Source organism: Balaenoptera acutorostrata, chromosome 7 (assembly GCF_949987535.1).
Source record: "Balaenoptera acutorostrata chromosome 7, mBalAcu1.1, whole genome shotgun sequence".
Taxonomy (NCBI): Eukaryota; Metazoa; Chordata; class Mammalia; order Artiodactyla; family Balaenopteridae; genus Balaenoptera; species Balaenoptera acutorostrata.
The window spans coordinates 102,788,416-103,076,773 of record NC_080070.1 but is presented as its reverse complement, the minus strand read 5'-3'; the positions used below and the strand labels follow the sequence as shown (position 1 = coordinate 103,076,773).

Here is a 288,358-nt window from a genome sequence, read left to right as displayed (position 1 = left end):
TAAATGGAAGGTCTTTCAGGCCCTTGTGTAGAATATAGTCAGCTGGTAGGGTTTTTGCCTTATATACTATATCCACTTTTGAATGTCCACTTCTGTGAACTTTTGATCCCTTCCTCTTCTCCCTGCTTCCACCTCCTGCTGATAAATGCTACAAGGCCCTGCAGCACCACAGTGCTCTCTACAACCATTTGGGAATTTTTATTGAAAGTCACTAAATCTATAGCTTAATACAGGCAAAATTGAGTCTTTACAAGAACAGTTTATTTCTCTCCACTTGTTTAGATCACCCTTGATGATTTTTATTAAAATTTCATAATTTGCTCCACTAAGGGTTTGCCTGCCTTTTGATAGAATTATTCCTAAGTATTTTTATATTTTTAGTTGCCACTGAGAATGTCCTTATTTAAAACTGCTTTATAACTGCTATTCCTGATGTAGAAATACAACTGACTTTTACATATTGATTTTTATATCAAAACTTGCCAAACTTTCTTATTAAATGTCTTATTTTTCTATAATTTCATTTAGAATTTTTACATTAATATGAAAATTATATCATCTGCAAAAAAAAATGAGTCTTTTGGCTCTTCTTTTCCTTCCTTATTGCCTTTATTTCTTTTTTTTCCTACTCTGTTACAGTAGCTAGATCCCACAGTCAGTGGTTGAATAGAAGTGACGGTAACAGGCATCCTTAACTTTTTCCTGATCTTAAAGAAAATGCCTTCAACATTACATATTTAGGTTTGATGTTTACTATACATTTTTCTTTGAGCGTTTTTGTTTGCCTTTTATAAAATTAATGAAGTTTCATGCTTTCCTAGTTTGCTAAAATTTCTTTTAAATCATATATGAATATTGAACATTTTAAAATGCTTTTTCTGCATCTATTAAGGTAATCATCTGCCTTTCTTCCTTTAATAATATGAAAAAATATATTAATTGATTTTCTGTTATTAAACCAGCATTGCAATCCTGGGATAAGCTTACCTTACTTCTGATGTATTAACTTACATATTACTTTATGCTAATTGCTAATATTTTATTTAATTACTTACATTTTACATGTTTGTTCAAGAGTGCTGTTGTTGCATAATTTTTATTTATTTGACTGGCCAGGTTTGAACATGAGAATGCTGGACTCATAAAATGAGATTGGACATATTCTCTTTCTCTATCCTCTTGGAAGAGTTTTGTGAAAAACTGAAATCATTTTTTCCTTGAATGTGTGGTAGAACTACTCTGTAAAGTTGTCTGAGTCTGATGTTTTCTTGTGGGAAAATTTTTTATTGACTTTGAATCATCTAATATGCATTTTTTGGTATTTTCTGAGACACTAATTCACTGACAGGTGAATCATAGTACTTTTACTTTACCAAATTATATAGCATCATTATCTATGAGAAAGAATGTACTTACTGAATTTCTACCAACAGTGGCTGGAGATTACCAAATATTTCTGTTTCTGTGGTAGAATTCCTGGCACCTCATTAGAAATCACTTCACAATGTATATCTAAGTAACAAAAAATAAATTGTTTTTGTTGTCTGTATATTTTATAAATCTAGATCTGGAAAGTAGTGACATTAAGATAGCTTACCAACCATGGATAAATTTCCTGAATGGCAAAACCAGTGTGGTACTAATGCTGAGTCAGGCCACTTTTCAGATTTTTCAGTAATTCTTATTTGATGATGGCTTTATTTTCCTTTCACTATTCTTTGGATATGTTCTTTCAAGTGAGGTAACTACAACTGAACTTCATTCCTTGAATGTGGTTAGTCTACATCAGGACTACCCTTTTCTCTCTAGATTAGATATAAACCTGTCATTCTGACTTCCAGTTTCTGGCCTGACATGTAAAGAGCTTGTAAGTCATCACTCTTGTTCTCAAAACAAGAAAAATGCTGAAAAGACTGAAAAATTAACAACCCTTTCTAGATCCATCTGAGAATTGAGGTCACACGGCAAACCACTGCCACAAAAACTAGAGAGAGAGGCAGATACTAAGAATCAGAGATGACAGAAGCAGAAGCCTGCAAGTGGAGGCATTACTGGTAGGAGCACTGAAATGATCATGGACAAATCGCTGGAGGTTCCGTGTGGATAAACTTCACACTTTGTACGTTTTACCTCCAGGAGCCACGTCAGGTTCTTAGGGTGAAGGTCAGAGGAGCCACCCCGCTACCCCAGTGCTTCTGGCTGCAGGGAGGGGAAAGTAGTCATTCTGAAATATACCCAGAACTCTCTGCCCTCCTTAGCAAAGGCCTGACCTCAAGCTAAACCAGAGCCTAACTGACTAAGGAGAAGAGAAGTACCCTCCTCCAGCCCCCTCTAGGCTTCCTGTCTCACTGATGGACAGGACTGGGACAGGGAGCTTAGAAGTACTTGTGAAAGTCGGTTAGGGCCTGGCATCCCTGAAAGACTAAGACCTAATCACGGGAGTGGAACTATTCCCCTCCCTCCACATTCTAACCACTGCATCGATAGGGCCCCTACATGATGACAGTGAATTATAGCTAAAAGAACTGCAAAGCTCAGACCCTACTTAAGAAAGAGTCTCTATGGAAACTTAAAGACAACAGGAGTCACTAAAGGAAACAAAGACAGTAAAGAAAATTTTAGCCCCTGACATCTATAGCTACAACAAGAGTAAGCAGCCTCTTAGACAGATAAATCTATCATTCTAACATTACACTGAATTTGTGTCGTCACTCTAATGTTGACTCAAAAGAGCAGTTTTGACATTATGTTGTTTTATTTTTTATGTGTGGTGCTATAAGCCACATCCTACATCTTACACAGGTCTTTTTCAACCCAGGTGTAGAATCTTGCATTTAGCTCTGCTTAATGAACATTTATGCTTGTTAGTGACCAGTCACATTTAAAGGTTTCTCAGCTCCCCACTCGACATTGCCCCTCTCATGGACATCTGTCACTGTCTACTATTCTAGTTTCACAGTGTCTGAATTGGATTAACATATCCTTACTAACTTTATTCAGGTTTTGATGTCTGTTAAGCAGCCCTAGAAATTCCTCTCCAAGCTGAATCAAGCTCATTAATGATCCACTCACCTACTCATCTGTAGTTACCCTTGGTCAATTATAGGAGCTTTCTATCAGAAAGACTTTCTCTTATAAAAAGGCTTGTTGAAATTCAGATATATTGAGACAGGGTCAGTAGAGTATAAAATTAGCAAATTACAGTACAAAAGTGGCATAAGTTTAGTGTAGCAAAGCTGTATTGATTTCAACATTTGACAGCTTCAATTTTTTTTTTTTTTAGAAATTTCATGTAATGTCTGAAACATTTATATTAACATATTTCCATACAAATAACCGAATGAAAGTTTAGTATTAGTTGTTTTGTTTGTTTGTTTTTTTATACTGCAGGTTCTTATTAGGCATCAATTTTATACACATCAGTGTATACATGTCAATCCCAATCGCCCAATTCAGCACACCACCATCCCCACCCCACCGCAGTTTTCCCCCCTTGGTGTCCATATGTCCATTCTCTACATCTGTGTCTCAACTTCTGCCCTGCAAACTGGCTCATCTGTACCATTTTTCTAGGTTCCACATACATGCATTAATATACGATATTTGTTTTTCTCTTTCTGACTTACTTCACTCTGTATGACAGTCTCTAGATCCATCCACGTCTCAACAAATGACTCAATTTCGTTCCTTTTTATGGCTGAGTAATATTCCATTGTATATATGTACCACAACTTCTTTATCCATTCGTCTGTTGATGGGCATTTAGGTTGCTTCCATGACCTGGCTATTGTAAATAGTGCTGCAATGGACAGTCGGGTGCATGTGTCTTTTTGAATTACGGTTTTCTCTGGGTATATGCCCAGTAGTGGGATTGCTGGGTCATATGGTAATTCTATTTTTAGGTTTTTAAGGAACCTCCATATTGTTCTCCATAGTGGCTGTATCAATTTACATTCCCACCAACAGTACAAGAGGGTTCCCTTTTCTCCACACCCTCTCCAGCATTTGTTGTTTGTAGATTTTCTGATGATGCCCATTCTAACAGGAGTGAGGTGATACCTCATTGTAGTTTTGATTTGCATTTCTCTAATAATTAGTGATGTTGAGCATCTTTTCATGTGCTTCGTGGCCGTCTGTATGTCTTCTTTGGAGAAATGTCTATTTAGGTCTTCTGCCCATTTTTGGATTGGGGTGTTTGTTTCTTTAATATTGAGCTGAATGAGCTGTTTATATATTTTGGAGATTAATCCTTTGTCCGTTGATTCGTTTGCAAATATTTTCTCCCATTCTGAGGGTTGTCTTTTCGTCTTGTTTATGGTTTCCTTTGCTGTGCAAAAGCTTTGAAGTTTCATTAGGTCCCATTTGTTTATTTTTGTTTTTATTTTCATTTCTCTAGGAGCTGGGTCAAAAAAGATCTTGCTGTGATTTATGTCAAAGAGTGTTCTTCCTATGTTTTCCTCTAAGAGTTTTATAGTGTCCAGTCTTATATTTAGGTCTCTAATCCATTTTGAGTTTATTTTTGTGTATGGTGTTAGGGAGTATTCTAATTTCATTCTTTTACATGTAGCTGTCCAGTTTTCCCAGCACCACTTATTGAAGAGACTGTCTTTTCTCCATTGTATATCTTTGCCTCCTTTGTCATAGATTAGTTGACCATAGGTACGTGGGTTAATCTCTGGGCTTTCTGTCTTGTTCCATTGATCTATGTTTCTGTTTTTGTGCCGGTACCATATTGTCTTGATTACTGTAGACAGCTTCAATTTTTGAAAAACAGTTTTTGAAAACATGATGCTTATGTGATGAGCCTCAAAATCCTTCAAATGCGTTAAGAAAAGAACTTGTGTAAGATCCTCTGGAGTCTTAAGTGCAATATTATATTTTGAAACATATTAATATGAGTTTTACACTTGCTTTTCCTTGTTAATGAACTTCCCTCATTCCATCCATTACCTGGGAGAATGTTAGGATGGTTGGAACCTATGGAACATTCATAGAAAACAGTGCTCAGCATTGACTTCCAGAACATGCTCCTAAATCTGCCTGAAAGTGCATAACGTTTGATCATAAACAGTAGGTAGAATACGTAGGTTGGGAGATAGAGAGGGATGGAGGCAAGTAGGATGGAGGATTGGGAGAGGCCTTCTGCACCTGGAGGAGAGAAGCAGGATTAGTATCCAAAGTCTGCTCTTATTTTCTCTTATTTATGTCAGCACCATGCATCACCACAAAGCCTTTTGTGACCTGAGCCAATGATGCCCAGGGACCATCCCTTGCCCTCCAGGTGAGCACCCACTGCAGGCGCCTGTATTGCCCTATGATTGTCCAACAGGGGAGTGCTCTGCTAAGTCTGCAGACTGTTGGCTTGTCTAAGTTACCCTATGTAGGCATCCAACCCATAGGCCCAGGGTACTCCTAAGCCCCTCAAAATTGAGGACGGGGCCCAGGACACCCAAGGAGACAGTGGTGATATGGAAAGGTTTGGATGGTATTGTTCATTGCATCTTAAGAACTGTATTTCCCCTTCACTTGCCCCATCCCCCTAGTCCCCTAAAGAATTGGTGGTGTAGCCTTTGGCCATGACAAAGAAATCATAACACCGCTATTTAAAGGCACAGACTTCTTTTATCTCTCTGGTGTCTGTTTTCCTACCAATCTGTTGTAAACTAACTCTCAAAAAATAGCTAATGGAATTGAAGTGGAAAAGAGTGGCAGATTATCTAATACAAGAGAGGAAATGTAATTTGGTAGGAGCAGCATTATTTAATATTTAAGAGCACACATGTTTTTTTGTTTTTTTGTTTTTTTGGCTGCTTTGGGTCTTCATTGCTGTGCGCAGGCTTTCCCTAATTGCAGCAAGCCGGGGCTACTCTATGTTGCGGCGCGCGGGCTTCTCATTGTGGTGGCTTCTCTTGTTGTGGAGCACGGGCTCTAGGTGCGCGGGCTTCAGTAGTTGTGGCTCGCAGGTTCTAGAGCTCAGTAGTTGTGGCCCATGGGCTTGGTTGCTCCGCGGCATGTGGGATCTTCCCGGACCAGGGCTCGAACCCGTGTCCCCTGCATTGGCAGGCGGATTCTTAACCACTGTGCCACCAGGGAAGTCCCCAAGAGCCCACATCTTGAAGCCAGATTTAACAACTGAGTTTTCTGACTTTCAGCAAACTACTCATCTGAGCCAGCCGCTATTTTCTCATTTGTGAAGTGGAGATAATACCTTTCTTAATTATTATGAGACCTAAATGGGATAGTACAGACACACACATCCACACACATAACCACACAAAAAACCTGGTCACATCATTCTTATCTGTTGGCACTACTTTCATCCAAATTTATTGAGCACATATTACCTTTGGCTGCTGTAAATTGACTCCAATAAAGACAGATCTAAGAGACAGCAAGCAGGGGAATGCCTTAGTGTTGCTGGATCCTTGTATTCACATACCCAAGAGGATTACAGGAAGGGGACGGTGATAATCAACTACTCATCTCAGATCTAGATGTCTATATTAAAAATATGCACAAAGGGTCTTCGGGCCCAGAATATCTATATGGAACCCCAAGCAATAATATTGTCACCTTGGTCTCAAGTTTTGGGTGAATAAGGACATGAGATTTTGTACAAAATATTTTGTGCAAAATATTTGATTGTGTGTTTTTTCTCTTATTTATTCTTTTACATGACAAAGAAAGTCTGCTTTTGAATACGTAGCTCAATATGCATTAGGTAAATTGTACACCAAGAGATAGAAAACACAAATATGTCCTTTGCCCTTGGGAATCTTACAATACAGTGAGAGACACTTACCCAGTACTTTCCAAACATGTAGCCAGCACTGGAAAAACGTGAGGTGAGGAGATTTAAATTATTATTTGGTGCTTGATTCTTCCTAATAAATATCTTAAACCCAAATTGCCATTTTCAAAAAGGCACAATCTGCCAATGTCCTTTCCTTACTACGTTTTCAAGGAGGTTGCAATAAAAGGTAGAAAGATAACATATAAAGAAGAGTAACCAGAGCAGAGGAAACAGAGCTCAGGCATCTATAACTTATTCACCAAGTGGTTGGTCAAAACCACAACTTTGAGGGAAGAGGCAAAGAGGAAGAAAGCTCTAATTTTACCAGAGCTAAAATCATGAAAGGGTCTCCTTTTGAAGAAAAAAAAAAAGAAAGGAAGGAAGGAAGGGGGAAAGGGTGGCATTATATTTTACTTGCTAATTTGTAAGTGCAATTAAGGTTGAAGTTATACTTCCCTTCACAAGAAAACATGACCGAAAGCATTAAGAGCAAAAGAGCTTTGTTTGTAAAGAACTTTTCAAGATGCTGTTTTTCTCCTGGAAAATGTGGTTTATCTAATTGATGGCTGAGGAAAACCATCTTTTTAAACTTCCCACTCAGTGAGTCAGCCTGGGGTGTGTCTGCCTTGTAGCATCCTGTGAGAGCCAGTAATCTAAAGTGGCATGACGGACGCAGCTCCAACCTCATGCGTCAAGCAGAGCTACCGGCGCTGGGAAACCAGAGGGAGCCCGGTTTTCTAAACAGAGTGGTTAACAAAATTGCATGTTATGAAGTGGGGCTTTATCCTCTAAAGGATCATTACCTATTTTTAAAAAGAACCTGCCGAATGATTCCTATCAACACCCAGAAGTCTGCAGTTGGTAAAGTCCAGGTAATTACTTCAACTGAAGGGCAAGTATTATTGCCTTAGGGTTTCTTCATGGTTACCTTGAAGAGAATTTCCATGTCATCACCAGTTACATTAAGTGGAGGTGAAATGGAGAATTCAGACAAGTTCTTTTTCAAACATAACTTGAGACACTGACAAAGCATCAGACATACGGAGCCAGAACAGCCAATGAAACATCAAACACCAAGGAAAGAAATTCAATGGTCATCTGAGTCTTAGTATCAGTACAGACTTGCCTTGTACCGTAACTCTTCTTTCCAAAAGAAGAGATTTGTGTGAATAGGTGACTTAGGGGTGTTTTGGAAGAAAACAGAGATGATAAATGGAAATGATGTCAAGTCGTCTTTGTTGGAAAATAGTCTACCATCTTTATTATAGATAGGCCAGAGTAGGCATTTAGCTAGATATGATAAAAGAATGTGGCAGGATAGTATTTGGGATTCTTTAAAGTATGTCTCATGGAACTTCCAGAGTTAGTTCTTTGGACTAAGATATAGAGGCTGCAAAATGAGCTGACAGAATGCAAGCTTGAAGACCCTCTACTCATATCTTCAGGAATTAATATATGAAGTAAATGAAGGTTTGGGGGAGATGGATGTGACACCAGATAGTTTGTTTCATTCAAAGTACTTAGGACTGTATGGGATTGTTATTTTGGAGAAGCATCAACGTGGAGAGATTTACTTTAACTTCTTTAACTTTTCTTACGTGATTAACACCAAGATAAAAATGAATTAGACTCTGGCTAATACAAAGTTAGAGAAGAAATGAGCTGAAAATACAGCAACATTTTAGATAAAAGAGGTATGGCCAGAAAAGATCATAACATTGGAAGGGGTTAAATAAGGTCATCACAAATTTAGATTTCTAGGAACCTTATCAAGATATGCAAACCATGTGCCTCTAGCCACTTTGGGCTGAGGTTTCAACCTATGAGAGTGTTTAGAATGATCACCACATTGTAGATCCAGGAGGAATCTCCAGAGGTTTGAGCCTGAGAAAACATATGTTTCTTGGTTCTCTGGTCTTTTCCTGACTGCTCATTAACAACAGTGTAATTTTCACTGTTCTCTAGTCTGAGAAACATCACCATTATATCCCCCGATCACAATGATCAGCTCTAGGCAGCTCTAGATGGGGAAAGTCATGGCCACCCATGAGAGACTTTGTCTCTCTTCACTTATAGTTGGATACCAGAATCGAAGACAAAAGACCAACACCCAACCCAGTTGTGGCTACTAATAGAATTCCTTTGCAACTGTGAATATCTAATGAATCCTTTACACTAGTTTTTGGACCTCTTCCTTAATATTTCCAAAAAGCACTACCACTGCAGATTCTCTGATTTTCTTTTTATAAAAATGTCTGCTTCATTGAGGTATAATTCACATGTAAAATTATAAGGTATTTAATATGTGCCTTATAGTCATATAAAGATTCCCCCCTTCTAGTTAATTAACACATCCATCACCTCATATATTTATCTTTTTTGTGTGTATGAGAGAACATTTAAGTTTTACTCTCAGCAAATTTCATTTATACAACACACTGTTATCAACTATAGTCACCATGTTTTATATTATATACTCATAACCTATTCATCTTTTAGCTGAAAGTTTGTACACTCTTACCAGCCTCTCCTTATTTTCCCCACTTCCCAGCCCCCGTTAACCACTTTTCTGCACTCTGTTTCTATGATTTTGGCTTTTTTTTTTTTTTTAGATTCGACATATAAGTGAAACCATGCGGTATTTATCTTTCTCTGTCTGATTTTCTTCACTTGGCATATCTCAAGGTCCCTCCATGTTGTTGCAAAAGGCAGAATTTCCTTCTTTCTCATGGCTTCAATATTCCATTGTGTATATAAACCACATCTTCATCCATTCATCTGCTGGCAGACACTTAGGTTGTTTCCATACCTTGACTATTGTGAATGATACTGCAATAAATACGTGGGTGCAGATATGTTTTCAATATCTTGTTTTTATTTCCTTTGGATATATACCCAGAAGTGGGATTTCTAGATCACACAGTAGTTCTATTTTTAATTTTTTGAGAAACCTTCATACTACTCTCCATAAGTGGCTAAACCAATTTATATTCCCATCAATAGTGCACAAGGGCTCCCTTTTTCCCACATCTTCACCAGCATTTGTTATCTCTTGTCTTTTTGATAATAGCCATTCTAACAAGTGTGAGGTGATATCTCATTATGATTTTGATTTGCATTTCCATGATGATTAGTGATGTTGAGCACCTTTTTTAATGGATCTGTTGGCCATTTGGATGTCTTCTTTGGAAAAATGTCTATTCAGTTTCTCTGCCCACTTCTTAATTGGATTGTTTGTTTATTTGTTTTCCTGTTGTGTTGTATAAGTTCTTATATATTTAAGATATTAACCCCTTATCAGATATGTGGTTTGCAAATATTTTCTCCCATTTCATAGGTTACCTTTCCATTTTGTTGATGGTTTTTCTCGACCCTGCAGAAGTTTTTTTAGTTTGATGTAGTTCCACTTGTTTATTTTTGCTTTTGTGCCTTAGCTTTTGGTGTCAAATCCAAAAAATCATTGCCAATACCAATTTCAAGGAGTTTACCCTCTATGTTTCCTTCTAGGAGTTTTATAATTTCAGGTCTTATGTTCAAGTCTTTAGTCTATTCTGAGTAAATTTTTGTGTTCAGTGTAAGATAGTGGACCAGTTTCATTCTTTTGCATGTGGCTGTCTGGTTTTCTCAATACCATTATTGAAGAAATTATCCTTTCCCCAGTGTATATTCTTGGCTCCTTTCTTGTAAATTAATTGATCATGCATTTATGGGTTTATTTATGGGCTCTCTATTCTGTTTCAATGATCTATGTATCTGTTTTTATGCCAATACCATACTGTTTTGATTACTATAGCTTTGTAATATCAGTGAAAATCAGGAAGTGTGGAGACAGCCTCATCCACCAGAGGGCAGACAGCAGAAGCAAGAAGAACTACAATTCTGCAGCCTGTGGAATGAAAACCACATTCACAGAAAGATAGACAAAATGAAAGGCAGAGGACTATGTACCAGATGAAGGAACAAGATAAAACCCAGAAAAACAACTAAATGAAGTGGAGATAGGCAACCTTCCAGAAAAGGAATTCAGAATAATGATAGTGAAGATGATCCAGGACCTCAGAAAAAGAATGGAGGCAAAGATCAAGAAGACGCAAGAAATGTTTAACAAAGACCTAGAAGAATTAAAGAACAAACACCTAGAAGAATTAAAGAACAAACAAACAGAGATGAACAATACAATAACTGAAATGAAAAATACACTAGAAGTAATCAATAGCAGAATAACTGAGGCAGAAGAATGGATAGGTGACCTGGGAGGCAGAATGGTGGAATTCACAGCCATGGAACAAAATAAAGAAAAAAGAATGAAAAGAAATGAAGACAGCATAAGAGACCTCTGGGGCAACATTAAATGCAACAACGTTCGCATTATAGGGGTCCCAGAAGGAGGAGAGAGAGAGAAAGGACCTGAGAAAATATCTGAAGAGATTATAGTTGAAAACTTCCCCAACATAGGAATGGAAATAGCCACCCACGTCTAGGAAGCACAGAGAGTCCCAGGCAGGATAAACCCAAGGAGAAACACGCTGACACACATAGTAATCAAATTGACAAGAACTGAAGACAAAGAAAAATTATTAAAAGCAACAAGGGAAAAATGACAAATAAAAGACAAAGGAACTCCTATAAGGTTAACAGCTGATTTCTCAGCAGAAACTCTACAAGCCAGAAAGGAGTGGCACAATGTATTTAAAGTGATGAAAGGGAAGAACCTACAACCAAGTTTACTCTACCTGGCAAGGATCTCATTCAGATTCAATGGAGAAATCAAAAGCTTTACAGACAAGCAAAGCTAAGAGAATTCAGCACCACCAAACCAGCTCTACAGCAAATGCTAAAGGAACTTCTCTAAGTGGGAAACACAAGAGAAGACAAGGACCTACAAAAACAAACACAAAACAATTAGGAAAATGGTAATAGGAACATACATATCGATAATTACCTTAAACGTGAATGGATTAAATGCTCCAACCAAAAGACACAGGCTTGTTGAATGGATACAAAAAGAAGACCCATATATATGCTGTCTACAAGAGACCCACTTCAGACCTAGGGACACATACAGACTGAAAGTGAGGGGATGGAAAAAGATATTCCATGCAAATGGAAATCAAAAGAAAGCTGGAGTAGCAATTCTCATATCAGACAAAATAGACTTTAAAATAAAGACTATTACAAGAGACAAGGGAGGACACTACATAATGATCAAGGGATCAATCCAAGAAGAAGATATAATAATTATAAATATATATGCACCCAACATAGGAGCACCTCAATACATAAGGCAAATGCTAACAGCTATAAAAGAGGAAATCAACAGTAACACAATAATAGTGGGGTACGTTAACACCTCGCTTAAACCAATGGACAGATCATCCAGACAGAAATTAATAAGGAAACACAAGCTTTAAATGGCACAATAGAACAGATAGATTTAATTGTTATTTATAGGACATTCCATCCAAAAACAGCAGATTACACTTTCTTCTCAAGTGCGCACGGAACATTCTCCAGGATAGATCACATCTTGGGCCACAAATCAAGCCTCAGTAAGTTTAAGAAAATTGAAATCATATCAAGCATCTTTCCAGACCACAACGCTATGAGATTAGAAATCAATTACAGGGGAAAAATGTAAAACACACAAACACATGGAGGCTAAACAATATGTTACTAAATAACCGAGAGATCACTGAAGAAATCAAAGAGGAAATCAAAAAATACCTAGAGACAAATGATAACAAAAACACGAAGATCCAAAATCTATGGGATGCAGCAAAAGCAGTTCTAAGAGGGAAATTTATAACAATACAATCCTACTTCAAGAAACAAGAAAAACTTTAAATAAACAATCTAACCTTATACCTAAAGGAACTAGAGAAAGAAGAACAAACAAAACCCAAAGTTAGTAGAAGGAAAGAGATCATAAAGACCAGAGTAGAAATAAATGAAATAGAAACAAAGAAAACAATAGCAAAGATCAATAAAACCAAAAGCTGGTTCTTTGAGAAGATAAACAAAATTGATAAACCTTTAGCCAGACTCATCATGAAAAAGAGGGAAAGGATCAAATCAATAAAATTGGAAATGAAAAAGGAGAAGTTACAAATGACACTGCAGAAATACAAAGCATCATAAGAGACTACGACAAGCAACTCTATACCAATAAAATGGACAACCTGGAAGAAATGGACAAATTCTTAGAAAGGTATAAACTTCCAAGACTGAACCAGGAAGAAATAGAAAATATGCACAGACCAATCACAAGTAATGAAATTGAAACTGTGATTTAAAATCTTCCAACAAACAAGAGACCAGATCAAATGGCTTCACAGGTGAATTCTATCAAACATTTAGGGAAGAGCTAACACCCTTCTCAAACTCTTCCAAAAACTTTCAGAGGAACACTTCCAAACTCATTCTTCAAGGCTACCATCACGCTGATACCAAAACCAGACAGAGATACTACAAAAAAGAAAATTACAGACCACTATCACTAATGAATATAGATGCAAAAATTGTCAACAAAATACTAGCAAACAGAATCCAACAACACATTAAAAGGATCATACACCATGATCAAGTGGGATTTATCCCAGGGATGCAAGGATTCTTCAATATACGCAAATCAATCATTGTGATATACCATATTAACAAACTGAAGAATAAAAACCATATGATGATCTCAATAGATGCAGAAAAAGCTTTTGACAAAATTCAACACCAATTTATGATAAAAACTCTTCAGAAAGTGGGCATAGAGGGAAACTACCTCAACATAATAAAGGCCATATATGGCAAACCCACAGCAAACATCATTCTCAATGGTGAAAAACTGAAACCATTTCCTCTAAGATCAGGAACAAGACTAGGATGTCCACTCTCACCATTATTATTCAACATAGTTTTGGAAGTCCTAGCCACGGCAATCAGAGAAGGAAAAGAAATAAAAGGAATCCAAATTGGAAAAGAAGAAGTAAAACTGTCACTGTTTGCAGATGACATGATACTATATAGAGAGAATCCTAAAGATGCCACCAGAAAACTACTAGAGCTAATCAGTGAATTTGGTAAAGTTGCAGGATACAAAATTAATGCACAGAAGTCTCTTGCATTCCTATACACTAATAACAAAAGATCAGAAAGAGAAATTAAGGAAACAATCCCATTCACCACTGCAAGGAAGAGAATAAAATACCTAGGAATAAACCTACCTAAGGAGGTAAAAGACCTGTACTCAGGAAACTATGACACTGATGAAAGAAATCAAAGATTACACAAACAGATTGAGAGATATACCATGTTCTTGGATTGGAAGAATCAACACTGTGAAAATGACTATACTACCCAAAACAATCTACAGATTCAATGCAATCCCTATCAAATTACCAATGGCATTTTTTACAGAACTAGAACAAAAAAATCTTAAAATTTGTATGGAAACACAAAAGACCCCTAATAGCCAAAGCGATCTTGAGGGAAAAAAGTGGAGCTGGAGAAATCAGGCTCCCTGACTTCAGACTATACTACAGAGCTACAGTAAACAAGACAATATGGTACTGGCACAAAAACAGAAATATAGATCAATGGAACAGGATAGAAAGCCCAGAGATAAACCCACGCACCTATGGTCAACATTAGTTGACATATGACAAAGGAGGCAAGGATATACAATGGAGAAAAGACAGTCTCTTCAATAAGTGGTGCTGGAAAAACTGTACAGCTATATGTAAAAGAATGAAATTAGAACACTCCCTAACACCATGCACAAAAATAAACTCAAAATGGGTTAAAGAACTAAATGTAAGACTGGACACTATAAAACTCTTAGAGGAAAACATAGGAAGAACACTCTTTGACATAAATCACAGCAAGATCTTTTTTGACCCAGCTCCTAGAGAAATGAAAATAAAAACAAAAATAAACAAATGGGACCTAATGAAACTTAAAAGCTTTTACACAGCAAAGGAAATTACAAACAAGACAAAAAGACAACCCACAGAATGGGAGAAAATATTTGCAAATGAATCAATGGACAAAGAATTAATCTCCAAAACATAAACAGCTCATGCAGCTCAATATTTAAAAAGCAAACAACTCAATCAATAAATGGGCAGAAGACCTAAATAGAGATCTCTCCAAAGAAGACATTCAGATGGCCAAGACTCACATGAAAAGCTGCTCAACATCACTAATTGTTAGAGAAATGCAAATCAAAACTACAATGAGGTATCACCTGACACTGGTTAGAATGGGCATCATCAGAAAATCTATAAACAATAAGTGCTGGAGAGGGTGTGGAGATAAGGGAACCCTCTTACACTGTTGGTGGGAATGTAAATCAATACAGCCACTATGGGGAACAGTACAGAGGTTCCTTAAAAAACTAAAAATAGAATTACCATATGATCCAGGAATCTGACTGCTGGGCATATACCCAGAGAAAACCGTAATTCAAAAAGACACATGCACCCCAATGTTCACTGCAGCACTGTTTACAGTAGCCACGTGATGGAAGCAACCTAAATGCCCATTGACAGACGAATGGATAAAGAAGTTGTGGTACATATATGCAATGGAGTATTACTCAGCCATAAAAAGGAACAAAATTGGGTCATTTATAGAGACGTGGATGGACCTAGAGACTGTCATACAGCGGGAAACAAGTCAGAAAGAGAAAAACAAATATCGTATATTAACGCATGTATGTGGAATCTAGAAAAATGGTACAGATTTGCAAGGCAGAAATAGAGACACGGATGTAGAGAACAAACGTATGTACACCAAGGGGGGAAAGTGGGGTTGGGGGTGGTGGTGGGATGAATTGGGAGATTGGGGTTGACATATATACACTATTATGTATAAAATAGATAACTAATAAGAACCTGCTGTATGAAAAAAAATCAGGAAGTGTGATTCTTCAGCTTCATTCTTCTGTCTCAAGATAGCTTTGGCTATTCAGAGTCTTTTGCAATTTCATACAAATTTTAGAATTCTTTTTCTATTTCTGTGAAAAATGCCATTGGAATTTTGACAGGAATTGCATTGAATTTGTAGATTGTTTTGGGTAGTATGGACATGTAACAATATTAATTGTTCCAAGCCATGAGCATTGAGTATCTTTACATTTAATTTATCTTCTTCAATTTCTTTCATCAATGTCTTATAGTTTGCAGTGTACAGATCTTTTACCTCTTGCTCAAATCTGTTCCTAGATATTTTATTCTTTTTGATGCAATTGTAAATGGGATTGTTTGCAGCATGCTGTTGCTTCTTGTTTTTTATCCATTCTACCGCTCTTTCTTTTTATTGGAGAATTTAGTTCGTTTACATTGAAAGTTATTATTGATAGTTATGGACTTACTATTCCCATTTTGTTGTTTGTTTTCTGCCTGTTTTGTAACTCCTTTATTATTTTTTTTCCTTTTTTAAAAACATCTTTATTGGAGTATAATTGCTTTACAATGGTGTGTTAGTTTCTGCTGTATCACAAAGTGAATCAGCTATCCGTATACATATATCCCCATATCCCCTCCCTCTTGCATCTCCCTCCCACCCTCCCTATCCCACCCCTCTAGGGGGTCACAAAGCACCGAACTGATCTCCCTGTGCTATGAGGCTGCTTCTCACTAGCTATCTATTTTATATTTGGTAGTGTATATATGTCCATGCCACTCTCTCACTTCATCCCAGCTTATCCTTCTCCCTCCCCCATGTCCTCAAGTCCATTGTCTACGTCTGCATCTTTATTCCTGTCCTGCCCCTAGGTTCATCAGAACCATTTCTTTTTTTTAGATTCCATATATATGTGTTAGCATATGGTATTTGTTTTTCTCTTTCTGACTTACTTCCCTCTGTATGACAGACTCTAGGTCCATCCACCTCACTGCAAATAACTCAATTTCATTTCTTTTTATGGCTGAGTAATATTCCATTGTATATATGGGCCACATCTTCTTTATCCATTCATCTGTCGATGGACAGTTAGTTTGCTTCCATCTCCTGGCTATTGTAAATAGTGCTGCAATGAACATTGTGGTACATGACTCTTTTTGAATTATGGTTTTCTCAGGGTATATGCCCAGTAGTGGGATTGCTGGGTCATATGGTAGTTCTATTTTTAGTTTTTTAAGGAACCTCTGTACTGTTCTCCATAGTGGCTGTATCAATTTACATTCCCACCAATAGTGCAAGAGCGTTCCCTTTTCCTTTATTCTTTTATTCTTCTCTTTCTCTCTTCCTTTGTGAGTTAATGATTTTCTGTGATACATGCATATATCCTTTTCCCTGTGTATTTTGTGTATTTACTATAGGCTTTTGCTTTGTGGTTATCATGAAGTGTACATAAACATTGTTTATTTATAGCAGTGTATTTTAAGCTAATAATAACTTTGAACACATACTAAAGCTCTACATTTAACTCTCCATCCCTACCTTTTATGTTTTTGATGTCACAATTACATCTTTTTACCTGTGTATCTATTAACAAATTATTGAAGTAATAGTTCAAGTTGGAGTTAAAGTAAAAATACTTTGGTTTTTTAACCTTTATACTAGATTTATAAGTGATTTACCCACCATTACAACATTACAGTATTCTGAATTTAACTATATATTTACTTTTACCAGTGAGATTTACACTTTCATCTGTATTCCTGTTTCTAATTAATGTCCTTTCTTTTTAGTTGGGACAACTTTCTTTAACATTTTCCTTCTTACAAGGCTGGTCTAGTGGCAGTGAACTCCTTTAGCTTTTGCTTGTTTGGAAAACTCCTTATCTCTCCTTCAATTCTGATGGACAACTTTGCTGGGTAGAGTATTCTTTGTTGGAAATTTGTTTTCTTTCAGCACTTTGAGTATATTATCCCTCTCCTTTCTGGCCTGAAAAGTTTCTGCTAAAAGTCTTATATAGATTCCCTTGTGTTTAACAAGTTGTTTTTCTCTTGATGCTTTTAAGATTCTCTCCTTGTATTTACTTCTGACAGTTTAATTATAATGTGTCTCAGTGTGGGTCACTTTGGATTATTCTTATTTGGAAACTTCTGGGCTTCCTAGATCTGGATATCTCTGTTTCTTTAGGAAATTTTAGGAAATTTTCATTCATTATTTCTTTGAATAAGCTTTCTGCCCCTTTCTCTCTGTCTCCTCCTTCTGAGACCCCTACAGTACATATATTGGGCTGCTTGATGCTATCCCATAAGTTCCTTAATCTATCTTCACTCTTTTTTCATTCTCTTTTTCTTTTTGCTCTTCTGATTGGATGAATTCCACCACACTGTCTTCAGGTTCACTGATTTTTTCTTCTGCTTGATCTAGTCTCCTACAGAGCCCCTCAATTGAATTTTTCAGTTCAGTTACTGTATTCTTTGTGACTTCTCTTTGTTACTTTCTTATATTTTTTATCTCCTTGTTTAAATTCTCATTTTGTTCATGCATTGTTCTTCTGACAGGGTTAAGCATCTTTATAACCATTATTTTGAACTCTTTATCAGCTAAACTACTTATCTCTGTTTCATTAAGATCTGTTTCTGGAGTTTTATTTTGTTCTTTTGATTAGAACATATTCTTCTGTTTCTTCATTTTGCTTGACTCTCTGTGTCCGTCTTGCCTATTTACCAAACATGAGAAATGTTTTCATCAATTTCAAGCCTGATAGAATGAGATCATATGGTCAGAGAAGATGACAAAGGTGCAATCATTTATTGTACCAATATATGCTGTGAGATAAAGAATACAATTTCTAACAAGTAGGTAAGGAGATACCAAGTTGCCCACTGACTTAGACATACGTACTTGCCTCACCAGAACAGCACTACCACTCTCTCCTATTCCAGCCAATCCAGAACTTGTTTAGCTAGAGGCTATCTCTAAAAAAGTAACAATATTAATGGTAATTTGGTGTACTGTTGCTAGTTCACTGATTTGAGAAAGATAAAACATACAAGTCTGTCTTAACTGGGGTAGAGATATACAGGAAAAGACTGAGTAGCAGAAGCATTAAAAGATAAAACATAACTTGCACCATATCAGTTACCATAGCTGACCATCATGTTATTTTGATGTTTCTTCATCTGTAGAGCAGTGAAAATTACACTGTTGTTAATGAGCAGTCAGGAAAACACTGAAGAACCAAGGAACGTAAGTTTTCTCAGACTCAAACTTCTGGAGGGTCCTCCTAAGTCTATAAGGTGGTCATCATTCTAAATATCCTAAAAGATAGAACAGCAACAGCAACAAACCCGCAGAGAGTGTTAGAGCAAGGTAGTGGGAATAGGAAGACATACAAACCCTTACTTAGATAGTAGGGATTGAACTAAAAGTTTCAATATCTAATTCCTCGGCTGTAGATATGAAGAGGAGATTCAGGTCGACTTTCAGTTTCAGCTTTGACATGTAAAGAGAATAGAAGTCACCACTCCCGTTTTCAAAACAAGAAAAAAAAAATCCAAATAAACTTATTTGGTGATTTTTATTAGACTCATTGGAGAACTAAGGTCACAGACTTAGTGCAGCACAAACTGCCACCCTGAAATCTGGAGAGACAGGTGAATATAAAGAATCATAAAGACCAATTCACTAGGAACAGAAACTTCTGAAACTGTGCACTGGTTGGAAGACTAAAATTTTAATTTTAATTTTAATAAATTGCTAGAGGCTGAGTGTGGACCATCTTGAGAGTTGAAAAATCTTGAGAGTCCAGTCTTAGTGGCTGCCCTCACACTTTCATGAGTTTTAACTCCAGGATCCCCCCAAATTTCATATGATGAAGATTGTACAAGAAGAAAATTTATATAATTGTATTAATAAATGAAGAAAAAGCACTTGACAAAGGCAACATCCATTCATTAAAAAAAAAAAAGAGTCAGCAAACTAAGAATAGACGGGAACTTTCTCAACTTGGTAATGAGCAACTACCAAAAAACCTACAGCTAATATCATATTTAATGGTGAGAAATTAGATGCTTTCCCCAAAAGGTAAAAATGTCCTCTCTTACCACGTCTATTCATTATTGTACTAGAAGTCCTAGGTAGTTCAATAAGACAAAGAAAGAAATAAAAAGTATACATAGTGAAAAAGAAGAAATAAAACAGTCTTTGTTCACAGATGACATGATTTTCTCTGTAGAAAAATTTTTTAAAAGTCCTGTAACTATAGCTGATTATAGCAAGTTTGCAGGATACAAGTTAATATGCAAGAGTCAATTGTTTTCTTCTATGCCAGGAATGAAGAATTGGAATTTGAAATTAAAAACACAATACCGTTTATGATAACACCCCCCAAAAATAAAACTTAAATAGAAATCTAAGAAAATATGTACAGAATATCTATGCAGGAAAGTATAAAAGTCTGATGAAAGAAATCAAAGAAGATCTAAATAAATGTAACGATAGTCATGGATTAAAACACTCAATATTGTTAAGATGTCGATTCTTCTCAACTCAGGCTATATATTCGTTGTAACCTCAATCAAAATCCAATCAAGCGACGACCCAAAACCTATGGGATGCAGCAAAAGCGGTTCTAAGAGGGAAGTTTATAGCTATACAAGCCTACCTAAAGAAACAAGAAAAATCTCAAGTAAACAATCTAACTTTACACCTAAAGAAACTAGAGAAAGAAGAACAAACAAAACCCAAAGTTAGCAGAAGGAAAGAAATCATAAAGATCAGAGCAGAAATAAATGAAATAGAAACAAAGAAAACAATAGCAAAGATCAATAAAACTAAAAGTTGGTTCTTTGAGAAGATAAACAAAATTGATAAGCCATTAGCCAGACTCATCAAGAAAAAGAGGGAGAGGACTCAAATCAATAAAATCAGAAATGAAAAAGGAGAAGTTACAACAGACACCGCAGAAATACAAAACATCCTAAGAGACTACTACAAGCAACTTTATGCCAATAAAATGGACAACCTGGAAGAAATGGACAAATTCTTAGAAAGGTATAACCTTCCAAGACTGAATCAGGAAGAAACAGAAAATATCAACAGACCAATCACAAGTAATGAAATTGAAACTGTGATTAAAAATCTTCCAACAAACAAAAGTCCAGGACCAGATGGCTTCACAGGTGAATTCTATCAAACATTTAGAGAAGAGCTAACACCCATCCTTCTCAAACTCTTCCAAAAAATTGCAGAGGAAGGAACTCTCCCAAACTCATTCTATGAGGCCACCATCACCCTGATACCAAAACCAGACAAAGACACTACAAAAAAAGAAAATTACAGACCAATATCACTGATGAATATAGATGCAAAAATCCTCAACAAAATACTAGCAAACAGAATCCAACAACACATTAAAAGGATCATACACCACGATCAAGTGGGATTTATCCCAGGGATGCAAGGATTCTTCAATATACGCAAATCAATCAATGTGATACACCATATTAACAAATTGAAGAATAAAAACCATATGATCATCTCAATAGATGCAGAAAAAGCTTTTGACAAAATTCAACACCCATTTCTGATAAAAACTCTCCAGAAAGTGGGCATAGAGGGAACCTACCTCAACATAATAAAGGCCATATATGACAAACCCACAGCAAACATCATTCTCAATGGTGAAAAACTGAAAGCATTTCCTCTAAGATCAGGAACGAGACAAGGATGTCCACTCTCACCACTATTATTCAACATAGTTCTGGAAGTCCTAGCCACGGCAATCAGAGAAGAAAAAGAAATAAAAGGAATCCAAATTGGAAAAGAAGAAGTAAAACTGTCACTGTTTGCGGATGACATGATACTATACATAGAGAATCCTAAAACTGCCACCAGAAAACTGCTAGAGCTATTTAATGAATATGGTAAAGTTGCAGGTTACAAAATTAATGCACAGAAATCTCTTGCATTCCTATACACTAATGATGAAAAATCTGAAAGAGAAATTATGGAAACACTCCCATTTACCATTGCAACAAAAAGAATAAAATACCTAGGAATAAACCTACCTAGGGAGACAAAAGACCTGTATGCAGAAAACTATAAGACACTGATGAAAGAAATTAAAGATGATACCAACAGATGGAGAGATATACCATGTTCTTGGATTGGAAGAATCAACATTGTGAAAATGAGTATACTACCCAAAGCAATCTACAGATTCAATGCAATCCCTATCAAATTACCAATGGCATTTTTTACGGAGCTAGAACAAATCATCTTAAAATTTGTATGGAGACACAAAAGACCCCGAATAGCCAAAGCAGTCTTGAGGCAAAAAAATGGAGCTGGAGGAATCAGACTCCCTGACTTCAGACTATACTACAAAGCTACAGTAATCAAGACAATATGGTACTGGCACAAAAACAGAAACATAGATCAATGGAACAAGATAGAAAGCCCAGAGATTAACCCACGCACCTATGGTCAACTAATCTATGACAAAGGAGGCAAAGATATACAATGGAGAAAAGACAGTCTCTTCAATAAGTGGTGCTGGGAAAACTGGACAGCCACATGTAAAAGAATGAAATTAGAATACTCCCTAACACCATACACAAAAATAAACTCAAAATGGATTAGAGACCTAAATATAAGACTGGACACTATAAAACTCTTAGAGGAAAACATAGGAAGAACACTCTTTGACATAAATCACAGCAAGATCTTTTTCGATCCACCTCCTAGAGTAATGGAAATAAAAACAAAAATAAACAAGTGGGACCTAATGAAACTTCAAAGCTTTTGCACAGCAAAGGAAACCATAAACAAGACGAAAAGACAACCCTCAGAATGGGAGAAAATATTTGCAAATGAATCAACGGACAAAGGATTAATCTCCAAAATATATAAACAGCTCATTCAGCTCAATATCAAAGAAACAAACACCCCAATCCAAAAATGGGCAGAAGACCTAAATAGACATTTCTCCAAAGAAGACATACAGACGGCCACGAAGCACATGAAAAGATGCTCAACATCACTAATTATTAGAGAAATGCAAATCAAAACTACAATGAGGTATCACCTCACTCCTGTTAGAATGGGCATCATCAGAAAATCTACAAACAACAAATGCTGGAGAGGGTGTGGAGAAAAGGGAACCCTCTTGCACTGTTGGTGGGAATGTAAATTGATACAGCCACTATGGAGAACAATATGGAGGTTCCTTAAAAAACTAAAAATAGAATTACCATATGACCCAGCAATCCCACTACTGGGCATATACCCAGAGAAAACCGTAATTCAAAAAGACACGTGCACCCGAATGTTCATTGCAGCACTATTTACAATAGCCAGGTCATGGAAGCAACCTAAATGCCCATCAACAGACGAATGGATAAAGAAGTTGTGGTACATATATACGATGGAATATTATTCAGCCATAAAAAGGAACGAAATTGAGTCATTTGTTGAGAAGTGGATGGATCTAGAGACTGTCATACAGAGTGAAGTAAGTCAGAAAGAGAAAAACAAATATCGTATGTTAATGCATGTATGTGGAACGTAGAAAAATGGTACAGATGAGCCAGTTTGCAGGGCAGAAGTTGAGACACAGATGTAGAGAATGGACATATGGACACCAAGGGGGGAAAACTGCGATGAGGTGGGGATGGTGATGTGCTGAATTGGGCGATTGGGATTGACATGTATACACTGATGTGTATAAAACTGTTGCCTAATAAGAACCTGCAGTATAAAAAAACAAACAAAACAACTAATACTAAACTTTCATTGGGTTATTTGTATGGAAATATGTTAATATAAATGTTTCAGACATTACATGAAATTTCTAAAAATCTTATATTTGTATTTGTATGGAAATATGTATGGAAATATGTTAATATAAATGTTTCAGACATTACATGAAATTTCTAAAAATCTTGTATTTGTATGGAAATATGTATGGAAATATGTTAATATAAATGTTTCAGACATTACATGAAATTTCTAAAAATCTTATATTTGTATGGAAATATGTATGGAAATATGTTAATATAAATGTTTCAGACATTACATGAAATTTCTAAAAATCTTATATTTGTATTTGTATGGAAATATGTATGGAAATACGTTAATATAAATGTTTCAGACATTACATGAAATTTCTAAAAATCTTGTATTTGTATGGAAATATGTATGGAAATATGTTAATATAAATGTTTCAGACATTACATGAAATTTCTAAAAATCTTGTATTTGTATGGAAATATGTATGGAAATATGTTAATATAAATGTTTCAGACATTACATGAAATTTCTAAAAATCTTATATTTGTATTTGTATGGAAATATGTATGGAAATATGTTAATATAAATGTTTCAGACATTACAGGAAACGTCTAAAAATCTTATATGTTCTGGTATAATGTTATAAGTAATAATCCTAGTTATTACTTTAAAATGTATATCTCAGAAATAACTAATTTTCTTGTCAACTGCATTATTATGAACTTTCATCAAATCTTTAACCATGGTCATTTTTAAGTCTTTTGTCATTTACAGACAGTTCTGGGTGTACTCTGATGATTTTGCAAATATGTTCCTATAAAAGAGTTTCATCTTCAAGAAATTCATGGAAAAGACTCTGACAAGTACAGGTTTCTGGTAACTGACTGTACTGCTGAACTGAATGAATAAGCATTTTCAGAACTCTAATGAAAAACTGATGAACTCATAAAACTGCTAACAAAAGATCAAGATGAAAAAAAAGAAATTAATTACATGGGACTGAGTGAACTGATGAGGATGAGTATAATTTTTGTGACTTTCTGTCTGAATTAAAAAAAAAAAAATCCCACAAGGACTCAGAGGAAAAGAATATACAAATCAATTTTCACTGCAAAGTAAAGGAGCTGTTACAGTGGAGGATTACTGGACTGAATGTCAATATTATGACATAGTGTAAGTGTGTTTCATGTTTGGTAATTGCAATCATTGTTGCTTTTGTTGTGGTCATCCATGTACAATGCTTGGTGTCAGTCTATCTATCTCTTGTAAAAATAAAATACAGTGTGTGTGTGTGGGGAAAAAAAAAAAAATCCAATCAAGCTATTCTGTGGATATCAATGAGCTGATTCTAAAGTCTATATATGGATAAGCAAAAGACTCAGAATAGCCAACACAATATGGAAGAAGAACAAAGTCAGAGGACTGACACTACCCAACTTCAAGACTTATTACAAAGCTTAAGTAGTTAAGTCAGATGAAAGAACAGACATAAATTAGACCCACACAGAGGCAGTCAACTGATCTTTGACAAAAGAGTAAAGGCAATTCAGTGGAGAAAGGATAATCTTTTCAGCAATTGAACATCCATAAGCACAAATAAATAGATCTAGACACAGACCTTACACCTTTAACAAAAAATAACTAAAAATGTATTGTAGATCTAAATATAAATCACAATATATAAAACTTTTGGAAGAAAACATAGGGGGAAATCTCAGAGACCTTGGGTTCGATGATGAGTTTTTAAATACAATATAAAAAACACAATCTATGAAAGAAAATGTTGTCTTTATTGAAATTTAAAACTTCTGCTCTGTGAAAGACACTTTTAAGAGAATCAAAAGACAAATCACAGACAGGGAGAAAATATTTGTAAAACATATATCTGATAAAGGACTTGTTTCCAAAATATACAAAGAACTCTTAAAACTCAACAATAAGAAAACAAACAACCCACTTAAGAAATGGGCAAAGGATCTGATCAAAGAACTCACCAAAGAAGACATACAAATGGCAAATATTTATGAAGAGATATTCAACATCATGGGTGATTAGGGAATTTCAAGTTAAAATGACAATGAAATACCACTACACATGTATTAGAAGCTAAAATTTAAACAGACAATATCAAATACTGACGGTGCTGGTGAGAATGCAGAGCAAAAGGAATTCTCATTCCTTCCTGTTGGGAATGGAAAATGGTACAGTTGCTTTGGAAGGCAGTTTGGCAGTTTCATACAATGCTAAAAATAGTCTTACGATCCAGTTCAGCAGTCACACTCCTAGGTATTTATCTAGGTTACACCCAGTTGAGTTGAAAACTCATGAACCACCATGCTTATGTTAATAGTAGCCTATTCATAATCCCCCAAAACTGGAAGAAATCCTTCAATAGGTGAATGGATAAATAAACTGTAGTACATTTGTACAATGGAATATTATTCAGCAATAAAACAAAGTGAGCTACCAAGTAACAAAAAAGATAGGGAGACTGTATTATCCAATTATATAACATTCTGGAAAAGGTAAAAGTGTAGAAGTAGTAAAATAAGCAGTAGTTGCCAAGGGTTCTGGGATAGGGTCAGGCACAAGAGATTTTTAAGGCAGTAAAACTTTTCTGTATGATATTGTAATGGTGACACATGACTATGCAGTTGTCAAAATCCATGGAACTTTATAGCACAAAGAGTGAACATTAATATATGCAATATTTAAAATAATCATTGAGGAGGTTTGGGGATGCCAGGAAGGAATTCAGACTGTGACATGAACATCTAGCTATATTAAAATACATAAAACAACCTCTCTGCAGGGGTTGAGGGGAAAGGGGCTGATCTAAGTAACTTTGGTAATAAGTGGAGTCTGTAAGAGTAACGGCAAAAGGAACTACACATTAAGAACTGTGTTCTAGTTGATAAAACTGTTTCCCACTGCATTATGAGTTAATAATTCTGCTGCTATCCATGTATACTGGAATTGAACAATTGAGTAGATGGATAGCAGACAGTGGGAGAAAGCTTTTTCGTTATTGGATGAGAGTTTACAGATGAATAACTGGAAGAGGCGCAAATGAGCCATGTGATAATAGATTAGAACTGGAGATTTCAGAATAAACTCATGTTTAACTTAGTATAAATACAGATATTTATATATAGAAACACTTACATATATGTGTATATAAACAGGTTGGTATACATACATATATTTCTGTGCTCTGTCAGCTGAGAGACCCCCAAAGAAATGATAATCCAGTAGCACAGCACACCTAGTACCCAGATCTATTTTTCTTATACCATTCTCCAGTAAAAGGAACCAGGGCTCCTTAGAGAAATGACTGAATCTTGGATTGGGACAGGAAATACACAAGATAAGCCTGAAGCATTTTGTAGAGGCAGAAGTTAAGGAAATGTTCAAATAAAGGGAAAAATAAATTAAAACTCACACACATTGATGGGGACTATGTCAAAGGTACACAGGAGCCCACTGAAAGAGCTCCCAATGGCCAAAGCTAGAACAATTTGAGCAAAAGAATTAGTAAAATAGGACTGTATTATAATTCAAAGTATAAAACAAATAATTCATTGTATCATGATACAAATATATGATTGAATAAACGAATAAGTTCAGGAGAAAAGACAAATCTCCCAGGTAGAATAATTCCAAATATTATATGAAGGTACTCCACCTTCAAGGAGGTAGAGTATATCTTCCCACTCCTTAGGTCTGGGTTGTACTTAGTGATTTTCTTCCAAATAGAATAGTATGCAAAGAGGGGAGGGTAGTAACTTTACAGTGGAGAAACCTGACAAACGGTACCTCAGCCAGGTGATCAAGGTCAACATAAACCAGCCAACAATCATACTGATAATAAGTACCCTTGATAAGATGTGATATAAATGGCACTTTACCTCTGGTGTTTTCCTCTCAATAACCCATTAACTCAGTCTTACCGTGAGAAAAACATCAGAAAGATTCCAATAGTGTGTATCCTGCAAAATACCTGACCACTATTCCTCAAAATGTCAGAATCATCAGAACAGGAAAAGTCTGAGAAACTACTATAACCAAGAGATGCCTAAGGAGACATGCCAGCTAAATGCAATGTACTATGCTAGATGGGAACCTGGAACAGAAAAAGGCCATTAGGTATACACTAAGGAAATATGAATAAACTGTGGACAATACTTAATAGTAATGTATCAATATTAGTTCATTAATTATAACAAATGTACCATACTAATGCAAGATATTAATAATAGGGAAAATTGGGCACAGAGTATATGGAAACTCTCTGTATTCTCTTTTCAACTTTTCTGTAAGTCTAAAACTTTTCTAAAAATAAAGTCTACTTAAAATGTTGTTGGCGGGATTCACTCAGAACCCAAGTGGACAGCTATTGTCCTGGGGCTTCCCTTCATTCACATCTTGGAGATTCCCTCTGCCTACTTCCAGTGTTGGATACCTGTGTTCTGGATCCTGTGTCCTTCCTCTATCTTAATTTATTCCCTAATCTTGAAGTTTATTGTCCAATAGCTTTCTTATAAAAAGTGCATGGAAAGTAAATGTTTCAAAATGTATTACAAAATATAATTATTCTACACTTACCCTCGATTGGTCATGTGGCTAGATATTGAATTCTAGGTTGGGGATCATTTGTTGTTACAATTTTGTAAGCATTTGTTCCTTGTCTTCTAATATCCAAGATTGTTGTTAAGGAGTTCAAAATCATCCTAATTCTGGGTCCTTTGAATTTGACCTCTTTTATCTCACTAGAAGATTTAGGGGTCTATTTAATCCATTCTTGGTTGTTAGTATCAAATTGGAAGAAAAGCCTCCTATAACTGAAACACTGTATGCTAATATTTCTGAAAAACCTAGATACTTTTGAGCTGAAATGTTTTGTCCTTTGTTAACAATTCTAACAGGGTTTTCCAGCATCTGATAGGCCTGAGTCAGAGCTAAGACTGCTGAGGCTACAAAAGTCTATAGTGTAAGGCCACAGGGGTTCTGCCTACCTGAGTGGACAAAGATCTATAATTTAAGGAGGAAGATCTTTGTATTCAGCAATAAATCAAAGGGCATGATTATTTTGTATAGGTGGATCCACAACCCACAGGTTGGGCCCATGCTAGATCTTTTCCATGAGGTCCAACAATCTTTAGAGGAATAATGATGATTACTACCACTATTTATTGGAGTACTGTATAAGAACTTTTAGCTTCAGCATCCAGCCCCTTCAATTCTGAGTTTCATGCCCTGAAATCATGGTAGGTCCTTACCATCCACTAAAATTGAAGAGTAGAGACAGAGCACAAGATATGTGGGTATGACATTGGTAGACTTCTTCATAGGGAAAATTAAAGAAGCATGAAGCTTAGAAATAGTTCCAGTTAACTATATCCAAAAGATTTTATTTTGAATATGAGACTATCTCCATGCATTAACATGTTAGTTTTGGTTATGCCATCTTAGCAACTCTATTAACCTCATTTCCAAACTATAACCACAGTAGCAAGATTTAGGATGCATAAGCTGAACTTCAAAATGCTATATATGCATACTAATGTAAGAAGAAATTTTTTATAGATCAGATTTAGTTAGTACCGTCTTGGTTGATGTATTGGATCTTGGAGGTTTCTAAAGCTTCGGTAACAATTTCTATTTAATGGTCATTAGCTCTTTGCTCAAGGTATGATGCATCTAGTCTTTCAGTAATGCAGAATAGAAAATGATCATTCAACAATTGCTGTAGAGTGGCTAGGGCAAGCAGTATGAAATGACTCCAATATATAAGATAATTTTACTGCAAAGATTGTGTTGAATAAACAAATTGCCAAGATAAATTAAGTCAACTTATAATAGATAACTTCAAGTTTTGTATATTTTTAAAGTTAAAAATAAAGTTAAAATGTAAATGTGCCCAGCAGAGAGCAGATCCAAAGCAAGGGGTAAATTGCTCAGGAAAGCTAAGCAAATAAGCTAAGTAAGTTAGCCTGAATAATGATTGCTGGCTTCTATTGGGTATTCTATTGCTGTGTGGAGCTAGGGAATCCAGATCTGACTCTTGTTACCACTTGCTATGCAGAAGGCAAGACATTTGAATAGTTTTAGCACTCAGAACTAAACTATCAACTTTTTACTTGCAATTAAATTTGACATGCAGTCTTGCTCACTTTATTCTTGGTTTTATGCTGTCATGTTATTTATTTATTTTAAAAATATTGGACTAAGACAAAGTCAGTACATTCCAACCTATCTCTCCAGCTGAATGCACCCACAAAACCTCTACAGAATGCCTGGAGAAGCTATTTGAAGATTCTGAAATTAAAAAGTAACATACAGATTGGAGAAGACCAGAATTTGAAATACTACAGAACCAATAATGAGTTTAACATTTTTTCACTCCAGTATCCTCCAGCCTGGACTCAAGATAGCCTGAAACCCAGAAGTGGATATTGATAGAGAAAGAGAGAGTTACAGAAGTCCTCTAGTTCTGGCTTGACATGTGAAAAGGATCTCTGAGTGCTTAGAGAGAGTGGAGAAAATCCCTTAATTTTTTTCTTTCTTTTTATCTTATTTTTTGGTTTTCTTGCATCCCAACTCCATGGCAATAGCAGTAGTGACAGCAGCACCAGAGGCCTACAGGTGACTTAAATTCTGAGGGAAGGGAATGTTCCTCTCCAGTCAGAAGATCTGTGGTTTCAAAAGGGTGGGATGAACTCTCGTAGCTTTTTTATTCCTTGTTCTCCTACCTCTTGGCTGAAACCTGCATGTAGCTTTGGAAACTATGCAGCAGAGTAGGGTAGATAAAACCCTGGATTTCTGTCCAGAGGACTGAAAGGGGAGTCACAGGGAACAAAAAGTAACAACAGATTATAGAGAAGGAGGTGCTTGGTTCCGTGACTCCTGTAAATTTGTTTATGAGCTCCTGGGCTCACTCCCAAGTTGCACATACATGGATCTGATCTTAAATAGCATGCTAACAGTTGTTCAGTTAAGAACTAAATGAAAAGATAGACAACTGCCCAGGTCCCAGACTGGCCAGGGAGGGGCACACATTCAAGACTGATCTAAATAGCTTTGCAAAAGCTTTAAAAATGGAACTGACATTGAAACTACCACCCACAGAAGTCTAGTTGGATCTTGTGACATGACTCCAACTGATCAACTGCCTAATGAAACAAAATATCAACATTCTCCATAGAGCTTAACTAAAACTGAGAGTTTTATAATATAATTTTCAAAATGTTCAGGATACACTCCAAAATTATTTAGCATGTGAAGAAACAAGAAAATCTCAGCTCACATGGGAAAAGACAATTAACAAATGCCAGTGCTGAGATGACACAGATGTTGGAACTGACAAATACTTTAACGCAGATATTATGAAAATGCTTCAGAAAGTAAGGACAAATACTGTTTGAATGAATGGAAAGATAAAAAATCTCAGAAAATAAATAGAAGATATAAAAGAAAACCAAATGGAAATTTTAGAACTAAAAATGTAATAAAAATTTAAAACTCACTGGGTGAACTCAAGTCAAATGGAAGTGACAGAGGAACAAGACAATGAACTTGAAAATAGAAAAATGGAATTATCCAGGTTGAACAAGGAGAAAAAAAATTGAAAAGAAAAAAATTTGCAGAGCCTCAGGGACCTGAGTGACAAGACTGAAAAGCACACCATTTATGTTACTGAAGAACCAGAAAGAGAGGAGAAAAATTCAGTACAAAGAAAAAGTTTCTGAAGAGAATGTATTTGAGGCAAATTTTCCATATTTGGTGAAATACATAAACATACAAATTCAAGAAGCTAAGCAAACTACAAACAGGATAAATCAAAAAATCCACACCCAGGCACAACATAAATCAGATTTCTGTAAATTAAAGGCAAAGAAAATATCTTAAAAATAGCCATAGACAAATAGTTCCTCAATACAAAGAAACAAAAATTTGAATAATTGGATTTCTCATCAGAAACCACAGAGAAATCACAAAAGAAGATGGCACAACAATTTTCAAGAACTGAAAGAAAAAAAAACTCAATCCAGAATTCTATATACAACAAAAATATCTTTCAGGAACAGAGATGAAGTAAGACATCTCTGCTGAGAGAAAACTAAGAAAATTCCTTCCCAGCAGAACTACATTAAAAGAATTACTAAATAAAGTTCTTCAGAGAGAAAGAAAATAATACTGAAAGGAAACTTGGAAGTTCAGGAATGAAGGAAGAGCAACAGAAATGGTGAATATCTGGGTGCTTCTGATAAGCTATTTCCCTCCCTTTGAATTCATTAAACTATGGTTGAGAGCAAAAATTATAATATTGTCTGATGGAGTTTTCAGTGTATGTAGATGCAATATATAAGACAACTACAACATAAAGGGAGGAGGTTAAAACCTATATTATAATACTGTTTCTATTTTCCGACTGTGAAAAGTTGTATACTATAAATCCTAGATTAGCCAATAAAAAATTCTATGCAGAGACATAGTAAAAAGCACAATAGGTAAAATTTTATACCAAAAGATTATTCAAATAATCCAAAAGAAAGTAGACAAGAGGAAACAATAATTTGAGGGAAGAAAAAAGAGGTAACAAACAGAAAGTAAATAATAAAATGGCAGGCCTGAATCCCAAAATACCATCATTATATTAAATGTAAATGGTCTGGCATATACCCAGAGAAAACCATAATTAAAAAAGACACATGCACTCCAATGTTCATTGCAGCACTGTTTACAATAGCCAGGTCATGGAAGCAACCTAAATGCCCACTGACAGACAAATGGATGAAGAAGATGTGGTACATATATACAATGGAATATTACTCAGCCATAAAAAGGAATGAAATTGGGTCATTTGTAGAGACATGGATGGACCTAGAGACTGTCATACAGAGTGAAGCAAGTCCGAAAGAGAAAAACAAATACGTATATTAACGCATATATGTGGAATCTAGAAAAATGGTACAGATGAACCGGTTTGCAAGGCAGAAATAGAGACACACATGTAGAGAACAAACGTATGGACACCAAGGGGGTAGCAGGGGGTGGGGGTGGGGGTGGGATGAATTGGGAGATTGGGATTGACATCTATACACTAATATGTATAAAATAGATAACTAATAAATAAATAAATAAACGTAAATGGTCTGAACACACAAATTAAAAGACAGAGATTGTCAAAGTGGATAAAAATATATGACTCAACTATACGCTGTCTATAAGAAACTCACTTCAAATATAATTATATAGGTAAGTTAAAGGTAAAATATGGAAAAATATATAACATGTAAACAATCCTATCTTTAACAGGAAGATATTGTATCTAGAGAACAATAGCCTTCCAAATGCCTGGGGTTAAGAAGATAGAGATGGCAGGAGCTCCAGATGTTAAGCGGTTAGTGAGGGCCAAGGTCGAAGCTGGGATCCCGTAAAACTATGAACCACCCCCTTATGCTCCCAATATATGGTCATGTGAGGCTGGAAGCTGGCTGATATAGATGGTTTAGCCATGGTCTCCCAATAGGGTAAGCCAATTTGGACTTATTCCAACCTCATATTTCTAGAAGACTTCCTCTTTGAAAATTAAACATCCTTTTTTTTTTAACCTTTTAAAAACTAGTACATATGTCCATGGAAAAAATGCTACCACACCCAGATTCCTTTATCCTAGCCACCCTGGAGCCTATTATGTCTGTTTGTCAAAGGCATTTCATTTTAATATGCTCTCCCTCTGCAGAGGCTGCCTCTTTCCTGAAGTTTGTTGTTGCCATGCTTTCACTTCATTCCCCTTAGTATTTTTCACGCTTATATTTACACGTCTATCTTCCAAGGAGAGAGGCTACCTTGACTTAATGAGAGAGGATGGTATCCTCTTCTGTCCTTCTCCTCTTCCTCCCCAAAGGGTCTTAACCTGGTTCTTGCCTGATTCAAGATGTTAGGAATGATAGGCATTTTAAGTAGTTTAGGATAGAAGATGTAGGTAACAGCTATGTGAACCATCTACTCTCACAGGGTAACTATCCCTGAAAGCATTAGAATTAAAACACAAAACAAGCCTCCTGGGGAGGAGGAGAGATACCTCAGCAAGAATATTTCTAGTTTTGACACTCTTCACAAGATCCAGAGGCCTGGAAACACAGAGTCTAGGTTTACTGAGGATAAAAGAATGGGCAACTACCAAGAAACCATGGTACTTAAGAAATGCTTTTGTGCACAGGGAACTCTGCTCAGTATTATGTAATAACCTAAATGGGAAAAGAATTTAAAAATGAATAGATACATGTATATGTATAACTGAGTCACTTTGCTGCATACCTGAAACTATCACAACATTGTTAATCAACTATACTCCAATATAAGATAAAAAGTTAAAAAAAAATTTCTTACTTCTGAAAGAAGGGACTTAGCAAGAGAGAGAGCATCATGTTCTGTGATGTCAAAGCTGAAGAAAAGACAGAGCAGATCTTAGATCAAGGCCACCTGGACATTTCTGCTTGTTGTCTGTTTCACCCCGGACAGCAGTCCCCACCTGACCTCAGAATTGAAAGCTTTACCCCCTTTAAGTAACAACACAGGTTCATGTGTATTCCTTGTGTTATGCTGTATTTTTTTTAAGTAAAATAAATAAAAGAAAAAAGTGAAAGAAAGAAATGCTTCTGCTAGAGATCTGACCACCTGTTAGGAGTTAAGATTTGAGCTTGAAATGAAATTTTGTCAGAGATGTTGGTAGAAATCATAGTGACGAAAAACTAACATCAAAACTAACTAACAACAAGAACAACAAAAAACAGCATTAGCATGGACTATTCAACAAGAGTTTTGCTAAAAGCATTGGTTATTTAGCTGTGGAAAGTTAACTACCTGCTGCTTATAGCTATTTGTGCCAATATTACCCTGATTAGAGCCTCCAGACTCCTGTCATGTCTTAAGCTCCTGGCCTGAATTTTTGCAATTGTAGGGCTGGATATTTGGAAGGCAATGAGGGAGAAGGTCATGAGCTGTACACATGATCTCAAAAGTAGTCTTCTTAAGAACTTATTAATTCCTTGCTCAATATCCCACTGACTTCCCAGTGAACTCGAGAGAAAGACTACATTCTTTAAACTGGATTTCCCCCAAAGCAAACTGGTTTCAATGTCCTTTGAGGAGGTCTTGCTCATTTGGAACTGCGTTCTCTGTTTCTCCTGCTGTTTCCCCCAGTTAAGAGAATCTGATTTTCATTTGCCATTCTCCAAATCTTATCCATTCTGCTTCTTTGAAAAGTTGGTCCCTACACTGGGTCACAATAATTTTTCTTTCTTATTTTTTATAGCACTGATATATATCTGCCAAAATAAGAGGCACAGACTGTCTAAGGTTAATTACCTATTGCCTGTGTATATCTTGGGTCTACAAGTGGATTTTAAATCCTTAGAAGCCATGGACTCTGGCTTACATTTGTTTTCCTATTACTAAAGCAGAAGAGTTGAAATTTGTCTTGACAAAGTTCAAAAGCAAATTTCAGCTTATTTGTGAATACTTTTCTAGCCCATTAATCATAGTTTTTCTTTGCATATGCACATTTATGCTACTGGCATGCTTATACCTTAATCAAAACACATGTTCCATGTGCAGAGTAAAAGCAATGATTTTCTTGTTATAACGTGGAAAGTTGACACTATGGCAGTATCATGGCTAACATCTGTTTTAAATGGGAAATTACAAGTATAGATAACGACCCTTGGTGAATAGATTTTTTATTATTAACAGATGTTAATCCTCTCAGCAATTGGCAATAAAATTTTCTGTATTTCTGTAGGCACTTTAGGTGACAGATAATATGCTGAATACTTTGCTGCCTGACTTGCATCAGATTTGTGTTGCTACTTTGCAGTGTGCACTGATTGCGCTTAGATCCAGTTTTTTGTTTCAGGGAAACATTTGATCTTTTAATAATAGTAGGTGCTTTAAGTAGAATGCTAATTGTAAAATATTAGACATTATAGAAATATGTAAAGAGTAAAAAGCCTCCTTCCCCTCAGTGCTATCCCCAGAGGTAACCACTATGAACAGTTTAGTACAGGGGCTGGTAAACTACAGCCTGTCACCTGCTTTTGTAAATAAATTTTATTGGAACACAGCCATACCCATTCATTTATGTATTGTCTAGGGCTGCTTTTGCACTACAACAGTGAAATTAAGTAGTTATAGCAGAGATTGTGTGGCCAACAAAACCTAAAATATTTACTATCTGACCCTTTACAGAAAAAGTTTACTGACTCCTAATTTAATATGGCATATACACTTCCAGATTTTCTACATATGTACAAGTGTACATATGCTTTTTAAAAATCTTAGTGACATGTTACATGCATACAAAAATATGCACAAATCTAATTGTGCAGCTTGATGAATTTTCACAAAGTGAATATCCCCAAGTACCCAGCAATCAGTTCAGGAAGTAGAACATTACCAGCACCTCAAAAGTCTCTCTCAAGCTCCTTTTCTGTCACTACCATCTCTTAAAGGTAACCTTATCCTGCTCTCTAACCCTGTAGGTAATTTTGTCTGTTTTTTAAGTTACATAAAGTGGACTATACATAATGTGTTCTGTGCCTGGCTTCTTTTGCTCAACATTATGTTTTAAGAATCAGCCATATTGTTGCATATGGCAACAGTGTTCGTTCCCATTACCGAAAGTATTTCACTAGGTAAATATGCCAACCTTTACTTATTCATCCTACTGTGAGTGGACATTTGTGGCATTTTCAGTTTGGGGCTGTTTTAAATAATGCATAAATGAACATTTTAACGTGTCTTTTGGTGAACATATGCAGGCATTTCTCACACGTGCTTTTTTGAAACTTGAATGTAGATCGTGCTCTGTAACAACTTTCCAAGTAGAGCTGCCTTACTTTATTACAACTGCATAGTATTCAACTGTATGATGTTCTACACCATATTTTCCTGTTGTTGGTCAGTCAGGCATGTGGCAGAGACTGATGAATATTCCCTGAAATCCATTCTCCCTTTCTGCTATGGTAATTGCACCTTCACACTTTTAGCTAGGCACATGGCTGCCCAGAATAAAGTCTGTATTTTCCAGTCTCCCTTGAAGCTAGGTGTTACCATATGACTAAGTTCTGAACAGTAGAATGTATGTAGAGTATCACATAGCAGATTCCAAGATTCTTCCCAAGATACAGGATAACTACACCCTCTGCCTTTTTACCTCCCTTCCTCCATCCTGCTGCCTATAGGCACATGCTTATATCTTGAAGTTGAGGCCCACACAGTGGAACCACAAGACATATGGAGCCTGGGCCTTGATTGATCAAGTTTTATACCTACCCTAGACTGCCTATCTGGAATTTTATATGAAGAAGAAATTATCCATCTTATATGAGCTAAATTTTTTTCTGCCACTCATAACTGAAATGAATTATGACTAATACAAGTTCATTTCTAAATTTTGTTATTACACACTATATGGCAGTGAACATCTTTCCATACATCTTTATATATTTTTATGTGTCTACTTTGCAGAAAAAAATTACTACAGGTGGAATTGTTGGGTCAAAAATTAAGAACATTTTAAACTGTAGATACTGCCAAATGTTCTTCTAAATGTTGTACCAATTACATTACCACTTATATTATGAGTGACATTTCCTCCTTAAATACACTGGATGTCAATTTGCCAAACCTCTTATATTAAAAAAATGAATAAAAAAAAAATCAAACGACCAAACCCTACTTTTCTTTTTCATGCCTTTGTTAAGGGAAGTTGAGCAAATTTTCATTTAATACTTTTTTAAAAATGAGATGTAATTGACATATAACATTGTATTCATTTTTGGTGTAGAATTAATGAATATGTTATATGTTTATATATGATATAACATAATATTACATATATATTCCAAAATGATTACCACATTAAGTTTAGCTAACATCCATCACCACACACAGTTACAAAATTCTTTCCTTGTGATGAGAACTGAGTTTTGTGTTATCTTTTATCTGTCCCCTTAGCTTATTATTTTTTCATTTTCTGAAAATCATATTAAGTGGCAAATAATTCATGTCCAATTCTAATATTCAATATACCTTAATTTTTCTTGTCATATTGTGTTGGGAATAAAACTAGAACAATATTGGATAATAGTGAAAGAAGTCATACTTTTTCTCTTACCAATGGGAATTCTTTTAGTAATTCACCATTAAGTATGACATTTAAAATAGGCTTTTAACCAATTTTTAAAATCAAATTAAGATCAAGTTTTTAAATGTTGAGCCTCATTTTAATACATTACTTTTAAAATATAAACAAACAGTGGTTTGTCTTTAGTAGTAACAGGAGAATTTCGTGCACTTAAGGTTGCTAAGTAAGAGAAGAGACCTTTAAAAAACCTGAAGGTGAGAGAACGCTTTCATTGGCTCTGAGTCTTAGAATGCTTGGTGAGTGACCTAATTTCAGGGTGCTTTAGTTTTGAGATCCAGCAGGAAATAGTTCTGGATTGTACACCCTCTGTAAAATTTACCATCTCTGTTTTGGGAGAGAGGGCTTAAATTACAGTATTGTTTGACAGCAGTTTTACTATATGAAGGATATTTTTAAAATAAACCTAAGACCTGGCTGAAGCATGTTAACAATACATTATTTCTTAGTTTAGCATGAGACCATCCAAAACTAAATCATCCACATTATGTCAGACATCTTATTAGCCCAGTTACCCAGAAGACTTAGTCAACTTCGTTTCCTTTCCCCCTACAGCCCACATTCAGAATGCCATCAAGTTCTCTTATTATTTTCTTTACTCCACTACTACCACCTTAATTAAAGCTTTTATGTCTTGATGAGTCTGGCCACAAAGACCAATTAAAATAGTGTAGAAAATAGACATAAACTCCCATGTCTGGCCTCTGGGACCAAAATCTAATTCAAAAGGCCCATTATAATGCTATCAATTGGTAGAGTGTTTAGACCATCTTGAAAGAGCCTAACCCAAGTCTTGAGACAGAAATTGGAAATGATTATACTGGGATATGCTGTATAACTCAGTAGTCTAGAAAACTCTGCCACAGAAAGAAATGTGACTTGGAAATTGCTTCACAGTCATAAAGAATATATTTGGCCACTCTGAGGGATGTTCCAGGCAATAGTATGAGTCTTACCCTAGCTACATAACCCTTTCAGGTCAGAAGGAAGGTCAAAAAACTGGCCAGAGTTAAGAATGAAAATGCTTTTGAGATTTGTGAGAAAGAATTCAGATCTAAATTCTGCAAGAACAGACCTTAGACTTTCTGGCCATAATTCATTTGTTATTGATACCATATGATTGCAATGACATTCAATGGTGTAAGGGCAATACTTGCTGCCAAGACAAAAAACCTTGTATGATATGAAGCTTTCTACTTTTGGCCACACATGTAACAAAGACGTAATTTTGGTTATTTTCATTTTTTTGTCCCCCCCAAAGGCCTTGTTGTTCCTCTCTTTAATCTCCAACTATTCTATGCCAAAATGGCCAAGATAGAAACTTTTTAGATTTTTTATAGACTAACTCCTTTAAGATTACAAGATTAGAAGAAACAAATTGGCCTCTAATTGATCCCACAGGTGAAACTTTACTTCTTTCTCTTTTCTAAGGCGTACCACCAGAATGCAATCTTAAAGTTCTAATGTGGTTGAGAGACTAGTGTATAGAATGCTTTCTGCTGATTCTATGGGGGACCCCTCCTAAACCAGCTCAACCCATTCCAGGTGTAGTAAATGCTTTCCCCCACTCTCCCGGAAGATGGAAGTGTAAGACTCACTTGCTAAGGAATAAATAAAGTACTTAGAATTGTCCAGTTGCAATGATTTATTGAATTCAATTAGTTGAAACAAGCAACTCCTGGCACTTGCACTTATGCCAGCAATTGGCTTATTCCTTGATGCTAATGTTTTGGCTTTCTTTGGTGAACTGGTGGTCAAAATGATCCTTGATTCTTATTCAAACTGTTTCTTATCCTTCTGAGAGCCACAACCATCTGGCTGTCTCATTTCATTTTTGTCAGAAGGATCATAAATCTTGAAGTGTATCAGTTCAAGCACAAAACTAGGAGATGAAATGGGGAAAAATGAAAGGTGGTCCACAGTTGGACTATCAAGTTGGCTGTATAGAAGTTAGGTGGGTCTCTCCCAGAATTAACCATTTAGCTACAAAGGATAAGGCGATTTCTACGCCTTGGCAGTATTTGGTAAGGGTGGGAAATTATCCCATCTCATTTTATTACAGTTTGGGGGCTACTTCTAAAGAGGTTGCTAATGCAACACTTTAACAAGAAGTAATGTGCTGCCAGTGTCCTTTATATGGATGAGATAAGGAGAACAATTAATGCATAACAGCCTCTTCTCACTAGTGTCCAAGGACATGAAATCTGGGCGGCACCCCAGACCCTTCCCTCTCCCAGCCACATCTAATCAACCAACTTGTCCTTATTGACCGCACAAGTTACCATATGTGTTGTATAAATGTTAGAAAGTATAGACAAGAAAAGATAAATTCACTTATCTCACCACTCAGTTTTAAGTATTTCAAGTATTTCTGTTCCAGTTACTATTGCTGCATAACAGACCAACCCAAACTCAGGGCATACAATTTTATAAAAATAACGACAATTGTAGTCACAGATTTTGTGGGTCAGTTTAGTCTGAACCCAGGGCAGACTGCTTATATCTCTTTTAACAGGTGTGGGGTATTAGCTGGAGAGATTCAAAGACTGAGATGAGGGCAGGAATCATTTGAATGCATCTTCACTCATATGTCTGGCAGATGACACCAGTTACTGGCTGGGCTACTGGCCAAATTACTTATTCATAGCCTCTGCATGTGGGCTAGTTTGGGCATCCTTACGGCATACATAGCAGCTGAGTTCTACAAATAAGTGTCCTAAGAAGGCAAGGCAAAAATGCAAGGTGTTCTTATTATTTAGCCTCAGAAGGCCTGTGACATCACTTCTATTATACTCTGTTGTTCAAGATAGTCACAGGAGTTTGCCCCGCTTGATTCTATGGGCTTTCCTTTGGGGGGGTCAGAATAATAAGACAGAAGAGTTCTCTTTATATTCACTTCTTATTCTTTAGAGGATGTTTTATGGTAAATACAAAGAAAAACTCAGTGATATTGTCCTATTTCCTAGAAACCAAAAGACAGACTGTGAAGGAGGCACTGACATCTCACTGTAGCAGTACCAAGGAGAGGGATACCCCTGAGTAAATAATCAAGGTGAGATGACTGTCTCCAGACTCTGATTTGAGAGATAACAGGTAAAGCATCAGGCAGAAGGGTGTGTGTTGCTGTCATCTACAAAGCAACAAGTCTGAGAAGTCTAATCATGTGTTTCCCACTTAGAAGTTCAGCAGTTACTCTCACTGGCCTCGGTGTATTTGGAGAGCAAGTCTTGCGGAGAGCTCAGGGAAACAAAAGGGACAGCTCTTCAAATCTACCCTACTGGGGTATCGCTCAGACATGACACCCCGAAAGTCCAGTTTTAACAATGGAGCTGAGTCTTCCTATAGAACTAACTTCCTGCGGAAATTAAGAACAGCAGCCGCAGCCACAACAAGAACAAAGCAGCCTCAATTTCCTAATCCTGCAGCAGGGCTCAGGAAAACCTGTTACCCCCAGAGGACTAATAGAGATGAAATTGCAAAATGTAAGTAGAGGTGCCTAGGCCAACTAGGTAGATGGTTACAATTATGTTACAAGTGTGTTGGGTGAAAACTACACGTGTGATTCTGTGAGGTCCTTGAGTGGTTAAGTGATGAATAAGGCAGTAGTAATCCTAGGGGAAAATTTGGACCAGTGAATGTCAGATGGATTAGAGACACCGAAGATAAAAAGAGAAGCTGGAAAATTATCCTAGTCGCAATCAGGTCATCCTTGCTTTACATGGTTACAATAATATACAGATTGTAGTTATCACAGTTTAGTTAAGTGACACCAGTTCCTTAACAACACAGTTCTCATTTCAGTTACCATAATATATTAGCTGTGAATAATTGCATAAAGTAGAAACTTCACTGCTAGATCTTCAATTCACAGATCACTACCGAAATAACAGATGCACATCATAATCAGTGACCAGTCATGTCACTTTCTTCAAAGTCTATTGGTGATCAGCCACCACACATCTGTTACTCGTTTCACACACAGACAGCAAAGACTATAGTTGTGTTGCCTCCTTGTCTTCCAGTGATAAACCTGCATAAAATTTGAAAAATGGATGACCAAAGAGGAAATTGGATAAGAGTTGAAGTGCAACAAAGTAACAAAAATTAATAAAGCTGCAAGTGAAATTCAAATTGAACATAAATGGAGTTACAGAAGAAATAGCTGTCTGTGGGAATGTTGACACTGTCACTGTCTGCGAGACTATAGTGTGCAGCCAGAGAAAGTCGGTGAAGGCAAACTTAGTGACACAAATGAGGAAAATGATTGTGGTGAAAAGGATGAAGATGTCTCAGAAGAAGGCACACTGGCAAAAAAAAATCTTCACATTAAAGAAACTATCAGAGGTATTTCATGACATTGAAAGCACAAAGGATAAGTAGTCAGAAGCCAATGCAATTTTTTAAATAGATCTTTATTGGAATATAATTGCTTCATAATACTGTGTTAGTTTCTGTTGTACAACAAAGCAAATCAGCCATATGCATATACCTGTCCCCATAACCCCTCCCTCTTCAGCCTCCCTCCCCTCCTCCCTATCCCACCCCTCTAGGTCATCGCAAAGCACCCAGCTGATCTTCCTGTGCTATGACAATTCACCAAAGCATAATAAAGATGCTCACTCCACACTGTATGTAATACGATAAGAGGAGGGCAAGCACTGTTCAAACTGCGCTTGATAAGATTTCTACAAAGAAAAAACCTCTTTACTGCTCAATGCTTCAAATGTTTCAAGTTATAGTATACGTATTAACTCTGAGTTTTATAATTTTCAGTTTCCCTATATGCTTATAACCTGCAGTAAAAGAGTTTTTAATGCGTTGATAAAATTTTTTTAAAGGTCCCAGAACAACTGTAATTTTCCCCCTTTGAGTGATGAGATTGCTTTGCATGGTTTCTGTTTGCAGTCATTTTTATGGGTCTCTCACTGCCATGCAAAGCAAAGACTGCCCGTGTATCAGAGCTAGGGTGGCGGCAGTGGGAAAGGAAACAAAATAGTAGATATGAAATGTAGCAAACTGTAAGGGCCATGATGGAGTGGTTGTGAAGAACAATGTTGGAGATTATGGTGGGTGTGTTTAATAGCAATCAAAAATAAGCACCATGTTATTAGAAGAAGAAAATTGGGAAGAAAATCTTTGTGTGGAGACAGACTCTATGAGAGGCTTGGTTTAGAAAAAGAGTTGTGAGCTTGGGAAACAGTATAATTGTTTAGGAAAGATTCAGTTATGTGAAATATCAGATGTGACAGTGCACCAAGATTTGACAATTTGTGATACAATTGGGAGGACAGGCATATGCACTATTGTTGGTACAAGTAAAAGGAATACTTCTCATTCCCATACCATTTTGTACACCAGTTACAATTTATTTAGTGGGACTAATTTATTTTTTAAAGTCTACCTTTAAAAACAAAGTAGAAAAAAAGAAAGAAAGAGAAAGGAAAAAAGAAAAAAATGAAAAAAATAGAAAAAAAAAAACAAAGTAGAAGATCTGGCTGGTTTGGGCATGATTTTTTTTTTAAGACAAGTTTTTAAAAAAGAAATCCTTATTGAGAATTTGCCTCTTTGGTGACAAATGTCACCTTTCTGCATCTTACAGAGATGTTATTTCAGAATTAAGGCCAACAAAGGCAAATTAGAAGAGGAGGAATGCATGTCAGGATATCCTAGGGGTCAGAGAAAGGAAGAACTCATTCTAGGGGAGGAGTTATGAAGAAGAGGAATCAGCCAGCTGAGATAGAAGACTTTGCCCAGCAGGAGGAAACTGGAACTGATAGCTTTCTATCCTTCCAGAGCTTCAACCAGGAAGGCTATTGTTCTGTTGGGTGAAGAACAGTCATCATTCACCATAGTTTGTTGACATGATTTATTAAGTTGAATCAAGTACAGAAAAGAAAATTATTTATGATAGGCCAGATTCCATGAGTGGGAATTTCTTGGAGTCAAATATTAGAGAATACGCCCCAGTGTTAAAGACTTTCCAGAGGCCTCTTCCACTCCGCTTTCCGCCCCTCCCTAGGTCACTCGCCAAAGAAATACTTTGCTGGACACTGAAGTGGCCACAGCTGTGGTCATAAGAAAACATCAGGGTATGAAATGAATCATTCTCTCTTTCAGTTAACTTTTTTTTGGAGTATGCAGGCAGGGTAAAGGACAGGTGCTGGTTAAGACAATAAACGTCATTAAAGTGTTTGGAAATGCTGCCAGTTTCCATGAACAAAAGCTTGCCAAAGAGCTGTAATTATTTGTTAGGTCAATGAACTAAGATTTCCCCTGTATCGGTATGAAGCAAAAATGTCATTAATGCTTTAGGGGACTATAATGAGTCTGGAAGAGGTTGACTTAATCCTCCCCTTCCGCAGTCCTCTATCAGATCACCCAGTGATCTTCCTCAATCATCCAGACTCCTGGAGGGCTGAAGCGGGGCCAGCGACTGACTCGCTGACCAGCCATGCAGGGCCGGTGGTTGTCCTCCACCCAAACTGGCAAGGTCTTCTATGACTTACGTAGACTCATTCCCAGATGAGGATCACCACCTCCCTACCCTTCCACCAAAAAAAAAAGCCTAAGGTCAGTCCTCTATTCTGGCTGTGAAAAAGGAGAGATTAACTACAGTCTTTTATTCTATCAGTGTTTGACAAAATCTGCAACTTCCTTGCAGGTGTCCCAAAACATCTAGTATTGCAAGTAAGGAGAGAGGTCCTTCAGTCATAACAGAATCCTAGTTTTGCCTGTGAAGAAAGGAGAGAGGACAGGCTAACAGATAATATAGGTGCTTGGACTCATATGTTGTCCCCAAAGTTGAAGTTGTCTTCTAATTCTAAAGGGCTAGCTTTGGTGACCCTTTTGTCATAGATGCCCTCTCTAAGGGACCTGACAATAAACTACAATGTTTTAAACTTGTACTGTATCCAGGATGTGTGTGTGTGTGTGTGTGTGTGTGTGTGTGTACTATTTAAATCCCACCACCTATAAAGTAGGTATTATTTTCATTGCACAAATATGATAAGTGAGACTTTATGATTTTCTCAAAAATACTAATTTAAGCTTGCCTGACTACCAAGAGTTCCAGGCAATAAGAATTCATTTCCCTATCTTTCATAATCTTCTAAAGCAACTCTAATCATTGTCTAGTGATATACTGATCATGCTGTTCTTTGAGCCCTTCCTCATGAGATTCTAAAAATCTGCTTCTAACCGTATCCTGAGCTTTTCACCCACAACAACTGCAGTGATCACTTCCCCATTTCAGCCCATCTAATGTAAGTCATACATAATCTTTCATGAAAATAAATGCCTAGCTGCAAATAATTCCCTTCAATTGATTTGTAGATTAACATTAACATCCCCCAAAGTTCAGTTTTTTTTTATAATTAGACCCAGTGCTCATACAGTACTCTTCATCTATTTTAATCTTTATTTTCAATAGCAATATATGTAAACTAATGTTAAAAATAACTGTGCTGTCCTTTTAAGAATTTACATTCATGCATGAATACAAAGAATAGATAAATTTATAAAGGAGGTTTCTTATGTAAGAAATTCATTATGAAAGAGTTTAATGATGAAAGAAATTCATCAGTGAGTTTCTCTATTTTATGAAGGAAAGGTGATGTAATCCAAATACATATTGTTAAGTTAAATATCATTTCTACCACAAGAGAAATATCCATCCCCCCCCACCCAGCTTTCTCCTAATGTAAAACTCTGGACTTGCCTTCCACAGCTGCTGCTAGCTCTTAAATCTTCAGCTCACCACACTCAGGGTTCCAAACACACACCCTACCTCACACCCCATGCAGAGTTACCACCTCTGCATCCACACAGCTGAGCTCCATAGGGTGTGTTAACAGTCATAGGATCTAATTCCCACATCTTGTCCTGAGAGTTGATTTACGATCCCAACAAAGATTTCAGCAGAAAGATGAGGGTAAATTGCTTAGAGGAACTCGGTTTAAAATGTTGCCCTGAAATTCCCCATTCACCACCCCATCTATCATGGTTCAAGCTAAAAGCACACATGAGCTAATATTACAGGGTCTAACAGGGTGAAAATGTTTTGGAATTAGTAACAGTCCCTTCATAACAATGTATTATCTCTGAAATTCCTTTTTGGAACAACGATCTTGATTTGCACTTTTAAAAAATAACAGGCAAAACTGTTAATGAGATAAATAATGAGTGACTTAAGGACACTCTGAAAGCAGACATCAAGGACTTCAAATTCTGAGGAGAGGGATTTACTTTTAACCATTTTAACAAGCAAGAAAACTTTAAAATATGAATGAGTTTATGGTATAAGAGATGGCTGGTTCATCCCTGACAGAGCCTCACCCAGCTTCCCATTAAAACACCCATGAACATGCAGGCAGAGGTGAGAGGGTTTATCACTACCCAACTACCAAGAATGGCGGCCAACCTGGTGCCCGAACTGGGGAAGATTTCTGCTGGTAGGCCTTTCAAATTCAACTGAGAAACACAATCAGTGGCTCAAGCCTGGACACAGAGTAAATCTGAAGGCCTGAAAAAAGGTCAAAGATATTTTGTCTTGTTCCTCATTTCTGCAGAAAATTGGACTGCTCTTTGTCTAGTCCATGGCATTGCTTTCAGAGGCAACAGGAATGATGTCTCTGTTCTCTTTGGTTCCCCACTCACCTGCTGCAAGTCATAAGCACCTGCCTCCTACATTAATGTCCTGCTTTTCACCTTTCCATAACAGTTTTAAAAGGCTAATTATGAAAGCACTATATGCCTGTTAGGGAAAATTTGGAGAAAAAGAAAGTTGCAAAAAAGAAATAATTACCAGAGATAGCTGACATGAATATTTTAGCAGACTTTACCAGCTGTATGTATTTGCATGTAGCTAAGCCGTTTAATGTCCCTTGGTGCTGCCTGTCAGTTCTAATCCCATTCACTTACCTGTCCTCTTAGAGGTTTCACACTCTCTTCTCTTTCCTCAAACTTCAACATCCCCTCTCTGCTTCCTACCTCAACTGAAGACTCTGACTCTTATACAGAAGCAATCAGAACAGATCTTTCTTCAAAAGGTACCAGGCACAGACATTGTCCATGCACTTTGCCTTCCATCTGCTCCTGGGAAGAATCTTCTACTTTGCACTGGATCCCATTCCCCTCTTCTCCTCAAAAACTTTGCTTCTGTAATTATTTCCACCCCTCCTCACCACTCCCCTCCCTTCTTTAATGAGTCATTACTGAAGGGAAAAATATGCCATAATATCTCCATTTTAGAAAAGGCTTGTCTTGACCCCATATCTCTTTCAGCTCCTGCCCAGTTTTAAGCTTTCCCGTGAACAGGAAAAGTGCTTGCGAAAGTCGTCCACGCTCAGTGTTTGTTCTTATCCTCTTATCTTCTCTCTGCAGCCCAGTTCAACCTGGGCAACAGTCACAGCCAAGTTACTAAATTCAATCATCAGAGTTCAGGCCAAAGATAACTTGACCTTGCAACAGCTTTTGAGACTGTTGATCACTCTGTTCATCTCCATACACTTTCTTTACTTAGCTTTTATGACAAGACTAACACACTCACTTGGTTTTCAGTTTACTTCACTGGCTCTTGACAATGCTGAATCCTTATGTTCCCAATCAGGCCTGACATAATTTGGAGTGTGCAGTGCAAAATGAAAATGCAGAGCCCTTATTCAAAAATTATTAGGAATTTCAAGACAGTGAGAACAGAGCATTAAACCAAGCACAGGGCCCTTTAAGCACAAGGTCCTGTGTGACCACACAAGTTGTATGCCTATGAAGCTGGCCCTGTTCCCATCCTCAAAATGCTTCAGTGCCGATGGCTCAGTGCTCATCTGTTCATACTTGCTCCTTAAATAATCTCATCCAATCCAATTAGCTTTAGATGCCACATACAGCAACAAGCCCTATTTTATCTTTAGCCTTAACCTCTCCATTTAACTCCAAATTCAAGCAGGAAAGGATAGAGAGTAGATCTAGAAGGATACATGAAGAATAATCAGTATACTCTTTGTCCTCTTATTCTGTTCTTTCTTTTTATTGCAGACTGGTGTTTTATTATAGATATATATATATGCATGGATGTATGCCCCTTCATGGGGAAGATCCCATCTTTTATATTAATTGCCATATCACCAGCTCTTAGAACAGTGACTGGCACATAGTAGACACTCAAAAATATTTTTGTGGAAGAGTGAATGAAGATTCAATACTATATTGACAATTTCTCATCTTGTTTTTTTCACTCCACACAATAGCTTTTGGTTCTCTTTTTATGTGACTGAACCATTTTTTCTAAAGGAAATGAAGGTTTATTTGGAGAATCTAATATAAATATACAGAAAGTAAAGGTACTACTGAACTAAATTGGTTAAGCAAGATATTTAGAAAGTATTAGTGACTTTATAGTAAATAATTATTCATACGGTTTAATTGGTCAAAAAAAAGATAAAGGTGATAGTGACAACTAGAGCTATTAGAAAAGGCATTTGGTAGGTAGGCTGCAAAGAAGCATCAGAAAATTCAGAGCAATCGCATATTCAAAAATACAAAGCAGAAATGATCTGTAGTAAGGGAAGGGAAATTTCAAAGGGAGAAGAATGGCCCTACTGAACCCCATTAGCTGGGAAATAAATATGGGTACAGAGTGGGGAGGTAAAAGACTTGGTGCTTTTCAGAGAACAAAAAGTCAGTCCTCATTATGTGAATACATTTAAAACACAGTACTTTTAGACACTAAAGGGCTTTTTGGTTCCTTTTCTTTGTCAACTTCAAATTGTTCATTCCTGAAGATAAGCCATTGAGCAAATAACTTCTAAAACAAGCTGATAAATGTATAAACTTCTAAGTGAGTAATATTAATTCTTAACATGTTTTATACAAACTCTATTCACATGCAAATCTATGTGTTTATAATGACTTTTTTTAAAACTTATATACAATTATACTTATTATAGAAAGTTTAGAAAATGGCTATAAAAAAAGAAAATGAATCAAAACAAAAACAACCACTGTAACATTTTAGTATATTATATTTCTAGAAGTTCTAGCCTACGCAATTAGGGAAGAAAAATAAACAAAAGACATCCAAATCAGAAAGGAGGAAGTAAAATTTTCTCTGGTTGTGGATAACATAACCTTATATATAGAAAATCCTAAAGACTTCACCTAAAATGTTAGAAATAATAAACAAATTAAGTTAACATTGCAGGATACAGAAATCAATGTATAAAAATCAGTTGCATTTCTATATACTAACAATGAACTATCTGAAGAAGAAATAATGAAAACAATCTCATTCACAATAGTATCAAAAACAATAAAATATGTAAGAGTACATTTAACCAAGGAGGTGAAAGATCTGTACACTGAAAACTATAAAATTTTGATGAAAAAATTTAAAGAAGACACAAACCAATAGAAAGATATCTCATGTTCATGGCTCAGAAGAATTAATATTGTTAAAATGTCCATATTACCCAAAGTCATCTGGAGAGTCAATGCAGTCTTTATCAAAATTGAAATGACATTTTTCACAGAAGCAGAAAAAATCCTAAAACTCATAGGAAACCACTAAAGACCCAAATATCCAAAGCAATCTTGATAGAGAAGAACAAAACTGGAGGCATCACACTTCCTGATTTCAAATGATATTACAAAGCTATAGTGATCAAACAAGTATGGTGCCAACATAAAAACAGATACATAGACTAATGGAACACAACAAATAGCCCAGAAATAAACCTATGTGTACACAGCCAATTTATATTTGATGAGGGACCCAAGAATACTCAATGAGAAAAGAATAGTCTCTTTAATAAATGGTATTGGGAAAACCAGATATTCAGATGCAAAAAAAAAAAAAATGAAATCATATCCCTATCTTATATCACTCACAAAAATTAATTCAAAATGGATTAAAAACTTAGATGTAAGACCTGAAACTGTAAAACTCCTAGAAGAAAACATAGGGGAAAGCTCCTTGACATTGGTCTTGGCAATGATTTTCTTGGATATGGTACCAAAAGCGCAAGAAACAGAAGTAAAAATAAACACGTAGGACAACATCAAACTAAAAAGAAACAGCGAAAGAGACAATCAACAAAATGAAAAGGCAACTTACAGAATGGGAGAAAATATTTGCAAACTGTATATCTGATAAGAGGTTAATATCCAAAATATATAAGGAACTCATACAACTCAATAGCAAAAACAATCTGATTAAAAAATGTTCAAAGAATCTGAACAGTTTTCCAAAAAAGACATACAAATGGTCAACAAATACATGAAAAGATGCTCAACATCACTAATCATCATGGAAATGCAAATCAAAACCACAGTGAGATATCACCTCATACCTGCTAGAATGGCTATTATCAAAAAGACAAGAGATAACAAATGCTGGTGAAGATGTGGAAAAAAGGAAGCCCTTGTGCATTATTTATTTTTAATAAATTTTTAAAATTTATTTTATTTTTAGCTGCATTGGGTCTTCGTTGCTGCACGCAGGCTTTCTCTAGTTGTGGCGAGTTGGGGCTACTCTTCGTTGCGGTGCACGGGCTTCTCATTGTGGTGGCTTCTCTTGTTGCAGAGTACAGTCTCTAGGTGCACGGGCTTCAGTAGTTGTAGCATGTGGGCTCAGTAATTGTGGCTTGTGGGTTCTAGAGCACAGGCTCAGTAGTTGTGGCACACGGGCTTAGTTGCTCCACACCATGTGGGATCTTCCCAGACCAGGGCTGGAACCCGTGTCCCCTGCATTGGCAGATGGATTCTTAACCACTGTGCCACCAGGGAAGCCCCCACTTGTGCATTATTGATGGGAATGTAAATTGATTCAGCCACTAAAGAAAGCAATATGGAGACTCCTTAAAAAATAAAAAATAGAGCTACCATATGATCCAGCAATCCCTTTTCTGGCTATATATCCAAAAGAAATGAAGTCAGTGCCTCAAAAAGATAGCTGCATGCCCATGTTCATTGCAGCATTATTCATAATAGTCAAGACATGGAAACAACCTAAGGGTTCATTAACAGATGAATGGACAAAGAGAATGTGATTCAGCCATCAACAATATAATATATATTATATGTAATATTATTCAGACATATAAAAGAAGAAACCTCTATCTTTTGTGACAACATGGATGAATCTTGAGAGCATTATGCTAAGTGAAACATCAGACAGGGAAAGACAAGTACTGTATGATTTCACTTATATATGGAATATAAAAAATCCAAACTCATAGGAACAGAGAGTAGATTGGTGGCTGCCAGGAGCTGGGGGATGGGGAAAATGGGGAGATTTTGGTTAAAGTTACAAACTTCCAGTTATAGATGAATACGTTCTGGAGATCTAATGAGCAGCATGGTGACTGTAGTTAATACTGTGTTGTATACTTGAAAGTTGCTAAGAGAGTAGATCTTATATGTTCTTGACACACACACACACACACACACACACACAAACACAAAAGGTAACTATGAGAGGTAATGGATGTGTTAACTTTTTGTGGTAATCATTTCACTATATATACGTGTATCAGATCATCACATTGTACACCTTAAACTTACACAATGTTACATGTCAATAATATCTCAAAGCTAGGGGAAGAAAGAAGAAAATGTGAAGCAAATGGAATGACAATATGGAATGACAACAGAGGGAAGGAATTTGGGGTGAGGGGGATAAGATGACAAAACTGTACATGGAAGAAAATACAGGGACCTTCAAGACGGTTGACAACAGCCAAATCTCCAGCCACCTCCATCACCCATGGGCAGAACCTCTTAGCACAGAAGTTCAACTGAACAATCTCTTAACTTGGTTAGTACATTTGAACTGTCTCAGGTATGAGCTATGCTAAGCACCCTGGGTGGGTGGAGGTGGGGGAACACAAAATTGGGAGATCAACACTTACACAATTATTGACTTTAAAAAGCCAAAAGTAAGGAGGACAAAGCATTGTAGAAGCCCAAAAGAGGAACAAGCAGTTCTGACTGGGACAATTCAAAAAGCTTTAGGTATAAGAAGTTAAGTGAGGTATGTAAGAAGGTCTGGCCCTCAGAAGAGATTTGCATTTTATAAACTCTGTGTGTGTATGTATGTGTAATAATAAATATATGTATTATATATATATATATATATATATATATATATATATATATATATAAACCTATATTTTTATATGCAAAGTTGTAACAATACTACACTGAACTCCCACATAGTCTATATTATTCATATCAACTGAATTAGAACTGAATCTCAGAGAAAATTCACATCTCCTTTTTAAAGTACCCTAGAACGGAAATGTTTACATAAATAAAGTAGTATTGATCCTAAAAAAAACCAAAAACAACCACTGTGGTCATTTTGGTTTTATAATGTTCCAGATGCTTTTCTATTCATTCATAAAAATAAATAATTATATATAATTATGAAAAATTGCACTCAGTGATGTTTAATAACCTGCCTTGGGTGTTTTTTTTTTTTTGAGCGATGGAACATAGCTTATTTTTTATTCAAGTTCATTTTTATCAACTTTGTATTTTGTGGTAGGCACTTGACTAGACTGGCATACAAAAATAACTGTGTCATTTCACCCCTAGGAAGAAAAGGCTAAAAAGAATGACAGAAAGAGTGACCTGATAACACGAAGTACTATGTGCCATATGTGCCATAATGTAGAAAGTACATTGAAATAATTTGGAAAGCTCAATAATGGCAGATGTTGCCAGGGATATGAGGATACAAAGCTGTCACACACTGCCAGTTATAGAATAGATGGGTAGGGACTTCCCCGGTGGTCCAGTGGTAAAGAATCTACCTTCCAATGCAGGGGACGTGGGTTCGATCCCTGGTCGGGGAACTAAAATCCCACATGCAGTGGGACAACTAAGCCTGTGCACCACAACTACTGAGCCCACTCGCCTCAACTAGAGAGCCCGTGTGCCGCAAACTACAGAGCCCACGCGCTCTGGAACCCGCGCGCCACAACTACAGAGCCCATGCACTCTGGAGCCTGTGTGCCACAACTAGAGAGAGAAAACCCTCACGCCACAACTAGAGAGAAGCCTGCACGCCACAACGAAAGATCCCGCGTGCCTCAACGATGATCCCACATGCCACAACTAAGACCCGACGCAGCCAAAAAAAAATTTTTTTTTAATTTTTTAAATTAAATAAATAAATTTTTAAAAGAATAGATGGGTATAGGCATTCTGGAGAACATTCCAGCTATTCCTAGTCAACCTAAGTGTTTGAATAGTCTTGTTCTGCAAATCTTCTCTGGGTATTCAAAACAAATTTTCAAATCTGTACATAAAAGGATGAGTATGCAGGTGTTCATTGCAGGGTCAGGTGGAAGGGGTGTAGAAGCCCCTCAGAGTGCTAGGCAGGTAAAATGTAACAGCTGCATATCATGGAGAACCAGAAGGTCATGCAACACAGCATCCTAGATGTACAATAGCAAAATGGGTGGGTTTGATTACCAGTTTATTATAAAAGGATATAACTCAGGAACAACCAGATGGAAGAGATGCGTAGGGCAAGGTATGAGGAAAGGGCTCAGAGCTTCTATGCCCTCTCCAGGTGTGTCACTCTCCCCAAATTTCCATGTGTTCACCAACCTGGAAGGTCTAATAACCTGCTTTGTTGATGAAATAATTTTTATGTATAGTTCTCAAGATAATTATATTACTATGTTTAAAACTATTAGCATGATAACACATATTAATAGATTTTCTAATGTTGAACTGTCTTTATAGTTTAAAAATTAAAGGGGAAAAATTAAAATTCTACTTAGGGCATATTATTATTTTAATTTGAGGCTAGTTTGATTTCCTAATATTCTACATATAACATAATTGGGATTAGTTTGTAGACTTCTTTTTGTGGGATATTTGTGAGATTTTAGTACCAGGACTTTATAGAATTAATTAGGATAGTTTACATGTTCTTTTATGCTCTAGAACAGTGATTTTCAAATGATCTGTGGTTAGAGATCTTTTTTCTTCATTTCCAAGTCATCATTTATTGCTACTTTGTTAAAACAAAATAAAAAGAAATTAAGAGTAAAACAAAATTAAAAAAACAAAAACAATGAAAATACAAGTTAAATTTCTTCATTATTAGATTTAATAGACATAAAATAACTCTGTCAAATTACTATCAAAGTTTTAAAATACTGACTCTCAATTGCTGTGTTTATCATGGACCTGCAACAAATAGTTCACGACTGGTGCCTATTCATGGACCATGCTTGAAGAAGAGGTCTAATATTTTTGATGATGCACACCTACCACCAAAAAATGATGTTAGAATATAACCACAGTATATGTATTTTTTTTTAATTTTTAAGAGCCTATTTTTTATTGAAGCATAGTTGATGTACAATGTTATATAAGTAACTGGTGTACAGTTGATTCATAATTTTTAAAGGTCATACTCCATTAATAGTTATCATAAAATACCGGCTGTATTCCCCGTGTGGTACAATATATCTTTGTAGCTTATTTTATTCATAATAGTTTATACCTCTTAATCCCCTACCCTTGTATTGCCCCTTTCCCTTTCCCTCTCCCCACTGGTAACCACTAGTTTGTTCTCTAAATCTGAGTCTGACTCTTTTTTGTTATATTTACTAGTTTGTTGTATTTTTTAGATTCCACATATAAGTGATATCATACAGTATTTGTCTTTGTCTGACTTATTTCACTTCGCATAATACCTTTCAAGTCCATCCATGTTGTTGCAAATGGCAAAACTTCATTCTTTTTATGGCTGAGTAGTATTCCATTGTGTGTGTGTATGTGTGTGTGTGATATATTATCACATCTTCTTTATCCATTCATCTGTTGATGGACACTTAGGTTGCTTCCATATCTTGGCAGTTGTAAATAGTGCTGCTATGAACATTGGGGTGCATGTGTCTTTTAGAATTAGTGTTTTTGTTTTTTCAGATTTATACCCGGGAGTGGAAATGCTGGATCATATGGTAGTTCTATTTTTAGTTTTTTTGAGAAAATTCCATACTTTCCTCCAGTATTTGTATTCCAGTATATGTATTTTATTTATTTATAGATTATATATATAACTAAAATTATTAATAATATTCTGGATGCTTAGCTTTTAAATGCCATTGATCCTGATGATCTCATCCTTTTATTAGTTAACACACAAGGCACAATGTACACTTAGAATAAGTTTGTTGTTGTTGACACTGTGTGTAGGTTCGAAGTCTCCAGTAACATTTTTGATCACATTAGCATTATTTGAGCTGATGTTTTTCATATCTGATTAGATCATCTTTGTGTTTGCCTCATAATGTGATTGATGTAGTCTTTTTTTTTAAGTATGAATAGGAAAAGTATTATCTTATTAGGAGTGCTCTCTCCAATCTGTTGCTTCTATTCAAGAATATAATCATGCCACTTGTCCATTTTGTAGGGATTCATTTAGTGCCAACTATAAGATGTAACCCAGGAAAATTGCAGTGCAGTGTGTAAGGGCAAACGTGACCATGAGAGGGCCAGGTGGCACCCATACTTTTCTCCCAGGACTTTTCTCTGCTGGGCTATGTGTTCGGCTTGGCCACCTGACATATAAACTCAGAGAGGGGAGCAGATCAATCAGTTTAGAAAAAACTTTAAAGTAAAATGTCTTTCTTTCACTAGGAAAAAAAAAAAACATAAATGGAAGTTCTATTTTTTTCCTCACTCTATTGGATTTTTCAAGCAAACTTCATATTAAAGACCATGACTTTAAACAGGTTTCTCAAAGAATAGTATAGTCTTCCAAATATCTGTTTGCTTAAAATTCAGATTCCTGGGTCCCATCCCATAACCACTGCATCAAAGTATTAAGAGAAGATAAGGGTGTTTACTAACTCCTCAAGTGATTTTTGTGCCTAGATATTTTGAAAACCAATGCTTAGGGGCATTTTTTAAATTATAGGAATTATATGTGATCCTTCAAAGCATCATACATAAAACTCGGCATCCTCCTTGTGAGCTAGTTTAGTACTTTGACATCTTTTGCAATTTGTTTTCTATGGTTATTAACCTATGCTATTTTCTGTTTCTTCTTGAGCCAACTTTAGGAACTTTTTTTCCCCAGGAGATCATACATTTTAGCTAGATTTAAAAATAGTTATTTTAATAAAATTATATTTTGGAAAAAGTCAATTAATATAATTTTTTTCCATACTTGCCTGATCATGTATGTCCCTATATAGGGATGCAGACCTTAGAGATACCCTTTAGTTTAAGGGGAATGAGAAGAGGGGAGTTTAAGATTAATTTAGCATGAACACAAAGAAAAACAGTCAATTTTTTGAAGTTAATATAAAATATGATTGTTTTGAAAGCTCTTGTTTTATAAGAACCAAGTTTTTTTGCAATAATAATTTTTGAAAACCAAAAGACAAAGATTTGAAAGATCAACATATAAAACAGCCTACAAATAATAAATTAAGACTGCAGTTTTCCAGGGAATCAATAGGAAGATAGAGAACCTGACAAGGATGGAGTCAGGGTGACCTTCTGGACAACCTGGAGGGATTGCTCCAAGGAGATTAGAGATCATTTTTAGAAAGAACCTAGTCTCTACCCAAAGAAAGACCAATAAGGCCAATCCAGGGATAGGCGATGGAGCCAAGCCTATGCTGAGAGCTGCCCATCTCCATTCAACAGAGCCCTGCATGTCATCCTGCCCAGGAGCATCGCTAGTGTCTCTCTTGTGGCCTTCTAGTGAAGATCTTCCTCTGAGAGTTGTTTGCGCCTCACCCCCAACCCCAGTACATCCCTGTAGGAGTATCGCATGTATATCCTGAGATTTCACTCAGCCCATTTTAAATCTACTGCATTGCTTTCTTTTTTTTTTTTTTTTTTGGCCATACCACGCAGCATGCAGGATCTTAGTTCCCTGACCAGGGATCAAACCCATGCCCCCTGCAGTGGAAGTGCAGAGTCCTAACCACTGGACAGCCAGGGAAGTCCCTATATTTCTTTTTCATAGGTAGAACTTTTTAAGACTCCTTAAAAGAAGGTGAAGACCTGGATATGTGAAGGGAGTGTGGTGGTACAGAAGGAACCAGCACCTGAACTTGTGTTGTGTTGTGTTAGAAAAAAGAAAACAAAAACAGCTCAAAACTTTGGGCCAGAATGGTGGAGAGACTCCTGTTGCATCAGCATGAATATTAGTAGAATGTTCTTAGGTCAGTCTTCAACTTTTCTTACTTGGAGAATTAAAACCACCACTTAAGTGATCTCTCTGGAACTACTCTCTATACCCTCCAGTCTTTTCTCTATATTGTTTACAATAATCACCTTCCAAAGACTCAAATGTTGTCATGTGGCTACTCTGGAAACTTTCATTACCCTGTTGTTACATACAAGAGAAAGGTCAAACTTTGTAGCATTGACTGCACTGCCCTTCAAAACTCAGCCCCAGCCCAATTTTACAGACTCATTGTATGCCTCTGCCCATGATTAAAACTATATTTCCACCATGCCAAATAGACCTGAGCTTTTTAATACTGTTGAATTTTTACTTACTGGTCCTTTCTCCTAGAACGTCATGAACTCCCTTCTCTGCAAGCTCCTTCTTCCCATCGCACCTTCAGGTGTCTTCTCTGCCTTTCTCCCCAGACCCTGTGTAAAGTTCTTCTGTATACCAAATGTGCTTCATTCAGACTCATTTAAAGCATCTACCAAATTCTTTTATAATGTTGTACTTACATCTCTATCTCTCTACCAGGCTGTGGGCACCTTGAGAGAGTTGACTTGGTCATCTTTCTATCTCTGGCTCCAAGCACAGTGCCTGATGCAGAGGAGGCACTCTGTAAACATTTGCTGAATGACTTGTCCACAATGAGTGACACAGCTGACCAATAAAGCTAAAATACCCTTTGTTCACATAACAGTCTACATCCATTTTTTTGTTGTTCTGATCCAGCTATCTTTTGGACTTAAGAGAAGTTCATTTTATTTATTCATTGTACATCATTTCTTTAGATTTGGCCAATGATTCTCCCCTGACAAGATGGTTTTCGTTTATCTTCTTTTTAAAAGTTTGAGCCTATTTTCCAAGGAATACGTTGCCTCTTCCAACTGTATCATCAGCAACATGTATTATCCTGCCATCAATTTCTTCATCCAAGTTATAAATAACAATTCTGGACAGGACATTTTACATGACATTTATCTTCTCCTCCTTAGGATTACAGTTATCCCTTCTCTTGTTTTGTGAACTGGATTGCAAACTCCTCAAGAGAGGCATCATAGCTCACTCATTTTTATATTCCCTTAGCTTTCTTGAGATTAATAAATACTATGAGATATCCTAACATCGCTTGATGGCAATAGCGGGAAGCTGGTTCTGTAATCAGACGACCTAGGATCAGATCACAGCTCTCCATTTGGGGATAAACTGGGACAAGTTTCTCAAACCCTGTCATCTACAAAATGTGGATCATATTAGTACCTGCATCATAGAAGTATCCTGAGAGAATAAGATAGACAATGTATGTAGCGTGCTTAATTCTGTACTTAATACATAGTAAATGCTTCGTGTTTGTTAGGAATTATTATTATTATGGGTGTTAATTGAATAAAGTAAAAAGTAGAAATATCAATATCATAAACTCTGCTAATTTGTTCATCAGTGCATTAGTTTGCTAGGGATGCTATAACAAAGCATCGCAGTATGGGTGACTTAGAAACAGAAATTTATTTTCTCACAATTCTGGAGGCTAGATGTACAAGATCAAGGATTTGGAAAGGTTGGTTTCATTCTAAGGCCTGCCTCATTGGCTTGTAGATGGTCGTCTTCTCTGTGTCTTCACATGGTCTTCCTTCTTTGTGTGTCTGTGTCCTAATCTCCTATTCTTATAAGAACACCAGTCATATTGGATTAGAGCCCACCTCAATGAACTCATTTAACCTTAATTATCTCTTTGAAGACCCTCTCTCAAAATACATCACATTCTTAGTTACTGGGGGTTAGGACTTCAACACATGAACTTTGAGGGGACATAATTCAGTGCATAACAATCAGCAATAGACATCACATACATTATGAGTAATATCTAAGTAACTTTGGCAGCCGTATAACCACGAACAGCTACTCTTTTAAGAGGACTGTACATCCCCACGCTCTGCAGTTTTGACTGGCATTGCCTCCATGGCGGGAGGGAGGCTCCACAGGCATGGGGCTCAGCCATGTGACTTGATTTGGTCAGTGGTCAGTGGTAGGTGAGTGTGTGTGGCATACCCCACTCCCAAGCAGAAGTTTTAAGGGCCATCAATTGTTTTCCCGTTCTCTTGCTCCTTTCCCACTGCCACAGGAACAGTTAGGGCTGCTCTTTCAGCCTAATGCCTGGAATGAGGGGCTAGTGGAGCAGAACTGCCTAGATGATGAGCAGCTGCTAATATGTAAATGCAAGCGGCCAGTACATGTTTGTTTGTTTAAGTCACTGGGATTTGAGGGATTGTTTATTACTGCACAGAAGCTGTCCAATGTGATAACCAACAATTTAAAAAACAAATGCATTTATGCTTCTTACTTTTCCTTGTAAAAGGCATAGAAATTCAATATACCGTCAGTGAGGTCATTCTAATAAACCCTAATTATAAAACAAGGAGCAGAGTATAAACAATTTTATGAGGGATCAAAGACCCGTTGGACATACTACTTTTCCCATTTATGTGTAAGAACATGTCAGCCTCCTTTGTGGTTAAATTTTCTCTTGAATATACAGGAATTGCACCTCTGTAGCTTTTGTAACCCTGCCTCTCCCTGTGCTACAGAGAAATCCTCTTCTGTTCGTGGAGAATCACAGTGGATATAGAAAATCAGAATTGTCTGCCATCACTTGGCAAACACTAGGACTCCCTAAACCAGTACAACTTCACTCGAACCAGTATCAATTTCACCAAAACACATGCTAGGCTCACAGTGCAATTCAATAACCATACTTCAATCTCATGCCATTTCCCAGTTCCTGAGTGAAGGTGACTATTGAGCTAGACTCTGAGGAGTGAGCAGGGTTTTTGGTTGCTAGAAAAAGAGAATAAGGACATTTAAGGTAAATGGTGCAGTTTAAACAAAGGCACAAAGTATGTTCTGGGAATATGAATGGTTGAGGGTGGTTGTATTGTACTAAGGGTGGAGAGTGGCTACAAATAGGGCTGAAAAGATAGCTGGCAGACTATCCTTGGCAACGAGTGTTTGTGATTCTAATTCAGAGCACAACTCAAAAACAATGGGCAAAACTTTAAATGTTATGGATAAAAAATTTATATGTTCGTACCTGATTTTAAAAATATTTCTCTTTAAAAATACATAATATTGCGTAGCAGTTTAAAATGAAGGCTTTTAAAGCAGACACCCTGACTTCATACCACAGCTCTACCGTGGCCGTGCCGTATTGAACTTGTGCACATTAATTTACCTATGTGAGCTTCGGGTTCCGCTTCCGTACAACAGAATGTGATAATAATAGTGTGTTCCAACCTGTGTCCATCAACAGATGAATGGATAAAGAAGATGTGGTATATTTACAATGGAACATTACTGAGCCATTAAAAAGGAATGAACTATTGCCATCTGCAACAACATGGATGGACCTGGAGGATATTATGCTAAGTGAAATAAGTCAGACTGAGAAAGACAAATACTGTACGTTTTCACTTATATGTGGAATTGAAAACAAAACAAAACAAAAGATCAAATATAACAAAACAGAAACAGACTCACAGATACAGAGAACAGACTAGTGGTTGGCAGAGAAGAAGGGTATGGTCAAAATAGGTGAAGGAGATTAAGAGGTACAAACTACCAGTTATAAAATAAATAAGTCACAGGGATGTACTGTATAGTACAGGGAATATAGTCAATAATACTATAACTTTGTATAGTGCATAACCTATAAAAATATTGAATCACTATGTTGTACACCTGAAAGTAATATAATATTGTAATTCAAATATACTTCAAGAAATTTTTTAAGTTCTTTAATTTAAAAAAAGCCACAAAAAGTAGTGTTTTCCTTATACAGTGAGAATCACTGAATATAATGATGCATATAAGACTCTTGGCAAACATATCTGAGTCAAAGTAGAAGCTCCAGAAATGGTACTTGCTGCATAAATTGTTGCTATTGCAGGTGTTCTGAAATGAAAATTTAGTCATATGCCTCTATGAGATTTGACAACCTGTATCCCTTAGTTCTCCTCTGGCATCCTAAATATTGCTTCTTATCTGTCCTAAAATGTGCATAAAACAGAGCCAAAGAGCAGGCCCCACACAAGATGATCAGCCACTGCTGTGGTCTGAGCCCAGAGGCCCTCAGCCATGCCTCTCAGTTCGTGTCTCAGCTCCAACAGGGCTAAGCTCACACAATTCTGAACCAGCCATAGGCCTCACTTCCACTATGACCACACCAGAAACAACTTCAGAGCAAGGAAGAATGAGAAAGCACCTAGCAACTGCTCTTTTAGAAGGTATTTGAGAAATCAGTCCTCTTGGCCACTATCCAGGCTTCTGAACAGCTTAAATTGAAAACTGTGATTCCACATGAGAAGGTAACTTTTTCTCTATGAGAATATTATTTTCCTTTTCTTTATTGAGTCACTGGCTTCATCACTTTGGGGTATATGAGCTGAAATTTCTGTCTTCCTTGAATTAAACCCTGTGGTTAGGTAGTGGTTCTTTTATACTTATTCTGATTGGTACTTTTGAAGAAAGGAGGGGAAAAGAAAATGATGAAGATAAAACCACCAGTAAGCTTTTTTCTTCTTAAATATTTTCTAGTTTAGTTTTAGCTAAAACAGTGTTTGATCAATGAATGTTTAAAATATTACTGTACTGTGAGAACTTTGAGGTGGTGTTGTCATGGAAACAGGAAGTGGCATAATCCAGAATCATTTTTCCTGTCTCCACAAAAAATAAAACATATGGGCACAGGTCTTGAATGAACAGTAACTATTGATATTTGTTTTTTACAGAGTTTCTCATACTTTTTTTTCAAGACTCAACCAGAAAAGCTGCTTCTGTTATTAATCAAGTGGTCTTAATAAAATATGCCAAGCAAGTTTATGATATGGTGTCTCATCCTGAATATAATACCTGTTTTTCATTACTGATGGGTTGAGGGTTCCACTTCAATAATCCACTTTTATTGGATGATACTGACCATTCTAGACAGTGTTGTTTTAAGTAAAAGAATTTCTCAAATCAACTTTCTCTCTCTCTCTCTCTCCTGCCTGTATCCCCTATCTCCTTCTCTCTGTCCCTTCCCCCCTTTTCGTTCTCTCTTTCTCAAGTTCATTTGTTTATTCAGTCATTCATTCAATATACATTTATTAGCACTTAAAGGAACTCCCAGTACAGAATAGGGTAGACTTGGAAGTAATCACAATTCAGAAAGATAAAGCAGCCCCTAATTAACCCTAAAGGTCAAATATCTCAAAACACTCAAGGGAGAAAAATTTAAGTTGAGATATTTAAGCTCTGATGGGCATAAACCAGGTAGGTGTCTAAAGTAACATGTAAGTCTATTTAAGGCTTATATATATATATATATATATATATATATATATATATATACACACACACACACACACATACACATATATGTGTATATATATTTAAATTTATTTTATTGAAGTATAGTTGATTTACAATGTTGTGTTAATTTCTACTGTATAGCAAACTGATTCAGTTATTATATACCTACATTCTTTTTCATAGTCTTTTCCATTATGGTTTATCACAAGATATTGAATAGAGTTCCCTGTACTATACAGTAGGACCTTGTTGTTTATCCATTCTATATATAATAGTTTGCATCGGCTGATCCTAAACTTCCAGTCCTTCCCTCCCCCACCCTCCCTCCCCTTTGGCAACCACAAGTCTGTTCTTTATGTCTATAAGTCTGTTTCTGCTTCATAGATAAGTTCATTTGTGTTGTGTTTTAGATTCCACATATAAGTGATATCATATGGTGTTTGTCTTTCTCTTTCTGACTTATTTCACTTAGTATGATAATCTCTATTTGCATCCATGTTGCTTGCAAATGGCATTATTTCGTTCTTTTTATGCCTGACTAGTGTTCCATTGTATATATGTACCACATCTTCTTTATCCATTCATCTGTCGATGGACACTTAGGTTGTTTCCATGTCTTGGCTATCGTGATAGTGCTGCTATGAAAATCGGGGTGCATATATCTTTTTTTTTTTTTAATTTTTTTAAAATTTATTATTTATTTATTATGTTTATTTTTGGCTGTGTCGGGTCTTCGTTTCTGTGTGAGGGCTTTCTCCAGTTGCGGCGAGTGGGGGCCACTCTTCATCGCGGTGCGCGGGCCTGTCACTATCGCGGCCTCTCTTGTTGCGGAGCAGAGGCTCCAGACGCTCAGGCTCAGTAGTTGTGGCTCACGGGCCCAGTTGCTCCGCGGCATGTGGGATCTTCCCAGACCAGGGCTCGAACCCGTGTCCCCTGCATTGGCAGGCAGATTCTCAACCACTGCGCCACCAGGGAAGCCGCATATATCTTTTCGAATTATAGTTTTGTCCAGATATATGCCCAGGAGTGGGATTGCTGGATCATATGGCAACTCTATTTTTAGTTTTTTGAGGAACCTCCATACTGTTTTCCATCGTAGCTGCACCAATTTACATTCCCACCAACAGTATAGGTTCCCTTTTCTCCACATCCTCTCCAGCATTTGTTATTTGTAGACTTTTTAATGACCGGTGTGAGGTGGTACCTCATTGTAGTTTTGATTTGCATTTTTCTGATAATTAGCAATGTTGAGCATCTTTTCGTGTGCCTACTGGCCATCTGTATGTCTTCTTTGCAGAAATGTCTATTTAGGTCTTCTGCCCATTTTTCGATTGGGTTGTTTGGTTTTTTGGTATTGAGTTGTATGAGAGCTGTTTGTATATTTTGGAAATTAAGCTCTTGTTGGTCGCATCATTTGCAAATATTTTCTCCCAGTCCATAGGGTATCTTTTCATTTTGTTTATAGTTTCCTTTGCTGTACAAAAGCTTGTAAGCTTCATTAGGTCCCATTTGTTTATTTTTGCTTTTATTTCTATTGCCTTGGGAAACCTGTATATTTTTATTATTTACAATGACCAAAATAAAATGTCCACTGCTTTTCCAACTTACAGACTCCAAGTTCATACTCCCTCTGACTAGATTCCACTGAGTTTCCAGAGACACAGAATGGCTTGAATGTTTGTTGGTATAGCGAGTGAAAAAAACAGATTATCTTAATAACTGGTTGACTTGGTTTTGCTTGTCAGGCAAAGGGATTCACCTCACTGCCTGATTTTTAGGGACCTGGTTGACACTGAAGTTTTGACAATCAGGACATGTTCCTGCTCATCACTGAAACCCAGAAGATGTGAGATTCTCATGCAGACAACATCCCAGAATCTGTATCAGGGGCATGTCCTGGGGCTTCTCATTTGCCCCATTCTGCTCCTTCTAGAGATAGATATAGAGTGATTTAAATATGCTTCCGCTGAGGAGACTGTGAATGCCCAGACTGAAATATCTCTCTTTTTTTTTTTATTTTAAAAAAGGGCAAAAACACCTGCAGAGTTAGGTAAAAGAGAGCTGCCATTGCTAGTTTTATGTTTATATCCATGTGGGTGTACAACTCCTCTAGTAACACGAAATGCTCTGTGTTTATGTTGTGTTAAAAAAATTATCATCTTAGTTGCTGCCTCTTATGGAAACAACAGCCTTAACTTAGCAAAATACCTGAACAAACCACTTGGAATAGCTGAGTCACTGAGAGCCTTGGTTAGCAAAGGAAAGGAACTAAAAGAAAGCTCAACTCCTCTCAATTAGTAAAGGACAAGGATGTGGGAACTGAGGAGAGGGCAAAAGAAAGGAGAGAGAATTATTGAAGGAGTTGGCCAAGCATCGTGGGGCAACTTCCAACAGGCTCTTGGAGAGTTTTCATGTTCAGTCTTAGGATGCATCCCCTGCTGTCTGTAAACTCCTTCTGTCTGCTGAAAACTGCAGCAAGGACCTTGAATAATTTTCTTGTTTGTTTGCTTGTGGAAATAATGGAAAAGGGTTGGATCAATGTCTCAATCAGTGCCAAGATGTGGACCGTAAGGAACAGCAGCAAGTTCGGAGCAGGGGATGATTCAGCAGCGTCTGGACACCATGGCTGAAGGTGACTGTGAGAATGTAATCTCTTCTAAGAATTTAGTGCACAGGTATAAGCTGCAAAACTCTGAGCATTGAGGGGGAAAAAATCCAGAAGTAGAGACACATATATTGGGATTACCCAACGTAGGAACTCACCGTTGAAGAGTGATTACTGTATATGCTAATGGATTTTGTACAAAACCTTTTGGAGTCCCCAAGGATAGAATGACGAACTGAATTGAACAGAAAGGAATTTGCCCAATGTACTGGGGTTTGGTTGAATGAGCACTTGCCCAATATATTCCATTAAGATGACTAGAGCAGATAATTCTTGCTGGACAAACTTCCGTTCAAATTCCTTATTATAACATTTCTGCCATGGGAGCAGGGGCGAGTACAAACAATTTAAGGAAGCTGTTGTTGGAAGTGCCCAAAGGCCTTCTTATAATCGATTCTTCCCTACTTAGTCCTCTCGGAGTTCTCTCCTGTTCTAGAAGGGTTCAGCACTGGAGCACATGGAGTATCACCAAATAGACAAGTACGAGAATTTTGCATTCGGTAGAATCATGATGCATCCAAGGACCTAAAAAAGTCCAGTATGACCAACGACGGGCCCAGCAGGCAAATTCTTAATAAGTACTAAGTTAAAGCAAGTAAAAAAACAAAAAACAAACAAAAAAACCCCACAAGTTCAAGTGTCAAAGAGCGTGAACTGAGCCGAATCAGGAGGAAAAACCTAGAGCAGCAGTCAAGACGAACTGCCATAAAATGGGAGAGATTTAGGGGCTAGGACACAGGTGATTGTCTCAGTTGAACTGCCGGGTCCCTGGCTTGCCAGTACTCGCTATCAGCCATGTGGTTTGGGTTTCTGGCTGACTGGGTTCAACTTAAATGCATAGGTTCAGGACAAGACATCTCATGGAAAGAGCTCAGAAAACTCAATGGTAGCTGAGTCTTCATGGGAATGAGAGAAACCGGAATGACTCAAAGTTCTGATTAGTTCACCAAAGCTATGATCTAGGCTTTGTGGTATAGTTGAAAGAACATCAACTACAAAAGAAAAATGATTGATTTCCAGCCCAAAATACCCACCTTGCCAGGCTGCTTGTGAGGATAAAGTATATCTGTGAAAATAAATCATGCAGTGTTTAGTAAATACTGGTTTGGGTCTTTTCCTCCCTCCCTCTTTTCTTCCATTCTCTCTCTCTCCCTTTCTTTGTCTTTCCTATTCCTCCTGATTGTCTTCCACAGTAGGTACCTTAGAAGCATCACTTCCTGAGCATCAGACCTACCACGACTTCCAGTTAAGTCTGATTTTCAGTACTCACATAGACCTTCCCACAGTGACCTTCAAATGCATTAATCCACTGGCTTCCTCCCACACCATCTCATCGAGGGTGAGGCTCTATGCCCACATGGACGTAAGCAGAGGGTGATCGTAACCCTGAGTCAGGGTCCCTCAGGGAAGATGAGCGGAAACCTCAGCAAACTCAAAGCATGTGTTTCATATATCAGGAGAGAGCACAAGGGCAAACTATCTGTCAACTGTTTCCACTGCTGACTGGGGAGGCCTTGCTGAGAGCACCCCAGCAATCCCTGTTCAAGCCTCCCTAAGGGCGATGCATTCTCCTTGGCGTTGTGGCAAATCTGTGTTAATGGTCCAGATGATAGGGATTTGGTAACATCCTCTAGAAAGAAGCTACCCATAGAGTTCCAAAGCAGAGTTCAAGCAGACCATATTGCTATCCATGTGATCAAAATTATGCAGTGTTTATTTCGTAAGCAGATGGGGAAAGGCAACTGCAGCCCAGAAAAAAAAAGTTTTGGAGGTATCTGCAGAAGGGTGGTAGCTGAAACGATGCAATAGGATGAGATCACTCAGGAAGAGAGTGGAAAGCAACATTTAAGGAACAGAAAGAAAAAATGACATTGAAAAGACATAGCCAGATTAATAGGAAGGTACCAGAATAAAGTAGTATCTCTAAAGAATTTCAAGAATTCAAGAGGGGTAGGGCTAAGAGTATGGGTTGAAATACGGGTTAAGAGAGAGAAGCCTTTCAATGGTTCCCCATTTCTCCTAGGATGAGATCCCAAATTCTTCACAATGTCCAAATGTCTTTCACCTTCACCTCACACCATTTTCTCATTCTCCCACCTTCTCTGCTCCAGCCTCGTTGCCTTCCTCTTAGTTCCTTTAAGGTACCATGGTCCCTCCTACCGCAAAGGCTCCTACCAGGGCCTTTGTATGTGCTGTTCCTCCGTGTGGAATACTCTTCCCCTTAGGTGCACTTGAATTTGTCGTTCCAATCTCAGATGAAGCATCATTTCCTCAGGGAAGCCTTCCCTGACCAATTCAGGCCAAGTCAAATTCCTTAATTATGTGCTTTTATAGAATCACATTTCTTTCTATCCTAGCACTAATCTCAATTTATAATTATATGTTCATTTATATTATTTGATGAAAATGTCTCATCCACTAGAATGTAAACTTTATGAGTTGGACTCAAGGATTCTTAATAGAGCCATTAGTATTTTAATCAAACAGCAATGGTTGCCAACCAGAATCAAGTCTGGTGTGGAAAGAGACTTTCTGTACTCTCCGTCCATTAGTTTATGCCTAAACAACCCCATCGAAATCACCTTGGTGTTTCTCCATGATTTGGCACTCAAGACACACCCTGGCACATCTCAAGCCTACAGACTTGCTGATTAGGTTTATATAAGACAAGCCATAAAGCAGGTTTTCCTGCCGTTGGTTTTTAATCTTTGGAAGAGCTGTAGACTCCTTTAAGAATCCAATGAAAGCTATGGATATTGTTATGAATGAATTGTGTCCCCTCCAAAGAGATATGTTGGAATCTTCACCCCCCAGATCCTGGGAATGATGAAGTTCAAGGTGAGGTCATTAGGGTGAGCCCTAATCCAATATAACTGATATCCTTATACAAAAGGGAAATCTGGACACAGAGACATTTACAGAGGAAGACAACGTGAAAACACAACGAGAATGCCTTCTAAAGCCAAGGGGTGCCTGAGGCCACCAGAAGCTGGAGAGAGGCTTGGAACAGATTCTCCCTCACAGGCTGCAGAAGGAACCAACCCTGCCGACACCTTGATTTCAGACTTCTAGGCTCCAGATCTGTGAGGCCATAAATTTCTATTGTTTAAGCCACCAAGTTTGTGGTCCTTTGTTGAGGCAGCCTCAGGAAACTAATACAGATACTTTCTCCAGCAATAAAAGCCCTTATGAACATAAACAACTCTTCATGTAATTTCAGGGTGTTCACAGATCACCAAAGCCCAGTTAGTAATTCCTGCACAGACGTTATAAAATTCCTGGGCCAATCCCGTGGGATAAGGCAAAGAAAGAATAGAAGAAAATTGGCATCAGCTACTGTTGGCTACAAGGTTGGCCCTTCGCTAGACACTTGACATTTATTATTTCCCTGAATCCTCATAATCACTCCATGAAGTAGATGTTAGTATCCCCATTTCAGAAAAGACGAAATCGAGACCCTGAGAGATTTAACTTCGTGCACAAATTCACATATCTAGAGAGTGGTTGTGCTGGGAATATGACCTGAGTTTGTTTTACCCTAAAACCAAAGCTTTTTCCATACTTACCCTGCCTCTGAGCATGAGTGATATGTGAGATCCAAAGCACATGATGTGTGGTTTCCAGGGCTGTGAGGTTACAGAGAGACCGGGGTTATGCATGTGTCAGTGGCTTCGAGGGAAACAGGAGAATAGCTATAAAAAAAAAAAAAGTTAAAGGACGTTTCTCTTAACTGCTTTCCTTCATTGTTTGGCATTATAACTTCTTTTGAACTAAGGATTTTGGCATAGAAGGATTTTTGCCTTTGCTTGGCAAGGATAGAGACAACAAAGGATTAATTAAGTCAAACTGATGGTGATAATTATCAACAGGCGTTTTAAAATAGGATTTTTAGGGGTAGAAGAGTAGTGTGGCTGAGACAGCAAAGCAAAGGAAAGTCAATCTCTCATTCATCAAAAAACACTTTTTGATGACCCACTCGACAGCAGGCTCCATGTTCTGTGGACAAAGTCTGGCCACATGGAGCCTTGAATCTAGAGGGGGAAATCAACAGTTATATCAGTCAATACAGTGAAGTAAAATGTGTGTGATAAGCAAAGAAGAGTGAACTATATAGCAAATAGGAGGGGTAACCACTGGGTCTAAGTTTACCTCGAAGTCTGAGTAGTGATTATCCTACCTTAGAGAGTAAGAGGTGGTTGCAGGCAGAGGAAACATGTGCAAAGGTCCTGAGGCACAGAAAATATAACACATTTGAAGACCTGAGCCCAATTCATCACAACCTGAGTGTGGAATGGGAAGGGGGAGGAAATAATGACACCAGGGGGCTGTGTGGGAGCTAGGTCATGAAGGGCCTTGTCAGCAGCTGTGGATGGAGACTGGGTTTCCCCCAGAGAGTAGGAGGAGGTCAATAACCATTGGCAACAGAGGAAGAGGTACAGGAGAGAGGGCTGCTGGCTGTGGGAATCCAGCCAGTCTCTCTGAGTCTCTGTTGCCTCGTGGTAAGAGATAATATGGGCCACTGTGAAGACTAAATGAGTCACGTCATGTAATACTCTTAGAATAGTGCCCCAGGAAGCATCAGTTCTTATATCATAACAGTAATACGGGCCAGACTGGTGGAGCCCTGTAACCGTCAGGTGCAGTGTTCCAAACACCATGCCTTTCCTTCCACATGTCTCCAGAGAACTCCTCAGAGGCAAGTGCTGTAGTGATGTTCTGCCCACAGTGCCCTGGATCGTACACAGGTTTCCAACAGGCTCGTCCTATTCCACCTTGGTCAGAGAGCAATGTTTCTTCCTCCTACCATCCTCAGACAAGATCTGCAAGTCTCCAGGTCTGCGGAAAGAAGGCTGTCCTTGGCTTCCTTTGAGAAGTCAGATGACTTCCATACACTATAATATACTGTGAACCTATTATTTTGTTATCTAATAAATCAGCAAGCGAACGTGCAAAAAACAAACAAACAAACAACATCCCTACCCTACATCAGGGAGGGTGGCAGGCAGAGTCTAGGGCACTGGGCACTCAGCAGCGGACTGCTGGGCAATGGCCCTGGCAGGTCCACCCTCCATCTCAGCTTGGAGCCCACCAAGGCTTATCTCATTAGGGGATTGCTGTGAGATGGCGGAGACTCACCCCAGAAGTATGCATCTGAACCTTTATGCCATATACTTCTTTGTTTTGCAGCTTTGAAAAAGCCTACAAGCTTTGGTGAGGCCTGTGGGTGGTAATACTTAAAAATATCACCCTGCTTCATCACCATAGAAAAATCCCAGGAAATTCAGTTCACTTGAGGGCTTCGCTCTTGTCTCCTTCATGTGCAATTTTAGAGACTTGGTCAAAATACATGTGGGTGTGAGTGACAGCTCTTCCAAACATGCAGGCTGTGGGACATGAGAGTTAAAATCACGTTCATGCTGTTCTTGTCTCCTGACACGGGGCCTCTGAAGATGAGGACAGAACCCCTAGATACATGGGTACCAGCGAAAGCAGAATCTCTTTGTTCTGAGAATTTCTTCTCATTAAAGACAGACTCTTATATATGTTGCATACCCACTATGCTCAGAGACCTATTGTAGTTTTTGGCTCATACATTACCTTTTACTCTATTAAAGCCATGAAGTAATTATTATGATTCTCATTTTTCGCAGCTATGGAAAATGCAGCCCAGAAAGGTCTATAGATTGGACCACAATTTCACATGGGTATTTTCACTCAAAAGTCAACAGGCTCCCTGTACCCCACTGCAGTTAGAGCCTGACATGTGTGAAGCCCAGCTCTAGCACTGCCTGGCTCTGTGACCTTGGACGAGCTACTTAATCTTGCTGTGCTTCGAATTCCTTAACTATAAGATAGGTAATAAAAATATTCATCTAATAGGACTGCACTGAGTTAAATGAATTAGTACTTGTGAAATACTTAGGACAGTACCTGATGATTAGTAAGTGCTATAAACAAGTTAGTCATTACTATTATTATAACTGGAAAGAGAACAAAGTCCCAACATCATGAGAGCAAAATAGGATATTGCCCAAGGATTCTGGGCTAAAAGTATATATATATAACCAAATAAATATATTTTAAAAAGAACATTCAATACGCAGCTCATTCCAAGAAATCTTCCCTTAAAAAAAAAAGAAAGAAACCTCCGAAGCAGATACATGAGAAATGTTGGTTTTAAAAAATTGTCTTCCAGTAAGAGCTAATTCCTTTATTTGCGTCTCTCACACCCCCTCTCATTTCCCCACAGCTTCATTAAGGATCTGGATGAACTGAATAATACCATTTTAGTCCCATGATTATCTGCCATTACTATTGGCATCCTGAAGTAGAGCCCATCCAGAGAAATTGAGAGGAGCTTTACAGTCATTAAAATCTTCAGCCTCAAAGTTTACTCAGCTTATCCTAAGCTACAACAGGGATAATGGAAAGATAAGGATTTTTTGACATTCCTTAATGAGCCTCAGCACTAAATCCTAAATTGTAGATGTGGTTATGGGCCCAGAACTTTCTATAGGCTCTTCTCAGAGTTTGTTGTCCTATGAGTTTCGTTCAATAAGCAAATCTATACTGATCATTTACCTGTGCAAATAACTATGGGGAATTCAAGAAAAGCTGAAGATGGGGACTTGCTCTTGAGGAAAATAAAGTCTAGCTGGGAAACCCCACACTGGTCTCATATTAAAACTAGTATGTGACTGTCAGAGTCTGGCTGGGGTATTAGGATGGCACCAAAATATCTCTCATACACTGGCTGAAATGTGATTGAAACCATCCCATCATAATTTCACTTTGTCACTCACATTTTTGCCACCCCTCCCTCCTAAAAAAAAATCAAATGACTGCTTGTCCTGCTCACCTTAGGGATGATTTCCTCTAGGCCAGTGGTTCTCCGGCAGCATCAGCATCACCTGGGAGCATGTTAGAAAGGCAAATGCTCATGCCCAACCTCCGATCTATTGAAACTGAAACTCTGGGGGTGGGGACCAGCAATCTGTTTTAGCAACTCTTTCCAGTGATTCCAATTCATGCAACAATTTGAGAACTACCACTCTAATCATCCACCCCAGATTGGGCTAAAGTCCTGTGAAGGACACGTGTTTTTGCCTGAATATGTGTGTCTTGGAGAAAAGAGGACCCAACAATTCCATTGCCAGTAAAGGGAAGACTCCAAGATTTTAACAGCCCATCAAGTTGAATTAACACCTTTGATAAAAGATAAACTGATGGTAGAAGAAGATTGCCCCAACTCTCAAAGCTGAATCAAGGGAGTGCCAGTGTTCTCCTTAAAAAACAACGTGGAGCCCTATGCCAAGAACAGTCAAATTGTTCATTAAAACCTGAAAGTTCTATAACCACAGCCGGACTGCAGGAACTTAGTTGGAAATATGTTTACAGTTGGCAATGCTAAATGCTCATCTCAATAAATTGGGGGTGAGAGTGGAGGGAGGATGGCATAAGAATTTTGTAAGGCTCTCAATTCCATATCACAAAACACTTTCTAGAAATTCACCAAAGTACAGGTCAGCTGCTGTGTATGAGAGTCCTTATTCCATCATCAACCCTAAGACATCACTGGGAATTATAAACTTTTTAATACTTACAAGTCAAAGAAGGTGAAAATGGCGTTATATTGTTTAACTTGCACATCTTCGATTGCTACTGAAGTAGGACATTTTAAACTGTTTATTAGCCATTTGTCTTTCTTCCTTTATAAATGATCTGCTTGTGTCCTTTGCTTATTTCCTAATGAACAATAAATATTAATTGATTAGTAAAATGTCGTATTATGTAGGAAGTACATTGTAAAATGTTTTCCTCCAGTTGTCAATTGTCTTTTAATCTCCTTTATGATATTATATTATTTATGATACATGTAATATTATAATCTATTATATATTATATAAATCACATATGTAATATTGTATATATTTATATAAATTTTTTATATAGACAACCTTATATAGTCAGCCTGTCTCTCTCTCTCTCTTTTTGCTTAAATTTTTTCAATCTGACATCAGGCTATGTTTTCCTATATTTTATTTTAGTATTCTTTAAAAAATCCTGGAGTGGTATTATACTGTATTAACATCCATCTCTTTAATACACTACAGTTTATTTCAGTGCATGGGTATGGGTAAAACTACAACTAGATTTTGTTTCTTAAAAAAAAAAAAGAATGATTTTCCCAATACTTTTTTTGTAAGAAAATCCATCCCTCCCATGGGCTTATGATGCTTCATTTTGAGATGTTAAATTTGTGTATCTCATTCAAGACTATTGTGTCCAATGATTTATCTGTGAATTTTAAAGTCTGCCCAACTTTTTATCTAACACTTCATCTTATAACTAGCATCTCAGAGGGAGAGTCCACAGCTGTGCTTCGTTTTCTTCTCTAGTCCCAGTTATTTATTTTTCCAAGGTAAAATTTAAAATTACTTTGTCAACTTACAAAGGAAACCATTTGGGGGTTGGAATTAGATTTTTTTAACCCTTATTTTAAGTGGGAAAACTTTTCTCTATAGACTACTTAGTAGGCAATTTCAGGAAGTGATTAAAAATTATTATATACTGCTGTACATTTTTGAAGTTTATGTATGTTTTTTAGCATATAGGTTCCGCAAATTCTTGTAAGGGTTATTTCCAGGAGTCTTTGTTTTCCTGATGCTAGTGAGATTATAATTTTTGCCTTCATTTTATTTCTGATTATGTCTAGAATTTTTAAAACTATTGATTTTTAAAATATTTACCTTCAAAATATCTTCTGCTAAACAGATGTTCAACTGCGTAACAAGAGGCCAATCTCTCCAATGGGCAGACACATTCAGTTTACAGGTGTTGCGGGCAGGGGAAGGTGAGCCTCTTTTCAGAAGCTGTGCACTTGCCCTTCACAGTCCCTGCTTGCATCTTTCCTCACACAAGATGAACTCACTGCATACTGGCTCTGGATCTTTTCATAACTACCTGCTTCTTGACGTTGAGCTCTCTAGTTAAAGGGCACCTCCTCAGAGAGGACTTCCTTGACCATCTCCATCTGAAGTGGCTATTTATTCACTCTACTTCATCACCCTCTTTTTTCTCTACGTAGTTCTTGTCACCCTCTGGCTTTTTCAGTGGTTGCCTGCTCGCCCACCAACACCAGAATGGGAGCTCCCTGAGGATAGGACCTGGCCTATCTTGTCCTTCACTGTATCGCAGTGCCTAGAAGAGAGTCTTACACACAGTAGCATCTCAGTAAAGCTTAGTGATTAAATGGGTTCCTGAGAATTTGGACAGGTGATGGATGCTTCTTCAGCCTGAAAACCACAATCCCAGGACCCTTTTCTCTCTTTGGGGGACTTCACATACTGTTAACAATGGCCCACTGGCTGTCCGATTTCACTCTTGGTTGCTGCTAGAAAGAGTATCACCTGGAATTAATTCAGGAAAGTGATGCTACTGAGTAGTGGCATGAAAATAGAGGATGAAGGAATGACTTTGGCTGCCCCCAAAATATTCTCCCACTAGGGGAGATACCTGCTGGCTTCCTGACTGATCAGGCCAGGCTTTTGGCAGAAGTAGTAGTAGTGGGTGAGAACATTTTCTACCTTATTCCTGCTTGCCTATTGCTTTTCAAAGCTTAGGAGCGGAATGGTCAAGGCCCTTGCTCAGCTGAGCCCCCTGATGGCTAGTTAGTGATCATTCTTGCAGGTTGGTAAACTGCTGATGGATACTTCTTGTTTCCAGCACTGTTGTGCTTTATATCTTTGTTTGCTTGTTTAAGTGGACATTTGGCCATGAAGTCTGGGGAAAGATAAGAAGGTGCTGCCACAACCCAGAACTCCACATGCACTGCTGTCAATCAAACAGACGTGATGTTCACGGTTTTACATGTAGCTTATATTCAAAATTGGTTGTAGAGAACTGTGTTTTAATGTATCCATTCAGTCTTTTCCTCATTTAATAAACATGACTTTTTTTTTAACATCTTTATTGGAGTATAATTGCTTTACAATAGTGTGTTAGTTTCTGCTTTATAACAAAGTGAATCAGTTATACATATACATATGTTCCTATATCTCTTCCCTCTTGCGTCTCCCTCCCTCCCACCCTCCCTATCCCACCCCTCTAGGTGGTCACAAAGCACCGAGCTGATCTCCCTGTGCTATGCGGCTGCTTCCCACTAGCTATCTATTTGACGTTTGGTAGTGTATATATGTCCATGCCACTCTCTCACTTTGTCACAGCTTACCCTTCCCCCTCCCCATGTCCTCAAGTCCATTCTCTAGTAGGTCTGTGTCTTTCTTCCCTTTGTAATATGCTAATAGCATATACCTAGGAGGTAAAATAGCAATTGAAAATTGTTATCAGTTATCTTCTCAAGTCAAGCACATTTGAAATGAAACTCAGTGTTCTCATTTATGAGATGGTAATAATAATAATAATAACAATAATAATAGTTTCTAGCTCAAAAGTTCTTGTAGAGATTAAATGAGGAAATCAGTATAAAACTCTGAATACAGACCCTGACACAGAGTAAGTACTGGTTTCTATCCTGTAAGATGGAGGTTGATACTATTTTAATTTTCTCTATCCTTAATGTATTCTGTGCAAAATGGCAAGAACCATGAGAGCCACATTTATTAAGAGAAAGTCACTGTTATTTTTAAAATTAAGCTTATATTATCCCTGATGGTACATGAGTATGGCTAAGGGTGGGTACATTTCTGCCAATGGGTGTGAAGCAATGGAGAACAGACAGAGGTATCCCAGAGGGATGGCCAGCTAACAGATCTATGAGCACATAGAAGGCACTGCCTTCGTGGGTCACCATAACCTAGATAAGATCCTTAGCAGATTTACACAGTCATAAAGGATTGATATTGTTGGTCCATGAAGGGTTGGTCAAACTCTCAGGGGAAAGAAACCAAAGGTAGGAAGTATCTAACATTTTGAGTGCCTATTACTTGCAAAGTCACTGGCTACATACTTTATAAATGCTGTTTCATTTAATCCTAACAAAACCCTTTAGAAGGAAGAGGAGAAAACTTAGGCTCATAGAGAGTTCCAATAATTTGTCCACGGTAATAAGTGACCTAGTCAGTCACTCAAGTGCGTATGATTTCAAGCCCTTGTCCTTTCTGTTATATCCCATAGCCTCCCTCAGAAACTGACAAATGTTAAGCAACTTAACTTTGTTAGGACACTGGCATATAAACCAGAATGACAATGCATTATTCTACAATGGTGCTTTGAATCTTTTCAGCGAGTGGAATACTTAAATCTGCCATTTAGGACATTTACCTGTGATAACAAATTATTTGAGAAGTAAAATTTCTAATCAGAGGGGAATCCACCTAGTCTGGAGGAATAATTCTTCTAAGCCACAGAGTTTATCGAATTCTGTCTGTCCCGTAGGCCCTGTTAAATATTTCTCTCGGGTTTGGGTTTTTCTATTCATTGCTCTGAACAGCCAAGGTCTAGGGAAGGCAATGTTGGACAATGAGGCAAATACTTATCTCCTGTGTCCTTGTTCCTTTCCTCTGGTGCCAGAGGGTCTGCTCTGTGTGCCCTTTTGCTGACCTGAGAGTGATAAGATCTACTTGAGTTGGGATTTGTAGTAGAGTGGACCAACCTAGTAATTTACCCTGCTTTGGTTTATGGCTTCTTTGGCCTCTACTAACCTGCACTTGATCTTGCCTAGTTCACCAGAGTTCTACAGAAGTGCTTGGGGGCCAAAGTTCCAGCTAAATAATGGTGATGGTTTGCTTGTCTCTGTCTTCTGAGTGTGCTCATCTATGGATCCTAGACAGGAAGAGGGAAGTAAAATCTGGGTATTCCTGGATCTTGCCCAAAGTAACAACACATAACTTTAATCTCAAAATTGTCCCCAACATTCTCCAGATATCTGCCAGATTCCATAATTTTCTCTCCTGCACACAATTAGATAAACAGCGCCAAATCCTTGGTCTTAGATTCCCTAACTAAATTCCACATAAACCAGCCTCCTTCTGCGAAACCACTTTGTCTTCAAACAAAATGAGAACATTCAAGTGTTCTCTCACATCAGCCCCATTCCAACAGCATCTTGATGAGATAGCATTCCAATGGCAATCTTGCTTTAATAGAACTTCATGAATTCCCCAGTTTTTCAGCCCTGAATATGCAGACCTTCTCTTTCCATGGCTTAAATCTCTAAATAACTCCTTTATCCATTCATTATGTATTTATTGGTCTTATATTTTCAATCACAGAGCTTAACCTTATTTCCAAGTTTGGAAGCAACTAAGTTTAGCCCATGTATATCTAACTTCATTAAGTAAATTTGCTACTATCACTCTTCTAGAGACATATAGATTTATCTTAATAGAAAAATTATTAAACAGTTTATTTTTGAACTCACTGGTCATACTGAATGATTATATATGGCAAGAGCCTGGGGAAATTTTTATCTGTATTCCAGGAGCACCCACTTCAAATACCATTTAAAAAATTGTCATTGTTGTATTATCTGAACTATCTGAACATCTGAAGAAAAATTGTTTTACCCTCTTTCTAACCTTTGACCCAGGAAATACAAAGTTCTCATGACTGACTGGGAAGGTAAGGGGTTTAGGAAGAGTAAAGTAGACTCATGAGTTTTCACAGTTGTATGATAACCCATTATCAAACAAGGACTATCTACATAATATAATTTCCATACAAAGCTAAACTAAAAAGTGTCCTCCAAGGTTCAATTGCTACACACTTGAACACATCAGAATACTATACTTTAATTGTTCTGAGTAGACAAAATAAAACTCATTTTAAATTTATTGAACTGAAAAAGCTGAGACAGTATTTCCCAAACCAGTAGGCTTTCTCATTTAGGCTATTTTCCTTTCTCATTAAATGGCAATGTCCACTATAAGGGGCACAGATCCATAGGCATGGAGATAATTCTGAATTTCTGATAGAAGGGGCCAATGGTTAGTGGCTTAGGGAAGAACATTCAGCTTGGAAATACTCTATATTAGGGTGACTTCAAAGGGAGATATTTGAACTGAAAATCCCTAAGGTGCTGGAGAGAGACCTTCAAGATGGCGGAGGAGTGCGACATGGAGATTACCTTCCTCCCCACAGATACATCAAAAATACATCTGCATGTGGAACAACTCCTACAGAACACCTACTGAATGCTGGCAGAAGACCTCACACTTCCCAAAAGGCAAGAAAATCCCCACGTACCAGGCCGTGTGGCTGACAGGGTCTTGGTGCTCTGGCCTGGTGTCAGGCCTGAGCATCTGAGGTGGGAGAGCCAAGTTCAGGACATTGGACCACCAGAAACCTCCCGGCCCCACATAATATCAATTGGTGAGAACTCTCCCAGAGATCTCCATTTCAACACTAAGACCCGGCTCCACCCAATGGCCAGCAAGCTCCAGTGCTGGATGCCCCATGTCAAACAACTGGCAAGACAAGAACACAACCACACCTATTAGCAGAGAGGCTGCCTAAAATCATACTAAGACCAAAGACACCCCAAACACATCACCTGATGCGGCCCTGCCCACCAGAAAGACAAGATCCAGCCCCACACACCAGAACACAGGCACCAGTCCCCTCTACCAGGAAACCTACACAAGCCACTGAACCAACCTCAACCACTGGGGGCAGACACCAAAAACAATGGGAACTATGAACCTGCAGCCTGTGAAAAGGAGACCTCAAACACAGTTAGTTAAACAAAATGAGAAGACAGAGGAATACGCAGCAGGTGAAGGAGCAACGTAAAAACAAACCAGACCAAACAAATGAAGAGGAAATAGGCAGTCTACCTGAAAAAGAATTCAGAGTAATGATAGTAAAGATGATCCAAAATCTTGGAAATAGATGCAAAAAATACAAGAAACATTTAAGAAGGATGTAGAAGAACTAAAGAGCAAACAAACAATGATGAACAACACAATAAATGAAATTTAAAATTCTCTAGAAGGAATCAATAGCAGAATAATTGAGGCAGAAGAATGGATAACTGACCTGGAAGATAAAATAATGGAAATAACTATCGCAGAGCAGAATAAAGAAAAAAGAATGAAAAGAATTGAGGACACTCTTAGAGACCCCTGGGACAACATTAAATGCATCAACATTCGAATTATAGGGGTCCCAGAAGAAGAAGAGAAAAAGAAAGGGTCTGAGAAAATTTTGAAGAGATTATAGTTAAAAACTTCCCCAACAAGGGAAAGGAAATAGTCAATCAAGTCCAGGAAGCGCAGAGAGTCCCACACAGGATAAATCCAAGGAGAAACATAAAAAGACACATATTAATCGAACTATCAAAAGTTAAATACAAAGAAAAAATATTAAAAGCAGCAAGGAAAAAACAACAAATAAATACAAGGGAATTCCCATAAGGTTAACAGCTGATCTTTCAGCAGAAACGCTGCAAGCCAGAAGACAGTGGCAAGATATATTTAAAGTGATGAAAGGGAAAAACCTACAACCAAGATTACTCTACCTAGCAAGAATCTCATTCAGATTCGACGGAGAAGTTAAAACATTTACAGACAAGCAAAAGCTAAGAGAATCCAGCACTACCAAACCAGCTTTACAATAAATGCTAAAGGAACTTCTCTAGGCAGGAAACACAAGAGAGGGAAAAGACCTACAATAACAAACCCAAAACAATTAAGAAAATGGTAATAGGAACATACATATCGATAATTACCTTAAATGTAAATGGATTAAGTGGTCCAACCAAAAGACATAGACTGGCTGAATGGATACAAAAACAAGACCCATATATATGCTGTCTACAAGAGACCCACTTCAGACCTAGGAACACATACAGACTAAAAGTGAGAGGATGGAAAAAGATAATCCATGCAAATGGAAATCAAAAGAAAGCTGGAGTAGCAATTCTCATATCAGACAAAATAAACTTTAGAATAAAGACTATTATAAGAGACAAAGAAGGATACTACATAATGATCAAGGGATCAATCCAAGAAGAAGATATAACAATTGGAAATATTTATGCACCCAGCATAGGAGCACCTCAATGCATAAGGCAAATGCTAACAGCCATAAAAGGGGAAATCAACAGTAACACTGTCATAGTAGGGGAATTTAACCCCCCACTTTCACCAATGGACAGATTAGCCAAAATGAAAATAAATAAGGAAACACAAGCTTTAAATGACACATTAGACAAGATGGACTTAATTGATATTTATAGGACATTCCATCCAAAAACAGCAGGATGCACTTTCTTCTCAAGTGCCCCTGAGACATTCTCCAGGATAGATCATATCTTGGGTCACAGAAAACCCTTGGTAAATTTAAGAAAACTGAAATTGTATCAAGTATCTTTTCCGACCACAATGCTATGAGACTAGATATCAATTACAGGAAAAAAACTGTAAAAAATACAAGCACATGGAGGCTAAACAGTATGCTACTAAATACGCAAGAGCTCACTGAAGAAATCAAAGAGGAAATCAAAAAATACCTAGAAACAAATGACAATGAATACACGACGACCCAAAACCTATGGGATGCAGCAAAAGCAGTTCTAACCTTACACCTAAAGCAATTAGAGAAAGAAGAACAAAAAAACCCCAAAGTTAGCAGGAGGAAAGAGATCATAAAGATCAGATCAGAAATAAATGAAAAAGAAATGAAATAAACAGTAGCACAGATCAATAAAACTAACAGCAGGTTCTTTGAGAAGATAAACAAAATTGATAAACCATTAGCCAGACTCATCAGGAAAGAAATGTAGAAGACTCAAATCAATAGAATTAGAAATGAAAAAGAGGAAGTAACAACTGACACTGTAGAAATACAAAGGATAATGAGAGATTACTACAAGCAACTCTATGCCAATAAAATGGACAACCTGGAAGAAATGGAGAAATTCTTAGAAATGCATAACCTTCCGAGACTGAACCAGGAAGAAACAGAATATATAAACAGACCAATTACAAGCACTGAAATTGAGACTGTGATTAAAAATCTTCCAACAAACAAAAGCCCAGGACCATATGGCTTCACAGGCAAATTCTATCAAACATTTAGAGAAGAGCTAACACCTGTCCTCAAACTCTTCCAAAATATAGCAGAGGGAGGAACATTCCCAAACTCATTCTATATGGCCACCATTACCCTGATACCAAAACCAGACAAAGATGTCACAAAAAAAGAAAACTACAGGCCACTATCACTGATGAACATAGATGCAAAAATCCTCAACAAAACACTAACAAACAGAATCCAACAGCACATTAAAAGAATCATACACCATGATCAAGTGGGGTTTATCCAAGAAATGCAAGGATTCTTCAATATACGCAAATCAATCAATGTGATACACCATATTAACCAATTGAAGGATAAAAACCATATGATCATCTCAATAGATGCAGAAAAAGCTTTTGACAAAATTCAACACCCATCTATGATAAAAAACCCTCCAGAAAGTAGGCATAGAGGGAACTTACCTCAACATAATAAAGGCCATATATGACAAACCCACAGCCAACATTGTCTTCAATGGTGAAAAACTGAAATTATTTCCTCTAAGATCAGGAACAAGGCAAGGTTACCCACACTCACCACTATTATTCAACATCGTTTTGGAAGTTTTTGCCACAGCAATCAGAGAAGAAAAAGAAATAAAAGGAATACAAATTGGAAAAGAAGAAGCAAAACTGTCACTGTTTGCAGATGACGATACTATACATAGAGAATCCTAAAGATGCTACCAGGAAACTACTAGAGCTAATCAATGAATTTGGTAAAGTAGCAGGATACAAAATTAATGCATAGAAATCTCTTGCATTCCTATACACTAATGATGAAAAATCTGAAAGAGAAATTAAGGAAACACTCCCATTTACCATTGCAACAAAAAGAATAAAATACCTACGAATAAACCTACCTAAGGAGTCAAAAGACCTGTATGCAGAAAACTATAAGACACTGATGAAAGAAATTAAAGATGATACAAACAGATGGACAGATATACTATGTTCTTGGATTGGAAGAATCAACATTGTGAAAATGACTATACTACCCAAAGCAATCTACGGATTCAATGCAATCCCTATCAAACTACCAATGGCATTTTTCACAGAACTAGAACAAGAAATTTCACAATTTGTATGGAAACACAAAAGACCCCAAGTAGCCATAGCAATCTTAGAAAGAAAAACGGAGCTGGAGGAATCAGGCTCCTGGACTTCAGACTGTACTACAAAGCTACAGTATTCAAGACAGTATGGTACTGGCACAAAAACAGAAATATACATCAATGGAACAGGATAGAAAGCCCAGAGATAAACCCATGCACATATGGTCACCTTATTTTTGATAAAGGAGGCAAGAATATACAATGGAGAAAAGACTGCCTCTTCAATAAGTGGTGCTGGGAAAACTGGACAGCTACATGTAAAAGAATGAAATTAGAACACTCCCTAACACCATACACAAAAATAAACTCAAAATGGATTAAAGACCTAAATGTAAGGCCAGACACTAGAAAACTCTTAGAGGAAAACATAGGCAGAACACTCTGTGACATACATCACAGCAACATCCTTTTTGACCCACCTCCTAGAGAAATGGAAATGAAAACAAAAATAAACAAATGGGACCTAATGAAACTTAAAAGCTTTTGTACAGCAAAGGAAACCATCAACAAGACGAAAAGACAACCCTCAGAATGGGAGAAAATATTTGCAAATGAAACAACTGACAAAGGATTAATCTCCAAAATTTACAAGGAGCTCATGCAGCTCAATATCAAAAAAACGAACAACCCAATCCAAAAATGGGCAGAAGACCTATAGACATTTCTCCAAAGAAGATATACAGATTGCCAACAAACACATGAAGGGATGCTCAACAACACTAATCATTAGAGAAATGCAAATCAAAACTACAATGAGGTATCACCTCACACCAGTCAGAATGGCCATCATCAAAAAGTCTACAAACAGTAAATGCTGGAGAGGGTGTGGAGAAAAGGGAACCCTCTTGCACTGTTGGTGGGAATGTAAATTGATACAGCCACTATGGAGGACAGTATGGAGGTTCCTAAGAATAGAACTACCATCCAACCCAGCAATCCCACTACTGGGCATATACCCTGAGAAAACCATAATTCAAAAAGAGTCATGTACCACAATGTTCATTGCAGCTCTATTTACAATAGCCAGGACATGGAAGCAACCTAAATGTCCATCGACAGATGAATGGATAAAGAAGATGTGGCACATATACACAATGGAACATTACTCAGCCATAAAAAGAAACAAAATTGAGTTATTCGTAGTGAGGTGGATGGACCTAGAGTCTGTCATACAGAGTGAAGTAAGTCAGAAAGAGAAAAACAAATACCGTATGCTAACACATATATATGGAATCTAAAAATAAAAATGGTTCTGAAGAACCTAGGGGCAGAACAGGAATAAAGACGCAGACATAGAGAATGGATTTGAGGACACGGGGAAGGGGAATGGTAAGATGGGATGAAGTGAGAGAGTAGCATGGACATATATACACTACCAAATGTAAAATAGATAGCTAGTGGGAAACAGCTGCATAGCACAGGGAGAGCAGCTTGGTGCTTTGTGACCACCTAGAGGGGTGGGATAGGGAGGGTGGGAGGGAGACGCAAGAGGGTGGAGATATGGGGATATATGCGTATGTATAGCTGATTCACTTTGTTATAAAGCATAAACTAACACACCATTGTAAAGCAGTAATACTCCAATGAAGATGTTAAAAAAATAAAAGAAAATTTAAAAAAGAAAAAAATAGTTTTCAATTTAACTTTTATACAACTTTGTTTTTCCTGGAAGAGAATTCTGCATTTTATAGTATTGGGTTGTCCAAAAACTTCATTTGGGGTTTGGGCCAATCCAATAGAATTTAATGGAAAACTTGGCTTTGCTAAGATGTTCTTATTCCATAAGATAGGACAGCTCTACCAGGACTCTACAACAAAAGTACCACTTCTGCCACGAGGAGTGAAACAAAATCAAGAGACCTTAAATATCTATTTCATATAACCACCCACTCTAGCTCAAGACTATACTGTTAATCAAACAAGTTCGTGTATTTAGTTAACTGGGAATTTTTCAAAAGTTTAGGTTGGTACCTCCTGTTTGGGAAACTAACACCAGTGTTTTCCCAACCTTTCTCCAGGCTGAGAGAACTAATCAACTAGGCTGAGAGGTTACTAAAAAATGTACTTTAGGTTTGAAAAACCATTTCACAAGATAACCTTTAATTTATTGTGTTTTTTGATAGTTTTCTTTATTGATATTATAGAGCTCAAGTGAAATTACAATGATAGCAGACATATTTTAATAAGAAGAGTACTTATTTTGTCATCAAAAAGTACACTGATGAAGGAAAAGAACACTTAGTTATCCAATTTGAACAAATGTACTTTCAAATAAATATACAGTATACCACTGGGAATGTTATAGGTGCAACTGCAGCACAGAACACACACATGTATACTCAGATTACCCGGATACTATGAATGTTGTATCCACTGCAAATTATTCCTAAATTATAGGATAACCACATCCCACTTCCTGATTGCTGAAGCTACATTACCCTTTCCATCTTAATTAGGAAATAGATATGATAACTATGTGTTAATATTTGCCCTAATGAAAACAATATGAATTTTAAAGTAGGGATACAAAAGTGTCATTCTCCCTGAATAAAATATACAATAAATTATAGCTCAATGTTTTTTCTGCACGTTGCTGAAATAATAATTCTGCTTTAAAACAAATAAAAGTACATTTCAGTTGTTATTATCCTAGCAGAGTTCTTAAAAGATTATTGATGCTAGAATATCCATATATAAAGTTAATTTTATCTTTTTAAAGAGATGGCCACCCACAAGGCCTTTAAATCTCATAAATTACTCACAGGACTTTGGCTGAGGAGGCTCATTCTCTCCTCCAACTGAAGTCAACAAAACAGCGAGGACGCTGTTCCTGCATTTGAGGTGCCTTCAGTAGATGGAGGAAAACACAATCTACGTGCTTGGAAAAACTGAAAAACACCACCGTGTGGCACAGGTGAATACACCAGTTTAAAACAGAGGGAAAATTGAGAGGGTGGAGTTAGTAAAGAAAATCCAGCAAGGGGTGAGTATTGAGTTTTCAAATGGTGTGGAATTTAGCTTGGTGGGAAATTTAGTACTTCACCGGAAATTTCCTCAGAGATCTAAACTTTCTGGCCTTTTAAAAATATTTAATTGCTTTCATATTTTGAATACTGTGTCCTAATCTTAGGAAAGATTTGGAGCATTATCTTAATTAGCAAAGCTTCTTGTAAGAAAGTCACCCTGATAATAGCAAAGCTTGTTGTAAGAAAGTCACCCTGATAATTAGAACAATTGGAGCCAGAAAGGCCAGGCCCATTTCACTCCACAAGGGCCAGTGGGAGAGGGAGGGATGGCTCTATCCCAGGGCTGGGCCTTTAGAGTTGAAGGCAGAAGGTAGAGAAGACCCCGGGGCTTGCATGGATCCTGGCAGTTTGCCCTGGGAGGGGTGCAAGGAAGTTGCTCTGATGTAGCATAAAGGATGAGCAACACATGAGGCAGGGGGTCCGCAAAGTGGGACCCAAGCCTGGTCCAGGCCCATGTCAGGAATGGCATCCCTGTCTGCAGATAAGTGAGGCATCAGATGCTCCTCTTCATTAATACAGACCAGTCCCTGCCCTATTCAAGAGCACTCTTATTTTTTACTGTGATGGCCACTAGCGAGTTTTACACAAGATTGGTGACTGAGAAAACCCCCTATACTCAGAGGTAACCCAAGCTTCACTTCTCAGGCTCTTGTGGCCGTTGGGAAAGAGAGAACAGTGCCAAGGACCGAGGCTAGAGAGGGAGTCAGGGCCTGATCAAAAGGGCCTTGGACACCAGGCTATAGAGCCTCAGCTTTACCTGTAGGCAGTGGAGAACCACAGGGGCAGGGCACCATCAGGTGTGTATTGAGGTCCCAGCAGACATAAAATCCTTCCGGAAGGAAGACTTGGCTTAACTGCGAAGGGGTTTAACAACCAAAACGGACAAACTGAAAAATGAAAGGCACCCGCTTCACGCGTCCTGAATAGAATGAGTTCCCTTCCTTTCTGCTTTGAGTGGGGCTGTGGACCGGGGTGGGCAGATGCGAAGATCCGAGGCTAACTAAGAGGGGTGTGCGGTTTGGAATGGAGCAGGGCTGTCTTTCGGGTGGAGAGAGAGAAAGTGGGGCAAATACTGTCACAAAGGCTTGACCAGGCTGGACCGCCTCGAAGGCAGCTGTGAAAGTTTCCCCAGGTGGCATTGCAGGTGCCGGCCTTGACTGGGCTGCACGCTACCCTGTGACTCTAGGAACCCGCATGGGCACTGGAGACAAGAGGGCTTCAGGACTGGCTTATGAATGAATGAGTGAACAAACGAACGAACAGAGGTTGGCTTCTAGAACAAGGACAAGGACAGAGTGTATAGAGATCTTGCAAAGGCCAGCAATGCTAAGAGCCTGGACCTCGGTGATGGCTGAGGGGACGGACAAGAGGCAGTAGCTTTAAGAGCTATTCTGATGGGACTCGGGACACTGACTGCCTCTGAGGACTGAAGGAGAACATAGAGGTCAAGAGTGACTCTGAGGCTTCTGACCCAGGCAACTGGACTTTAAGGGGAAGAGCAGGCTTTTGAGAAAGGAAAATGAATTTGGTGTAGATCACAGGAAGCACTTTATTCATTAGAGAAGCGTTTTAACTCCCTTATAGCCAAGATAACCCATATTTATTACAAAAACAAATATATCAAAAAACACTTAGAAATGCAATTAAATTTGTTTATTGAAACAATATAGATAAGCTGTGAGTAATACAGATTGTTTTCAGCGTAATATAGGCATCACACATTTCTCCTGGTAACAGATGATGGATAGATGGCCAGATAAAACACAATAGTAGAAGGAATCTAGAATGATAAATTTTATTACTAGATATCTCCCTAGAGGTCAGCAAACCCAATCCCATTTAACAGATGAGGAAGTAAGGACCAGAGAGGCTAGCATTCTCCACTCTACATATATTGAGGGCACTGACCACGTGCCAGGCACTTGGTGCTGGGCATATAAAAGTAAACAGAACATAGTACCCGTACTCATGGCGCTCATAGCCAGGCTAGTGAGTGAGAGCATCCAGGAAGCAGGAAATTTAGACACAGCCTAGTAAGCATTGTCAGAATAGCATGTTCAAGCTGCGAGGTGTACCCAATCCAGGCTTGGGAATAGCCTCCAAAGGCCATGCATGAGCTGACCTGGGAAGGATGAGCAGAAGTCAGATAGACAAAGAGGTTGTGAAACGCTGCCCCAGGGATGCAGAGGTGAGGGGAAGCATAGTATGTCTAGTGAATCGAAGGAGTTCCAGTACAAGGGAATTCTTGTCCTGGATTTCAGAAACAATAGTCCCCTGACTCCCAGTTCAGTGCTATTGTTAGGATGCTACCTGTCTCTACAGGTCTCTTGACAAGTATGTGGTGATTCAGCACATATATCAATACTCTTGCATAGAAAAAAAGGAAGCATATATGGCTCATGCTTACCCAGAAATAGACGTTAAGATTTTCCAAACCCTCCTGTTTAAAATATATCTTTAGAGGAATCATTACTTTGCCTTATAGCCTTTCATTTCCTCCCCAAATGTTTACATCCATTGGGTCATGCCATAAAGCTCTTAAGGCCGGAAGGAATTTTAAGGGATCACACTGTCAGCAGCCAGGGGAGCACAGGGCGGGGGAAAAGGAGGTGCTGGAGGCATGGAGCATGGGAGCGTCACTACCCTGGCGCAGGCAATAAGCGGGTCATTGTCTGTAGCGAGCTTAAACATTAATACCAAAACTGACCAAAGTCGTTCCGCTCTTTTTATCACCATGTGCCAGCCATCTAGCAATTCCCAGTAAGGTCGATAACAACACATTTGCCCCTGCTGACCCTCCCCTCGCCCCGTGTATGCCACCGCACTTCCCATACACCTGCACACAGAAAGTGCAGCTCCCAGACAGGCTTCGGAAACATCTGAGGTCCCCATGTTAGCCATCTTTTCACATATTACCACATACTCTCCATTCCATTTCTTTTTGTAAACCTAGCCCAAGTAGTCACAGCCACACATAGAAAAAAAAAAAAACAAAAAGACATCGAAGTTTATCTTCCTAGAATTATGATATTTATCTCTAATGAAGTCTCATCTCTCAAGTCTCAAATCCGGTTCGAGCTGGGGCGGCTGGCATCTGATGTCTGATGCTGTCCCTTCCGCATTCACAGGCTTATCAGGAGCAGTCCTCGCTCATCCTCTCCGGCTGGGCTGTCTGGCACGTGCTTGGCGGGGTAAACACCGAGGGGTCTTTAATGCCCAGCTGTATGTCGAAAAACCGTGTGGACAATATCACACTGTAATTTTTGGTGAAGGTTTCCTGGACAGGATAACAATCCTTGACTGTATAAATGCCAATCCAGGTTTCATCTATAGGAGGAAAGCAAGTTGAGTTTTTAATGTACAAGACAGGCAAAATGTGTGTATTTTTAATTATGCAAAATATACATAAAATAGACCATTTTAACCATTTTTAAGTACAGTTTGGTGGCACTAAGTACATTCACATTGTTATGAAAGCGTCACCACCATCCATCTCCAGAAATTTCCCATATCCCCCCCCCAGTTGAAACTGTCCATTAAACACTAACTCCCCATTCCTCCCTCCCCCCAGTCCCTGGAAACCACCATTCTACTTTCTGTCTCTATGATTTTGACTATTCTAGGTACCTCATATAAGTGAAATTATACAGTATTTGTCCCTTAGTGACTGGCTTCTTTCACTTAGCATAATGTCCTCAAGGTTCATCCATGTTGTACCACGTGTCAGAATTTCCTTCCTTTTTAAGCTTCAGTGATTTTCCACTGTATGTATACACCAGCTTTGTGTACCCCTTTGTCTGCTGATGGATACTTGGGTTGTTTGCACCTCTGGCCTTGATGAATAATGCTGCTATGAACATGGATGTACAAATATCTGTTTGACTCCTTGCTTTCAGTTCTTTAGGGTATATGCCCTATATTGCTAGGTCATCCGGTAATTCTGTGCTTCACTTTGGAGGGAACCATCATACTGTTTTCCACAGCACAAAGGCCTGTGTTTTTGAAACAGTCTTGGGGGAGGTGTGTTGGCAGCACTGCAGAGAAGAGCTTCACATCTATGTATAAAAGCAGATACAATAATGGCAGTAGATCTGGTCGCTGCAACTTTAGTTAGTGTTTGGGGGAAAGGAAAAGGAGGCACCCAAATCTAACATGTGACTTAGACAAACACCTTCCATGTCACAGACCTCCAGGGCATCATGAAACATCAGAGCCAAGGCTAAGCCCATAACAGTCAAAGTGGCAGAAAGTTACAGGGGGCCTTAGAAGGCTGAGGTGTTTGTTCAAATGCCTTGCTTAGGTCCCAGCACTACACAACTAGCAGAGTACATTGGGGGACTGCAAATGGAGTTAAACAATTTGATTAAGCTTCTAAATTTCCTTAACAACTACCTTCCTTAATGGACTTAAACGTTATTTCCCATCCTGCTTCCTGAGATGCAATACTTGAATACTTTTTTGAACCCTTACACGATCTGGCTGACTTTCTGTCCGACCACTCCTGGACGGTGATCTGCTCCTGGGGCCCCCCAATGGAGTACTGGTCCTCAAAGGTGGAGTTCTGAGGAATGTCTAGAGGGTCCCAGGGGTATGTCAGGGTGATCTTGGAGCACTGCTTGGTGGCTTGTTCAATCTGAAACATCACTCCATCCTTGTAGAGCAAAATATATTCAAATAATCTGGAAGACAGATTGAAAGAGAACAGTTCAGGACTTTATGTTACAATCACCATGTCTTTAATCAGCATAAAAGCCAAAGGCCTTTGATATGTTATTCTTAAAATAGAAAAAATAGAAAAAAAAATAGTTTTGCTGCTAGGCCATCATTTACTTACTTATAAACACTCGGCACATGAACAACTTGAATATAAAATAATTAAAGTTCAGGGGTCAAAATTGAATATTCACGAGACAGTTACCTATCATACCTATCAATTAACTATTACCTTATCAAGTACCTATTGTATGACAGACCCTGTGCTGGAGATACAAACATGAGGAAGGTGAGGCCCTGGGTTAGCAGCTGGTTTGTGACCTTTTAGCCTCAGAGACACAGGAGGATTTGACTCTTGCCTTAGTTGTTGAGTCCTTGTAGCACTGAGTCAAGGGACCACAGGGATATGCTGAATGCAGGATGCCAAGAGCCTGCTGAGATGCACCAGGCTCCTGTGCCCCACTGTCTCAACTGTCATCATAGGAATGGGCTTTGGTGAGGTGCAGCTGTGCTGGGAATGGGCTGAGACAGGCAAGGACAAAAGCTGAGGGGACCCCAAGCGAATGGCTTCGCTGAACTGAATTTGTCTGCGTGTTCTCAGCCTCGTCCCTCGTATCCAGTGCACACCCTATGTGCGGAGCAAGCCAGAAGTATTCCCAGTCTGTGCCCGAGCCCACAGACCGCCCGCCATCACCTTGCACGCTGTGTGGTCACCAGCCCTGTGTCTTTCCTAAAGCTAAGCCATCTTGGTATTGGGTGAAGCTCAGTGAGTTGCCATGCATTCAACTGTCAATCTAAAACTCAGGGCACTGCTGTTGATCGAGTGGAATGAGGTTGCAGCCCTGATTCAAAAGTGAAATTTGCAACACCTGAGGGCAGAAGAGTCCAGAGAGGTAGCTTTTCATCAGCAAATAATGGCCAACAGACTATCGGTGATATGTAAGTCTCACTCCACTCCACAGCCCCCTCCGAGGATGCCTGTTCTCCATCCCAAGTCAGGGTTTGAGATTTCTTTTCTTCAGAAAAAATATTATAAATGATAACTGTCCGTATGGTCAAAATAGTACCATTATTAGGATTATATTTCATTTTCTGTGAGCTAGCATAAAAATAGAAACATAACCTCATTTTATGTATTTAGAAATATCGACCCTGCTTATCCTAGAAAATGTTTGAAATGACTTACAAGGGTAAAACCCAAGCACAGACCTTGAGAAGTGGGGGCGAATGGAGAAAGAAAAGGAAGTGTTCACTTTATGCGCTATTGCTCAAAAATGGAGCCAACCTCTTATACTATACATGCAGGGTTCACGTCGAAGGACAAGCCCTTTGGAGGAGTCTGGAGTTGGACTGTCACTGCTTCCTCACTCCCGGTGAAGTCCCTGGCGCTTCAGAGTCTAAACATGCATGAAGGAATACAGAAACATTAGCATCAACTACAGAGCGTACTCCAGTCATAACATGGGATTCTTTGTCCACACACAAATCCTGCTCCACGATCCTTTCAGTGAGAGCGGCCGCCCACGAAGCACCCACTCTGTATGCCGTCAGGACTGGTTATCTTCAGCCTCCTCCTTCCCATCAGCATTATCTTCTTGTGCTTTCCCAAGTTCACGGTGTTTAGGCTAGAGGGTCATTCCTAGCTTTGGCTGATACTCCAGTTGTGTGCAGTGATTGTCCCCTGAAAGCTTTGCACCCATGTGCAGGAGAGGGGGGTTTCCTTCTTGAAACTCAGCCCCCGAATCCACAGAAGCACACAAGTGGGAGCCTGGTGGCCATGTTTGTGTACATGACCTGGCCACCCTCCTCAGAGGGGGGCATCTGACCCAGGGTGGGACAATCAGATTCTCTTGCTCGGACATGTGGAATTGCCACTGAAGGTCTGCTAGTCAGTCTCTTCGTGTGGCTGGTCATGTCGTATGTAAACACAGGAGCCATGGAGGCTAATTTCCAATAAGAGTAAAGAATGAAGCACAGAGAAGCAGCTGCAAGCTGGGATTCCAACAGCTGTTCATTTCCTGGATGCATTTCCTCTCTGAGGCCTAGTGCCTACAGATCCACCTGCAGAGTTCTGATAATAAGTTTCCTTTGTTCTAATAACTTTCCTTTTTCTGCTTGGAACTTTTTGTGTGACTCATAACCAGGACTCGTTTCTAATACAGTTGAGGACTCCACTGTTCCATCTAGAGCCCTGGAACAGCCGCCAGCACAGCTGCTCTGGGAGAGGCACCACACGGGCCACTGAAGAACCAAGGGCCATGGATGCCTGGTCAGTCACCTGCCGGGGAAGGGAAGGGGGCAGCAGGAAAGGAGCTCTGCTAACTTCACTGTTTTCCCGAGGCCAGCTCTGTCCATATACAGAAGTAAAATGAAAATTCTAGACTTGAAACAATTGCTACAAAATGTTAACATTGGTTAATCCTGGGTAGTCTGAACACAGGTGTTTGTTATGATGTTCTCTGTACTTTTCTAAGTTTTCAAAATATTTAATTTGAAAAAAAGAGGGCACAGTATGATATTGAGGTTATGTTGACAGTGCCTTAAGTAAAACAGAAAATATTAATTTAATGGGAAACAAAATAGAACTGTATAAGTCATTTTTTTCAAAGTCCCATGTGGCTATAAATGCTAGTACTACTCCACTGAAAGTTTTGGAAAAGAAGATTTTCATGGCTTGTATGTTTATATGAACGTATTCATAGTCAAGATGTAGGTTCTCCATCACAACTAGGATAAAGGGCCTGGAGCCCGATAGAGCCAGAAGGTCAAAATGCAGAGATCAGCCAGGGTTGAAATGAATCATCTGCCTGGGATGCTGTGCGGGCAATAACCCGTAGATCTGAAGCAGTGATGGACTTCAACAGAAACTGGATCCTGGGAGGTGAGATCAAAGCCTGGCTCTGAAGTGGAGGAAGCTGTGAGGGCAGGAGTCACCCCAGGGTGCAGTCAGGCAAGGTGAGGGGCTGGAATGTGTGAAGGACGAGGCAGGCGGGCCAGCACTGGGTCAACAACAGTCTGCAAACTTCGCCTCCTCGCTGGCCAGACACCAAGCAAAGCATTGTTCCTGGAAGGGCCCTGCCGCTGGGTCTCAGGTTCTCCCCGCCCTGCCAAGGGTTCAGCAGGCCAAGCTTTCCATGGCAACCCGAATGCAGAGGAGGTGCTCGGCGGGCCACTTTGCCTCTCACCTCGTGGGACAAAGGATTTTTGTGGCTTCTGACAAAATTCTCAGGCTGCGTGGACAATTTCTATTGTTTCCTGAAAATCCATTTTCCTAAAAATTGAAACTAATTTAGAGAAATAACAACTCTGTGCATATGTGTTTACTGATTTTTTAATTTTAATTTTAATTGTGGTAAAATACACATCACATAAAATCTACCACCTTGACCATTTTTAAGTGTACAGTTCAGGAGTGTTAAGTGTGTTCACATTGTTGTGGAACCAACCTCCACAACTCTTTTCACCTTGCAAAACTGAAACTCTGTACCCATTAAACAGCTCCACATTTCTCCCTCCCCCAGCTCCTGGCCACCACCATCCTACTTTCTGTCTTTATGAACTTGACTACTCTAGGTACTTCGCATAAGTGGCATCATACAGTATTTCTCTTTTTGTGACTGGGCTGTTTCACTTAGCATAATGTCCTCAAGGTTCATTCATAGTGTAGCATGTATCAGAATTTCCTTTGTAAGGCTAACTAATATTCCATTGAATGTATATATCACATTTTGTTTATTCATTCATTCAAGGATGGACACTTGGGTTGTTTCCACCTTTTGGCTATTTTAAATAGTGCTGCTATGAACATAGGTGTGCAAATATATTAATTTAGTGTACTATACACATTTTACAAAAATAAATAATGATTTATATATTTTCTAACCTGCATTTTAAATTCAACAATTTGTCCTTGGTAGTCTCCCAAGTATTTCCAAAAAGTACATATCAATGGTATCATTTTTCCCTAATTTATTATGAAAATTTTTAAAATGCAGAAGAGTTGAAGGTCTAATACAATGATCACCTTTGTATCTACCATTTAGATTCAACAGTTGTTACATTTTGCCATATTTGCTTTATCTATTTCCTAAATATCTCTTACAAACAAGGCTCTGTACTTCATGTCCCATCACATCAGAAGACAGGTGATGTCCCATTCCACTAGTAATGCTACCAACTTTGATCACCAAGCCACGTGGTTACTCTAGATGTCTCCATCATAAAGGCATTTCCTTTTGCAATTACCAAGTTATCGGTGGGTAATACTTTGTGATGCTGAGAATATCCTGTTACCCCATAACTGTCACCTAATCATTTTAGGTAAAACAATTTCTTGAATCAATTATTTCACTGGAGGTTGGTATGATGCTACCAGTGGTACAGCAAATGGTACCTATCCATCTGTCTATCTAGTATCACTCTGCACTCGGGTTTTTATTTATTCAACATATGGCAAATAATTAAAGTCATTATTCCATTTGATGTTCAAATCGTCCCAAGTTCAGTCAGTGGGAACTCCTTCCACCTGCTATTTGTGACTTATAACATGATTCCATCAGTCTTTGAGTGATTCCTGGCTTTCTGTGACACAAGTGTCCCAGGCTCATCTTAGACTTTCCTTGCACCAAATCTAAAATCAGTCATTCCTCTAAGGAAACCTGGAACTTATTGGGAAACAACTTAGAAACCAACATCTGGGCCCTAGATGTGCTCATTGTCATTGGGATATCATTGTTTTAAGGACCTTTCAGTGGTCAGAACTTCTTATGTTGAAAAAAAAAAAAAACATGAATTCATACTGATATTTCCAATCTAAATTTGACATTATAAGTTCTCCCCTATCATTTTTGTTTTTATGTTTGTATATATTTTCTCTTCAAATAAAAGTCATGCTTCCCAAAAACATTAGCAAATTTACTTATTTGCTTTATCCTACAATAGCTTTGAAATAATACTTTTAAAGATGTTATCAAAAAATACAACTGCCTGGTGAAGTTTAAGATTTTATTGCACTTCTTTTTGTCCTTAGAATATAACTCAATACTGCATTAAAAATTCACTTGGATTAACCCTGTTCCCTGGGTGGCTATGTTTCCAGATTGATATATCATTAGGTTCATTTGTTTGTTCTCAATTCGGGGACTTCACACTCTTCCCCTTTGATTTAATTTTATTATTTAAATATGTAAAGTTTTTCATGTTTCAGAACTCAGAACAATATAAAAAACCACATTCAGAGAAGTCTCACTCAAAATTTTTTAAAAAAAATTTTAAAAACTTATTTAGGAATTCCCTGGCAGTCCAGCAGTTAGGGCTCTGCGCTTCCACTGCAGGGGGCATGGGTTCGATCCCTGGTTGGGGAACTAAGATCCTGCATGCCATGTGGCGCAGCCAAAAAATAAAAAAAAAAAAATTTTAAAAGAGAAGTCTCACTCCCATCCCAATCCCTGCCCCATCCCTCATTCTCCCAATGGATAGCACCTTTCATTGGCTTCCATGTTACTTTCTTTCATTTCTTTTGACAAAATATAAGCAAACGCATGTGTGCACTCTTATTTCTCTCTCTTCTTTCCAGAAAGGGTAGAATTCTATATACACTTTTCTGCACCTTGCTTTTTCCTGTCTCTATTAATACATAGAGGTAGTCATTATTCTTTTCTATGGCCATATAATAGTTTATTGTGTGTAAGTACCATTGGTTATTTAGTCAGTCTCCTACTAATGAACATTGGCTTGTTTCCATTCTTATTATATTGCCCAAAACAAAACACTGAATAACCTTGTGCTACTTTGGAGGTATATATTTAGGATAAATTACTGATATGAAACTACTAGGGCGAAGGGTATTTTGTTAATATTATCAGATTTCTTTTCAAAGAGTTGTGCAGTTTTGCACTCCTATCAGTAATATATGAGAGCACCTGTTTCCTTTATAGTCTTGCCAACAGATCGTGTTGTCAAACTTGGATTTGTGCCCATCTGATAAGTAAGAAATGTTATCTGTCAGGGTTTTTTTTTAAAGAACTTTTTCATTTTTTGGTAAGCATAATGAACATAACAATGGACGGCATAAATCTAAAGTGTAGAGCTTGAGAAATTTTACGAAGTGAAGAATTAGGAAGCGCCTACCCAGATCCCGTTATGGCAGAGCAGGAGCCTTCCCCAGCCCCTCCCAGCCACTTCCCTTCCACAAGGGATAGTGTAGGGTTTTTTTGTCTGGTTTTTTTTTTTTTACATCTTTCTTGGAGTATAATTGCTTTACAATGGTGTGTTAGTTTCTGCTTTATAACAAAGTGAATCAGCTATACATATACATATATCCCCATATCTCCTCCCTCTTGCCTCTCCCTTCCACCCTCCCTATCCCACCCCTCTAGGTGGTCACAAAGCACCGAGCTGATCTCCCTGTGCTATGCGACTGCTTCCCACTAGCTACCTATTTTACATTTGATAGCGTATATAAGTACATGCCACTCTCTCACGTCGTCCCAGCTTACCCTTCCCACTCCCCATGTCCTCAAGTCCATGCTCTACGTCTGCATCTTTATTTCTGTCCTGCCCCTAGGTTCATCAGAACCATTTTTTTTAGATTCCATATATATGTGTTAGCATATGGTATTTATTTTTCGCATTCTGACTTAACTTCACTCTGTATGACAGACTCTAGGTCCATCCGCCTCACTACAAATAACTCAATTTCGTTTCTTTTTATGGCTGAGTAATATTCCATTGTATATATGTGCCACATCTTCTTTATGCATTCATCTGTCGATGGACACTTAGGTTGCTTCCATGTCCTGGCTATTGTAAATAGAGCTGCAATGAATACTGTGGTACATGACTCTTTTTGAATTATGGTTTTCTCAGGGTATATGCCCAGTAGTGGGATTGCTGGGTCAGATGGTAGTTCTATTTTTGGTTTTCTAAGGAACCTCCGTACAGTTCTCCATAGTGACTGTATCAATTTACATTCCCACCAACAGTGCAAGAGGGTTCCCTTTTCTCCACGACCTCTCCAGCATTTATTGTTTGTAGATTTTTTGATGACGGCCATTCTGACTGGTGTGAGGTGATACCTCACTGTAGTTGTTGTTGTTTTGGTTTTTTTTTAACTCACTGTAGTTTTTTTTTTTTTTTAAAGTTTTTACTTGATTTTATTTATTTATTTATTTTTGGCTGTGTTGGGTCTTCGGTTCGTGCGAGGGCTTTCTCCAGTTGCGGCAAGCGGGGGCCACTCTTCATCACGGTGCGGGGACCGCTCTTCATCGCGGTGCGCGGGCCTTTCTCTATCGCGGCCCCTCCCGTCGCGGGGCACAGGCTCCAGACGCGCAGGCTCAGCAATTGTGGCTCACGGGCCCAGCTGCTCCGTGGCATGTGGGATCTTCCCAGACCAGGGCTCGAACCCGTGTCCCCTGCATTAGCAGGCAGATTCTCAACCACTGCGCCACCAGGGAAGCCCTCACTGTAGTTTTGATTTGCATTTCTCTAATGATTAGTGTTGTTGAGCATCCTTTCATGTGTTTGTTGGCAATCTGTATATCTTCTTTGGAGAAATGTCTATTAAGTTCTTCTGCCCATTTTTGGATTGGGTTGTTCGTTTATTTGATATTGAGCTGCTTGTAAATTTTGTAGATTAATCCTTTGTCAGTTGTTTCATTTGCAAATATTTTCTCCCATTCTGAGGGTTGTATTTTCATCTTGTTTGTGGTTTCCTTTGCTATGCAAAAGGTTTTAAGTTTCATTATGTCCCATTTGTTTATTTTTCTTTATATTTCCATTTCTCTAGGAGGTGGATCAAAAAAGATCCTGCTGTGATGTATGTCAAAGAGTGTTCTGCCTATGTTTTCCTCTAAGAGTTTTACTGTGTCTGGCCTTATGTTTAGGTCCTTAATCCATTTTGAGTTTACTTTTGTGTATGGTGTTAGGCAGTGTTCTAATTTCTTTCTTTTACATGTAGCTGTCCAGTGTTCCCAGTACCACTTTTGAAGAGGCTGTCTTTTCTCCATTGTATATACTTGACTCCTTTATCAAAAATAAGGTGACCATATGCGTCTGGGTTTATCTCTGGGCTTTCTATCCTGTTCCATTGATGTATATTTCTATTTTTGTGCCAGTACCATACTGTCTTGATTACTGTAGCTTTGTAGTATAGTCTGAAGTCCAGGAGCCTGATTCCTCCAGCTCCGTTTTTCTTTCTCAAGATTGCTTTGGCTATTCGGGGTCTTTTGTGTTTCCATACAAATTGTGAAATTTTTTGTTCTAGTTCTGTGAAAAATGCCAGTGGTAGTTTGATAGGGATTGCATTGAATCTGTAGATTGCTTTGGGTAGTATAGTTATTTTCATAATGTTGATTCTCCAATCCAAGAACATGGTATATCTCTCCATCTGTTTGTATCATCTTTAATTTCTTTCATCAGTGTCTTATAGTTTTCTGCATACAAGTCTTTTGTCTCCTTAGGTAGGTTTATTCCTAGGTATTTTATTCTTTTTGTTGCAATGGGAAATAGGAGTGATTCCTTAATTTCTCTTTCAGATTTTTCATCATTAGAGTATAGGAATGCAAGAGATTTCTATGCATTAATTTTATATCCTGCTACTTTGCCAAATTCATTGATTAGCTCTAGTAGTTCTCTGGTAGCATCTTTAGGATTCTCTGTGTATAGTATCATGTCATCTGCAAACAGTGACAGTTTTACTTCTTCTTTTCCAATTTGGATTCCTTTTATTTCTTTTTCTTCTCTGATTGCTGTGGCTAAAACTTCCAAAACTATGTTGAATAATAGTGGTGAGAGTGGACAACCTGTCTTGTTCCTGATCTTAGAGGAAATGGTTTCAGTTTTCCACCATTGAGAATGATGTTGCCTGTGGGTTTGTCATATATGGCCTTTATTATGTTGAGGTAAGTTCCCTCTATGCCTACTTTCTGGAGGGTTTTTATCATAAATGGGTGTTGAATTTTGTCGAAAGCTTTTTCTGCATCTTTTGAGATTATCATATGGTTTTTCTCCTTTAATTTGTTAATATGGTTTATCACATTGATTGATTTGTGTATATTGAAGAATCCTTGCACTCCTGGGATAAACCCCACTTGATCATGGTGTATGATCCTTTTAATGTGTTGTTGGATTCTGTTTGCTAGTATTTTGCTGAGGATTTTTGCATCTATGTTCATCAGTGATATTGGCCTGTAGTTTTCTTTCTTTGTGACGTCTTTGTCTGGTTTTGGTATCAGGGTGATGGTGGCCTCATAGAATGAGTTTGGGTGTATTCCCCCCTCTGCTATACTTTGGAAGAGTTTGAGAAGGATAGGTGTTAGCTCTACTTTTTCCCTTTCATCACTTTAAATATGTCTTGTCACTCCCTTCTGGCTTGCAGGGCTTCTGCTGAAAGATCAGCTGTTAACCTTATGGGGATTCCCTCGTATGTTATTTGTTGTTTTTCCCTTGCTGCTTTTAATATTTTTTCTTTGTATTTAAGTTTTGATAGTTTGATTAATATGTGTCTTGGCGTATTTCTCCTTGGATTTATCCTGTATGGGACTCTCTGCGCTTCCTGGACTTGATTGACTATTTCCTTTCCCATATTAGGGAAGTTTTCAACTATAATCTCTTCAAATATGTTCTCAGTCCCTTTCTTTTCCTCTTTTTCTTCTGGGATCCCTATAATTCGAATGTTGGTGAGTTTACTGTTGTCCCAGAGGTCTCTGAGACTGTCCTCAGTTCTTTTCATTCTTTTTTCTTTATTCTGCTCTGCAGTAGTTATTTCCACTATTCTATCTTCCAGGTCACTTATCCGTTCTTCTGCCTCAGTTATTCTGCTATTGATTCCTTCTAGAGAATTTTAAATTTCATTTATTGTGTTGTTCATCATTGTTTGTTTGCTCTTTAGTTCTTCTAGGTCCTTCTTAAATGTTTCTTGTATTTTCTGCATCTATTTCCAAGATTTTGGATCATCTTTACTATCATTACTCTGAATTCTTTTTCAGGTAGACTGCTTATTTCCTCTTCATCTGTTTGGTCTGGTGGGTTTTTACCTTGCTCCTTCATCTGCTGCATATTTCTCTGTCTTCTCATTTTGCTTAACTTACTGTGTCTGGGTTCTCCTTCTCGCAGGCTGCAGGTTCGTAGTTCCTGTTGTTTTCGTTGTCTGCCCCCAGTGGCTATGGTTGATGCAGTGGGCTGTGTAGGCTTCCTGGTGGAGGGTACTAGTGCCTGTGTTCTGGTGGACGAGGCTGGATCTTGTCTTTCTGGTGGGCAGGACCGCGTCTGGTGGTGTGTTTTAGGGTGTCTGTGACCTTATTATGATTTTAGGCAGCCTGTCTGCTAATGGGTGGCATCACGTTCCTGTCTTGCTAGTTGTTTGGCATAAGGTGTCCAGCAGTGTCACTTGCTGGTCTTTGAGTGGATCTGGGTCTTAGCGTTGAGACGGAGCTCTCTGGGAGAGCTTTCGCCGTTTGATATTACATGGAGCCATGAGGTCTCGGGTGGGCCAAGTCCTGAACTCGGCTCTCACACCTCAGAGGCACAGGTCTGACACCCAGCCAGAGCACCAAGACCCTGTGAGCCACACGGCCCAAGTCTACAGTTGCTCCCAAAGTCCACTGCCTCAATTTGGGGATGATTCATTGTCTATTCAGGCATTCCACAGATGCAGGGTACATCAAGTTGATTGTGGCGATTTAATCTGCTGCTCCTGAGGCTTTTGGGAGGTCTGAAGTCTTCTGCCAGCATTCAGTAGGTGTTCTGTAGGAGTTGTTCCACATGTAGATGTATTTCTGATGTATTTGTGGGGAAGAAGGTGATCTCCACATCTTACTCCTCCACCATCTTGAAGGTCTCCTTCAGTGTCTTTTTCATTCCCGCTCTTTTCAGCTTCCTTCAATAGGGTAGTTTTAATTTGCCTTCACCCATTATAGTTGGTTGAACATCTTTCCATATGTTTAAGCACCATATACTTTCTGAATTTTCTGTAGCTAGTGATTCAGCCTTTTGTGTCTGATATAAGTTGCAGATAATTTTTCTCTGCCATTTGTCTGTTGACATTATTTACATTTTTTTCTACAATGCAAAAGATTGTACATTTTTGAAGTCAAATTCCTTTTATTGCTGTTGGATTGTGTCATATTTAGAAAACCTTTCCCTACTTTCAGGTTATAAAAAAACTCACCCATGATTTCTATTATCTCTGTATGGTTTTATTTTGTTAACATTTAGATCTTTATCTCATTTGGAATTTATTCTTGTGTATGGTGTAAAGTATGGGTACAATTTTATCTTTTCCCAATTGTTCTAACATCATCGATTTAAAAGTCTATCTTTTTCCCAGTTATTTGAGATGCCACCCTTATCATACACCAACTGCAGATCTATGTGAGTCTGCTTCAGGCCTCTATTCCATTGGGTTGTCTATCTATTCATGCACCTGTGTCACACTGCTTTAATTACAGAGACCTAATAATGTGTTGTTTCATAATCTCGTAGAATTTACTAGACCTCCTATTGTGTCCTACTTTTTCAGGATTTTCCTAGATATTTCGGTTTTTTAATTTTTCCATATGAAATTTAGAATTAACTTATTTAGCTCCAACAAAAACCACCCTTTTGGCATTCGGAGGGGGAAGAATGGATATCTGTATGATGTTGTCATCCTATTCCCCTGCCAAAAAAAAAAAAGTCTTTACATTTTTTCAAATCTCATTTTGTGTTTTTGTATCTTTCAGGAGTGTTTGAAATTTTTCCTGTACAGATTTTGCAGATTTCCTTTGAGTTTATTCCTAAGTAGTTTGTCTTTTGTTGTTTTTGATGTTGCTGTTTTAAATGAGATCTTCCATTGTTATTTCTAGCAGATTATTGTTTGTATATATTAAAGCTATTGACTTTTCAGGCTAATTTTATATACAGATACCTTACTGAATTCTCTTAGTTTGAATCAGTTTCAATTAGTTTTATTTTTTAGGCCTTTTATGTTTCCCAGGTATACTGCACCCATATCACTGGCAGAGATAGTTTTTATCTCTTCTTTTCTAATTCTCGTGTCTTTAAATATTTTATCTCTACAATTATATTGGCCAGTAAATCCAACATAATATTAAATAAAATGGAGAAAATGGCCATCTTTGCCTTCTTCCTGAGTTTAGTGGGAAAGGGGCTATGGTTTCAATATTAAGCAGATTAAGAACGCTACAGATTTCATCATATTAAGGAAGGATCAATCAGTTCTTTTGAATGCTTTGTATCAAGAATGTTTATTGAATTTTATCATCACAGATGTTTACAGATTCCCTAAAATTGAATCATCCTTACATTCCTGGAATAAACCTCATTTGATCATAATGTATTCTTTTTTTTTAATGTGCTATTGGGTTCGGTCTGCTATTTGGGAATTTTTAATCAATGATTGCATCGATTTTCATAAATGACATTGCTTTACAATAATTTAACAGATGCATAGTTCTCTTGTATATATATACTATAATTTGCTTCAGTAGTTCCCTACTCATGACCACTTAGATTATTTCCACAGTTCATTAGTATTAACAATGCTAAATACAAATTGGAGATAAGCCCTTTTGCCTTTCTGTTTCTATATCCCTATTTAAAATTTATAGCCTGGGATTGTTGGATCAAGGGAAATTCCCATTTTATATTTTATGAGGTACTACTGTTTCCCAAAAAGGAACAGTGGAATTTTTAACTGGATGTAGAGCTTCATTATTTTCTTCCCATTAGAAAAGGTACCAGAAGTTTACCCTACTATGAGAAAACAGGAGATATCCTTTCTGTCTAATTTTCCTACCTCAGGATATGGTTTACAAACAGCATGAAAAGCGCTGTAAAGAAGCTTTGGTCAAGGAATTAAGGCTCCCCGTCTACCACTGGTGGGCTGTATGATCATAATTTTAATCTCCATGTTTCCCATATATAAAGAGAAACTAAAATTTTGATCTCACAGCATTATTATGAAGATGATTTGAGATAGTGGATGTGAAATTGTTATATAAATGAAAGGATATATAGAGTTTTGTAGGAAAGTCTGATTACAGTTGTGTTTACTATAATCAATTAATGTTTAACAAGTAAACTGCTCATTTAACTTGTACACATTAAGATGTGATCTGCTATGTAACAAAGAAGGGTTAATTCATTCAGATGAGATGGAGAGATGAAGGAGAGAACATTCCTGAGGGCATAATAGACCCCTTTGTGGAAGACCTAGCAGGCATTCTCACCCATTCTCCATGACCTGCTTCTCACTATAGAGGCTAAGAAAGTATACTCATATACTCGTTTTCTTAGCCTTCCTTGAAGCTAGGAGTATTACTGGTTCTGGACTTGGAGACCTAAAGGGAAGTCTACGGGGAGAGGGAATCCTCTGGAAATTTCTTTTCTCACAAAAAAAGAAGAGGAGAGTCTCTGTTCCACTCCACTTCCTTCATTTTCTGTCTCTGAACGTAGTTGGGTGAGAACTTAATGCTTGGAGTGGAGGCAGCCATCTTGAAGCCATGAGGCAACAAGTCAGTGTGCCCTCTTGCAACTACGGGCCAACATTCTAAGAATGGCAGAGTGGATGCATGGAGAAGAACCAACAAGCGGCCCTGGTGAAACTGTTGAGTCAAACCTACAGACACGTATCACCAGAATTCTGAGGTAAACAAAAAACATCCTTATAATTTAAGCCTCTGACAGTGAAATTTTCTGCAGCCGAAAGCACCTTACTTACATGAAATAAGTAAAAACCAATACTTTATAGGTATTACCTATTGGATTCCTTATAACAAGTCTGTGAAAGCCTTCCCTTCCAGAATGAGCAGGGCCCAGGATTTGGTTAATCCTAGAACGCAAAATACCAGATCCTGGCCTGGGCATAAATGAACCCAAATAGCTACTGCCTTCACAGCCAAGAAGCAACTGTTTTTCTGTCCTGAATTGGGGTAGTCAGGAAAAAAAAAAGTCTAAGGCAGACGTTACAGACTGGCAAATTCAGCTGGCTGACATGTTATTAGCTTTTTTCTTTTTTTAAAAAAACAGATGAGAAAATATAAGGCTCAGAGCATAATTTAGTAGTAAATAATGGTGCCAGATTCAAACCCAAGATGTGATCTCCAACCAGACTCATTCTAATTCACTGATACCACATTCTTTGCCTCCTTTCACAGGGGAAAGGAGTGATTCTTCCCATCCACGTAGAAGTACTTGGCCATCCAAGATATACTAAATTACAGAGAAGGGAGTGGACAAATATTATATTGTGATTACAAAAGTACTTTGGCTTTTATGGAAGAAACTGGACAAATTTTGGATTTGTTTAATATGCAATATAATAGATTAGTAATGCATGCTGGCTTTCTGACTCTCCACAGGAAGAATTGAGCTGAGGCCACTTGACATTCTGGTGTATACCAAGATCGAGTTACACCCTACAGTAATCATGAGACATAAAAGAAAAACACTATTTCAAAATTGTCGTGTTAGACACCAACTCATCGTGCAGGCTGATGCCAACCACATATAACAAAAGGAAAATTATATTACTTGAGAATGCAGCCCTAGGAAAAGTAAAGTCAAAGAATAATTACGTGTGCAATTTAAGAGGCTGTAAGGTGATGGGCCTCCACTGCTTGGATTCTAGTTCAAAAGAAGAAAAGGGTGCTCAAGAAATTGAAGAGCTTTATGTTCCAAAAATGTATCTGGATGAATATTGGCAAAGTGTAGGCATACAGTCTTTCATCTGATGGAAGATAATAAAAAAACCTTCTCATGAGGCAATAGTTCAAGCTGGCTTTTTTTTTCACCACCACTAAAAGAAACAGCCTCTTTAGTACTGAGATACCCATGTTGCCATGGTACACAGTGACTTCTAGAACTTCGTATCAGGGGTATTAAGGAGGTTGGGAGGGTAAAAGGATAGTCAGGTTCATACAGTCAGCACTATGCTTTTCAGCAGAAAAATATCAGTTCTCACCATGTTGAACTATAAACACACACAGACCTTTCCAGCTAACAGTTAACAGAACAAAAATATATATCTTATTTTTCACTTTCACTGGGATTTGGGATGATACTGCATTTAAGAAAAAAAGGAATAATGTGTGGCTACAAGAATAGCTTTCCAATGAAAAACATGATTATCAAAATAGAAAATGCAGTGAAGGCAGCATGGAGCAGACTGGATATGGGGGGAAAAAACCAAAAACCAAAAAACAGAAGCAGTGAATGAAAAGGTATTATTTCAGAACTCAAGTAAAAACACATAAAAAGTGATGAAAAGATAAGAAATGTGGGGGGCAGGTGTAAGAGAACCAGTACATGTTAAGTAGAGAGATATTCTACAAGGAACAAAGAGAGAAGACAGAATATCAAGCCTCCAGAAATTTCCCTAGAGCTGGGCATTAACCAGGAGATGTTAATAAAATTCAAAGATTAATATATTCACACTACTATATATAAAATAAATAAAGGAAAAGACCTATTGTATGCCACAGGGAACTATATAGAATATTTTATAATAACCTATAATGGAAAAGAATCTGAAAAAGAATATATGTTTATGTATGTGTGTATTTTATATATATATATATAACACAGTATGTATAACTGAGCCACTTTGCTGTATACCCGAAATCATTGTAAATCAACTATACTTCCATAAAAAAAAAATTTTTTTTTTAATTTAAAATGTTCAAGGATAATGAAAACAACCTACAAAGACTTGGGCAGAAAAAAAAAATTGTTAAAACTAAACCAAAATTACTTTGGTATCAGACTTCTCTTACAGAGGTCTAAATGCCATAAAAAATTTAAGCAAAAATACTATTATTACCCAATGAATTGTATACACCCCCAAATTATCATTATGTAGAAAAAATAAGTGAAATTTCTCCGACATTCAAAATCTCTGAAATTACACCACCACAGCAGTACCCTGTCTGAAGGAAATTAATTGAGTATATTCTCTAGCTGACCGAAACATGAATCAAAGTCAAGGAGTCAGGTGAATGTGAATATAAATATAAAAGAAATTGCAGTGAATAATAAAAGGAGTAAAATAATTTATGTTTCTCTTTTAACAGAGGCCTTGTAGCAAAGCTACTTAGCAGTTTGTACAAACACACACTATAAAAATTCCTCTGTGTTTTAACAAGTGAAGAAGTTGACCTTTTAAAGGCTTGACTCAGCGTGGTGAAGGAAGGAAAGACGAGAAACCATCCAAACACTTTAAATTCTTTTCCACATACCGACTGGGACCTAAATAAATACTCATCCTTTACAAAAGAAACTGTTCTGCCACCTGAAAAGTGAATCCCAAGGAGGACCGAGTCCTCAGGAGGGTGGCTCCTCTGGGGTCCCAGGGGTGAGCCAGACAATACCTGGTGCTGGGCTACAAGAAGAATCACTGTCCAAAATACAGAGTCTGCAACAAAGGGCTCGTATAAGAGAGAGGACTCCCACATCCAGAGGAAACACATAAGCCACACCAGAACACAGCACGTGACGTGGCATCTCAATGGATATTAAATAGGAGGTGGATTCTCTCCCCAGGGTCCTTTGCTCCCAAGAGTGTAGGCTGGTAGAATTTCCACTGGTCCGCTGCCTGTTTCTCCTGAAGTGAGAGCTTCTGTTCCCCAGGCTTTCTCTACTTTACTGCCTCTGCCTCCCCAGTTACACCAGGGCCCCTCTGCCAAGAGTTGCCCTGGGGATTCTGAAGCAGGTGCTGTCTCCGCTTGACTTCAGCCAGCTCAGATAGCTCCATGGTGGCCCAAGCATCTTCCGCAGAGGAACGTCTGCCATTCCCAGCCTGGAATCCTGGGTCATCAGCTTCTCGGTGAGACATTCTGGGCAGTAGGCCTTACAATTCCAGAGGATAGAAGAGGTATCTCAGTAAGGGATTTGGGGGCAATGTTTTAGTAGCTTTGGAGTCGATGCAGATGGTTCTGCTCACCACAGTCTTCCCTGAAAGTATTTTCAAGCAACCTCAGAGCCCTTGCATTCATCATGGCTGCTCCTGGATGCCACACCAACTAGTCTGGTGGTTCATGACATCAGATATAGTCCTCATAAGTTATACCTCACCTGTAGCTGACAAGGCCACATCAGACCTAGGAACTGATATGCCCCTTGGCCCTGTGCCACCATGTTTCCATCTGCCAGCATCTTCCTTGGCAACTTCTGAGATGCTCCAGAGCATCAGATTCTCTGGGTTCCATGATCTGAATGTTTTTATCTCCCCCAAAATTCATGTTGAAAACCTAAAGCCCAAGATGACTATTAGGAGTGAGACTTTTGGGAGGTGATTAGGTCATGAGGGTGGAGCCTACATGAATGGGATTAGTGCCCTTATAAAAGAGTCCCCAGAGAGCTAGCTGGCCCCTTCCACCATGTGAAGATACAATGAGAAGTCTGAAACCCAGAAGACGGTCCTCACTCACTGGCAGAACTCACACTCTGGACCTTTCCCAGTAGACCTAACTTTAAGCCACAATAAAAGCAGCCTTCTGTGAAGGGGCAGGGGTCATCCAAGGCACTGCAGCCTTTTTGTCCGGGAGCAGCTGCTTCTTCTGTTTGGGGGCCATCTATCCCAAGAGTTTCTCCTTTCTTTGGAAGGTCTGAGGGCAACGTAGTCACCCTGCTAGGGTCTGATTCTTCAGATGGCCTCTCGGTTCAAGATGCACTGCTTCTGAAGAAAACCACTGGTGCTGGGGAAACTTCCAATGCCCATATTGGGGGAAATTCTCCAAACCTGAGATTGAGGTTCAGGAGAAACACTGAAGACAGTGTTTGATGAGAGAAGAGCTGGGAGTAGCTCATGGATGAAAGGAACCTGGGTGATCCATTGGTCATGGCATGCCCTCCTACCTGTAGTGGAGTGTATGCTCCACTATAACCCTGCTTTAAAACCCTTCAAAATATGGGTAGGAACTGTAATTTAATTCTCAAAAATTATTCTTAACAAAGAAGATATAAGATGTAAAATATAAGGGAATAATAAACCATGAAACCATCACACGAATCCATTAGCTTATTGTTAAAATGTAATTCTGAGGAAAAAGATAGAAAATACAAATATAGAATATTGGGAAGAAAAGGGGATATTGATAGATAAGGTGAAGTTTTTTAAGAGTTAAGAGAATATTATGAATGGACTTGAGGACAAGGGGAGTGGGAAGGGTGAGCTGTTATTAAGTGAGAGAGTGGCATGGACATATATACACTACCAAATGTAAAATAGGTAGCTAGTGGGAAGCAGCCACATGGCACAGGGAGATCATCTCAGTGCTTTGTGTCTACCTAGAGGGGTGGGATAGGGAGGGTGGGAGGGAGATGCAAGAGGGAGGGGATATGGGGATATATGTATATGTATAGCTGATTCACTTTGTTATAAAGCAGAAACTAACACACCATTATAAAGCAATTATACTCCAACAAAGACATTAAAAAAAAGAATATTATGTACAAATGTGTTATGATGATAAATAGAATCTTGATGAAATAAAAGATTTTCTAGGAAAATATAAACAACCAAAACTGACTAAGACTTAGGCAGAAAGGTTAACCAGAAAAAAAATCCTTACAATAGCCTAATGACATTTTAGATGTTCAATCTTAAAAAGAGATCAAAGAGTTACTTCTTCAAAAGGAGTTGGGTCCACATGGTTTCATGAATCAGTTTTTTCCAACCTCAAGACTATAGAGTATAGAGAAATATAGAAAGCTTGCCAATTCTTTTACAAAGCTATGAAAACCCTGATATTAAATATAGAAAACACAAAAATATAAACTATAGATCAAGCTAAATTATGGCTATAGATTAAAAACAAATATTAAATATTAGCAAATCAAATCAAGCAGACTATTGAAAGAATAATGCATAAAAATAAATTGGAATTTATTTCAGGAATGCAAAGATGGTTTAATGTCAGGCAACCTATTAGTACAAGTCACTAGGTTGGGGAAGTTTAAGATTCATTCTGATTAGAATAAATTCTTTATAATATAGGTCAGAAAAATATTTACTGAACATGATAGTGTATCTTTGTTAAACCAGCAGCCAGTAGGAGACTTAAGTGTGACAAATAAGAGGCATTCACTTTAGAGTGAGACTCATGACAAGGGGGTGTGACATCACTGCAGGTATGTCATTTTGCCCTTCAGTTTCTTGTTTATCATATTTGAAATCACTAAAAATAATTAGGCTCCTTATAGGTGTGAGTGTGGGAAACATGAACATTCATATTCTGCCAGTTGAAATATCAGCTGGAACAACCTTCCTGAAGAGCAAAGTTGTCAAAAATTTATAAATGTGCAATCCCTTTTCAATCATTTTCCTATCGAAGAATCTATCCAAAATATTTTTAAAGTGGTACACATATAATTGCACACAAATACAAGGTCATACATGTAGTTGTTTACACTAGTGAAAAATAGAGGTGAAAGAAACATAACTGGGGACTTCCCTGGTGGCACAATGGTTAAGATTCCACGCTCCCAATGCAGGGCGCCCGGGTTCAATCCCTGGTCAGGGAATTAGATCCCGCATGCGTGACGCAACTAAGAGTTTTCATGCCACAACTAAGGAGCTGGTGAGCCACAACTAAGGAGCCCACCTGCCACAACTAAGGAGCCTGCCTGCCACAACTAAGACCCGCTGCAACCAAATAAATAAAGAGAAAAAGAAATATAACTGTCCCCTATAAGGGACTGTTCACAGAAACTCTGTTCCATCCATTAGCCAGAATACCATGCAGTCATTAAAAATGATTCTGTTAAAGATTACCTAGTGGCATGAGAAATATGTACAATGTTTTGTTAAATTTTAAAAATCACATAGCATGTTTCCACTTTAATTTTAGAATTGTATATACAGAAATAGAAATAAAAAATCCAGAAGCACATATATAAGGGTTGTTAATCCTGGACAACAGGACTCTCTTTACTCTATTTTGCTCTTCTCTGTTATCTAGATTTTCCACCATGAACATGTATAATGCTAGAAATCCAAAAGTCATACAAATGGTATTTATTCATTCAACACACATTTACTGAGACTTACTATGTGCCAAGCACTTCTAGGTGCTGGGCTTTTGGTAGTAAACCAGACAGATCAAGTTCTCCTCTCACTCCAGGGAAGAGAGACACAAGACAATGTCACTCAGTGATAGTGTCCTAAGGGAAACAGAACGAGATGTGATGGAGAGTGGCTGGTGGGGAGGGCTTTGTTGGACAGTCACAGAAGGCCCCTCTGAGAAGCTGATGGGCTAAGACCTGAATGAGGAGAAGCTAGGAGTTCAAAGATGATACAAGCAGACTAGTCAGTATAGATGAGCTTGCACAATATTATTAAATGAAAAACAGCCTATTATAAAACAGTATGGGCTACAGTATGTACATTTTGCATCTAAAAATTTCTTAGGATATTTAGAAGATGTTACCAGTAGTCATTATCACTTTGGCAGTTATGGGTAATTTTTACTTTTTTCTCTTTGCATATCTGTATTTTAGATATCCGTTTACAATGACTATGTATCATTGTTACTCATTTCCTCATTCAAAAAAATTTAGTAAGGCCTGTTCTATGGTGCTGGAAATACAGCAACAACCAGAGAAAAATCCCGGACTTTTTATGGAGCTTTACTTTGGATATGAGGGAACAGACTTTAAAATTTTTAATTAAATTAAATAGTATGTTAATAAAATATTAATAAAAATATTAAATAGTAGGTAAATATCTTGAACATAAAAGGCAGTGAGGTGGGATGTATGAAAATGTGGAGAGAAGGGACAGTCTAATTTGGGGGTGGGCCATACAGCTTTTTAGGGAAAAGGCTTTCTAGGCAGAGGAATCAACAACACAAGTGCCAAAGGAGTGAGAATGCTGAGGCCATGGGCTGGAGTGAGTGAGCTGGCAATGAGGTGATGATGGATGGACGATGGAGTGAAGAGGTCAAAGACAAGGTGTGGAGGGGGTCGGGGAGCAGATCCCACAGGGTGGTCAAGTCCTTGCAAAAACATTTACTCTGAGACACAGAAAGGCACAGGAGGGTTTTTGAGCAGACATGAGACATGATACAACAATTTTTAGCAGAATCACTCGGGCTGCTATGTTGAGAACAGACCAAAGGGAGCAAGGGCAGAAGTAGGGACCCGTTAGGAGGCTATTGCAAGAATGATGAAGGTTTGGACCAGGATGACAGCAAAGGTGTGGTCAGATTCTGGTCTACAAGTCTGGGTCTATATCAGAATTAGAGTCAATAGAGTTTGCTTCTGGATTACTTGTGGCAAGTGGGAGAAAAAGAAATCAAGGATGACTCTAAGGGTTGATCCTGAGCAACTGGAGTTATTATTAGCTGAGGTAAAGAAAATTGCAAGGGGAATAACGTTTGTTTGTTTATTTGTTTGTTTGCAGGGGAGGCATTAATTTTGGACATGCTGAGTTTGAGACAGCTGTTAGAGATCCAAAAGAAGAACTCAACCAAGCAGCCGGATATATGAACGCAGAGTTCAGGAGAGAGCTCTAGGCTGGACATGCACACGTGTGAATCCTTCAGGTAAGGATGGCATTTGACTCCATGATCTAGATGAGATCACCAAAAAAGGGGGAGAGACAGAAAAGCAAAGGGATGGGAAGCCTGCGCCCTGGAACATTCCACCATTAATGATCCAAGAGAAGAGGAGAAAGAGCAATGGAGGCTGAGAAGGTAAGAAAATGAGGTGGAAGGAGAGGAACTAGAAAAGCATAGTGTCCTGAGAGCTACATGAAGAAAATACTTCAAGATGGAGGAAATGACCAACAGTAAAATGAGACCAGGTAAAAGATGACTTGATTAGTAATGTGGAGTGTACTGCCCTTGACCAGAACCGCTTCAGTAGAGCTGTGATGATCAAAGTTTGATTGGAGGGGGTCCAAGAGAGCATGGGAGGACAGAAATTGGAGTTAGCATGAGATTTGCTTTAAATAGAAGGGGAGAATGGGGTTTCAGTTAGTAAGATGAAGAGAAGATTTTTTTTTTCTTGAAAGCTGGGTAAAATGAAATAAATTATAAAGGGGGAAAATAGAAGATTTTTACTGGAATTGGGGAAATATAAGCCTATCACATTTATTCCAGGAAAAACAAACCACTAATTGGTGGAATATTTTCAGATCTTTGGGCACTTTGCCCCTGACCACCATCTTTGAGGTCAGAATCAGGAAGAAACAATTCAAGGTTAATGGAGAGAAATAAAGATGTTTTCAAGGCAGTATGGTGACCACCTCTGGCTTCTTTTTATAAGTTAGTCTCCTATCCCACCAGTCCCTTGACTCTCCTGGGCTTATCTTCCTTGGAACTTCTTTTTCCTCACTGCCCACTTTTTCCACATCCCAGCATCAACCCTCTGAAATCCAGGGTCAGTAGACCCACAGAATGAAGACTCTTAAAGCAAACTTTATGTGCTTCCAATAAAATCTCTTTCTTGAAGAAAAACTCAGTATTGCAAATCAGCTTGGTTTATTTTTCGAGGATCAAAATGCCACAAGCAGTCAGACTTCCTGAGCCAATAAAAGAAAACACTGGCTCCAGTTATCAGAGACCAAGAGGAGGGAGTAAGGGCAAAGGAGTAATTTTTCTGAAATTCTGAAAGTCAGGATTTCTTCAAATGAGAGCCCAATCCATGCAAAACAGGGCTCGGGATCAAATAAATTTGTTGAACATTTCATACTAATTCATCTCCCTGAGGATTTACGATGATGTTACCCAGAGAAATCCAAAAGAAAAACATATAAAAAATGTAACCTGACCTTCCCTTCCCCTTATTAAACAATTTAGTCTAAAGCCATTAGACAAGGCCAAGCAAGGTAGGTGTCTGCATGGCCTGGCCTGGGGTGCAGAGCCCAAGAGGAAGGCATTCCACGTAGGGAGTGGGGTACCATAGCAATGCCTGACTGGTTACCTACTGCAGTTGAATAAAGGCATCTAGTTTTCTCATGCCCTAAAAAGGGAGGTACGAAGCATGAACAGGAGTAAACTAGAATGATCCATGTGGTGGTGGATCAGAATTAGAGATATCGGTATAAATATCTCTATGTATTAGAATTGGAAGCTTAGAAATAAATGTAGATATAAATGTTTGTATATATGTGTTAGTGACTCTGTGTGTGTATGTGCATATGTATGTATGTATTCAAACCTACATCATCTTGCTTTGTCCAGTGAAGGGGCCTGGAAGCAGTGCCACCCAAGAGCCATGAGCACAACTAGACCAGGGACCTAGGCTTCCAAATATTATTCTCCAGTAAAAGTAACCAGAGCTTCTTGAGAAATGGCTTATTCCAAGACTCTGGCAGGGAAAGTACAGATGATCTTGTAATATCTTGCCAGAAAGCAAGGAAGTGCTCAAAGAATAAGGGAGACCTGTCAAAAGAACATAGAAGCCAACTTGAAGAGGTTCCCACTGGCCAAATCTGGGACAATTTGAACATCAAATAAACAATGAGAGCAAATGCAATTCAATGATAATCCTAGCGTCCATGCTGATATAAACAAATGAATAACTTGAAACTTCAATGAAGAATGGGATATGTACATGGTCTTAAAATCTCTCCCTATAAAATACCTATGAATTACAAAGTATAAAAGCATCACTTCACACTGAAGAAACCATGCAGACATCAGTAATCAAGTTATCAAAGTAAACATCCAGATGTGACAGTCCTACCGTTCTTACCGTAAGTGAATAACTTGAATCTAATTATGAGGAAACATCAGACAAACCCAAATCAAGGAACATTCTACCAAATAACTGGCCTATATTCAAGTGCAAGAAAGAATGAGGAACTGTTCCAGACAGAAAGAGACTAAAAAGACACATTTAAATGCAATGCTTGAATATAAACTGGGTCCTTCTGCTATGAGAACATAAAAAGCACAAGTGGAAAAATTTGAATGAGACCTGAATTTCAGATGGTAGAAATGAATGCATGTTAATTTCCTGATTTGTATGGTTGTGTTGCAGTTATGCAGGTCAATGGCCCTGTTTGTAAGAAATATACACTGAAGTACTGGGGGTCATGGGGATATCAAGTTGGCAACTCACTCTCAAGTGATTCAGGGGAAAAAATGGCTATGGACTATAATTGCAACTTTTCTGTAAGCGTGAGATAGTTTCAAAATAAAATTGTATATTTGGAGGAAAAGAAACCTAATCCTGATTCTCAAACACATATGATTGTCGAAGTTGCCTGGTGTGATAACACCCCTTGGAACTAACCTTCCACAGCAGATCCTTGGAGGGGCCCTTCTGTAAGCAGTCCTATTCAACCCCTTAGTATACAGGGAGGCTCCATGGAGAGGACAGCCTTCTGAGTTTGGAGCCAAAGCATTTAGAAGCAGCCTTGCTCTTCTCTACCCATGAACACAAGCTTAGGTGAAAAGAAGGAAGAAAAAGAACTCTGAATTGTCTACACAAAGGGACAAGTTGAGAAAACATTTAGAATTTATGTCAAGTTCATTGCATCTTGGTAGAAACAGGAATCAGCCTAATATAATAAAAGTACAAGTAGTGCTCTCATGGTACCATTTAATCTTATCTGTACCTAGCTTTTAAGGAAGAAGTCCTAAATATTATTTAGTATAAACATTGTAGATATCATTAAAATCAAATTAAGAGATGAAAAACACTGACGTTCTGAGAAGCAAAGGACCTTGTGGAGGTGAAGCCAGGATTAGAAGCCATGTTTGGCATCCCACGACTGTCTAAATGGATGTCCATGCTCTCTCCACTACACTAGGTGGTTTTCTGTAAGAATAGAGAAATTATATTCTGTTCTCCAACAAACAGAATGGTCTGGAAAAATTGAGACAGAGATGAACTAATCAGAATTTGACTAAGAATCCACTTGTCACTCTATTTAAGACATATTTTCTTAATCTTTTACCCAACAACAACAACAACAAAATCCCCAAACATGTAGGATGGGTAGTTGAATAGTCTTCTAAGATATATTCCTAATTTACCAATGCATGTCCTCTTAATGCCCCTCTGCTCACTCTGCTTCATTAATTCCAACTCCCAATCTACCATCTTGTAAATGGGAGCAATAAGTTACTGGTAACCTAAAAAAATTCATTGGGTATCCACATTGCTTCTCCCATAAAGTTCACTATGTTACTGAAATACAAAGTAATCTTGCTTTTCCTTCAGTCTTCCAAATGTAATACTTGTGAGTTTATAGGAAAGACAGTTGGAACCAGAAAACAAAATAGTATCAGTTACTAATATTTCCCATTCTCTGCTAAAGCTTGTCTTATCTGAAGCTTGTAAGGTTATTTAATCTTTTCCATCATCTCAGGGAGAAGAAAGCCTGGAAAATCCTAGTCATTCCACAGTAACTATCCGTGGGACTTTCCATAACTAACTGGATGCAAAATAAAAATCTTAAGAAGTTGATCCAATTCTAAAACTACTTCTCAACTTATAAATAAATATGAAGAGACAACCCATCCATATTTTCTTCAAATAACATCTGGTTTCTTGGCCAGACTGCTAATACCTGAAGAAGTTTCTGAGTTTGTTCCAACAAATCTACATTTAAAGAGCTTAAAAACGCATTTATGCACTAAACATTCTTTTCTACATCTGACTTAGGGCCAGAGATGGGACTGTGAGACAGAACCTTGCCAAGAAATTGGAAAGATGGGGAATAAAATGGCCTTCTAAAAGTTAAACTGTGAAATCAACACTTGATGGATCAGGGCAAAGAAATGAGAAATCACCACATGGACAGAGGGAACTATATTCAGTATCTGGTAATAAACCATAATGGGAAAGAATATGAAAAAGAACATGGATGTATGTATGTATAACGGAATCACTTTGCTGTACACCAGAAACTAACACAACATTGTAAATCAACTATACTTGAGTTAAAGAAAGAAAGAAACAAATCACCACATGGGGACAAAAAAGCTTCTAGGCCAGCAAGATTTGGCTGTGACCCCACTAAAGATATAATACACATATCTGGAGACTATGTTAATTGATCATGGAGTCATAGAAGAAGGATTGCTAAGACAACCTGAGCAGTACCCTCCAAGGCCCCGTGCAGAGGGGAGGGAGTCTGGACCAGCAGCATTGGGGTAGCATAGAATCAGCGACAAGGCACCACTCTGGTGAAAATGATGCATCACTTTATCTTAGCCTGATTACGCTGGGCTGGCCTGTCTTATGCATGATGGAAAGCTCAACATTGAGCACACGGCCTAACCTAGAGCAGGCAATCATTAGACTCCATGAATTTGCTCCAACTCTTCGCTCACAACTTCCTGATTAGAATTTGGCTCTCCACATAGTTCTGCCTACAGGGAGAGAATGACCTAGTCAGATTTGAGAATTCTGGCCCCCATGCCAGCTGCAGCACTCACTGAAATATACAGTGTAACATTTGATCTTGTTTGCTCCTAGTCTGCTCCCAAAGGAAGGGCCCTTGAGTGTGCTGCCAGATCAACTGTCTGAGCCCACAGGGCTGGCAGGGAGTCTCTGGGCCATGGTACATTCACCAGGATGGCGATGACGGCGGTGGCCATGGGGATAGCTGCGGCCGCATGCTGAGCACCTTTAGTACTATGTGTCAGACCACTGCACTATGTGCTATTCATACTTGAACTCATTTCATCCCCACAACAAAGCAATACATTAGGCATTAGTAGCATTCCCATCTAGTAACTTACCCAAAGACCCACACTAGGAATCTGAATTCAGAGGCAGATTTATCTGACTCTAAAGCCTAATCCCTTACGTTGTGAAAATACTACCTTGGGGCGGGGGAGGGGGGGCGGCCATGAACTCTATCCTTGTCCTGGCCAAACTCCTCTGTGTCAGCGGTGTGCTCCAGGCCATCTCAGTCCACCTTTGACATGACTACTCATCAATACGCCACTACCGTACAAGGCTTCACAACAACGAACACAAAGAGTAGCGCTTGACCCTTTATCACAAGTGCAGAAAGCCAAACCCCATCTCAGCGAACAGCATCCGCATCTAATCATGCCATCAGTACTGTAAGCTTCAGAAGCCAAAAATGACTGTTCCCTCCCCCTCACCACCCTGCAGCATAGCGTCTAGTCATTTGCACCTCCTTCAATAAGCCTCTTCAATATCCTCAATACTTCCCTAATGCGTCCACTTCTCACCATCACCGTTGCCACTCCCCGTCTTTCACCTGGCTCTCTCTACAGACATCTCCTAGGTCATGTTTCGGCTTCTTCTCTTGTTTTTCTTTATTCTCAACCATACAACCAGTTTTCTTTATAAAATCCAATCACGGCATTCCACTGCTTAAATATCCTTCCCTGGGTCCCCAACCTCCCGCCATACTCCATGCTTCAGTCTAATAGTGATTGGCCTGCAGTTCTTGGAATATTCTCAGCCCTGCCTGTGGCAGGATGTCCTGGAATACACCGGCATCCCCCTGGACCAGTCTTCCCTCCATGCCTCGTTCCCTGTAATGGTCAGCTCGTCCGGGGGTTTTGGGACTCGCTCCTGTCCCACCTCCTCCAGGAAACCTGGGTTAGGTGCCTGTCTGAGGTGGTCTCGTGCCCAGCTCATCCTTCACCCCACTGTATGGGAATTCTTACTTACGTGACTCTACCCCCAGACCATGACCTCCCTGAAGCCCAGGACTCACTCTGATTATACAAAATGCCTGACACGAAAAAATGCACATTGAAAGAATGAATGAACGGACAAGAGCCTGTTACATCATAGATGTCAGAATCCACTCAGTTTCCTCAAGTCCCAGCTCTTGATCTTGAGAAAGCTGTCTAATCTCCCTCAACCCCAGATTCTCTGTCCGTAAACTGGAGATCATAAAACCTGCATTGTCAAGTTGTTGTGAGATTTAAACTAAATCATATGGTATGTGGAACGTCTTCAGCACCATGCCTGGTACATAACAAGTACCCAAATGTTGGTTGTTGCTATTATTATTACAAAGACCTTCGACACTTGACAAAAAACATTCATGTTCTTGAAAGAGAACAGATACTCCCAGTCCCCCACGATGACTCGGCTGCCCCAGGCCTCCTCAGCATTCACGGTTTACAGTCATCATGACTATTTTGCATTCTCGAATATACTCCTTTGAAGGGTTCTGGCCCTTCCATACTGTCTTCAAGATGCCTAATACTTGGACAAATGCTTTTAGGTAAAATGATATCAAATTTTCCCCACATCTTACTGCCCACTGGAGCCTTCAACTATGGACATTCACATAGCACCTCCTAATGATGCAAATGCCATACGAAGAGGCCAGCATAACCCTGGGAAGAACACACACAGAGAAACAGCAACGGGGGGCAGTTGACAGGTGGTGATCCCAAAATAGAAATCAGGTCTTAAAGAGGTCAGAAGCAAGCTGAGGTCTCAGAAAGAGAGTGTCCTTTGTCACATGAGATTCAGAAAGGTGAATGATCAGACCAGTGGTTAAAAAACATTGTAGCATAACCCCTCTGTGGAATATTGTGCAGCCATTAAAAATAGGTAGGGGCCAACTAATAAAATGGTAAATAAGAACACATAAGAGATCGTGTTATATAAAAAAAGATAGACATAGGATTTTTGATTACAGAATGTAAAACTTGCTTAAAAGAAAATTTAAGGGAGTAGACTGAAATGTTAATGGTTATGACACAGTGATGAGTTTATTTTTTTTTAAGTGATTCCACACACCTTTTGCAGTGTTGTCACATTCCTTTAAAATGTAAAAAAAAAAAAAAATCTGCCTGTCATTCTCGCAGATGGCTCCTAGAAGAGCTGAGATAGTGCAGAAGACATGGCCTAGACTGAAGGGGGCACCAGAAGCCAGGAGGCTGACTCAGCAGCCTTTGAGCGTGGGCGAACCTGGGCCTGGAGTAGACGGCCGGTCATTTCTTCACCGGCCACCGCCCCGCGGGGTCTCACTGAGTGCCCGCTAGCAGGCCGCCCCCGGTGGGCCCAGCCGCCACCCAGCCCCCGACTGTGTTGTCCCCAAGCGATCCTCTCGGCGAAGTTTGTTCTGGAGGGGAGGGAAGCGCCGCGAGCGGCTGGAAAACCCGCGACCTCGCCCTCCCCGGGCCCTGCGCCCCGGTGCCCCGCGTACCTCTTGCAGGGGATCAGCGCCTTCCTCTCGTCCAGCACCCGCACGCGTTGGTTGAGCCCGTCGTAGGAGAGCAGGGCGCGGCTGTAGCGCCCGGTGCTCTGCCGGTACAGCACCTGGCGCCCCTCCCACTGCTGCGGCGCCTGGCACGGGCGCTGAGCCCCCGGGGAGCCCCCGGCCGCGGGCCCCGGCGCCGCCGCCCCCAGGCCGCAGAGGCCGCCCAGCGCCCAGACCCAGAGGCCGCCCAGCAGCCAGGCGCCCAGGGCCCCCCGGGCCACGCGGAGGAGAGCGCGTCCCGGCATCGCCGTCCGCCGCGCCCGCCGCCCCCCGAGCCCCAGCCCGAGCCCGGGGGGGCGCTGAGCAGCCCGAGAGAAGCGCGGCGCGGAGCTCTCTCGCCGTGTGCCCGAGTGCGGTCTGGGCCAAGCTGCTGCCGGTCCCGACGGCGGCCTCTACAGCTCTGGGGATGGGGACGCGCAAGGCCTGGGAGCCGGGCCCTGGGCCCTGTGGAAGCTCCGGTGAATCGTGCGGGAGCTATCTGTGCCTGGGCCGCTGCCCGCTGCAGCTTCTGTTTTCACTTGCTCTCTGCTGCCAACAGGAAATGCAGTGGCAGAGGTGCCACTAGCATCCTGACGGGCATCCGTGTTTTAAAGGGGGGCGGGGGGGAGCGATGAGAAGGGAAATGTTTCTCTGCTAACTTGAGTATTCAACGGGTAACCAACTCTGGGGGACGAACTCGAGGTCAAGGTCGGGAAAGCAGGGCCTCAGCACTTGCTGTGCCGCAGGTACCCTGTCCCTTTATCAAAATTGCCACCTGCTAATTCCAAATTAAAAATGGAAAAAAGGGTTCCTTCCTGAAGAAATGACACCAGTCGTTTATCATGGCCGTTTGGCAGCCCCCCACTCCCTGTATAGAGCCTGGGGGACTAGAAAATAGGCCCTTGCTCTTGGGCTGAGGACTCAGGGACATGCCTGGAGGCCACATTTGCAGTGAGACTGCTCCCCTCACTCATCACTTGACAATACCACAAGCCTAGAGGTTTGTGTGTCTGGGAGTTTAGGATCATCAAGAAGAAAATTAATTGGGTTTATGGTGGTGTAATGTTAGGATCTATAGTATGGAATCAAGAAAAAAGAAAGCAACTGTTTAAAAACAAAAAACAAAGCCTTGCTTTCCAAGTTTATAGAGTCTTTTCGCTAGATCTGCCTTTCAGGGTTGAAGAAGCATGAGGCAGGTGAAAGTGGGAGAGAGCGTTCCTGTATGAGAGACAGATGTGGCGACAAGAGGAAATGAGTGTGATGTTTGGGCTCAAGTATGAAGCAGAGGGTAGTCCGGAGCCAGATCACTCAAGGCCTTGAAAACCATTTTAAGGGTTAGTTATTAATACTGGGGTTGTTGGAGCCATCCATAAATGTAGAGCTAGGGAGCGCATCATCAGGGATATGCCTTAGGAAGCTCCCCCAGGTCAGTGTGGAGAATGGCAGGGCAAGGCAGAGGGCAGGGAGAAGAAGGAAGATACTGTTGCAATCCAGACAAGAGCTAGTGTCTGAGCTACGGCCATGGTTGTAGAAATGCAGAGGGTGGAAGGGTTGGGAACAAGAGAGAAGGATTTAGACTCAGAGGAAGAGGTTTCTGGTTTGGACCACTGGGAGTTCAGCCCTGAGTGAGAGCAGATAAATTCAGTTTAGGGTTGGCTGATTTTGAGATGACTGTGGGATATACAGGTGGAAATTCCCAGGGGACAGTTGGATAAACACTTCCAGAGACCAGCAGGCCTAGAGGTCTGGATGTGGAAGCCATTGACATCTAGGTGGTCCCTGAAGCCAGAGAGGAGAGTAGAACAGTGGTTTTCCACCCAGGGCAACTTTGTCCCCCAGGGGGCAGTTGGCAATATCTAGAGACCTTGTTGATTATCACAGTGGGGTAGGGGGTAAGCTGCCCCTGGCATCTAGTGGGAGGAGACCAGAGATACTACTAAACTTCCCACAATGTGCAGGACAGCCCCCAGCACCACCACCACTCACCCAGTAAAGAATTATCCAGCCCCACCGTCAACAGTGCCGAGGTTGAGCCAACCTGGAGCAGCAGGGAGTGTAGAGAGTGAGAAGGTGGCTGAGGATGGAGCCCTAGAGAACCCCAGACATTGAAAGGATGGGCAGAGAAACAGGCCCTGGAGGAGACTGAAAAGGAGCTACCAGAGAGAAGCCACTGACCAGGGGAACTTCCCCAGTTACGTGAACTTTTGGCAAATCAATGTCAAGTATGAGGTAATGGATTGAGTGCTAAAGCCGGGCAAGAAGATGGAGGCTGGTTGACAGACTCTCCGGATGCATCCCTCAGCACTGCCACCCTCTCCTAGAAACGCTAAGGCCGGACTACCAACAGACCTAACGGGATAAGCAAAGAGCTTTATGGAGAAGGGTTCTTAACTTCTCCTCTCCCTTTCTTAAAGGACATGCCATCTGCGAACATCAGGGAAGCACCTGAAATGTCGCGATTTGGTACTTGCATAGCTAAACTAATGCAGCAGGTTCAAACTGGCTGCAGAAGTTTGAGTCCTCCCCAAGTTTGCCCTCCTCAACTAACTCCAGGAAAAGGACACGGAGTCCAGCTCTTTCTCAAAACTGTATCTTCTTCCCTGGTAGGAACTTGGGCTGAAAATCTTTTTCACTAAGCCAGGCATTTATACCTATTGGAGTTTACTGCTGAAAATGGCTTGAGATCTCATCTGGGCTATCCCCCTCGCTTGATGTTTCACTAGCCTGCGTTGGCATTTCTGAAGCTTGAGATCTGTTCTACAGAAAACTGGAATACCTCTCTAGATTGGCCTGCCTGTATTTGGTCACCCCGGCCTTCCCACAAAATAGAATTGGACTCCTTGGGTGAATCCTGAAATGTATTTATCTCATTTACCCTTTCAACCTACTGTGTTTGATTCATGTTCCTGGGGGAAAAAAAAATAAGATCATGCATTTAAAGCACTACCCCGAGCTCATTGTACATGCTCAGTAAATGTCAGTTGTGCTTTTCCTTTCTTGGGCTATTTTAATCCCCAGTCCTGATCAGGGTCAAAACTAAACTAACTTTGTGGATCTAAGCTTTAGAGACAAAAAAATCTGTCTGCCTCAAGTTCAGATTTCCAATTAAACCATGTTTTTAAAGATTAACATTCAGATAACATGTTTTCATATTCTAATGCCCTAAGAAAATATCATATACCAGAAATCTTACTGCCTGAAGATTGATGTACACTTGGAACAATAAAGCCTCCCTTTTCTGTGGATAGCTGAGCCAGCAGTGGATTCTACTACCTCTTTCTAATAAAAATAAAAGAGAAAACAAAACATACATCATTGTTCTCCATGGTACACAGCTTCTTTCTTCATTTAAGTAACAGTTTCCAAGCAAATCAAAAATCAAGATGTTAGACTGCTGGGTTGGAAATCACTTGGCATGAAGGAGGAAAAAAAAATCTTTCAAATTGTGGTATCCAAAATCTTCTTTGTTTTCTGCTTTCATTCACGTTGGAGAGAAGAATAGGGAGTCAGGAGAAGGAAAAGGGGATGTTGGTGGATGGAAGACATTCTCAAACTGGAAGATGCTATTGCACCTTCTGGCAGTTCTGTTTCTGGAGCAGGTACAGATCAGAGGCCATTCTGGAAAAACTTGAGCCAAAAGTAACGTCTACTAGCCACAATAATAACAACAAAAACAAATTCCATACAACTCGTGGCTGGGACGGGGTGGTTTGTTTATATAATGTGTCCTTTCCTTTCCAACTGCACTCTCCCCCCCACACGATAGTCTCACCGCTCAGCAATTCTCATGCCCCCTACTGGAGAAAGCAGGTATGTTTCAGAGTTAAAGAGCAGCGAAGTTCCCATTTCCCTCCAACTCTACAGTTGGGGAACCCATAAGGCAGAGGGCGCAAAGTTCAGCTTTGACTCGAAAGGCGGTCCCTCCCTTTCTTGAAATCCTCTCTTGCACCTTTTTGGATCCGGTGTCCAAGACGACTGCCAGAGGCTCTTTTTCTTGGTCTGGAGAAAAAGGACTGGCTAGACTAAAAAGGACGGACTTTGGGGGAATGCAGGATTCCAGCCCTGGGCTGCGGCCCGGAGGAGATGATGTCACCACTTCTGCAGGAGAGGGCCGAGGGTGGGGCGGCCGAGGGGGAGCCCGCGCCGCGCCTGCAGCTGCCAAGGGAGCGTTCTCGAGCCCACGTCAGGGGAGGTGGCGGGATAAATAGGTCCCGCAATGGCCGGGGCTGGCTGCGCTCGGAGCTGCCGGGCCGGGGACTGGAGCTACCAGGGCGGGTTCACGCCCCGGAGGCTGAGGGCTGGTGCTGCTGTGCTGCGCGCGCCGGACGGCGGATACTCCCAGCCGGACCCCGCGGCCCAGCGTTGCTGCCCACGAGAGTTTGGGACGAGCACATCCCCTGTGCCCTAAAGGACTTCCTCCTTCGGGAAGGGAGAGAGAAAGACTAGGGGGACGGGGAGAGAAGGGCCCATTCTGCCTGTCGGGGTGGCGGCGCGGGAGAGCAGTGCCATGCTCCTCTCCATCCTGACCGCGCTCTGCCTGTGGCTGCGCCTGGCGCTGGGCGTGCGCGGCGCGCCGTGCGAGGCGGTGCGCATCCCCATGTGCAGGCACATGCCCTGGAACATCACGCGGATGCCCAACCACCTGCACCACAGCACGCAGGAGAACGCCATCCTGGCCATCGAGCAGTACGAGGAGCTGGTGGACGTGAACTGCAGCGCCGTGCTGCGCTTCTTCCTCTGCGCCATGTACGCGCCCATCTGCACCCTGGAGTTCCTGCACGACCCCATCAAGCCGTGCAAGTCGGTGTGCCAGCGCGCGCGTGACGACTGCGAGCCCCTCATGAAGATGTACAACCACAGCTGGCCCGAGAGCCTGGCCTGCGACGAGCTGCCTGTCTACGACCGGGGCGTGTGCATCTCGCCCGAGGCCATCGTCACTGACCTCCCGGAGGGTGAGGCCCGGGGAAGGACCGAGGGGGGTGAGGAGGCACCCTGGGCTGTCGCTGCCACGTGAGAACCCGACGGCCACACCTACAGCTGCCAGCGGGTGGTCGAGCAGCCCCTCATTCCACTTAGGAGAGCTGGAGGAGGTGGGAAGGGCTGTGACTTGACTTCGGGAAAAGTCTGCTTTCTCTACTGGAGTTTTGGCAGCTAAGGAGCACCATGTCCCATAAGGAGGGGTGGGCGATTTTGCTTAGATAGGGGACCATTGGGGACATTTTCGTTTATAGTAATAAAATAAAATAGTAGCAGTAGTAAACAAGTATATAGGGTTTAAGGTGGATCTGAGCCAGCTTTAGGTACCTCACGTGTATCATTTAATTATTAAAATATTCCCACCAGGATTCTTCATTTAATGTTAGCTCTTGAAAGCTCTTCTGAAAAAACGGTACTAGTTCTCACTCCCCACCAGGAGTGCAGTTTGTAAATTTAGTTGCCCTGGAAAACTGTGACGTCTGTTTCTTAGTCTTTGACCCAGAGCCAACCTCTGTGGCATCTTAGTCAACTCGAGCTCAACCACCACTTCCTTCTTTTCTCTTTGGTCTTTTTTCCTGCTTTTCTAGGAAGAAGGAGCAGGTTTAAATCCACTTCTTGAAATAAAACCTAAGTATATTTTTGCCTCCTTTTATGCCTGACCCAGGTTGCTGCACATTGAAAGAAACTATGGTGTTGCTTTAGTGTAGTTTCTGAAGTTATACCTCAGAGCATTGCCCAAAACGTGGAGGAGAAGAAGTAAAGTGAAGAGGAAAAATCGAAACTCCTCTCTAATTCAGAGTTTTAGAAAAAACATATTCATTGCTTAAATTATAGAAATGATACAGGGCTATGCTTGTTTGGGGTACCTATGGACTGTTTCTGCAAAATGTGAGGTGGGGATTTGGAAATATTTGGGTTATTCTGATTAGTGTAAACTGTCAACTTGAAAAATCAACATTTTAAAATAGATTTGGGATGGAATGATGTAATTTATCCAGGTTGACTGTATGTATCAGCCAGTTTAAATGGACGTGCCTTCACATCAATTTGTTCTGGATAAGCAGTCCCAGCCAAAAGTCTTCTTTCCTAAGCCCAGAGAGTCTATATGAAAGAAGTAGTTGACAATCACGTACAATTTTTACCATTCAGGATTTGTGTGTGTGTGTGTGTGTGTGTGTGTGTGTGTGCGCGCTGCTGTGTTAGTGTCTGCAGATGATTCCTTATTCCAGCTGGGTGAACAGACCAAATCACTGACCACACCCATGTGGCCCTGTGTGTGTTTCAGATGTTAAGTGGATAGACATCACTCCAGACATGATGGTACAGGAAAGGCCTCTTGACATTGACTGTAAACGCCTAAGCCCTGGTGAGTTCTTTATCCTCAAGCCTCCCTCTCTTTCTTCTCCCCAGAGCGATTTCTGAATCTTTTTTTCAATTTTTGGTCTCTCTTTTGTCTTCTTTAGACCGGTGCAAGTGCAAAAAGGTGAAGCCGACCCTGGCAACGTATCTGAGCAAAAACTACAGTTACGGTAAATCATCTGCTGAAACCATTGGGTTGGGGACTTGGCACATGACAAAGCCAGGTCTGCTAGTCATGAAGTGAAGAAGAGGGATTTTTCTAGTTAATCATTGGCACATGACAAAGCCAGGTCTGCTAGTCATGAAGTGAAGAAAAGGGATTTTTCTAGTTAATCATGTGGGTTCTAGGTGGCACAATAACAACTGTAAAAACGTCTTGCTTTTCTGGGTAAACCAAGTAAAAACCAAGTAAATTACCCGGGTGAGAAGAGTGGTGTGGATCAGTGTGACTCCTGATCCCACTTCCTGGTGAGAAGTGCTGTCAGCCGGGATAGCACCTCACTTTTCTCAAGATCTCACTGCTGCAGGAAGGATGGGTGAGAATCCATGGATTTGACCTGAGGCCCAGAGACCCAGTAATTAAGATCTGCACATGTATCTTTTTACCTATAAATAGCTACAAATATTAAACACCTTAAAGAAATTGTGGGAATACGTTAATCACAAGATCCTATGGCTGTTAAGTATTGGCATAGCTTAAATGCCCTCTTCTCTTATTTGAAAGACCCAGACAGCACTTTCTTCAGAGAATAAGTCAATCATGCTACTTTGAATGTTTTCAGCAAATATAATTCTGCTATCATCATTTGAAAGTAAATTTAATTAAAAATGTGTTCCTTTAAAATATCTTTTTGGGCTATTTTCTGGGTTTTTTTTTTTGCATTTCTTAAATTATTTCTATTGAAATAACAGAAACTGTTTGGGGAAAACTGTTCATTTTATTTGCTAACTTAGCTTTCCATATTTCAAACTGAAATTTTATATCATAAGAACCTTTATATTATACAACGCATGTAAAAGCAGGAAGATCATGGCACTATAAAAGTCTGAAAAAATAACCTCTTATTTAGGTTGTCGGATTTTAGAATCACACATAGCCGAAGTGCATAATTCAACCAAAAAAAAAAAGTACACTATCTTTTCTAGTAGCTTTTTGTTGTTGTTATTTTAAACCTGTTCTATGTAGATATCATCTTAATCTGATCCACGAAGTCCCTCATCTGACATGATCCAGCTTAGTTACTTAGTTGTCCTGTCTCAGTTTCACTGTCATGCTGTTCTCTGGGGCATCATTGCCTCAGAACCACTTTGATGATGAAACCATTTTCTATTTACATTCCTTAGCTCCTTCATAAACCAGCTTCCTAGGATGGAATCCAAGACAGAGCCACCCTCAGCTGATTACAACTCCACGGCAGGCAGTAATAGCAAGGGACCAAAAGAGTCAGAATTGAAAGCAGGATCAGAGACAGTGATACTACCAGCCATCTGTAATAACAGTTCTACCTCTACCCACCATGGACCCTGCTTGGGCAGTTTGGGAAATTAAAGGATTGAGAACAGTAGTCTTCAGAGACTCCTTCCGGTGCAAAAATGGTATGACTGTAATAACTTCCTCTGCAGCAGAGCGAGTTCAAGCAGCAGATGCGTGATGGAACCATACAAACTTTCAGGTGGCTTCTGAATCTGAGAATATATGATTCTCACTTAAAATCATTACAAGACAGAGTAGAAGCAAGTATCGTTTCTATAAAATTTTATCGACATTCTATGTAACTAAATTTCCTGATATGTTTCTGGCCCCAAAAAAACCCCTAATCATAGAATTATAGAAATTTAGGGCTGAGAAGGATCCATGGGATTCTCTATTCAAACCCTCTCTGTGGCCCAATGTGGAGCAGTCACTGACCCAAAGACAGATCCCAGACTAAGCCTGCTTGTGAATTTACTTTTCCATCTTGCAGCATGATTCAGAACTTTTAAGACATTGTTGACAATATGCGAGGCCTTACATTTAGCACATGATTGTGTGGGCTTTTTTGCCTGCATTCGGGCAGCTTGGACATGACCATAATTACAGGAGTGATTCTTTAAGAGAGACTCAGGAGTTGGCAGGAATAAACCATCCATATTTTTCTCCAAAGCTTCAATAACACATATCGATTTTTCAATTGCAGTCATTCATGCCAAAATAAAAGCTGTGCAGAGGAGTGGCTGTAATGAAGTAACTACAGTGGTGGATGTGAAAGAGATCTTCAAGTCCTCATCACCCATCCCTCGAACTCAAGTCCCACTCATTACGAATTCGTCCTGCCAGTGTCCTCACATCCTGCCCCACCAAGACGTTCTCATCATGTGTTATGAGTGGCGCTCACGGTAGGCACAGAGGGGCAGAAAAAATTACACACTGCCTAGGAAAAACATAAAATTCCACTTAATCATGGTTTAAAAAGAAAAAAAAAAACAGCGCTAGCTTTTTGAAAAATCAGTTTTAATAGATGCCTTGGTTAGGATATCGTATCTCCTAAATATCGATTAATTCTTCATAGAATTAAGGAAAAATGGAAATATGAGTATTTGAATGGACTCTTTAAAAATCAATTTCAGAATTCATTACCTGATTTCAAAAACTTATAGACAAATATATTACTTGGAGTAAAACCAATTATTTTCAAATCAATCTTAGTGTGGCAAATACTGAATTTTTTTAAGGTCTCTTTAATAACTTACAAATCAAAGAAAAATGGCCATTTGAGACTATACTTCCACAGATTTTCTTTACACTGAATTTACTACATTTGTTGGTTGGAGTGTTACATACACACACACGTACACACCCGTGCACACTCATACACATCTATTACACGCGTATCTCTAGCTGAAGGTGTGTCTCCCCACACATCTTTCCTTAGCATCTTTTTATTTATCCTTATAATATAAAAAGTCCTTACAATATAAAAATCAAACACTTCAGTGCAGGTTCCAGACTGAGTCCCATAACTTGCTGCAATCTATTTCTCCAGCAGAACTACTCATTTTTATATAAAAAGTCTTCCCTTTGATTCTCTGCCATTAATAATGCTCACCTGTTTCTTTTGGATACAGCTCAAGATTCTATTTCTCAAAAAAACAAAAACAAAAAAAAACCTTTTGAAACTGACTTCACTTGAATACTTTCTTGTTCTGGAGTCTATCAGTACTTAGTACCATCTTCAAAATTCCTTGTGTTCTTGATTTTAAAGCTGTTTTGCTGCTTGTATCTTGTCTTTCTAAAGACATTGAGTGAATGAATGTTGAATGAATATTTCTGGGCTGGTCTCTTGTATGGCTTTTGCATCTGCTCCAGTACTAGAAGCAGTTCTGGGGATGTGCTGGGTCGCTGCACAGGTGAATGGGTTATACATGAGTTAAATAGCAGCCTTTGTGTCATTTTCCCTTTAATTTATAGACAGTGTAATTCTGATCAAAATCCTAGTAAAAATTTTATGGATGATTGAGATTTATGTCTTCACAAATAATGCTAATGATCATTTGGAAGAATAAACTGGTAAGGGCAGGTAAAGGAGGTTCTGAATATAAGAGGGATGAGAGGAAATGTGCCTTATGAGACAAGCAAGGCTAGTATAAAGCTAGTTCAAACCATGCAGAGCAACAGTAGATGTGTAGATAAATAAAGCAGAGGAAAAAGTCTTGCAACAGATTATAATTCATACAAGAACTTGTATCATGAAGGAACTATGGCAAATCAATAGAAATGAAACTCTTATTTACTAAATGTTGCAGATAGCTTTACTTGGAAAAATAGTATGCATTTTCACTTTGTCCTCTAAAATAAATTTCAAATGGGTTAAAGAGGTAAATATTTTAAAAACCTAATCAAAAAGGATAAAGTTCGGTAAATAAATGTGTGCTATCTGCAAAGCAAAGTCGTTTGTAAACATAAAAGTAATGTAAGAAATTACAAGGGAAAATGTCAATGCACATATTTGATGACACTATTGTGTACATAAAAATCAAAAATAAAAAGAGAAAGACAAAAAGTACTTTCAACAGGTATGACAAAAGAATAGTAATCTTACTCTATAAAAAGTTCATATAAATTAATATTTAAAACATTAAGGCTAAAATATAGAAATACGCGTATATCTGTAAATCTATACAAAGTTGCAGAAGAAGTACAAATAGTAAATAAGCATTAAAATATTTATCTCCTAATTCTGCAACCCAAATAAAAACAAGATTCCATTTTTACCTAGTCTTAGTGTTGGTGAATTAAATGAAAGTTCAGCCGTTTTGAAAATAATTTAGCACTATGCATTGAAAACCTCAAGAAAAAAATACATACTCTGACCCAGATTTCTACTTTCGGAAATCTATCTTAAGGATATAACTAGCCAGTGCACACTAGCGATATTCAATGCAATGCTAATAATAATAGCTAAGCAGAAGAAGAAGTTCGACAGTAGAGAAATAGTTAAATATATTATGGTTATCCATAGTTATAATTTATATGGTTATGAAAGTTACATTTTTTGAATTATTCAATTATATCAGAAAATGCATACAATGCTAAAAGGAAATATACAGTGTGATCTAAATATACAGTGTGATCTAAAAATATATATAGGTACAAGGAAGAATGAAATGAAATATCAATAAAATATAAATGGGGAATTGTGGGGTTAACAGTGAAGACTTTTTTTACAATTTTTTGTATTTTTGAACTTCTTACTTTCATAATAAGTATTGCTTATTAAGATAAATTACTTTTTTTCAGGATGATGCTTCTTGAAAATTGTTTAGTTGAAAAATGGAGAGATCAACTTAGTAAAAGATCCATAGTAAGTATAATTAGCAAAAATAGGAATATGGATTTGAATGCATGTAAAGAAATTCTATAGAATTTGGGAATTCTTCACATTCTTTCATCTCCAGGCTATCATAGGAGCCAACAATAGCAGCAGTATTTGTCTTTTGAATAGGTAGTTAGGAGAATACTTTTTCTCACTTGGAGTTTCTATCATAAATTTCTCTTTAGCTTCAAAGGTGATTTGGTTGCATTCAATACTGATCTACCGGTTATTTCCAGATTAAATTCGTTTTTTGGTTGTTTCAGCAAACAGTCAAGTACTCTAACAGAATTAATATCCAGTGGGATTAATACAGACATATACATGTAGGGGTGTGAATACCTAGTTTTAAAAATCACCCTATCACTCTATAAAGCAGAATCTTTCCCTGTATTTAAAATAATTTTAAGACTCTTGTCAAAATAAATCATGTACACAAAGTAATACTTTTGTGGCCAAACCCATAATTTTAGTAGTAACATCATAGAAATATTGGCAACTCAGAGGAGTTAGAATAATTTTTTTCCCAGAGATGTGAAATCATTGCAGAACTAAATAAATCAGGTCATTGGTGTGGAATTTTTAAAGCATCCCTTCTCCTGAAAATATGTTTAGATATATGCAGGAGAATTTGTGTTTCCACGTTCACAAAAGATACTGCTGCTGCCTGTGTTCTCTTAGTTTGCAGGTATAAAAATTCCTGGGCAAGGGGAGAGTGTATATTAATACTGAGTTTTGGAGATGGTAGTTTCAACACAGCCTCTCCTACTGAGTGCATTTCTGAATAACAGAACCAAACCCTGCTCTTGCATCTGAGCTAAACATTCATGAGCTGTTCAGGAGCACGCTTGGTCTTACTGGACAGAAAATTCTAGCAAGATTGTTTATCTGGTTCCCAAAACTGCAGTAGATTAGATGACTCAATCTAGAAAGCAAGGCTACCATAAAAACCTGACATTGTTGAGAGGAAAGAAAGCTTTCAAGAATCATAGCTGTTTGGGTCATTCACATTGACAGCAAATACTCCAATTTAAGAATATGAAAATATAATCATGTAATAACAACATACAGTAATGGATTTATTATTTTAGAACAGACTAGAGTTGTGCCCTAGGAGGGTGGGGACAGTGTTTTTCATTCATTTCACTGTATTTCCACTGCCTGGCCTATGGTCATGTTCAAATATTTTGCTAATTGAAATATACTCTAACAAAGTAGGGATTTATGTGTTATAATGAAAAGTAATGTCTATTCAAGTGGACTCACTTTTTCATTTTTTTCTTACACATTTTCATATTTAAAGAGTAAATCCTTTTCTATCACGGAGACTTGAATATCTAGAATGACTCATTTCTCATTGGCTCTGGGTAGCTAACACTTGAGTGGATTACTGGATGTGGGTGGAACTTCTACCTTCCTTTGGATGTAAGAGAGTTAGGTGAACCCATAAGTGTGATAAGAAACTCTAACTTTCTAGTGAAGCTGGAAAAGTTTCTGCTTTTAGCCTTGGTAAAGCATTTTTAGAAGGCTTTGCTGTATAGGAAAGTTGCATTAGAGGGCCTATGGGAAAAATTGCATGAGCTAGGGCCTTGGACTCTGGAGTCAGACTGGTGAATTTGAATTCCAGCTCTGACATTTGTCGGCTGTGTGACTTTCTGCGAATAACATCACTGTGCTTGTTTCCGGGTCACGACAGTGGTGTCCACCTAGAAGGGCTGTTGTTTCAACGAAACGATTGCTTGTCAAGATGTCACCATATACTCAGCACTTTCCAAAGCATCTGGTACAGGATACATGCTCACCATCGTAGGGTAGGGTAGCTATTATAATCTTGGATGTCTTGATGAATATATTACAGTGAAAATCTGCATTATTTTGGTTATTAGTTTAAGAGCATAAAAGGGTGAGATGTACTTGACAGTCATGTGTACACGTTGCCTCCCAGCAGTGGGAAGAGCGGCTGCAGGAGCAGCAGAGGACAATCCAGGACAAGAAGCGTACAGCGGGGCGCACCAGTCGCAGCAACGCCCCGAAACCCAAGGGGAAGCCGCCTGCTCCCAAGCCAGCCAGCCCCAAGAAGAACATTAAAGCCAGGAGTGCTCCAAAGAGAACAAACCCCAAACAAGTGTGAGCTAGCTGCTTTCCAAAACGGGGACTTCCTCTCAGGGTGAGGCCAGGCATTACCCAGGCAGCCTGTAGAAGGCCATACACCCCTTGCCTTAACAACTGCAGTCCTTCTCATAGACACATCTTGCAGCATTTTTCTTAATGATATGCTTCAATTTTTCTTTTTAAGTCACTACAAGCCATAGTGGTAGGTATGCCTTTTGGTATGGAAGGTATATGAAAACTGGTCGAAAGAGCTTATTGAGTTGAGAATAAACTGTGTGCATACTCCGTGGGAGCTCCACGTGGGGAAAGATGCTTTTGTTCTTACGATTTGACCTAATATGTGCATTGTAAAATAAATGCCATATTACAAACAAAACACCCAATTTTTTTTTAACGATATGTTTTATTTCAGTTGGTTGTTAGGATGTTAGTGATTTTTTAAAATGTGATTGAAAATGTGATGCTTCTAAGGAGGAAATCAAGAGGAATGAATGTCTAAAAGATCTTATGTGTTTGCTGTTTGCAGAAGAATTTTCGTGATGAAAGGGGATTTTTGAACAATCTAGAAAAGTAAGATGTGGAAAATTGTAATGAGTTTGGTTTTTGGTTTTTGGTTTTTACAAAGAAGCCTTTCTGCTCTGTTTTTAGCTAGAAGCTCTAACAACGAAAACAATAGTATTGTTAAATAAATAAAAGGGAAAGGCAGACAGACAAAGTCTGGATCCTTGTTTACTAGTTACCATGCCATGGTGGAGATGCTCTGATTTTATATGCACAATGTTTATCAGTCCCCTTTAAGTAGCACCAGAAACAGTTTGTTTCTCCTCTTATGATTTAGGTACCAGTTAGTCAACCCCAAGCATCTTACACACGTGGGTGTGGTGCTCATCTCACTTCCCAGGACATCCCAGGTAGCTTGATGCCCAGTCTCTCTGCTAATTGCCGGTGCTCCCAAGGGTGCCTTGGGTCTGAGGTGGGAGGGTCAGGATCCAAAGCTCCGGGTCCTCAGCCTGCTATGGTACCCTTGCCACACACCAGCTCTGCACTTGGAAAAAGCAACTGTAATCACTTGTTCATCCAGCATTCAAGAATGTAGAGGAACAATCTGAAAGGTTAAGAGTAAAATCTCCTTTAGATGTACCATTGTCCCTGCTTCTCAGAGAAGGGGTAAGTTACGTGTTGCATTCACACACGATTTTTTAATTTCATCTCTGTAGCCATTAGGACACAGAAGTGAGGTGTGTGGGTAAGCCAGGGGAAAATGGAGAACTAGGGTTAATGAGGATGCTGGCAAGGGCACCCATCTCCTCCTGAAAGTGTAACTTCACCTGCATCGCTACCCCAGGGCAGCAGAGTTGAAGGAATCCAATAGATCCACCCACACAGGCGTATCAATAAAATACTCCGTGTGTGTTTCTGTATAAAAGCCAAACCGCTTTGGCCCTTAAGGAAAGCCAGACAGGTGTTTAGCGTAGCATCTAAAGAAACCTAGGAAAGGCCATGAAAAGGCATTGGTACCCTAGTTTACCTCCTTAGCATAGTAGGAATCTGGGGAGGGGGGTGCGGGGAGGCGAGTTACAACTCTCAACGGAAATGAAGAAAAAACGCTTCTGTAAAACTTTTTTTTTTAAAGTGCAAAACGACATAAGAGTTTGGAGATGACTTTACAAACTTAAACACTGTTTCCTTTGAATATTTAACTGAAATCATATACTGCATATCACACAAAAACGTAATTAGGCACATTTATTAGTTTGATTAATTGATAAAAGATCAACGAGGCTACTGTTTGGTTATTTATTATAAAAGAGTTGAAAATGAACAGCAGCCCACACTGAGAGTAACATAACAAGTGTGGAAGTGGCTTTTGTGTGAGAGCCACGAATTTATTTTTCTCCCTTAAAATATTTTCTCCACCTAGATACATATGAGGTAAATATAAATATATGGAGAGGAAGGCTGTGGTACTATCTCTGAAATAGGTATTATTAGAGAGTTGGGTTACTTTAATCAGAAAAAATAACAATTTTGCAATATGTTCATCAACAAATTTCATAATTGAGGACAACTAGAGGCATTTATTTTTAAAAATACTTTTGCTGGCCTTTCAATAATACAGTAACTATGTATTTTCTATAAAGCATTCAATAAATGCATAAAATAAAAATAATGGAATTAAAATCCTACCTAATCCCACTCACCACTCTGCAGAGATAATCACTGTTAGTATTTTGGTATATAATTTTCCAGGTGTTTCCTCTGCATTTATATAAATCTCGCTCTGTACATCCATTCTTTTCCCAAGTTCTTGTATCATCTTTACGATTGTTACTCTGAACCCTTTCTCGGGTAGATTGCCTATCTCCACGTCACTTAGTTGTTCTTCTGGGGTTTTATCTTGTTCCTTTGGAACATATTCCCCTCATTTTGTCTAAATTTCTATTTATATTTTTATGTATGTGGAAGGTTAGTTATGTTTCTTGACCTCGGAGAAGTGGCCCTCTGTCGGGGACATCCTACGTATCCCAGCAAGTACACTCCCCTCTTGTCGCCCAAGGTTCAGGGACCAGCTGGTCCCAGGGTAGGTTCTGATGTGCGTTTTCAGACTCGATTCCGCAGGCTGCTGGATCGTGGCTTCTTCGCTTCTCTTGTCTGCCGCCTGCTTGTCTAAGTGGCTGGCGGAGACTTCCTGGTGGGTGGGGCGGTGCCTGCCCACTGGTGGGTCTTGGCCCTCTGGTGGGCAGGGCCATGCCCAGAGGTGGGTGTGGGCTCAGCCTGTCCGCTGATGGGTGGGGCTGCGTTCCCGCCCTGTAGGTTGTTTGGCCTGAGGCGTCCCCGCACGGGAGTCTGCAGGCGGTTGGTGCCCACGTGGCAGCCTCCAGGGACGTCCCTGGTGGTCCAGTGATTCAGACTCTGCACTTCCAACGCAGGGGGTGCGGGTCCTGGTCAGGGAACTGAGATCCCACGTGCAGCATGTTTAAAAAAACAAAAACCAAACCCAAAATGGCCGCCTCCAGGAGCGCTCACGCGGAGGACTATTCCCCCAGGACCTGCGCCTCCAGTGTCCTTGCTCCCACAGTGAGCCACAGCCGGCCCCCGCCTCCCCCGGAGACCCTCCAGGACCCGCAGGTAGGTCTGGCCCAGGCTTGGCTTTGCCCTGGGTCCCGGTGCACGTGAAACCTTGTGTGCGCCCTCCGTGCGTGGCGGAGTCTCTTCCCCCCAGTCCTGCGTGGCTCCTGCGCTCAAGCCCCGCCGGCCTTCAAAGCCAGATGCTCTGGGGGCTCCTCCCCCCGAGGCCAGACCCCCAGGCTGGGGAGCCTGGCGTGGGGCTCCGAGCTCTCACTCCTGTGGGAGAACTTCTGCGATATAATTGTTCTCCAGTTTGTGGGTCGCCCACCTGGGGGTATGGGATTTGATTATAGCGTGAGTGCGCCCCTCCTGCCATCTCGTCGGGTTTCTTCTTTGTGTCTTTGGATGTAGAATATCATTTTTGGTAGGTTCCAGTCTTTGTTATCAATGATTGTTCGGCAGTTAGTTGCGATTCGGGTGGCTCGTGAGAGGGGGCGAGCCCAGGGTCCCTCGATTCCACCACCTTGTCCTCTTGATGAAGCCACTTTCTTCAGAAAACTCCCAATTCCTTCAAATTCCATCAGTTTGGTGACCAAATACTTTTCCCCTGGCTTCTGCTGGTTGCCAGCAATGCCAGGCATTCCTTGGCTTCAGGCAGGATAACTCCCATCTGTGCCTCAGCAGTCACATGGCGTTCCTCCGGGTATCTGTGTCCAAATTTCCCTCTTCTTGACAGTCACTTCTCTCGCAGTCCCCATCTCCCTCTATGCGTTTATATAATGATTAAAAAAAAAAATTAGGAGCCTATTATACATACTCTTTCATAACCTTCAGTCGGCCCTTTATATGAAGTAGCTCTCATGTCAATAAAGCCCAGGCCAGCTTCTTTATTATAATGGCCACGAGGTATTCCGTGGTGAGCATTACTCAACAGACCCTCATGTAATTAGGGATTCAGGTTGTTTCTTAACTGAATGTACTGAGTAACTGAATAAACAGCTTGATAGCTAATATCTGTGCACATCCTTAATTAGTTCTGGGGGTAAGTTCATTTAAGTGGCATTGCTGGGCCAAGGAGTATGCTCAGCAAGGAAAGTTCTTGATCCTATTGTCAGTAACCCTCCAGAATGCTTGGCCCATAGGTGTATCAAAGTGCTGATTTTCCAGCTCCTTACTAAAATTATCTTCTCCTTCTCATAACTTTTATAAGTTTTAGCTGGGAACTAGATGTCTCTCTTCATCTGTGAGCCCTCTGCTGGCAGCATTCTCCACACTCCAGGCAGCTGGGGAATGAATGACTAGTTTATTTCGTCAATAACTTGTGAGAATGGACTTTGGAATGTGGTTCCCAAGGGCATGCCAGGGGAGGACAGATTTTTATGACCCAAATAATTTTCCACTGTTATTGATTTCTCAGGACCAGGAAAAAAAATGAGGCATAAAAGAATACAAGCCATAAATGCTTTCTTGTATTTTGTCTAATGACCATGTGTTGCTTTTATAATTAGAAGATACTACAAACATATTATGAAAGAGAGAGAGAGAGATTGAATGTATCAATAGTATGGATTTCAGCCAGGTGGACATGCAGACATGAAAACTATTTTATTGCTTACGTGTGTGTTAGGCTGGGTGCTCAGAGAAGCAGCCACCAAAATGGAATTAAATGAAATGTGGACCCTATTAGAGGAAACACCTGTGAGAGAGAGAGTGAGGCAGGAGGTGAACAGGGCTGGTGGGAGAGCCGTGAGAGAGAGGGAAGAGGGATGGAAAGCTGGGGAGGAAGCCCTCCAGACTGCCTCAATGTCTAAGGAAGGTTTGGCAAGGCTACTGGGGAACTTGGACCCAAGCCAGCCATCAGGGAGTCCCTAGTCTCCAGGGACAGCTCTGCCTTCCTATCCTACAGATCTTACAATATTTACTATTCTACCTAAGAGAGGTCTCTTTCTACTAGAATGTAAAGAAACCTTTTTTGAAAGGAAAGTTTTGAAAGAAACTCTATGGTGTGTAATTTTGCCTTTACAATTTCAGGCAGTACATGCATAAGTCTAATATATCTAGTAGCAATATTTGTATGAGAGTAGTTTTATAACTAGATAATTCTAAAACCTGTAGCTGTAATACCTAGATGAGAACCACTTTGTAATGGCAAGTTTGGATCACATTAGTGATATATTTTAGAGGGAAAAAGAACATACTTGATTAGCAATTAAATTTACATAAGAGGGAAGACTCAGAACCAGACGGCTGATCCCAAATCTCAAAAAGTTGTAATAACATGAATAATAGGATGAGGTCTAAAAAACTGAAGTTAAGCAAAAAATTGTATTATGAATAGAGTTCCATCGTGGTATCAAGGGATATCTAAGATGCTGTTGTTGAATCAAACAGATGGGTTTTTAAAATTTATTAACATTTTTAGTCATCTAATGGCTTCAAATATTTATTGTCACTGAAATATTTCAGCAGCTGAAAATCACGTGAACCATTGCTTAGTAAACTTTCTTCCTTTCTGAAAAGCATTTTAAAAAACTGGCTTTGGAGGTCATCCAAAGTAGCTTCCAAGGGGTGAGCAAGTTCAGACCGTACAGGCAAGCATCAGTAGCAGCAGATTTTTTTTTTTGGTTGCATTGGGTCTTCGTTGCTGCGCGTGGGCTTTCTCTAGTTGCGGCGAGCGGAGGCTACTCTTCGTTGCGGTGCACGGGCTTCTCATTGCGCTGGCTTCTCGTTGCGGAGCACAGGCCCTAGAGTGCGCAGGCTTCAGTAGTTGCAGCGTGCGGGCTCAGTAGTTGTGGCGCACAGGCTTAGTTGCTCCGCGGCATGTGGGATCTCCCCGGACCAGGGATCGAACCCGTGTCCCCTGCACTGGCAATTGGATTCTTAACCACTGCGCCACCAGGGAAGACCCCAATAGCAGCAGATTAACTCCAGTGAAAAGAAAGGGCACGAAGAGACTCCAGGGAGAGGGCCATAAAATAGAGCGTAGCATATTTTAGGAAATCTGTCCATTTTCTGCAGAGCATCTGCTTACAGGGAACAGGATCCAGGGAGGGGATCCTGGAAAGTATTAGGCTCTAATCCAGAATGCTTCAGGTCTCCTGTCTTGGCAGGGGGCTAGAGGGGCTAAGCAGGGCAATCAGAGAAGCTCTGGCTTCAGGGTCAAGGTGCATGAGTGAGCCAGTGCTGAAGGATGGAGACTGTTGTGGACGGTGCAGTTCACGAAGAGCAGACTCACCCCCAGCTCTGTCTGGCTGTTGGGAGAGAGGTGCTTCCTTCCCTCACAGGCACACCATTGCCTGCCTTCTGAGCCAGTCCGTGTATTTGGACCCATATCCCCACCGTCATGCGCTTCTCCTCATGGTTACAAATCTCAGCCCAGTGCTTCAAGGTACGCCCACCAATTCTGCAGTCCTCAGCTGCCTCAGCCACAGTGGCCAAGCATATGTGTCTTCTGCCTGAAGTCCAGCTAAGATTCAAGATCACACCACTGAGCTGGAGCCCTGATAACTTTCTAGTCTTTTCTAACCTTTCTTCCTGTGGGGCAAGAAGATACTCCCAGATACCACCAACCCCAGCTCCCCAAATGCCTGCCTCATACTGCTGCATCCCACTCACTAAATTTAATCCCCTCAAGACCAACACTGACACAGACTAAAGTTTAATTGAATATCTCTTTGGACATTGATTGTTAGTTTTCTGACTACTGAAAGCTAATTCTACAATCTGAAAGAAATAGCTTTTCCCTATGTCTTGCTTTTAAAATCTCCGTACAGCTACGTACACATAGACAACTGAGTGAATCATGCCATCTGCTGGTTATTAAGAGTTTTTGGCTTTAATGCTTTTGAAGTCCTGGACCACTCCTGAGGCAATAACAGTGTGTCACTTAACACAGTCATATTACGAATGCCCCAATACTACCAGGCGTGTCAAGCATCAGATAAGGGTATTCAATTTGAAGGAGTGAGGAAGGTGAAGGTTTTTACTATATTTATTTCTCTGCACAATCCAAAGAAACCCAATAATTAATTTACCGTAGTTTGAAAAAAAATGTATTCTAAAGGAAAAAATGAGAAATATACTTATGGATAATTCACATGCCATTAGATTTTGTATAATTTACCAATACAGATGGGTATTCACAAGTCTGCTTTTCAAACTGTGCTGGAATACTAGAGTTTGGGAGTGAGTAATATATTATTAATACCAAATGATCAAGAGGTGATGTCAGCAAGATGGCAGAGTAGGAAGCCCTAGACCATCCTTCCCCCCAAACTCACCAGGTCAGCAGATATTCATGGACAGATTCTCTTGTGAGAAATCCAGAAACTAAGTGAAAAGCCCCTGCACTGTAGGTGACCATGAAACCAGACCCTCCCACCTCAGGCTTAAGGCACCCTTAGGAGTGCCACACAACCAGAAAGAGACCCCCTAACTCCAGGGGAGGGAAGGAGTTGGTTCACGTGTCCGGTGCTCCAGCTTTCCTGAGAGGGATCCCAGAGGATTAACTTCTGTCTTGTCAGCCTTGGAGTTGGATGGACCCACTGCAGCCTAACAACCTGGGGAGAAGAGAGATGGCAGCTTAGGATGTCAAACATCAGAGGTCCCTCTTCTGCCCAGTGCAGAGAGAGCAGATGAAAAAGCAGAGGTCTGGAGAGAGGCCCCGCATCCCACATGGGCAGGAGGGCCACATGGGGTCTGGCTCTAACGACCTCTGCAGCCTCCCCATCAGAGGCACAGTGTGAGGACCTGCTTGTCCAGGCAGTTGCCTAGGCGGGTGGCAGTAGGACCTGTCCACACAGGCTTAGAGGGCATGGATGCCTGCGGCCAGGTACCGGCTTGCAAACTGCACTGTCCACACCGTGCAACTCTCAGCATCCAAGGAGCCCAGATCCCCACCCCTGTGTCTGGACTGTGTAGGCAGAGGCAGGGTCACAGGCATGGGTACCTAGGGGCCATACCGCTCTGCCAAGGTCAGCTCACTCCAAAAGAAAGGAACCTGTTTCCCTGAAGGTTTTAATTTTTATGAAGACCAGTTTATCTTTTTCCTTTGTTGCCTGTGCTTTTGGGGTCATATTTAAGAAACTATTGCCTAATCCAAGGTCTTGCAGATTTTCCCCTGTTTTTTTCTTGTAAGAGTTTTATTGTTTTAGCTCTTAAACGTAGGTCTTTAATCCATTCTGAATTATTTTTTTGTATATGGTGTAAGGTCAGTGGTCCAAGTTCATTATTTTAAAGGATAGCTAGTTTTCCCAGTACTGTTTACTGAAGAGACTATTCTCTTCTCACTGAATGACCTTGGCCCCTTTGTCAAACACCAACTGACCATGGATGTAAAAGTTTATTTATAGGTTCTCAGTTCTATTCCTTTTGTTTATGTGTCTTTCCTTATGCCACTACCACACTGTTTTGACCAGTGTCACTTTGTAATAAGTTTTGAAATCAAGAAGTGAGAGTACTCCAACTTTGTTCTTTTTCAAGATTATTTTAGCTATTCTGAGTCCCTTGGAATTTGATATGAATTTTAGTATGGGTTTTTCCATTTCTGCAAAAAATACTCTTGGGATTTTTATAGAGATTGCATTGAATCTCTATATTAATTTGGGTAGCATTGTCATCTTAACAGTATTAAGTTTTCCAGTCCACGAACACAGGATGTCTTTCTACTTATTTGTGTCTTCTTTAGTTTCTTTCATCATTGTTTTATAAGTTTCAGTGTAAAAGTCTTGCACTCGTACACAGATTAAGTTTACTCCTAAGTATTTTACTCTTTTGATGCTGTAGTAAATTGAATTGTTTTTTTTAAATTAATTTTTATTGGAGTATAGTTGCTTTACAATGTTGTGTTAGTTTCTGCTGTGCAGCAAAATGAATCAACTATACATATATCCCCTCTTTTTTTGGATTTCCTTCCCATTTAGGTCACCACAGTGCATTAAGTAGAGTTCCCCATGCTATACAGCATGTTGTCATTAGTTTTATATATAGTATAAATATTATATATAGTATCAATAATGTATATGTGTCAATCCCAGTCTCCCAGTTCCTCCCCCCACCTTCCCCCTTGGTATCCATACATTTGTTCTCTACGTCTGTGTCTGATTTTGAAAATCCTACCCATTTTTCAAGATCTATTTCATCCCTTACCTTCTCCAGCTCCTACCCATCAGACATACACCCATCAATTCAGCACTGAAATATACACTAATTCAAAATCCCCTGTATTATTCATAATGTTCCGCTTATCACAAAAGGGAGGGATATGTCGACGTTAGATCTACACCATATTTCTAATAGATGCAATAAAAAGAATGTAGTTCTACTCACTACCACCCCCCAGTCATTCATCATTGACATGCTTAATAATGTACTGTCTGATGATAGTTGTAATTAGATATTGTTTCTGTGAGTTTTGTCTCCCCATTATATTTGCATTTCCCTGAAGGTAACAGCCTTCATGATTAGGTATTAACCAAGAACCCGTAGTTTTGTATTAACCAAGAACCCACAGTTCAAGCAGACATACAATACATGTTTTCCCAACATCGATGTTCAAGGGTTGTACCATCGTGCTTTGGTTTACAATTGAGTCAGACTAACGGAATGAGCTGCACTATGCCAGCATTTATCTTATGCATCTAATATTTTGACACAGTCTTCTTATACCTGGAGAAATCATGGCCTAAATGATAATATGAGGAAACAACGTGCTTGCTCGTCTCTCCCTGAGGAAGTTGGTTGGGTGTGGAGGGGTAGCTCCATTTCACTTCGCTTCCTCATTGCGCGCTGGAGGCTGCGTCTCCGCTTGGCTCGTCCAGGTGGGGACTGCACTCCACTTGTGAAGAAGCTGTAGAGTCATATTCCACTCAGCAGCCAGCGCCATATAGGTGTACATTCGTGAGCCTGCTCTTTGAAAGTAAAGAAGGAAAGCAGGTTTGATGGGGAAAATCATCTGTCTTACACTCTATCGCCCACATTGCCCAGGATAGGAAAGTTTTTGAGTTTTCGATCACCAACTGAGCAGACTCAATCCACATACATATTATGTTGCTACCTCTCCCCAGTAAGCACCTCTTTGTCAAGGAATAGAAATGATTGCCTTTCACTCTATACTTTCTAATATTCTATTCTATTCCATTATCATATAGCACCTACAGGTGGTTAATAGGCTCCAGGTTTCCAGATACTTAGAGAATAGAGTTGAGGCTGCTGAATGAGACTTTGGCCATTCAGAGTGAAGAAGTGGAGGGAAATCAAGGAGAGAGACTGATGGGCCTGAGTCATGGCAGATGGCACAGACAGCTCGAGACCAAGGCTTGCAAACCCACGGGTGTCTCACTTGCCCCACTGTCTCCCAGGTCCCTGGCATCTACAAGGCTTGGCTTTGAGGCTCCCAGGCTGCTGTGGAACTGCAGAGTGTGTCTGGCAGGAAATGAGGTTTAACACAGAAATATGGGAAAAGGTCTGGTCTTTCCACAATGGCCTTGTCTTAGGCCCAGCCACTGTAATAAGTAAAGAAGATAGAATAATAATTAAAGAGGTACTGTACTTTAGTTTTTCTCAGGGTTCTCGGCAACAAAGTCTTCAAACACTCTATTAATGGTCTCCACTGCCTCCTGCATATTAGAAGCTCCATGGACAGCATTTTTCAAAATACTTCTTCCAAACTGGGCTCGGATAGAGTCTGGGGACAGAAGTCTTGCTTCCTCTGGGTCTACGGGACCCATCAGTCGTCTCCAGTCTGAAATAGCATTCCACTTGGTCAGGATCATGACCAAAGATGGACCCCTGCAAACAACAATGCTTTCAGAAGACTTGGGCTATTGACAACTGTAGAGACTGCATACACAGCTAAAGACAGAACGCCACAACTTCATCCAGAGAGCTCATCTTTATTCTTTGTCCTTGTCAGTGTGATTTTGTGCTTTCTTTTTCCTCTTTGTTTTTTTTTTAATTTTTTTTTTTTTTTTGACTGCACCATGCATTTTGCAGGATCTTAGTTCCCCGACCAGGGATCGAACCTGTGCCCCCTGCAGTGGAAGCTGGGAGTCCTAACCACTGGACCACCTGAGAATTCCCTTGCAACAGGCTTTTGTGCTAGAAGAGTGTTGTAGTTTAATTGTAGGGATACATGCCAGGCACTATTCCAATTACTTTCAATGTAAATTACTTTCCATATATGAAGTAGTTAGCCCTCACAATAGTACCTGTGAGGTAGGTACTATTATCATCCCCATTTTATGGATAAGGAAACTAAGGCAAAGATTAAATATGTTGGCAAAACAGGGGTTTCAAACCAGATAGCCTCTATATCTAATGTGAAAACCTAAAAAAACAGAGAAAGGAAGGAAGGAGAGAGAGGAAAACAGAGAAGGAAAGAAGGAATTAGACAAAAAAAAAAAAAAAAAGAACTCCAAATACTACCAGGGTGTCTTTTCATGAATTGTATTAAATGCAATATTTTAATGAATTTTTGTATTTTTCAAAGTTTCTACAATGAACAGTTACCACTTTTATAATGCAAAGACCTATATATCAGAAACTTACTCCGATAAAACTTCCAATACATCTTTATAAAAGTCTTTTCCTTTTATTTTAAAATAAACTTTGTCCGCTTCCTCTTCAGTTAGGAGCCTCTCCTTCATCTGTGTTATATCAAATCCAGCCTCTTTGATAAGCGTCAGGATGTCCTCTAGGGAAAACAGATATTTGGTAGTCTTGGCAGACTGCCTCTACTTTTGCTCCATATTCAAGTGGATTGAAATAACTAAGGAAGGTCACAGTGTTACTTGCATCCAGTGGTTTTAAAAAACCAAAACTATGCTGCACTAAACTGAAAAAGCACCAGATGGATGTTCAGAAGAACTTCAGTATGTTAACGCGGAGGTTCAGTCTCTGAGATCCATCTTTCCAGAATCCACCTGGGAGGAAATCTGCTCCTGGGCTAAAAGTGAACACGTGTTTTCATCCCCATGCTGCAGATTTCAAGGAACTTCCTGCTGCACGCAGATTGAAAGGGCCAGCCACTCTGAACTTTTCTCCCTGAACTGGCAGGGCACCACTAAGGGAATTAAATGAAGCCAGTCTGGTGAAAATCCCACCAACAGCCTAAACTTGGAGCGCTACCTCATGACAATGAAGTTGTTCATTGCTTTATTCTTTCAACTTTCCTGTAGTTTGCAAAATTTCATAAAATTTGAAGAAAAATGTATACATCAGCTCTATTTTTATATATTTACCTCTTTGCTCTTGTGTTACATGAGGTTTAATCAGTGCTGCAGTGTGTTGAGGAGGAAAGAAATATCGTATGTCCCTTTCAGCAGCTTCTAATGAATCACTTCCATACAACTGGTTGATAGGCAAACTCTCCATTGCAAATTGTGCGCATAAACTTTGAAAAAGAAGTCAAGTCAAAAGCTTATAACATGACATATAACACAACATAACACAATGTAAAACTATTCATATTTGCATCGTGCAAACGGAGGTAACTGCAGAGTGGCTTGGGGCATGCTACTTCCTTCCAGGGAGGAACAGTCGTTAGGAAGAAAGGACATGAACATTCAATAATCATCATAATGGAGACTGACAGCTGTGAAAGATGGAATGAACACCCTGGCGCAGTGAAAAAACACAGACTATAGAACCCTGGTGGCATCACTTGTTAGCTATGTGATACTGGGCAATTAGTTCCCTTCTCTGTGCTTTAGTTGTCTCAAACATAAATATGATAATAAACCCTGTTTTGGAAGGAGATTTTGAGGATGCAATCAGATGATATATTTGAAATATATGGTACATATTAAGCTGTCAATAAATATTCCTTCCCCTTCTTTCATCACTAAATAATATCAAGCACTAGAGATGGCATTTGACCCTATACCAAAGATACCAAATTATAAATATTGAATCCAGGAGACACTGCAGTGGAACCCTCCAGGTGAGCAAAGCAGCAATACAAGAGGAGCGCACAGGATGGCTTTGTGGAGAGAGGCAGGAGTGACACTGATGGTAATGGACAATCCATGCTGGGGTAGACAGTTTATTCTGGTTCCGTTTCTGTGTGATAGGTGCATACATAGCTCTAAAATCAGTTGTTGTTCCTCAGTGTTTTTCAGTTGCCCCTTTTTCTTTCTGTCTCTCCATCTCTTTATATTTCAGTAGAGGAGATACTTATTGCTCATTACATTTTCTGCCCTTTGCACACAGTCCTAAGCAAGCGACCCACAAAATCCAGCCGCAGTGAATAACCTCCCTTCTTGTTAATAGGCTGACATCACTGGAAACTTGGCTTTCTGTCCTCAACTTAAAGACCCTCTTCTTGCCTCTCTGGTTTCAGTGACCATTTCAGATTTCCTTTTTTCGTTATCCAACTTGACCCTCCCACTCAGCCCTTGGCTGTTCTCACACCTCTGGTTTGAAGATATTAGCAGACTAAGACCCGTGGAGCCTGTGATTGCCAGGGATGGGGGATTTGCACAGTGAATGATAAAAACAGCCTAAGCCATCGTCAGCACTGACTCCATTCAATGCAGAGAACTACAAGCAGCCCCTCTGTTAGGCTGTTAGACGTGGTTATTGGGAAAAAGTAAATTGTGTGTGTGTGTGTGTGTGTGTGTGTGTGTGTGTAAGGATGGGAGAGAAGGGTTGCTGTGTTTCTCTTGCATGCAAATGACCGTATTTCAGATTAAGTAATGGGGAGTGTAGACTCTGACGCCCAAGGGCAGGAAAGGGCAGAGCTCTGCTGAAGGAGTTGTTTCTAAAGCAACCTGGAAAAGGGGGACCAATCAAAAATAATGGTTAAGAGTAATTGTGAACTTGTGGCAACATTAGGGATCGTAAGGGCTTAGGATGGGAACTCTCACTATAATAGTGGGGAGGAGAGGGGCAATTACTGAGTTCCTTCCCCTGGAGAAAATGTCTCTATGCTGGTACGTAGCCTCCACACTTGGAACCACAGTTTCTAGAAGAGTGTGCCTACACGCATAGGCCAGGTACTGATAGGAATTCCTCTCTCTGAGGCCATGTATTGCATTCTCTGCTACATTTCATTTAAGAGGTTCTGTGGCACCCTGCTCATTCCACATAAAGAGTGTCCAACACATATTATCCTTTACAGTAATTGTCTGGCACAGGAGCAAAGACGTAAGTGAGTAGGGCCAAAAGGAGGGGTGAAATGTATCCATTCAGGACAAGTCCGATTCATGATCTCCTACCCAAAAGAAAACATTGCAACTTTCATATACGTGATGTTTCATTAGTCCTGTTATTTATTGTGTCAGTGGGTATGCAAGTTTGCTGTGCCTGATAAAGCATCTTTATGCTTGCTCACTTAAAGGAGGGCTTTTCTTCCCCTGACTTCAGTCCTACTCTGAAATCAGCAGAAAGAATTCAAGCGAATTACAATTCAGTTTGTTTCCATCAGCTACATGCCAAGAATGGAAATGCATGAGATACTACCTCCCTCCTCTAGCTGAGACCAAGTCCAACAGCTAAGATCAAAAAATATTTTTAAAATGCTGCCTAGGTAACAGGTAACATGCCAGGGTTGAGCTGATTACAAAGTTCTAAGATTCATCAGTACATTAACGTAGTAAATGTTCCTACCAAATTGTAGGCTACATATTGTTAGTCATCATTGTCTTGAAACTCTTTTTTTTTTTTTTAACATCTTTATTGGAGTATAATTGCTTTACATTGTTGGGTTAGTTTCTGCTGTATAACAAACTGAATCAGCTATACGTATACATATATCCCCATATCCCCTCCCTCCCACCCTCCCTATCCCACCCCTCTAGGTGGTCACAAAGCACCGAGCTGATCTCCCTGCTATGCGGTTGCTTCCCACTAGCTATCTATTTTACATTCGGTAGTGTATATATGTCAGTGCCACTCTCTCACTTCGTCCCAGCTTACCCTTCCCACTCCCCGTGTCCTCAAGTCCATTCTCTATGGCTGCGTCTTTATTCCTGTCCTGCCCCTAGGTTCTTCAGAACCATTTTTTTTTTTTAGATTCCATATATATATATGCGTTAGCATATGGTATTTGTTTTTCTCTTTCTGGCTTACTTCACTCTGTATGACAGACTCTAGGTCCATCCACCTCACTACAAATAACTCAATTTCGTTTCTTTTTATGGCTGAGTAATATTCCATTGTATATATGTGCCACATCTTCTTTATCCATTCATCTGTTGATGGACACTTAGGTTGCTTCCATGTCCTGGCTATTGTAAATAGTGCTGCAGTGAACATTGGGGTGCATGTGTCTTTTTGAATTATGGTTTTCTCTGGGTATATGCCCAGTAGTGGGATTGCTGGGTCATATGGTAGCTCTATTTTTAGTTTTTTAAGGAACCTCCATACTGTTCTCCATAGTGGTTGTATCAATTTACACTCCCACCAACAGTGCAAGAGGGTTCCCTTTTTGTCTTGAAATGGTTATGATCAATTAAAGAATCTGAAGCAACTATCACACCCTTCTCAAAATAATTTCTCCTAAATAGTGCATGGGGCAGATATTTCTGCCAAGATATGGCCTTTTGGCTGGGTAACTACCACTTACCAGTCTCAAACCAAGCAGCCCACAACCTTCTCTTGCAAAGCCTGAGAAGAGAACCTTGGCCTAGAGCTCTGGTTCCTATACCCCCATATCCCCCAAAAAATCACAATGGCTCCCATGAAAAAAGTTTGAGACCCATGACGTGAATCATACCTGTCTGGAAGGTATTCTTTGGCTTCTTCCACAGTGCTTGGTCCAATTAACTGTTTCCAGTGTCCTAAACCATTTTCTCTTACTAAAACAAGGGCTAGAGATGGACCGCTGTTAGAAAAGAAAAAACAAAGTTAATGAAAGGATGGCTTGTAGCTAATTATAGGTAGATAATACAAGTGTGTTTGTTAGATGAAAAAAGTAAAATAACCCTTTTTATCACGAGTACGAAATTAATTTCTGTTGGTGTACTCTCAACAGCATATTCATAAAAGAATGGAAGCAGAGAAAGGAAGGGAAGAGAAGGGGCTTGGTTCTGAGAGAGTGGTCCCTATATTGTCCCCATGCTCCTGCTGATTTGTATACCCTTGCTGGCTTTCTGCGCCAGCTGCTGTTTCATTTACTCTTCTAGAAACCTGACAGATTTCTAGCATCCCATTCGTCTCCTAGGACTAGTGATCTTTAGGATTACCAAAGTCCTTGAGAGTCAGTCACAGCTCTCTTACTTGGACTTCATGAGGCTGCACACTCTGGCTTCTGGCATTCAACTCAACTGGACTCCAGGGGCTTCACCCAGAACCTTGCATTGCTCTAATAACATTCCAGGAGGACCAGAGAAGACACACAGTTGAGCAGGGAATCAAAATGGGAGGGAGATTGGCAAAGAAGTACACTAAGCACATCTTTACAGAATTGAGAGATTTGGCAACTTGTACAGAAAGCAGGGTTAAGAGGTTTAAATGATTCAAACATAAATCAGACTGTGCTTTCTCAACCTGCAATCTGTTTTACCTGGTCATATTTTCTATAAGATTTCCAAAATAATCTTTATTTTCATATTCCATGCACAGTGTTTTTGCTTCTTCTTCTGATAACACTATTTGTCTCTGCATCAGTATTTTAAAGCCTTCATCTTGAATAATATTCAAAACATCCTCTAAATAAAAAGTCATATAATAAGTTTTAAAGTGCTAGATTATTGGTTATACACACAATACAGACTGTATTATCATGAGGACATAGGATGTATTTCATTTTCATATGAAATTTAAGTTTATAAAAATAGCTTACTAGATTTTAATTTAAGGTGAATAATATTCTTAACATATCAAATTTATGATGCCATTTCCAATTTTTCAGTGGACCAAAATCTATAGGTTTGGGGATGGGGGATTTAGTAAAAAAAAAAATTGTATAGTCAGATAAGTTTTATTTCACACATAAAGTTAATATAGTGACATTCTCAGATGTGCTAGGGCTCAGAAAACAAAATAACTAAGTACATATCTTTTTAAAATGTGCTTAAATATAAGCTCTAGATAAGTGAGAGATGAAATATAATTAAGTGATTAAAAAGTGTGAAATTAATGGACCTAAGGACTGTGGGAAGCATGAAAACTAGTTTATATAAGAAAAATTCTATGTATGTCTGCTGTATACCTACCTTATTATAAACAAAATATAAATTGCAAAATACCATCAAAAGACATGTCATGTAAAAGTAACTTAACAACCACCATCTGTGTACTAAAACTTCAAAGAACATTAACAAAAGCTAAGATAATAGAAGAAATTGGAAGTGGGGTGGGGCTGAGAATGGGGAGAGGAATAAAACTCTGCTAAACTTGAAACAAATATTTACTCTTGATTTTGCAAAATAATCAAATATGAGTTTAAACATACTTCAAATGTGTAAAAACAACATAAGTATAACTGATTAAAAAGATAGTCATCTCCCAAAATACTGGAAAAAGTAATTTTAAGAGATGCTTAGTCCTTATAGTAAAATACATAACCAAAGATTACAGCAAGGAAGCATAGAAAACAGAAATAAACACAGTTGTAATTATAAAATTGTATGAATTAAGGTCCTCTACTAATAGAGTCTCAAATTAAGGCCAACCCATTTCCAAATTCAGAACACTGAATACTAAAAATTATGAGTCCAAGCTAAAAGCAGGAAATTCTTAATTACTGAGCAATAAGGAATTATAATAAATGGAGGAAAATTCAAATCCAGAAGTTAAAAAGGGAACAAGAATAGACACCCAAGGCATCAGAATGAATGCAAATGAATTATTATAGATAAAAACAAAAGTTAAGAAATTATGAAAGAAATCCTATTGCATTGTTTTTTGAAAAAAAATTGTAATGCTTTTTTTTTTTTAAGAACGTGAGCTTCTAATAAATCTAATCCAGCAAAAACTAAGAACAGACAAAGCACATTATGAATGAGAAATAGGTGCAATTACCCACCATGATATTAAAACAGTTTTTGGTGGGTGTCCTAGGCTAGTACATTTGAAGGTAAAGAAATGAATTTCAAAGGAAGCATAAATTGCCATTCAATGATCCAAGAAGTTTTAAAAACTGGAAGATAGGTAACTGGAAGAAATTTTAAAACTTGTCTAAAAGCCTACTTGTCCTCCCAAATGAGGGATCAGCTTAGGTCGCTTAATTAATAAGTTTTAAGTTATGTACAGTTCATCTGACACTTAAAACTCCCCCAGTGTGCTTAACATAAAGAAAAGTTAGAATAATCCTGACACAATACCTGGGAAAGATTAAAGAACAATATTTTAACTAAAATAAATATTATCAAACCAACTCCAATAGCATGGTATACACATGAGCTATGAAAGTTTATTCACAGAACCCAGGGGAGGATGAACATTTGAAAATCTGTTATAATCGTATCAATAGGTCAGCAGGTCAAAGGAGAAAAAATATTTATGTTCATCTCAGTAAATAATGAAAAAGCATTGGATTACATTCAAAATCGTTTTGTATCATGTGGCAGATAGAAAGATTTTGGAATATAGAGATTTTTGCCTAAACTCTAAAGCCAACATCATAATTGAAAACACTGGAGGCATTAATATCAGTCAGGGGTAAAACAAAAGCAAGATGTTACCCTAATGGCCTTTAATTATTTAATATTTTTCTGGAAGTACTAAGCAATCCATAAAGATAACAAAAATTTTTTTTCTTTTTTATCAATATTTTTTATTGAAGTATAGTTGATTTAAACTGTTGTGTTAATTTATGCCATACAGCAAAGTGATTCAGTTATACATATATACATTCATTTTTTTTTTTAATTTTATTTTATTTTTATTTATGGCTGTGTTGGGTCTTCATTTCTGTGCGAGGGCTTTCTCCAGTTGCGGCAAGTGGGGGCCACTCTTCATCGCGGTGCGCGGGCCTCTCACTATCGCGGCCCCTCCCATTGCAGAGCACAGGCTCCAGACGCGCAGGCTCAGCAATTGTGGCTCACGGGCTTAGTCGCTCCGTGGCGTGTGGGATCTTCCCAGACCAGGGCTCGAACCCGTGTTCCCTGCATTGGCAGGCAGATTCTCAACCACTGCGCCACCAGGGAAGCCCTATACATTCATTTTTTAATATTGTTTTCTATTATGGATTATAATGGGATAATGAATATAGTTCTCTGTGCTATACAGTGGGACCTTGTTGTTTATCCATTCTATATATAATAGTTTGCATCTGCTAATCCCAGACTCCCAATCCTTCCCTCCCCTTGGCAACCACCAGTCTGTTCTCAGTGTCCGTGATTCTGTTTCTGTTTCATAGATAGGTTCATTTGTGTCATATTTTAGATTCCATATATAAGTGATATCATATGCTATTTGTCTTTCTCTTTCTGACTTACTTAGTATGAGAATCTCTAGTTGCATCCATGTTGCTTGCAAATGGCATTCTTTCTTTCTTTTTATGGCTGAGTAGTATCCCATTTTATATATGTACCACATCTTCTTTATCCATTCATCTGTTGATGGACATTTAGGTTGTTTTCATGTTTTGGCTATTGTGAATAGTGCTGCTATGAACATAGGGGTGCATGTATCTTTTTGAATTAGAGTTTTGTCTGGATGTATGCCCAGGAGTGGGATTGCTGGATCATATGGTAGTTCTATTTTTAGTTTTCTGAGGAACCTCCATACTGTTTTCCACAGTGGCTCCACTAACTTATATTCCCACCAACAATGTAGGAGGGTTCCCTTTTCTCCACACCCTCTCCAGCATTTGTTATTTGTAGGCTTTTTTTTGTTTTTAATTGATTGATTGATTTTTGGCTGCGTTGGGTCTTCATTGCTGTGCGCAGGCTTCCTCTAGTTGCAGCGAGGGGGGGCTACTCTTGGTTGCGGTGCGCGGGCTTCTCATTGCGGTGGCTTCTCTTGTTGCGGAGCATGGGCTCTAGGCCTGCGGGCTTCAGTAGTTGTGGCACGCGGACTCAGTAGTTGTGGCTCCCAGGCTCTAGAGCACAGGCTCAGTAGTTGTGGCACACGGGCTTAGTTGCTCCGTGGCATGTGGGATCTTCCCAAACCAGGGCTCGAGCCCATGTCCCCTGCATTGGCAGGCAGATTCTTAACCACTGTGCCACCAGGGAAGTCCAGACTTTTTTTTTTAATGCTGTAATATGCTACTTTATTCAAAGTATCATGGTCATTGTCCTACACAATAATTAATTGATAGATAATTATCCAAGTATTCAAATACATTGATATTTTATCATAAAATAATTATTTTGGTAGACTCCACTACAGTTTTTTAAATGATTTTACATGTTAGTCAACTTGATCTTTATAATAATCCTACAAGCAGATAAAGTAGAAGGATAACAAAATTGAACAAAATGGGTAACATTACGTTTGCATATAAGCTGTTTGGAAAATTCAAGAGTCTATTTTTAAAAGGTAAATAGTATTAAAAAACATAATTCAGTAAGTAAAAATATACAGAAGCAACTGTATTTCTTATACAGAAAATAAATTTAAGGGGAAAAAGATGTCATTCACTATGGGGAAAAAAACTAGGAATAATCCTGAAAAGAAATAGCTAGCACTAAAACAGCAACAACAACTATGAACAGCTGACCTTTTATTGAGTGAATACTTTGGAGCAAAGAACATTACATATATTACCATATTTAACTGAAAAATAAGATAACAAGGGCTATAATAAAACATATTTGAATAAAAGATGTAATAGAGGAATAGCGGTACACTATATTTCTTGAAAATAAATGAGAATATGGTGAAGATGTCAATTTTCTTCAAGTTAAATAATCCACATAGACTTTGTTTTAGAATTTCTTGAAGTGACCCAGAATAATTATATGTCAGTAATCGTCAACATTTACTGAAAAAGAAGAGTGATGAGTTACCACATAACTACCAAATGGCAAACACAGTAACCTGAAATGATCAGAAACTGAGGTTAAAGTCAAGCAGTGGGCCAGTGGGAGAGTGATATAGAATAACCAACTTCAAATTTTGTTTTCCCCCTTTTTAAATAACACCTTTATGCCATCCTCAAGTATCAGTACGGTTTGCACATCACAGTAGTAATATGTTATTATACTAACAGCTACCACCAAAATTCTTCATAGGAGAAAATTGTATTTGCTTGGGAAAAATTACTTCAACAAATTATTAAGAGTAGAAGGTGAGATCTTTGCAACTTGGTTGAAGGTGGATTTGCTTTGCTTAGAAAAATTGAAAAAATTATATTCGCTTCCCAGGAACAGGAGTCAGGATTTCGGTGGCAATCCAAACCAATATGAAAGGTGCCCAATATGAAAACAGAAACTGCTAAATACTACCAAGAGCTGTTGAACAGAGGACAGGCCAGTTGAAAGTTGGATTTGGCAGTTTGGAAGTCGTTGGTGAACTTGACTAGGATAGTTCTGGCCAGAAGCTCAATTGGAGGGCGTTCAGGAGTGGGTGAGGGTCAAGAAGATGATTCGCTGAGCCAGACAACTCCCTGGGAAGTTGCCCATTGCCGAGGAGCAGAGAAACAGGGTATCAGCTGAGGGGGTGTGGGATCCAATGCAGTTTTTCTGGTTTTGTTTTTATTTCACTGTTATGTTTATTATTATGTTGGAGCATGTTTCTGTGCTAATAGGGAAAGCTCAGTAGCAAGGGAGGAAGTGATGTTGCAAGAAAAGAAGGGGCATTTGCAGATGTGAAGTCCTTGGGAAAATGGGTAGAAATGGCATACCTGGACCAAGAAAAGGGCTGGCCTTTTTTTTTTTTTTTTTTTTTTTGGCCACACTGCATGGCTTGCGGGATCTTAGTTCCCTGACCAGGGATCAAACCCCAGCCCCCTGCAGTGGAAGTGCAGAGTCCTAACCACTGGACCGCCAGGGAAGTCCCAAGGGCTGGCCTTTGATGGATCATGTACACAACAGGGTTGCCTCCCCTCCTCTCAGCCAGCAACACTGCTTCTTATTTACAGAGGAACCAGGTAGCAGAAGACACACCCGTCAACTTCCTGCCACCAGCCCATCAACTGGATCTGTGTCTATCCAGCCCTCTTCCCCTCTTGCTATATAGAAGAGAAATCTCTTCTAAGCCCAGTCCTATGCATCTGCTACAGAAATTATTTCCTTCCAACTCTCAGTGACCTTGGCCTGTCCTAATCTTCTCTCTCTTTCTTGTATCTTCAGCTGTTCCTTCTCTACTGGTTGGTTCCTTCCCGTGAGCCTTTATCTACAATCAGAGTTTTCCAACCTCAGAATAAAAAAACAGTTAAAAATCTGTCAAATATTACTTCTTTAATTCTGGCTTGTTCTGGTTTCATTGTGTATAATCTCCCACCCCAATTTTGAGACTGACTTTTGCTGCAGGCACTCCACTGAAACTACTCAAGATTCCCCTTTTCCTGGCTAATTCAAACTTGACTTGTTTAGTCTCTGCGTAAACAATGCTTCCTCCAAGAAGTTTCATGTAACCGTCCCTGCTTGGCTAAGCCATACTTATCCTTCCACTTAAATACGGGCTGTGTGTCCCACCTATTTGATACCCAGTGAGGCATCTCTTATCTTAGCACTTTCCATACTCAGCTGTTATTACCAATTACTTAGATGTATTTTGCAGCAGATCGTTGTACTAGTCAGGATAAAGATTATGCTGTGTAGAAAATTAAACCTAAAACCCTAGTGGCTCAATACATCAGAGATATACTTATCACCAATGTTACATGTTTATAATAAAGCTGCCTATAGCAGCTTTATTTATAATAGCCAAAAACTGGAAGCAACTAAGATGTCCTCTAATAGGTAACTAGACAAACTTTGGTATATTCATACAATGTAATGTTATTCAGCTATAAAAAGAAATGAGCCACAAAAAAGAAACAAAGGAACCTTAAGTGTATATTGTTAAGTGAAAGAAATTCATCGCTGTATGATTCCAAGTGTGTGACATTCTGGAACATGCAAAATTATAGAGACAGAAGAAAGATCAGAGATTGCTGGGGGTTGGGAGGGAGGAATGGAAGGATGAATAGGAGAAGCACGAGGGATTTTTAGGCAGTGATTCTACCATGTATGATACTGTAAAAGGGATACATGACATTATGATTTTGTCAAAACCCATAGAATGTACAAAACAAAGAGCAAACCTTAATGTCAACTATGAACTTTAGTTAATAACAATGTATTGTTATTGGTTCATTAGTTGTAAAAATGTATCATAAGATACTAATAGAAGAAACTGTTGCAGGGGCAGGCATATGGGAACACTGTACTATCTTTCTTAATTTTTCTGTAAATCAACAGCTATTCTAAAATATAAAGTCTCTTCATTCAAAAAAATATGTACATATTGTTCAAGGTTTAAAAGGCAAACAGAAATTTCCAAAGAAAAGAACTCTAGGCCCAGATAGCTTCACTGGTAAATTCCAGTAAATATTTAAGAAAGATGTAACATCAGTTCTACACCATCTCTTCTAGAAAACAGGAGTGACTGCTTTTCATCTCATTTGATGAGGGAGGCCTGCATTACACATTACCCTAACACCAAAACCAGATAAAGACATTACAAGAAAAGTCCTCAACAAAATATTGAAAATTCAAACCCCGCAGTATGTAAAAAAGGACAATATACAACCACCAAGTGTGATTTATCTGGAGAATGCAAGGCTGGTTCAATATTCCAAAATCAAAGTAATTGCCATATTATTAAACTCAAGAAAAAATTTTGAGAAAATACAACATCCATTCATGATATTAAAAAAAAAAACCAACACGCTCCCAAAACTAGGGATAGGTAGGAATTTCCTTAATTTAATAAAGGGCATATACAGCTAACATTGTACTTAATGGTAAAAGACTGAACGCTTTTACTGTAAGATCAGGAGCAAGGTAACTTGTATACTCTCATCTCTCTTATTCAACATCATACAGGAAGTTCCAGCCAGTCCAATGAGGCAAACAAAAGAAATAAAAGGTGTCCATATTAGAAAGGAAGAGGTAAAACTGTCTCGATTTGTAGATGATATTATTGTCTACATCGATGGTTCTCAATCCTTCAAGGGTGCATTTAACAACGTCTGGAGATATTGTTTGGTTTTCACAACTAGGAGGTGAGGAGATGCTACTGACATGTAGTGAGAAGAGGCCAGGGATGTTGCTGAACATCTTCCACTGCACATGACACGGCCCCTCAACAAAGCATTTCCTAGCCCGAAGTGTAAGTAAGTCTGAGGTTCGGAAACCCTTGTCTACATAGAAATTCCCAAGGAAACTACGTCAGAGCTCCTAGAACTAAGTAGTTTAGCGAGTCAGAGAATACAAGGTCAACATACAAATATCAATTGTATTTCCGTACACTAGATATAAAAAAGAATTAATAGTGTAAATTTATGGTTTGTGTTCTTGCTCTGCCAATATTCACTCTACTCTGTGAATATGGGATGAAGTTAAAAATAACTAGCACTTTTTAAGTGCCAGGCACTTTATTTATGTTTTCTCACTTTAATCTTCTGAATTTAAGCATGAAGAAATAGACTTGGTAAAGTATCCTTTTTCAAATCACACTATTAATGAGGGTTTTACCCAAGCTTTGAACTAAGGCATTTCAGACATGAATGCTTCTAATCTTTATTATGTAATAATTCTTGCCCTGTTAAAATCTACCCTGACAAATTCCTAGGTTAGAAAACACTTTCTGAATATTTTAATTACAAAAATGTTTTATTCTTTTTATTGAGAAATTAGTAAATTAGTGTTAACTAAATTTCTTACTTCAAGTGCTTTTTCTTAAATGTTAAATTTCAAACTAGTATCTTTTAATATAATTATACTAGAGCTTATTCAAATCCCATGTACAAAGTAGTTAAACAATTTATACTTTATTCCTTACCTTTCCTTTCATTAAAGAGGGCTGGTCGAAGTAATGCCAGTATCTTTTCTAATTTTATGCCTTTAATTTTTTTAAAATGAGGGATGAAGACATCAATAAACTTAGTATTACTTATATTCTCTTCAGCATCACAAAACTGAGATATTTGTTGTCTTTCCAGGTATTCTTGGAAACTGTTGAAATCCAAAATATAATTATAAAGTGAAGTTTAATAATCATGCCAGAAAATTAAAATTGATAATATGTTCACAAGTAAATTAGAGTTTAGTAAAACAAATAAAAATTGAATTTCACATAAAGGTAAGATATCTCTCTATCACATCAAAGAATATGTATTTAGTTCCACCTTTATTGAACCAATCCAAAAATCAATTACATGAAATCATGTATGTTTGATTTCATGAGAGGATTTTACAGAGACCAAAATAAAATATGTTTAAAAATTTTTTTCTTTCCTCTATGTAAAGCTTTCCACATAGTTTCTATTTTTCCTTTTAATTTTGTCTGTGAATCAAGGCTTATTTAGGAATGCATTTCATGTTTTCAAATAGATAAGACATTTGGATCATTTTATTATTTATTTCCAACTTTATTGGATTATAATCAGCAAATGCATGTGGTGAGATCTCAATTTTTTAAAATTTGTTAAGGTTTTCTTTGTAAACAAAGCAAATTTATTTGTGGGATTTGAGGTTATATATTCATATTTCATATATCATAGATCATTTATTATACACAATTATGGATTATGTATTTGCCGTCCCTATATAGCCTTGCTTTTTTGTCTGCTGTGTATTGAGATCTCTGACCATAAAGTTATTTTTATCCAGTTCTCCTTGTCTTTCTGGTACTTGTATCTTTATATATGTTATCTATGTTGTTTGGGGCATACATTTTTTGACTATCTTCTTCATAAATGTTTTCTTATACATCATGTCCTTCTTTATCAAGTTTAACACTTTTAATGTTCAATTCTAATACTTTATTTTTCCTGGCTAATTTTTTTACCATTCCTTTATTTTTTAAATTTTTCTTTCTCTCTTCTAAGTAGAATATAGATGAGTACAGTTTTTAAAACTTTTTATTTTGAAAAAATATAAATTGGCAGAAAAATTGCAAGATCAGGATAATGAACTTTAGATTCAACAACTGTTAGCATTTTGTCACATTTGTTCTTTCTCTTTCTCTCTCATCCCCCAATGAGAGTATGTGTGTCTATGGGTGTGTGTGTCTGTGTGTGTGTTTTGGCTTAACCATTTAAGAATAGACTGCAGATATTTTCACCATTCACCCTCCTAAATACCTCAGGAAAGTTTACACTGATATAAGACTATTATCTCATGAACAGTCCATATTCAAATTTCAGCAATTTTACAATACTCTCCTATCGACAGTAATTTTTCCTAATCCTGGATCATACGTTGCATGCAGTTGCCCGAAATGCCTAGTCTTCTTCAACCTCTAACAATGGCTCAGCCTTTCTTGTCTTTTCTTTTTCATTTCTTTTTTTTTTAACATCTTTATTGGAGTATAATTGCTTTACAATGGTGTGTTAGTTTCTGCTGTATAACAAAGTGAGTCAGCTATACATATACATATATCCCCATATCTCCTCCCTCTTGCGTCTTGTCTTTTATGATACTGATACTTTGAAGACTCCAGGCCAGTTGCTTTGTACAATAGACTCCTCATTTTGGATGGTTTCAAACTATGGAATGGCCCCATAGTTTCCTATTACATTCTGGGTATGATACTTTGGGAATACCACACCAGTATACATCACAATAGGAGGTACACAATGTCAGTTTTTCCCATTATTGGTGATATTAACATGGTCAGAGTGGTATCCCCCAGTTTTCTCCACTGAAAAGCTACAATTTCCACTTTGTAAATAATAAGAAATCTGAAAGGACACTATTTGAAAATGCGTATATTATTCATACAATGGATTTAGCACCCACGGATGATTTTTGTCTGCATCAATTATTATTATATGGTTTTTAATTTAGTTTGTTTTTGATCTTAATCTGGTAATCTCTATATTTGACAGGATAGTTAACCTTCTCGTATTTAGTATAACAGCCATATACCTGACTATATTCCTTCCATCTTACTTTATATCTACTCTTTATTCTACATGAGAGTTTATGTCCTTGATCCTTTAGGTTCTGGATCTACTTTAAAAAATGGCGGGTGGAAGTTTCCAGCACCTGTTAGGCCATGTCTGCAGAAAAAGAGCTGTGAAAACTGATTCCCAGGAAAACATGCTCCCCACCACTTGGTGCTGCCTGCTTGGGCCGATGCTCGGGATAAACACAGGCCAGAGGAAAAGAGGATGTCTATTAAAAGGAAAATACTGCAGACTTTGCAAAATAACATCAACACATCTCATTCCACCCCAATCCCGCCAAGTGCTTAAATTGTTCATCTTATTATGTGCATATTGAACAACTGGAGACAACTGCTTCTAAAAGCTGGATGCAGTAGACACCTAGCTGAATAACAGCACCAACGGAACACTGACTCCTCTTATGCCAGCTGTGTTAATAGTGTTTCACAGAACACTTTTTTTAAAACATGGCTCAAAAATTCTGGTATGAAATCTGGTATCTTTTTGAGCCCAACACTTCCCACCCAAACCTGCTCTCTAACCACTAAGTATCATTTTCCCTTAAAACTCACAGAGTAACTACTACTGTTTACAAAGCCCTTTGTCAGCAGTTGATTTACCCTATGAGTTCTTCTATCCCACTTAAAACTGGGAATTAATGATATTAGGGTCTCCCTGCTACCTAAAAATTATGACATCACTAAGGACCAGCAGATGGACCTACTCAAGAAAAACCACTATAGCTTATTAATAAGACAGCAAGGAAAGTTCCAGAGATGCTGAGCCTAAACATGCGATGGAGATGGGCTACCCAGAAGGGGGAGACACACATCGCGAAGCCTCAGGACTCAGCTACTCTGAACCTGGTCCTGCTTACCCACCTTTCTTTCAGACATGGCTCTGTTAATTCATGGGGTGAGCACTGGAGTTTCTGCATCTTCAGAGGAATAAAAGGTACAAATGGCAAGTGCATAAAACCAACAGTCTGTAAATGACTTATGTTCACTTTTGTATATTTACAAACCGTTAACAAAAATATACAACTGTTTAGTTGTTAGCAATTTCTCACCACTCACTCACTGCCTTGAGTAAAAGGGCAGAGTACTTAGCTGTCTCTATAGGACACAGAGAGGCAGAACTGGCATGTGGAGACAGGAGAGGAGGCTGGTTTGGGAGGGACTAGGCCTGTTCCCGTTCTGCCCCATGAGGCCAGACTGGTGCGCCCAGCATTAGAGAGACAAATGGGAAATTCTTCCCTTTCTAACCCTCTTGACATAAACTTTGAGGGCAACTCCAGCTTTGCTGAATATATAAAATTTTAGACTGGAAGGAATAGTTGTGGCTTCGACATAAAGATGTTTGTCCTTTTTTTTTTTTCTTTTTGGCCATGCGGTACAGCATGTGGGGATCCTAGTTCCCTGACCAGGGATCAAACCTGTGACCCCTGCAGTGGAAGCAAGGAATCTTAACCAGATGGACCACCAGGGAAGTCCCTGAAGATGTTTGTCTTTAGATTTGTGATATTTGGACATTACACTCCATTACCTACTAACACATTGTAAACAATTCGTTTCCTGGTCTGGAGCTACCTTTCCCTCTTCTGCTTCATCCCCAAGGACTTGGCTGTCTCCTGGTGGTCATCCCATGGTTCTTTAGATTCCGTCTCAGAATTAGATTCACTTTCATCCCAGGAAGGCTGTTTTTCCTTTCCTTGCGATACAACTAGAATATAGCTTAGGCCACTTGTCATAAAAGATACAAAATCTTCAAAGTCAGGCTACAAAATAAAATAAAATAAAAATAATATTATTAGGCTCCCAAAATGGATAGAGTACAATGGTGGCCCCTACCCAAGTCAAGGACATCTTCCCCTTCATGATCACTGGGCAAGAGAAAGTTACACACAATCCTCCTGTTAAACACATCTGTGAAGGACAGAAGTTCACAGCTGGCAGGGACTGATCTTAAAAGATAGTCTAATAACTACTCTCAAACTGCAGGATGCTTCCAAATCATCTGGAGGGCTTGCTAAAACACAGATTTCCGGTGTCCAGTCCCAGACTCTATGATTCAGTAGGTTTAGGGTGCCCAGGAATTGGATTTTCTCAGAAGTTCCCAGGTGATGCTTATGTAGCTGGTCCAACCCTTTCCCGGGGCCAAGAGAGACTGTCTGAGTGGTGCGGCTAGTTTATAAAGTGCTGTTCAGTAGAACTTTCTGTGACGACCAACATGTTCTGTGCTCTCCAGCACATGTAACCGCAGGCAGCTGCTGAGCGCTGAAATGCGGCTACTGCCACTGAGACTCCGAATTTTTAACTTTATTTTAATGAATTTAAGTTCAAATGGCCACAGGTATCTAATGGCTACCATGTTGAACAGTGCATTTCTAGAAGCTATGTCTCCTGACGCCCCCAAGCCATTGCATTTTCTAACACAAAGCACTGCCCCCAGGCAAAAGAGAATCTAAAAAATTGCTTGACAGAAAGGATTTACCTTTAGGTAAAGAAAGGATTAAAGCTTTCCTGTGAAGTTTACCACAGGCAGCCTTCAACCTGGGGTAAGAATCTACAGGAAAGGCCTGGATATTCACTTCCTGAGGGCTGATGCAGGGAGTGTTAGAGGACATACCATAAGGAGATCTTCGATCCAACAAAACACAATCAGAGCATCCACTTTTGCCTGGCTGTCTCTATTTCTACTGGAGATTTCTCCATAGTCCGCATCTTTGGATTAACCAGGATATGGACACCAACAGGGACACCTAGAGCTTACTTGGTTGGTCAGACTCATTCGTTTTTCTATAATGAGGATCTTAAACTTATAGGAATCCACTGTATTTGACAACACAGTGGCTTTTTTAACTTTCTTACCTGGTCTGCTCTTCGGCTATAGAAGTACCTAACTTGTTCTTCAGTGAGCAGTTTCTTATCTTCTGCTTCTATGACAAATTCTGCATCGATGATCTTCAATTAGAGAGCATGGTCAGGTCCACATGTGTCGTGGGACCACACAGGTAAAACAAGTCAAGGACATTTGTTTCCTAGGCTTAATGAACCCCCCAGATTTGAATGCACTTCATGGTTGTGCCTCAGCACAATCCATCGGGCACGAGGTTGGAAGAGGCCCCAAAATATGTAAACAAAGAAGGTCCTTTTCATGCCCCCTAGTATTTAAGTTTTCACGGCTTGAACCAGAGACTCCACAATATTTCTATTATTTAAGTGAATTGTCTAAAGATGAAAAAAGAAAAAAAAATCTAACTGAATTCCAAGAAAGATATCATAGTTTTCTGAATCATTCAAAAAGACATACATTTACAGGCACTTCTTAACCATCTATTTTCAAAATTGTTTTCAGTTTCTTCTTTTAAGGCTTTCCTTTGTTAAGTCTGTAACTCGTAATCTAGGATATCTTATTCTGATGGCAACAAAAATATCCAAATTACAGGGAAGGATAGAATTTAAGATGCAGCCATGCTTTATCTTAAAATTTTTAAATTTAATGACAAATTCAGTGTGCATGTCACTCAAGTATAACAATGTATAAAATGGACCCTCTGCTTTATAGTAGTTTAATTGTTGCTGCTTTGGCTGAAGAAAGAATGCATGATGGGAAGTTCATCAAGAGATGCCCAGCCCATCCTGACATGGTTCCCCATGTGACCTCCTCTGTAGCACATGCAACATTCTTACAAATTTCAATACAATTTTGTTGTTTCAGCACAACATCTTTGTTCAGGGGTCAGCAAACCACAGCCCACAGTCAAAACCTGGCCCGCCACCCGTTTTTGGAAACAAAGTTGATTGGAACACAGCCATGCCCATTTGTTTATCTACTGTCTAATGCTGCTCTCTCAATATGATGGCAGAGTTAAACTGCTGTGACAGAGATCACATGCCCCACAAACCTGAAAATAGTTACTGTCTGACTCTTTATAGGGAAAGTCTGCTGACCTTTGGGTTAGAATGCAATTTTGCTCTAAATATTTTTTATTTGGGCTCTAAAAGCAAAACCTTAAATGCTTCCTTATGTTATCATGTATCTAAAAAGGACCATACGTTTGTCACAACACACAGGGAATAAAGCAAGCTGATGTGAGCTTAAACAAGTCTGCACTGCTAACAATAAACACAAAGAAATCTGTTACAATCCAATGCAAGAACTGTAATTTTTATCATTTATATTGGATGCTGGTAGAGCAGAGTTATTTAAATAAAGATGTTGAGTAGGTCTAGCCTTTGTAAGACAAAACATTCAAAGAAGACGAAACATTCAAAACATTCATTCAAATGAACCAGAAGTTCATTATATTCTGTGTTACTCTAAATGGTAAGCTTGTCTCCAAATTGAAAATTAAGGTATTGTTTTTTTGCATTTAATTTAAAAATTAATTTTACAATTAATTTAAACTATTGTTGGGAAATATCACTTACTTTTTCTTTAATTTCTTGAACTTTTCTAGCAATCACAGCATTGGGTTTGATAATGGCAATGCTGTATAGTTGGTCTAGGAAAAAAAATAGAAGAATTTCATTTTCTTGGCACAAACTAGAGAATGAAGGATTTGGCAATTAGAAATGTAAACTACTAATGTCCAGTGAATTTTTGTCCATCAACAGCTTTGTTATTATGGCATTGCAACTACCAAAGAGTTTCTACTTAGAATCAAAGTACAGTTCCTATATTTGCATGCAGGAGAAACATTCACAAGAGTTTGTAGTCAGTAGGCCAAAAAAGAAAGAGTAGGTGGGCACTAGTTTATTTTATTTTATTTTATTCTATTCTATTCTACTCTACTTTTTCTCTTCTATTGCCGCATCACACAGCTTGTGGAATCTTAGTTCCCCAACCAGGGGTTGAACCCGGGCCCTCAGCAGTGAGAGCACAGAGTCCTACTAACCACTGGACCGCCAGGGAATTCCCGGCACTAGTTATTTTAATACAATTCACGTGCATTAGAATCGCACCCATGATCCATCCAGCTCAGCATCACTAGTGACTACAGTTTCGGTGCAAGCAAACATTACAGAACTATGGCTTTACCATCTATGAATTTATCCACATTTATCTACACATTCTGATGATGAGCTTTTAGTGCAGAATAGCTCGCTGAGCAAGCTGTTTGCCTCTGTTTCCTCCAGGGTATGAACACACACTAACATGCCCACTCTGACAATCCAATGAAGGCAGGAAATTGTTCATCTTAAAGTAAACCAGGAGTGTGGGCCATCAAGGAAGAAATTATTTTTACAAGCTTTTGGAAGATGATGAAGCATGAAATAAGAGGAAACTGCTGTCCAGATTACTCACAGGGCACAGGAGCCCCTGATCGAGGGTAGCCTCTGAAAGGCCCCAGGCACAGAGACCAAAGGCAAGGCAAGGGGAGCAGAAAAGATTGCTTTTTTTTTTTTTTTTTTAAATACATGTGCCCTAGAATATCTTTTTTTTTTTTTTTTAATTTATTTATTTATTATTTATTTTTGGCTGTGTTGGGTCTTCGCTTCTGTGCGAGGACTTTCTCCAGTTGTGGCAAGTGGGGGCCACTCTTCATCGCGGTGCGCGGGCCTCTCATTATCGCGGCCTCTCTTGTTGCAGAGCACAGGCTCCAGACGCGCAGACTCAGTAGTTGTGGCTCACGGGCTTAGTTGCTCCGCGGCATGTGGGATCTTCCCAGACCAGGGCTCGAACCCGTGTCCCCTGCACTGGCAGGCGGACTCTCAACCACTGCGCCACCAGGGAAGCCCGAAAAGATTGCTTTTTAAGCTGAATCCAGTATCGCACAAATCATCATTGATCCTACCATTCCCTTATCAATTAACACTGGTGTCATTACCAGCTTTTTGCTGCAAGTGATGCTGTAATGAGCATCCAAGTACACAATTTCCCTCACTATTACTTTAAAGTCAATTTACTTACCAACACTTTCATAGCTTGCTTCCCCTGCATCTTCTGAATCTGAGTCTACAAACACAATTTCATGATACTATGGAAAAGGAATGCAAATAAAACAGTTATATTTTAATACGACAGTGAAAGAGTTTTTAGAAATTGTGTTTTTAATCAGTATTTATAATCCAAGGGATAGAAAGTAAAGTGGAAATGTGCCTGCATTTATCTAACACTACTTTTCCCCAACCGTCCCACTAAAATAAAATTAGGAATAAACAGAGTGGGGAGACAATGAGAAATATCGCATATATGCTATATGGAAAATGCTTAAAAACAAAATGTTTAAAACTTAAGAGCACAAGGAATAAAATAAGAAAGAAGCAGAGATTAACAAGTAAGAAAGCAATAAACACATCATTATTATGTTAAAGATTGAAAGGGCATTTGTAAGCTTCAAGATCCATTCCTGACCATTGCTCTTAGTAAATTAGGAACAGAAAGATACTTCCTTAACTTATGGGGAAAAAAAAGCCTTTCTCAAAACAATAGCCAATTTCCTACTATAGAGTAAAACACTAGGAAGGATGGGGGATTCTTAATTTCTGGAGAAGTCCTGAAAGTGCTTCTGCGATTCTATAAACAACCTGAAAGGTTTATATATTTACATATATACATTTCAGGGGCAAGAGATTTGCAGAATTTCAGATTCTCAATGGAATATAGACCCAAAAATGTTTGGAAATAACTACACTGAAAGCATTCACTCCTATTATAGTCAGGAATAAGATAATTATGCCAGCTATAACTTCAAAGTGACCTGCCTTGTATTTGTTGGACCTGCCCTGACAAACAGGGCAGCCACTAAACACATAATGCTATATTTGAGCACCTGAAATGAGGTTAGTCCAAATTAAGATGGGCTATAAATGAAAAATACACAGCACATTCCAAAGATTTAGTTTGAAAAAATAAATCTGGAATACCTTATTTTTTACATTGAGTACATATTTTTTTAAACATTTTATTGACGTATAGTTGATACACAATGTTGTGTTTAATTTCTGCTGTACATCAAAGTGACTCAGTTATATGTATATATATAATATATATATACATATAACATTATTTTTTCATATTCTTTTCCATTATGGTTTATCATAGGATACTGAGTATAGATCTCTGTGCTATTCAGTGGGACCTTGTTGTGTGTCCATTCTATATATAATACTTTGCATCTGCTAATCCCAAACTCCCAATCCTTCCCTCCCCCATCCCCTGCCTTGGCAACCACAAGTCTGTTCTCTATGTCTGTGAGTCTGTTTTTGTTTCATAGATATGTTCATTTGTGTCATATTTTAGGTTATACATATAAGTGATACCATATGCTATTTGTCTTTCTCTTTCTGACTTATTTCACTTAGTATGAAAATCTCTAGTTGCATCCATGTTGCTGCAAATGGCATTAATTCATTCTTTTTAATGGCTGAGTAGTATTCCATTGTATATATGTACCACATCTTCTTTATTCATTCATCTGTCAATGGACATTTAGGTTGTTTCCATGTCTTGGCTATTGTAAATAGTGCTGCAGTGAACATAGGGGTGCATGTATCTCTTTGAATTATAGTTGTGTCTGGGTATATGCCCAGGAGTGGGAGTGCTGGATCATATGGTAGCTCTTTTTAAGGAGCCTCCATACTGTTTTCCCCAGTGGCTGCACCAATTTACATTCCCACCAACAATGTAGGAGGGCTCCCTTTTCTCCACACCCTCAACAGCATTTATTATTTGTAGATTTTTTTAATGATCACCATTCTGTCCAGTGTGAGGTGGTATCTTATTGTAGTTTTGATTTGCATTTCTCTAGTAATCTAAAAGATGAGCATCTTTTCATGTGCCTGTTAGCCCTCTATATGTCTTATTTGGAGAAATGTCTATTTAGGTCTTCTGCCCATTTTTTGACTGGGTTGTTTGTTTTTTGTTATTAAACTGTAGGAGCTGTTTGTATATTTTGAAAATTAAGCCCTTGCTGGTCACATCATTTTCAAATATTTTCTCCCAGTCCATAGGTTGTCTTTTCGTTTTGTTTATGGTTTCCTTTGTTGTGCAAAAGCTTATAAGTTACATTGAGTACATCTTTAAATGGCAATCTTTTTAATATACTGGATGTAAGAAAAGATGTTTTAAAAATTAATTCCACCTGTTTCTTTTTTATTGTTTTTCAATTGACTAGTAGAATATTATAAATGACGTATGTGGCTCACATCGTGCCTTGTATTTTATTACTATTACTGCGCTAGACAAGGCAATTGATAAGAAAACTAAATAATAGAAGTGTCCAACAAAATGGAGTAATATAAAATAAACATAAGATATTAATAAATTTCTTACATACCCACTATTATTCATTAAAACAGGGTGTCACTCTGCAAGAACAATGAGAATAACAACAATAAAGCCACAGTACAGAGCACACATAGAGAAAGCTGGGTACAGTATAGCAATTAGAAGAATGTGTTTAAAAGTCGTTCTGCCTGACTTCAGATTCTGCTTTTACCTCCTACTAGTTGCCTGTTTCTACAGAAAGGACATAATGTTTTTAAGCCTGTCTTATCGTTCATAAATACTTCATAAGCTTTCTCCAGGTTCATATTCGAGATGACAACATAGGAGGCTCCTGAACTCACTTCCTCCCTCAGACATACCAAACCTACAGCTACTTGTGGAACAGTTCCCTCTGAACGAAATCCAGAAAATAACTGAGTGACTCCTACGCATCAGACAAATGAGAAAAGAACACATACCGAATCGGGTAGGAGAGGCTGAGTCACAATCTCGCCATAAACTCCATCCCAGGCACAGCAACATACAATTGGGAGGGAACTCACAACTCCCAGCATCTCCCTGAGGACTGAAGGGCTTGAACCCAACATCTAGTGACCCCAGTTTTAAGACTTCCAACTGAGAGATGGGGCCCCCAAATGCCTGGCTGTAAAAGCCCTGGGGCTTGCATCCAGACTATAGTAAACTGAGCTCTTAACAGGCTTGGCTTGTGCTGGACTCCCTGTGGCTGTCCCCCCAGGGCTCAATGCAGGGGCCTATTTGGAAATCTGATAGGCTATAGCCTGAGGGTCAGGCTTCTAATTTAACACAGGTCTAGGGGCTCACAGCAATCCTTTCCAGAGACCGGGGAAGCCAGCAGGGGCCATCTTCATGCTCTCCCTCTGCCCCGCTCCAGGTCACTAGTGTCTTTGTGAAGATAGCCTATGTGCACATCTGGTACCCTGGCTTTTGTGGCTGTTACTCCAAGGACACAGCACTTGATAGCCCGGCTCTGGCAGCCAGTAGGGCTGGTGTCCCTGGATTCAGTAGAACCAGCAATGGATAAACCATCCAGACAGAAAATCAGTAAGGAAACATTGGACATGTTAGACTAGATGGATTAAACAGATATATCCCGAACATTCTATCCAAAAGCAGCAGAATACACATTCTTCTCAAGCACACACGGAACGTTCTCCAGGACAGATCATATGTTAGGCCACAAAACATTTAAGTAGATTGAAATCATATCAAGCATCTTTTCTAACCACAATGGTCTGAAACTAGAAATCAATTAAAAGAAGACAACTGGAAAATTCACAAATATGTGGAGATTAAATAACATGCTACTGAGCAACCAATGGGTCAAATTAGAAATCAAAAGAGACATAAAAAAAATCTAGAGATGAATGAAAATGGAATTATAGCATACCTAAACTTATGGGATGTAACAAAAGTGTTCTAAGAGTGACGTTCATAGCCTATATTAAGAAAAGAGAAGGATCTCAAATAAACAACCTAACTTTACACTTTAAGACACTAGAAAAAAACAACAAAAAAAAATGAAGCCAAAGTCAGCAGATGAAGGAAATAAAGATCAGAGCAGAAATAAATAAAATAGAGACTAAAAAGACAATAGAAAAAAAATCAATGAAACTAAGAGCTGGTTTTTGAAAAAATAAAACAGACCTTTAGCTAGACTGTGAGAAAAAAAATAAAGAAGACTCAAATAAATAAAATTGGAAATGAAAGAGGAGACATTATAACTGATACCACAGAAACACAAAGGATCTTAAGAGACTATTATGACCAGCTATGAAATCACTCTCTCAAAAAGTTATCTGCCCTCCCATGTTTGTTGCACCATTATTTACAGTAGCCAAGATATGGAAACAATCTAAGTGTCCATTGATGGATGAATGGATAAATATATGATATATATATACATGATGAAATACTATTCATCCATAAAAAAGGAGGAAATCTTGCCATTTGTGACAACATGGATGGAGCTTGAGGGCATTAATGTTACGTGAAATAAGTCAGAGAAAGATAAATACTGTATAATCTGTCTTATATGTGGAATCTGGAAAAAATGAACTCATAGGCACAGAGAACAGAATGGTAGTTGCCAGAGATGGAGGGTGATGAGTAGGAGAATTGGGTGAAGGAGGTCAAAAGGTACAACTTCCAGTTATAAGATAAATAAGTTCTGGTGACTATAGTAATAACATGTATATTTTGGAAGTTGCTAAAAGAGTAGATCTTAAAATTTATTATGAAAAAAATTTTCAGAAGAAAATTAACTATGTGACATGAAATGTTAACTAAGTGTAGTAATCATTTCCCAGTATACACATATATCAAATCATTATGTTGTATACCTTAAATTAATAAAATGTTGGTTGTCAATGATATCAATAAAAGTGGGATGTAAAAGATTAAATGAGGATATCTTTCTGAAAATCTTAGCAAACAGTAAGTCCACAATAATTCCTAGTTACTATAATTTTCAAAAAGATGTAGGGGGAGTGGGAAGAGGGAGGGAGGAAGGGAGACAGAGAGAAAGGAAAGGCGAAGATTCCCTGAAAAACAAGAAAACCTGAACATGTAAAGAAAAATGTCCTTGGGTGAGAAAAATCACTATTGTAAATGTAAATTCCCCATATTTGTCATTTGTCAGTTTTCCATCAAAATGTTCATTTTTTTTCCTTAATGCTTTTAAAGTACTTTGTACACACTATGGATATTAGCATGTTGATACACAGTGCAAGCTTTTCTCCAAGTTTGCTGCTTTCCTTTTACATTTTATTCAAACTTTTAAATAATCAAATCTATCAATTTTTTTTTTTGATATCTCTGCTTTATACTATACTTACGAGGCCTTTCTCAACCTATGACAAGATAAATGTTTTCCAATATTTTCTTCTAATACTTTTATGCTTTGTTTCAACATATTCAGCTCTTTAATTCATCTGAAATTTGTTTATGTATATGAGGAAATAATATAAATTTCTTATACAAATAGTTAACCCAATATTACTAAGTTTGTTTTGTGAGTTTTTTATCCTTTCCTGATTTAAACTGATGCTTTTTTATAGTAAATACTTAATACAAGTTTGAGCCTATACCTTCTCATTATTTCTATTTTTCAGTATTTCTCAGCTAGTCTCTATTTTTTGTTTCTTTTGTTTCTTGTTTTTGTTGTTAGTTGTTTTGTGTGCATGTGTGTGTGTTTAAATAACACCAATCACTCCTATTTATCTGCCTATATTTCTGATCACTTTCCTATATGGCTTACTTTCTTATGCTATTATGTTCATATCTCCATATGCTTTATGGTTCCTTTCTTAATTTTAAAATATTTTATTATTACACAGGTAATACATTTCACACACATAGGATCTTATTCTAAGCATCCTATTAAAGTATAATACTCTTATTTTTCATTTGTCAGTCTATCTTGGCCCTCTTTCCATATCAATAAACAGAGCTAGAAGATACTAAATAATATTCCACTGTATGAATCTGTATAATTTATGACATAAATTACAGACATTTATGTCATCTATTCACTGTTGCTAGGCATTTAGGTTGATTCCAAATTTTTAATAACATAGACAACACTGAAATAAACATCATTTTCTATATTTGTTTCATTATCTTCTTAAGGAAAATTATTGGAGTGTAATTGCTTGGTCAAAGGATACATGTATTTTTTAAGGCCTTTGATTCGTATTGCCAAAATACTTCCCAAAAAAGGTTGCACCATTTAGACACCTAGATAGCTATAAAACTAGGGGAAATGCTTTAGGAAAACAAAAAAAAAAAGACGTAATGCATCTTTTTTTAAAACTAATTTTAAAAAATAAAATTGTCAGTAATCCAAAGTATTACCTGAGGGCGAACCATTTCACCTGCTGCAATTTTCCTCTCCTCATTGATCAAGGTAATAATTTTTTGACTCACAAGTGGTGCATTTGCACCCTTGATTTTTGCAACAATTTTGCCATTCTATAAGGGGAAACAAAAGCAGGAAGGAAACTCATTTTCAGTATAGGTCAAGAACTAACACTTCAACTGGACTAAGTCACCCCACCCTGACCCACCAATCCCTTTTTAGCTACTGTAATTAGTCATTTTAAAATAAGTATTAGTGATATAAAAGTATGTCCATTTGGTAAATCCAGCTCTTTGAGTTCTACCTCTAATTTATCTGTCCTCCTACAACCAAAGACAGGCCATCGCGGCATTAAATTTTAATGGTTCTGTACAGGCCTCCCAACACTACTCGCCCTAATTATTTTTGATACTATTTCCCTTTGTCTGTCTTTCAACACATATTTACTAAACACCAGTTTACTAGCATTGTATCAGGCGTGATGGTATGGAATAATAGTCCTGGTACCTAATGTAATTAAATTACCAAAAAAAAAAAAAACACCCCACAAACACATTTGAGATAACAACCATGAGAGGTACCACCAAGAGAGGTACAAAGAGCTGGGAGCATCTATAAGAATTTGTTCTGATCAAGAACATTAGCAAAGGTACTTTGTCAATATCAGGAATTTAAAATGTGAAGGATAGGTTAAGAAATAAAAAGGAGAAGAAAGGGCATTCTAGGCAAAAGGAACAGAGCCACAAGCGTCCTACGGCTGGAAGGGAATGTGGCAAATAAGAAGGCCAGTGGAGAAAGTGAGGGGATACCTGGTATGAGACGAAGCCCAACAGCTAGGGGGAGCCAGACCGTGCAGAGCCTCATGGGTCATGGGCGGATGCTGCCTTTATCCTAAGTGCAGTGGGAAGCCTTTGGAATGTTTAAACACAGGCAGGGATCACAATTAGAACTGCTAAAGGTCTGTGTAAAGATCATCTTACCTATCATATGGAGAAAGGGTTAGAGGTGGAGCGGGAGAAGCTGTTTGTATACAAATCAGAAGCTATTCTAGAGGTAAAGATGGGAGAGCTGGTTGCTCAGTCTACGGCAGTGCCGTTGGAGATGGAAAGAATGGAAAGAAGCAGACGAGTGTGAGAAAGACTTGGGTAGTGAAATTAACAGGACCAAGGTCTGGTGTGGATGAGGTGTGATGTGGATGGTGTGGATGGGGTGTGACGTAAGGAGAAGTCACTACGATGACTTTTCTGTTTCTGACTTGAGAAACTGAGTAAGTTGAGATGTTGTTCACCAAATGAGGCCACACTAGAAAATAACGTTTCCAATGGGAGTGGGGAGGGCGAGGAGTCCGCTGTTGGACCAGTTCATTGTGAGATGCCCTTGAGACACCAGAGGAGAGATCAAGGGCCCAGTTGGATACACAGGTCTGGTGCTCAAAGTATAGGATTCAGCTGAAGACATGAACTTGAGTTATTGATCTATGAGGTGATGATTGAAACTGTGTGTGGAAGAAGTTCTCTAAGGAGAGTATATAGCATGATAAAGTCGATATGTAATGGCTGCATGAAGAAAGGTGAACCTGCAAAGGAGAAAGGGGGAGGGGGAGTAGCATCTAGGAAGCAAAAGGAAAACCAAGTCACAAAAGCCAAAAGAAGAAAATGTTCCGAAAAGGAGGGCATGGTCACCACATTTACTACATTTGAGAGGTACAAAACGATGAGGACCTAAAAGCATTCATTATATTTAGCAACAGGCTGGTCACTGGATACATTAGCAACAGCCAATTTGGTGGAATAATCAGAAAGAAGTTAGATTGAATGGGTTGAAGAATTAATGGGATGAGAAGAACTGGAGTGAAAATAAATATAGAAACTCTTCTGAGCGGTTTAGCTGTGAGGTAAAGCATAGAGGTGAGTGGTAGCTGGAGAGGGACATGGTATGGAAAAGAGGTATTATTTCTTTTCATTGGAAAGATTTAATCATATTCAAAGGCCAATAAGAAGACTCCAGTTGAGAAAGGTTTGAATGAAACCTGACACTCTATTTACCATTTCCCACTAAAAGGAACCTCCAAGAGCTTTCTAATATCCATTGAAAAAGTCCTTCCTGCTGAGACGCTGGAATGAATTTGCTGTCAGCTAAGAATGCTGCCCACTGCAGAGGTGGTTTTGTGGTCACAGATTGAGATTCTTTTTTTTTTTTTAATTTTTAATTTTTATACAATGTTTCAAGGTTACTCTCCATTTGCAGTTATTATAAAATATTGACTAAATTCCCCATGGAGATTCTTAAATTAGAACATGGAGCAACGGGTGATAACAAAGTCTGAGGCGTGACTGGAGGAGGTGCGTTGGAAATTTCATTGACAGTTAGGAGGTGAAGAATCAAGAGGCCAGGATGTTGAAGTCCCAGAGTGATGGTAGCACGTGGGTTTGAAAGGAGGATTTTGGGCCACATGCCAAAGTCTTCAGGGTGGGCATGGGTCTACTGCTCAGACCTGACTCACTCAGCAGGTGATGGCCGCCCCAGAGCTGCAGACTCTACCTGGTGGCCACCTGCCCAGCCTCTCCTCCTCAGTCCCAGGCTCCCACCTGCTGCTGCTACTAAAGCCTCCTCGTTGTCCCATTAGCCCCCCAAGCCCATTTCTGCCTCGTGCAGTTACCTAAACTCCATCTAGGCCAGGGGTCAGCAAACGATGACCCAATACAGAGAGAGTATTTCTGCAAAGCTGAAATACTTACTATCTGGCCCGTTACAAATAAGCTGGCTGACCCCTCACGTAAATCATCAAATCCTTCCTAGCCAATTCCTAGCCAACTGACAGCAAGACCTACAGTGTAATTTTTTAAATTCAATTAACACAGTCATTCACCTTCCAGAAATAGCTGTAAGATTATTGTTTAACAAAAGCAAAACTTATATCTGAGAAGTGTTTTTTTAATAATTATTTATAATATCAAAAAATGCCTTTTCAACAGCAAGAGAACAGTCCAAACCCTCTCTGGGAGGTGTTTCCTTACTATCCCAATTCTTTAGCTGTGTAGCAGCTATGCTGTGTATCACACAAGTTAGCACTTACCCAGATATTCTTCTTTTAGAAAACAGCACTTATAAGGTTTTTCTGATTATTAAAGTTGTGTTTATCTTGGAATATTTGGAAAATATTGAAAAGTATAAGAAGAAAATTTAAATTACGCATCCTTTCCCCATACATAGAAAACTACTATTAACATTTTGGTGAATACACTGCCTCCCTTCTTTCTATGCATTTGTAAATACAGAGATAAAAGCAATATACATTACAAGATAGTGATCATACAAATATTTCCTCGTATTGGTATACATGAATATTTATAACCAATTCTCTTCCACTGGGTACCCAAGACATTTTCAATTTTTCACTCCTGTAAGTAATAATTCATCATACAAGTCTCTGATATTTCCCTAGGAAAGGTAAATACCATTTTATTTTTCTTTTCCCTGATCAACTAAATGGTAGTCTAATCTTCTCAATCCGTTATGAGTTCCTACAGGTCAAGTTATAAATATTTTAATTGACAAGCATATTTAAGGCAAAAAATGCCTACAGTTACTATCATCAGAAAACGGTTCCAGTAATTGTACAATGTTACTTGCTCTTTAGCTGTAAATTGGAATCTGATAATACACTTGAGATGACAAATATACTTACAACACTAAAGAGAAAAACAGGTTCACATTTATCTCTAAATGGCTGCAAAGTCACAATGCTGTCAGCTTCCGCCTGAAAAAGATTATTTCATATAATAATAAAGGACACTACACTCAAGTCATTTGATGTCCTGTATTCAAAAAATGCAGAGATACTTTTTTTTATGTTTACTACAACATTTTCTGAGTATGTTATAGCTGTTTTTAGAATCAAATTACACATTCTGGCAGTTCAGACCCTGCATCATTTGGCTTCAACCTTACTTCTCACTGTTCATCTTTACCCAACCTGCAGCTAAACTCATCTCCTGTGGTCTGCGTTACACCACCTGCACTTTCCCCCTTGTTACCTGCTCCTGCCCTTCCTTTTCCAACCCAGCTTGAGTGTTCCTCCAAGAACTCTGCCTTGACCCTCCTGCTGCAAATCATCTCCCCTCCACATAGCACTTCACTACCCTTCTCTCCGGGCACCTATAGTTCCTTTCTATATTGTACTACCATTTTATGGACCTAGCTCATCTCTGTTTGGAGAGCTGCATGTACAGAGATATGATGTTTTATACTCACCCTCGCATGTCTCCCCCCCCACCTTATCAGGCAGAGGGCCATGCATGAAAAGGAGCTTCCTAAATGTTTCTTGAATAAACTGGTTGTCAGATTTCAAAGTCTTTGATTTTAAAGTTTTCTCACAAATTTCAAGTTGTCCTAAATTGATTACCAACAACTATATATTAAATAATAGTATGTTCCTGCATATTAACATAATATCCCTTGGGCCAGCTGTCAGGATACGTTATGTTGTAGGGTCTTCTACATAAGAGTTGTTTTTTGGAACCTAAGGCGATTGTTTTCAAACAGGGATTTCTAGAGGTTCCTCAACCATGGCCAAGGATGGTGAGGGTGGAACCGAGCCAAGGTCCCTCAGCCCTGTGTCAGCCAGCCAGAGGGGCTGTGTTGTAATCTTTTTTTGGCATATTGAATTCTACATCATTCTCTTTCTTTCTTTCTTTTCTCTCTCTCTCTTTCTTTTTAAAAAAGTAGGCTCTATTGTTGAAAGGAACTAATCTATAATATTAAAAGACAGTAGCCAAGATTACATTTAAAAGTAGTCTATCCATCATCATTGCAATTTTTATATTATAATAAAGTATTAACAATTAAAGCATTTGGTAATAATATTCCTTAAAAACTATAATATAAAACATTTACTGAATTTTTATATGTATAGGCACAATGTTAGGACAAGTCTTCAAGTCTTTTAAAGGAGCACATAATAGAAAAAATTTTGTACTGACCATTCAGCTTAGGGTGATTTCAATAGGTAATGAACCTCATAGGTTTCAATTTTGGACTTAAGTTTACAAGTTCAGAAAGGATCCCTTTCCCTGATAAACTGCAGGAAAAAAAAGTATCCAGCAGAGGGCGCCCCTCCATTGCGCCCAACAGAGGTTTGGAGACTTTAAAAAATTTTTTTCACTGTGGATGAGCTGGTCATAGCAGAAAAATAGTATCGATCTATGTGAATGTACTACAGTTGGATGTGCTCAAACAGAAGAGGAACAAAATTTTTTGCTGTTAATTTCAACAGATGGTAGCATTATGAATAGGACATATTTTGGAAAGATTTTATAGCACTTCCCAGTGGTATAGACATAGTGACGAAATGAACTGGTCTGGACGTGTTGCTGTCCAAGAGAACTAGAATGTGAGTCACATATATACTTTTAAATTCTCTAGTAGCCACATTTAAAAACTAAAAAAGAAACAGGTGAAAATAATCTAATAATATACTTTACTTAATCCAATATATCCCAAAATGATCATTTTAACATGTAATCGATGTAAGAAATTACTGAGATATTTCACATTCTTTTTCCATATGAAGGACTCAAAATCTAGTGTGTATTTTACATTTAGAGTACATCTCAATTTGTGGGCCAAATTTTAATCATAAACAATTGGTCTCTAATTAGGTTTCATAAAGTTTACAGTAAAAGAGGTAGATTCACATATCCAAGTTGTCCCAAATAATTTTAAAAGTTTTACAATAACCGAATGGAGTATCTGTTTTTTTACATAAATTTAAATTAATTAAAATTAAAAATTCAGTTCATCAATTACACTAGCCACAGTTTGAGTGCTCAAAAGCCATTTATGCCTAATGGTTATCATATTAGACAACAAAGCTCTAAGCAGTTGATAATCTGACATGGATAAATTGAATAATCAATACATTGGGGTCTAATGAGTTTGGCTGTAATATTTTAATCCGTTGTCACATTTGGGAGGCAAATAAGGGAGGGTAAAATTGCTACCATTTTACAATTAACTGGGTAAATGACCAGAGTCCTACCCAATGCTTTCCAGTAAAAGGCATTTACAGCCCTTATTCTGAACACACACCACATGGTCAAGTGAAAAGAAGTATGGCAATAGACAGATAACCATTTTTATGTTTTTCTAACGTTCACAACCATGGTAAATAACCTCAGTATTATAGGAATGGGCTAAAAATTACATTCGTTCTCAGATCCAGTAGAACTAAATATAGAGTAAAACTGCTAACTAAACACTGTCCATTTTGAAGAGTTGACAGATTGTTTGAATTAAGACAATCCTTAAAGAGACTATAAAGTAACGAGAAAATAATAGTTTAATGGAAATGAAAGCCTTACTACAGCAAAATGCAGAATTTCATCTTCGTTCAGCTCATTTTTCAATTTTCTGAATAAGGTTTGCATTGCTTTGCAAGGTCCACACCAGGCTTGGTAAACATCGATCACTAGAAGATGATAATATTTGTGAAAGAACAGAGTCAAAGAGTCTAGAGTAGCAGCTTATCCCAATCTCTGGGGCAGGGGCAGGGTAAAAACACAGCAGCTTTTTATTCTGGGAAGCGGGGAGTGGTGCTCCATGTTGGCGTGCCTGGAGGTGCCCTGGATCCAACTGCGGATGGCGAACACCTGCGGAGCCCCAGTACCTGTTAGGCCTTTGTTCTGCAGCATCTCCTCCCACAGGCTTTGATTATTGATGGCCGCCTGCAAAAAGGAAGGCGCTGTCAAAAGGTCTTCAAGGGCCAACGCACCAAGTAAAGACTTGTTGATGTGGCATGCCCACCTGTAACTGGATTTCTCGCTTTTTGCTTGCCATGTATCCACTATCACATGAAAGAGGGAAGAAAAATAGAAAACATGTAAAAGGAAATTTAAATAATGTTCTTAATTTCTTTATTCATTCAAGCCGCATCTTACGCAGTGCAGAAGTTTTCCTTCAGCAATATTGGATTATGCACTTTCCCCTCTTCTGGAGAGAGAGAAGCCAGGGTCTCTGAAGAACTCTTCAGGCTGGGCGCTGTGCCAAATGCTTGCAGCAGCCGTAGTATCTTTCTCTCCCAGTAATTCTGAAGCAAAATGAGACATAAAAGAAGCAGACTCACAAATATCGAGAACAAACTAGTGGTTACCAGAATAGGAGGTACAAACTATCGGGTGTATGACAGGCTCCAGGATGTACTGTATAATACGGGGAATATAGCCAATATTTTTTAATAACTGTAAATAGAAAGTAACCTTTAAAAATTGTATAAAAAATGAACATTATTTTTTAATTTATTTATTTTATTATTATTATTTTTAAGCTGGTGGTTTTTTGGTTTTTTAAATATTTATTTATTTATTTATTTTTGGCTGTGTTGGGTCTTCGTTTCTGTGCGAGGGCTTTCTCTAGTTGCGGCAAGTGGGGGCCACTCTTCATCGCGGTGCACAGGCCCCTCACTGTCACGGCCTCTCGTGTTGCGGAGCACAAGCTCCAGACGCGCAGGCTCAGTAGTTGTGGCTCACGGGCCTAGTTGCTCCGCGGCATGTGGGATCTTCCCAGACCAGGGCTCGAACCCGTGTCCCCTGCATTGGCAGGCAGATTCTCAACCACTGCGCCACCAGGGAAGCCCAAAAATGAACATTTTTTTTAAAAAAGGTGTTCGTAAGATGAGCAACCAGTTGCGTGTTTTGCAAAACTATGGCCAGCTCAGTAATGCACCCACTGTCCTTCACTCTAGATTTCCTGGGACTGAACCGGCAATAAAGCATTAGCTTCGAAAAAAAAAAAGAACCGTTAGGAGTCACAGTTTCTTAGAGTTTTGCTTGTTTGCCTGCGGTATACTGGAGTGTTCTCTCTGTGTGCACACATGTTAATTGTCTATGAACGCGCTCACGGATCTTTCTTGGGTCCACGCCAAGGAGATTTAATTTTTAGAACAAGGCCACTAGTGTGCTCTGGGCCAAGACGTAAACTTTCCGCAGTTGTTAAATCAGTGAGGCCCAAACGCCCTATTCACGGGGGTCAGGGTCATTTATCTGCGGGTCTGACTGCGTGTGTGACAGCGGACACTAGTGTGAAACAAAGGAGTGACCACAAACAAGACTACATCCAGCAACGGCTGTGGGTTCCTCCTCTAGTTGCTAGATTGGGGTGTTTCAAGAACACGAACTAAAGGGGGATGTAAATCACCTCCCTTACCGAGGCCTGAGTTTCAGCGGGGTGAGTTCAGCCAAGTCCAAGTCCCTGGGGCGCGACCGGGGCTGGGGGAGGGGGGGGGAGGAGAGGGGGCGCCGGGCTCCCAGGCCGCCTCTGCCCCGGCTGGTCCCAATGAAGGACCAGGCAGAGGATGGATACCAGGATGGGCCGGGAAGCGGAGGGCGCCAACGTTTCCTTCCACCCATCCGGCTGCCCGCGAGCCCTGTGCCCCCCACCCGAGGACCGCGACTCCAGCGCGCAGACCTGGGCAGCGGTTACAGAGCAGTTGGCCCCGAAGTTCGTCCCCTTCCTGCTGCCCCCTCCCGTCTGGGCGCCCCCAGCCTCTCCCCTCCGCCTCCAGCGTGCGCTCGCTCGCGCGGATTCCGTCGTGTCTCTGCCACGGCCGCTCACCACGTACAGGCTGAAACCTGTGTGCCTCGGCTTGGAGCGGAGGGCTCGCCAAGGTCCAGCCCAGCCGGTCTCTCCAAATCCTCCTGCGCCTACCTCTGCTCTTCTTTTTAAAAAAATCATTTAGAAATCAAGTTAGACTTACAAGAAAATTGCAAAAGTAGTATCCCGAGCTACCATACCCTCTCCCCTTAGCTTGGCATCTTTCATAATTATGGTATAATTATTGAAACCAGGAAGCTAACGTTGATAAAGTGTTAACTACACTATAGACCTCGTACAAATCTTTTCCGTTTTCCTAAGAATGAACTTTTCTTGGTCCGGGATTCCATCCTGAGTCCCACATTACCTTTAGTTGTCCTCTCCTTGCACTTCTCCAACCTGGGGCAGTTCTTCTGGACCATCTTTCTTTGTCTTGTAAAACCTTGGTGTGTGTGCGCGTCTGTGTGTGTGTTTTACTTTATTATGTCATTTGCAGAATTTATATCAGGAAATTTTAAAAGTAACTTTAAAAAACATACTCTCCTTTTCATGACATGTAAATTCTATCATTTATGCTTACCTTAACATTTTTCAGCTTACTTTGTTTTCTCTTATTCTTAGGATACAAGTCTACCCAGTGCACTGGGTCAGCTGACTGTTCTTCATGGTGATTTTTTTTTTTTTTTTTTTTTTGGTGTTTGTGACTTTTCCTGTGAGTTAATTTTTAGCAAGGATTGCTTTTTTAAAAATTTTATTCAAGTATACTCGATTTACAATGTTTTGTTAATTTCTGCTGTATAGCAAAGTGATTCAGTTATCATATATATATGTATTCTTTTTCATATTCTTTTCTGTTTTTAAATTTATTTTATTTATTTATTTTTGGCTGTGTTGGGTCTTTTCTGCTCCACGTGTGCTTTCTCTAGTGGCGAGCGGGGGCTACCCTTCGTTGCAGTGCGCAGGCTTCTCATTGCAGTGGCTTCTCTTGTTGCAGAGCGCGGGCTCTAGGGTGCGGGCTTCAGTAGTTGCGGCACGCGGGCTCAGTAGTTGTGGCTCGCGGGCTCTAGAGCTCAGGCTCAGTAGTCGTGGTGCACGGGCTTAGTTGCTCCGCGGCATGTGGGATCTTCCCGGACCAGGGCTCGAACCCATGTCCCCTGCATCGGCAGGCAGATTCTTAACCATTGCGCCACCAGAGAAGTCCTTCATATTCTTTTCCATTATGGTTTATCACAGGATATTGAATATAGTTCCCTGTGCTATACAGCAGGACCTTGTTGTTTATCCATTCTGTATATAACAGTTTGCATCCAGCAGGGATTGCTTTTAGTATGAGCCCCTGTGACAGGACTGTGGAAGTATAGCTATATAATGATGTCCCATGTACCTTTGCCTGGCCCATCAATATTTAGACCACCAGACGATATGTATGTTAATTTCTCAGCTTAGATTTCCTATTTCCCTTAGCAGAAAATCTAAATCCATATCTATGACTAGCACAATTCTGGGACTTGAATTTCTCATCAGTGACTTTTTATCCACATAGAATTCCTATGGATGACAAGCACGTCACTCCTGCCACTAAACCAGTTGGAGGGCAAATGTTTATAGTTCCATTTCAGAAATGGGACAGCCCGTCTTTATTTCCAGCAGTTTACAAGTAGTTGCAGCTAACTGTGAATTATGGACTCTCAACCCCGTAGTGTGTGGACCTACAGGGAAGTAGATATCAGAATCCCAGCCACATCTGTTAAGGCTTGTTTTCCATTCTAATACTCCAGTGAAATCTTTCTGCTCCAGTCAGCTCACCCCTATGACTTCAGTTTCCTCTTTTGCTTCTCTGTCCTAGGTCTTTCTTTCCCTTCGTTTTCAGCTAAATTAAAAGCTGTTGAAATTTAAAAATTGAGTTATTTTATTCAGTATTTTATTTAGACCTAAACTGGGCATCTTTCTGCACCAGCTCAGTCAACCATGTTGACTGGATATTAACCTGCTGATTTTTCGTCACAGCCTCCCCTGTGATGATTGCCTTCCCTATAACTTTATGATTCTTAAAAATCATAGTTTGATTTTTTGCTTAAAAAATCAAACTTTCCTCAAGTTTTCTTTAATTTACTGCAGCAGATAATTTTTAGAGATGGTGCTTCTGAGGCTTCCTTAGCTACTGCCTTTCCAGTGGTCTAACTTCCTTTCCCCATCACCCCAGGATGAGTGTTTTCTCATCACCCCTTCTCAGAGGGTAATGGACAGGGTGAGTGGCTGACTTGGCCTGGGAATTACTTTGTACCCACTTTTATGGGGGTGAACTCACTAGTAATATCTATACTTGGAGTACAAGTTGTGTGTGTAGCTTCCAGTTTAATTCCCTGTTTTAAGCAAGTTTCACATGGGTCACTCTGTTCTTCTAAGGTGGCATCTTTCTCACAAACTTTTTATTTCTCTGATTTGCTGGAGAAAGACAAATACAACTCTGACTACCAACATTCCCTGCTCGTGTTTGTCCTGATCCTGAGCAGCCTGGGAACACATCTCCCACCATGCACTGCTCCATTCGCAGTTTGTTTTTTTTTAACATACATAACTATTTCTTGATTTTAGGCTAACAGTTAGTCACATAATTTCTGGAGCCCATTTCACAAGCTTTAGTTTTTTTTATCCCAGTTCTTCTCATAGGTTCCCCCAGAAAGCCATCTGATAAACCTCTGGGGAACCAAAGTTTTCCTTTGGGCTCATGTTGGCAGCAACACAGGTGCCAGAACTTTCCTCTTTAGGAGCCTCTTCCTCTATGCCAACTATTGGGTTGAACCTAAGAGTCAATTTACTGACAACCTAACCCTGGTGAAATAGCAGTTATCAAAAATATATACCACTCCTTCTATAACACCAGAAGGTGAAGTGTAGAGACAATACGTACCCTTGATATATATCCTTGATTGTAAGGTCCTGTTCAGAAATCCTCTTGCAGGTAATTCTGCTCATCTACTTGGTCCATTATGGGAATAAGGATCCTGTCTACAAAGGTCAATTGCATCTCTTAACCCTATAGTTGCTTCCTGTACTCCAACCCATGTGCAGCACTTGGAAATTTTTTTTAATGAAATTTCTCGTATTAACCCAAAAAGATGTTATTGTGCAGCACCTACAGGAAGCGTTTAGTAGGTGCCACAACTGTTCATGCACCTGTTTCAAAGTCTTCACATAATGATTTTACTATTTAAGGAAAAACATCACTGTTACAAAAAGAAGCTTCAATCTATTCTCAAATGATCACACACATTTACCAGTGTTCAAGACATGCAAGGTAATAGGTGAAATTGAGTTTTTAAACATCATTCCTACTAATTGCAAAAAGCTTGACTGTTGAGGCTTTGAAACATAAACTTGATGAGCTTTTGATTTGGGTCTTCCTAGTATAGACTTCAAGGACAAGTGCACTCTGAAAATGTTATTTAAAAGAAAATATATTTATATTTGATTATAGGAGAGTGTAAGTTAGAAATGCCAAAGACCCCCTGAGAGTGTTACTCCTGAAAGATCTAGTAGTAGTTTGTCTTGCTTCTTGTATGTATTTGACATTATCTTTCAAGTTACATTCAAAGTGCTCTTTCCTGCCCTGACCTGCCTTTTTTTTGGTCCTTGTGCAGCACTATCTATAGTATTCAGTTTTTTTCTTGGGTCATAGGTTTATCAGCACCTTACTGTTTTACTTGTAGTTCTCTGGATCTCTGAATATACATGAAAACCCAGAGGAGAGGAACTGGGTAGCTGAATTGCTGAATTATTTTCACTTTACTTTCTTCCTCTTGTGGTTCTCTCTGGCACCTGGCCTCATCACTTGCACATAAACACTCAAAACTTAGTTGGCAAATTAGTACATTTGGAAATAGCAGGTATTCTTGGCACATTTATAAACTCCTTAGTGAGGGTACACAGAACTCCTATTTTTAAATGCAAGCGATCTGGTGCAGGTAATTAGACTATAAAGAAAATAAATAGTTTAGGGATTTACTTTCAGTTCATTACTTGAGCTAGAGATAGAAACAAACTAGTCTATCTAGGAGAAATATATGCACATTTTTGTTAATCTTCCCTATCTCCTTTAGATAAAAAATTCCAGATCTTTTTTTTTTTTTTTTTTTACTTTTTTTTTTTTTTTGATTTTTTTTTTCCAAACATCTTTATTGAAGTATAATTGCCTTACAATAGTGTGTTAGCATCTGCTTCATAACAAAGTGAATCTGTTATACATATACAATATGTTCCCATTTCTCTTCCCTCTTGCATCTCCCTCCCTCCCACCCTCCCCATCCCACCCCTCTAGGTGGTCACAAAGCACCGAGCTGATCTCCCTGTGCTATGCGGCTGCTTCCCACTAGCTATCTATTTTACATTTGGTAGTGTATATATGTCCATGACACTCTCTTACCCTGTCACATCTCACCCCACCCCCTCCCCCTATCCTCAAGTCCATTCTCTAGTAGGTCTGTGTCTTTATTCCCGTCTTGCCACTAGGTTCTTCATGGCCTTTTTTTTTTTTTCCCTTAGATTCCATATATATGTGTTAGCATACTGTATTTGTTTTTCTCTTTCTGACTTACTTCACTCTGTATGACAGACTCTAACTCCATCCACCTCATTACAAATACCTCCATTTCATTTCTTTTTATGGCTGAGTAATATTCCATTGTATATATGTGCCACATCTTCTTTATCCATTCATCTGTCGATGGACACTTAGGTTGCTTCCATGTCCTGGCTATTGTAAATAGAGCTGCAATGAACATTTTGGTACATGACTCTTTTTGACCTATGGTTTTCTCAGGGTATATGCCCAGTAGTGGGATTGCTGGGTCGTATGGTAGTTCTATTTGTAGTTTTTTAAGGAACCTCCATACTGTTCTCCATAGTGGCTGTATCAATTTACATTCCCACCAACAGTGCAAGAGTGTTCCCTTTCCTCCACACCCTCTCCAGCATTTATTGTTTCTAGATTTTTTGATGATGGCCATTCTGACCGGTGTGAGATGATATCTCATTGTAGTTTTGATTTGCATTTCTCTAATGATTAATGATGTTGAGCATTCTTTCATGTGTCTGTAGGCCATCTGTATATCTTCTTTGGAGAAATGTCTATTTAGATCTTCTGCCCATTTTTGGATTGGGTTGTTCGTTTTTTTGTTATTGAGCTGCATGAGCTGCTTGTAAATCTTGGAGATTAATCCTTTGTCAGTTGCTTCATTTGCAAATATTTTCTCCCATTCTGAGGGTTGTCTTTTGGTCTTGTTTATGGTTTCCTTTGCTGTGCAAAAGCTTTTCAGTTTCATTAGGTCCCATTTGTTTATTTGTGTTCTTATTTCCATTTCTCTGGGAGCTGGGTCAAAAAGAATCTTGCTGTGATGTATGTCATAGAGTGTTCTGCCTATGTTTTCCTCTAAGAGTTTGATAGTGTCTGCCCTTACACTTAGGTCTTTAATCCATTTTGAGTTTATTTTTGTGTATGGTGTCAGGGAGTGTTCTAATTTCATACTTTTACATGTTCCTGTCCAATTTTCCCAGCACCACTTATTGAAGAGGCTGTCTTTTCTCCACTGTATATGCTTGCCTCCTTTATCAAAGATAAGTTGACCATATGTGTGTGGGTTTATCTCTGGGCTTTCTATCCTGTTCCATTGATCTATATTTCTGTTTTTGTGCCAATACCAAACTGTCTTGATTACTGAAGCTTTGTAATATAGTCTGAAGTCAGGGAGCCTGATTCCCCCAGCTCCATTTTTCGTTCTCAAGATTGCTTTGGCTATTCGGGGTCTTTTGTGTTTCCATACAAATTGTGAAATGTTTTGTTCTAGTTCTGTGAAAAATGCCAGTGGTAGTTTGATAGGGATTGCATTGAATCTGTAGATTGCTTTGGGTAGTAGAGACATTTTCACAATGTTGATTCTTCCAATCCAGGAACATGGTATATCTCTCCATCTATTTGTATCATCTTTAATTTCTTTCATCAGTGTCTTATAATTTTCTGCATACAGGTCTTTTGTCTCCTTAGGTAGGTTTATTCCTAGATATTTTATTCTTTTTGTTGCAATGGTAAATGGGAGTGTTTTCTTAATTTCACTTTCAGATTTTTCGTCATTAGTGTATAGAAATGCAAGAGATTTCTGTGCATTAATTTTGTATCCTGCTACTTTACCAAATTCATTGATTAGCTCTAGGAGTTTTCTGGTAGCATCTTTAGGATTCTCTATGTATAGTATCATGTCATCTGCAAATAGTGACAGCTTTACTTCTTCTTTTCCGATTTGGATTCCTTTTATTTCTTTGTCTTCTCTGATTGCTGTGGCTAGGACTTCCAGAACTATGTTGAATAATAGTGGTGAGAGTGGGCAACCTTGTCTTGTTCCTGATCTTAGTGGAAATGGTTTCAGTTTTTCACCATTGAGGACAATGTTGGCTGTGGGTTTGTCATATATGGCCTTTATTATGTTGAGGAAAGTTCCCTCTATGCCTACTTTCTGCAGGGCTTTTATCATAAATGGGTGTTGAATTTTGTCAAAAGCTTTCTCTGCATCTATTGAGATGATCATATGGTTTTTCTCCTTCAATTTGTTAATATGGTGTATCACACTGATTGATTTGCGTATATTGAAGAATCCTTGCATTCCTGGGATAAACCCCACTTGATCATGGTGTATGATCCTTTTAATGTGCTGTTGGATTCTGTTTGCTAGTATTTTGTTGAGGATTTTTGCATCTATGTTCATCAGTGATATTGGCCTGTAGTTTTCTTTCTTTGTGACATCTTTGTCTGGTTTTGGTATCAGGGTGATGGTGGCCTCGTAGAATGAGTTTGGGAGTGTTCCTCCCTCTGCAATATTTTGGAAGAGTTTGAGAAGGATAGGTGTTAGCTCTTCTCTAAATGTTTGATAGAATTCGCCTGTGAAGCCATCTGGTCCTGGGCTTTTGTTTGTTGGAAGGTTTTTAATCACAGTTTCAATTTCAGTGCTTGTGATTGGTCTGTTCATATTTTGTATTTCTTCCTGGTTCAGTTTCGGCAGTTTGTGCATTTCTAAGAATCTGTCCATTTCTTCCAGGTTGTCCATTTTATTGGCATATAGTTGCTTGTAGTAATCTCTCATGATCTTTTGTATTTCTGCAGTGTCAGTGGTTACTTCTCCTTTTTCATTTCTAATTCTATTGATCTGAGTCTTCTCCCTTTTTCTCTTGATGAGTCTGGCTAATGGTTTATCAATTTTGTTTATCTTCTCAAAGAACCAGCTTTTAGTTTCATTGATTTTTGCTATTGTTTCCTTCATTTCTTTTTCATTTATTTCTGACCTGATCTTTATAATTTCTTTCCTTCTGCTGGCTTTGGGGTTTTTTTGTTCTTCTTTCTCTAATTGCTTTAGGTGCAAGGTTAGGTTGTTTATTCGAGATGTTTCCTGTTTCTTGAGGTAGGCTTGTATTGCTATAAACTTCCCTCTTAGCACTGCTTTTGCTGTGTCCCATAGGTTTTGGGTCGTCGTGTCTCCATTGTCATTTGTTTCTAGGTATTTTTTGATTTCCCCTTTGATTTCTTCAGTAATCACTTCGTTATTAAGTAATGTATTGTGTAGCCTCCATGTGTTTGTATTTTTTACAGATCTTTTCCTGTAATTGATATCTAGTCTCATAGCATTGTGGTCGGAAAAGATACTTGATACGATTTCAATTTTCTTAAATTTACCAAGGCTTGATTTGTGACCCAAGATATGATCTATCCTGGAGAATGTTCCATGAGCACTTGAGAAAAATGTGTATTCTGTTGTTTTTGGGTGGAATGTCCTATAAATATCAATTAAGTCCATATTGTTTAATGTATCATTTAAAGCTTGTGTTTCCTTATTTATTTTCATTTTGGATGATCTGTCCATTGGTGAAAGTGGGGTGTTAAAGTCCCCTACTATGATTGTGTTGCTGTCAATTTCCCCTTTCATGGCTGTTAGTATTTGCCTTATGTATTGAGGTGCTCCTATGTTGGGTGCATAAATATTTACAATTGTTATACCTTCCCCTTGGATCGATCCCTTGATCATTATATAGTGTCCTTCTTTGTCTCTTGTAATAGTCTTTATTTTAAAGTCTATTTTGTCTGATATGAGAATTGCTACTCCAGCTTTCTTTTGATTTCCATTTGCATGGAATATCTTTTTCCATCCCCTCACTTTCAGTCTGTATGTGTCCCTAGGTCTGAAGTGGGTCTCTTGTAGACAGCATATATATGGGTCTTGTTTTTGTATCCATTCAGCCAGCCTGTGTCTTTTGGTGGGAGCATTTAATCCATTTACATTCAAGGTAATTATCGATATGTATGTTCCTATTCCCATTTTCTTAAATGTATTGGGTTTGTTATTGTAGGTGTTTTCCTTCTCTTGTGTTTCTTGCCTAGAGAATTTCCTTTAGCATTTGTTGTAAAGCTGGTTTGGTGGTGCTGAACTCTCTCAGCTTTTGCTTGTCTGTAAAGGTTTTAATTTCTCCATCGAATCTGAATGAGATCCTTGCTGGGTAGAGTAATCTTGGTTGTAGGTTTTTCTCCTTCATGACTTTAAGTATATCCTGCCACTCCCTTCTGGCTTGCAGAGTTTCTGCTGAGAGATCAGATGTTAACCTTATGGGGATTCCCTTGTGTGTTATTTGTTTTTTTTTCCCTTGCTGCCTTTAATATGCTTTCCTTATATTTAATTTTTGACAGTTTGATTAATATGTGTCTTGGCGTGTTCCTCCTTGGGTTTATCCTGTATGGGACTCTCTGTGCTTCCAGGACTTGATTAACTATTTCCTTTCCCATATTAGGGAAGTTTTCAACTATAATCTCTTCAAAAATTTTCTCAGTCCCTTTCTTTTTCTCTTCTTCTTCTGGTACCCCTATAATTCGAATGTTGGCACGTTTAATGTTGTCCCAGAGGTCCCTGAGACTGTCCTCAGTTCTTTTCATTCTTTTTTCTTTATCCTGCTCTGTAGTAGTTATTTCCACCATTTTATCTTCCAGGTCACTTATCCTTTCTTCTGCCTCAGTTATTCTACTATTGATCCCATCTAGAGTATTTTTAATTTCATTTATTGTGTTTTTCATCATTGCTTGGTTCCTCTTTAGTTCTTCTACATCCTTGTTAAATGTTTCTTGCATTTTGTCTATTCTATTTCCAAGATTTTGGATCATCCTTACTATCATTATTCTGAATTCTTTTTCAGGTAGACTACCTATTTCCTCTTCATTTGTTAAGTCCAGTGTGTTTTGAGCCTGCTCCTTCATCTGCTGTGTGTTTTTCTGTCGTCTCATTTTGCCTATCTTACTGTGTTTGGGGTCTCCTTTTCACAGGCTGCAGGTTCGTAGTTCCCGTTGTTTTGGGTATCTGTCCCCAGCGGCTAAGGTTGGTTCAGTGGGTTGTGTAGGCTTCCTGGTGGAGGGAACTAGTGCCTGACTTCTGGTGGATGAGGCTAGATCTTGTCTTTCTGGTGGGCACGTCCACGTCTGGTGGTGTATTTTTTGGTGTCTGTGGCCTTATTATGATTTTAGGCAGCCTCTCTGCCAATGGATGGGGTTGTGTTCCTGTCTAGCTAGTTGTTTGGCATAGAATGTCCAGCACTGTAGCTTGCTGGTCGTTGAGTGAAGCTGGGTCTTGATGTTGAGATGGAGATCTCTGGGAGATTTTTGCCGTTTGGTATTACGTGGAGCTGGGAGGTCTCTTGTGGACCAGTGTCCTGAAGTTGGCTCTCCCACCTCAGAGGCACGGCCCTGATGCCTGGCTGGAGCACCAAGAGCCTTTCGTCCACACGGCTCAGAGTAAAAGGGAGAAAAAATAGAAAGAAAGAAAGAAAGAGGCTATAATATAGTGAAGTAAAATAAAGCTATTGTAAAGCAAAGCTATACAGACAAAATCTCACCCAGAAGCATATACATATACACTCACAAAAAAAAGGAAAAGGGGAAAAATTAATATCTCCTGCTCCCAGAGTCCCCCTCCTGAATTTGGGATGATTCGTTGTCTATTCAGGTATTCAGCAGATGCAAGCACATCAAGTTGTTTGTGGAGCTTTAATCCGCTGCTTCTGAGGCTGCTGGGAGAGATTTCCCCTTCTCTTCCCTGTTCGCACAGCTCCTGGGGTTCAGCTTTGGATTTGGACCCGCCTCTGCGTGTAGGTCGCCTGAGGGCGTCTGTTCCCCGCCCAGACAGGACAGGGTTAAAGGAGCAGCTGCTTCGGGGGCTCTGGCTCACCCAGGCCGCGGGGAGGGAGCGGTACGGAGGAGGCGGGGCGAGCCTGCGGCGGCCGAGGCCGGCGTGACGTTGCACCAGCTCGAGGCGCGCAGTGCGTTCTCCCGGGGATGTTGTCCCCGGATCCCGGGACCCTGGCAGTGGCGGGCTGCACAGGCTCCCGGGAGGGGAGGTGTGGAGAGTGACCTGTGCTCACACACAGGCTTTTTGGAGGCGGCAGCAGCAGCCCCAGCGTCTCACGCCCGTCTCTGGGGTCTGCGCTGATCGCCGTGGCTTGCGCCCTTCTCTGGAGTTCGTTTAGGCGGCGCTCTGAATCCCCTCTCCTTGCGCGCAGCGAAACAAAGAGGCAAGAAAAAGTCTCTTGCCTCTTCGGCAGCTGCAGACCTTTTCCCGGTCTCCCTCCCGGCTAGCTGTGGTGCGCCAACCCCTTCAGGCTGTGTTCACGCCGCCAGCCCCAGTCCTCTCCCTGCGATCCGACCGCAGCCCGAGCCTCAGCTCCCAGCCCTGCCCGCCCCGGCGGGGGAGCAGACAAGCCTCTCGGGCTGGTGAGCGCCGCTGGGCGCCGAGCCTCTGTGCGGGAGTCTCTCCGATTTTCCCTCTGCGCCCCTGTTGCTGTGGGATCCGCGCTGATCGCCGCGGCTCGCGCCCTTCTCTGGAGTTCGTTTAGGCGGCGCTCTGAATCCCCTCTCCTTGCCCGCCGCGAATCAAAGAGGCAAGAAAAAGTCTCTTGCCTCTTCGGCAGCTGCAGACTTTTTCCCGGACTTCTTCTGGGCTAGCTGTGGTGCGCTAACCCCTTCAGGCTGTGTTCACGCCGCCAGCCCCAGTCCTCTCCCTGCGATCCGACCGCAGCCCGAGCCTCAGCTCCCAGCCCCGCCCGCCCCGGCGGCTAAGCAGACAAGCCTCTCGGGCTGGTGAGTGCTGCTCGGCGCCGAGCCTCTGTGCGGGAACCTCTCCGCTTTGCCCTCCGCACCTCTGTGGCTGCGCTCTCCTCCGTGGCTCTGAAGCTTCCCCCCTCCGCCCCCCGCAGTCTCCGCCCGCGAAGGGGCTCCTAGTGCGTGGAAACCTTTCCTCCTTCACGGCTCCCTCCCACTGGTGCAGGTGCCGTCCCTATTCTTTTGTCTCTGTTATTTCTTTTTTCTTTTGCCCTACCCAAGTACGGGGGGAGTTTCTTGCCTTTTTGGAGGTCGGACGTTTTCTGCCAGCGTTCAGTGGGTGTTCTGTAGGAGCAGTTCCACGTGTAGGTGTATTTCTACTGTATCTGTGGGAAGGAATGTGATCTCTGCGTCTTACTCTTCCGCCATCTTCTCTCCTGTCCAAAAATTCCAGATCTTGATACCAATTTAAATGTCATCTGAATAATAATATTCTCTTTTCCCGCTAAATACAAAATTAAGGCTCTGAGAATAAAGAAGACACAAGACATAGAAAGAAATATCATTTAGTTTCTTCTCTGCTATCAGTCTCTGGCACCGTGTCTTAGCATGCCAGAGGAAAGTTGCTATGATAGAGGTCTGCATAGGATAATAGGGGAATTAGTTAATGAGAAGGTTCATAACTCAGTCTGGAAACAAGGAAGGGGCATCATGGGATCTGGTCCATGAGCCTTTGCAAAAGACAAATAAAAATAATTAATTACTCCCTCTGCTCTCCAAAAAGGACTGGAGGCGAGAGCAGAAGGTAAGGTAGAGCTGAGCCTAGACCATAGAGTGAGGCCGTTGGGATGAAGGGAGGACGAGGGAGGAAGGTGACTTCAAGATGGAGAAAACAGGCTGTGCCGAGTCACAGAGATGAAAGAGTCGGACACATAGAGAGAACTATGAATGTGATGCTCTGCCTGAAATCAAGGATCCACGTGGGGTCGTGATGAGCCTGGAAAGGGCAACTGTGACTGGAACACAGAAGGTCCCATAAACAAGATAGTACATATGGGCTCCATGTGAAAACAGTGTCAAGCTTCTCAAAGTTTAAAGTGGGAGGATTTACAATCCATGGTTGACATAAAAAGTTTTCAATACTAGGAAAACCACAGTGACATCAGCCTGGCAGTTGAAGCAGATGTGGTTGGGGAGGTGGACCAGGAGGTAATAGACAGAGGACTGTTGGAGCAACCCAGGAGAGGAGGGCTAAAGACCTCAGTGAAGGCAGAGACCAGAAGTACAGTGTGAAAGAGACAGACTCGTGAAGTTATGAATGGGACTCAGGGATGCTTCGTAGGGAGCAGGTAGGAGAAATTATAGAAATCTCCTGAGTTTCAAGTTTGGGTGAGTGAATGAATGTGAATTCATATGAATTCATTTCACATGAATGAGGGATGTGAAAGGAGGATCAGACCTGGAGGGAAAATCATGAGTTCAGCTTTTAGGATGGTAAGATGGAAAGAGAAGACTCATTACCTCTATTGACAGGTAAATCAGGAGCAGCATTGTGATCCACAGAATTGGTGAATCCCCAGGAAACAAGTAATCGGGCAAAAGCCCTTGTGCACAATAGCGTTAGGTTTGAATAATAGCACAATCAGAATTACCCTTGCTCTGTGTGGTCAGTAATTTGTGAATAAATAAAGCTTATTACATTAAGGCTTTTTCTAGCTAATTTGTGCTCCTCCCTCTGCCCAACACACACACACTTTTCTATGAAATCCCCATAAAACAATATTAGATATGGTAGTCTTTGTGACCTTAGGCAAGTTTCTTAACCTCTCTGTAGTCTTTACTGGAGCTAATAATAGAACCTATTTAATGACTGCTGTGTGGATTCAATGATTTACAAGATATAAAATGCTTAGAGCAGTCTCCAGCTTATGGTGAACATTCAGTAACTGTTATCTTTTGTCACGCAAAGATATAACTCTAAAATATTTTGATTAGCAAACCTGTGTGGAAGTCCAATCTACCTAAAACTTGCAAAAGTAGCTTTTCACAAAAATTCCTATCTCTGTTAAGAATTGAATGGAGATGGTGGAGAAAGAATGCAGGGGAGATAGGGGGGGCATGGGCAAGGGAAAAGAATTACATGACTGAAATGTTTTCAGATGATCAATGCTGATATCCTTTTACACGGATGATTCAGTGATTGATCAATAAAAGAAAGAAACAAAATTTGATTACAGCATCTATATGTAGGTCATCTTAGCACCATGATATCATCTGAGACAAATTGCTCAGCCCACAGAATAAGAAAGAAGGTCATGCATAGCTATGACATGTTGTCATATATTAAATTCCTGTGATTCTGGCCAAGATGGAATAATAGAGACCAGATTTAACATACTACCTGGAACAATAAAAAAAAAACTGAAAAAATACATGTAACAATGGTTTTCAAGGCTTTGGATGGGCATCAGGTAAAGAAGGGCAGTGATCAGTGAGAGATGGGAAATAAAGGAGATGAACCCTATGACGGCTTCAGTTTACTGCCTTGTAAGTTTCTAGCTTGCCACATAGGGAGGGAGAACCCAGGTGGAACCAGGCAGAATTCCTGGGTTGAGGAGGCTGAGCTGAGAATCCAGGCAGCTAGAATTTTCAGAGCAGACTAACAGAAAGGAGAGAGCAAAGCAGAGAGAGAACTCCAGGCATTTATATAACCATCCCTTCCTGAGTATTCAGCTGAGTACTGATCTGTCTAGGGAAGGAAGAATACAAGAGGATTAGTGGGAATTGTGCCCATTGCTCACGTAGGGTTGGAAATAGTACATGTTCCCACCAGACAGATTGAAGAATTTAATAATTTATGAGATATTAGGTATAGTACTCAAGAAGATCTTGCCTGAATAGTGTGAAATAAATAGCCCTAGATGGAATACTGCTCTGGACCTGCCTGATAGATCTTAAAAACAACACCTTAAAGGATCAAACTGCAACCCAGAAGAAAGCTCAAGAATATTTATAAAAATACGGAAGTATCCAACATCCAACCAGGTAAAATTACAATGAATGCTAGTAGAGGGCAGGAAATAATGAAATTTACAGTGGACACAAATAAAATAAAGAACAGAGAGAATTGACAAAACTGAAAGTTGATTCTTAGAAAAGATAACAAAAATTGACTTACCTTTAGCTAGGCTGACAAAGAAAATAAGAGAGAAAACACAAATACACAAAACCAGATATGAAAGTGGGGGAATTACTACCAAGCTTACAGAAATAAAAAAGGATTTTAACAGAATACTATGAACAGTTGTTCACTAATAAATTGGATAACTTAGATGAAATGTATAAATTCCCACCAACATACAAATTACATAAAATGATTCAAGATGAAAGGGACAATCTCAACAGATCTATAAGTAAAGAAATGAAATCAGTAATCAAAAACATTGCAAGAAAGAAGAATCCAGGATCAGATGACTTCAAAAGTGAATTCCAGCAAACATTTAGAGAAGACTTAATGCCAGTCCTTCTCAAACTCTTCCAGAAAATAGAAGAGGACTATTTCCAAACTCATTTTATGAGGACAGAATTACCCTGAAACCAAAGCTCTAAGTGAGAAGATAATGGAGGAAAAGAACTGTCAACCTAGAATTCTATACCCAGCAAAAGTGTATTTGTAAAAAAAGATGAAATAACAACTAATAAGAAGATACCAATGTGTGTATTAGAACTCCCTTTCTGTGTTCCACAACCATCATTGTCATGCTAATTCTTTTCAATTTAAAAACATTTTTTCATATAATTATGTTTGCTTTTACTGATCCTGATCTCCAGGTTCTTTACTATGTTTTAAACAGTTCAGTTCTCTTTTATGAGGTTTTTCAATACAACCTTCATTTCTGAAATTTTTCTGTTGCTTATTCCTTGAAATGTGCCAGCTTATATTTTATCATCTTTGTTTTATTTTTTAAATCACATCTTACTACCAAGTTTGATCTCTGCTTTTTGCTTCTGTTTTAGGAGCAATGACCTCATTAAGGAATATTTTTGAAAGCAGGGGTTTGTCAACATTTTTCTCCATGATTCTCTACCCTGCTGTCTGCCCAGAGAAGCTAACTTGTATGAACCACCTCAACAGTCTCCCTTGCCTTCTGGCTTCTGGTGAATTCAGCCAACAGAGAACATCACCAAAACATTGGAGGGATGGAGAAGAATAAGATGGTGGTATTTATTCCACTGGTTTATTTTCTGCAGCTTTGCCTTGAGATGATTGATTTGTCAGCCTAAGGTCATAACTTCTTTCAAAGCAGCTCACTCCATGTTACTCCTATTTCCAGCTTTTGGTCACCACTCTCCCTGTTTACCATTTTGGGCATAGGAATAGTGGCAGCACTATGGTTGCTAGCTCTGCAGTACCATTGTTTTTGGTTTCCCTGCATTGTATCCACTTCTTTATAACTAGTTCTCATCATTGAGTTATCCTTGAATTATCCTGATTTGTGTGGAGCATCATTTCCTCATGGGACCTTGACCGGATCAGCTCAGAGTAGTTGATCCAGCTGATAGCCCCTCTCTAAGACTGAAGCATTGAAGATTCTGGGTTTAGTATTAGTAAAGTAGATAGAGAGTTTATCTTTGTTGTAGTTCCTTATAAATGGAGGACTTAATAGTAACTTTTTATGCACAGAGTTTTATTGAATATCTATTTGCAATCAAGTGGCAAAATAACTGGTTGAGAGGAAAAGAAAATTATCAGTGAATCAATTAATCAGAAGATCTATCCTTGATCTGGTTGATCTCTGAAATCTAGAGTACTCTCCATCTCAATAATTTTCACTCTGAAATATCAATGTTTATCATCATCCAGATTGAGAGACACTTGCACAAACCTCCATCTGACCAGACTTATGAGGTCACTGGTTTATTATCTGTTGTGTGAGCAGCTTCCACCCTAGGCAGAGGGCTCATGAACAGATGATTACTACTTGAGGACAGAATTCACAATTCCAGATTTCACAATATCCAGCCCCCAGTGTCTGATTCCACCCTTTTCTAGCTTCAAGAGTGGTTTGATTTGCAGGTTAGGATTAAACATATACAGTCAGATAAGACCCATTCCTTGCTCTCAAGTATCTCATGGTCTGAAGTGTGGGGAGTATAAGAGATGATTACATACAGACAAATAATTGTAAGGCAGTTTGACAAGGGCAATAATAGATGGTCTGTACAAATACATTCGTCAGTTATCTGATAGTAATACCTGATATGTTGTTTTTCTATATTATCTTGGTAGTTACATTTCATTACATTTCATCAAGATACTTCACTAAACAAAGAGCAGTCTTATCCCTAAGAGAAAAACCTTTTGAGAGAGAATATTGTCATTGCTTGAATAGTCTTCAGGAAGAGTGGATTTCAGGTTATTTTGATCTTACATCCTTATCATTAAAAAAAATTTGTACACATCCCCATAAAGTAATATTCATAGTTTATACCCATGCATTGCTGTAGTTCCTTTATGAATATCAGCACAACATACTATATTTTAATAGAAAATAAATAGAAATAAATTTCTTCTACTACTCTTTTTGCATTCCACTAAATTATTATTGTTCCCACTCCCACTGTGAAGACTACTGCTCAAAAGCAGATGCATTAAAAAAAAAAAAAAAAAAGATTGTTGGGCTTCCCTGGTGGCACAGTGGTTAAGAATCTGCCTGCTGATGCAGGGGACACGGGTTCGAGCCCTGGTCTGGGAAGATCCCACATGCTGCGGAGCAATGAAGCCCATGCACCACAACTACTGAGCCTTCTCTCTAGAGCCCGTGAGCCACAACTACTGAGCCCGTGTTCCACAACTGCTGAAGCCCACACGCCTAGAGCCCATGCTCCACAACAAGAGAAGCCACCGCAATAAGAAGCCCGCACACCGCAATGAGAAGCCCACGCACCGCAATGAAGAGTAGCCCCCGCTTGCCGCAACTAGAGAAAGCCTGTGCACAGCAACGAAGACCCAACGCAGCCAAAAAAGAAAAGAAAAAAAAAAAAAAAGATTGTCCCCATATAACAGGTTTATGATGTTGACCTTACAGTGTGGTGAACTTTAGATACAGCATCACTTCTTCCTGGTGCAGGGGGTACCATTTTTCCTCCTTTTCAAGTAATCTATTTGACTTTCTGCCTGATAGACCCAGTAGAAAATCATGTGGAAATGGAAACTCAAAAGCCAATTTTAAGATACATGTACATTTGTAATTATTGGTGGATTTTTTCAGTTTTCTCCAAAATCCAGAATGAGTTGGAAGAAGTGGTAAGTCCTCTTTATGGAGCATAATTATAAGCAAAGCAAAGCATAAGGGCATATCAATGTCTGTACTTGATAAGTAGAATCTGAGTTCTGAGTTGGTTGTCTTGGTTGTTTTAATGACTTTAACTGATACCAGTGTTGATTTTAATTTATAAAATTACTTGGTCATATAGGATGCCTTGAACCAGCTTAAGGACAGTCCCACAGTCTGAAAGGCATGGCTCTAATACAGTCTGCCATCACGCTTAAACTAAGTCCAGCTGGCTTCCACTTTTTCCTGTTTCTTTTCCTGCTTCATGGATCCATGTATGGGAAGGTAGATCTGGGACGTAACCTCGGCTTCCTGACTACCTACTATACCTTAATCAGAATCAAACCACATCAATACCCCATCAGTCCCGAAAGAATTTCCTCTAAGTCTCTTGACTATCTGAGGTAATCCTTTCCTACAAATACCACAGCCAGCGGCCATAGCTTTCCTGGCTATCAGAAATTTTCAAGAAGTTGAGTATAAGTTGAATAAGTTAAGGCTTCTGTAGAGTCTTTATCTTCAGGTTCTCTGGACCTTGAAGAATAATTTAGAAATAGAGGGAAAGAACATTCTACGATCAAAGCTCAGTGAGAGTAAATGCAAAGAGGAGAACAGCCTGGAGAGTGCATGGGGAAAGGCAATAGCTGTGCTTAGCGGAAGTAAACATTGCAAGGAAGAAAAGGTAGGGGTTGAGTCTGGATGGTCGGGGTCAGCTTGTGTAGAGTTAAGGTGATCAAACATATTCTTTGTTAATGAAGAACTGATAACAGTTCTCCGAGAAGAGGGAAACAATCAATCTTCATTACCTTTTCATGGAAAAATAATTTTGATGATGATTAAGAGCAAGAATTTGAAAAATTTCGAAGTCATGGAAACACCCACTGAATCGAAACTATTTTATCACAATAGCGAAAAACTGATTACAAAGCAAGTAACATAGTATTTAATGGATAACACCCCCTATGAAACACAGCATATCCAGGCAACAAGCAGTAGTTAAAGCAACAAAAATTTCATTATAAAGAACTAACTCAGAATTTTCTATCTCTGAATAATGTTGAATGAAATGTACCCAGAAGGCATGGTGGGGTACAAAACAGACCACTATTACGAGGAGGAAGAAGAAGCTCTTGATTTGAGCTCTGCATTCTTGATGGGCCCACATGTCGGGCCAAAGAGTCTTTACCAGTTGAACAATAACCCCCATCTGTATCAGAAAGAGGGTCGCAACCGTTGTCATCATAATGATGATCATAGAGTAGTTCAAGCTAATGCATTCCCTGTGGTTGAGGTCTTTGTAGAACTCAAAGCATCGTTGCTCTGAGTAAGTTGGATGGGTGCCATATTGTAAAAAAAATATTGGCAAAAACATGACGCCACCCACCATCCAAATAATGATGCTTAAAACCACCGCATGGTACTTTTGGTACTGCTGCATTTGGAGTTTCTTAAAATACATGAGCAATCGGAGTATGATGATGGCCACATAGAAAGCAAAGGTGAAGTACATATGACCATATATTATGCTGCTAACCAATCGGCAGGTGAAGAATCCAAACTCCCAGACGACTGATATATAATAGCTGAGGCGAAAGGGAAGGCTGACCAGGAGGATGGAGTGTAGCACTATGATATTGAGAACGATGGTGGCAATCATTGATTGGCTGTTTCTTTTGAGCATCATACAAGACATCGTAATAGCTCCTGCAGCACCTCCCAGCAAAACCGCTCCGTAGAGCGTAATGAGAATCATTCTGCAGTGCCTGTCGCAGCGGCCCAGGTCTATGTTGGAAGCGTTTGACAGGGTGGTTGTATTGATCAGCTCCATATTTCACCACAAAATGCTTAGAAGACCATAAACCCCTAAACCAAAAGTTTTACAAAATTAGAACGGATATATTGAAACTGCACAGCAACTGCACATGAATGGTCTTGTTTTGCCATCCCAGCCCACTGTTTACAAGCCTAAAACTGGGTACCCAATAAGTATTGTCAGAGACTCGTCTTAATTACCCAAAGATATTGAAGAGACAAAGAGAGTGAAACAAAATGACAAAAAAAAGACTGTCTGAATATAAAGCTTGTAACTGTGCACTCAGGCATTCTATTCACAGATATGTCTAACCTCACATACCAGGGCGGGGATGAGTATAAGACGTATTAGCCTCTGGCGTAAAGTTTAAGGAAGGGCTAGAGACTCAGTCATCAAAATAAATAATAGTCTAATGCAATGTTTTTTAAAAATCAAAATTAATGCAAAAAATTCATGATGAACAAAATAAATTTTAAACAAAGGCAGGGTCCGTATACACCCAACACTCATTCATATCAGATCTATAAAGGCCGTCCATCCTATTGTCAGAAAATCCAGTTTGAGATACTGCAGAGAAGACCATGTAAATCACATGTAATTATTGGAAGAAGGTATATCAGACACTTTAAAATATTTCCTGTGAACAGCTTTGGGGGAAGGAGAAGCATATAATATACATATTACTTGCACTCTTCTTCCAAACTCTGAAACTTTCCCTGGACTGGTATGTTACCAGTTGGGGTTCGGGGGTGGGTTTTGTTTAGTTTTCACTTAAGTTTTTCAGGTATGGATGCGTAAGAGATAGTGATCATATAGCAGAGAGACAGACTGCTTGGCAGTGTGCTTTCCTGCATCTAAGTGTCACTTGGCCATTTGGTTGCTGTTAGGGTGTGTATCAGTCTCCTGGCCTCACGGAGCTCTGGCTATGAAAAGCAAAAGTCACACTGCCTATGTCACTGGAAAATGAAATGAGTCAGTGCATTTGAGACAGCTTTATAACTGAAAAAAAAAAAAAAGCCACATAAAGTTATGATTCTTAAGGTGAAACAACAAAAGCAAAAAGACATTATTTACCTCTTTCTCCTTAGTCTACATAGGGCAGATACACAGTTATGTTACATAAAATTGTTGTTGCATTATTAAGCATTTAATAAATATCCTACAATTAAAAGCAAACTTTTTCAGACCTTTGATCAGATGGTATGAGACCCAGGCATCAACAGGTCAGACTTTCCTCTCTGGAAGGATCTGTGTCCATTTTCCTCACGTATCTGCTGCCCACCTGGCCAGAAGCAATGTCTGAGCGTTTGTATCTGAGGGAGAAGTTATTCCACAGTGAACGTCTAAATATCTTAGAATTTTTCTTCTGCTACTATGGAATCTTCTTAGAATAACTAAATTTTCATTTATGAAAAATTATATTGGACCTGTCACATTGACTACTCTCAAATGAGATTTTATTGTAACTTAGATACATAATTTGCATAACAATCTAAACTTTATGTGCTGAAATATGCATTTTAGCAAACTATATATATATACATATATACACACATATATATATAAAATGCATAATGCGTGTACACTTTTTCTGTGAAACAAAATAGTTTTATGTGACTTACGAACAACAAATATGATACTACTGACTTAGTTTTTAAATTTTGGTAGTCCTCAAGTCTAAGCAGACGAGATTTAAGTTTGATATGACTTTAAAGCAAGGAAAACTTAAATAATTTATCAGGTCCCACCAGTTTAAATGGACACAACTGCCAAGGCTGTGTGATGTTTGGAAATAGGTTATTAGCTGGCTAATAATGGGACAAATAATTAACACTGAAGTTGCCTCTTCAGTCGCAAATATGGGAGTGAGATCTATTTTGCAAGGATGTTATGAGAAATAAGTTAAATTGCATGTCTAAAGACCCAACAAATTCCCTGACATGAACTAGGTCATCAAAGCGTCAATGCCACTTCTCCCTCTATAATGTATACAAAGATATATCATAAACATACAATGCCATCCTTTTTTAGTTACCTCTCAGAATCATGCTATAAATATTTAAATGCATTGAGATAAATTCATAGGGAAGGGAGGAAGTTGGATCATCACTTTTCCTTGCTCTCAGGACCTTACCCTTACGACCACCAACCCCTGGAAATTTTTGCTTATGAAAACAAAGTACTGAGACTATTACTCAGCCATAAAACGGAATGAAATTGGGTCATTTGTAGAGATGTGGATGGACCTGGAAACTGTCATACAGAGTGAAATAAGTCAGAAAGAGAAAAACAAATATCGTATGTTAACACATATATATGGAATCTAGAAAAATGGTATAGATGATCCTATTTGCAAAGCAGAAAAAGAGACACAGATGTAGAGATCAAACGTATGGATACCAAGAGGGAAGCGGGGTGGTGGAATGAAGTGGGAGATTGGGATTGGCATGTATACACTATTGATACTATATATAAAATAGATACTAATGAGAACCTACTGTATAGCACAGGGAACTCTACTCAGTGCTCTGTGGTGACCTAAATGGGAAGGAAATCCAAAAAAGAGGGGATACATGTATACGTATAGCTGATTCACTTTGCTGTACAGTAGAAACTAACACAGCATTGTAAAGCAACTATACTCCAATAAAAATAAATTAAAATAAAAAAGCAAGTACTGAAATTTCTAGATCTGTTTCCTATGCAGAAACATTTAGATGAACATCCAAACTACTTACTTGTTCTTTTCCTCTTATGATCTGCTGCTGGTGGAAGACACAAGGCACTTTGGTCATTTGCTGGTGATCTACATCAGAACAGGTAATAAGAACAGTTTGCTAGAATCAAGTCTCCAGTCAAGAGAGGTCATGGGATGAATAATGAACTGGCAAAGAGCTCAAGCTTTAGACTGAGGTCTTTCAAAGTTAAACAGTCAAGATGGAGGACCCAGATAAACCGTCTGGGCCACAAACGGATGTGTAGCTCTACAGCTAGTGGTGAGACAGATTCAAAGTATTCTTCTAAGCTAAGACTTTCATTTTCACTATCAATGACTTATTTGCAGTAACTTTTCTCATTAACATGAAAAACTTAGAATTTTTTCCCCAATGCTCTTTCTTATCACACTTGTATCCAAAATGTTTCATATTCAGTATAAGAATGACTGAGAGAAGTACTCTGTGTGAGATTTTTATATTCTCAACAGTAAACTCAACATATTTATATCTCTGGCTTTCACTTTCCAAGACTCCTTTCCCTCAATAAGTGCCATTTGGAGATATGGTTCCTTTTGAAGCTCGACTGTCTGGTGATGTAACTTCCACAAGAGGGCACGTTTTTTCTCAAAAGTAAATTTTCTTACGTCAGTCTTCTCACTTCCTGTTCTAACTTCATAGTCACCTTTAGCTTTGCTAAGACCTCAAAGCATAATTTTAAGGAAGTTGGGTTTAGTACACCTAAAGATGAAAGAGACCAACATGCCTTCAACAGTTGCGGGCAAATTCAGCCCCAAATCATATTACTGTTCAGCTACAGGAATTCAAAAGGACCAAAACTCTGTCAACTGTAAAGCAAACTCATTATGGACTACATATAGGTAACAACTTGATAAAATTTTCATTTGCTTTGGAAAGAATGAATATCATCTCCACCTACACCATCTGCTAGATGATCACCCAAAAGTGCTTGTAGCCACAGAGATACAAAACAACAGAATCTAAACATAATAGAGCCATATGCTTAATTGTTTCAAGAAAAACGCTCAATAGAAGATGGGATTTCCAAGTCTTACTGTCAAAAGCAAATTTGTACCAATTCAACTCAGCTGGAAAATTTCTCATGCAACCAATTTTTCAACCCATTTTAAACATCTCGCCTTAAGTCAAATTATTTCAAAAATACGAAATCTGGGTTGTAGACCTGGATTTTGACATAGTATCTGGCAGGTCTCATTTTTCAGATAAAATGTGTTTCCTGGAATCTTTGGGATAAAGTATGTTCCCATAGAAACCATGCTATATTTAGAGGTTGCTTCTCTGATGAAGGACTAACTGGGAAACAAGATCGATGTGACCAACAGTGGAGCCTAAAAATAAAAGTCGGCTATAATTCAGAACTATAGTCAGCACACAAATTGATAGCATTCACACTGACAATGTAAGGAATTCAAAGTACTAAAATGTGTGTATATTACATTTAAAACACATCTAGAAGAATGCTTGTATTTATTTTTTTCTCACTACACTCAGAATTCAGCTCTTTTCATTCAGGAGTACCAAGATTTTTAAGAACATAACAAAACCTTAGTTTGAGAGCTTAGACATTACCCAGTTCAGTACAGTACAACCTTGTTTTTTTTTTTTTAGAGAAAATATGATTTATTGCAGTAGAGTTGATTTACAATATTGTGTTAGTTTCAAGTGTACAGTGAGTCAGTTATACATATGCATATAACTATTCTTTTTCAGATTCTTTGCCCAAATAGGTTAATACAGAATACCGAGTAGAGTTCCCTGTGCTATACAGTTGGTCATTGTTGATTATCTATTTTATATATAATAGTGTGTATATGTTAATCCTAAACTCCTAATTTATCCTTCCCCTCCATATTTCCCCTTTGGTAACCATAAGTTAGTTTCTAAGTCTGTGAGTCTGTTTCTGTTTTGTAAATAAGTTCATTTGTATCTTTTTTTAGATTCCACATGTAAGTGATATCATATGATATTTGTCTTTCTCTGTACGACTTACTTCACTTAGTATGATAATCTCTAGGTCCTTCCATGTTGCTGCAAATGGTATTATTTCATTCTTTTTTATGGCTGAGTAATAGTCCATTGTTATGTGTACCACATCTTCTTTATCCATTCATCTGTTGATGGACATTTAGGTTGCTTCCATGTCTTGGCTATTGTAAATAGTGCTGCAGTGAACATTGGGGTGCATGTATTTTTTCAAATTATGGTTTTCTTTGGATATATGCCCAGGAGTGGGATTGCTGAATCATATGGTAGCTCTATTTTTAGTGTTTTGAGGAACCTCCATACTGTTTTCCACAGTGGCTGTACCAATTTACATTCCCACCAACAGTGCATGAGGGTTCCTTTTCTCCACACCCTCTCCAGCATTTATTGTTTGTAGGCCATTCTGACCCCTGTGAGGTGATACCTCATTGTAGTTTTGATTTGCATTTCTCTAATAACAAGTGATGTTGAGCAACTTTTCATGTGCCACTTGGCCATCCGTATGTCTTCTTTATGACCCTCTAATTTAACGGAGGAAGCCACCACAATTCAGAGGTCTAGAAAATTACCACAAGGTCACAGGCCTATTTAGAAAGCAGGTGAGGATGAAAAATACATACCCCATTCCGAGCCTTCATGTCCACTGCATGATGCACACGTGGTAAACTTGAGATTGTCTCTTGCAGACACATTAGCAATCAACAGCTTAATTTTCCACCTGCTTCTCTGTGATATCTGGAATCTTATTTTTGGAATGGACCTTAATCTTTAAATAGAGGTATATTTTAAAATCCTAGAGAATTAAAATTCTTCTTTAAATATAGTTTGCCCCACGGACAAACCATTAAAGTGAGACATTAACATTGGTGATAAGCCTAAGTGGGTTTTCAGAAGGAAAAGTTCATCTGTCCTCTGCAGGAGAAGGTCCAAAGCAGATGCTGCTGGAGATGTCATCGTCTTGCCCCATCTTCCCCCTTCACGGGAGGTACCATTTGGTGGGCAGTGTCTGCTCCTGAAAGAATGGGCTGGGGGTCGCCTGTCTTTCTAGAGTTGTTAAATTGCTACTGTGAAATGTCCTTAGGAAAGTGGTAATAAAATCTGCAACTGCTCATTCTCAAACCTGTTTACACTCCGAAGTCATTAGCCAAGACACTGAACTGCCAGGCTCGGTGCCCTGTCTGATCCAAAACACACAGAGGCTCAGCTGACCTAGACATTCAAGGCAGCACCTGGGCCTTGGACCTCTCCTCACTCTAGGACCTGCATTCTAGTTCCTCTCTTCAGTTCTCTCCCTTTGTGATTATGTCTAGCTCCCTTGGTCTCTCTCAGATACAATGTAACTTTCTTTCGTGGAGACAGTGAGATTTCAAATGAGAGGAGTCCAGACAGCCCATTCCAGCCCTCCCCTTATTTCCCAGATGGGAGATGGAGACCCAGGAAGTCATTCTATCCCTCCCACTCCTCCCCCTGAGGAAGGTGACCCAGGGCAGCCTCTCGGAGCGTCTTTAGATGCCACACAAACTGAAGCATATCAAACAAGCATGTTGTAAGAAACCTGTTTTTTCTAAATTAAATATTTTCTGGCATTTATTTTCTAGTATAGATATGGTCTCAAATAATGAAACCAGAGTTGGCACCCAAAAGCCTTGGATGGTTGAGAGCCCTAGATGTTGGTCTTTAAACATGTATAAATGGTGTATGTTGTCCTGACACAGCGTTCTCTACATCTGATAAGAGGATAACTGATTTGAAGTAAAACAAGAGAGATTAAGATTAGATATTAAGGAAAAAACTCTAATGAAGGCAGAGAGGGATTTATGCTGGTCTATGAAGCCCTCTGTTAACGTGCTTAACCTCAGCTCACACTATGCTATGCTCCATCTCTCCAGTTTCTTTTTGCTCCTTGAGCCCACCCAGGTCCTTGTACATTGTGTATTTTGCATCTGTGGGTCTCTCTGCCCGGAGTGCTTTTCTCACTTCCGCATGTCAGGCTGCCTCTTGTCATTCTGTTCTCAGCATTGGTGTTAGCACCTCTGAGAAGCCCTCTCTGACTGCCACAGGGCTAGGCAACTGCTCAGGGACCACCGCATTGCCCTGGTTGAAGTCTTTGCATGTGATTTTCCATGAGATGTTTTAATTTCTTAATTGTTCATTATGGGTCTATCGCCTGCCTTCTGTTCCGCTGAGATATACCCCCTCTAACATATCTAAGGATATGCTGTGTACTTAGCTTTTGGACCTTAGATCAAACAGAGAACACTGCCTGGCATTTCAAAGTCTCAGTCAGTGGCTTGGGCACGTAAACCAGGTTTGAGAATGAGCAGTTACCGATTTATTTACCACTTTCCTAAGATGGATTTCACTGACCCTAACTGCACTATCACTGTCACTTCCCAGTGCCCAGGTCAGTGTGCAGCGCATACTTGTTGAATGAATTCAGTGTTTGTTGAATGAATGTATAAAGGTACATGATTTTCTAAAAGTGGCTGTGGAATAATCCTTCTTTTGGAGATAACAACTTAATCATTTTAACTTCATTCTTATAAGTTTTCAGGGACTAGGGTTGAATGTAAGAGCTGGAATTGACCTAAAAGAGGGTCTAACAAACCCAAGTGCTAAATTTTACAGAAGGAACTGAGGCCAAAGAGGCAGTCTGAGTAGAGGCCACACAGATGCCCTGCATCTGCGACTCCCGGCCCACCCTCCTTTCTTGACCTGCCCTGTTGCCCAAAGTGACCATTTCCCAGGCCACTACATCTGGAAGCTTTACCATATTCCAAAGAGTCTTGTCTCTTTTTTAGATGACTGAGTCTTATAACACTTGGAAGCATCCCAGAGCATGGAGACATTCAATCAAGAATGAGGAAACGTTTTGTTCAACATAAACTTTTCCTCTAATCTTCTTTTTAGCTTCAGATCTTTACATGCTTTGTATGAATCTTCTCACGTACCTTGGGGAGTGATCTGATTTCCCAGTCAAGCTGTTTACCTCTTTGGAGGTTACTGTACAACGTGGTTTAATTTTTTTTTCTATTCTGTATTCTACTCCTTTATGAAAGGAAGATAATACTTCCTCAGAACAAAGGAAAGGGAGTAGTGGTTTTACTAACACATGGTACACGCTAGACGGAAGAATGAGCTGTAGTTCAGATCAACAGATTAAACTCAACTGCTTTCTGAAATAAAAGAATTACCTTAGTATTTTGATATCCAGAGGGACTTCAATCAAGATATGATTAACAAAGTATCTGATTGATGTGTCAAGAAGGACTTGGCAAAAATTCACCAAAGGAACCTTCCTCAGGGTATAATAATATCCACAAGCTGTACTAGGATATAAACAGGTGTCTATCACTATAGTGCTTTAAAATTAAACATTCTAAGCAATGTTTCTCACATGTGATTGTGCTTATGAATCACTTGGCGATCTTGTTAAGATGCAGATTCTGATTCATTAGGTCTGGGGTAGGACCTGAGAGTCTGACTTTCTCACTGATACCCAGGTGTTGCACAAGCTGCTGGTCCCATGGACCATGCACCATGGACCATCCTTGGTGTCGCAAGACTCTACACTGTCCAGTATGGTAGCCATTCTCCACATTGTGCCCATTTCAATTAAGTTAAAACAATTCACTTCCTCAGTCACATTTCTAGAGCTCGAAAGTTCTGTTGAACAGATTTACTAAGGAAAACACAATGCATTAAATAATTCCTAGTCCCCATGATCTCGCCTCCTCTCTTTCCTAGCTGTAGGCTGCCAGCTTATATTGGGAGAATAACAAGCATTGGTTGGATAAGCAGGTGTGTTTGAAGGTGGGGGAGATGGGGCAGAAGAGAACAAGGGAGAAGAGTTGTTGTGGAATCCAAAGAATAAAGGTATTTCAAGGAGGCTGAGGTCAACAGGGTCAAATTTGGCCAAGAGGACAAATAAGCTAAGGTTTGAAAAGCGCCCATTGACTGTGGCAGCATGGGCAGAGGAAGAGGCAGTAGTTGATGGAATATAGGATTAAACTAGGGTTGTTAACGATGGAAGCTTTTTGCTTATTTCCGTGGTAAAATTTTTAAATGCTGGTCTTGGACCACAAAGGAGAGACTGGCCATGGGGATATACTGGTTTTGAATTTTCAAGTCAAAACGGGCCCTATGGTAACCTAGTTCATGCTTTGACTATTCAGAGAACTCAAATACCATTAGCCATCAGAGATTTCAGAGTCTCCAGTTCCGAGGAGCACATCTCAAGCCTTCAAAGAAACCTCAGATTTCCTTCTGGCTAAGCAGAAAAAAATAATAACTTTGTCTTTATTACACCGGTAATTACAGAGCTCTTCGCTTTCTTTGTGGGCTCCAGTTAGGATGAGGAGCAATTTCACCGATCACCTTTTACTCAAAATCTCACCAGACCCTTAAAAATAAACTCTCTTTTCAAGGAAAGGCCAAGCCCTAAGGGATGTTGCCAATCAAAATCTGACACCTTGTTCAGAGTGTGAAGATCAGTTTTAATCCACCGTTCGGCCCAACCTCCTTTTCAGAAATTACATTCATTTCCCTATTATTAGTAAATTTTAAAAAAAGAATACAAAAGCTGATAGAACTTGGTGGTGGGCGCAGCTGATTACATTTTCCTGCTACTGCAGCAGGAAAGCCCTTTCAAGGAGAATGGCATGCATTACCCTTGAGGATGGACGGGGTTGACTCTCCAGGGGCAGTGTTGAGCCTCTGACACTCTCAGAATATTGCCTTCCTGATTGCTCCAAATCGCTAACAGACCACTGTGTCATTGAGTTACCTGGTGGCACAGAAAGGCTGACCCGGTACTTGAATTGGACTCCTGGAACCTGTGGGACACAGGAGTTTGGACTCAGATGGGCACCATGTCATTTTGGGCAAGACAGAATCTTTGAATCCCTTTATTTTTAAAATAGGCAGCATATTGACTGTGCCCATTTGACTCATAGCTTCTGTGAGGGCAAAGTGGAGATCTGAATCCCGGGGCCTCAGGCCCACTCTTCACTCACTCGCCTTTCCCCCCTTCCCCTTCTGGGAGCAGGAGCCCCTCAGGCTTTGGGGGAGGGAGGGTTTCTGGGGCCCCTGAGTTGGAGCGGGTCACATTGCATTGTCTTCATGACCATGTAGCTCATGTTGAAAATTAAAGTTTTCGGCTTTTCTTTAAAAAAATCAATAAAATAGGCAACATATAATTTTTTCCCTGTCCTAAGAGGCTGTTTTTGAAGGAACAAAGTGCAAAACTGACAGATACATCAAAAGCATCTTGATTTCATAAGATAGCTCTGCAGTGCTGACCTAGCTGATGCTGCAGCCATTATCTAAGTTTATGGCTGGGATTTTTCTTTTCAGGGATTTTTAAAAATCTGAGTTTCTGATGATTAACTAGTGGATTTCAGTCATGTGGACATTGGCTCAGTGGGGACTTAGTGTTGTCATGATTAATTAATTTTGGCTTAATGATGGGCCCTGGGGAGAAAGATGGAACCAGGAAAGATGGGACCGAGGAAATTGACTCCACCCAAGGGGCTTGCCCCTGAGGGCAGGTGGGCAGTCCAATGACCCATCCAGAGGAAGTGACAGACTCTGGCAGGTTCACCCTGGTGTGAAGGATGAAGAGGCGGGAGGAAATCCAGGCGGTGGATGTAACCCAAATCCGGGTAGATAGAGGCAATGAACCTGGTGTTGTGCTTATTCTCGCATGGGCCCAGTGAAAGGACAGTCAGAGGGTAAGGCAGAGTTTTCAGCTTTCACCTACATCAGAGTTAACTGGGCAGCTTATTAACACAGCACTTCCTGAGAACCTGTGAATGGGACCAGGCATCCATACTTTCAACAAGCCGCCAGGTCATCCTGATTTATCCTGATGCTGTCCTTCAGAGGACCACTTCCAAGAAGGGTGAGAGTGGGCCTCATCCTTCCAGGTGTCAGGGGAGCACATGAAAGGGCGGGAGTTTACTTTGGGGCCATATCCCTAGAAGGAAGCTGAAGTTCTAGAGAAGAAACTGAGGCAGAGTCACAGCTTTATGGAGCAAGCAACAGACAGGTAGGTAGAAAACAACTAACTTGGTGGCCAGGCTCACTGTATACACATTGGCAAAACATCCTGCCCCATTTCCTGTCCTGATTGTGGTCTGAGAGCTATGACCTTAGAGGCAGGGTTTACAGGCAGATCAAAGTCTGGGATGTGGGGATACATCACATCTAAATTAGCCTCACTGTGTGTTTCTAACCAAGTGATTTCTGCTTTCAAGTAACAATACCAATACAAGTGTCTTGAATAAGATGAGAAATTTCTTCTCTCACGTTACAAGAGATCCAGGCTGGGTGGCTCCAGGGTAGGTTTCTCTTGAGCACCCAGAGCTGGCAGAACTCTGGGCTGGTTTCCCCGTGAGTCTCATGGCTTTCTTCTCAAGGCTACAAAATGGCAGCTGTTGTTGCAGTTTTCAGGTCCTCACACAACCTTGTGGAGAGGAAGAAAAAAGAACTGTATCCCCTTAGTCACTCATTATCAGGAAAGAAAACATTTCTGGAAGCCCTCCAGCAGACCTATCTTTACACCTTGTTGGCCAGAAAGGGTTGTTTGTTGACTCCTCCACCCATCTTAACACCCCCATGGTTTATATCCGGTGGCCGGAAAAAGGGCTCCCTTCCCTGGCCCCCACTACTGAAAGTATTGTGGTGCAGTGTACCGGGAGGGAGCAGGGAGATCTCCTCAGGAGGCAATCAGTGGTGTCTTCATCACTCCTCTCAGGAACATGATTAAAGGATTCTAAATGCTGGGAAAAGTCCCTGTACAGTTTACTGCATGAACTCCTTATGGTCTGTCTGTTATCAAATGATGCCAGTAAAGTTCATGTTAAGGAACTAAGCTTTTGCACATAACTCAGAGCACTGCCAATCCTTCCTCCATTCATCCTCCTCTAGGACACAACGTAAATTCCCAGCACACACCCTCCTGTGCAGGACCCTGCGAGCCTTCTCTCAGCGTCATCTCAACCTTTGTGTTGAGAAGCACAGAGTTGTACTTCTTAACTTGGGCATTTTCTCACTTTCCATTTTTGAAAACAAAGATTCCTTCTTCTAACCTCCTTTAATCAAACTCATCTCAGATATTGCAACTCTAATGTACTTCCTCCTTCAAGGGAAAGTGAAGAAACATTTCTTCAAAAGTGCTGTAGGAAGGTAGGCTGGGTTCTGTTTTTGAAATGAGATGAAGTTGTGTTTTTCTGCCTGCTCATGAAAATGTCTTGCCTGATAAGCTCTGTGAGTCATGCAACTTAGAAACCCATAGACTTCCTGCTTGATTCCAGTAATGATTCATAATTTTATCATCTAGTTTGTGCTTTAAAGCTATTTCAAGAAGTTAAATACATGCGGTAAGAATGTCTTAGTTGATTTTTGTATTCCTTCTTTCCCTTTCCTTTCCCAACATTAAAATAAAGAAATGAAACATGATCTCAATATCAAGACAATCTAAACTGTTGGAGGAGGTAATCAAGAGGATGTGACCACTGGTTGGCCCACAAACTGGACCCAGGCAGTAGAAGGCTCCTCCCTCCCTCCCCTGTCCTTGGAATGAACACTCCACTTGCCTTCCTGGAGCTGGAAGAGGAGATCTTATAAAGATCTTGTAAAGAGCTGGAAGAAAAGATCTACAGTCATCAAGACTGTATGGTACTGGCACACAAACAGAAATATAGATCAATGGGACAGGATAGAAATTCCAGAGATAAACCCACACACCCATGGTCACCTAATCCGTGACAAAGGAGGCCAGAATATACAATGGAGAAAAGACAGCCTCTTCAGTAAGTGGTGCTGGGAAGACTGGACAGCTCCATGTAGAAGAATGAAAGTAGAACACTCCCTAACACCATACACAAAAATAAACTCCAAATGGATTAGAGACCTAAATGTAAGACCAGACACTATAAAACTCTTAGAGGAAAACATAGGCAGAACACTCTTTGACGTAAATCACAGCAAGATCTTCTTTGATCCACCTCCTAGAGTAATGAAAATAAAAACAAAAATAATCAAATGGGATCTAATTAAACTTAAAAGCTTTTGCACAGGGCTTCCCTGGTGGCGCAGTGGTTGAGAATCTGCCTGCTAATGCAGGGGACACGGGTTCGAGCCCTGGTCTGGGAAGATCCCACATGCCACGGAGCAGCTGGGCCCGTGAGCCACAATTGCTGAGCCTGCGCGTCTGGAGCCTGTGCCCCGCGACGGGAGGGGCCGCGATAGAGAAAGGCCCGCGCACCACGATGAAGAGCGGTCCCCGCACCGCGATGAAGAGTGGCCCCCGCTTGCCGCAACTGGAGAAAGCCCTCGCACGAACCGAAGACCCAACACAGCCAAAAATAAATAAATAAATAAATAAATAAATAAGAAAATCCTTTAAAAAAAAAAAAAAAAAAAAAAAAGCTTTTGCACAGCAAAGGAAACCATAAAGAAAACAAAAAGACAGCTCTCAGAATGGGAGAAAATATTTGCAAAGGAAGCAACTGACAAGGGATTAACCTCCAAAATATACAAACAGCTCATGCAGCTCAATATCAAAAAAACAAGTAACCCAATCAAAAAATGGGAAGATCTAAACAGACATTTCTCCAAAAAAGACATACAGATGTCCAAAAAACATGAAAAGATGCTCAACATGACTAATTATTAGAGAAATGCAAATCAAAACTACTTTGAGGTATCGCCTCACACCAGTCAGAATGGCCATCATCAAAAAATGTACAAACAATTACTGCTGGAGAGGGTGTGGAGAAAAGGGAACCCTCCTACCTGTGGGTGGGAATGTAAATTGGTGCAGCCACTATGGAGAACAGTATGGAGGTTCCTTAAAAAACTAAAAATAGAGTTACCATATGACCCAGCAATCCCACTGCTAGGCATATATCTGGAGAAAACCATAATTCGAAAGGATGCATGCACCCCAATGTTCATTGCAGCACTATTTACAATAGCCAAGACATGGGGGCAACCTAAATGTCCATCGACAGAGGAATGGATAAAGAAGATGTGGTACATACATACAATGGAATATTACTCAACCATAAAAAGGAACAAAATAGTGCCATTTGCAGAGATGTGGATGGACCTAGAGATTGTCATACAGAGTGAAGTAAGTCAGAAAGAGAAAAACAAATATATAATATCGCTTATATGTGGAATCTAGAAGAATGGTACAGATGAACTTATTGGCAAAGCAGAAATCGAGTCACAGATGTAGAGAACAAACATGGTTACCAAGGCGGGAAGAGGGGTATGGGATGAATTAGGAGATTGGGATTGACATATATACATGACTATGTATAAAATAGATAACTAATGAGAACGCTGAGTAGCACAGGGAACCCTACTCAGTGATCTGTGGTGACCTAAATGGGAAGGAAATCTAAAAAAGAGTGGATATATGTATACATAAAACTGATTCACTTTGCTGTACAGCAGAAACTAACACAACATTGTAAAGAAACTATACTCCAATAAAAATTAAAAAAAAAAAAAAAAGGACGGACCACTGTTTGCCCTGTGAGCTGGACCCAGGCAATTGAAAGCTCCTCCCTTCCTCCCCTGTCCTTGGAATGCACACTCCACTTGCCTTCCCGGAGCTGGGAGAGAACATCTTATAAATGCTCCGCCCCTATACTTATGGTGGTCCCTGCAGCCTGTAGAAAGGGAAAAATTAAGATTCCCCAGGTGCCTGCTGTACAAATGGATCTAAAGGAGGCAATTGGTCCACAGGGTCTGCAGTAGCTCTTAAGCCCAACACTGACACCATCTGGATAGAAACAGGAACAGCAGCAGTCTGTGGGCTGAACTCAGAGCAGTTTGGCTGGTGAAGATCACCCAGGAGCCCTGGCCCTTAACCCTTTGAACTGACAATTGGGCTGTTCTAAAGAGATTAACCCTATGGCTTGGACAATGGAAAGCCAAGGGGTGGATGATATAAATAAGCCGTTGTGGGGTCAGCATATGTGCAGAGACACTTGGGTTTGCCTGCAAGAGCCTGAGTCCTCACTGTCTCCCATGTCCCAGCTCGTAAAGCACTGACACCCCTTGGTAATCAGGAAACGGATGCCCTAGCTTGGGTAGGAACCCTAGCAACTGATCCTTCAGTAAATACAGCAGATTGAGTGCAAAGAAAGAGTGGCCACCGGAGCGCCCTGGTGGGATGCCATACTCCTAAGGATGCTGGGTTGCCCTTGAAAGACAGTGACTTAGTTAAAACAGTAACAAGATGTCCTGGGTGTTCTAAACAATGCCCAAGGCAACTGCCAAAGGAATTTGGGGCCATCTTCTGGAGATCGCACCTGGTAAGGGATTGGCAAATAGATTATATCGGGCCCCTCCCTTAAATGACGGTTCTAAATGTGCCCTGGTTTGTGTGGATAGCTTGTGTGGCTTAACACGAGCTTTTCCCTGTCGCCAAGCCAGCCAGGCTACCTCCATTGTGGGGTTAGAGAAGCTGAGTACCATGGGTGGATGCCCTCATCGAATAGACAGTGATTAGTGGTCACATTTCAAAGGTCATGGTAGGCAAGCCTGAGCAAAAGACCGTGACACTGAATGGAGGTTCTGTCTCCCCTGTAACCTGCAGACCGCAGGGTTGGTAAAAAGAAAGAATGGACTCTTAAAGCAGCAGATTAAATTACTAATAGGTAAAACCACTTTGGCCAGGTGGACTAAAGTACTGTCCCAGGCTTATTACATTTGAGTGATCCAACACTAGGGCCTGTTGCCCCATATGCCAGACTGGGGACCCCTGCTGAGACATCCAGCACCATAAAGGTATAGAAGTCACCAGCAACAGCCATTGCCCGGACTCTCACTGTGGATGAACAAGCTATGCTGCTGGGAACCCCAAGCCCCATCACGCCTTGGTGAGGCATTATCTATTGGAAGTTAAGGTAGGACGTCCCGCTGTGATGGGTGAGCTACTTTGTACCCCTGGGTGCGGGGGCGGGGTGAGGGCTAGTCAGTTTCCCCTGGGGTCCCATTGTCCTGCTGCAAGCAGAAAACGCACCACTGAAAGAGGGGAGAGGGTGAGGGTCCTGCTCTGGCATGTCCCGCCCCTAGTCCATCTCCTCTGTCCTGACAGTGTTGTCTCTCCGGGCCGACATCTGTGGTAAACGCAGCCAGGTCAAGTTCCTAAAGCTGCCAGACTCCCTCTTCTCAAGGCCAGGTGAGCATATTCTGTTTTCCACTGTTTAACTTTTGGCCACTCTATGTCCCCTCCTGGAGGACATTATAGTACACATAGAAGCCGTAAGTAAGTTCACTCACAAGCCTTAAGTAACATAAAATGACACAGAAATAAAGAAAAACTCGGAGGGACCTCTTGTAGAAAAGCATACTGTTACTATTTGCAAGTTTTCTGTAACTACTCTCTCCCCTTCACTTTGCTACGCCAGCCTCTCTTTGCCAGGTACTTTGATTTTTTTTTTTTCTTTTGCCTAGGGTACTTTGATTTTTCATTTGAAAGAGGATGTTTTAGATAGCATATATCCAGAAAAAGCTACCTACCTCCAATTGTAAGAAAAATACATTGGCATTCTCATGAATCAAAATCTCTTACAAAGAGTAGAACGGTGGTGGTTACCAGGAAGGGGGTGGGGAGGGATGGGAAGATTTGGTCAAACGGTACAAACTTCCAGATGAATTAAGTTCTGGGGATATAATATACCACATGGTGATTAGAGTTAATAATACTGTATTCTATACTCAAAAGTTGCTAAGAGGCTGTATCTTCAAACTTCTCATCATTAGAAAGAAATGATAATTATGTGAAGTGATGGAGATGTCAGCTAACACTATGGTGGTCATCATTTTGCAATATGTAAGTGTATCAAATCAACACGTTTTACAACTTAAACTTATACAAGGTAGTATTTCAATTATATCTCAATAAAACTGGGGTGGGAGAACACATGTAATAAAGGGTTCTACTGACTTTCTATGCTGTGAACATGTTTTATCAGTGAGCAGATATGCTGCCCAGTAGGTGTTAAAGGACAAATGTAATTAAGATGTGCTACCTGGGGGGAAAAAAACCTCTTATGAATCTGATTAGAGTTAATTCATTTTCTAAAAGTCTGATCATACCTGAAGCTATAAAACTGGTTTCTTAAATATACATATTTGAAGACTGTATTTTGCATCCTCAGGAAACCCACTCTGAAACAATTTGGCACTCTTGTGCACCACAGTACTATCAGTTGGAAGAGATGTGTAGAGACAACCCAGCTTTACATCTAGTTGTACAAATTGTTTTGGAATTAGTGGGAATTGGTTGAGTTTATGAAGAATCCCAATATCCCCTAAACTTTGTTTTTTAATCAAACATTAGAACTATACCAAGGAGTTCTAATTGATTGGATGGCCTTTGAGAAATGATTCAGTCTTTACTGTATTTATTTATCAGTAATAAATGTTATTTTTAAAATTATTATGCTTAAAAAGAGATTTAGGATACCTATATAAGTATCATAAAGCTAACAAAATCACTCTAGTCTGAATATCTTGAGTTCTTTAGATTTCAGATCCATTATATGGGATATATACATCTCGATTCTCTACTGGGCATAAAGCAAAGCCAAGAAATTTGGGTGTAGATTTTTTTTAATCTATAAATATAATGACCTATATAGATTATATAGTCACACCTATATAGTGCAGCTAGTCTTTTCTTTTGTTATTTAGAGAAGCTTTTTTTTTAACTGACCTATAGTTGATTTACAGTGTTGTATTAGTTTCTGCTGTACAGCAAAGAGATTCAGCCATATATATATATATATATATATATATATATATATATATATATACACACACATATATATATGTATGCATTCTTTTTTATGTTCTTTTCCATTATGGTTTATCATAGGATAATGAATATAGTTCTCTGTGCTATACAGTAGGACCTTGTTGTTTATCCATTCTATATATAATAGCTTACATCTGCTAATCCCAACCTCCCACTCCAGCCCTCCTCCACACCCCTCCCCCTTGGCAACCACAAGTCTGTTCTCTCTGTCTGTGAGTCTGTTTCTGTTTCATAGGTTCATTTTTGCCATATTTTAGATCCCATATGTAAGTGTTTCATGTGGTATTTGTCTTTCTCTGTCCGACTTACTTCACTTAGTATGATAATCTCTAGGTCCATCCATGTTGCTGCAAATGGCATTATTTTCTTTTTTATGGCTGAGTAGTATTCCATTGTATATATGTACCACATCTTCTTTATCCATTCGTCTGTTGATGGACATTTAGGTTATTTCCCTATCATGGCTATTGTGAATAGTGCTGCTGTGAGCATAGGGGTGCATGTATCTTTTTGAATTACAGCTTTGTCTGGATATATGCCCAGGAGTGGGATTGCTGGATCATATGGCAACTCTATTTTTAGTTTTTTGAGGAACCTCCATACTGTTTTCCATAGTGGCTGCACCAACTTACATTCCCACCAACAGTGTAGGAGGGTTCCCTTTTCTCCACACCCTCTCCAGCGTTTGTTATTTGTAGACTTTTTTAATGGTGGCCATTCTGATCGGTGTGAGGTCATTCCTCATTGTAGTTTTGATTTGCATTTCTCTAATTAGCAATGTTGAGCATCTTTTCACGTGCCTGTTGGCCACCTGTTTGTCAAGAAGCCATTTTTTAAAATATAGAAAATAGTGTAAAATGTGCCTTTTGCAACTTTCAAAATTGTTTAATAAGTTTGAAAATATTTGAAATAGTATTTTTCAAGGAGATTGGAGTCAGGTTTTACTTCCTCTTTCTATTTGTACAGCAAATACATTTTAAAGTTAAAATTACTTCTGTAATGTCAAAGGAGGAGTAGGAAGGTAACACCAACATCCTTAGGTGGTTTCCAGCGGGTAATTAGTGTTATGGGGTGTTATTATTCCACCTTCCACAGTAACTATTCTTCTAGAATTATTTTCTGGCATATCCTTCACTTGGGTGACTTGGAGAAATATCCTACAGCAATATTGCTTAATTTATTTTGGCTACAGCATTAAGTTTTGTTTGAACAATAAAGAGGCTAGAAGTTCTTTGAAGAGGTATTATAAGCCAGACTTTAATAGTCAATAGAAGGAGGGGTTGAGTATTGATTTAGAGAAGGAAAGATCTATAATAGTTAACTGGTAAGTCTTGTAAATCGAATGAGAACAGCAAGTAAATGATACAGGAGCAATGTGGATATCTATTTTATCTAACAGCCAAAGAATATAGGGTTGAACAATTACTGTCTTTAACATTATTCCAAGTGTGATATTTTCCTGAAGGCTATTGAGTATTATTAGCCTGCTATTAAAAACAGAAGAGGGCTTCCCTGGTGGCGCAGTGGTTGAGAATCTGCCTGCTAATGCAGGGGACACGGGTTCGAGCCCTGGTCTGGGAAGATCCCACATGCCACGGAGCAGCTGGGCCCGTGAGCCACAATTGCTGAGCCTGCGCGTCTGGAGCCTGTGCCCCGCGACGGGAGGGGCCGCGATAGAGAAAGGCCCGCGCACCGCGATGAAGAGCGGTCCCCGCACCGCGATGAAGAGTGGCCCCCGCTTGCCGCAACTGGAGAAAGCCCTCGCACGAACCGAAGACCCAACACAGCCAAAAATAAATAAATAAATAAATAAATAAATAAATAAATAAATAAGAAAATCCTAAAAAAAAAAAAAAACAGAAGATAATTTCCTATTTTGCACACCACTGAATTTATATTGTTTGAAATGAACTGAAATTCTCTTTTCTCTTAAAACTTTTTCTAACATCAAAAGAAACGTGAATGGGTTTCAATTTCCATTTGTAACTTATTAACTGCTAATCTGAATAAAATTAAAAATCAATTCAATAATATAGAATTTTAGTGAGTCTACCATTTGCTGGGGATTATGCTAGATCCAGAGGATACAAATATACTTATGTTATACTCCTTGCCTACAGGAAACTCACAGGCATATAAACAAATAAATCACAATACTGTGCTGGTAGGGAACCAGGAGAAGCAAGCACAAATGGAAGGAATGATTTACTCAATGAAGAAATAAGATAAGGATTTCGTGTTGTTGTTTTTTTAAATTTCTTTTCAATGACAATTTTTTTAGAGCAGTTTTACGTTCACAGCAAAATTGAGAGGAAGGTACAGTGATTTACCGTATACCTCTGCCTTCACACATCCATAGCGTCCCCCACCAGAGTGGTACATTGGTTGCACTCAATGAACCTACATTGACACATCATAATAACCCGAAGTCCATAGTTTACCTTAGGGTTTATTTTGGTGTTGTACATGCTATGGGTTTGGACAAATGTATAATGACATGCATCCATCATCATAGTATCATACAGAGTATTTTCACTGCCCTAAACATCCTCTGGGCTCTCCCAAATCCCAACCCCTAGTAACCACTGATCTTTTGACTATCTCCATAGTTTTGCCTTTTTCAGAATTTCATATAGTTGGAATCATACAATACGTAACCTTTTCAGTTTGGCTTCTTTCATTTAGTAATAAGCATTTAAGATTTTTCCACATCTTTTCATGGCTGGAAGTTTGTTTTTAGCTCTGAAGAATATTCCATTATCTGGATGTACCACAGCTTATTTAAGCATTCACCTACTGAAGGACATCTTGGTTGCTTCCAAGTTTTGGCAATTATGAATACAGGTGCTATAAATATCTGCTTGCAGGTTTTTGTGTGCACATAGGTTTCCAATTCCTTTGGGTAAATACCAAGAAGCATGATCACCGGATTGTATAGTAAGAGTACATTTAGTTTTGTGGGCTTTTCTCATTTTGAAGGAGGCATGAGCAAAGGCACTGAAGCGTGAAAAGGCACAGTGTATTTGGGAAACCATAGGTATGGCTGGAGGGTGAAGAGCAAGGGGCAAGTGGTGAAATTAAGGCTGGAAGCTTGGCAGGCTCAGAGCCTATCACACCATGCATTTTATTCCATGGAGATGAAGCGCCAGAATAAACTTTTTAATCAGGGACATCATGTGATTGGATTTGCACTTTAGAAAGATTGCCTTGGCTGCACAGAAGAGAATAACTCTGGGTCGGAGGTCAGTTACAGGCTGGAAAACCAGTTTAGACAAGATTTAAACTAAAGCAGTGGAAACGACGATGTAGAGCAAAGGAAAGATGTGAGAGATTCTGCAGTAAGATCGTCAGACTTCAGGGCGGTTAAAAGTCTGGGGGTTAAAGGTATACGGGTGGACACGGCGGCGGGGAAGGGAAGAGTAAAGGAGAAGGAGGACTTGAGAGTTTTTAAAAAATTTCTGGCAAGGGAGGAAAAGCTGGATATTTGATAAAGTCTGACTAACTTAGGGAATAAAGGAAAACAAGGGCAGGGGATGGATGGTTGGAGGGTGACAAAGACTTTCTCATTGGTAGAAGTTTAATGTGGTTTCTCTGAGCCCTCTTCTGTCAAGGCTTCCTGCCCGGGCCCTGTCTTTGGTCTGCCAAGTCCAGTTTTAGCAAGAATCCTGCTGAGTCAGTTTAGAGAGAATCTCCCACCCTTGATATCTGATCACCCTCAGTGTCTAATCACAGTAATCAGTTTTTAGCAGGAATCCTGTGAAAATGGTTTAGCAAGAATCACCCCTACCCTTGGTGTCCCCTCTTAGTAATTTTCCATACACTGGCCCCTCTCACTCTGCTCCTGGGCTACACAACTCCAACTGTCTTTGTTGTATTTGCAATTGAGCCCAATCTCTCTCCCCCATTGCAAAAGTCTTGAGTAAAGTCTTCCTTATCGTTTTAACAAGTATAATTTTTTCTTTAACAATGGGGGGAATCATCTCTTTGTAACTAAAGTTACTTCCATATGCCTCTAAAGTTTAGTTTGTGCATACACCTTCTAACTAGCGTATGGCTAAATAACATGCCTAGATCTTGCACTGCAGGGGTTTATCAGGCATTATTATGTACACAATCCAGCCATTTATGCCCCAAGAACCTAGCAAGCTGGCTTCCTCCGCTTAATTAAAAAAAAGGAAAAAAAAAAGTGTTAGTCTGACACCCACTATGTGGCAGCTCATACAATTCCTTCCTTAAACACTTTACAATCATCTTGCAGGGGGCTAAAGCAGCAACACTCCCGTGAGACACGGCAAGCCTAGAGGAAAGAGAGACTAACAGTCTTGGGAACACTTTGAGGTTGAGGTCTAGTAAAGACTACTTTTCTGTTTCTAAACTCAACTTATTTAAAGGAAGCTATTGTAACCATACAAATTTGCTGTTGTAGCGTGCAAGCTTCTTGATAAATAAAGGAATGGGCATGGCTATGCTCTAAAAAAATCTTTTTTTTAAGGACACTGAAATTTGAATTTCATGCCATTGTCATGTGTCCCAAAACAGACTTTTATTTTTTTAACCATTGAAAATGTAAAAACCATTCTTGGCTTACAGGCGTACAAAATCAGGCGGTGGGCTGCATTTGCCTTATGAGCTGTAGGTCGTTTGCAGACTTGGTAGGCATAAAATGCCAGGATTCAAAAACTGTGTGTTAAGTGTGGGACCTGGCGTGGGGCGGTGCGGTAGAGGGACTTCACAGGCTAACTTCTAATACTATAACGTATGTGAAAGCAGTTTCCAGTGATTTTTAGTCCAAGTGGCCAAGCGCAGGAATGGTGACAGCAGAGTGGTACAGACCGCGGTCCAGGCGGCCTCTCCGGGTGTCCGCAGGCGCGTGCACGCAGGCAAGTTTCCGGCCCGCGCTCAACCGGGCTCTACTGCGCATGTCTGGGGAGGGGGCGGAGCGGCGACTCATGGGTGGGCCGAGGTTCCCGCGAGGCTGAGGAGCTCCTCGCCGGTGGGCGTGTACACTGGGGCGGCCCTGCGTCACTTCCGCCGCGGAGGGACGGAGCTGGGGGAGGGTGGTGCCCCGGCTGTCGCTCCGCTGTTTGTGCTGGAAGCTCAGCTGATGCCGGCTGGCCGGCCGAGGGGACGCCCGTGCCGGGAAGAGGCGCGTCGCCACTGCCGCCTAAGTAGTTGCGGCCTGCATCCCGGTAAGTTGCCCGTGGGGGGCCGGCGGGACGGTAGGCTACGGGAGAGGGCAGCCGGGTGGTCCGGGCACTCGTCTGGGATTCCAGGTCTTCTTATCTCTCCCCGGAGGGCGCTTCCAGGGCGAGAGAGCGGGGAGACGCGCGGCCCCGAGGAGGTCCCCGAATCCAGGCTCCAGGAGGCGGCCGGGCACCGGAAGGAGCCCTCGGGTCCCGGGCCTGATGGGTGCGCGACGCTCTCCGCCTCCTCTGACTCCGTGGGCTTTGCGGGTCCAGACGCGCAGACTGTTTTGGTTTCTCTGGTCCCGCCCCGCGTTGCCTGTCCCACCCCCCAAGCCTCCCAGCCTAGGTTCCCCGAGTCTGCCTGGCTTCTCCTGGGCAGTAGGTTTTCCAGCAGTTCGCGGGAATCTGTTAAAGCGATGTCCCTATTCTTCATCATTCTCCACTGTCGGCGCACCTGGTTTGTCAGCTGCTCCGTGTTTTTAATTATCAGCAGTTTCTTTGTAACCCCACGCACGTTGAATTCTCTTCCGGGCTGCTGTTGCTTCAGGCGGATTCAGGTGCGTGCTTTTTGAAAGGTGAAGTTGTGTGGATCATTGTGTTGCAGTGCTTCCCCTCGCTGTCATGTCTGTCATCGTGCGGGGAGGAACCTGGTTTCTACGCCCAATACAATGATAACTTTCGATAAAAGTGGTGATACCTAGGAAAAACTTGGACGTGGCATGAGGAACTATCACATAATCCTATTTAAAGTGATGTTTTTAGTTCCAGTAACATCCCAGTTGGTCTGCATCCCAATCTACAGTCCCAATTCTTGAGCTTTCAAAAATTAGTGTATCGAGAAAATGCTGTTAAGACAGTGAAATATTAAGAATTTTGAAATCCGGGAGTTTAAAAAAAGTGTGAACCGAGAGTTTAATGCCGCTTATGAGGCAGGTGTTTCAAACCCATTTCAGTTATTTTGTTAAATGGCTTGTGCAAATTAGTTGTACTTTGAACATAAGAACGTGCTCTTATTTCGGGATTTTTATTAAACTTTTTCTCAGGGTTGCTCATTTTTCTGTTTCTGTATCGGATCTAAATTAAAACCTTGAAAGCATTGTCCTTTTAACAAGTGATGTTGGCTGAAAAGATCACTTTCACTAGCTTGTATATTTACTTGCTTCAATGTACCTTGAGTTGTTTTTTTGCTTACTAATAATGACAGAGGATTTGGGCCGAAGGGTACATACTGTCTTGCTTGTGAAACATAAATCTGTGTAAAGGTCATAGTTAGAACTCTTAGCCCAACATCTTCCTATCATGTCTTAGTTCTAACCTTTCTTTCCCATGTCTTGTATTTTACTTTATTCATTATCCTTGCTTTTTAGAAGTGCCATTGCCCTGAGTTTTTCGGGATATCTTTTGTCCTGTGCCTTTTTTGTTTGCTTGGAAGACTACCTCTTCCTAACTCTGCATGGCAGTCAAGGCTCTACCCTTGTTCTCTCTACACCAGAGTGTTAAAATTTGAAACCCAAGGAATACTTTAGTAGTTCCATGAATATCCTGAAATGTCTTGGAAAATATAGTGTATATATGCAAGTAAGCATCTTTCAAAGAAGAGGAGCTTCTGTCAAGTTCTGGGATCCCCAAATTCTCAAGAAGTGTTACTGTACACCCTTCTTCGGTAAATTCAGTCTTATGGTTTTAGCTGTCACTGTGGTAATAACTCCAAACATTATTCCACAGCCTGTGTTCCTATAGTACATCTCCATTTGAATATCCCACTGTTAACTGCATCCTGTAAATCCAAGAGAGTTTTATTAAATTGGCCCCCTTCCCAGTTATCTCGTATTCACAAATGGCACTCTTCCTGTTTCTCTGTTTAAAAACACTTAAGTTGTCTTGACACCTACCTCTCCTTACCCCATTCTTTCCTGTTACCAAGCCCTGTGTTTTGTTGTTTACCCCACTTTCAAAGTGTGGCTCAGAGGAGCCCTCGTTTCCATTATAGTACCTTTACTTTAATTCAAACCCTTGTCACTTCATGGCTGCATTATTGCAATAACTTGGTGAAGTCCTCCATACATTCATTCTTTCCATCGTCAGCGGAGCCTCCACCTCGAAGTTCCCTTATTCTAGTTAAAACGTCATTCCGTTCCCTAGTGGGGGGTCTAAGCCTCACTGTTCTATTTATACCTCCGTTGTATTTGTACTGCCCTGTAAATAGGGAGTCTGGTCCTCCCTGCTCTTTTCTCAGTTGATGACGGCACTTCCCAGTTTACCTTCTTTGTCTGTTTGCAATCTAACCTTTGTCCCAGCTGAATTTGCTCTCCAAACCCTTGTCTGCATTTGCTAGTGTTGTGATTTGGGAGCAGTTAAGTTCAGCTTCTTGATTTTGTTGACAGCTCTCTCTGTTGAGTAATTTTTACTTGACAACTGTAGTTTCTAGACTACAGTTGTATTAAAATAGGTGTATTAAAATAGTATGATCATGAGATCGTCTTGTTTTCCTTTAATTGTTCCCTTTTTCAAATTTGCTTTATATGCTGTATTTCAATGCCAAGTCGATAGGTGTATTCATAATTGGTCATGAGGATTATCTCTTAATGGAAAGAAACAATGCAGATCCCTTACCTCTAAGCTATGTAGCTCTGTCCTCTGCTTGACTCTTAGGCCCATGTCTACCATCTTTCCCACTTCTTACTTTCCTTTAACTACCTTATTCTTGCTATTCCTGAATAGACAAAGCTTATTCCTGTCTCCAAAGCCTTGGTTGCTTCTTCCTCTTCCTTGAATGCTTTTTACCCAGAAACTTTTAATAATTTGCTTCCTTGCTTCATTCAGGTCTCCAATAACATGTCAACTCAATTCTTCTCTTGACCACATCAACTAAAATAGCACTTTCTGTTCCCTTTCTCCCCAACCCACAGCTTTATTTTTCTTCACGGCACTTCTCGGCCTGTTGCTATACATTATATTAGTTATTTGTTTATTAATAAGTTGTCTTTTTCTCCAAGACCTAGGAGACTACCTGAGGTTTAATAAGTAAGTGGATTATTCCTTTTACTATGATATAGTATCCCTTTTTAATCTCATTTCATGCTTTTGCCTTAAATTTGCCTTAAAGGGCTTCTTGCTTTCTTTTGGTAATATAGGCCTGGCATATATTTTCCCCTATTCCTTTTTTTTTTTTTTTTCCTTTATTTTTAACCTTTCTTTATCATTATATTACAGGAGTGTCTAGTAACTAGTATGTAGCTGGAGTTTGCATTTCTAAAATTTTACTCTTCTTGTACACTCTTTGTACAGTTCTTTTCTTGTTTCCTTATCTTTGTTCCCTCTATCATTGACTGTTTTAAACGTACTGAATTTTTTTCTATTTTTTCTAATCTTGGTTACACGTTTTCCTGTTAGCTGTACTTGCTGGTACTCCCTTGAAGTGGTTCTTCTTTGACTGTGAGTTAATCTTCAGTGGTGGTTGCTGAGTGTGGGAGTCTCTTGCCGTGAGCTTTGGAAGTGTCCTTCCGTGGTAGGACTCAGTGGACTCAGCAGAGGCCCCATGGAGTTCACTAGCTCTGACTAGTTTTCATTTGCTTAGGGTTTCTGCACCATAACGGTAATGTGACTGCAGATCCAGGCATGTGATTCCTCTTCTACTGCGGATTTCCCACTGTTGGGTTTGTTTTTTTAACTTTCTTGTGGTAAAAAATATATCATAAAATTTACCACCTTAACCATTTTTAAGTGTATAGTTCAGTGGCATTCAGTGCATTCCTGTTGTAAAACAAATCTCCAGTACTTTCTCAGTTTGCAGAACTGAAACCCTACCATTAAACAACAGCTCCCCTCTGCCCCATTCCTCCAGCCCCCTGTAACCATCATTCTACTCTCTGTCTCTGAATTTGGCTGCTCTAGGTACCTCATGTAAGTGGAATCACACAGTACTTGTCCTTTTGTGACTGGCTTATTTCACTTAAGCTCATGTTCTCAAGGTTCATGCATGTTGTAGACTGTGATGGGATGTCCTTCCTTTTTAAGGCTGCATAATATTCCATTGTGTGCATATACCACATTTTGTTTATTTAACTGTCTGTGGACATTTGGGTTGTTCCCACCTCTGCTATTATGAATAGTGTTGCTATGAACATAGGTATACAAATATCTTTTTGAGGCCCTGCTTTCAATTCCTTTGAATATGTACCTAGAAATAGGATTGCTGGATCATATGATAGTTCTAGTGTTAATATTCTGAGGAACTGCTGTACTGTTTTCCATAGCAGCCACACCGTTTTACCGTCCCAGTAACAGTGCTCAGGAGTTCCAACTTCTCCACATCTTTGCCATCACTTGGTATTTTCTGGTGTTTTGTTTTGTTTTTGGGGCTTAAACAACAGAACTTATTTCTCAGGTATTTTCTGGTTTGTTTTTTCCTTTTGCTTTGTTTTGTTTTTTATACTAGCCGTCCTGATGAGTGTGAGGTGATACCTCATTTGGTTTTGATTTGTACTTCTCTGATGATCAGTGATGTTATTCATCTTTACATATGCTTGTTCACTGTTTGTATGTCATCTTTGGAGAAATGTCTGTTCAAGTCTTTTACCCATTTTTTAATTGAGTTATTTGATTTTTTGTTGTTGAGTTGTAGGAGTCCATTATTGGTTTTGAGTATGGCTTTTTATCCACGAGTACTTTAGTTGTATTTTATCATGTTATTTCTGTCTTGGAGATTGTGAGGCTTATTAATTTGGCTTATTACACTGACTGCAAGTCCTGAGGGGTTCAGAAGAGCCAGGAAAGCAGATAGGTTTGCTTCTTTTTTCTCCTTCCCTCTATAAAATTGCGTGTTTTAAAATAATATGCTCACATGTAATTTAGACAGATTTTAGTTCAGACTGTCACCTTCTGAAGAGTCACAGTGGGTTCTTGGTTTCTGTCTTGTTCCGTTACTCCATCTGTCAGCGATCTGCTGGAAGCAGATCTAATGTCATTCCTTTGCTTATCATACTTCATTGACAGTTCGATCTTTACTCTCCTTGGCAAGATTATCAGACCCTTGGTAACCTGGTCCGCCCTGTCTTTGCAGTATCCCCTTATACCTCTCGCTCATTCTCTCCGGGTCCTGGAATGAAACAGCTACTTGCAATTTTTGCTTATATTGTGTATATTTTCTTAAATGCTTTTTTTGTGTTTGCTTGTGTTTGTTTTTCCCATTATCTAGCATTCTCTCCTTCCCCTCTTATCTTTTACAATGTAATGAATTCCTTTTTTGCTCAGTTTTCAGCATCTTTTTTCAGACTTACCTGGGTATCTACTCTCACCTTGTGTCTTCCATTCACATAGCACCATCTGTTAAAGTGCATTAAAGTGTTTGCTTTTTTTTTTTTTTTTTAACGACAAAAGTGATACCTGCTCTTTGTAAGTAATTGAGTCTGTCCAAAAATAAAAGTAAAAGCCCTTCTCATTCTCTTTTGATTCCACTTCTCAGCTCACAGGAATTAATAAACAGGTACTTACCCTTTCAGAATCTGTGTGTGTGTGTGTGTGTGTGTGTGTGTGTGTGTGTGTAGCCACAGATTTAAACTGCATATATAGGTTTTTGTTTTCTTTTATTACATAATATCTTCGTGTCTACATCTTTGTATCCTCATGTGTGTATGGTATATATGATATTGCAGCTTGCCTTTCTCACTGTACTGTGTATGAAGGATATATAGGCAGATCACCTATTCTCCTTAACTGCTGTGTAACATTACATTGTAACTCAGTTTATTGTATGTATGTACCGTAATTTATTTAACCATCCCTTGCTAGAAGAAACTTAGAGTTGTTTTTCAAGCAGTGTGGCAGGGAATGTGTGTACATATCTTTACTCCTATGCAGTTATTTTTGTAGGATAGAGTCTTAATAGTGGAATTGCTAATAAAAGAATATGTGCCTTTAAAATTTTGATAGATAGCATTTAAAATTTCATTAGATACTGTCAGATATTTCATTAGACACTGTCAGGTAGCCCTCTGTGTCCCGTTTCCCCAGGTATTATCAGTACTGGGTATTATCAATCATTTATATTTTACCAATTGAAAGAACAAAATATCTGTTTTAAACGACATTTATGTTGTGGTTATGAACCCCTTGTCTGTTAGAAGTGGCACACAGCTTATTCTAGTCTGATTTCTTTGATTAAATAAGCACTTTGTACTAGACAGTGAAATCTTCCTTACAAGGCTATCTCGAGCTCTAGTCTGAAAGTTTCTTGGTATCCTGTTTGTGGTCTTAGCATCTAGCACTATGTCTGGTGTAGGGTTGTGGTCGAACGCATGCCCAGCATACAGTGAGGCCAAACAAACTGAAATGTCCACGTTTGGAGTGGGAGAAAGGTTTATTGCAAGGGTCATGCAAGGAGAACGGGTGGCTCCTGCTCAGGAGACCTGAACTCTGATGGGTTTCGGGAAAGAGTTTTTATAGGCACAATTTGTGGGGAGGTCTGCAGGGTGTGTGCCCCTCCTCTGATTGGTTGAGGTAACAGGTGGTGTTCCAGGAATCTCAGCCATCAGTCTTCTGGTTCCAACCAGTCTGGGGTCCTAGTGCTTGTGCTCAGCCTGAAGTTACCATCCTCCACCAGGGTGGGGGCCTGAGTTCCTGTAGAAGAGCTCAGAGATGTACCAGATTGTTCTGTACATCCCCCCAGGAGGAACCAGGACCTGCCCCATCTCTGCACTGTTGTTTCTTTCTGCATCACCTCATTCCCTTAATTAGTAACTGTTTGACTCTGCCCTTTGGAACTCAGGGAAGGTCTAGGAGGCTGAAAGCCTTTTTCCTACAAACAGGAAACTGGGGACACAAAGGCTTTTGTGCCTGGGAGGGTCCTGCTCAGTTTCAGCCCCCCTTTTCTTTGATATGCCTCAGTCGAGTGGAACAGGTATTGGAAAGGAAAATAACATTTTAGATAGAAAGGTTAATCATAAACTCAGCAGAGGACCTCGGTTTTAGGGGGACTCAGTTTCAGATTAAATATTCTACAAACGGTTTGCAATGAGTAGGAGTGTAAGACTTGACTCTTGTCTTCAAAGAACTTACAGTCTAGTGTCACATAAACTGTCAAGACTTTAAATAACATAGGAAGGAAGAAAAGCAGCATAATATCTAAATTGTGTCAACGAAAAATTAATCAGTAGATCTAAGAAAGAATTGGAAAATTTTATTTGAGCCAAATTTGGGGATTATAACCTGAGAAGAGCATCTCAGAAAGCTCTGAGAACTGTTCTGCCAGTTAGAAGTCAAGACACAGTTTAAGTTTCTTGAGACAGAGGGCTGTACGTTAAATGATGTATATTGACAATTTACGTAATCCAGATTTAAGTGCCATCGTGGTGGATCATGTGACCCTTTAGAAGATCAAGAAGGAATGCTCTGTCTTCGTGATGCTAGGAGAATGTTGCTGTATGATTGAGCAGGTATTCCTGCTGATGGGGCAGGTCTGGTCAAGTCATGATACAGGTGCACCATGCACAGTGGGGGGAGAGGGGAGGCCAAAGGGCAGAGAAGAATTTTTCTGTTTAAATTTTTCTTGTCTTGCCATAAATATGAATTTTTTTTAATAAATTTATTTATTTATTTATTTATGGCTGTATTGGGTCTTCGTTTCTGTGTGAGGGCTTTCTCTAGTTGTGGCGAGCTGGGGCCACTCTTCATGGCGGTGTGCGGGCCTCTCACTATCGCGGCCTCTCTTGTTGCGGAGCACAGGCTCCAGACGCGCAGGCTCAGTAGTTGTGGCTCATGGGCCCAGTTGCTCTGCGGCATGTGGGATCTTCCCAGACCAGGACTGGAACCCGTGTCCCCTGCATTGGCAGGCAGGTTCTCAACCACTGCGCCACCAGGGAAGCCCCCATAAATAATGAATTTTATTTCACAATTGCATGTTAAGTTTTGTGCTGTAGGAAACCTTATCTATTGGGTAGCTTCTCTAAATTAGTTTTCATGAAACATCCTACTACTCACTATTTTTTCATTGACTTCCGTAATAAAAGATGACTGATTTTCTTTTCGCTTAAAAGTGAAATCTGTTTTGCCATAATGAAAATATATTAGCCTATCTTCTTTGGAGACAAGTTGTTGAGTTTAGTTCAAGTAGTAATTTACCTTGAATCCTAATTTTTTTTTTCTTGCATTTCAGATAAGACCATGAATTATGGCATTTCTTAAATGAAGCATTCAGGAATGAAGTGAAAGTCATAACGTATAGAAAATAAATGATTTTTAAATTATGTCTGTTAATTTGACTATAGGTCTATATTATATTTACCTCCTTAGTAATGCGAGAAGTCTTTGTGGGAAGCAGAGGAGCAAGCAGCTGCCTTTCTTGTGCTCGCCTAAACGTTTCTGGAGGATAAGCCACATCAGTCTACAAAGAGGTTTTCATACAAGCAAAATAAGATGTAAATGGACCAAAAGTGAAGCTCATTCTTGCAGTAAGCACTGTTACTCTCCAAGCAACCATGGTTTACGTTTTGGAATTTTGAAACTTAGCACTTCTGCTCCCAGGGGACTTACAAAAGCGAGCCTTTGTATGTCCCGTATTAAAAATACTTTGAACTCTGTTTCGAAGGCTGTTTTTGGCAAGCAGAATGAAATGATCTCTCGTTTAGCTCAACTTAAGCCAAGTTTTCGAATATTAAGAAAAGTGTCAGATAGTGGCTGGTTGAAACAGAAAAACATTAAACAAACCATCAAATTTCTGAAAAAATACAGCAACAAATCAGAAAAGGGTTCTTTTGCAGCAAAGGAAAGTCACGTTATGGAGAAAGAAGATATAGGTAAACAAAGCCTTTTTCATTACACAAATAATCTAACCACAAAATTTGGAGAGTCATTCTACTTTTTATCAAGTCATATTAATTCATACTTCAAGCGTGAGGAAAAAATGTCTGAACAAAAGGAAAATAAAGATTTCCAGGACAATTCAGAACTTGAACTTAAAAAGACTGAAGACGAGAAACCCAGTTCTCCAGATCCTGGCGTCCTGACTGATAAGAAACTGGACTCAGAAGCTTCTTTATGTTCTGAGGACAATGCTGCAAGTCCCAGTGGGACGCCTGAGGTTCTTCCCATTTCTACTAAACAAAGTATTGCTAACTTTCTTTCTCGTCCCACTGAAGGTGTACAAGCTTTAGTAGGTGGTTATATTGGTGGACTTGTCCCCAAACTAAAGTATGATTCAAAGAGTCAGTTAGAAGAGCAGGAAGAGGCGATGAAATCTGAGCAGGCCATCAGCAAAGACAAAAATGCAGAGGAGAAAAGGCGGTTATCTCTTCAGCGAGAAAAGGCAAGTCGTTATTCAGCGTGGTTTTAAGTTTTAATTTTTGTCGAATTTCTAAGTTTCGTTTCCTAATGGGACCTAAGACACTTTAATCATCTGTTGGTGTCACTGGAGCAGTTGCATACTCAAATCATACATATTTTAACATGTCTTTGTAGATAATTGCCAGAGTGAGTATTGATAACAGAACCCGGGCATTAGTTCAAGCGTTAAGAAGAACAACTGACCCAAGGCTCTGCATTAATAGAGTTGAAGAACTGACGTTCCATCTTCTAGAATTTCCTGAAGGAAAAGGAGTGGCTGTCAAGGTAATTCTGATTACCTTTAATCTGGTTTTATTTTGGAATAAAAATACTAATAAACCTTCTAAAATGGAGAAGGCAACGTGTTTCATTTTTCTGTTTAAATATTTTTGTGGTTTTATCGTACATGTGATGTGTTATATATTTAGTAATTGCCCTGTGCTTTGCATTATGCCAAATGCTCCCTTTTATTCTGTGATATGTTATGCTCTTAGTACTCATACCTGTACTTTAAGATTAAACATTTTAAAATAGAGGATAAATCTCAGTATATTAGTTGAATTGCCTATTAGCTGCCATGGTTTTCTTAAATGCAGTGTAGGTATTTATGCTGTGTAACTACTCTTAAGACAAGAGTCATAATTCATAAGTAAAAACATTGCTAATTTTTATTTCATGATCTTTCTGTACTTGAAAGTCTAAAAAATTTCATGATCTTATCAGTAATTGAACTTGTGATCCTATTACTAAAACGATTAGCTTTTCTTTGCCTCAGTGTTTTCAAATAGAAAACAGTGGAGATAATTTAGACCCATTTAAATAGACCGTTTTCAGAGAAACAATATAAAATGTGAATGATGCGGTTGAGTGTCTTTACACCTGTACTGAGGTTATTTGTAATACATAATGAACAATTTGGAAATATCATATAATGAATAGACAGTTTTTAACGTTTTGTTAGAGATCCGTTAGTGCTTATTTTTAACCTGCCACCCAGAAAGTTATAAGTTAACTTAGTTCGTATTTATTCAATGTTTTGATAACCATCTTGCTCAAAAGTTATGTTTTTAAATCATTTACCCTCTGTAGTTTTATATTGTGTAATACATACATTATAATAGCTAAACTTTAGAATTTCATGTTCATAGAATTTGGGATTATCTTTCATATATATGTAATCTCTTACCTAAAAGATAAAATTTCCAAATATAGATATGCTTTTAGGTCATTTAACATGTCGGTGATATACTGAAAGCAGAGCTCTAAGATGGAATTGCATACTTTAAAGAACTTTTAAAAAACATTTCATTGAAGTGTAATACACATGCAGTTTTAAGTGTGAAGTTCAGTGAGTTTTCACATATATCCACATAACCAGCACCCAGAATTCTGTTCTGAAGAACAGAATTTGTCAGCACTTCAGAAGCCTCCCTTGGGCCCCCTTTCAGTCACAATCTCCCAAAAAAATAATCACAAATCAGTTTTGCCTGTTTTTGTACATTATGTAAACTCTTATGATTGGCTTCTTTCACTCAACATGCTGGTAGGAATCTTTTACATTGTTGTGGGTAGTTGGACGTAATTTATTCTTGTTGCTCTTGTATTCCGTGGTGTGAATGTATCACAGCCTATTTATTCATTGTAGTGTTGTTGGATTTCTGGGTAGTTTTCAGTTTTAGTCTGTTATGACTAGTTTTGCTAATAGAAACTTTGAGAAGTCTTATTTTACATAACTGATCCCAAATCTAGGGACCCTTCAATACCAAGGAGAAATGTGATATGTGTTTTCCTGTAGAATGGCTCACCTTCTGGATTTACCTGGCTTCCTCCTCATTGGTATAGTTGATGTATTCCTCTTTACTTTTTATTTCCTGCACATTGGAATTTAAATATAAAGACCTGATTGAGTTAAGCATTTTCTTGTTAGGGCGCATTGTAGATGACATGCACCTCATATTGCATTGTGTCAGAACACATATAATTGGTTCAACAACAGTTAGTAATGCTAAGGTTGACCACTAGATTAGGGAGATCTTTTCATTAGTCTGATCTTTTCATTGGACAATTAGGCTAGAACCATTAGCCATCAACCATTAACCTAATTGTTTCTAGAACTAGTCATTTCATTAGGGTTGCAGAATGATATATTTCTAATTCTGTCATTCCTTCTGCTTTATAATTGACATTCTCCTGTAAAAGTAGAGCTTTCTTCACCAACTAAAGCTATTTGGTTACTCTCAAAGATCAGTGTTGCAGGAAAAGCAGAAGAAATGCTTAATTTCTTTCTACTTAGTCACCAGTTTTCAAAGTAAAGAGTTCCTTTTTTTAAAAAAAATAGATCTTTATTGGAATATAATTGCTTCACAATACTGTGTTAGTTTCTGTTGTACAACAAAGTGAATCAGCTATATGTATACCTATATCCCCATACCCCCTCCCTCTTGAGCCTCACTCCCACCCTCCCTATCCCACCCCATAGGTCATCGCAAAGCTGATCTCCCTGTGCTATGCTGCTGCTTCCCACTAGCTGTCTATTTTACGTTCGGTAGTGTATATATGTCGATGCTACTCTCACTTCACCCCAGCTTCTCCCTCCCCTCCCCGTGTCCTCATGTCCATTCTCTATGTCTGTGTCTTTATTCTTCCCCTGCCACTACCTTTTCATCAGTACTTTTTTTTTTTTTTTAAGATTCCATATATATGTGTTGGCATACGTGATTTTTTTCTTTCTGACTTACTTCACTCTGTATGACAAACTCTAGGTCCATCCACCTCTCTACAAGTAACTCAATCTCGTTTCTTTTTATGGCTGAGTGATAGTCCACTGTATATATGTGCCACATCTTCTTTATCCATTCATCTGTCGATGGACATTTAGGTTGGTTCCATGTTCTGGCTATTGTAAATAGAGCTGCAATGAACATTGTGGTACATGACTCTTTTTGAATTATGGTTTTCTCAGGGTATATGCCCAGTAGTGGGATTGCTGGGTCATATGGTAGTTCTGTTTTTAGTTTTTTAAGGAACCTCCATACTGTTCTCCGTAGTGGCTGTATCAATTTACATTCCCACCAACAGTGCAAGAGCGTTGTTCCCTTTTCACCACACCCTTTCCAGCATTTATTGTTTCTAGATTTTTTGATAATGGCCATTCTGACCGGTGGGATGTGATACCTCATTGTCGTTTTTTTTTTTTTTTTAACCTACAGCCAATCAAATAATCTCCTTTCTTTTTTATTTATTTATTTATTTATGGCTGTGTTGGGTCTTCATTTCTGTGCGAGGGCTTTCTCTAGTTGTGGCAAGCAGGGGCCACTCTTCATCGCGGTGCGCGGGCCTCTCACTATCGCGGCCTCTCTTGTTGCGGAGCACAGGCTCCAGACACGCAGGCTCAGTAATTGTGGCTCACGGGCCCAGCTGCTCCACGGCATGTGGGATCTTCCCAGACCAGGGCTCAAACCCGTGTCCCCTGCATTGGCAGGCAGATTCTCAACCACTGCGCCACCAGGGAGGCCCCTCATTGTAGTTTTGATTTGCATTTCTCTAATAATTAGTGATGTTGAGCATCTTTTCATGTGCCTCTTGGCCATCTGTATGTCTTCTTTGGTGAAATGTCTATTTAGGTCTTCCACCCATTTTTTAATTGAATTGTTTGTTTTTTTGATACTGAGCTCCATGAGCTGTTTGTATATTTTGGAGATTAATCCTTTGTCTATTGTTTCATTTGCAAATATATTCTTCCATTCTGAGGGTTCTCTTTTTGTCTTGTTTATGGTTTCCTTTGCTGTGCAAAAGCTTTTAAGTTTAATTAGGTCCCATTTGTTTACTTTTGTTTTTATTTCCATTACTCTAGGAGGTGGATCAAAAAAGATCTTGCTGTGGTTTATGTCAAAGAGTGCTCTTCCTATGTTTTCCTCTTAAGGGTTTTATAGTATCTGGTCTTACCTTTAGGTCTTTAATCCATTTTGAGTTTATTTTTGTGTATGGTGTTAGGGAGTGTTCTAATTTCATTCTTTTACATGTAGCTGTCCAGTTTTCCCAGCACCACTTATTGAAGAGGCTGTCTTTTCTCCCTCGTATGTTCTTGCCTCCTTTGTCGTAAATTAGGTGACCATAGGTGCATGGGTTGATCTCTGTGCTTTCTGTCCTGTACCATTGATCTATATTTCTCTTTTTGTGCGAGTACCATACTTTCTTGATTACTGTATCTTTGTAGCATAGTTTGAAGTCGGGGAGCCTGATTCCTCCAGCTCTGTTTTTCTTTCTCAAGATTGCTTTGGTTAATCGGGGTCTTTTTTGTTTCCATACGAGTTGTAAAATTTTTGTTCTAATTCTGTGAAGAATGCCATTGGAAGTTTGATAGGGATTGCATTGAATCTGTAGATTGCTTTGTGTAGTATAGTCATTTTCACAATATTGATTCTTCTAATCCAAGAACTTGGTATAATTCTCCATCTGTTTATGTCATCTTTTATTTCTTTCGTCAGTGTTTTATACTTTTCTGAGTACAAGTCTTTTGTCTCCTTAGGTAGGTTTATTCCTAGGTATTTTATTCTTTTGGTTGCAGTGGTAAATGGGATTGTTTCCTTAATTTCTCTTTCTGATTTTTCATTGTTAGTGTATAGGAATGCCAGAGATTTCTGTGCATTAATTTTGTATCCTGCAACCTTACCAAATTCATTGGTTAGTTCTAGTAGTTTTCTGATGGCATCTTTAGGATTTTCTATGGTATAGTATCATGTCATCTGCAAACAGTGACAGTTTTACTTCTTCTTTTCCAGTTTGTATGCCTTTTATTTCTTTGTCTTCTCTGATTTCCATGGGTAGGACTTCCAAAATTATGTTGAATAAGAGTGGCCAGAGAGGACACTCTTGTTTCATTCCTGATCTTAGTGGAAATGGTTTCAGTTTTTCACCATTGAGTGTGATGTTTGCTGTGGATTTGCCGTATATGGCCTTTATTATGTTGAGGTAGGTTCCCTCTGTGCCCATTTTCTGGAGAGTTTTTTATCATAAATGGATGTTGAATTTTGTCAAAAGCTTTTTCTGCACCTATTGAGATGATCATATGGTTTTTATTCCTTAATTTTGTTAATATGGTGTATCACATTGATTGATTTGTGTATATTGAAGAACCCTTGCATCCCTGGGATAAATCCCACTTGATCATGGTGTGTGATCCTTTTAATATGTTGTTGGATTCTGTTTGCTAGTATTTTGTTGAGGATTTTTGCATCTATGTTCATCAGTGACAATTGGGCAATAATTTTCTTTTTTTGTGGTGTCTTTTTCTGGTTTTGGTATCAGGGTGATGGTGGCTTTGTAGAATGAATTTTGGAGTGTTCCTCCCTGTGCAATTTTTTTTTTTAATATTTTATTTATTTATTTATTTATTTATTTATGGCTGTGTTGGGTCTTCGTTTCTGTGCGAGGGCTTTCTCCAGTTGCGGCAAGTGGGGGCCATTCTTCATCGCGGTGCGCGGGCCTCTCACTATCGCGGCCTCTCTTGTTGCGGAGCACAGGCTCCAGACGCGCAGGCTCAGTAATTGTGGCTCACGGGCCCAGTCGCTCACGGCATGTGGGATCTTCCCAGACCAGGGCTCGAACCCGTGTCCCCTGCATTGGCAGGCAGATTCTCAACCACTGCGCCACCAGGGAAGCCCCTCCCTGTGCAATTTTTTGGAAGAGTTTGAGAAGGATGAGTGTTAGCTCTTCTCTAAATGTTTTATAGAATTCGCCTGTGAAGCCATCTAGTCTTGGACTTTTGTTTGTTGGAAGATTTCTTTTTTTAATTAATTAATCTATTTATTTATTTATTTTTGGCTCTGTTGGGTCTTCGTTGCTGTGCTCGGGCTTTCTCTGGTTGCAGCGAGCGGGGGCTACTCTTTCTTGCAGTGTGCAGGCTTCTCATTGCAGTGGCTTCTCTTGTCGTGGAGCACAGGCTCTAGGCGTGGGCTTCAGTAGTTGTGGCTCACGGGCTCTAGGCGAGCGGGCTTCAGTATTTGTGGCACACGGGCTTAGTTGCTCCACAGTATGTGGGATCTTCCCGGACCAGGGCTCGAACCTGTGTCCCCTGCATTGGCAGGCGGATTCTTAAGCACTGTGCTACCAGGGAAGTCCCCGTTGGAAGATTTTTAATTACAGTTTCAGTTTCATTACTTGTGGCAGGTCTGTTTATATTTTCTAATTCTTCCTGATTCAGTCTTGGAAAATTGTACCTTTCCAAGAATTTATCCATTTCTTCATGGTTGTCCATTTTATTGTCATATAGTTGTTTGTAGCAGTCTCTTATAATCCTTTGTATTTCTGCGGTGTCAGTTGTGATTTCTCCTTTTTCATGTCTAATTTTATTGATGTGCATCTTCTCCCTTTTTTTCTTGATGAGTCTTGCTAAGGGTTTATCAATTTTGTTTATCTTCTCAAAGAAGATAAACAGCTCTTCGTTTTATTGATCTTTGCTATTGTTTTCTTTGTTTCTATTTCATTTATTTCTGCTCTGATCTTTATGATTTCTTTCCTTCTACTGACTTTGGGTTTTCTTTGTTCTTCTTTCTCTACTTGCTTTAGGTGTAGGGTTAGATTGTTTATTTGAGATGTTTCTTGTTTCTTGAGGTGAGATTGCATTGCTATAACCTTCCCTCTTAGAACCGTTTTGCTGCGTCCCATAGGTTTTGGGTTGTTGTGTTTTCGTTGTCATTTGCTTCTATGTATTTTTTTATGTCTTCTTTGATTTCTTCAGTGATCTCTTGGTTATTTAGTAGCTCAGTGTTTAGCCTCCATGTATTTGTGTTTTTTACAGTTTTTTTCCTGTAATTGATTTCCAGTCTCATAGCGTTTTGGTCAGAAAAGATGCTTGATACGATTTCAATTTTCTTAAATTTTCCGAGGCTTGATTTGTGACCCAAGATGTAATCTATCCTGGAGAATGTTCTGTGTGCACTTGAGAAGAAAGTGTATTCTGCCACTTCTGGGTGGAATGTTCTATAAATATCAATTAAATTTATCTGGTCTATTGTGTCATTTAAAGCTTCTGTTTCCTTATTTTCTGTTTGGATGATCTGTCCATTGGTGTTAGTGGGATGTTAAAGTCCCCTACTATTATTGTGTTACTGTCAATTTTCCCTTTCATGGTTGTTAGCATTTGCCTTATGTATTGAGGTGCTCCTATGTTGGGTGAATAAACATTTATAATTGTTATATCTTCTTCTTGGATTGATCTCTTGATCATTATGTAGTGTCCTTCGTTATCTCTTGTAACAGTCTTTATTTTAAAGTCTGTTTTACCTGATACGAGTATTGCTACTCCAGCTTTCTTTTGATTTCCATTTGCATGGAATGTCTTTTTCCATCCCTTCGCTCTCAGTCTGTATGTGTCCCTAGGTCTGAAGTGGGTCTCTTGTAGACAGTCTATATATGGGTCTTGTTTTTTTATCCATTCAGCCAGTCTGTGTCTTTTGGTTGGGGAATTTAATCTATGTACATTCAAGGTTATTATCAATATATATGTTCCTATTACCATTTTCTTAATTGTTTTGGGTTTGTTTTTGTGGGTCTTTTTCTTCTCTTGTGTTTCCTGCCTAGAGAAGTTTCTTTAGCATTTGTCGTAAAGCTGGTTTGGTGGAATTCTGAATTCTCTTAGCTTTTGCTTCCCTGAAAAGCTTTTGATTTCCCCTTCGAATCTGAATGAGATCCTTGCTGGGTAGAATAATCTTGGTTATAGGTTTTTCTCCTTCATCACTTTAAATATATCCTGCCACTCTCTTCTGGCCTGCAGAGTTTCTGCTGAAAAATCAGCTGATAACGTTATGGGGATTCCTTTGTATGTTGTTTTTTGTTTTTCCTTTGATGCTTTTAATATTTTTTCTTTGAATTTGATTTTTCTTAGTTTGATTAGTATGTGTCTTGGTGTGTTTCTCCTAGGGTTTATCCTGTATGGGACTCTCTGTGCTTCCTGGACTATTTCCTTTCCCACGTGAGGGAAGTTTTCCACTATAATCTCTTCAAATACTGTGTCAGACCCTTTCTTTTTCTGTTCTTCTTCTAGGACGCCTATATTTCGAATGTTGGTACATTTAGTGTTGTCTCAGAGTTCTCTGAGATTGTCTTCAATTCTTTTCATTCTTTTTTCTTTATTCTGCTCCTTGGCAGTTATTTCCACCATTTTGTCTTCCAGCTCACTTACTCGTTTTTCTGCCTTTGTTATTCTGGTATTGATTTCCTCTAGTGTATTTTTCATTTCAGTTATTGTGCTGTTCATCTCTGTTTGTTTGTTCTTTAGTTCTTCTAGATCTTTGTTAAACATTTCTTGTATTTTCTCAATCCGTGCCTCCATTCTATTTCTGAGATTCTGGATCATCTTTACTATCATTATCTGAATTCTTTTTCAGGTAGATTGCCTATTTCCTCTTCATTTATTTGGTCTTGTAGGTTTTTACCTTGCTTCTTCATCTGTAACATATTTTTTTGCCGTCTCATTTTTTTTTTTCATTTTTTGCATGAGTGGGATTGTGTTCCTGTCTTACTGGTTGTTTGGCCTTAGACTTGCAACAGTGGAGTTTATAGGCTGTAGGGTAGAGCTGTGTCTTGGTGCTGAGATGAGGACCTCTGGGAGACCTCACTCCGATGAATATTCCCTGGGGTCTGAGGTTCTCTGTTAGTCCAGTGGTTCAGACTCGGAGCTCCCACCACAGGAGCTTCTCCCTGACCCCCGGCTTGGAAGCCAAGATCCCACAAGCCGCACGGGGCGGCAAAAAGAAAAAAAAAAAAAGATGAACAATAAAAAAGTAAAAAATAATATTAGACTAGGAAACTAACAGCTATGTTAGAAAAAATATAAAAATAAAAATATAGGTGAAACAAAAAAGAGGAGGAGGTAAAAAGGTGGAAAAGGCCTTGGCTGTGGAGGGTGGGGCCTAAGCAAGGGTGAGGTTTGGGCAGTGCGTGGGACCTATGTTTAAGACCCACAGGGCTGGAAAAGGCCCAGGGTGGGGGGACATAGGGGGAGCTTAAGCTCAACAGAACAGAAGGGGCTTAGGTATGCCTCCTGCCTGTGGTCTCAGAGGGCGGAGGACCCACCTGGGAGCCCAGCAGGCTTCCTGGGCTCGAGTGGACGGGGCAAACACCCTCTGCTCCTTTCCCTCTCCTCTGGTCCTGGAGGGCTCCTCCTGCCTGCCTCTCCTGTTCTGTCCCGGCCTCCCTCCTATGCCCCCAGGACCAACCCGGCCCGAAGGGGACCACTGAGGGCGTAGGACCTCTGAGGGCAGACTTCCCCAGCCAATTGGGCAGGAGAAACACTGGGCCTCCTCCACCCTGATCCAAGGCCCTGAGGGTCCCTCTAGGCGTGGGAACCCCTCCCCCCTCTCAGCCACCCCTGAGGGGCGCCGTTCCTGTCTGGCCTCCACTTCTCTTCCCGCCTCAGTCCCCCCACGTCCTACTTGTTCGCTTGGGGGTTCTTCCCATCTCCTTGGGCATTGGGGTCCCCCACCAGTGTCCGGCAGGTGCTCTAGTTGTGGGGAGATGCAAACTCTTCATCTCCCCACACCTCCATCTTCAAGAGTTGGTTTAAAAGCTGCCTCAACGGTGAGATGAATTTTTGGCATTTTTTTCTTTTTTTCTTTTTATTATCGTTATGCCCTCATAGTTTTTCATAAATTGTGTTTCTGTAATCTTTCCCCTCCTCCCTTTTTTCTAAATGCTGAATTTGTCTTAAATATGACTAGTAGGGGTCCCTTCAAGCTGATTCATGTTTCTTTTCTTTTAAAATTTTTTAAAAAACATTATATGTAGAAAATATAGGGCTTCCCTGGTGGTGCAGTGGTTAAGAATCGCCTGCCAATGCAGGGGACACGGGTTCGAGCCCTGGTCCGGGAAGATCCCACGTGCCTCGGAGCAACTAAGCCCGTGAGCCACAACTATTGAGCCTGCGCTCTAGAGCCCGCAAGCCACGACTACTGAGCCCGCGTGCCACAACTACTGAAGCCCGTGCACCTAAAGTCTGCGCTCCGCAACAAAAGCCATAGCAATGAGAAGCCCGTGCACCGCAATGAAGAGTAGCCCCTGCTCGCCACAACCAGAGAAAAGCCCGCACGCAGCAACGAAGACCAAACACAGCCAAAAATAAAATAAATAAAAATTTGAAAAAAAAAAGAAAAAAGAAAATATACATACTAAAAGTATACAGCTCCATGAATTTTCAAAAATTGAACACATCTATATAAAAACCACCCAACTGGGAAACAGAATGTTACCCAAAGCACTCCAAAAACCCCTTTATGCCCCCTTCCAGTCATTATCTTTAAAAAGATTGACCAATTTTCTAGCAGTGTATTTTAGTTGTACCTCTTTCTGTGTGTTATATAAATGGAATGATACAACATGTACTCTTTTATGTCTTTTTTTTTTTTTCTCCCACTCAACATTATGTTTGTGAGAACCTTCTATATTGATGGGTGTAGTTAAGGAACATTCATTCTCATTGTTATGTGTTCTATTGTATGAATATAGTACAATGTATTTATCCATTTTACTACTGATGGACATTTGGATAGTTTCCAGTTTGGGAATATTTAGGAATAGTGCTTCTCAGATGTATCTTTTGGAAAACATAAGTCTTCATTTCTTTGGGATATATACCAAAGAGGAGTAGTCCTGGTTATAGAGTATGCCTGTTCTCATCTTTAGTGCATACTGCCAAATGGTTTTACAAAGTGCTTATACCAGTTGATACTTTCACCAGAACTGTATGAGCCCTCCTGGTTGTGTTATTTCCTCTCCAATGCTTTATATCATTTTTTTATTTTAGCCATTTTGTTAGATGTTTAGTGATGTTAAATTGTGGCTTTAATTTGTATTTCTCTGGTAACTATGAAGTTCAGCAACTTTCCAGTGTTTACTGGCCTTTTGTATACTGCCCTCATGAAGTGCCTATTCCAGGTCTTGCGCGTTTTTCCATTGGGTTGACCAGCTTTTTCTTACTGATTTGTTGAATTTCTTTATATATTATGGATGTAAGTCTTTTTATATGTATTGTAACATATGTATATATTATATACATATATACATATATACATATATATATATATATATATATATATATATATACACACACACACGTATATATGTCTGATAAATATATTCTCCCAGGCTGTGGGTTACCTTTTCACTCTTTCTAATCGTTTTTGACAAGTAGATATTCTTTTTTTTTTTTTCCTGTCCGCATTGCACAGCATGCGGAATCTTGGTTCCCTGACTAGTGATGGAACCCATGCCCTCTGCAGTGGAAGCGTGGAGTCTTAACCACTGGATCGCCAGGGAAGTCCTGATGAGTAGATATTCTTAATTTTAATATAGTCCAGTTTATAAATATTTTCCTTTATGGTTAGCACTTTGTGTCCTATTTAAGAAATCTTTGCCTGTTCTAAGATCATAAAGATATTATCTTGTCATGATCTGTATGTGTTAAAAATAATCTTACATCTTCACTCTTGATTTGACAAAAGCAACAAAATATCTTTTCTCTCAATATAGGAAAAAATTATTCCATATTTACTACGATTGAGACAAATTAAGGATGAAACTCTTCAGGCTGCAGTTAGAGAAATTTTGGCCTTAATTGGCTACGTGGATCCAGTGAAAGGAAGAGGAATTCGGATTCTCACAATTGATGGTGGAGGAACAAGGTAAGGCTAGAAAAAAGATTTAAAAAAAATTTTTTTTATCGAATTATAGTTGATTTGAAATGTTGCGTTAATTTCTGTTGAAGAGCAAAGTGATTCAGTTATACACATATTCTTTTTTTTATATATTCTTTTCCATTATGGTTTATCAAAGATATTGAATATAGTTCTCTGTGCTATACAGTAGGACCTTGTTGTTTATCCATTTTATATGTAATAGCTTACATCTGCTAACCCCAGCCTCCCACTCCATCCTCCCCCAACCCCCTCCCCCTTGGCAACTACAAGACTGTTCTGTATGTTCGTGAGTCTGTTAGAAAAAATGATTTTTTAAAACTATAGATCCTAAATATTAAAAATAGAACTACCATATCATCCAACAATTTCACTTCTGGGTATTTATCTAGAGAAAACAAAACACTAATTTGAAAAGATACATGTACCTCTAGTTTATTGCAGCATTATTTACAATAACCGAGATATAGAAACAATCTGTGTCCACTGATGGATGAATGGATAAAGAATATGTGATGGATAAAGAATATGTGAGGGATAAGTATACACACACACACACATATAGGTACTACACACACAGGAATAATACTCAGCCATAAAAAAGAATGAAATCTTGCCATTTGCGACAGCATGGGTGGAACTTGAGGTTATTGTGCTAAGTGAAATAAGTCAGACAGGGAAAGACAAATACCATATGATTTCACTTATATGTGGAATCTAAGAAACAAAGCAAACAAAACAAGACAAGACTCAAAGATACAGAGAACAGATTGGTGGTTTCCAGTTGGAAGGGGGATTGGAGGGTGGGCGGAATGGAGAAGAGGATCAAAAGGTACAAATTTCCAGTTATAAAATAAATAAGTCATGTGGATGTAATGTACAGCATAGGGAATATAGTCAATAATATTGTATTGCAAATTTGAAAGTTGCTAAAAAAACTAAATCTTGAATGTTGTCATGACAGGAAAAAAAATTTTATGACTTATAGTGATAGATGGTTAATAGGCTTATTGGACTGATGATTTTGCAGTGCGTACAAATGTTGAATCATTATGTTGTACACATGAAACTAACACAATGTCATATGCAATTACACTTCAAAAAAAACTATACATCTAGTTCAGTTGTAGGAATTTTTTAAGCTGATTCAGTGTATTTATATCATTATAAAGTCAAATTTTTTAAATAAAACATGAAATCGTTTTTCTTAATTTACTAATTTATAAATCTAAGAACTTATTTTGAACATATACCTGAATTTCCTTTGATTTTTTTTTCTTAACATCTTTATTGGAGTAAAATTGCTTTACAATGGTGTGTTAGCTTCTGCTGTATAACAAAGTGAATCAGCTATACATATACATATATCTGCATATCTCCACCCTCTTGCGTCTCCCTCCCACCCCCTCTAGGTGGTCACAAAGCACCGAGCTGATCTCCCTGCGCTATGCGGCTACTTCCCACTAGCTGTCTATTTTACGTTTGGTAGTGTATATATGTCCATGCCACTCTCTTCACTTTGTCCCAGTTTACCCTTCCCACTCTCCGTGTCCTCAAGTCCATTCTCTACGTCTGCGTCTTTATTCCTGTCCTGCCTCTAGGTTCTTCAGAACTTTTTTTTTACTTTTTTTTTTTAGATTCCATATATATGTGTTAGCATACAGTATTTGTTTTTCTCTTTCTGACTTATTTCACTCTGTATGACAGACTCCAGGTCCATCCACCTCACTACAAATAACTCAATTTCATTTCTTTTTATGGCTGAGTAATATTCCATTGTAAATATGTGCCACATCTTCTTTATCCATTCATCTGTTGATGGGCCCTTAGGTTGCTTCCACATCCTGGCTATTGTAAATAGAGCTGCAATGAACATTGTGGTACATGACTCTTTTTGAGCTATGGTTTTCTCAGGGTATATGCCCAGTAGTGGGATTGCTGGGTCGTATGGTGGTTCTATTTATAGTTTTTTAAGGAACCTCCATACTGTTCTCCATAGTGGCTGTATCAATTTACATTCCCACCAATAGTGCCAGAGAGTTCCCTTTCCTCCACACCCTCTCCAGAATTTACTGTTGGTAGACTTTTTGATGATGGCCATTCTGACTGGTGTGCGGTGATACCTCATTATGTGTTTGATTTGCATTTCTCTAATGATTAGTGATGTTGAGCTTCCTTTCATGTGTTTGTTGGCAATCTGTATATCTTCTTTGGAGAAATGTCTATTTAGGTCTTCTGCCCATTTTTGGATTGGGTTGTTTGTTTTTTTGATTTGAGCTTCATGACATGCTTGTAAATTTTAATCCTTTGTCAGTTGCTTCATTTGCAAATATTTTCTTCCATACTGCGGGTTGTCTTTTCGTCTTGTTTATGGTTTCCTTTTCTGTGCAAACGCTTTTAAGTTTCATTAGGTCCCATTTGTTTATTTTTGTTTTTATTTCCATTACTCTAGGAGGTGAGTCAAAGAAGATCTTGCTGCGGTTTATGTCAGAGTGTTCTTCCTGTGTTTTCCTCTAAGGGTTTTATAGTATCTGGTCTTACATTTAGGTCTTTAATCCATTTTGAGTTTATTTTTGTGTATGATGTTAGGGAGTGTTCTAATTTCATTCTTTTACATGTAGCTGTCCAGTTTTCCCAGCACCACTTACTGAAGAGGCTGTCTTTTCTCCATTATGTATTCTTGGTTTCTTTATCAAAAATAAGGTGACCATATATTTTTTTTAATGATATTCTTATCTGCTTACATTCTTTATATTTATGTATGTATGTATGTACGTATGGCTGTGTTGGGTCTTTGTCTCTGTGCGAGGGCTTTCTCCAGTTGTGGCAAGCGGGGGCCACTCTTCATCGCGGTGCGTGGGCCTCTCACCATCGCGGCCTCTCGTTGCCGAGCACAGGCTCCAGACGCGCAGGCTCAGGAATTGTGGCTCACGGGCCGAGTTGCTCCACGGCATGTGGGATCCTCCCAGACCAGGGCTCGAACCCGCATCCCCTTCATTGGCAGGCAGACTCTCAACCACTGCGCCACCAGGGAAGCCCGCCCTAGGTGACCATATTTTTATTGTGGGTTTATCTCTAGGCTTTCTATCCTGTTCCATTGATCCATATTTCTGTTTTTGTGCGAGTACCATACTGTCTTGATTACTGTAGCTTTGTAGTATAGTCTGAAGTCCAGGAGCCTGATTCCTCCAGCTCCGTTTTTTTTTCTCAGTATTGCTTTGGCACTTCGGGGTCTTTTTTGTTTCCATACAAACTGATATTTCTTGTTCTAGTTCTGTGAAAAATGCCATTGGTAGTTTGATAGGGATTGCATTGAATCTGTAGATTGCTTTGAGTAGTATAGTCATTTTCATGATGTTGATTCTTCCAGTCCAAGAACACGGTATATCTCTCCATCTGTTTGTATCATCTTTAATTTCTTTCATCAGTGTCTTATAGTTTTCCGCATACAGGTCTTTTGTCTCCTTAGGTAGGTTTAATCCTAGGTATTTTATTCTTTTTGTTGCAGTGGCAAATGGGAGTGTTTCCTTAATTTCTCTTTCAGATTTTTCATCATTAGTGTATAGGAATGCAAGAGATTTCTGTTCATTGATTTTGTATCCTGCTACTTTGCCAAATTCATTGATTATTTCTACTAGTTTTCTGGTAGCATCTTTAGGATTCTCTATGTATAGTATCATGTCATCTGCAAACAGTGATAGGTCTACTTCATCTTTTCCGATTTGTATTCCTTTTATTTCTTTTTCTTCTCTGATTGCTTGGCTAAAACTTCCAAAACTATGTTGAATAATAGTGGTGACAGTGGACAACCTTGTCTTGTTCCTGATCTTAGAGGAAATGGTTTCAGTTTTTCACCATTGAGAATGATGTTGGCTGTGGGTTTGTCATATATGGCCTTTATTATGTTGAGGTAAGTTCCCTCTATGCCTACTTTCTGGAGGGTTTTTATCGTAAATGGGTGTTGAATTTTGTCAAAAGCTTTTTCTGCATCTATTGAGATGATCATATGGTTTTTCTCCTTCAGTTTGTTAATATGGTTTATCACATTGATTGATTTGTGTATATTGAAGAATCCTTGCATTCCTGGGATAAACCCCACCTGATCATGGTGTATGATTCTTTTAATGTGTTGTTGGATTCTGTTTGCTAGTATTTTGTTGAGGATTTTTGCATCTATGTTCATCAGTGATATTGGCCTGTATTTTTCTTTCTTTGTGACATCTTTGTCTGGTTTTGGTATCAGGGTGATGGTGGCCTCATAGAATGAGTTTGGGAGTGTTCCTCCCTCTGCTATATTTTGAAAGAGTTTGAGAAGGATAGGTGTTAGCTCTTCTGTAAATGTTTGATAGAATTCGCCTGTGAAGGCATCTGGTCCTGGTCTTTTGTTTGTTGGAAGATTTTTAATCACAGTCTCAATTTCAGTGCCTGTTTATATTTTCTATTTCTTCCTGGTTCAGTCTTGGAAGGTTGTGCTTTTCTAAGAATTTGTCCATTTCTTCCCGGTTGTCCATTTTATTGGCATGTAGTTGCTTGTAGTAATCTCTCATGATCCTTTGTATTTCTGTAGTGTCAATTGTTACTCTCCTTTTTCATTTCTAATTCTATTGATTTGAGTCGTCTCCCTTTTTTTCTTGATGAGTCTGGCTAATGGTTTATCAATTTTGTTCATCTTCTCAAAGAACCAGCTTTTAGTTTTGTTGATCTTTGGTATTGTTTCCTTCATTTCTTTTTCATATATTTCTGATCTGATCTTTATAATTTCTTTCCTTCTGCTATCTGGGGTTTTTTTGTTCTTCTTTATCTAATTGCTTTAGGTGTAAGGTTAGGTTGTTTGAGACGTTTCTTGTTTCTTGAGGTGGGATTGTATTGCTATAAACTTCCCTCTTAGAACTGCTTTTGCTGCATCCCATAGGTATTGGGTTGTTGTGTTTTCATTGTCGTTTGTTTCTAGGTATTTTTTGATTTTCTCTTTGATTTCTTCAGTGATCTCTTGGTTATTTAGTAGTGTATTGTTTAGCCTCCATGTGTTTGTATTTTTTACAGATTTTTTCCTGTAATTGATATCTCGTCTTATAGCATTGTGGTCGGAAAAGATACTTGATAGAATTTCAATTTTCTTAAATTAACCAAGGCTTGATTTGTGACTCAAGATATGATGTATCCTGGAGAATGTTCCATGAGCACTTGAGAAGAAAGTGTATTCTGTTGTTTTTGGAAGGAATGTCCTATAAATATCCATTAAGTCCATCCTGTTTAATGTATTATTTAAAGCTTGTGTTTCCTTATTTATTTTCATTTTGGATGATCTGTCCATTGGTGAAAGTGGGTTGTTAAAGTCCCCTACTATGATTGTGTTACTGTTGATTTCCCCTTTTATGGCTGTTAGCATTTGCCATATGTATTGAGGTGCTCCTATGTTGGGTGCATGAATATTTACAATTGTTACATCTTCTTCTTGGTTTGATCCCTTGATCATTATATAGTGTCCTTCTTTGTCTCTTGTTATAGTTTTTATTTTAAAGTCTATTTTGTCTGATATGAAGATTGCTGCTCCAGCTTTCTTTTGATTGCCATTTGCATGGAATATCTTTCTCCATCCCCTCACTTTCAGTCTGTATGTGTCCCTAGGTCTGAAGTGGGTCTCTTGTAGACAGCATATATACGGGTCTTGTTTTTGTATCCATTCAGCCAGCCTGTGTCTTTTGGTTGGAGCATTTAATCCATTTACATTTAAGGTAAGTATTGATATGTATGTTCTATTACCATTTTGTTAATCGTTTTGGGTTTGTTATTGTAGGTCTCTTCCTTCTCTTGTGTTTCCTGCGTAGAGAGGTTCCTTTAGCATTTGTTGTAAAGTTGGTTTGGTGGTGCTGAATTCTCTTAGCTTTTGCTTGTCTGTAAAGGTTGTAATTTCTCTGTCGAATCTCAATGAGATCCTTGCTGGGTAGAGTAATCTTGGTGTAGGTTTTTCCCTTTCATCGCTTTAAATATGTCCTGCCACTCCCTTCTGGCTTGCAGAGTCTCTGCTGAAAGTCAGCTGTTAACCTTATGGGGATTCCTTTGTATGCTATTTGGTGTTTTTCTCTTGCTGCTTTTAATATTTTTTCTTTGTATTTAATTTTCGTTAGTTTGATTAATATGTGTCTTGGCATGTTTCTCCTTGGATTTATCCTGTATGGGACTCTCTGCACTTCCTGGACTTGATTGACTATTTCCTTTCCCATATTAGGGAAGTTTTCATGTATAATCTCTTCAGATATTTTCTCAGTCCCTTTCTTTTTCTCTTCTTCCACTGGGACCCCTGTAATTCGAATGTTGGTGCAGTTGATGTTATCCCAGAGGTCTCTGAGACTGTCCTCAATTCTTTTCATTCTTTTTTCTTTATTCTGCTCTACAGTAGTTATTTCCACTGTTTTATCTTCCAGGTCACTTATCCGTTCTTCTGCCTCAGTTTTTCTGCTATTGATTCCTTCTAGAGAGTTTTTAGTTTCATTTATTGTATTGTTCATCACTGTTTGTTTGCTCTTTAGTTCTTCTAGGTCCTTGTTATATGTTTCTTGTAATTTCTGCATCTATTTCCAAGATTTTGGATCATCTTTACTATCATTACTCTGAATTCTTTTTCAGGTAGACTGCCTATTTCTTCTTCATTTGTTTGGTCTGGTTTGTTTTTACCTTGCTCCTTCATCTGCTGTGTATTTCTCTGCCTTTTCATTTTGCTTAACTTTCTGCGTTTGTGGTCCCCTTTCCGCAGGCTGCAGGTTCGTAGCTCCCGTTATTTTTGGTGTCTGCCCCCAAGTGGCTAAGGTTGGTTCAATGGGTTGTGTAGCCTTCCTGGTGGAGGGTACTGGTGCCTGTGTTCTGGTGGATGAGTCTGGGTCTTGTCTTTCTGCTGGGCAGGACCGAGTCCGGTGGTGTATTTTGGGGTGTCTGTGACCTTATTATGATTTTAGGCAGCCTCTCTGCTAATGGGTGGGGTTGTGTTCCTGTCTTGTAGTTGTTTGGCATAGGGTGTCCAGCACTGTAGCTTGCTGGTCGTTGCGTGGAGGTGGGTCCTAGCTTTGAGATGGAGATCTCTGGGAGAGCTTTCGCCGTTTGATACTACGTGGAGCCGCGAGGTCTCCGGCAGACCAATGTCCTGAACTCGGCTCTCCCACCTCAGAGGCACAGGCCTGACACCCGGCCAGAGCACCAAGACACTGTCAGCCCCACGGATACTGTTGTCCTAAAACTAACAGACTCTCAGTTATTTCTCCAGCTAAGATGGGTTTCTTCTGGATCAGAAGAGAATTACTTTTCTGAATCTATAACCATGAGGAGCCATGAGCAAATCCCTTGCCTTTGATTTTAATGTGACCTAGTATTTATATTTTAGTTTGGTCTTTTCACATGTTTTCGGTAGTTTAGGACAGTTTATCAACCGTGATTCTCTTAAAATCTTGGCAGTGTTCTATAATATTAGCTGTCTTTTATTGTATTTATCTTACCCATAAGTCAGTCAACTAGTAATAAAGTGATTGTAGGAAAGGAGCCTATGGCAGTAACTTCCTGACTCCCTACATCTTCTCACAGATGCCAAGCTCAGAAGGAGATAATTTCACCATCAGGCTCCCTTCTTACTAATGGCAATCCATCCATGCTTCCTATTCGGTCTTAATTTGTCTAGTTCCTTATTTGTTCGTTAGATGCTTTGACTTCATTTCATGAACCTTTCCCCCTAAAATTTCTAGCTTGTGTTCCAGTTCCCTGCCATCTCTGCTCTTCCCTTAAGAGACAACAAGTAGAAAAACAAAAATGTATTATTGAGTAGTAATTGTTGCTATGAAGAAATGTAAAGCAAAGTAAAGGGATAGAGAGTAACAGTGCTGTTACTCTCTAAAGAGTGATCATGATTATGAGTTTTTGAAAAAATAACAGTTGAGAAGAGGTCTGAAATAAGAACATGGAAGAACATTCAAATGTACGTTTAGAGTGAGGGAGCTATATTGTGAAAAGAGATTGTGATCAATAAGTAATACTTGATTTCATAGAATAGGAGTTTTATTAGTCATACAGGGAGGAAATTAGAGTGAAGATATTTGGGAAAATCTAGAGGCTGGTTAGGATGAAGGTGGGGTTAGATCAGTGATTCTCCACTGGAGGTGATTTTGCCCTCTAGAGAGTATTTGTGTCTGGAGACATTTTAATTGTGACAGTTGGGGGATTGCTACTTACATTCAGTGAGGAGAGCACAGTTGTGCTAAATATCCTCCAATGCCTAGGACAGTCCCTACAACAAAAGATTACCTGGCCCAAAATGTCAGTGGTGTTGCTGTTGGGAAACCTTGGTTTAGGGGACTATGAGAAAGCAGCCAGAATGGGAAATTGCTATTGAAAGGAATAAGGTAAGAAGGCTCGTGAGAAAAGAACCCATGTCTTAACATTTCTTTTGTCTACAAGAGCCTGGTAGAGTGTTAGGCATGTAGAATCAACCTAGCAATAATATTTATTTTTAAATTTGTCCTGAATTAATTTATAAATACTGCATTTTGAACTAGTTTCCTTCTGGCTTATACAAGTGAAACTGGGGAGGGAAAAAAAAAGTATAAAGAAAAACAAACCAAACGAAACAATCATAGCTCACAATTCCAAGGTTATTTTTACTATTTTGATTTATTTCTTCAAATATTGTTTTTTGTTTGAATATATACATGTGCATGTTTTATTTCTTTTCATAAGATAATGGAGGGCACACTGTTAGATATGTTTTACCCAGCATGATCTTTCATTCTTCACGTCTCACATTAAAAATACATTGAATTCACAGTGTATCGCCGTCATAAGCCATCTTTTCTTCTCTGACCGCTCTTCAAATCCACATTACTTCTGGCAATTAAAAAAAAAATCTGTGTCTTTCGTTTTCTATGAAAACGTCTTAACGATGTTTTCTAGTAACTTTGTGCTCGTAGTATCAAAGCACAATTTGACACTCTAAATTTTATTTTGTGGTGCCTGACTAATACTGTGTTCTCTGCTCCACACCTTGTATTGGGATTAGAACTTTTCATTATGTCTGTATATCCCCCAGTATTAAGGATTTTCCAGGTGTTACACACACCCTGAATTGGCCTGCACCTCCTAGGCTGTTTCATCTTTCACATTCCATCATGCAGCTACTTGCTGCCTTGGGCAAGGGTCCAGAAATGAACAAAGTCAGCACATAAATTAATACATTCTTAGTGCAAAGCCTCGTTTTGAGGTAGTTGAAAGTTTTTAAAAATGAATAAATAACAGAAAGCTTAAAAGTATGACTATTAAAATACATGAAATGTATAGAAGCACAGGTACCCAACCACACTGGTAAGTGAGGAAACCCAGTACGTGGCACCCCGAAACTGGCGAGTGGAAGTTTGAAGGAATTTCCACAGTTGGAGTGTTTGACAAAATACTTTACGTTGCCATATATTTGTTGTCTTATTTAAAGAGATACTAGTGTAAATTCAAAAGTGGTGCCCTGACACAGTTTTTAATACCATTATTTAGATACTAGATTTTCAGAAGTGATCCAGAAACCTTGTCAGTTTTAACTGATGCTAATTGATATTAATAGTTTTCATGTTAGCATATAAGCTAGGAAACCAAAGATTGTTTCATTCAATAGTTTAACTTTCCTTAAAACAAGAATTCTCATTTTTGCCTTTTATTTTTCCTACAGGGGTGTGGTTGCTCTTCAGACCCTACGAAAATTAGTTGAACTTACTCAGAAGCCAGTTCATCAACTCTTTGATTACATTTGTGGTGTAAGCACAGGTGATTGTTATTATCATGTGGAAGTGGTGCATCCCAGCAGTGCATTAAGAAAAATAACATTAAGCACTCATGTTTAAGATCCTGGTCATTTCCTGAAGTGATGGATGTTAGTTTCGTGTTTTGATGATGATAGACCTTTGATTTGCTTAATGAACTTTTAAAAATGTTTATTGGGAATAAGTTAATATTCAGAAGTAGATTTTAGCGTGCTTTTCTAATATGGTTTAAATAAGCCACAGTGACAAGTATAAATTATGAATTATCACTTTATGGTATAGTCACCTGAAGGAAAGTAGCAAAGTGATAGGTACTCAAATTGTGCTTGAACAAACAGAACATTAAGGATGGATAAGATTTTACTTTCTTTTGAAAGGTATCCCTCTGTGAGGAAATTGCTTCTTATATGCTTTTTTATCTGGTTGTTTGAAACCACACGGATAAATGTGAGAATCTGTTTTTTAAAAGCTTTTTAATATTGCTAGTCGATGTACATTTAAAATTCTAGTTTCATGCTTGTGTAGAAGAAATTGGCAGCTTAGAATATGATTGCTTCTGAATAATTTTCTAGTTTTCACTGACTCACCAACAGATAAATTTTTGTTTTGCTTTCTGTTTGTTTTGTTTTTCTATTTCTTACATCAACTCTCTCACCCATGCATCACCCCCATCCCCCAGTGTGTACATGAAGCCTCTCAGGGTACCTATAGCTATTGCTTACCTCCCAGGTAACACTCAAGGACTGTTAGCATTGCAGATCCCTGCTGTACATTTTACTATTTGGCCTGATAATTTCTCACTTTACCTTAGTTTATCTTCATAGACTTTTCTATATTTTCTCCTTCTTTGGAATTATAATAGTAGACCTAAAGACTACCAGCAACAAAATCAAATGATTTCTCTACATTATCTGTGTCAAGTATGACAGATATTCCCAAAGGGCACGTTAATTGATGCTCCATTGTGAAAACTAAACGAGAGCAGTTGTAGGGATAATTCAGAAGTATAAGGAATCGGTGATTCCTGTGATGTTCCACTGAACAGTGATTCCTCAAGATGATAGCAGATATGGAAAAGGTTGGGTTAAAGAAAGTTAAAACAGGTTTCTTTACAGAGAGACTTCTGAGATCTTCTAGCATGTTAAAAATGCCTTGTGACTCTCAGGATAGGAAAATAATATGTATATCCCCAATTGATATAACTATGGAAATTTTTCTTAAAGAGACCTTCACAGGGCTTCCCTGGTGGCGCAGTGGTTGAGAATCTGCCTGCTAATGCAGGGGACACGGGTTCGAGCCCTGGTCTGGGAAGATCCCACATGCCACGGAGCAGCTGGGCCCGTGAGCCACAACTACTGAGCCTGCGCGTCTGGAGCCTGTGCCCCGCAACGGGAGGGGCCGCAATAGTGAAAGGCCCGTGCACCGCGATGAAGAGCGGTCCCCGCACCGCGATGAAGAGTGGCCCCCACTTGCCGCAACTAGAGAAAGCCCTCGCACGAACCGAAGACCCAACACAGCCATAAATAAATAAATAAAGTAGCTATTAAAAAAAAAAAAAAAAAAACCAATCACCTTGTCACCCATAAAGCACAATAGGTGAAATATTTAAGAGACCTTCACAGTGCAGGTGTTCTTGGTATTTTTTCCTGGAGCTGTTACCCTGGCCATTTCTGTTAAATTTTGGAATGGTCCTAGCAATTTAAACCTTTAAACATATCTACAAGCTAATTTCTTGCTTTGACACCATTGTTAGTAGGTGGGTGCTCAATGAAGAGAAATTTAAACCAGAGATTCATCTATCGAGTAGAGTATTTGTTTATGTAATATGCACGTTTCTGCACAGTATATCTTTTCCATTGTGTCTTCCAGCTTACTTTAACCTTAACTTATAATATAGTGCTTATAATTTTCCTTTCTTTTAACCATTTTGTATATTCTAATGTAGAAATTTTGTTTGCACATTTAGTGTTTGTTTGTTTGTTTTGGCTGCATTGGGTCTTAGTTGCGACACACGGGATCTTAGTTGCAACATGCAGGCTCTTCATTGTGGCATGCGGGCTTCTCCCTAGTTGTGGCGTGCAGGCTCAGTAGTTGCAGTGTGCAGGCTCTCTAGTTGTGGCGCACGGTCTCTAGAGCACACAGGCTTAGTTGGCCCACACCATGTGGAATCTTTGTTCCCTGACCAGGGATCAAACGCACGTCCCCTACGTTGGAAGGTGGATTCTTAACCACTAGACCATCAGGGAAGTCCCTGCACATTTAGTTTTTATAAAGTTAAAAATATATATTTAGTTTAAGGGTTAATGTCCTTAACCATTCAATAAAATTCAGTTTTTTAATATCTGTTCATCTTTATAGTAGCTCTTCTTGAAAGCAACTTAATTTTTTTTTTTGGCAAGTTATTTCTTGTGTTAATTAAACATTTTCTGCAAATTGATAAGCAACAATTTCTATCATATAGTTATGCCATACAATGTATTTTAAAACAAGCTGACTTATCTTTTACTAGAGTAAGACTAAGAATAATAAAATACATAAAATATTTAAAATACCTTATAATAGTGATTTCCTGTTTTTTACTTTGTTCGTAATCTCAATGTAAGTGGTGATGCTCTACAGGTCTTCGCCCCTACCACCCTCTCACTCAAAGCGTTCTTCTCCCCTTTTCCTACTTAGTTCAGGGCTACACCAGTTAGGTACACTAGGTGGCAGTGTGTCCTATCAAGTGCAGCTAGGGTATGCAGTCAGCTGTTTAAAAAGACATCCCAGAGACCTAATTTCTTTATTTATTACATTGGTTCCCAGGACCAACCTGAAGGAGTAATCATTTTAATGAATTGGTAAGTTGTCAAATATACTGTATTCTCTGACTAAAACTAAGGAATTTATTAAGGTTAGAAAGGACATTATCTACCACGGTATCTTAATTATATATTATTTAATTTAATGCAAAACAACACATTTTTATATATTTTTAAATTATCATCATCATCAGTGGTTAGTATTTATTGAATCCTCATTGATTACGTGTGTTATCCCAGTGTTATAAGAACATGTAAATTTTAGTTACTGTTATTATCCTTATTTTATAGATGAAAAAAATTGGGGCTCTGGGAGGTTAAGTAGTTTGTCTCAGGTGACACAGTTAAAAAGTATCAAAGCTAGAATTTTAACCAAGTCTGTGACTCAGGAGATCTTATAAGTACTATAATGGCAGTGCTGATAAAAACTAAGGATTCTTTCTTTCAGGTGCTATACTAGCATTCATGTTGGGATTGTTTCATATGCCCCTGGATGAATGTGAGGAACTTTATCGAAAATTGGGATCAGATGTGTTTTCACAAAATGTCATTGTTGGAACAGTCAAAATGAGTTGGAGCCATGCATTTTATGACAGTGAAACATGGGAAAACATTCTTAAGTAAGTTGTACTTACTCTTTTTATTTTTTATTTTTTTGAGATTAATTTGTGCTTTTATTTGCCAGTGTAGCTACAGTAGCCTGCAAATTTTTTTAGTCTAAAAAGTACATTTTACATCACAATCCAACCAACACACACATATATAATATGTATACATATATAAAAGTGAAACAAAAGTTTTGCCAAAAATGTCTACCCCGAGTGTTAATTCTTTTTAAGACTTTTTTTAAGCGAGGCTGAACTGCACTGACACATCGTAATCACCAAAGTCCCTAGTTGATCTTAGGGTTCACTTTATAAAGTGAATAGTGTTGCATGTTCTATGGCTTTGGACAAAAGTATGATGACATAAAATCATTATGATGTCATACAAAGTATTTTCACTGCTCATAAAGACTTCTGTACCATATGTATTCATCTCCCCTCTCCCCCCAAACTCCTGGCAACCATTGATCTTTTTATTGTCTCCATTGTTTTGCCTTTTCCAGAATGGCATATAGTTGGAATCAGTTTCTCTTTTTTCCTTGAAGAGAGGGGTTCAAAGCCTTTATGCCTATAAGAGCACTCATGGCTCACCCACACGTGGACCAGACAGGCTCTAGGTGGCAAACTCCCCCACTAAATACTGTACCTTTCCTTCCAGTACTGAGCCCGGTCCCACTGGTCCTGCCCAGCAGCCACATGGAGGTGCAGGGGGACACGTGTTGGGTATTTGTTCATAGGAAGGCCACAAGTTTTGTGCCCCTTGTCACAATGAACCCAGATTCCTGTCGGGTGTGTTGTAAACAAGCCATTTCTTCACACCCCCTGCTCTGAGCACACCCCATGTACTTATTCTTTTTAAAAATGTCTTGATTTATATTTGAACAATGCAGAAAAATATAAAGAAGAATGCTAAATTATTGATCTCACTAATTAAAGATAACCACTGTTAATATTTTGGTGAATTGTATTCTATTCACTATTTTCTTGGGTTCACATGTTTGAGATTTGCTTGTAAAAGTTGCAATTGTCTTTTAAAAAATTGAGACCATATTGTATATAGGACATGTTTGCACCTGTTGTTTTTCCTTAACGTACAGTTGCCCCTAGGTATCCGTGAGGGATTGGTGCCAGGACCTCCGAGAGTACCAAAATGCACAGGTGCTCAAGGGCCTTATTTAAAATGATGTAGTAGTATTAGTCTTTCTCAAGTCATTAACAAATATTCTTCTAAAAGATTTAATAATTTTTAAACATTTTCTTCCAAAATATTACATAGCCGTTATGCTCACTTTCTAAAAATATAAGCATAAAATAGAAATTTAAAATCACCCACAGTCTTGTTTAGAGCTGTAGACTTTGCAGTATGTTTTCTTCTAATTTTTTTTCCTAGACTATGTACATTTTCATATATGTTTCATATGGTGGAAATTATATTGTAGTTATAATTTTCTATCTTTTCCCCTTTTTCAACTTTATGAAAATTTCTTGACAAATTTTTGAAAGACTGCACTGTATTCTGCAGTGCCATATTTTCTTAACCATTTATATTTGGGACATTTATGTTATTTCTGATTTTTTGTGATCCTGAACAGTGCTATGGTAGGAAAATTTACATTTCTGCCCACACTTCAGAATGTATCAGTAGGTCAGTTTATAAGAAGCATAATTATTGGGTCAATGTTGATGGCTTTTAAAAATAATCATTATATAGGAAATAGAGAACATGTAAAGAAAACAGTGAAAATAGCTTATAACCCTACCAAGAACAAAAGCACTATTAACATGGTGATGTACATTTTTCTGGAATTTCTTGGAGATAAATAAGTATATGTGTGTGTGAGGTTGTGAATGTGCATTTGTATGCATCCCCTTCACAAAATTGGGATGATAATGCACGTGTAGTTTTGTATCTTGCATTTTCACTTAGCATTTTATCGTGATTGGTTTCCTATGTTGTTAAATATTTTTTGAGATAATTTTTTTTTTTTAATTTCTTTGGTTGCGCCGGGTCTTAGTTGTGGCAGGCGGGCTCCTTAGTTGCAGCTCTCTGGCTCCTTTACTCACGGCACGTGGGCTCCTTAGTTTCAGTAGGCAGGCTCCTTAGTTGTGGCATGCAAACTCTTAGATGCAGCATGCATGTGGGATCTAGTTCCCTGACCAGGGATCGAACCTGGGCCTCCTGCGTTGGGAGCACGGAGTCTTAACCAGTGCACCTCGAGGGAAGTCCCTTGAGATGTGTTTTAATGGTTGTTCACTATCCATTTTATGGATGTACTATTTTTTATTTAACAAATCCCCTAGTGGAAAAAGAGGATATTTCAGATATTTTTCCCGTTCAAAATAAAGTTTAGGTGGATATCTTACATCTCTACTTAAATCTCTGGTTATATATTTAACGTAAACTTCTTGAGTGAAATTTTGGGTCAGAAAGTATACATGTTTTAAGAAATCATTTTTAGATAGATAGATAGATGTATATACCTGAATTGTTCTTCCACACAGTTGTCCCAGCTTACCCACCAACATCAGTTTGTGTTTCCATTTCATGAAATACTTATGAACACTAAACATTTTAATTTTTAGAACTTTGTCAGTTTGAGAGATTTTTAAACTGGTGTTTACAATTTGCATTACTTTGGTTATTGATGAGTTTGAACATTTTTTGTTTTTTTATTTATTTCTTTTTTGTGTGTGAATTTCAAGAGCATGATATTTGCTCATTTTCCTACCAGGGCATTGCTCACTATATTATAAATGTATTAACCGTTTGTTGATATATTGAAAACGTGCTTTTTAGTTAAAAACATTTTTTTAATGTGGAGGAGTTTGAAGTCTTCATTTGTCAGATCTTTTCCTTTAATTTTGAACTTTGCTTTAATATTTAGAAAGTCTTTTCTACCTTGAAATCAGGTAAATCTTTATATTTTCTAGTCCTAAGGTTTAATTAAGTTTTTTTTTTTAGGTCATGATTAAGTCTCATGATTCTGTGGTTTGACTGGACATTTCTTCGGGTCTTGTCTAAACTCACTCATGGTTACTGGCAGCCAGCAGGCATCTCAGCTGAGATGGCTGGGACAGCTGGTCTCTCTTGTCCTGGGCTTCATCCCATCATGGTGGTCTCAGAGTTCCAGTTAGGGCAAGCCCCAGTGCATGAGGACTTACCAAGCCTCAGTTTAGTGGCATATTTGCTGACGTCCCATTGACCAAAGCCACTCAAACCCAGGGTCTGTGTGGAAAGGGACTGTATACAAGGGTATGGAAATCAGCAAGTGTGATTCAGTGGGGGCCTTGTTGTTATGCTTTACCATGCCCACTCCCTGGCCTTCTTTGTCATTTTTTTACTTTTATTGTTTATTGAGAACATTTTTATATTTTTTCCTGTGATAATGATTTTGTGTTATTATAGGGATGCTATTTTTTTTGATGATTATAGTAGCTTTATTCCATTTTTTAAATTTTATTTTATTTATTTTTTTATACAGCAGGTTATTAGTCACCAATTTGATAAACATCAGTGTATACAAGTCATTCCCAGTCTCCCAATTCATCACACCACCACGCCCACCCCCACCACTTTCCCCCCTTGGTGTCCATACGTTTGTTCTCTACATCTGTGTCTCAGTTTCTGCCCTGCAAACCGGTTCATCTGTACCACTTTTCTAGGTTCCACCTATATGCGTTAATATACAATATTTGTTTTTCTCTTTCTGACTTAACTTCACTCTGTATGACAGTCTCTAGATCCATCCACGTCTCAACAAATGACCCAATTTCGTTCCTTTTTATGGCTGATATTCCATTGTATATATGTACCACATCTTCTTTATCCATTCATCTGTTGATGGGCATTTAGGTTGCTTCCATGTCCTGGCTATTGTAAATAGTGCTGCAGTGAACGTTGGGGTGCATGTGCCTTTTTGAATTATGGTTTTCTCTGGGTATATGCCCAGTAGTGGGATTGCTGGGTCATGTGGTAATTCTATTTTTCGTTTTTCAAGGAACCTCCATACTGTTCTCCATAGTGGCTGTATCAATTTACATTCCCAAAAACAGTGCAAGAGGGTTCCCTTTTCTCCAGACCCTCTCCAGCATTTGTTGTTTGTAGATTTTCTGATGATGCCCATTCTAACTGGTGTGAGGTGATACCTCATTGTAGTTTTGATTTGCATTTCTCTAATAATTAGTGATGTTGAGCAGCTTTTTAGGTGCTTCTTGGCCCTCTGTATGTCTTTGGAGAAATGTCTATTTAGGTCTTCTGCCCATTTTTGGATTGGGATGTTTGTTTTTTTTAATATTGAGCTGCATGAGCTGTTTATATATTTTGGAGATTAACCCTTTGTCTGTTGATTCATTTGCAAATATTTTCTCCCATTCTGAGGATTGTCTTTGCATTTTGTTTGTAGTTTCCTTTGCTGTGCAAAAGCTTTTAAGTTTCATTAGGTCCCATTTGTTTGTTTTTGTTTTTATTTCCGTTACTCTAGGAGGTGGATCAAAAAAGATCTTGCTGTGATTTATGTCAGAGAGTGTTCTTCCTATGTTTTCCTCTAAGAGTTTTATAGTGTCCAGTCTTACATTTAGGTCTCTAATCCATTTTGAGTTTATTTTTGTGTATGGTGTTAGGGAGTGTTCTAATTTCATTCTTTTACATGTAGCTGTCCAGTTTTCCTAGCACCACTTATTAAAGAGACTGTCTTTTCTCTATTGTATATCCTTGCCTCCTTTGTCATAGATTAGTTGACCATAGGTGCATGGGTTTACCTCTGGGCTTTCTATCCTGTTCCAGTGATCTATATTTCTGTTTTTGTGCCAGTACCATATTGTCTTGATCACTGTAGCTTTGTATTATAGTCTGAAGTCAGGGAGTCTGATTCCTCCAGCTCCGTTTTATTCCCTCAAGAGTGCTTTGGCTATTTGTGGTCTTCTGTGTCTCCATACAAATTTTAAGATTTTTTGTTCTAGCTCCGTAAAAAATGCCATTGGTAATTTGATAGGGATTGCATTGAATCTGTAGATTGCTTTGGGTAGTATAGTCATTTTCACAGTATTGATTCTTCCAATCCAAGAACATGGTATGTCTCTCCATCTGTTTGTATCATCTTTAATTTCTTTCATCAGTCTCTTATAGTTTTCTGCATACAGGTCTTTTATCTCCCTAGGTAGGTTTATTCCTAGGTATTTTATTCTTTTTGTTGCAATGGTAAATGGGAGTGTTTACTTAATTTCTCTTTCAGATTTTTCATCATTAGTGTATAGGAATGCAAGAGATTTCTGTGCATTAATTTTGTATCCTGCAACTTTACCAAATTCACTGATTAGCTCTAGTAGTTTTCTGGTGGCATGTTTAGGATTCTCTATGTATAGTATCATGTCATCTGCAAACAGTGACAGTTTTACTTCTTCTTTTCCAATTTGTATTCCTTTTATTTCTTTTTCTTCTCTGATTGCTGTGGCTAACACTTCCAAAACTATGTTGAATAATAGTGGCGAGAGTGGACATCTTTGTCTTGTTCCTGATCTTAGAGGAAATGCTTTTAGTTTTTCACCATTGAGAATGATGTTTTCTGTGGGTTTGTCATATATGGCTTTTATTATGTTGAGGTAGGTTCCCTCTGTGCCCATTTTCTGGAGAGTTTTTTTATCGTAAACAGGTGTTGAATTTTGTCAAATGCTTTTTCTGCATCTATTGAGATGATCATGTGGTTTTTATTCTTCAGTTTGTTAATATGGTGTATCACATTGATTGATTTGCATATATTGAAGAATCCCTGCATCCCTGGGATAAATCCCAGTTGATCATGGTGTATGATCCTTTTAATGTGTTGTTGGATTCTGTTTGCTAGTATTTTGTTGAGGATTTTTGCATCTATATTCATCAGTGATATTGGTCTGTAATTTCCATTTTTTGTAGTATCTTTGTCTGGTTTTGCTATCAGGGTGATGGTGGCCTCATAGAATGAGTTTGGCAGTGTTCCCTCCCCTGCAATTTTTTAGAATAGTTTGAGAAGGATGGGTGTTAGCTCTTCTCTAAATGTTTGATAGAATTCACCTGTGAAGCCATCTGGTCCTGGACTTTTGTTTGTTGGAAGATTTTTAATCACAGTTTCAATTTCATTACTTGTGATTGGTCTGTTCATATTTTCTATTTCTTCCTGGTTCAGTCGTGGAAGGTTATACCTTTCTAAGAATTTGTCCATTTCTTCCAGGTTGTCCATTTTATTGGAATAGAGTTGCTTGTAGAAGTCTCTTAGGATGCTTTGTATTTCTGCGGAGTCTGTTGTAACTTCCTCTTTTTCGTTTTTAATTTTATTGATTTGAGTCCTTTTCCTCTTTTTCTTAATGAGTCTGGCTAATGGTTTATCAATTTTGTTTATCTTCTCAAAGAACCAGCTTTTTCTTTATTCTGTTCCACAACAGTAAATTCCACCATTCTGTCTTCCAGGTCACTTATTTTATTTTAGTTTTATTGATCTTTGCTATTGTTTTCTTTGTTTCTATTTCATTTATTTCTGCTCTGATCTTTATGATTTCTTTACTTCTGCTAACTTTGGGTTTTGTTTGTTCCTCTTTCTCTAGTTCCTTTAGGTGTAAGGTTAGATTGTTTATTTGAGATTTTTCTTGTTTCTTGAGGTAGGCTTGTATCGCTATAAACTTCCCTCTTAGAACTGCTTTTGCTGCATCCCATAGGTTTTGGATCGTCGTGTTTTCGTTGTAATTTGTCTCTAGGTATTTTTTGATTTCCTCTTTGATTTCTTCAGTGATCTCTTGGCTATTTAGTAACGTATTGTTTAGCCTCCATGTGTTTGTGTTTTTTACTTTTTTTCCCCTGTAATTGATTTCTAATCTCACAGTGTTGTGGTCAGAAAAGATGCTTGATATGATTTCAGTTTTCTTAAATTTACTGAGGCTTGGTTTGTGACCCAAGATGTGATCTGTCCTGGAGATTGTTCCATGTGCACTTGAGAAGAACGTGTAATCTGCTTTTTTTGGAAGGAATGTCCTATAAATATCCATTAAATCTACCTGGTCTGTTGTGTCATTTAAAGCTTGTGTTTCTTTATTAATTTTCTGTTTGGATGATCTGAACATTGGTGTACGTAAGGTGTTAAAGTCCCCCACTATTATTGTGTTGCTGTTGATTTCCTCTTTTATAGCTGTTAGCAGTTGCCTTATGTATTGAGGTGCTCCTATGTTGGGTGCATATGTATTTATAATTGTTATATCTTCTTCTTGGATTGATCCCTTGATCATTATGTAGTGTCCTTCCTTGTCTCTTGTAACATTCTTTATTTTAAAGTCTATTTTATCTGATATGAGAATTGCTATACCAGCTTTCTTTTGATTTCCATTTGCATGGAATATCTTTTTCCATCCCCTCACTTTCAGTCTGTATGTGTCCCTGGGTCTGAAGTGGGTCTCTTGTAGACAGCATATAGATGGGTCTTGTTTTTGTATCCATTCAGCCAGCCTGTGTCTTTTGGTTGGAGCATTTAATCCATTCACGTTTAAGGTAATTACCGATATGTATATTCCTATTACCATTTTATTAATTGTTTTGGGTTTGTTTTTGTAGGTCCTTTCTTCTCTTGTGTTTCCCACTTAGAGAAGTTCCTTTAGCATTTGTTGTAGAGCCGGTTTGGTGGTGCTGAATTCTCTTAACCTTTGCTTGTCTGTAAAGGTTTTGATTTCTCCGTTGAATCTGAATGAGATCCTTGCTGGGTAGAGTAATCTTGGTTGTAGGTTCTTCCCTTTCATCACTTTAAATATATCATGCCACTCCCTTCTGGCTTGTAGAGTTCTGCTGAGAAATCAGCTGTTAACCTTATGGGAGTTCCCTTGTATGTTCTTTGTCATTTTTCCCTTGCTGCTTTCAGTAATTTTTCTTTGTCTTTAGTTTTTGCCAGTTTGGTTACTGTGTGTCTCGGCGTGTTTCTCCTTGGGTTTATCCTGTATGGGACTCCCTGTGCTTCCTGGACTTGGGTGGCTATTTTCTTTCCCATGTTAGGGAAGTTTTCGACTATAATCTTTTCATATATTTTCTTGGGTCCTTTCTCTCTCTCTTCTCCTTCTGGGACCCCGATAATGTGAATGTTGTTGTGTTTAATGTTCTCCCAGAGGTCTCTTAGGCTGTCTTCATTTCTTTTCATTCTTTTTCTTTATTCTGTTCCACAGCAGTAAATTCCACCATTCTGTCTTCCAGGTCACTTATCCGTTCTTCTGCCTCAGTTATTCTGCTATTGATTCCTTCTGCTGTAGTTTTCATTTCAGTTATTGTATTGTTCATCTCTGTTTGTTTGTTCTTTAATTCTTCTAGGTCTTTGTTAAACATTTCTTGCACCTTCTCAATCTTTGCCTCCATTCTTTTTCCAAGGTCCTGGATCATCTTCGCTATTGTTATTCTGAGTTCTTTTTCTGGGAGGTTGCCTATCTCCACTTCATTTAGTTGTTTTTCTGGGGTTTTATCTTGTTACTTCATCTGGTACATAGCCCTCTGCCTTTTCATCTTGTCTATCTTTCTGTGAATGTGGTTTTTGTTCTACAGGCTGCAGGATTGTAGTTCTTCTTGCTTCCGCTGTCTGCCCTCTGTTGGATGAGGCTATCTAAGAGGCTTGTGCAAGTTTCCTGATGGGAGGGACTGGTGGTGGGTAGAGCTGGCTGTTGCTCTGGTGGGCAGAGCTCAGTAAAACTTTAATCTGCTTGTCTGCTGATGGGTGGGGCTGGGTTCTCTCCCTGTTGGTTGTTTGGCCTGAGGCAACCCAACACTGGAGCCCACCTGGGCTCTTTGGTGGGGCTAATGGCAGACTCTGGGAGGGCTCACTCCAAGGAGTACTTCCCAGAACTTCTGCTGCCAGTGTCCTTGTCCCCACGGTGAGACACAGCCGCCCCCCGCCTCTGCATGAGACCCTCCAACACTAGCAGGTAAGTCTGGTTCAGTCTCCCCTGTGGTCACTGCTCCTTCCCCTGGGTCCCGATGCACACACTACTTTGTGTGTGCCCTCCAAGAGTGGAGTCTCTGTTTCCCCCAGTCCTGTCGAAGTCTTGCAATCAAATCCCGCTAGCCTTCAAAGTCTGATTCTCTAGGAATTCCTCCTCCCCTTGCCGGACCCCCAGGTTGGGAAGCCTGACGTGGGGCTCAGAACCTTCACTCCAGTAGGTGGACTTCTGTGGTATAAGTGTTCTCCAGTTTGTGAGTCACCCACCCAGCAGTTATGGGATTTGATTTTTATCATGATTGCGCCCCTCCTACTGTCTCATTGTGGCTTCTTTGTCTTTGGATGTGGGGTATCTTTTTTGGTGAGTTCCAGCATCTTCCTGACGGTTGTTCCGCTGTTAGTTGTGATTCTGGTGCTCTCGCAAGAGGGTGTGGGGATGCTGTTTTTAATTATAGCATCAGTAGAATCTGGGAATGTTGAGAATTCTTTTTTTTTTATTTTGACATCTCTCTAAAATGACCAATTAATGTTTCTGATTTTCTCTTCAAATTTATATTCGTAACAATTCACTAAAGCATTTTAGCTTTTTATAAAATCAAGGTTTAAACAAAAAATAAATGTGAACTTTGCTTAAAGTGTGAAAGCAGCATGCTCCTAGGATCTCTGTCCCAATTTTACAGCAAGATTTCTATGAAAAGATAAAGTGAAAAGACCCTTGGGAGAATAAAATTGCATTGATCTTCATGCAGAGGAAACACACAGATCAGATTGGGAAAGACAAAGATCTTGTCCGTTTTAGAAAGCATTTTACATTGTATTTATAAAAGATAATAAAGGGTAGATTACTACCTAATGTGTAAATATGTGAAATTCACTTATATTCTAGTTGAGAAACATGAGTGTCCCTTGAAAAAATGTCAGTAGAAAAATGTTTTTCCTTACTGAGGCAGGTTGGTCAAAAAACATAGTCTTTGTATTCAGTACAGGGGAAAAATACATAATTTTTAAGTCTGGAAAAAGTCTGCACTGAAATAAAATTACCTTATAATGGAATTGTGAAAATTGCTACCCACGGACAATTTCTATTATGTTGCAGTAATTCAAATGTCAACTCAGATGTTTTAAAAAGCATTTTTGGGGGGTGACATACGCTCTATATTGCTAAAACAGGTTTGAAGTCTGAGTGTCCTGATCTGGTTTTTAGACTGTTCTGTAACTAGTCTGCCATACTTCTGCAGGCTTATCTCAACACAGCTCCTTTATCCTGTCAGGAGGACCCTGAAAACATCAAATTTGTTCTGCCTCTGTGCCTTTACTCTGGATATGTCCTGGCTTTTAATGTGTTTTCTTGACATCGTTGGTTTCCTTCTTAAGCTACACCTCCGTGCATCTTTTCCAGATACTGCAGACTGTATTGATTGCCCCCCTCAGAATTGTAGATGCTTGCAGTTTGAATCAGAGGTTAATGGATAAGTATATATTGTTTTATGTGCATTAGTTGGATTATAAGCTTCTTAGAGGAGATTCTTATACTACTTTTATGTCCTGCATGGTTTTGGCAAGCCATGAGCCAATAGTAATTGCATAGTGTATGTTCCCTGATGTTGGGAAATAAAATTTTGATATACTTTAATTCTTCTCCTTTAATAAAGGGATAGAATGGGATCTTCACTAATGATTGAAACAGCAAGAAACCCCATGTGTCCTAAGGTAAGTTTAGAGTCTCTTAAATATAACACGTAATTGGAATTGAAGGTCAGGTGAACGGATTTATTCTGAAGGCCCTTTATTAAGGGAAAAAATTTGTTAGGAACCTCTTTTAGTAGATTATATTGATTCCTTATATATTGGCTCATTCTGTGAAGGTACAGAATGTGATCATTGGACCTTTTCTATATCAAGTAAAAGTATAACAAAAGTTTAAGAACATGAAAGACTGGGGCTAAAGATAAAGAATTATTTTATTATAGGGTTAATCAAATCTAGGGATTTAAGGAAAATTGTGGCATTTCCTCCCAGATTTTTTTAAAGGAACTTTATGTGCCTCTTAGATAAATATTAAATTAATATACAAACGGAATCCCAATTTTTTAAATGTTAATGTCACTAGAATAAGTCTCAGTTTGGCTTCTCCTTTTATTTACTTTGTTTGAAACCCAGTGATCTGAGTATTGCTTGAGTTTTGTGTTCTTTAATAAAATTCGTTATTTGATTAAGGAATAAGGGTTTATGTACGCAGAAATCCCAGGCAGGTTGTGTTCATTCTTGGATGACAGGCTGTAACCATAAAGAATCAAATACAGCTCCCTCTGTTGCTCTTTCACTCTTGCTTACACATATTTTTATTCATTCTTTAGGTATTAATTATGTTACCCCATGTGCCACCATAATGCTAGGGGCTTTGGATACGTTAGTGAGTAAACGCAGACATGGAGTTTACGGTCCCGTAGGGCAAAGTAAGCATTAATCAAATGATCACACAAATGAGATACAGTTTTCCCAAAATAAGTGCTATGGAGCATAAAAACAGCTCTCTGAAAGCATATATTTACAGGGACGTGAGGGAAGGCTACTGTAAGGAAATGGGCTTTGAGGTCTCAGTGTGAAGGCTGATGAGTGTTCCTGGCAAAGGGAACAGTGTGTACAGAAGGAGCCATGGAGAAATGCAGGCCCTGAAAGAGTTCTTGAAGGCTGGAGCCCAGGGATCCCAGGGCAGCATGTGCAGTGAGGCTGGAGGGGTAGCTCCATCAGACCACGTGAGGCCGTGATAATGACATGCATTAGCTCATTGGAGAGGACCCTAAGATGCACACTACACCTCTTGTTTATTCTCTTGTATCTTCAGGGCTTCTTGTTTGTTTGTTTGTTCTTAAATTGTGAGAATTGCCAACTTAAAAGAAAAAGAACAGAGTGGGTGTGGGGGAACTGCAGCCATCTCAAAAAATAATTCACTCGTGATAAATGAGGCGGCCATTGACACGTTTCTTAATCGAGCTTGCCTGTATACCAATTAATGGAATGACCCTCTGGATTTTAGTGTATGGCCAGCTCTTATCCACAGTGGCCTAGAGACACACTTGGGTGACTCACACGAACTTGGAATGTGACGATTGGTTTATAAAATAGCAAAGCACACAGGCCCCTGGCAGGGCTTGGCGTGGAGCCCTAACAATTTAGCCCTCACCATTACCTTTCAGCCTCTTCAGTTTATATTGCAGATGATTAGGATACATCACATTTTACATAAATTCAGCTGACACTGAGAAAATCTGAGACCCTGGGTGATAAACATCGGTTTTCAATAAAAAATTGTCCAGCTACCAGTTATTAACTACAATCAGAAAGCCTTGAGAGTTTGTTTAGTGTCAGAGTTTCAGTTAACTAAAGTCATAATGCTTTCAAAGAGCACAGAAACAATGACTAATTAATAAATGATATGAAAATAGTGTATTTATTCATCTTTAAGTACTTTTTATTCATTGCTACTACTGCAGTATCAATTATTATATAAAGGTCTGCAAATTTATGCTTTCTTGAATGTCTTTTTAAATAACTAATCAAATCATGTAGTCAAAAAATATCTTTTATTATTGTTCTCTTATAATGCATTTCTCAAAATTGTCTCAGCCCTTGTATCTATTTTCCTGTAAAGAAATACCTATTTAAAAGGATCTGCTTCCCTTTGATTAGTATTATAGTTATGTTATACATTTATCTTGATGCGTGGAGTTGTAGATTGTTTGTTCATACTACTAAATAATATTTAATTTTTGCAGTTCCCAAATATTGCTGCTTACAATGCGTATTGTTCACTTGTTAATTGACTAGGTAGCTGCAGTAAGTACCATAGTGAACAGAGGGATAACGCCAAAAGCCTTTGTGTTCAGAAACTATGGACATTTTCCTGGAGTCAACTCTCACTATTTGGGAGGCTGTCAGTATAAAATGTGGCAGGCCATCAGAGCCTCATCTGCTGCTCCCGGCTACTTTGCGGAGTATGTGTTGGGAAATGATCTTCATCAGGTAAGTTGACTAATGTGGTTTATCTTCTAAAACTTCACATAATTAAAACGAATCAGCGCTTATTAAATGTCAACTGAACTTACAGAGGGATCAACCAAGGAGACTTTCCTCGTGTCTCCATGTGGCAAAAGATGTGCATGCAGTACAAGATAGTTTTTCTTCTTGTTTGTTTTTCTTAAATTAACAAGCCTTCTGGCTTGAGAGCATATTTTAGGAAAGAATTGTTTGTATCTTCTGTAATGTGATTCATGGCCAGTTAGGATCATTTTAATTTGATAGGAAAAAATGAAGTAGTATGTATGCTCGGCTTTCCAAATGTAATAAAAATTAAAAGTGAAACACAGTCCCTGAAAATGCAGAATGCCATCTGTTTGACAGTTCTGGTGGACGTAGTTGGAAGGAGATGATGTAATAAAATAATAATAGTAAACACTCATTAGGTTAGCTAGGTGCCAGACACCTATGTAGTCCTTTGTGTGCATTTCCTCATGTAATCCTCACTGCTTATGAGGCAGATAGAGTGATTTCCATTTTACAAATGAGAAATTGGAGTCTTAAGAAAAGCTAAGTAACTGGACTAGGGTTGCAGCTGTTAAGTGACAGAGTTAGGATGCTATCTATAATTACACTATTTTAAAATTTATGGCTAAATGATCTGTTAAGTTGAACATTATTTCTGTGATGTTGAATGATGTATACTTTTTCTGTGACATAGACTTATTTATTTTTCATAAATTTTTTCCCTGTCAAGTTTTTCCACTATTTTTGGAAATCTGAACTCATAACTTATACTAAATCATAACAGTCAACAGAGCTTTTGAGCTGATACTTCCAAAATATATGTTTTTAACATATGCTTAATTTTTTGTATGCTATCCCACTGCAGTCTCCTTTGATGGAGTCAGTAACCTTAACTCTCCTCTCCACTCACTGGTATTCACTTGGTATTCAGATATATGTTGAGAAGAAAACATATTTTGACAAGGATTTTTAGATGTTCAAAAGCTCACAGATCTCCTATATAAACTGCATATCAACTATATAATTTTAACTTACATGTGTCAATGTTATAATAACTAAAACGTGGTTATCAATTTTATTTTCTCCTATAATTTTATGTAACAGCTTAGATATATTTTTAAATGTTATTCCATTTTCAGCTATCCCATTTTCTTTTTGTCTTACCAGAAGTAATGTCATAATCTTTGTAGTTAGGAGATGAAAATGGGTTCCTTTCATCTTTGGAGTCAGTGCAGACTATTTCCCACTTGGTCAGATCAGTCATTGCAGAGTTATGTAAGGCACTTCCCCTTCTTGCCTTTCTCTGCTTTATCCCACCCACTCAGGGCAGAAATTGCTAGCTGTAGAGTTTCTATCTGACTTGGATTTCAGGACTTATTGGTCAAAATTAAAATTTTATTTTAACATGTATCTTGCTGTTTGTAACAACAATTTCTCCATATTCCATAGTATTTTCACCATGTCATAAATGGAGAAATAACAGTGTATTTGGGAATACAATAGTTAAGGTTTGTAACTTACAACTTTAAGATGGTTGTCGTGCTACAAAATTGCAGTTATGCCAAATACTAGTGAAAGTCTCAATTAAGTTACTGCATTTCAGGACCATATGTTCCCAGACTCCAAAAGAAGTGATCTCATTTGCTCTTTTTTCTTTATCTAAGAAGAAGTAGTTCTAAGGTTCAATTCAGTCCTGTAGAATACAAATAACAAACCAGAGTAATTCAGTGGTTCTTTTTCCATTTCAGATAGGCTAATGACATTCCTTTCCATGCATAGCAATTTTTATTCTGATGACTATAATCTTTGAATTTAGGCTGATGTACAGATTAAAATAACTTCTTACATAAATTTTATTTAAAGCATATAACTACACACGGAAATATACTCAGTATTTTGTAATAACCTATAAGGGAAGAGAATCTGAAGAAGAATATATATATATAAAAAACTGAATGGCTGTACTGCATACCTGAAACTAACATGGTATTGTAAGTCAACTATACTTCAATTTAAAAAAATTAAAAAGTGTGGTCCAGTGGTTAAGACTCCACGCTTCCACTGCAGCCGGTGCAGGTTCGATCCCTGGTCAGGGAACTAAGATCCCACATTGTTGTGTGGTACAGCCAAAAGTAAAACAAAAATAAATAAAAATAAAATAAGTAAAAAATTAAAAAATAATGCATGTTACCACACAGACAGAGAATGTACGTTCATGTGAATCGGCGACTTGATTCCAAACAGACTGGCACATCTAACTGAAGAATATTCACATGGAAGCTGGAGTCTAAGCAAAGCTTATTTAAGCAAATATTTTTCTTATTGCATATCCTTTTCAGGATACTTGAGGAAGAAATGGGATATTTTTCTCCTCTAAAGACACCATGAAAGGTTGATTAGAGTATTCTAAGATGTGAATGATCTTAATTGCTTAAAGGAAGAAAATATTCAAGCAAAGTTCCTTTCCAACCCTTCAAAAGTTGCCAAGAAGTTTAAAACTAAAATACGCTACTTACTACAATCCTCTTATCCTTAGTTCTTAGAATAATTGTATTCAGTATTTCCAGTCTCATTTTTAAAATCCTTTTTAACTGTCATGTCTGACATATGTTTTAATGTAAGTTCAGATCCTTCTTCAGGTAAAGGATAAATTATACATTTATCAGGTAAAGTATAAGTTATACATTTATATTCTATTTGAACAGTTATTGAAAGCACTGCTATAAGTAATTAAGAGGTATGAGTCAGTAGATGGGTAGATTTCATTTGTCTTTGTAAAGAGAAGAATGTTATTACAGTATTACAAGGCTTATTCGATGTCCTAGGAAATTATAAAGTAGGAAGGATTCTTTCTGAGTAGCTTCCAATGTATTATTTCTCTACCCCTATCCAAGTAGCATCATATTTATCAATAATACTTTTTACACAACATTATCCCTTCTCTCTTTTTAACAGCTTTATTGAAGTAAAATTGATTTAAAAAACTACACATATTTGATATATACAATCTGATGAGTTTGGTCATATGCATATCCCTTCTCTCTTATCTTTTTCCATCTCCACCTCCAAAATTAAATCATTTATTCACTGTCTTTGGAGAAAGATCCTGATAAATTAGCTTGTGCTGAAGGTTTTGATTGCAGATTCTAATATATTATTTCTTTTAGGCTTTATTTATATTTTAAAAGGTTAGGTTCAGAACTCAGCATACATTAACATAAAATGAATTATGATATTTCATATAAACTTTCCAGGTAAAGAGAGTTTTTAGCAGAAAGAGCCTGCCTAGCATTTTCTGTGCTAAATTATGCCTGTGCCAGGCCACAACAAATAATTTTCATTATAACTGGACAAAAATGTAGTGAGTGCTTACTCAGTGCCAGGCCCGATGTTAACCATAAAAAATATAAAGGTTTTTAATAATTGCTAGCATATTGTTTGTGTTTCCTGGATCCTGCCCTCAAATAGCTCAAACCAGGAGAATATAAACAGAGTTACAGAATGAGATGACAAATTCAATAATAAAAAGTCTTCTGAGTTTATGTATAAAGAATGAATAGTTGATTAGGATAGAAATAGGATGGGGAGGGGAGGATGGGGAGTCATTGCTTAATGGTTGCAGATTCTGTTTGTGGTGATAAAAACGTTTTGGAAATAGATAGTGGTGATAATTGTAAAACATTCTGAATGTTATTAATGCCACTGACTTGTAACCTTAAAAAAGGTTAAAAGGACCAATTTTATATTATATATATTTTATCATAATAAAGAACAAATTTTTTAAAAACCCTATAGGGAGTTCCCCGGTGGTTTAGTGGTTAAGATTTGGCGCTTTCATTGCCGTGGCCCAGGTTCAATCCCTGGTTGGGAAACTGAGATCCTGCAAGCTGCGCAGTGCAGCCAAAAAAAAAAGTTTCTTAAAAAACAAAATAAAATAAAAATATTAAACCCTAAAAAATAAGATGAGATGATCAAGAGGCATTCGTGTTGCCCAGTGGTTATTTTCTGGTCTAAATTCTGATTTATGATTTGAAATGATTAAATATACATTAAAAGCAATACAAAGTATCTATATATTAGGCTATTAAGTACATGCATGATGTACTGCAGTTAAAACACAATCGTGTATGTACTTCTAAAAGATAAGTATCGATTTATTTAATAAGTTTATTTTTCAAGTCTGTTTTACCTCAGCACCTAGCATGAGCAGTGGCTGACAAACACCAAGTAACTAACTGTGGGTATGAATACTGTAATGAATGGAAAGGCTTCAGGAGATCCCATAGACATAACATTAGCCTAAGGACTTGCTGATAGCAGAGGCGTCTGACAAGAGTAGGGCTAACTGTAAACAGAGCTTAAGGAATGGTGCGCCTCACCACTGGACTAAAGTGAGTACCAAAAATGTTAACTTCTGCACTTTTTTTGATGGAAAGCAAGTAAAGTTTGAAGAACAGGAATTTAATTTGAAGCATGGCTATTAAAACTATTGAAAACTTGGCAACTTTTGATGTGGGATTAATTTTACTATTATCAATTCTTGGTAAACCTTGTTTGTCCCTTCTTTTCTCCCCTTTTTGTCTTCTCTAATCCTTCTTTTTAGCTTTTATAATAATGAAGAGGTGTTTCATCTAAAATACCCAGATGAGAGAAAAACAAATACTGTATGCTAACACATACATATATATGGAATCTAAAAAAAAAAAGGGTTATGAAGACTCTAGGGGCAGGACAGGAATAATGACGCAGACGTAGAGAATGGACTTGGGGACATGGGGAGGGGTAGGGTAAGCTTGACGAAGTGAGAGAGTGGCATGGACATATATACACTACCAAATGTAAAATAGATAGCTAGTGGGAAGCAGCTGCATAGCACAGGGAGATCAGCTCAGTGCTTTGTGACCACCTAGAGAGGTGGGATAGGGAGGGTGGGAGGGAGACGCAAGAGGGAAGAGATATGGGGATATATGTATATGTATAGCTGATTCACTTTGTTATAAAGCAGAAACTAACACACCATTGTAAAGCAGTTATACTCCAATGAAGATGTTAAAAATAAATAAATAAAATAATATAAAATAAAATACCCAGATGATTAGAAGTTACACAGAGTATAACTATAGAATTTAAGATAAAAATAATTTAATAAAAGAAATAACTTTTTTGCTAAATTAGAAATGAAATATGGGGTGGGTATCATTCATATTAATTGAGAACAAAGGAAATAGTTGAAAGGGTTAAATTAAAATTTGTACTTGGGAAAGCCTTTAGGAAATAACTTACTACTATCCACATTTATTGAGTCCAAGTAGATTTTTGCAGTTGAATAATACGAATGCCTAGCCAATTCATGACTTTCAACAGATATATAGATCGCTAAATTTAAAAATAGTTCCTTTCAACTGCTGAATGGATAAACAAACTGTGATACATCCGAATAATGAAATAGTCCTCAGCAGTAAAAAGGAATTAATTACTGACATGTACAATGACACGGATCTCACAAGCATTATTCTAGGTGAAAGAACCCAGACCCCAAAACCACATACTGCATGATTCCATTTATTTTGATAACAAGAGCTAATGTGTGATCTTGGAGAGTAGATAAAAGAATATTTTTTGAAGGTAAGATTGAGAACTGAGAGTCCAAGGTGTTATAAAGATGTGAAGTCACATGGGGTAGTAAAAAGAATTTCCACCCCTTTCTACATGGGATAGATAGAAAGTCTGTGAGCTAGGTGCTGACTTAATTAGTTGACTGGGGAGGTTGCTAGGTGACAACAGTGATGAGGAAGTGGTGGCTTGGCTGAACAGCAGAGCCTTTAAAGAGATGAATTTCCCAAGTGGATTAGGACTAATAATGGTCTGGAAGGGAGGCTAAAACAGGTAAGACATCATCCCTCCTCCTAGCCACTGAGATATGAAAGAAACAGCACCTCCCAGGAAATGATGTCAGGGGAGAGCCACATTTCTGCTCAGTCAAAGAAGAAGAGAGCACTTTCAGAAGCAGGTGAGATTACGTTGGGAGTGCTAACAATTCCATAGAGCACAGTGGAGGGTTTAGGATGCGGGGGAGGAGTATTGGACTGTGTCAGTGGCCAGGAAGCTCAGAGAATTAAATGCCATTACAGTAACAAGGCATGTGGAGTTTCAAATGACATGTGCATTTAGTTCCTACTTGTTCTTTGAGGCAAGTGGGTGATCGGTTCCAGCAGATATAGTCTCAGTTCATCTGCTGTCAAACTCGGTACACACAAGGATAGTGGTCCCCAAAACTATAGTCACTGCATGCTTTTTGGCCTGGCATAGAGGATGGGCATCTAAGCTTTTAATGAATGAATGAAAGCAATCTACTTGATATCAGAGAAGGCTTACTTCTCACAGTCTTAACTTGTGTTTTGATATGTTTAGTGTAGGATTCTGACCTTTTGCGTATATTCTCTGCCATGCTACTTTGAGTTTAGGAACGATTTTACTATATAACGATAGCATTTAACTATATCACGAAGTCCTACACTGGAAATTAAGTCTGTTGAATCCATGACAAGGACAAGTGTAATGCTAGCATGTGTGCTGCTGTTTCCTCATTGTGTTTCTGGCGCAAATTTCCCTCTTCCTGAGCCTACATAAGGGAGAGAGGCTTCACTGTGCTTAGGGCACCTGCTCCCAGTCAGGTGGCAAACAAGGTGAATGCAGCCCTCCCTTCTTTTTTCTGTCCCAGTCCTGGGGCCATTCACAAACCGGCTTTCTTCAGTCTTTAGGTTTCAGAGACAATCCTGACTTAAGCACAGCTCAGCCACAACGGGACATTTATGAAAAGAGCCCAAGACCTGAAATATGGTGGACCTAGGAGTAAATGTGCCCCTGTCGACAGGAGATGTCTTTTAAAAGGTAGTCTTTTCTCATGAAAATCACAGATGTGGAAACATAAGACACATTCTTTTGAAGGGGTGTAGTTAGAGAACAGTGGAGATTGGCAACTCGGAAAGGTAGAGATTGGATTGGATTCTGCTATGCAAAACGGTTCACTTGGCAGAGATCCTAGATTGCTATAATTTTACTGTACTGGTACATTGAAAAAGAATTTTGATAGAATAAGTGTTCCACAAGAAAAAAAATTTAATTCATTATATATCTTTGCCCAAAAATCTTTGAATTACTATAATAAAGGTGCCTTCATTTAAAATATGTACTGCATTACTGCTTGACAATTTAAGGTTGTATTTCTCTTCCCGTTCTTGCGGAAAGCATGTTTTTTCAAAATTCTTTTTTAGTGTACTGGTACAGAATTCAGCATTGTCTTATCTTCCAGTAGAAATGGATTGTTTTCTACTAAGTATGTTAGGATTATTTCAGTTAGGTTCTTGCTGGAATAATGACTCGGACCATGTTTTGAAGAATAAGTGGGAGCTGAGCAAAGAAGGGGGCTGGGGAAGGAGCATTTTGAGTTAACAGCATGTGCAGAGCCCTGAAGGCAAGAGAATGTTACTCCTTCTGAAAACTGCAAGTAATTCATGAATGGCCAGACCGTAGGATTACAAGATGTTGAATTTTGTGTAGCTTCAAAATACAAATCTAGAATTAATAGGTACAGGTTACAGGGAGGGAAATTTGGGCTTATTAGAAGGAATAATATCTAACAGTTTATAGCTTTTCAAAATTGAATGGATATACTAATACCAAGTGAGGTTTATCCCAGGAATGTGAGACTAGTTAATATACTTCTTTTTTGAAAATTTTTTTAATTGAAGTATAGTTGATTTACAATGTCTTGTTAGTTTCAGGTATACAGCAAAGTGATTCAGTTTACATTTTTATATAAATCTATTCTTTTTCAGATTATTTTCCCATATAGGTTATTATAAAATACTGAATACAGTTCCTTGTGCTATACAGTACGTTCTTGTTGTTTATCTATTTTATATATAGTGGTGTGTATATGTTCATTCCAACCTCCTAATTTGTTCTTCCCCCCTCCCCTTTCCTCTTTGGTAACCGTAAGTTTGTTTTCTATGTCTGTGGGTCTGTTTCTGTTTTGTAAATAAGTTCATTTGTATCTTTTTATTTTACGATTCCACATATAAGCAATATCATATGATATTTGTCTTTGGTTACATACTTTTATTCTACTACATTTTTACAGCACTCTATCAGCATATTTTACCCGTCTTGCCTTGTGGAGTCTTCGAAATCAATGCTTATTTTGAAGCATTGATAAATGCTTAGAAATATAAGGTTGCCTACTTTGTTTAGGTTATATCTGCAGTAAATGAATTTGATACTTTGAAATTGTATTGTTAATAAAATTTCAACTTCAATTAATTAATTTGGTTATATTAGACTTGTGAAAGAACTGGTCTTGTTTGTTTGGTAGAACCACAATTCTTTTGTTAGATTTTATGTAGAATCTATATTAACCACTAAACAAGGATAAAAATCTTTAAAAACTAATTCAGTTCATTTCAGTAGTTTTGAGCAAAATATACAGAGCAATCCAAGAAGAAGTTCAGAGAATTTTGTAACAGGAAAGGAAAGTTTAGTAAAGCCAGTGAGGCCAGTGAGTGTTCACATGACTTCTTTTGCAGCTGTAGTATATAAAATAAATTCACTTGAAAGGAATCTCTTGTTTTTAAATAATTTGTTCAGTTTGTTACATAGTTCAGCTTTCCCGGTGAGTAAGTTTCAAACTGTTGAAAATATAATTTGTTTTCATATTTGTAAAAGAGTATTTCACTTTGAAGAGTTCTGTTCTGTATTTGCTTGACGTATGTTTTGCAGGATGGAGGTTTGCTCCTGAATAACCCTTCAGCATTAGCAATACACGAGTGTAAATGTCTTTGGCCAGACGTCCCACTAGAGTGCATAGTATCCTTGGGCACTGGACGTTACGAGAGTGACGTGAGAAACACCGCGACACACACGAGCCTGAAAACCAAACTGTCTAATGTTATCAACAGTGCTACAGACACAGAAGGTTCGTCTGTTTATTTGCCGCCTTAACGTACTTCTAGAGTTCAGTTTTTGATAGAATATGCTGATGCTCACTGCAAAGAGTGTTGTTATGTCTGTGTTGTAGGCTTAGGAAGCACGTGGGAGCAGGTGTTTGCCGTTTCTCCTTCTCCTCACTCATTTCTTCCCAGTAACCCTGCAGTGGTGACTTCTCCGTGTGGGAGCTAGAGCTGCCTTGGCCTCCTTACAGCTGGAGAAGTCGCTGAAGCAGGAATAGCACAAAGGCTTGGTTGGAGACTCTTAAGAAACAGGGAAAAGGAAAAGTGTCAGGATGGTTCAGGTAAACACATGGTAACAGGGAGAGAATCAGAGTACTTACGGAATTCGATTATTTAGTAATGTGGCGGCAAACTGGAATAAGTCCTTACTTCCACTCTGGCTGCCTCTATAATCTAGTCTTCATATAAAGGCCCAAGTGGTCCTCTTAAAATGTAAATCAAATCATATCTTTACCCGGGTCAAAACCATCTAGGCTTCCCATCACACTTAGAACAAAATCCAAAAGCCTCATTCACTGAAATTCACCAGGCCCTGGAAGGACCTGGCCTTTGAATGCATGTCTTCCCCCTCTCTCAAGACGTGGCTCTGTATAAAGTGTGTCCAGCTACACTGTAACTCTTGCTGTTTCTCAGACTTGCTAAGAAGGCTCCTGCCTCAGGGAATTGCTGTCTTCTCTTTGTAAGGCCTTACCCCAGATACATGCTTGATTCCCACCCTCACTTCATTCAGGTCTCTGTTCAGGTGTCACTTCCCCAGAGAGCCCTTTTCTGATCACTTTCTAAACCCCTCACCATCTCACTCACTCTAACCCCTTATCCTCCTTTCTTTCTTTCTTTCTTTTTTTTTTTCCTTCTTAGAACATTTATTTCATTATGGACATATTAGTTTAGCCAAAAAGTTTATTCGGGTTTTCCAGTAAGGCGGTACGAAAAACCCGAACAAACTTTTTGGCCAGCCCAATATACTACATATTTGCTTGTTTAATTGCTTATGATCTCTATGTCCCACCAGAATGTAAGCAGGAACTTATCCTGTTAACTATGTTGACTGCAGTGCCTGGCTCATAGTAGGGAGTCAGTACTTGTTGACTTTATACTTTGGGCCTTGAGGTCTAGATCTCCTTATTTTACTATATTATTTTTAAGTCCTATGTGAACTCTTTTATTAAATTTGTAGAAGGAATTGTTCCCCTTAACGGCCCCTTGCTTCTGAATCTCATTCTTTCTATATTATCATGTTACTGACTGAGTCATTAGCCTACATGAGGCTCTTAAACTCCCCACTAAGGATGTTTATCTATTAAATGATAACCCAAGAAAAGGTGACATTCTGGATTTTTCACTATCTGAAATTTTGTTGTCAAATCAATAAAATATTCTTACCATAAGCAGTCTTCCTAGAAAAAAAATAGCTTTGATCACCCAGTCTCATAATACTTACATGTATACCTTGTGCAAACCATGTGATGGGCTCGTTTGAAATTTCCAAGAAATATGAAATGCTGCCTTCATTCACTTACACTCTAGTTAATGAAGAATTAAGAGTGAAACATACGTAACTGCTGATACTAGATGGTTATCGATGTATAGAAACAGCAGTTTCATTTGGTTCAATCTAGTATATTATCAATTGCCAAATAAATGGTGAATAGATGTAGACGATTAAGCCTATGAGAAAACTAAACTAGATTGCTGTAGACAATTTACAAGAAGCAAATTAGACTTGATATGGGTCTTAAAAGATAGATAAGGTTTGGACATTTTAAAAGAGGGTTCAGACTTCAACTTCTGGCCATGGTGGAATAATAGGAGCCATATATTTCCTCCTACCTTAAATCATTAGAAAACTGTACAGAGCAATGGTTTTCAGACATTAGATGACAGGTGGCATAGGTCACTGATCCCTGAGAGAAGGAAAATAAATGAAGTAATCACATGATTGCCCACCTTGCTACCTGGAAGTGTTTCTAGGTGATAGCATGAGGAGTGGGGAACTCAAGCAGGATAGTCCCAGGCTCTCAGAAAACAGAGTTGGGGATTCAAAGAGGCCAAGGAAACTAGAATTTGTGGGCAAAATACTACAGAGAAGGCAGCTTCATAGAGAGAGTGCTCTAGAGCTATGCAGAGGAGTCCCCTTGAGTACTGATCCGTGTTGTGTGCAAGCATGTGAGGAAACTACCCAAGGCAGATTACCCCAGAAAGGATTGAATAGAACAACCCTTGGGGCTCACACGGGACCAGGCAGCTCAGATTTCCATCACCTAGATTAGAAAGACCTTGTAATATGTGGGATATGCAGTAGAGTCCTCAGAAGGGTATTGTCTCAGTAGTGACATAAGATTAGTTCTAGACTGAAGGCTGCTCTGGATCCACCCTAACACAGCTTCAAAGAAATTCTCAAAAAGAGCAAATTGAGCTCCAGTTAACAGCATCCACTGTTAGAATAAAATCCAGCAATATTTAAAGGAATGCAACAAATTCCAGCACAAAAAAATATAAGATTCACAATGTTTGGCATGCAATTAAAAAATTACCAGGCATACAAAGAAGCATGAAAAGATACATTTAACCAGGAGAAAATCCGATCAATGAGAACAGACCAAGATATGAAACATATGAGAGAATTGGCAGACAAAGGATGTTACAATAGCTATTCTAAGTATACTCCATGTTTAGTGAGATAGAGGAAGATTTGAACATGATGAGGAGAGAAATGGATGATATAGAAAGGACCCAAATCAAATCTGTAGAAGTGAAAAATGTGATGTCTGAAATGAAAAATACAGTTGATAAGATTAACAGCAGTTCTGTACAAAAACATGGAGAAAATAGAAGAAGAATAAATACTTACCAGCTCATTTCCTAAAGCCAGCATTACCCTGACACCTAAACCTGGCAAAAACATTATTAAAAAACATTAAAATACCAATCAGTATTCCCTATTAATATGTATGCAAAAGTCCTTAAAGTACACTAATAAATTGAATTCAGCAATATATAAAAAGGAGAATACAGCATAATCCAGTAGGATACATCTCAGGAATATGGGTTTGGCTTAACATTCAAAAAAATCAATATAATTTCACTGTATGAACAGACAAAAAAAAGGAAAAATTTATGATAATCTCAATAGATGCAGAAAAGGCATTTAGTAAAGTTCATCAACTATTCATGATAAAAACTTTCAGCAGATTAGGAACAGGAGGGAACTTCCTCAGTCTGATAAAGGACCTCTATGAAAAAACTAGAGGTGGCATCATGTTTAGTGGTGAAAGACTGAATCCTTTGTACTTAAGATGAGGAGCAGAGTAAGATGTCTCTCATCACTTCCAGCTAGTGTTGTACTGGAGGTCCTTTTCAGTGCAGTAAGGCAATAAAAGGAAATAAAAGGCATATAGATTAGAAATGAAAAGTAAATATTTATAGACAACACAGTTGTCTATGCTGACAATCCTAAGGAATCTATAAAAAAGCTTCTAGAATTCATAAGTGAGTTTAGCAAAGTTGAAGAATATAAGGTCAATAAAAATCAATTGTATTTCTGCATACTAGCAATGAACAATTAGAAATTGAAATTAAATATATACAAAGATATTATTTATAATAGCATCAAAATATTAAATACTTAAGAAACTATTTAACAAATTATACGCAAGACCTGAACAGTAGAAACTACAAAACACTACGGAGAGAAATTAAAGAAGGCCTAAATAAATCGATATATCAATACTGTGCTCATGAATTGAAAATCTCGGTATTGTTATGGTGGCAGACCACAAATTGATCTGTGGACTTCATGCAACTGCTATATAAATGAAAATGGACTTTTCTGGGGTAGAGATTAACAAGATGACTATAAAATTGATACGAATATGGGAAGGACCTAGAATAACCAAAACAATTTTGAAAAAAAAACAAAATTGGAAGACTTAGACCCTCTGATTTCAAGACTATAAAACTACAGTAAGCAAGGGTGGTATTTGCATAAAGACAGACATAAGATCAGTGGTACCTAATATTACAGAAATTGATCCAGACATGTATGCTCAAAAGATTTTTGACAAAGGTAATTCAATGAGGAAAGGATAATCTTTTCAACAAATAGTACTGGGACAATTAGATAACTGTATTTTAAAAATTGAACCTTGACCCTTCACATCATACACAGAACCTAACTTGAAATGGATCACAGACCTAAATACGAGAGTTAAAACTGTAAATCCTTTAGAATACCCTGGAGAAAATCTTAATGACCCTGGGTTAGGTAAAGAGTCTTTGATAGGACACAATAAACATGGACATAAAAGGAAAAACAGATAAATTAGACTTCATCAAGTTATAATTTTGTTCTTCAAAAGACAGTTTTAATAAAATGAAAAGACAAGCTATAGACTGAAATAAAATATTAGTAAAATATGTGTTTGATCCATCATCAGAACCAAATGTATAATCAGATGCAAGATATATAGAAAATGCTTACATTGTATAATATAAGGAATATACAGAGATGAAAACAAAAATTCAGTGGGAAAAAAAATGGCCAAGATGTTTGAACAGATGCTTCAGATGTACAGATGACTAATAAGTACATGAAAGACTTTTCAACATTATTAGTCCTTAGGGAAATGAAAATTAAAACCACAAGATCCCAGTACACATCCTCTAAAATGATAAAAATTAAGACCGACAGTACCAAGTCTTGGCAAAGATGTGGAACAGTGGGAACTCAGATATCCTAGTGGTTGGTGTGCAGAATGGTGCATCCATTTGGAAAACAGTGTTGTGGTTCTTAATAAGATAAATAAACTTTTACCATATGAATGAGCAATTTCATCCCTGAGTATTTACCCAAGAGAAATGGAACCATATATCTACAAAATGATTTAGGATTATTTCTAATAGCTAAAAACTGAAGAGAACCAGACCGGAGAGAACAAATTGTGTTATATCCGTACAGTGGATTACTACTCAGCAATATAAAGGAAGGACCTATTGATCCATGCTGCAACATGTGTTTCAAAAGCATTTTGCTGGGTAAAAGAAGCTAACCAGACCCAGAAGCGCTATATATATTTATGATTCTGTTTATATGAAAAATTCTAGAAAAGGCAAAGGGTAAGGGGGGACCAACCATAAAAAGGCACGAAGAAGCTTTTGGGATGACAGAAAATGTTCTATGTCATGATTGGTGCGGTGGTAACACAGTGTATACGTTTGTCAAAACCCATCAATTTAGACACTTAAAATCGGCGAATCTTATTGTATGTAAATTATACCTCAATAAAGATGATCTCAAGAAATTAAAAAACATGTACTCCAATAAAAATTAATTATAAAAAAAAGAAATTAAAAAACAAAAAAGGAAGGTTGTAAAGGCATTTCAGCAGTGGCTAACAGCATGACTGAAAACAGAGAAGAGAGTCCTGGAGCAGGGGTCCTAATTTATCAGAATTATATGGTGTATTTTGGGAGATGAATTTCATTTCATAGTTATATTCAGTATTATGGATTCTTTACTCCTGTTATTTAGCTGGAGTGTGGAAATAAGCAAGGCTTTGTAATTTGCCTAAAATTGGATAATTGTAAATAACATAAAATTAGATCATTGCAGAATAACTCGATTTTTTAATTCACCCTATCCTCTGTTTGTTTTAACAGAAGTCCATGTAATGCTTGATGGTCTCTTACCTCCTGACACCTATTTTAGATTTAATCCTGTTATTTGTGAAAACATACCTCTAGATGAAAGTCGAAATGAAAAGCTGGATCAGCTGCAGTTGGAGGGGTTGAAGTACATAGAAAGAAATGAAGAAAAAATGAAAAAACTTGCAAAAATATTAAGTCAAGAAAAAACAACTCTGCAGAAAATTAATGATTGGATAAAACTAAAAACTGACATGTATGAAGGCCTTCCATTCTTTTCAAAATTGTGATGAGTGTGTGCATGTATAGCCTCCTAACTGGATACCTGTTCAGAAGATCCACAGAATTCCGTAAGGGGTTGCGGGGTTCAGCAGGACTGCCTTAGAAATGCTTAGAATTCTGGGGAATCCTGAAAAGACAGTGGTCGGCCCGGCTTGCACAGTACGGAGAGGGTGTGCGTGGTTACAGAGTTCATCTGGGAATTAGGTTTTCATGATGTTAATAGTTAACCACGCGTTAGGAATCTTACTGTGCCAGTTGGTTTTAGTACATATTGGTGTTGTATTGTTTGATGTTTGAAAATTTATTAATATATGTGCCAAACAAGGACTGAAAGCTGTCATATTATACTTGGTATTTTTACTTCAGTCACCGTAATCATGTTAAATTTATTTGATCATTGATTTTCTTTCATGTGGAAAAGCTAATTTGTTCTTAAAATAATTCATCTCTTTAAACATCACTTAGGTTTTCACTAGCTACATTCTGCATTCCAAATGTTGCCTTCTACTATTGTCATATCATCTAAACAGATGCAGAAAAAATGGGATTCTCTCTATCAAAGGACTTTTACATTTGAAATATGAAAGAGCCAGATACAGTTCTCTATTCCAAATGTGTTTATGTCAACGTTGTTTGGTTCCGAAAGATAGGTGAAGTTCCAATCAACCACTTTTTCCCCCTGAAATTTCAAGATAATGCTGTATGTTAACTTTTCTAGCTCTAGCTTAGCATTCACTATTATGAAAATAATTATTTGAATTTACTGAGAAAATGCCCCATCATTAACAAAAATAAACTATTGAAATAATCTATGTTAAAAGGCTAATGTCATTTTTAAATTATTTATTATTCATGATGTAGCCCTTCGTCTCTTTGTAGCATTTGAATATACCTGTCAACAGTATGCTTTAAAAAAATGTCAGGCTTGTTTTATCGTAACTCCTTTAACCATCTGGACTTCGCAGAGGTTAATAACGTATGCACCAACCCGAATCATTGTTTATGCTAACCAAATTCATCTTTGTTGTGTTATCTATCTGCCATGTAAATCTTTCAACATGTTTAGATTTGTGAAGAGAAATGAAAAAAGGTTAGTGTCCTTTGCTTTGTACATGTAAACTAGAGCTAAACCCGTTACCCGGATTGTCATGCTGCGTCTTTGCAACGTTGATGCGAGGAGGCAGCGAGGCGTCGAGGTGTGGTTCACAGATGCTGGGGGAGCTGAGCGTCTGGGTGCAGCTCGGGCTCCGATGCAGAGCCCTTCTCTTTGTGACCTGGAGGAGGGTGGACAGCCTCTCTGGGCTTCAGATATTTTATTTGTAAAATGAGAAGAGCTGCTTCTAAAATTTTATTTCCTCTTACGGCAACTGAAAAGTAAATTCTGCAAATGTACAAGCAAAAGATAGGAAGAAGTGTGAAAATGAATTTTCATTCCTACACAGGTAAAATATCTGCTCTTTTCAAAGAAGCAAAGAATTGTCTATTTTAAAAAGAAAATGTAATAAATTATCCAACTTATCAGTTATTTTAAACATAGAAAATAAAAATTATTTTGTAGCTCAGTCCTTTTGGGGTGTTTCAGTTCTTATTTCTGTAATAAATGCTGTGCTGGTAATATTTCAGTTCTGTTCTTGCTGCTGATGTTATTCTTTATTAAAAATAGTACCGGGACTTCCCTGGTGGCGCAGTGGTTAAGAATCCACCTGCCAACACAGGGGACACGGGTTCGAGCCCTGGTCTGGGAAGATCCCACATGCCGTGGAGCAACTAAGCCCGTGAGCCACAACTACTGAGCCTGCGCTCTAGAGCCCACGAGCCACAACTACTGAGCCCGAGCACCACAGCTACTGAAGCCCGCGCGCCTAGAGCCTGTACTCTGCAACAAGAGAAGCCACCGCGATGAGAAGCCCACGCACCGCGGCGAAGAGCAGCCCCCGCTCGCCACAACTAGAGAAAGCCCACGCGCAGCAACAAAGACCCAACACAGCCAAAATTAAAAATAAATAAAATAAAATTAATTTAAAAGAAAAAAAAGTAGCACCTCGGGACTTCCCCGGCGGTCCATTGGTTAAGACTGCACTTCCACTGCAGGGGGCACAGGTTCGATCCCTGGTCGGGGAACTAAGATCCTGCATGCCATGTGGCGTGGCAAAAAAAAAAAAAATTTGAAAAATAGTACCTCAGATAGAGTTGTCCCTAGAGGCATATGGGCTGGATGGGATTTCTCCTAGGGAGTGGAGAGAGCCTGGCCTGGGTTATAATTACACTCTGTACCTCTTCCTCTCCCACACCACATTTTATCCAGGAGAAAGTAGATGTCAAAGGAATCTTCTGAGAGGGAAGGAAGTCACAAAAAGTGAGCGTACAGTCTGAGGGGATAGGGTGCCCCCCAGCAGTTGCTGACAACTGCCTCCCCTTTTCACTTAGGGTAAGGTTGCTAATGACTGAAGGGCTAGGACCCCTAAAGTTCCGTGCTCAAAATTTTACCTAACCTGCTATACTCCAGAAATAATTCTAGTTACAGCTTTAAATATTTCACAGGTATCAGTGCTAGTAATGTGACTAAAAACATCAATTTGTAACATCCAAATTACAGTTTTTAGACACAGTGTAAGTAACTATGAAAGTACCAGTGATTCCTAAAGATAGTGTAAAATAGTCCTTTCAGACCTCAAATACTGCATATTCATATACAACTAGAACAACTTGTACATGTAAGAAAAATGCGAATAATTGGAAGTTAGAATATTTCTGGGTATTCATTGTAGTAAAGCAAATTTCAAGTACAGTAAAGTATTACAAGTATGTAAATTGCATTCTTGTCCAAACCTGATACAGTTCATCTGTTTTACAGTTGCTTGGCTGATTATTTCCCTCTTGAACAGCACGAGGTACAAGTGTACTCTGGCCATAGCTTTTTTCTTAAACCACACAGCATGTCACCCAAGTATGTTCCCATGTCCCTGTCCCTGTCTCTTTAGCTTTTTCACTGTCTAACAAAAGATACACCCAGTTGGGTGGTGCACCCATTTTCAATTATCCTTGTCCCCGTTTGTACTTGAAACTGATTATCTGAAGAACTGTGTGATTCACCTGAGATAACCTTCACTTAACAATGAAGCCAGTGCTTTCCTTTGTCCAAAAGCAGAGTGGATTTCTTTTCAGGAAAGAAGAGAAGTAAAAGAATACTCTTCTGAAAGATGAAGACTCACTACCAAGTAGGTTATGGATTTTTCATTGGACTGTTTTTAAAGTAGGATCAGTTCTTTATGAGAAAAATGTTTTAAAGACAGATAAGTGGCCTAATTAGGTTATTTCCAACACAATAATTCTGTGATAATTTATAAAAGTAAACAGTGATCAAATGAGTTAAAAGAAATGTCTGTCAGTCAAAGAAGAAATTAGGGTAGTCTTCCTTGTTGATTCATATCACTTATTCTATAAGGTTTAACTGATGTCTTTGGCAAACAGTTTATGCTTCTTGATAAATTCATTCAAATCAACTAGTTTTCATTCATGCTAATGGTTATATCTCATTTTTTAAATTTTGATTTTTTAAAAATATAGCAGTGTGTGCCTTGCAAGTGGCTATATTTTGAAAAATGATTGAAAAACCAAAATTTATCCACTGTTAATAGTTTTATTACAACTAACTGGTAAAGTTATTAAATTGTTCCATTTTTACTTTAAGGGAAATCTCGTAGCTCTGAAAGTAGAGAAACATAAAGGTGTTTAAGTGCTTTCACGTCTATAGAGGAAACATGAATATTTTTATGATTGTTAAGAGCTAATATCTAGCACTATAGGCCAAGCACTATACTGAGAGCTCTATGTTTATTATCTCATTATATTATTTATATCCCCGTGAAAGAGGTACTATTATTATTCCTCGTTTTCAGCTAAGAATACCAAGGCTATAGAAAGTTAAATAATAATGAAGTAAAGAGGAAAATCATAAACATTTTAAACTTTTCCTTTTGTCTCTCCCAATTAGCCAGGTTCAAAAGTTCATTATTCACTGTGCAGACGTTTACTGACCGCCATCTTTCTTCCAGGACCACCTGCACCCTCTGCATCACCCATATTCGATCATCAGTTTCTGCTTTCACAGGAAGTGCCTTTTTTTCTTTTTTACAGCTTGATCAAAGTGTAATTTACGTACCAAAAAAGTCATCCATTGTAAATGTACAATTCAGTACTTTTTAGTAGATTTATAGAGTTGTGC

At 39.0% G+C, this 288,358-nt stretch overlaps 4 protein-coding genes and 1 non-coding gene across 8 annotated transcripts; 2 read left to right on the top strand and 3 right to left on the bottom strand.

Moving 5' to 3' along the window:
• Positions 1 to 86,722: 86,722 nt before the first annotated feature.
• EPDR1 (ependymin related 1) lies at positions 86,723 to 119,469 on the bottom strand. Its single transcript, XM_007187797.2, has 3 exons — positions 118,905 to 119,469; positions 89,555 to 89,763; positions 86,723 to 88,411 (listed from the first exon to the last, which is right to left on the bottom strand). Exons 1-3 carry the CDS (start codon positions 119,201 to 119,203, stop codon positions 88,218 to 88,220), a joined length of 702 nt encoding a protein of 233 aa, XP_007187859.2. The 5' UTR covers positions 119,204 to 119,469; the 3' UTR covers positions 86,723 to 88,217.
• A 3,581-nt stretch (positions 119,470 to 123,050) lies between these two features.
• SFRP4 (secreted frizzled related protein 4) lies at positions 123,051 to 132,942 on the top strand. The gene is made up of 6 exons (XM_007187754.2): positions 123,051 to 123,889; positions 125,200 to 125,280; positions 125,378 to 125,443; positions 127,451 to 127,649; positions 130,051 to 130,114; positions 132,069 to 132,942. The coding sequence occupies exons 1-6, from the start codon at positions 123,445 to 123,447 to the stop codon at positions 132,252 to 132,254; spliced, it is 1,041 nt and encodes a 346-aa protein (XP_007187816.2). The 5' UTR covers positions 123,051 to 123,444; the 3' UTR covers positions 132,255 to 132,942.
• A 2,091-nt stretch (positions 132,943 to 135,033) lies between these two features.
• On the top strand, positions 135,034 to 285,755 carry PNPLA8 (patatin like phospholipase domain containing 8). Of its 4 annotated transcripts, none has more exons than XM_007187756.3 (10): positions 135,034 to 135,364; positions 230,180 to 231,328; positions 231,481 to 231,630; positions 242,872 to 243,023; positions 252,730 to 252,824; positions 256,070 to 256,241; positions 266,809 to 266,866; positions 268,985 to 269,179; positions 277,979 to 278,174; positions 283,867 to 285,755. In XM_007187756.3, exons 2-10 carry the CDS (start codon positions 230,270 to 230,272, stop codon positions 284,139 to 284,141), a joined length of 2,352 nt encoding a protein of 783 aa, XP_007187818.2. In that variant the 5' UTR covers positions 135,034 to 135,364; positions 230,180 to 230,269; the 3' UTR covers positions 284,142 to 285,755. The 4 variants fall into 4 exon arrangements, with proteins under 4 accessions (XP_007187818.2, XP_057405719.1, XP_057405717.1 ...); XM_057549736.1 differs by having other exon boundaries at positions 135,035 to 135,364; positions 230,317 to 231,328; XM_057549734.1 differs by lacking the exon at positions 135,034 to 135,364 and adding an exon at positions 221,871 to 222,030 and having other exon boundaries at positions 230,317 to 231,328.
• NME8 (NME/NM23 family member 8) lies at positions 142,855 to 178,242 on the bottom strand. Its single transcript, XM_057549661.1, has 15 exons — positions 178,210 to 178,242; positions 178,073 to 178,130; positions 177,768 to 177,874; positions 175,094 to 175,165; positions 171,402 to 171,518; positions 165,210 to 165,276; positions 163,727 to 163,800; positions 162,164 to 162,256; positions 160,883 to 161,070; positions 157,184 to 157,356; positions 148,809 to 148,953; positions 148,020 to 148,127; positions 144,544 to 144,695; positions 143,852 to 143,996; positions 142,855 to 143,092 (listed from the first exon to the last, which is right to left on the bottom strand). Exons 1-15 carry the CDS (start codon positions 178,240 to 178,242, stop codon positions 142,855 to 142,857), a joined length of 1,770 nt encoding a protein of 589 aa, XP_057405644.1.
• LOC114238570 (small nucleolar RNA SNORA11) lies at positions 256,941 to 257,066 on the bottom strand. Its single transcript, XR_003623903.1, has one exon. It is a non-coding gene; the product is annotated as a small nucleolar RNA SNORA11 (small nucleolar RNA).
• Positions 285,756 to 288,358: the final 2,603 nt, after the last annotated feature.

What these genes read in the sequence shown, in the direction of transcription:
- EPDR1 (XM_007187797.2), bottom strand. Translation starts at nt 119,203, where the DNA reads ATGCCGGGACGCGCTCTCCTCCGCGTGGCCCGGGGGGCCCTGGGCGCC. An exon ending in GCGCTGATCCCCTGCAAGAG is followed by an intron (nt 89,764 to 118,904) that starts GTACGCGGGGCA and finishes TCTGTCTTCCAG; the next exon opens with ATTATTTGAATATATTTTGC. An exon ending in CAGAAAGTCAGCCAGATCGT is followed by an intron (nt 88,412 to 89,554) that starts GTAAGGGTTCAA and finishes TTCCTCCTATAG; the next exon opens with ATGAAACCTGGATTGGCATT.
- PNPLA8 (XM_007187756.3), top strand. Translation starts at nt 230,270, where the DNA reads ATGTCTGTTAATTTGACTATAGGTCTATATTATATTTACCTCCTTAGT. An exon ending in GAAAAGGAGTGGCTGTCAAG is followed by an intron (nt 231,631 to 242,871) that starts GTAATTCTGATT and finishes CTCTCAATATAG; the next exon opens with GAAAAAATTATTCCATATTT. An exon ending in GAAACCCCATGTGTCCTAAG is followed by an intron (nt 266,867 to 268,984) that starts GTAAGTTTAGAG and finishes TTAATTGACTAG; the next exon opens with GTAGCTGCAGTAAGTACCAT.
- SFRP4 (XM_007187754.2), top strand. Translation starts at nt 123,445, where the DNA reads ATGCTCCTCTCCATCCTGACCGCGCTCTGCCTGTGGCTGCGCCTGGCG. An exon ending in CGTCACTGACCTCCCGGAGG is followed by an intron (nt 123,890 to 125,199) that starts GTGAGGCCCGGG and finishes TGTGTGTTTCAG; the next exon opens with ATGTTAAGTGGATAGACATC. An exon ending in GAGCAAAAACTACAGTTACG is followed by an intron (nt 125,444 to 127,450) that starts GTAAATCATCTG and finishes TTTCAATTGCAG; the next exon opens with TCATTCATGCCAAAATAAAA.
- NME8 (XM_057549661.1), bottom strand. Translation starts at nt 178,242, where the DNA reads ATGGCAAGCAAAAAGCGAGAAATCCAGTTACAG. An exon ending in GCAGAACAAAGGCCTAACAG is followed by an intron (nt 177,875 to 178,072) that starts GTACTGGGGCTC and finishes ATCATCTTCTAG; the next exon opens with TGATCGATGTTTACCAAGCC. An exon ending in GTATTGGAAGTTTTATCGGA is followed by an intron (nt 143,093 to 143,851) that starts GTAAGTTTCTGA and finishes TGTTGTTTGCAG; the next exon opens with GGGTCCATCTTTGGTCATGA.